This window comes from Lepidothrix coronata, unplaced genomic scaffold (genome assembly GCF_001604755.1).
Source record: "Lepidothrix coronata isolate B3197 unplaced genomic scaffold, Lepidothrix_coronata-1.0 Scaffold7, whole genome shotgun sequence".
NCBI classification, from domain to species: domain Eukaryota; kingdom Metazoa; phylum Chordata; class Aves; order Passeriformes; family Pipridae; genus Lepidothrix; species Lepidothrix coronata.
Window position 1 is genome coordinate 11,263,140 of NW_016690187.1, and position 215,697 is coordinate 11,478,836.

Genomic DNA, 215,697 nt, shown 5'->3' on the forward strand with positions numbered 1-215,697 from the left:
GTGAGCAGAACTAATTTTTGAAAAAGTAGAAAGAAAGAAGAGGTAGTTAAAGCCTTTAGTGTCCATTAAAATTAGTTTATAAGTAGTTTATTCTCTTGGTACATACAGGTGGGAAAAAAAGGTGAAAATATATGGTACATTGCACTAGAAAGCTGTGCAAGCAATGATACAGTAGAAGTAAACATCAAATGTAATAGGAATTTGCTTCCTGAATGCTGTATTTGCATCTTTTGTTAAATAATAAGCAAAAAGAGAAAATCAGTAGCTATTCATTTGTTCACGTTTACGTGAAAAGCATTTAGGAGGTGGGTAAAGTTCTCGTGTGTGTCATGACTCGTCCCAAAGCAGTTGTGATGCTTCTGTTAGAAAGGTGTTGCCGGCTGCAGCACCTGTCTGTGTTTGAAGGAAGAGGTCTCTAATTAATGAGGTGAAGCTGTAACAAGTGAGCTACCATCTAGTTGTCTCTAAGACCAAGAAAATAGGACTTAATTAGATGCTGCTAAAAATATAATCATCTCTGGTGATTATATGCCAGTGCTCGCAGCTGGGCACTTGCAGGCTCTGTGGGCTGATTCATGTCAGTGTCCATGGAGCCACCCATGCCAGTGGGCTCTGCTTCAGTTTGCTGAAAGTAGCTCGGTGGGCTGAGATGAAAGTCAGTTGATGAAACACAGTTCTGTATTTATTATTTTAAAGTGTTAGAAAGGATGAATATAAATGTAGAATTTAGATCACTACAAAACTAGGCCTGGAGTGTAAAGGAGTGGGAGAGGAGGGACATTTCCAGCATTTTATCTCCTGGGACTTCAGTGTGGGCTTTAGGCCAGAAAAGCTGCCTCCCATGCTGGCAACATATGCTTTTCATGCCAAGAGAACAGGAGCACGTCTCTTTCTTCTGATGAGTGCTGACCTCAGATATTTGCACCAACAATACAGTTTTGCATTCAAACTGAAATTCAGCTAGCTAGTTGGGATAAGTATTCTTGCTTTCTAGAATATTATCTTATGTACCATCACAATTTCCTCTATTGACTTCCCTGCCCCAGAGCATATTTCTGCTTTGTGCATGGAAGTGGAAGGGGGAACAGGGAAATAAGTCAGGAAACATAATTTAATTTTTTCTCTCTATGTTCTTCCCTGAGATAGATATCTGTATCTCTTCACCCAGCTTGGTCCAATTTCACATCTCCAATTTTGGGGCTTCCAGAATGGTCTGATAAAATTTGGTTGTGGGATATCTGTTCAGAATGTTTTTAAACACTGTTATTTCTCTGAGAAGGAAATGCTGTGTGCAGCTTGTCAATGGTGTACCTTTCTCTCATGCTTTTCTTCAATCAGAGATTTGTTTTCCTTTTCATCACCTTCCTCTGCATAATGATGTTGGATGGTGAGATTGGCCTGTGCCTGAAATCAATTAGCTGTGATGAGGAATGTGACACAAACCTAAAACACTGCTAATTGAGTGCATTGAAAATGCTGATTTCTGTTTAGCAGGAGCAGAGGATGTTGCTGCCTGCTCCCCCCTCATCCCCCATATTTTATCAAAGCTGCAAAAAAAAAAAAAAAGACCTTGTTGATAATGAATAGCAGTTGGTCTATTTTTCCTCTGAATCAATTGTGATATAACTTTATTCAGTCAATTGCTGTTTTTTTTCACTGCATCAAGTGGGCAGCCTTTCCACCCTCTTGCAATGTACTCATTCATGTGCACACACAAAGAATACTAATTACTTTAAAATAAGTTGGAAAAGTAGCAGGAGCCTATATCTTCAAGTTCCCTGTCCATGAGCTCTGCTAATGAGCAGCTAGATTTACTCAAACGATGAAAAGTCCAACAAAGTTTTATTATACAGTCGTCCAGCTGATGAAACATCTAGACATATTAGTTGAGTATTGTGACATTTTAGTTTTTTATTTCCCCTCAATGACTAAGAGTAACATTGCAGTAACATTGTGTTGTTATAGCTGCTTTATGATTGTTAGATTGATGCTCATCAAGCTGCTTGCATAGTTGTTGTTATCTGAGTTGTTGAATCAAACTCAGGAGTTGTGGAGTTGTCCTCTGCTAATAACGTTTAGAATATGGAAAATGGTGGATCAACGAGCAAATACAGGGATTTGGAAGAGTGTGTGGTAAGGAGAAATGTAATTTTCACTGCAAAAACCAATAGGGAGGCAATCTTGTTCTTCTTGGGACATTAAAATTTTGCCATCTAATTTTCAAATGTGAACTTGAAAAGCTATGCTTGTTTATTGTCTCACTAGAGTGTAGAAGATCACTTATGCAATTGGATGCATTTATGTAAAAGAACAGCCATAAGAAATAGAATTGGAATAGATGGGAAATACATGCCTTTCCTTTCATATTTTTTCCCATAGGTACATATTTTAAGAATTAGTGAAAACCAGACATCTTTCAAATATAGAGCTTTTTTATTTATTTATTCTTACGGAAAAAACCCAAATGGTTACATGGTTTTTTTCATCCACATAATAATTCAGATTCATTAACAAAAGATGCTGCTCTTGCATAGGAGTACTGGGTTCTTTAGATTTACTTTGAGCAAGAGGCTTTTCTAGTTTTGTCATGTTTTCTCTGCTTCTGTAGACCCCATCAATCTAGCTTTCTTTCCTTTGAGGAGAGTTGAGGTATAACATCTCAAAATGTAAAGAAATTTAAGGTTATTTGGTAATGCAACTGTCCCTTCACATGAAAAGCAGTGTGTGTAGCTGCCATCAACAGGCATTCTAAAAAATGAAGCAGAAGAACCAGTGAGGGTCCAGTGATTTTGAGTTGGTGGACTCTGTGCTACTCATGTCATATAAAAATAAGTAAATAAACAGGCAAAAAGATTTTATCTCCCAGTAGTAAAATTTCTCTGTTCTGGAAGATGCAGTGTGTAGTGCTAAACTGCCTCTTTAAGGGAGAGGCCTGCATTTCTGCCTGCATCTCTGTTTTTGAAAGCTTGGAATTGGTTTTAGGAAGCATTCTGGTACTGGGAGGGGGGGGACCCACCAAAAATATGTAAATAATTTGTAATGTAAAGGGCAAGGAAGGTTTTTGAAGGCTGTTACCTTAACCTGTAAGTTTGCTAAAAGTTTGCTTGTTTCCTTCTGGCAAAATAATATCTTTTGCCAATGCCCTGCATTGTGCCAATGCTCTATTATTGACCCAGAAAGAACTAAATACTATATAGAAGAACAAAGTATAAAATCAAATGGTCAGCAAACACGACCTTGTCCAGATCAAGGGAGGTGTGGATGTCAATCCTTCCTCTTCTCCCAAGCTTGCTTGTGGTTTAATCAGTCCTGCTTCCTGCTGCCCACCACTGTGTTCCTATGCTGCCTGGTGGGAGGAGGCTCCTGTGCGATGGTGCAGCAGCGCATCCCACCTCGCTCAGGCTGCTCATCACCCTCGCAGTGAGCACCGAGCTGGGGCCTTTGGCCCTGAATATGCCCAGGCAAGAAGTGAGCAGTGCTCCATTATGATATAAAAAGTACCTTCTTAAAGGTAAACTTGTTATGTCTTTTTTTGCAGGACTTTGTACTTACACCAAGAACTATATTTTATGGTTTTCTAGGTTGTGTCAGTTGCAGACTTTTTTTAGCAGAAGCTGAAAGCTGCAGCTTTCTGATAGTGCAAGAAATGCAATTTGAGAAATTAAAAATTCCTAACCATTTTTTTCAGCTCTGTAGAAAGGTTTTTGTGACGTGTTTACATTGAGGAAAAGTGCAATAGATATCTGATTGAGGTTGTTAAACCTGGAACTATTCCCAGCATCTCATAGAACCAACTGAGAATCCTGTTGAATTCAGGACCTTTTTTTTCTCTCTTTTTTTCCCCCCCCCTCCTTGTTAGAGCACTTCTGATTAAAACAAACTTTAACTTCACTAGAGCATTCACTCTATATTATGAAAACTAGGAAGAGGGTGGAGAAATCCACCTTAAATTAGAACAGAGAATCCAGAGGGAAGGACCATTACTGAAATCTCTGCCCCATGACTTAATAATACTTCACAATAGCTTCAGTGGGACTAAAATTTCATTCCCAATCTGTGTTGATTATGAGCTCCTCAGTTTACTCCTGGGGCTATAAAATGGAAAAGGATCCAATCATGATTAAAGAGTAGGTGTGATTTGAATGGAAGGTGATTACTAAAATCTCCCTGAAGTCTTCCACCCTGCTTGTGCTGCAAGCTTTTCCTATTTATAATAGCATAGCAGAGCTATCCAAGCAGAAAATGACACCAGAGAGAAAGAGTTTTCTGATTGTTTCTGATTAGGTTCAATGCTAACCTTGTAAATCTGGCTGTCAGATGGGGCACTGCCAAGTCAACCATAAGCATGATGCTTCACAAAAGATGGAAAGGGTGAGGAAAGTCCTGCATTTATGTTTTGCTTGATATTTTCTTTTTTTCTTCTTTTTCACCAGAAGAATTTTTGAAAAGATAAATCTAGAGTCTTGGTGGAGAGCTACAGAGCTACAGTTTAGTGTTATAGAAATTACTCATTTAAAACTGCTGTGTGTTCATGGATTTTTGTGTATGTATTTATGTGTGTGAATTTATAAGGCCAAGAAAGGTTTGAATCTCTGAGGTCTGTGCTATTTGAAGGTAGTGTAGCATGGATTGGTCTGTGGAAATCAAAGCAGGGCTCTGTTTAGGTGAGTGATTGTTACTTTTTCCCTTTTTTATCGTCTTTGTATTCTGTTGTCAGCATACTCAAGCTTTTTCATAGCCAAAGCTTTTAGTTTTTGATACAATAATTGCAGATAAAGTCTTACAGTTAAGCTATATATATTTAAATCCAAAGATGACTAGGGCTATTACATTTGCATATGCCCTATAAATTGTTTTAGGCAACATAAATGTTTATGCTAAAAATAACTGTACTGAAGTAAATTTAATATTCCTCTCCTAGTATAAGCCAAAGGCCTAAAAATACCAATCAGGAGAGTACTCCAGTGACCTTGTGACAAATCAAATTTAAACTGAAGACAGCTGTTGGATGCAAAAAATTACAACAAAGTGAATTAAACATTCTGTTTCAGTCCAGGAGAGTAAATAGATTTATTTTCCAGTTTAGGGTATGTTTTCAGTGTTATGGTTTTACTTGCTGTGAAATTGGCATCCTGAAAAGATTTGGTACCATTTTGGTTTAGTGAGGGTTACACTCTGACATACTGGAACACGCAAATAATATGTTCTCAGATTCATTTGAGGCAAAATGTGTTCTTTAGCCTCAGATAAATTGTGACTGGTTAATAATTGCAAAAGGCCTGTTTTGTTGCATGTGCCAGGTATCCACGGGGCTACCACTTATCAAGTACACCTTCTTATGTATTTATTTATGCTAATTACTGCTAAGGCAATGCACAGAAAAAAATTATTCCATAATATTTTGTAACAATTAGGCAGGTGAAGCTAAGTTATTGGTGTATGCCATTTGCATTTATATTAGCAGCTTCTTTCTATTTTGGATATTCTTTCAAACTAGCATGGAAAAAGTTTTTCCAGGAAAAAGAAAATTAGGTAAGTTTTAGTAATTTTGCCTATTGGTGACATCTGTTGAAAATATCTCGTGGTTTATCGTTAAATTACGTCTATGCTGTAATTCAAATTTGATATAATGAACATGTACTTTTGGCTTAAATGCACTGTTAGAACCAAATTTGTTGGAAAACATGTTAGAATGAGTTGTAGCAAGAGGACAGAGTGCACACTACTCCTCTTGAAAATGCTGCTTTTCATCACGTGTGGGTCCTGATACAATTAGAAGTGCAGTTTCAAAAATGTGCACTTTATGAACTGTTAAGATAAATCTGTTGCCAGTTGTCTGATGTGTTCTAGGCAGCTGCAAATCCCATAGATGATGTTGCCTCACTCATTGTGAATTATTGCTTGAAGCAAAGAAGTGTCTTTACAGCAAACTGTAAATGTGGCATTACAGCAAACTGAGAATAAACATGTGGATCAGAGGCAGTGGGGGACATGAAATTTCAGGACATGTTTATTTTTCCAAAGTTTTGTTATCTGACATAGGCTTCAGAGAAATAAGTATTTTGTCATCTGTAGTTTATCACTTCCACTAAAATTTCTGTGGCTTCCAAGTTTTTTGTGTCTTGTATGTAAGGCTCCTTTGTTCCTTCTCCTGCCCAGAGTTTCTTCACCTGTGGCTAGTGATGTTGTTTTCACTTCCTTTTGTAGAATGGTTTGAGTTGGAAGGGACCTTTAAATGGTCATCTAGTCCAAGCCCCCTGCAATGAGCAAGGACATAGAATCATAGAATAGTTTGGATTGTAAGGGATCTTTAAAGGTCTTCTAATCCAACATTGTCTTTGATTAGATCAGGTTTTCTTGCTCTCAAACAATAGCATGATTAGTAAAAGTAAAACCTGGGAAAGGGCAGTGCTGTTTTCTCTAATCTCTCCTCATGAGCTGTCACCTATCATCACAGTACATGTTAAGGAACAACAAAATGTTTCTCATTTTGTTTCTGTATTTCATGTCCATGTTGAGAGCAAGTGTGTGCATGCAAGTACAATTTTCCAGATGCATTTTTTCCTTTTTTCCTTTTTTTTTATTTTAAAATGTTTGTATTATATTACATTACATTAAGCTTGGGGTTTTTTTATTATTTAAACAAAATGCAGCTTTACAGAAATTGTGATGCATAAAACAATAATAGTGTTAGGTGCTATTCAAATGAAGGGCATAGAAAGAAGAGAATGAAATGACTGATGATCAGAGCTGGAAAGGGAAAACACGGTCAGGTGATAGTATTAACCTGGACAGTTCTTATGATTTCAGTTTACTTACTGCTGCGTTTGTCCCAGCATTCAAATGAAATGTAAGGCACTCCTTTGAAGTGATATTGCTTTGGACTTAGCAAAAGATAAAAGTGCAAGCTTGTTTTCAATGACATTTCCAGCACAGCAATTTCAAAACCAAGAAAAAAAAATTTAATGCATTTAATTTTGAGTGTCCAGGAAATAGATGATTTGCTCACAAATGAGGTAACTTTGTCTGCTGAGGGTTCACTCTGATTATTCTCCTTAGATCCTAGAAAACCTAAAATGTAACATTTTGGGGCACCATGATTTTTTTTCTCCAAGGTAAAATGTGCTCTTCCCCAGTGCAAGCTTTGTGCTTAAGTGTGACCTAGGATCCTGCAAGGTTTTTGCTTTGTTATGCTAGAAAGCTTGTCTAATATTGCTATTAAGGAGCTCAATAACCATTCTTGCCCTACATATTTTGTTTGGCTATCTAATACGAGTGTACTCTTCTGTAGTACTTACTAGATTAGCCATTTTTCTACTCGTTGACTTAGGATATCCACCACTTGTGGATTTAGGACATTCCCGGAGTCCAAGACGATAAGCAACATCTGGAGCTTAAACCTTAAATTGAATAGAGGTCTAGACATTTCATAGGCTATTGCATGTTCCTGTGGACCTTCTTCCACTTACCTTGTTTTAATAAGTGACTTTGCCCTAAACATGGACAACAGTAATCATCCCACACTGGTTACCTCAATTCCACACATAACAAGTGGGTTTTTGGGGGGCAAGTAAGGGTAATCTGTTTACATTTACTTAATCTCATCATTCTTCTCAGCATATGGCTGGATATATTGTCTGCAATATTCACCTGTCTCTGAGATACAATTATACAGCAATATCTGTCATTAGGCACATTTGTCTTGGGTGAATGGTGGGCTTTTTTGATCTTGTTCATGTATATTTACTTACATAAAACAAACCGCCAATAACTATTTTGTCAAATACTTACTCGCAGGGCTCAGTTTGTTTTCCTATAGATACATGTTCAAAGTCCTTTTTAAAGGAATCTGTGAACCATTGTGTAATTTACTGCACCAATTAACACAAGCCAATACTTTTACAAGTAATTAAATCAGTTTAAAAATGTTGCACAGCTCACCCATCTGTTTGAAGTAACAGCTAAATTGCATTATAATACAAATTAAAATGTATACTTCCATAACCTCTACTTCTAAGTATATGACAGCACTTACACTGTGTGCATGTATGTTCCCCTATTAAATAATGTAATTTTAATTACCTGCTCTATACATTTTTTATTCTAGCCCATTAGTTTTATCCCCATGTGTAGAAATGCTGAATCCAAGAAACAAGGTAGTAAATAATACTGTCTTTTAATGACCAATTAAAGCAGTCTATCATCAACCTTGGCATCAGCTGAATCACTAATTGAAAGTACAGATATGGTTAAAATAAAATGGTGCTTGAGAGGTAGAAAGTCAGCCTCATCTGTACAGGACACTACTCTCCAGAGGCAGCAATACTTCATTTCATAAACCATCCTGCAACCAAAGCTTGTTAAACCTGGAAGCTAAACAAGTGATTCTGAAGTGATGGCAAGCATAATACAAAGCCTCAGTGCACCTTGATGGCTTTATCCTGAATGATCTGGACCTTTTTATGGCTTTTGTGAGGGGAAATATAAAATTCATTGGCTACATACTTTTAAAAATAGCGTGGGTCTGTTGACAGCTGCATCTTGTGCAGGTAGCTCAGTTTGCAAGCTGTGGTGCGAGATGCAGATTGAGCTCTGGGTGGGAGCCCAGAGAGACAAAAGGCTGTGAACTGCCAACCCCTTTCCAGGTAAATGGATACTGGGAGACACAGCAGGAGTGGAGGACACAGGAGGAAAAGTGAGACTTTCCTGCACTTGGACTGTGAGGGTATTAAAGCCCAGGGGTTCCTTTGTTGAGGTCCCTCCTCGGAGGCAGCAGCTCGAGCTGTTTCTGTGTTACTGCACCGTGAATAAATTGCTTTATGGAATGAGATATTTGAAACTCTGCCATGGGAAACACGGGGTGAACTGGTAAGGAAACTGGTCTGACTGTGAGTGGGGTGTGTGGAGAGTCAAGTGGGGACCACTGGAGCTGCTGGTGTGAAGGGGCTTCAGTCCCAGCAGTGAACGTCTCTGGTGTTGGGAGTGTCTTGTGCATGGTCAGACTGGGAAGTTTCCTTAGCAACACCTACGATGTTTATAGCTGCTCTAGCCCTGTAGACTTGTTGTCTGTTCCAGATACTAGCAGAAGTTCATTTTCTGCTTTAAATGTGATAATATAAGGTAAACTGTCCTGACTGGTGAAACTAATCCAATAACGCAGTTGTTGATACCTCAAAAACAGGCACAGAGAAAAGTTACTGCTGTGCTCAGCCTTCATGCAAATTCTCTTGTAAAGTTCACTGCCAGGTGTCAGACTATTAGGAAGATATGAGGAAAATGAAGGCAACAAAGGGAGCAGAAGCAGATAAAAGGGTTAAAACACTGAAGTTCTGAGATAAAGTATACTTGATTAAATGGAAGTTAAAATATAAAAAATGCTTTTTTGTATTCTGATGAACTATTCAAGGTTATGTGAGGAAAGGTAAAAGGAATAAGGGAAAAAAACCCAACCTTACAAAGTGTATGACAGTGAGATCTCTTGGGCACTGCAGTGATCTCTGCAGGCAGAGGCGAGATGAAAGATGATGGACCTGGTTTTTCTCCATTTGCCTTAAACTGTACCAAGCAATATCAAAGAAAAGGTTCTTGAAGGAACTACTTCAAGTGCAACTTGTCCCCTGAAACTGGCTGAATTCACTTTGCCAGGTACTGGACAGTGTAGGGACAGTGTAGGGACCATCTCTTCATGAAACCCCTGTGTTCTTATTTTTGTGGCTGGTTTGAATGGATACATTTAGATGGGAGAATGCTAAGCTAAGCAAAAGCACATAAGAAAAATGGAGAGTGATGAAAATTACAGAGAATTGTACCAGATTGAAGCAGATTAAAACTACTGAAGAACAGAGTGAGGTTAAAGAGATTTTTGTAAATCAAACAAAAAGGTGAAGTGGGAAGAGAAAGGGAGGAGAAAAACATGTAGGAAGGTCAAGGTGCCTGTCCTATCTTATGGTAATGAATTTAAACTGGAACTGGCAAACCATGTGCAACTCTCAGTTTTGTAAAAACTAATAATGGAAAGAAGTAAACAAACTTGCAAGGAGAAGAAAGAATAATAGGAAAGCAGACAGGTGACAGCTTTCCAGGGGATGCTGGCAGAAGGAGATACAGGGAAGAAGAATGTGTTGAGGGCTAAGCCACAGCTGAAGGATCTGCTGATGCCTGAAGTCAGACAAGGGTATGTGAGCGTGGAGGGGGAGGTCTGTGGGTGCTGGAACTACCTAAATGAAGAGCTACCTGCACACAGAGAAAAGGGAGCAGGTTTAGTGTTGCTTTAAGGTAAGAGACTAGAGCCAGAAGGGATTCACACTGGAAGCTTTGAGGGCAGTGACTGGTCAGATGAATAGAGGCGAAAGAACTGGAGGGACACCAGCAAGTCCTGATGCCAACTTGAAAAGACCGGCTATACTTGTTGTATTATCAAGGGGGAAGAAAATAAATCTGAAGTTAGATTGTTGGGATTCTTCCAGATGAATGAAGTTTAAGAAAGGCATCATTATACTACTAGTTTTTCTCCAATGCAGTGACTTCAGAAATAAAAGCCGTGTAGAAAAAGAAACAATTGCTAGAAGTAGGCATGGCCTTGCGGGGCTCTTGCTGTCATAGTGGCATGTATTTGTTAGTGCTGCCAAACAGACTTTGTGGGCAGAATGTAACATATTTGTGAACTGGTAGAGAGCCAGGTGACAGATAACTCAGCACAGAGCCTGCTCCTGTCAAGAGCTAGTGCTATATGCTTGCTTCCATTGCACAGGTTACAAATGCCTTGGTCTCGTGTTCTATCTACTTTGTCTTCATAAAGAGCAGGCTTAATGGAAAATTGGAGGGATTACTACTTCCTTTGTCTTCCTGTTCGTGTTTGATAAGAGGTGAAGTTTCTGGTGAGTGAAGTTCTGCATGGAATACAGTGTTCTTCCCCAGGAACCTAGATGATATTCCAGCTGATTTCACTATAAGACGTGAGTTGGACAGAGGATGAAATTCAGCTCTTTAAAAACAGGCATGAATCCCATAGAAACTTATGGGGTTTGTGACTTGAATCAAATCTGATTTGCCTCTCACAGCTCAAGCCAAACGCAGTCTGCAGTACAGCGGATAATGGAGACCAGTGTTACACTGGGCTGTCCTTAACGTTGTGTGAGGATAAGATCTGGTATATAATGGATAACTGTTGAAACTTCCTGCAATAGAAGATGCTTTTTGGGGAGGGATTTTAATGCAAGTGAATAAACAATAAAAAAATTTATCCCTTTCTGCTCTTGCTACATTTTGGCACCACTTTTCTGTTAAGATGTTCCTATAAATGTCTTGTGCTAAGAAAGAATCGGTGCATGATCTGAGCGTGATGCACTTGGAGCCAAACAGCTCATGCATCAAGATGGACAGGCCCAGGTGCTGGTTGTGGCTTATCTCACTTCTGTGGCTGCTTCTTTATTGCCAAAAGAGGATGGATGTCATGCTAAATAATTTTATTCACTGGATGTGCTAGCACTTCTGTAATGATACTGTAGGGAGCTCTCTGCTTCCCCCTTGCTTTTACTACTATGCTAAGGTGCCTAGAGGTCCCATTTCTCTTTGAAAAAGAGGTCATGTTAGAAAATAGGCCAGAGAAAGGAACTCCTAAAGGAAAAAGGGATGTGGGGGTCGGAATTATTCTTGATAGTTTTCGTTTAGCTGCAGATATGGTAAGTGTTAATCAGAACACCTCAATTTTGGGGTATCTGCTTCCCCCAAATAAAAGTTGTCTGCATTACAAAACCACTGCACATAATTCTACCTAGCTTGATATGTAATGCTGCCTTTGCAGAATAAATGCTCAAGGATAAATCTTGCATGACAAATAAATCGCCTCTTGCTCTCCTTGGCTCCTTCAGGTGAGGCAGGGATATAATGCAGAGTCAGCTAATGTGCAGACCTAGCAGAAAAATGGATCTTTTTTCCTGCATTAGGCATGTCATCAGAGGTGATTCTTGAGACAAGTCTCTTACAGGTGCAGCTGAATCAATACAATGTTTTCTTTTCCCCAGATGACTCCTCTTCTTCCATTTCATAAACTCATATTTTTAACAAGAGAAAAGGAAGCAGATGTTATTCAGTACAATGTTTCATGTCATATGGATCTCCCTTTTTTTGGCACATTGCTGCTTTAATAAGCCAGTTTCAGCAGTTTTAAGAAGGTTTTTTACATACTGTTTTCACTTAGGGCAGTGCAAATTTCTTTGGAAATCTATGAAAATCAATTAAGTAAATGAGAAAATAGAATGCTTGTAATTAAGATAATCAAACTACATGAAATCCATCCTACAAGTGCTAATATCTGTATATCTCTAAGCTGTCTATTAATTAAACACCATGTAAGTGTTGCAATTGGACTCAGGCTGCTTTCATGAAAACGAGAGAAAGACGAAAATGATTGGAGGGGTTTTACTGTATGTGAAACTCTTAGTTGGTTTAAATCATCTCATTATGGTTTGTAAGGTTGCTGCATTGCTGCAGGCATTCCTGGGATGCCCGAGGACTCTGTAGCAGGCTCGAACTGCTTCTGAAATAGGTGACACAAAGCAAATACACTTTGGTTTGCAAAAGCTCCCTTTCTGCTCAGGGATAGGTGTTATTTTCCCCTCAATTTCATAAATGAAGCCAGTGGTCAAGGTGTTAGATATTTCATTCTACATAGGAAACTGCAAAGGGAACAATGGAGAGAGAGGAATTTTTATGACAAGTTCTTATAATAAAAGGGAAGTTTTCCTACTTTCATGTTGTTTTGTGGTTTTATGTTGTTGTGAGGACCCTAAAGTCACCCAGACCTTCCTGCTAGAAAAAACAGCATATTCGTATGTTTGTGTTGGTAAACAAACACTACATGAGGCTAACTGGGTAATCCGGATGTATTCACACTGTGATTCTTCATTTATTTGCAGGTACTTTTGGGGGGCTTGGGGAAGCAAAAGGCTCTGTTAGGGTCAATATGGATCTATGAGAGACCAGAGGAGGACCCTTTCCCTCTGTTTAGGTACCCTCCTGGTGGTCACACAGCACTTCAAAGCAATTTATTGTGTTTTTATGAGATGTGGGGTTTGGGGCATTTGTGCTTTCTCTTTTTCTCCTGTGTGTAGTTTTTGATGGCCGCCGGCACACATGTTATGATAACATGGAGGTAGCAAAAGAACCATGTTGTAGGGTCAAGGGAGTAAGAAAGCTTCACCACCTTAGAACAGCCAGACTTTGGTCTTATTGGCTGGGGATGCCAAACCAGCTAAACAGGGCAAAGCAGAAGATGAACCCATCTGCGACTTTGTCAGATATTGCCATGGCTACTTTAATATTATGTCTTTGGCTTCAAAGGAAGTAGTACACCTGATCCATGTGGACATCAGCTTAATGAAGTTGTTGCACAAATGATGAATAAAAGTAGTATTTTGGGGTTTTTATTTTTTCAATTATTATTTTAAAATCTGCTTTTACAGCACAATATTCTTCCTTATGACAAATGATCCTATTCACTGATACTGTGTTTTCAGATAATACCATTTACATTTCTAGAAAGAAGCGAAGAAGAAAACTTACAGGACATCTTTAATTTTTCACTTGATTTTGTCATTTTGTTTTTGTTAATTTTTTTTTTTATTTTTGACATTGATACAAAAAATAGTATCTTGATTAGCAGCTTTGCTGGCAATCGCACAAAACTGTAAATAATACATTAATCTAAAAGAATACACTCCTACAGACACTATAGATAAAACAATATATACAATTTAGACAAATAAATACATAAGTACAGCCAGTCATATATAATGATACACCTAAAGTTTGGTTACTGTTGACAAGCTTTTCTAGTTAATTATACTCTTCATTTACAAATTGCCATTGCCATCTACATTGGAAAGACAAAAAAAATCCCAATAAAGAATCAAAATTGATACTTATTATTGTTAGGAAAGATGGAAAATGAACCTTGAGACTTCTGTTCAAATATTCTCATGGGTTTAGCAAAAAAAAGAAGAAAAGCTTTTGTGGAAAAACTCCTCCGAAAGAGAGGCACTTCTCCCTCAACCTGCTTTGCTCAATGTGCCTTGTTCATGTACATTTTGGAATCAAAATATGATTATAGTCACACTTTTGATGTGACTGGAAGCCAGCATGTCTAACTAAGTTGTCATTTGTCCCATGCTCAGTGAAACAAAATGACCTTTAAGGTAATGTAAATATTTCTTTGATTATTCCTTTGATTAAAAGAAATCTATTGCAAATATTTGTTTGTTAACAGTATTCCATGTGGCAAAAATACTACTGAGTGGAAGGGACAACAGTCCCTGTGAGTAGATGTATTGCTCCTTTTCTATCTGCAGGTTGCAATACTGAAATTTCTGAGCAAAGAGAAAATAATAAATCTGAAGTGTAACAAGCTAGTGAAATTTAATATCAGAAAATTAATAGAAGTAGAAAATTAGGCTATTGTTGTGTTGCATTAAATTCACTTGACAGCAAAAGAAAAAATATCTTGTACATTCAAAAGTTAGGGCACACATGCTTAAGGCTCTTGAAACACTGGACAAATATGCCTCACTCAGCTCCATGCATAACAGAATGCTATAACATAGCAAGCAGACTTACACATATATACAGCTGAATACAGAAGAAAATGCCTTAGAAATATGTACATCGGTTTCAAGAAGAGCATTTACATTTCTGTTCAAGATTATCTATTTATAAATGGCAGGAAATACACTTTTTCAGATACTATTTTCAAGGTGTACCTTGCAGTCATTAATGCAGTCTACTTGTAGTAGGAGAAATTCAAGGCTACCATGCTACTCAAGCCCTGAGGTATCTGGACTGGGAGCCTTGCTGTCCTCTTGGTTACTAACCCAAGGCCACAGAAGCATCAGCAGAAGTAAGGCAACCAAATCCATTTGGTTGTGGATTCAGAAACCCCAAATTACTGCACAGTGCAGAGGGATAGCAGAAGTGATTACAGCCTGTGGGTTCAAATTATTACTAAGTATGTTCCTGACAGAGTGGCATCTATGCTGTCTGACTTACCCGAGGGCTGGGGATGAATTCCAGCCTCCTTTCTGTTCATAAACAAGCATATTCTGGGGCTCGGGTAAGAAAAGCTGAACTTAATGCAATCACTGTGTTATATATTCACTTATGCAGTCAGTTGTACCTTGTTTAGCTGGAGTTCTGAGTTTGACAGGAAGCAAGAGCAACTTTAACAAGGACTAGATCAACTAGGGAAGGATAAATCTTAATTATGCTGCAAGAGATTCAGTATTTTTATAAAAGTTACTGAATTTTTTTTTTTTATTTATGAGGGGTACACAAGCTCCTGTTGATTAACAGTAACTCCTAAGCTGTCTGTTGTATAGCTTCACCTTTAGATCTGAAATAGATTTGTTTGAGGTGGCTCTTGCTAACGACTTGACGGCCAGGCACACTTTACCTTACTTACAAGTAGTTTCTTTCAAAATGGTAGTGCTGCATCTGTGAATAAGACTAACAATATGACATGAACCTGCAAACCTTTTAGGGTAGCATCTTCATTCCTCTGTTACTGTTGTAAAGTGCTGTGTACACCTATGGCAAAATCAGGTCAGAGCTTTCCTTTAAATTCTTCTCAGTTAATTTCTGACAAATTTATAGACATTCTGAATAACATACAGACATAACAGTTTTGCATATGTTGCACATAATGCTAAGTGAAATGAATGAGGCTTTTGTGTGCGCTGTGGACGGTGTGAGTAATCTACAGCTAATAATATATTTGGCGAGTTTTGTATCTTTGTAACTTGTCTGTGAGTTCTTCATTCCAAGTTACTTGCTGAGTGATATTGTATTTTACTTCTTTGTTATAAGATGGTGCTGAATAGAGAGAACTTGATTTATCAAAGAGTTTTCATGACATTTCATAAGCATTCATATTCAAAACACTTATAAGCACGTTATACAACTTGAATAAAATCTCGTGGATTTGATTTCTGTTGCATGCTCAGGGGATCTCCTGAGTGGCACCTCAGTGAGTGTTGGCTCTGTGATAAGTAACCTGAGAGCTTTAACAGGTTTTTAAAAAAGGCTAGAATATTTTGTTGTTGTTTGGGCTGTTTTACTAGATGCTTCTTAAAAGCCCTCTATTTTGGTGTGAAATTTGTACATAACTCTTATGTACTCTGCTACAACAGAAAATTGATTGCATTCTTTTATTGGACTAAATTCTTCCTTTCAACACCATTAAAAATGTGGTAGAATCTCATGCCTGTATGTACTATAGCAAAAAGTAGAGCTTACTTGTAAAAAGCTGCTTTCGTGTTACTTTTTTTAGGTAAATATGGCACTGACTGACATTGAAGAAATATGCTGCTTATTGATTCTTTTAGCATTCAATGTAATTAGGTATTGCTATGCCAGATGTTTAGTTGAGAATCCATTGATACTAATGAGAGACATTACCTTGCTTTGAAATTAGAAGTTAAGATATTCATGCTTTTCTCATGTATCTTTAAGATAATTTTTCATACATCTCACCTGTATTATTTCTCCTATAGATTCTACTTCATTTTTAAATTGTGTTACATCTTTTATGGGCTATTTTAGAAAGTGTAAAGAAATGGGGTGTGTTCTGAAATAAATTAAAGAAATACCATTTGGTAGATGAAAATATATTTCAGTGTGTGGGTTTGTTTCTAAGGCCAATGGGACTTTGATGTTTTTACCTGTCTAAATTCTGCTATTACACCATCAGTAAGCTATTTGGGAATTGCACACATTGTACTTTAGAATATTCACATCAAGGTAGGTATATAACTTCAGTGCAAATATATACTGCCTAATTTATTAACAAAGCTCTAAACAGAGATGGTTGTAGGGTGTCAGAAAAGAATAAAAGTTTCTTAGGGTCTGAGTCTTATCTCAGAGGCTGGGGCATGAACTGTTAACCAGCTCATAATAGCTTATTACTGTCCTTTTACACACAGACGCAAGAGCTGAGATGTGTGATAGATAATATACAAAATCTGAGATTTGACTCGAGTTCCTTTAGGTTGGTGTAATGTCCTTACCAAAAAGAGCCTGAAGTTTGTAAACCAGTAGTCAAAGCGAGAATGAAAAATCAGTCATAAAAATCTTCTCACAGTTAGTATCCCACAGTTTAACTTGTAAATCAGCAGATCACTTTGTCAAAAAATAACCAGACTAAATCAAAATTTAAAAAAAAAAAAGGTATTTACATCTGTAAAAATCTTAACATCTAAGATGTTTCTTGCTGGACATGTCATTCCAAATTCTGTGCATTTCTTCTGGTGTTATCTGGTGTACTGTGATCACCCTGCGGTACCTGCACAAGCTGTAGGCCATTTTCCAGTGATTGAAGCCACTGTTTTGGAAGGGGTGAATGCCCAGCTTCCGAAGGCAAAGTCCAACGTACACATCTTCAAGATGAAGAAGTCTGGTATGAAGGGAGGTTTTGTAAATCAGTTCTGCTACGTCAGCTGAAAAAATGTAGCCAGTGCCTGAACAGAAGGGTGGGTAATTGCTGTCGGGATACAAATCTCTCGGCATGTACCACTTACTGCGAACATCTCTTATTGGTCCTCCGTTTATAACGTAACCAGTGAAGTACCTTCTCCTTGGCTTGGTGTTAGGTTTGAGCAGCTTATAAATAAGATTGTCCATATTTACAAAAATATCACTGTCTGTCTTCATAACGTACTTTGCTTTCGAACAAAACGTCGCTACCCACCTCATCCCCATCAACGTTTTCAGAGTGAGGTTATGGTAAGAGTCGATAAAATCCTCCACGATAATGTCATGAAAAATTTGGCTTTCTTGCTCTACCATTTGATTTAACACAGGATCTGTATTTTTTCCAAGAAGAAATAGTGTGGCGATTTTAATTCCTTTAAAGTTGTTTTCGTCTCCCCATGTTTCTCGAATGGCTTGCCTTGCATCAAACTCTTTGTGAGTTGTGCTGATGAGAATGACCAAGAAAGGGACACTCTTCTCACATTTGTTGGGTTCATTGATAAGAAAGTCAAAGGAATGTGGATTTATAGGTCGAGTTCTTATGTTGCCAAAGGAAACGTTTTTTCTGGCTATGGATATGCTACTGACCTGTCTGTGGCCAGTGTAGGAAGAAGTAGGACGAGTTATACTTAAGTACCAAAGAGCACTTGCCCAACAAACAACTGTCAAAATGTATAAGCACGAGACTTTTGAAGCCATTGTTCCTCTAGCTCTTCTATTCCATGTGATGAATAAATAGCCTTTGTACGAGGAGCGCACCTATGTCCTGGAGAGGCAGCATATTATTAATGAAACTTGAAAGTTCGATATAGAAAAGTAACTCTGTAATCATTCATGGATCTCAAGTAGGAGCTATTAACCCTGATGATACTCAGCTTTTCTTCTTTTACTAGCAGCGGCTTCCATTTCTTGGAATTTTCTGTTATTTCTGAAAAATACGAAGAAAAATTTTCCATTGCTAGATCATAAAAGCCTGGGGCAAGAAAAATGAGCTTATATATGGCTGGCCGTTAGTAAGCTAAGTGTCTTAATGCATTTTTCAGATATTCCTTTTTTTCTCATGAGGTACCACAGTGCAAGATAGTGTACTAGAATAGAGCAGCGTAACTGAACTAATGGTTTTATGTTTGGTAATTTCTCATAGATGGTTTTATATAAAAAACATTAAGCACGCATAGCATGTTATTATTTAGATAATTTAAAAGGTATGTGAAAATAATTTTCTGGTTTCTAGCATTTTCTTGCTTCCTAAATTTTTTCTGGACAATCTTTCAAAATGTGCTGTGGAACATTTTGAAATTATTTAAAGAATGAAAAATAATGTACTTTATCTTAGAATCAACAGCATGTGGCAGCTATGCACATAAATACCTACAAATCTGATTTGGTCTTAATGTTGTTAATGTCTGTCCTGCTAAGAAGAGCACGTTTTGTTGGAAATCAGACAGAATGGGACTGATTGGTAAAGGTATGGGAGAGAGAGAGAGAGATGTGTATGCTGTCTTACCCATGTAAAGATCAGCGCTGGAGTAGAGTCCGTAAAAGTCTAGAAATAAATTGATACATTTCAGTTATTTTTGTTGGCTTGTTTCTCCTCTCCCCCCAAACCAGTTTTTTCATGAGCAAACATCATTTTTGTACCATGTAAGATAAACCATGATGGCAGCCCAGTAACGGTGTTGCCTTGGTGGCTTGGCGTGCAGAGCACTTGCCAGCCTGGCTGGGGTTCCTGCAACCCTATCCTGCTGCTGTTCCAGACCTGCCTCCAGCACTGGGTGGCTTTGAGGCTTTCCTGGATCCAGGGAGTATGCAAGCCCTGTAGCTTCCTCTGCTCTTAGCAAGTTTGCTGGGAAACAGTTCTGTTTATCATAATTTTGAGGATATTAGACAAGCTGCCTCAAGCCTGCCAGGTCAGTGCTGACTCCTCCAAGGAACACCAGCAGCTGGAGACTGCCTGCAGGCTCCACCTTCCTGGGTTTTACCACTGCGTTACTTCAGAGCTAAAGGACAGCAGAAGCATGCAACAGAGGAGCTTTTTGCAAGAGTCTTTGAAATATTTCACATTTATTTTGGATAGAACAAAAAATATATGGATTTGGATAAAAAGATAGAAGCTCTGTCTTAGAAATGTCCTTTTTGATATCACACTGCTTTGACACAGACCCCTCCTCTAGGCAGGCCATCAGAGGGGAAGGACTGTTATCCTGTGTCACTATTTCACACTCAGGTTTAAAAACAGGAGAGAAACAATCTGAACATCTGCTAAATCCATACAGACTTTAATCTTCCTACAAACGTTTATAACTAGCACTGTCCTGCTAGTCTTAATTACGTGCACTTTTAGTTACTTAATGACCAGAACTCACATACTGCTCTCCCCTTCCACAAAACAGGGTAATGTGAATTTTTCACCTCTTCCAGAGCTCCATCAGTTTCAATTGGTTTTGCCCTATAACTGAGGGAATTTAATGAAGTTGACTGTGATCTCCTTCATCACTTGTCCCAAGACTCAGGGTTTATATTTTCCTACCAAGCAGTACCAGCAAACGTTTGGGAGCAGTGTATTTAAGTGAGACTTTTAATTGCTCCATAGGGCTGCAGAGCACAAGGATCTTGGCATGGCAGGCACATGTACATCCTTATGAATAAATACAGTAGCGATATATATACACACAAATGCTACTGTAATGTCTGGAGAGGGGATCTATACTGCTGTAACAACCCACTGCGATACAGTTCTGAGAAAGGCAAAACACATCCCTGATCTGGTGGGTTGGCTTTGTTTCTGAGCTCTGCAAACCACCCCTACTGGAAATGCCAGCGAGGAAAAACACCAAGTGCGAAATGCCATAATGGAATGAAGATGTAAGAGTGTAAAGTCTAGAAAACTCTGTTAATAAAGGAAGAAATACAGAAGTCATGGACTGGAGATACAGAATGAGAGTTATGTAGGTCAGTGTATATAATGGACTCCAGCACTAAGATCTCATAAATAAGTATAATATTCTGCACATGATGTATTATTTTAGGAAACTATATATTGCATTGTCTAAATGTGTATGGTGTTCTACATCTTTTCTTTCATAAAGGCAGGTGCATTAGTTACCATGAACACTGTGCAGATATCTGAGGGAAAGGAAAATTGCAACCACTGCCTCTTACAAACTGCAAAATTACATAAAATAGCTTTTCAGTCCAGCAATGTCATGGCTGTGATATCCAATCTTGTGTGCTCTGAAAGGATTAGAAACAACAAAAACCTTACTCCATTTTGAAGAAAGATCCCAAGGTATTGTAGGGATTTTTTTTTTCTCAGTTTCTTCAGTTATGAGAGTTTTCTTGGTTATTTTCTCAGATAACTGTGTGGGATGAATGTTCATTATGTTGGCCCTTCAATTGCTGTCTCTTGAAACAAGTTTATCTTTTTCTGTTGTGTGTTTTGTTGGGGGGTTTTTGTTTGTTTTGCTTTTTTAAAAGAAAAATAAGAGTTCAGATGGTATGCCTTGGCTTGGAGTGTTTTAGGCCATCCCTCTGGTAACTTCTGAGCAAAGCGCAGGTAAAGTGCTTAAAGGTGAACTGGCTGTAGTTTTCCCGATGAGCGAGGTTTTAAATTTAATTACTTTTTAGGAAGATTGAGGGGGGGGAAAAACAAAAAGAGAGCTTTATGCTTTCCTATGATGGGTCTCTCTGCTATTCCTACTCTGTTGTGAGGTAAAGATGTAAAAATTAAAGTTCATGTTCCTGCTTTACTTGAGCTTTTTGCTATATATGGGGAAGAGATTTGAAAGAAAATAGTATAAGCAAAATTGGCCGATACTGTAAATACAATACTAAATTAGCTGAGGAGTCTTGGTCTGTAATTTAGGTGAGATTATTGTTGCCTCCAGGACTGATCTCTCTCTCTCTTTGTAGTATCACAAAGGGGGTTGGATAAGTAGCTATGTCATGTATTTTTTTTTTTGGCCGCAGGTCAAATGCTCTTACAAATTATTTCTGGTAATGTTGTTTCTGCACAGGAGCTTCAATTATGTTTAGCTTGCACAAGTAAGAAAATACATAGCTTGATTAGGTGGGGAAATATGAACTAAGCAGTGAAATAGTTTGTGATGATTTAGTCAAGAATTTCTGAGTTTGCCAAATTCTGTTATTAAAGACAATGCTAATTAATCAAATACCTAAATAAGCGCCTAAGTGAGGCTTACTTTCAACACAGGAATAATCCTAGGAACCTTGCAAAATTATTCACAGCATCAAAGTCTGTGATAGCAAACCTTTTTGTCGTCATGTGTTGTGACTTGAAAATAAAATTTTCAGCCATATGCGGGACTTGTATATCAAAAATGTGAATTACACAGAATGAAATCAGAGTGCAAAATTAATGTACTCAAATTATAGTGAGTTAAAACTGTTGTGTTAATTCCTCATTTGGAAAAGAGGAGGAATAACGTATGTGAACTAAGATTGCTATGATCTAAATCATAGCTTCAGTTGGCCGCATGTTACTGTGGTTCATTTAGCAGTTTGCCCAGAAGCTGTTCAGAACGTTTTTAACCTAGTCAATAGTACTTATTTCTAAAGCTGTCTTCAATATTAAAGTGTGTAGCGAATTAATATATTGTGTTTTAGTCCTGATACTGGATTCAGTATATTGTCACTTAAGGATGACTTTTTTTTTCAGTTTTGCCATGATCTTCTTGAATTTAGTATTGAAATTTGAAGGTCTTGTAACAAGAGGATATGGGTTATCACAGGAAGAGTGAAAAGCTTTTATCAGCTTTGGATTTCGTCTGTTGTAATAGGCCGTTTAACATCTGGGGACACACACAGGCAAAAAGAAGTGACACCTCCTTTCCTTTCTCAAGTGGAGCGAAAGGAAGCTTTTTAGCAGGGCAGTAGCAACGCTTTAAGCTCTTGGATCCTTGTTTTTAAAAATATTTTCATTCAATCTGTCCCTTTTCCCAACCTGTTTGTCACACTATAAGTAATCAAAGGCTCAAGCTCTGCTAAGGTAGCTGATTGCAAAAAGCAAATGCTTAGCATCATGTTTCCGTACTGTGACATGAAGTTGAGCACTTAATTGCACTATTCACAGCTCATGCTGTGAAAGCCAGAGAAGCCACCCAGCCAGAGCACAGAAAGCTGTACTGTGTAACTTCTGTGAGTAATTGTCTTGATGAGGACTGTGAGGATTTGCAGCAAACCTTTTATGAACTGACTGCACATCAAGGATAATCCTCCAGATAATGAGCACATTTGAGAATCTTGCTAACTGTTCATAGGCAATTTTCAGGCAGACGTCAAAAGAGTTCAGCAAACATTACTCTCAACTGCAATATTTTGCCAACATTGTGGAACATTGCTGTCTCTGCTGAGAGGCTGTTGATCTTTCTTTCAAGAAAGCCCAACCTATGTAAGTGCAACAGCATTAATGTATCTAGATCTTGGTGGATGCACAGGATAGAAACCACAGCTCTTGAAGCCTGGCTTGTTGCCTCAGTTGTAATCCATACTATGTCACTACCGCTGAGGCAGGTGCTGAGTGGAGGCAGTCAGGATGCTGAGTCTGGGAGATGACCCTGGGTGAGAAGTTGAGGGAGATCACAGCTGCTCATCCAGACACCCAGGAGTCTGTTAGGTAGAGCACAACTGAGTCAAATTAACACTTTGCATCTGCCAGAATATAATTTGAAAAAAAGACTGAATGCAGCTGCTAAATTATTTAGTAAATATAGCAAATTCTTCTCATTTTCCCCAAAGAGATGTTTTTGTAAGTTTTCTGTGATCATGGCTTTCATCTGTATATAGACCAAGACGCTGAAATGTCTTCAACATTTATGAAGCCCTTAAATTACCAAATCTTGTTGAGAAGATAATTATCCTGAACATTAAGAACACATCTACAAAGAAGTCTGGGGATGCTGTTTTGCTCTTGGTTGCATGTTTTCATAGTAATTTCTTGAGGAAATTCTGGACAGATGGCATAGGTGATTCAACAGGAGATTGCAAACTCCTCTCTGGCAACTTCATTTGAATATTTCTTAAATATTCTAAATGGTTTTGCTGTGCCTGGGAGTAATGGACCTGAAACCAAATCAGTGCTGCAAAGAAAGACCTTCCTCTCTGGAACATTGTGGAGAGGAATTGAAATAAATGTAGGAGCCACAGTCTTAGGCTGAAGGGAGCAAAGAACAAGCATTCATTTCAGGTCCATGTTTTTCAGAAATATAAAATTTTCTATTTACAGGGTTCCTAGCAGAGAACTGGGAGCTGCTAGGTGGGCCACACACTGTTCAGTGGTTTTCACACAGAATTCCTCGGGGAGTTGGGTAACAGCAATTGGCCCTCAGTGTGTCTGGGAGGCAGCTGCCTTCTTTCATGGTGACCAGGCCCAGTATGCACCACATGTGGCTACATGGATCTTCTGTAGCTGCATTTTTTTTCCTCATAGGCCTGATTCTGAATAAAACTGGTCTTGGAGAACCCCTTTACTGGTGGTGGAGGACAAAGCAGTGAATGATCAAGATTCAAACTTGTCTAAACTGGACACTACATTTGAATATTTCATAAAACATTGACAGCAGGTTTGCTAACCAGAAAAGAAGGTATGGTTTTGTAAAATTTGGTATTCATATGACATTGAAATGGGTTTTTATCCCATTTGGCACATCTTGGCATTACATTTTCAGTAGCTCTGCTACTGTTTTGGTCATTATTTAAAAACAAGTCTCTGTCACATACAATAATTATGACCACCTAGTCAACAATGGTATCACACAGGTCATTCTATGTGGAAGGAGACGAAAGGACAGATCAGGCAGATCCTGAGAACTGCCTGTACAATGGATAGGTATCTAAAATTTTAGCAAATCAGCTATGCTTTGTCAGATATTAATCTAGAATGGTTATAAGCTAGATCTTACTCAAAATAATATTACAACTCGGGACATGCCAATCAACAGTTCTGTCTTGTTGTATTGCTGATTACAAGTGATTTACCTGAAGCCAGTGCATGCTGCTGTTAATTGGAGTTTTGGTGCTGTCTTTAGTAGAAGGCATTTTAAACACGTATCATCCCTCACTAAGAGGGACAGAAAAGAAACGGAAAACATAAAATGATAGAGAATATTTTTAAGCAGAAATCTTTTTCTTTTCTTTTTTCTGTTCTTTTAAAGTCACTCATGAGATGTCAAGGGCCAGGTCTGTGCATTTTTCTCCATGAATGCTTTTCAGAAACAAATTTAAAAAACACTTTGTGACTTCATGTTGTGATAGGTCATTGTGACTACATCAATCATGTCCTTTTACATCAGTAACGTGTAAATTGCATCTCAGTATGGTTATAAACTGATGCAAGTAACATATTCACTTTGGGCTACCAGAGTCACAACTGTTATTTTTTTTGGCTATTCTGCTGTATTCTAGTGTGAAATCTCACAGCAAGGTTCCTTAGCTCGTGTCACCACCAAACTGGTTACATCTAATGAAAGTTTAGGACCAAAACAAAAAAAGTCAAGTTCTTAAAAAAATTCAAGGAGAAAACCTTTAGAACTGCTTTAACAGAATCTTTATTACTCATGAAACAATTTCACATGCCCTGTTACCAGAGTTCATAGCTTAAATAATTTTCAAGTAATAGTGTTTGAAATAAAGTATACTGCTGTTCCTGTCTTAACTTTCTTAAATTTCACTATTAGATTTCTTTTGTATTCACAGCAGTGACCGTGAAACTGTAGTTTGGGTTATGACACCAAGAACAGATGACAGTGGTCTTGATTATATAGATGCCTACCCTAGTGATACTGCTATCTTCAATTAATCTTTGTCAAAAAAGAAGGAGTAACAATTATGTGAGGACTGGAACATCTGAAGTCACAGTGTCTGTAGTGATGATAACTCATCAAACTGGATAATGAATCTACTTCCCATAATCCACATGCTAGTGGGGGCATTGAAAGAAAAATACAAACAATTAAAACTTTTTTATTTACTGGAAAGAATTCTAAAATACTTTTGAACCTGCCCATCAAGGTATCAGTCATGATACTTGAGGAACTATGGTTTTGAGCTCATCAAAACTGAGGGTGCTCGGGGCTGAAAACAGCTATGTATAAAGGCAGTGTTATCTCAGAGCACAGTTGTTATTGTTAGACAGTGACTGGAAGGATTCTGCAGTATCTCAGGCATAACTGTATGATACCTGTATTTATTGTAATTGTTATGTATCTTTACATGAGAATGTTGGAGATATATTTTTTTAAGACCTGAAAAATAGCTAGAATTCATGTTATTTTCTCATTTCTTCCACAGCAGTGAGGCTAGAAAATTTTGTAACAGTGAATTTAGTTGATTGTATAATAGCATAGTTCCAACTTCTTGTGCTTAAGAAAAAAGTTATGTATTATCAGATGTCCAAGGAAACTGTTGGATACTGTGACACTGTGTCTATATGGGTGTTTTTCTTCCTTTCTTTTCCCTGGAAATATTCCTCATGTTGAGAAGATCCCAGAGCCCTGACCTGTCCATGCAGGAACAGGTTACAATACGATTTTTTCCATGTTTGCATTACAGTAATTAATGTGAATTTATGTCGTGAAGCATTTGTCCCTGTGAGTTGTTTATAATTCAAGCTTCAGGTTTCTAATTCCCTTTGTGAAGCAGTTGAGACACATTTGACACAAGCTATTGCTTTCAAAATTGCATGTCTCTCACAGAACTGTAACTTAGAAAACCTCACAACCAAACAAATGACTTTTGTCTTCAACTTGGAAGATATGGCCCACATATCAGTCAGATAAAATATTCTCAGATATGTGAAACACATTTCCTAGACGTACACTTTTTTCTTTTTTTCTTTTTTGGTAATTGGTTAGTCATGATTGAGATTCCCCATTTTATAGGGGCTTTCCTGTGCAGGGTTTTCTGAAAGCATTGCCTTAAATTGGGCAGAGACAAATAGCTGGAGCTCTCCCACAGGCAGGCAGTGGCTGCCTGCAGCTGGCTGTGCCCCTTCCCCTCCAGCTGGTAGGTATTCCTGGGAGTCTCCCTCCCACACCTCTCCAGCTGCCACACCAAGCACCTGCAGCGCCGGCTGAGCTTCCCAAGCAAGTTACCTTGCAGAGAAGGATAGTCCTGTTGGAAAAGTGAGGTTTGCCTGCTCTTTGCACTGAAAAGAGATGGAATGACATTTGGTTGGCTTGGATGTTTTCCTTAAATACATGGAGTGGTGCTTTTCCACTCAAGTGTTGGTGTGGCCACCAGCCGGTGTCCGTGCTCACAGGCCCACTGACCTCAGGGTAGCTGAGGGCCAGCACTTCTGGCTGTTATCTCTGTATCACTGCCTTACAACGAAGACTGAAAACAAGTTGCTTTTCACTTTGGCATAACCTAATGATAGATGGGATTTTGCTTGAACTTAAACAAAAACCTGCTTGTACTGGGGACTGAACAAGAAAAATTTCAGCTGCAGAAGAGAGGGTATTTTTTTGCAAAACTGTTAATATTTGAGAGCAAGCTAGAGTCAAACTCTTTCAGCCGGCACATATGGATCATTTCACAGATGTGACCCCAGACTATTTGTCAGCATTTAGTTTTCTGTAGCTCGCGGTTGAAAGGACCGTTGCACATTGTTACACTTAGGCATTCACTCAACACAAGAGGCCATATCTCTTGTGGCAAGATTTAAAAATGGGCTTATAATAACTGGAGGTTTTTAGATGAATCAAATAATGGAGAGCGTGCTACAGTAAATTGGTAAATACGTATCCTGGTGAATCCACAGGAGTAAAACTGTCCTCTTTCTTCTACGATATTTCAAAAGTGCAGCAAATTGTGTCCTCGGCTCAGACACAAGTTTGAAAAATACTGTTTGGATTCATAAATGGGTTGCTGCCTCCTTAGCTACACTGTAAACCTGTTCTGGATTATCAACTGTGCCTACCTAGTCCACCCTCTTTCCCAAAAAATTGTTTCTTTATTTTTCCACTTTATTTCCTTTATGAAAATTGTGAACATTATCTATTAATCTCAATGAAAGAAACCTGGGTGTCTCTGGAGAAAGCAACCAGTTAATAGCTTGTCCATTTTTGCTCAGATCAGCTTTTAACTTGAGCCCTATGGGAATCCTTAAAGGCAAAAATAGAGGAAGGTTTCTCGCAAACTGTTATTGATGAACATTTTGTGAGAATTTCTCTGTTAATAACTCTTATCTGCCAGCTGGGAAGAATATGGCTGACAGTCTTGGGTATCTGATAAAGCTGCAGGAAGAACTGCATTCTGGTAAAGAGTAAATCTGAAGTCTGGTTTCAACTCACTTTTATCACTTATGTCATTAGAGATGTCCTTCATGTGTACTTTTAAAACTTTCACTAGGGAGCATAAATTTCAAATCCCAAAGATCTATGTGAGTAGTCACGAATACTAACTCTGATTTCTTACATCTTTTGTATGTGAGCATTCTTAATTAGGGGTATTTGCAGTGGCTGGTAACTAGGAAAATAGCTAAGCAAAATTCTTCCTAATGTGTGAGCATGTGTGTTTGTCTGTCTTTTCACTAAACATAACAGGGGCCATTTCTATGGGCTCATTATGCTGCTAGCACATTTTACTTTCTCTTTTTCCTATTGTGACTAGGGAAGCATAACCATTGCAATTGCAACTTCTCAGAATAATTGGAAACTCTCCAGCTGGCTTCTCCACCTGTAATTGCATTGTCTCTAGTGGGCTGATGTAGGTGTAAATGTGGACTCATTGTCCATGTTGAAGGATTTCTCAAAAGAGAGGCAGAGAACTGTTATGTAAAGGATGGCCTCAAGTATATTCAGAGTTGAAAAGCAGAGAAAACAGTCTCCCTCCTCCTCCTTGACTCTTACTGAAACTCTACTGTGGCACACGTAAAGCGTGTGATTACAGTGCCTCTCTAGAGAAGATTTTGCAGCAACTTGAACACAGTGTTGCTCTGTTCATAGGATGTGCTGAGTTGGAAGGGACCCATCAGGATCACTGAGTCTGACTCCTAGCCCTGTGCAGGATACCCCACGTGTCACACCTGAGAGCGTTATCCAAACACTTTTTGAACTCTGTCAGGCTTGGGGCTGTGAGCACTTCCCTGGGGAGCCTTTCCAGTGCCCAATCACCCTCTGAGTGAAAAACCTTTTCCTGGTATCCAAACTACACCTCCCCTGACTCAGCTTCATGTCATTCCTTTGAGTCCTGTTACCGGTCATGAGAGTAAAGAGGTGCCTGCCCCTCTGCTTCCCCTCGTGGATGTTGAGGACCACAGTGAGATTGCTCTGCTTGGGCGTGTTGTGCCGTGAGCATCACTGACATCAAGGATGGCTGGCTGCTGCCTTGACTATGATGCAGCTCAACAGACAAAATTCTCTTTTTATCACCCACGTTTCTTTGGAATATGTTGGCTCCTGCTTGGATAGCAATGTAATGCACTTCTGATAGAAATCAACTTTGTGAAGCAATAAGCAGTAAATATGTTCTGTCACTGTGCCCAAGGGGAATCATACCATCCATGTGTTCAAGGCCAAGCCTTAAAGAAGAAGAGGGTACATGAATATCCAGTGTAAAAATATAGATTGCTTCTCTTTGCTCTCCATCTGTGGACCTTCAAGAGCTTTATAAACACAAGCTCACTGAGCATCTGTATACCCCAAGGAGGTAGATAATACAGTAATAAAGTCTGCCGAGCAAGTTAAGGGTCCAAATCTTGATTCGTACCTCAGGGTTGTAAAAATGTAATAGAGTGGTTTCACAGAGAGACATTCTTCTGGGAGAGTTTTTCTTACAGAAGCAGCATAAGATCAAACTCCCCTTTTGATCATTTTCCAGATTTCGGGGTACTTAGCTTTTGAGCAGAATCAGAAGAGATTGCTGTATAAATAACATGAACTCAGACCTTCTCTGAAGGAAGTTGTTTGGATTATAGGGTGGCTGGAAACAACAGGGATTCTCCTGACCATGTTTTAACTCTGTGTGGGTCTCCCTCAACATCCTAAACCCTTTTCTCACTTTTATCAGTCTCCTTTCAACATTATTTTAGTCCGAGAGATCTCTTGAACAAAAGAGATTTTAATGCAGTCTGCAGTCTTTGGTTCCATTTATTTCCCAGCTATTCTGTTATCAAAGGCAGCATGAAGCAAAAATGAAATGAAATGTGGCAAAGCAGCTGTGGGGCGAACTGTTGTGGGATTGCAGAGGCCATGAAAGGAACACTGCTCTGCTCTGTGACCAAACGCTTGATGTGGGGTCTGTTAGATGACACAGCCAGTGTCTCCACTGGTGCTCTGTGTCTAGCAAGGAAGGTGTGCTCTGACTCATTCTTCTCATGTAGAAAAAGCTAGGAAACATGAGGGCTGATGCAAACATCAGTAATGCTTCCTCCTGATGCTCAGGAGAAAAGGATTGATTTCTTGACACTCTCAGCAAAGAAGGATAAGAGCTGCTGGGGAGGCAGAGGGTGTCTATCTAAACCCTGCTGGGTATACAGAGGAAGACAGACAATCCTGCCCGGGGTTTGTGGAGTGAAGCCTCCAGTGTGGCTCAAGGTGAGAGGAAGACAAATGATCCAAATGCACAAAATTTCAATTTATTCTTTAAAAACCTTTCTTGCTACTGATGCAATGAAGAGTAACGCCACAAAGCAAAGGGATTTCTTGATTGTTTCTTTTGGCTATGTGGTAACAGTATAACTAAAAGCTGCCCCAGAACTTTTAATGAGAACTTCACTGTTTTGTTATTCTTTCTTGCTCTTCCTTTGTCTTTTTCTTTGAACAAATTAATTTCCCTGTCTGTATAGCTCAGAGTGCACACACTTTGCAAAGATGCTGCCATCTGCCATTTAGTTTTCTTTCTAAGCTGTGATCTTAGACATATATTTCAGGGAAAAGGAAACCAAGTGGTTGAGTTTATTTTCCCTTTGTGTGAACAACAATGAGAATAATTCCAGAGCCAGGCAGTAAGGCTGCCTGAAATGTCAACTGCAAATCACTTTTTCAGTGAGGCATTAATTCATTCTGTGAAAAATACGCTGGGTAAAAGAACTCCATTTCCATTCCTCCTCCTGTTCAGTGGCTGGATCAATTAAATTCCATATAACAAATTTTTGAGATTATGTCAAATAATTTTTTACTTTTTCTAACCCTTATTCCAGATCATTTTCTTGCCCTCTCAGCCCCTTGCTACATATGCCTCTTGCAGAAGACAGGGGAGAGGTGGAGGGTGCTGCTTGGCACATGGCAGGGCCAAGGCTGCCTGTCTTCAGGTCACCACAAGCTGTCACCTCTGGCCAGAGCATGGCCCTCGCAGCAGTTAGGAACCCCTTAGTGGATAAGGGGGAATAACAGTCCCTGCCTGCAGACAGAGAGAGCAAGAGGAGGAGAAAGGGGGTCATCTTGCCCCTCCTCGACTGTGCCTTGTCATTGGAGACAAGTACTTTCAGGAGCTGACAAAAATACTACATGACATCAAGATGGAAAACATTTCTTTGCATCTGAGAAATTAGAGCCATGGTCTGTTTCTGTGTGTGTGTAAGCTGGCAGTGCCACAAAAATATCCATGCATTTGTTAATACTTTATGATTATTTTTATTCTGATCAGTTCCCCAATCAGATGTGCCTCATAGTCACACAAAAGCCTTGATCAGCACAGCTAAAGGGCATCATCAGTCTGAAGCAGATGGGGCAAAATGGGACAGATCTGTTTTCACAACTTCAGTCCCATCTTAAATGATTATCAGAGAGCTGAGGTCTCCCCTTATTCCTCTGGGGACTGTAGAAGTAGCCCCAAGATTTCCTCTTACAAAAATAAGACCAGGAACACAGCTCTTTTCTTCCTCTTGCAGCAATTGAAAACAAGTCAAAAAACAAAAATCCTTTGCCTGCCTTTTAAATATTTAGGTTTATATCTCAGTGATTACTGGAAAATTTTGGAAAACCAGTCAAGAACTTTTTGAGAATTAAAAAAAAAAATAAATCTCCTTTCAAAATTTTTTTTCATTTTTTTTCACAATACCAAGAGGTCTTTTGTATCCTTTGACTCTCCCAAGATCACTTTGAATTTAAACTGGAAACTTTACTGGATTTTAACATGAAACCTGGTCATGCATATAGCAGCTTTGAAGGGCATGAGTAGTGTAGTATTTGAGAATGTGCTGCTATTTTGTAGATTGATGTGATTTTCTGATTTTGACATAAAATGAAAACAGTGAGAGGCTGTCACAAGCCTCTGAATCAGCCAGATTCTTCTTAGAAGCCAAAGACAGCTTTTGGCTCAGGTAGCTATTCTCCCACACATGCATTTGCCAAAAGAGAGTGCGTGCCGGGGCTTTTTTTTTGCTGTTGTTTTTTTTCTCCAGATGGTGTAATAAGGGCTAGACTGCTTGTTGGTTGCCAAGAATTGTATAATATTGTGGTAAAATGTAATCCCAATCTGCAGTTTTGAAGGTAGCATATCAATCACTTACTCATCAGGTTCCTATACTTCTTGCTTGTAGGGTCAAACCTTTGTCATTAGGCCAAGCCTATTAACAAGTTTCATCCAAATGTTTTGAGAGCAATGAAATTTGGTATGTTTTCTTTCCAAATGTTGATTAAAGTGTCCACTGCTAGGAAGGTAAGAGCCAATATGCAGCTGATCCTTTTTAAAATTCTGTACCTCAAACCTAAATCACTAAATCCCTCAGCTCAGCTAAAGATTTGCTTTGGGTTTGCTTGTGATTTTTCTCTATAGTACATCTAAAGTAAAAGCAAGAGGTATTTGGTGTCACAAATAATTTACTTCTATGGTTGTGGTTTGAAACACACTGAGTGTTTTAACTTTTAAAAAATAATTTCTTGCACTTGAATGAAGTTATATTAATAGAGATAAAAATTAGAACAGTTTTTCAACTAAAGAGCATGTAGTTTTTCACTGGATTGATATATGAGTCTTCCTCCTGCTGATGTGTCTTCAAAATCAACCTGATATTAACTTCATTGGGTAATGCAGTTGCACCTTCTGCACCCTTGAGAGTAGCGTGTACACCCTATTTAGTCACTGTACTTGGGACAGCTTTCAATAGAGAGGGTTAGCAACAAAAACATTTGGGGGAAGTCAATCATCTTCATCATCTTTCAGCTGTAACTTCTTTATTTTTCATAAACAGCTCTTGTTCTAGGGACTGTGTTCACTCAGTCTCACAGCAATCCAAGGTAGCCAAAGTGGTGGTGACTTAAAATTAATGCACTGACATTTATGATAAAAAAAGAAATTTTAATATGCTGATATGTTGTATTTTTCATAAACTACTAAAAATAATCTCTGCCATGTTGCAGAAGAGGGCAGGGTACTTGGTGTTGTATAGTATTGTTTAAATACTTCAGAATGCCCATATGACAAACACATGTAAGAAGAATTGCTTTGCCATGAGTGCTAAAACATAGGAAAAAATCATAAAAAACCCCCAAGATTAGTCTTTAAAAGTGATTTGACAAGCTAAATAAGAAGATGTATGCTAATTTAGGCTGTTTGGACAGAACATGGATGAGATTTTAAGCATCTTAGTGATATGACAACAGACGAAGTCTACAATCTTTCTTTAGGTGCCCTATACACTGTATTTGGACCACAAAAAGGATTTTCTTCCTCAAGCAATAGCAGATTATTATCCTGACTGGCAGGAAATAACCTATAAATTATATCTATATCTAGCACATATGGAAGAAAAGTCATCAGACAGTATCATACATGAAAAATTGGTTGCCTTGGTCGAGTAACTAAAAGTTTAGACACATCATCTTTTAATTTGAGAAATGATAAAACCAGCAGTGACAAGAACTACACTGCAAGTTTCCAAAAGTACACATATTGGATTGAGAGGTAGGTCATTTGTCAGCCACCCCTGTAGATAAAATAAAATGGAAGACAAAAAAGTTTGCTCTGTACCACAATCCAAAGATTGCAGCACAAGATCATGTATTCTAAGGCATCTACCTCTCTCTCTGTGCACCTCTAGAGACATCAAAGAAGGTCTTAAATTTCAGCATGCTCCAGCATCTCAAGTTCTGGAGGGAGGGAGAGATTGCAGAGAGTTGTCTTTATGCAGCTGACATCTGTAGCCTCGAATGCCATCCATAAATTAGGATCCTATCAAATTACAGTGCCCCCAGGCATCTGCTGCTTAAAAACTGCCCTTCAGAGGATGTGAGCAATCATTTGTAGGATGGATTAAGCATTTTAAAGTTCTCGTAAGAAACCAATATGAAAAATAGTTACTGAACCAATTAAATAATCTCTGTTGGTGGATCTCCTTTAAGTCTTTAAAAACCCACTGAAAGAAGTGAAGTTCCTTTTGCAGTATTTTTTAGAAATTCTTTAGCTATAACTTTACTGATACAAGCAGAAAAGGAATATAGAGGGGCATTTCAATTCTGTCTTTCTTCTTTGTTTGGCAGTTGATCTTGAGTGCCCACAGAGCCTATTAAACTCATTTTGCTATAACTTTACTATTGACATTTGAGATTAAATGCCAGGGTATGAAAGATTTTTTTTTTTTAAGGGCTATGACTTTTTGTTTCAATACAACATTGTCAGGACCATAAGACTGTAACAGCCTGCTGTAGTGTGTTATTCCATCATTTCTTCCCACCTAAGAAAAACATTTCTGATTAGCACAGCTACTGTCCCTTTGTTACAAGGTTTATACAAAATTCAGCAGCGTTACTGCAACTGAACTCAATGGGAACTGTGAATGCTTGGCGATGTCTTTTTTCTGTTTGCAGTGCTCACTTATCTCCTCTCATCTGATAAGCTATAAAACAGGACAAGTCCTTTACCAAAGCAGGGGTGAATCTTGGCACTACAACGCTACAATAAAAGATTTTTTCAGTGTTAAGACGATGCTTTGCATATTGTATTCTCCACCCCCCCCCAGTTGTCATTCAGTCTGAAAAAGATGGAGGCTGGAGACCTGGGATGCTTTAGAGGCTGGGCTAAGAGTGCCAGCACACAGGGTGAGTCCAAAAGCCCTGTGTGAGGAGATGTGATGGAGAGCCAATGCCTAGAGGTTTTACCTCTTGTGTTTGTTCTGGGGTGGCATCACAGCACATCTGTGTTAAGGCCTGGGAACCTAGTTCTGTATCTTCCTACCAAAAAACTGGGAGAGTCCATGGAAAGTTCATACTGGATTTGGGAGCTATTGGCAAAATAAAGATGTACCACACAAATCACTATTTTTCAATATTTTCAGCTGTCAGCAATGTAAAACCCTGTAAGCTCTATTTTAACTCAGTAGACAGAATATTTTGTTCCAGTGCATCCTAGAATTGCTTTTGCATACTTGGTACTGTCTCTGAAATTATGATAGTAAAGGACAGAGCTAAAGTAATTTACAGATATTATGGATTTAGTGAAGACTTCAGAGTGATTTACATGCCATGTGTTATATTGACATAAATTTAGAGCTCAATTCATCTCAATGAAAGAATTTTCATCAAAACTATTCCAAAATTAAGGCTTACTTTATTTTATATCTTAAAACTGCGGCTGTGTGATCAGATGCTTTTGCAGACTCAATCAAAGCAAGCATTTACAGAAAACATATTCTTCTTATCATTATCCCCAACACTATGGACTTGAATGATTCTTATTTCAGAATAAACTACACCTTTCTTTTACTGTTATCTGCTCTGTAATGGGCCACTGCAGCCTGCATCTCTTTCACATAATATGTAGGTCTGTCTCATTGGACTGAAGATATTGGAGAACACCATCCGTGGTACTGTTTGTTTCAGGTGTGTCATTGCAATTCTTTCCTCCCTGTTCTTTCTTATTGTAGCTTGTCCATTACTTCCAAACTGGTCATGTAAAGCTAGTCTGGGGTGGTATCTTCACAGGTCCCCATGAACAGCCCAGTGCTTGTTCTCAGTGGTGGATGAAGCATTTAAATAAAGATGGAAGTGGTTGTAGGACAATAGTTGTGCTAAGAAGTCAGTAATGATTTTGGTTGCTACAGGTTTAGTGTAGCATGACTGCAGATAGCATTATATTTTTGTGTGCTTCATAAAATAACATTTTCCAATACTGTGTCTCACTTTTAGAAGTGGTAGGGTGCCCGTGTAAGTTAAAACTTTTTCAGTGCTTTTTCACAGTCTGAAACAATCCCAAACTTTCAAGGGCAATGAATGGTAGAAGAAGTGCTCATGAGGTGTTTATATAATTGTGATTGTGTGCAGTCTAATAATACACTTTCTGCTCTCCTGCTTAATGGAAGCTTTTTCTTGATGTCCACTGGATATTAAGCAATTTAATGACTTGATGAATAAGAACAAGGTGATTGCAGAAGTACTCTTGGCCAGCTAAAATAGAGCACGCAGCTCTTTTTGCTGCTCTGCATTCTGTTTAAATGGTGCATTTAATTATAGGCATCACATCTGGGAGGAGTTCTTTGGTTTATGGCAGATGCCTGACAGTGTCATCTGGAGTTTTTCTCTGCTGTCCTGAACCAACGCATCTTATATTGAACATTACAGCAAAGAGTTTGCCTGAGGGTCTACCTGAATGATGTCCTTGTATTGCACCCAGTGCATAAGAAAACACCTTCAGGGAGCAAACCCAGCCCAGGTATCTATTGCTGAAGTCACCTAAAAGGACTTACAACTTGCATGAGCTTTGAGCACAGTGCTTTCTCAGTGGCTAAGCCAAGACTGTGGCTGTCTTTCTTCTTGCTTTTGTGGGATTATTGCAGTCTGCCTGGGCCTCCCAGTATAAATAGCATTTACACAACCAGTGTTGGCAGAGGTTATTTGAGGAGATTCTTCCTTTCTGCTTCTCATTCTCTCTGCTCCAAGAGCACATGCACGTACAGATACAGCTTACAGTTACAGTTTTGACTCCTAAATTTATAAATGATTCTCAAGCTTCTTGTTGTGCTACTGCTGTTGCTGTCATCTGCTTCATCTTTAGTGGGATGGGTCTTGTGACATGTGCAAGCTTTTTGTTTCTTAGTCTCTTCTTGAAAGGCACCCAAAATATTAAATATTTCTGAAATGCCTCCACAATATATTTCTAATATGTTTTCAGGCCTGTTATTTTTTTATTTTTAAAGTATTTTGAATAGAACTTAGATGTTAGATACAGTTTGAAGAAATAGAGCTCTTACTGTGACCCCTGTGTTGCTCCATGGCAGGCTACTGAACTACTAAACATCAGCAGCTTCTTACCAGGGACGTGTAGCAATGTCTGATCAGCAGCAACTGCACTGCCATAGATTTCAAACAAGGGAAATCCAGAATGTCTTCTGAGGAAAGGCTAATTTACCAAGGTCATTTGAAAGTCCTACTGATGCCTGGTTTTCTGTCTCCTCTGTCTATAATTGGCCTGGGCAGTGCATGGCTGTTTGCATCTCATAACATGCAGTTCTTTATTTCTGTGGTAAAGGTAACACTGTTTAACTGATTAATTAACCAGTGCCAACAGGCTGCAGTGGCAGCTCTTGGATTTTAAGAAGAGGCAGCGCATTGACCTTGCAAATGTAACATCTGGCTTTTCCTATTTTAACATGCGATAATGTTTAAAGAGCTGGTCAGGCTTCTGGGATTTTAAATACCAGATGGGAATTTTATATTCCCTGTATACTTTGTCAATGTCTTGTGCAGGGCCAGTAGTTGGACTCAATGATCCTTGTGAGTCCCTTCCAGCTCGGAATGTTCTGTGATTCCGTCATCTAGTAAATACTGAAAGAAGTGGTGGCTAACTCAAAGAGGACCTGTGCTTTTCAACTCACAACTGTGCATTCTACTGCACAATGTTACTGCTTTTAGAATTTTCATTATCACCTTTGTTCCTTCACCACCTAAGCCTTGTCCATGTCCAGCATGTCTGCTTATCACTTCCCTAACACCTTTTTTTGGTGCAAGATGCTGTCTTATTCTTTTGTTGTCACAGTAGCTAAACTTAACAGCAAATGGCAGATAGGAACTGGGCTGTGCCCAGAGAAAGTTTGTAACGTTCTCAAGCATTTTAATATAAACACAATTATTTTCAAAATACATAAAGCCTGTAGAGTCTTTGCACTAGAAAAACAACAAGACAAAACCCAAGCAGATTACAAGGCAAACAGTTGGTTTTAAATGCTTATGGACTGGTGCTGATGCTGTTTTAATTTTTAAAATTAAGTATTTTAAAAGCTTCGAAATACTTAAATAGATCTTATTTTTTTATTTCTTATCATAAGTAGAAATGTAAACACCGGATAACTGGACAAAGAGTGCCTGTTCACTTGAGATTTACAGCTCACTATTGCAGGTCCAGAAATTGAGTTGCTCATCTGAGCTTCAAAGCTTTAAATATTTGGTTTTGTCTTCTGACGTATAGGAATTCCTTTGAAAATATCAGATCACAAAACCTGCATAATTAGCACTGAATTCCCTGTATAATGAACGGAACTGTCAGGCTATAATGTCTGTTCCTCATCATAAATCTGCTGCATAGCCATTGAATTATTATAGTTTCATACAGTTAAGCAATTAAAATAAAAATGAAACGTGTTATCTGGCATTTTCTAATTGTGGTTTTAATGGACGACATGAAAACAGGAATAATGAAAGAAAAGTTTTATATTCCTTACACTTCACTGACCTTCATCCTTATTTCTAGCTTTTCCGCTAAATATCAAAAGATCTAGTGTAATAGAGAATGACAGGGAGCACATCTGACAAAACTCTCTCTTAAGTCTTGTTGAATAAAACATTTGGAGGAACTGCTTCTTAGCACCAGCAGGTTAGCATTAAAAGTTTTAAAGCAAACCTAAACACCCCTCTGACAAATGACAGTTCCAGATTTTAAAATTAAGATTACAGACGCTGCTGAAGTTATCAAAAGAAATGTGCCCAGCAGTTGCCCAGTGCACTTGCTCATGACAATGCTATTTGTCGGGAGATCACCCGCACGGGTGATCTAATGCTGATGATGCTGGCACACATTATGAAAAGTAGAAGCCTTGATCATATTGTTAGTCACACAGCCACGATTCTTGCCCTGCTCTTTAATACAAAAAGTTTCCCTTTCAGATTTCTCTAGCAGTTTGTCTGAGTTCTGAATAACAATTTGTTTTCATCTACTTGAAAAGTAAATTAGAAAAAAACAGCCTATAAAAGCTATTTATTTTGCTTATTTGTTTTCAGTAATAACCATGCTAAAAACTGAAAATATGGAAGGATATTTTGAAGGACATAATCCTGGGCAGAACTCTCAAGGGCACTCTAACGTGCCTTCCAATCCAAACCGCTCTGTTTCTATGTTAAAGCCTAATATAACAGAGGAAACTCCAGGCAATTATTTGGGCTTAGCTTCACATGCTTCCCACACAGGGATTTTGCAGACCAGGCTTGAAAATCATAGACACGATACATCCTGAAGTTGACTCCTGCTGTGAACTAGTCAGTGCGTTTGCACAACTTTCCTAGCACTCTCCAGCCTCCCCAAAGCCACACCACCAGGATGCATTCCCTCCTTCAACCTGTGATGCTGTCAGAAGAGCCTATTCATTATGGGTAATTATGAACACAGAATCCTTTTTCTGTATTTTACATAATATGTTCAATCATCTAGAATTGCTATTAGTATTTTTCCTAATTGAATTGAGGAATACAGATTTATTTTTTTTAATGCTTTATCTAGACACTTAAAATGAAAGATGCCTAATATGGTCTCCTTGCCATTGGCTGTTGCTCAGGCAATAGTCATTGGATATGAGAATGAAGGTCTTGTCATCACTCATTTTGGAAAAGTTATCTTTCTGGGAACCATTTTTCCTCCTCTTTTCAAAAAGAAATATCAATTAAACTTGGAAATTTAAATGTAGATTTCAAAGATCCATGTTAAAAAATGCAAGATGAAGTTTATCAGGCAATTCTGACCAAAATTGCTTTTTGTTTGGTTTCTTGATAACAGAGTTTAGAGATAAAATAAACAGAACGTTGGTTAAGTTGATAGATACAGTTTTAGATTTCGAATATTTTTAAAACTTACAAAAAATGCCTCATTTTTCTCTTAAAAGCTCTGGTATCAGGTAATTCTCAAAAAGTTGGGCTATTTTTTTATTCAAAGGCAGTTCCGGTGTCATTATCCTCGTATAGACACAATTCTCATTGGAATCATCCTGAACTTTGCTTCTGTGACTAGTATGGGTTTAAATGAGACATTGACATTTCCAGGACGGTCATTGTTACACTTCTTCTACTTTGCTGTATCTTCCATTCCACTTCTCCTTTATTGTGGCTAACTTACTGCCCAGTTTTCTTTTGTTCCAAAAATCTATTCATTTTTTCTTTTCTAAAGAGAACAAAAATAGAGGGAAAAAAATCTCTGTATCAAAGAAAATGAATATTTGCTTCTCAAGGAATACTTCCTTTTAAAAGTTCCTTGAAAAACTTGAAGAAAATAAAACCTTAGATATATTCTGCATGTATTGTGGTGTATAAATATCTGTATTTTAACCCAATCTGTTTCAAGCAAGTCCATTAACAAGAACACAATACATTTGACTTCTACATTTGTATAAAACAGCAATCAAATTAACTAGATGCTGAGTATATTTAAACTATAATTTTTCCTGCCAGTAGGTCTAATGGTGAAATAATTTTTCCAGAAATCCCTCCCCCTGCCTTCTAACAACCTGATGTTTCTTGTCACTGTTTACATCAGAAAGTTCTTGCAGACTAAAATATACTAAAGCAAGCACACATTAGCCAAGAAATAATTGGAAAAGCCAGTACAATAAATGCTCCCTATCATGAAGTGGCCCATACACATAGGATTTCCCGGGTGCAACAAACTTCATCCAGTGCATCAGATGTCCCTGGTGAAACTCTTTGGAGAAAATTAAGTAACCCCAGTGCACTGAGTGAATTCATTAAAGTATGTGAGAACAGACAAAAGTGTATAATTGTGAGAATACAGCTTCATCTCTAACATCAACCTGTCATGGAAGACGAGCTTGGAAAAGAAATTTCTTAGCACTCATGGATACAAATTCAATACATAGTGTTTTTATGGCACATTGCAGTTTTCTGTGTAAGACACCCTCAGTGTTCCAAGGAAAATAATTAATTGGTTATCTGTCAAGCTTATCCCACAGGACCTAATCATCTCCAGTTTTTCTAGCACTCCCTTCTCCAAAGGTGCTTTTTCTTTCAAATTTAATAAATGATTACCATAATTAATTTAAACACGGAGATTTGTTTGCAAGCTGCCCTTAGGCTGAAGTCTGTTGTTTCTTTTTCAGACCTTGCTGGTGTTTCATACCTAAAACCACGTCCGTTCTTTTGTCTGTTATATAATATCATCTCACAAACACTGCTACCTCTCCCTATAAATTCAGTCTAAGTTAGAGACTACATTAATTAGTTTCCATTATCCTTCTGCTTTGCATATTTTCTTCTCTACTTATAGTTTTATGTAATTTGCTTTGCTTGGCTTCGGTTTTTTTTTTTTTCATTTGACTGTGAGCTTTTAAATTCAGGGATATAACTTGATTTAATAGGATCTGATTTAATAAGATGCCAGCAGGTAGTACAGAACATAAATAGTAGAAATAATTGTCCATAAATGCTTATTAATGCAAATATGTCTCCAGTACTTATCTTTGAGCATTTTATTCCAAATTTTCTATTTTGATCTAAAAGTTCTCTTTGTATTCTTTGCTCTCCTGCTCATCCAGCCTGTGAAGTAAAGCATTGAAAGTTCTGCTGCTGCCAGGGGGTCAAGGGGAAATGTGTCACCAGCTAAAAGTCAAACAGAGTGGTTTTAATTGCTATGTGCTACTAATTTGATGAACTCCACATAGGACAGGTGTAATAGGACATCTATTCAATGTTCCCTAGAGTTCAGATGTCCTTCCCAGTCTAAACAGAGCGCTGACATTTCTGTCATCGTGTTTTAGTTTAGAATCCCAAAGTTAAAGTAGTTTGAAACAAATGATTTTGTGAACTTTATGATGATGATTAAAGAGAAAAGAAGTTCTACCCTCTCCAGAACATTGATGACAAACCAGATGATGCATCTTCCATACTAGAAATAAGATTAAGCACTTTGAAAGCCAAGGCATATCAATAGAAGTGAAATTGAGCTCTTCAGAGCAGACTATCCAATCATCTCAGATAGCAAGTAAATCACTCAGCTCAGTGATTTTATAATGTGCAATGTTTTTGGAGTGCTATTGCAAACTCTGTACCATCCTCAAGCATAAGGCACCATAGGCTTGCTATAGAACGGACCCTATTAGGGACAGCTGTACAAGTGACAAATCTGCACACAGACTGCCAAATAAAGTAGTACAAATTCTATGCAGTAGCTGTGCTATTTAAACCTTTCAGTTTTCTGAAATACACTTCTCTAATAATGCTCATGTTGTTATTCCAATAATAGATAACACCCAATCATTTCAGGATTTTAAAGCTAGTCTGGGAAAATATCAGAAAATGTAATTTATCATGCATTTGCAGTCAGTTGTAGTGAGTGATTTGACAGGCCTTTCCTCTTCCTACAATTTTTTGATCACTTCTACGATTTGGTCATGAATTTTGGAAGGGTGATGCCAGGACATTCTACGCTCTTCTTACAACTGTGTTGGTGATGTTTGCTATCTCTGTCAAAGGGGGATAGAACAACGTTCGTTTTCCCAAAATTGGAAACCTACTTTATCAAATTGCAACCTGTTTTTGCATCTCAAACCAATCAGAACTACGCTGGAGCAAAATTGCATGAGCAATCCTCACCAAATGTTCTTCCTTAAACCACTAAGCCACTGGATACCTGTTTCTTTTAAACCTTCTGATAAAGAAATAATGACATTTCAGCATACAACATTATTTAAAGTCCAGGCTTGAGATGTAACTTTTCATACTTTGAAAGTTTTCATGCATTTAAAATCTTTGACGCCTTCTTCATGGCCAGGCGATTTTGCAGGATGGAGAGATAGAAGGGTATTGTTATATAGTTGCTTGCTTTTGCTTTCTAACTTGCCAGTAAGAAAGCATTGTTGCTTTTCAGAATATAATACTATGCTTGTTTTTTTGGTGAAGGCTGCAAAATTGGAGACTTGTGGCAGCTGTGGCTGTTTTTCTCAGACAGATCTGGACTTCTGTTTCCAGAAGTCCAACCACAACCATGTGGCTCCAGCATAGACAATTGATAGGGAAAGCTGAAATTTTGCCAGAAAAATACTATTTTGCCTTAACCGATTGAGGTTGTGTCTGCAAGTTGACTTGTCCTTAACTGTGACCTGCTTTATTCCTCTCACTCTGCTTGAGGAAAATGGGTCTAAATTCTGCATATATTATCTGAAGCACTTTGAATGTTTGTTTCACATTATCATTGGATCTTTACTTATCAGTCGGTTTTAATCCTTTGCAAACACGGTTTAATAGAAAGCACAGAGGAAAGAACAAAGTAATCTAAATCTCCATGTGGATTTGCATCAGTGATGTAGCATCCCCCAAAGCTGTAGATCCTCAGTTACAGTACTTGCCTTTTGCATGCTGCAGCAGCAGGAGCTGTCAAGTCTGCAGTTGTCCTCTGCACTGCTGCTGTTGGCTCACAGAGCAGAAGATACCTTTGCTTTGAGCCCCTCCTAAAATTTGGTTCCCAAAGGGATCTGCACCCTGCAGTGACTGCAAGGAGTGGTGGGTGGAACAGCTACTTTTTGTTTATCCTCACTCTCAGGCTCTGTCCTTGTTGGAAAGGAGCAGTAAATAGATGTCTGTGTGGGGAAGGAAGAGAAATGTTCCCTTTGAGCGTCTTTTTTTTTTCAGATTTCCTATCACTGAAGCCTGACAGGGACTTCATTATAAATAATTACTGTAATTTTCTGTTGCCAAATTGTAATGCAAAATGCCTGTGTGGATACTTTTATACATTTACAGTATTGTCTGGCAGTTGGGGACTTTGTAAAGATGGAACTTGTGAATTCTGGGTGATTTTATGAAGCCATTGTATCATGATGCTTTGATATGAATGTGCCCCATGATATGCTGTCACGGCAGTGTCAAGCCTCTCAGAACAGGACCTAGGACTGGTGAGGAGGAAATGAAACGGCTGCTGAGCAGCTCTTCAGAACATGGGTGCAGGAATGTGAAAATTCAGCCTCTAAAGATTGCCTGAAGAGCTTGGAGCAGCTTATCCTTTCCCTAGAGTTGCAGGAAGCCTAAATTGTATTCATTATTTAATATTCTAACACTGTTTTATTGGTTAATTATATAGCATGCCTTTATATGACCTCTCTATATAGAAAGTATTTCCAAAAAAGTTTGTAAGTTTTCCTTTTCCATTTACTGATTTAAATTAAACAGGAGAACCTTAACATGCTGTAGCTGTCTTTAAACCTTACAGCACAGCACTATGGTATGTTATTATTTTTTGTTAACTTGATAGTTTTGTCCATACTAAATGGAAAGGCTAACAGAATGCAGTAACACATCATATACTATCGCTGCTCCTTTGACAAAATTTATCTTTTTGCTCTAATGTAATAGGATCAGTCTCAACTCTAACTTCAAAATGTCATTGTATTGTAAATAGCACATGCAGCATTCTGTATACATACTATAATTGCACTTAGGCTTGATTTGGTCTCATGCTTCTTGTTTCACTGAAGTCAGTGAGGTTCTGTGGTTAAGTGAGAGCAAAATGCACTCCTTTCATTTAGATTAAAATGGCAAATTACAGCTCTGAGTGCTTCTGGGAACATAGTGAAACTCTCAATAAAATTAAAATATAATTCTGCATTGATCTGAAATGGGAAACTTTGAGTGCTCAGGAATTTTTCAGACTGGAGCGACTACTGTTGAATTTTGGGCCTGTTTCTTCATTGCATTTTCACCATCTCATTACAGCTTATTACAGAATTTGAGATCTGGTATAGCTTCTTGCAAAAGAGGAAAGTAGGTTTTTTCTAATGACAAAAGTAAAAGTGTTGATCTCAATCTTACCAGAAAGAATTTTTAAAAATTAGTCAAAGAGAATACAATTATTTTTGAAAGAGTGTTTCTTTTTTGAACACAGATATGGGCTGAGGTTAACAAAATTTCATAATAAAATACCAGAACAGTGACTTTATCTTCATCATCATCATTATTTTAAATATGAATGAAAAGGGTTGAGGTTTGCACGAGTCAGTACACACGTTCATTTGCATCAGATGTGTAAGCAAGACATGACTTTTTCCTACCTTAGCTTTTTCTGTTCATACTATGGTATTCTCTGCTCTTACACATGGAGTGAAATGGAAGATTATATCCTCAGATTCTAACACCCAATCCGAGTGTGAAAAATCACCTACATATATGCTTTAAAGACCACCTTGTAGGATATCTACTACCTTTTTTTATCCAGAAGTACAGAGCCTTAGCAGCATTTGTGATTTATCAGGCACTCCAAAGAAGAGACTGGTTTCTTAAATCCGCTAGACTTGCCTGTCCTGGCTCAGAGCTGAATCTTGGACTATTGCTGAATTTTCAGTTCAGTGGGATAGATGCTGCATGGGGGCAGTGAAGACAGTGTCCTTATAATTAAGTGAGGAAAGCTTAGACAGCCTCTCAACAGCAGTGCTTGATATGGTGGCACACATAATGTTCTGGGGCATGTGTGAGGTATAGCAAGTGAGGGCAGTGGTGTAACAAGGATTTTGTGCCAATTTCAGAAATCCAGGGAATTTGGTCTAAGGTATAACTTACAGTAAAATAAACAGAGGTATAAAGATGAATTGGTGGTGTACCAAAAGTTATAGGGATGAATGCTGATTCTCAATAGAAAGGCATGCTTCCTCGTGTTTAGTTTTATGTAGGAAAAAAAAATCTAGTTTTAAATATCAGTAATATTTCTGCAAAAGTGAATATTATATGGAGAAAAAATTGGACACATCAACTGCACTGACTCACCTCTCTACTTAAGCAGCTACTTTTAATCCCACACTGTGGAACCTTTCAGTGAATGGGTGGGTGTGTAGCATTGACCCAGGTGTTGCATGCGCAAAAAGTGGAACATGGCACTCTTGGCTCCAATTGCTCTCTCTCTTGCACTCTCAGAAGCTCTCTGGGCCTTTCTGAATGCATGCTAGAGAAGTATAGTTTTACATGAGCAACTTAGTTCCTTTCAGAAAGTCATAGAGCAAATAAATGCCCCCAGCTATGGCTCTGCTTTTCACCGCCCAGAGAGCTAATGTAGGCTGGTTAAATGGATCAAAGGAAAATGTAGCTTTTTCTTGTAGCTTGGGCACAAGAAAAATAAGTCCTCTAATTGATTGGGTCAAGAGGAGCTCAGGGACACCTGCTTGGATGAAAACGGAATGTAATTTACAGTAGAGGCAGGAAATCTGATCTAACACAGCTAAAACAACTCAAGAGCCTCAGAGGTTCGAGTTAAAACTGAATTTAGAGACAAACGTGAATAGCTGAAGCTGTGGAGGGCCAATCTTTCTATGCTCAGAGGCCATGCTCATTCCCAGGCTGATAGATAGGCCAAACCACTATAGTTACATTTTCCATGAACAGCAGTTTTGCTAGGAAACCCTGCTCAATGCAAACAAAATCTCTGTGTCTTTCACTGGCTTTCTTAGCTGACCCCTCCACCCAGCTGCCAAATCTGGCAGGCTCATAGGTCAAATTAGGGTCCTGAGCTGATTTGTTGGCCATTGTTAGTTGAAATCAATGTCAATTTGTGAGGACATGTGAAGCAACAACAACAAAACCAGCCACATCTTCCTATACATTAGAAATAGAGGATATCATAGGTTAAAGCTGCAGTTTTCAGGAAAAGCTCTTACATTCTTTCAGATGCATTCTGCAGAGGAAACTGAACAATAAATCCTTTATGCACTAAGAGCAACCCAGAACACTGTTGGTGATATAAAGAAAAATCTAAAAATCTAAAATCCATACCATAATACCAAGTATGCTCATTTTGTCTCTCCTTTCCATGTTAATATTTATATATTTTCCTACAAGTGCTCAGATTCAAGTCCCCAGCAGGATTCCCTTGGCAGGCAGAAAATGATGCAGCTGCCTCTTGCAGTTGCTAGTAAACATTTTATTGGACATGGGGCTCGGGAAGGTGAGCAGAGTGGTTTTGTGTATGATGAGTTACAATCTCCATTTATGCCCTCATGGGAGGACCACAGCCACCTGGAACACATCAGTGCAAACAGCTTTAATGTGTTCAAGAGGTGGGGCAGGAGATCAGGGCTCACCCACTGGTGGTGTTGCTGTAGGGGAGCCTCAGAAATGTCAGCTCCCAAGGGGTTGGCAGCCTCAGGTTTCCTCTGACAGGTAACTGCTTTGCACAGGAGTAGATCCGTGACTCAAGGGAGGGAAGAACCAGCTGTACTGACCCCAGCTTGTAAGCTGCACAAGTTTAAAAGAGTAAAGGATTAGCTCATGTATATTAATTACCCACAGGTATGTGTGGGAGAACAACGAGTGACTCAGTCTATGGGTTATCACTTGTATAACATATTTGTATACCTATGTACCTATAGAGAGACTTCTCTGTAAGTATATAAATACAGATGGTTTGCTATGGCTGAATGAGGTAACCCCTTATTTTGTATTTGAAATTGATGTCTTTTTTCTAACTAGCATTTTAATAAGCCCCCAGGAAATGCTAACTTTTCAGAAAGTCTGTGATTATTACAACAGTTTTCTCTGAATTAATTGTCAGAAACTGGTCTTGACCTCATTTTCCAGACTTTGGACAAAATGAAGCAGTTGACAGCTACATATTAAATGACAACTTTGCACAATAATTTATTGTTAATTTTGTCTACTTGGAGATGACTGTCCTTGTACCTGTGGGTTATTAGTATTTTTCTGTTATCTGCATTTTCCATTTAATAATGCTATTAGTGTTCTATACACTGTTTTAGTAATATAAAGTTTAGACTTTATTTTGGTTTTGTGAAGTTGTTAATTATTTTTCTGCACAGGTTTTTAGTGCAACTGCAGGAAGGAATGGTTCTGGTTTTGATATATTTTTGAGGTAAGATTCCTGAGGGCTGGATTCAATAATACAATCCATTTGTCTTAAGCACTGAAAGGCTCATGGCAAAGCCCTGAAAATCAATTTTTTGAGAGACAGAGAGAAGATGTGTAACTGTACACAGGTTTTAGCAGTGCAGAACTGCAAGGTGTTTTATTTTTTTCTAACCAGTCTGTAAATGATTATAGATTCGTTTGTTCTAATAGGATCATAGTTAAGTATTTAAGGCTCAAAATATAGACTGTGTAGGTAGAAAAACTGGAAAATGTTTATAAGAGCAAATAAGAATATATTCCTGAATTTAAAATAAAATCCCATCAAAGCAGGTTGATTAGAATGTAAGATCTCTCTGACAACAGAACTGGAAATAAAACTAGAACTAGGGTGTGATGTTAACTAGAAATCATTTAATGCTGTGGTTCTGTGCTGACTAAATATGACACGAGTGGCCTGGCTGTCAAAAGTGAATTTGGGACCAAACGGAGGGATAATTTGAAAGGCTGTTAGCACAGCACACACACAGAGGGGGGGCAGAGGGTGGGAAGGAGATATTTTAATCTTGATGGCATTGCCTTGAGTTCAGGTGGCTCCCCAGTGTGGAGCTGCTCTCAGGAGTTCAGCTTTTGTCTGTGATGGAGCAACCTCTGCATCCTCCACAGCATCTCCAGCCAATCTGGTGTGAGCCCTGCCTGTCACCTCTCTGGAAGTCTGTCAGGAAGGCAAGTGCTCCAACGGGAGGTGGCGCTGGTGCCTTCTTTGGGAGTCCAGCCAAGTGCTGGGGCCGGGGAAGGCACACAAGGGCCCTTGCTTGGTCACCAGCACAGTGAGCCCCATCTCATCAGGTTTAATCAAATTATAAAGGTTTATAAAGTAACTTGATCATGAAATTGTTTCCAAGTTTGTGATTCAAGTTTAGGAATGAAAATGGGGCTCAGAGTCCTTTGAGTTATTCAGCCCTTTCTACAGGCAGAGAAGTTGTCCTATGAAACACGTTAATTCTAGATTGGAGTAAAGCCTCACTGTAGTAATCCTGAAAACTAAGCAGTGAAAATGTTATGGATAATATTATGCAAAACACAATGAAGGAACTGAAGTACGTTTCTGATTTGCAATGCAACAGGGAATATATCAAAAGGTCCGGTTTCGCTTTGCTACTGTGGAACAAAGTCTGGGTGTGCAGTATGTGTATTGGTTATATTCTACATAAATCCTTAAAATGTTAACATTGGAGTGGATTTGTTTGAACAGAATAGAGATATGTTCAGTTCATTGGAAGACTTCACAATATTCAGTGATAACAAAGCTGAGAAATAATTTAAGTAGACATTTTATTAAACATGGGAGACCTAATCTGTGTTTCAAAAAATGTATTTGCATGGTTTGAGGGAACTTCTGTGACTGAAAGATGGTGAAAAAGAGGCTTAAAAGTAAGGAATTTTATGGCAGTGAGACTTTAAAAAGACACTATGAATTTAATCCTATAAAGCCTGTAGGAGTTACAGGACAGGACTTCAGCTGATACAAAGTTTTTGTTGCCCCATTAACGTAATTCTCCTGTATTTAAGGAGAAGATCTGCGGATTTGCATTCTTATATAAAAATTCATCTCTGAATGGAAGTTTGTGATTAGGGGTTCACCTAAATACAGGTTATATGACACTGCTGTCTCCTCCTTCTCACCCAGCCTGATGTAACGCCCAGAGCTGAAGACCGTGGCTGTACAGAGCCAGTGCTGCAAAGCAGGTGAGGTGATGGTCCACAGTGACATTTTAAAGCAGGGAAAAATCAGATTAACCAGAAAAAATGATGTACCACTTTCAAAAAAAGAATTTACATGCAAGAAAGCATCTTTCTCTGTTTTCACCCCCCTTCTCAGCTTGTCAGCCCTGGCACAGTGAGTCTGTTGCTGGGCACACGAGATGGAGTGGGAGCTGTGAGCTGTGCCATCCTGCACACATCCTGCCCACGTGCAGGGAGATCTGCTCTGGCAGCTGTTTGCCCCACCTGTGCAACAATCATATGTTGGATTTGGTATATATGTGTGCATGGTATGCACTTGCCCAATGCCTCAAAATGCCTTTCAGGTAGTTGAAAAGTTAGTATTGCTGTGGCCTGTTTTTTGAAATGGATCTATGTGGCTGTATTTTTATTTCTTTTGTGAACTGCCCAAGTCATACACATGAAACAAATGAACTTTTAAGCTCAAAAGGAAACCAGTTCATGTACTGACCTGCTGCAGGGACTTTATAAGTAAGGACAGACACTTCTTTTGCCTCCATGTCGCTTTTTTAAAGTGAGATGGATACCATGCAAATGTTGACATATAGAAATATATTATTTGATAAATTATTAGTAGGTTTGCTCCCTGTTATCTTAATAATTTTGGGGTGCTAACTGCTGGCAAATTCTCCCTTCTTAGTAATTGTGACTATTTTTAAAGTTATGAAGTTTTTTGAGTCATAGCATTACATGGAATTACATATAAATGCTAAACCCAGACATTTTACTTTGCCTAAAAATTAGTAAGGTGAAATTCCTGGATAGTTGTGTCTGTAACTTGTAGAATGAGTAATTTATATGATTAGTGTGGCCTTTTTTCTGTTTGTGCAATATCAATAATACATCATAATTTCCTAATGGTGTTCATGTTTATTTACCTAAATGTCTTCTGAGCTTTTATCTCAGAGGACTGCAATTTAAAAAAAATTATTCTGTGATATTTAATTGTGCTTGCTTGGTTAAGCAAAATAGTAGAGCTTTATTTTAATCATTGGATAAATTTTCAAGTGTTTCTAGAACATGTTTGTGTGTCTGAATTTACTATTTTATGTCTATGAATTCTCATACCTTCAGTTTTGAAATTTTTTTCTTCTGTTTGTACCAACAAGTACCCGAATATTCTAAAAAGAAAATGCTAGGGAGTGTGGAGAAAATCAAGTAGGTGATTTAGAATCTGAAATAAAGAACTGGTACTTTTTTTGTGAAATTATGGGGAAAAAAGTGGGATAATAATACTGGAGACCAGGAATTTATTTACTCATCTCCTAATTAGCATTAAAAGTGAAGAAATTCCAGAAATTATTCAGAAAATGTGAATTGAATGAAAGATCAATTAATGCAATCCTTACAAATTGAACAGAGTATTGAATGCATTTTATGCATTTATTATAAATTTTCTCTTGAGTCAAGGCTGATTCTACTGCTTTTAATCCCTTGACTGTTGATTTTTATTTTTAGGGGAGGATATTTTCATATTTTTTTCCGATTTTGTAATTTATCAGTTGGGTCTCTGAAACATCCCTTATAAACTTGAGCAACTTCACATTATGGTACAAATAATTTAGCAGTTGCTGAAGTAGAATGAGGTTGGGACATTCCTGTAATGTTTTTTCTAAACCTAAAGTAAATAAAGGGGAAATTCTACTTTTTCTCTGTGATATGATTCTTGAGGAATTGGTTTATGAGAGAGACGTAGTCACGTTAAAGACTTGAGAAATTTTGGCAGGAGAAAGACTTGAAGGTTATGGACTAATTTAGATAGAGGTTTATTTCACAGGTAATTTATTTGGATTATTGGGATTTTACAAAAGGAGTCTGGGGAAATACATTCATTTCTTTGAAGTGACTAAAGTGTATGGTATTATGATTGTTCTCACTTTATTGGGTAATGCACCTTTCTGATTTCCTTTTAATGGCTCCCCAGAATGTATTTATAACTTACAGGATCATGGCTAAGCTCAATATCTGAACATGTGTTCATTGCCTGCATGTAATAATAAATGACAATGGAAGAAGAGTACTGTTCTGTCAGGTACGGGGATTAGAGACTTCTGTTTGATGACCATGAATAAATAGAGCTGATGGAAGATAATTGAATTCATGCATCTATTTATCTTTGTAGAAACATGGGGCATAGATTATGAGATACATATATATGAAGAGAGGGCAAAATTGAGGACATATGCTTGGCATTCCAGCAGTATAGAGAATGTGCATTTAAATGTGCTTATGAATAGGTCTATAAAGTTGAGCTAAACACCAAAAAACAAAAAAGTCAACCAGATGTGACCTTGTATGCCTTGTAAACCCTATTGAATAACTGCTTTTATTACTTTGAACACAGTGCTTTGCTAAATGTGATTACAGAGATCTTAAATCCATATTGGTTCAGGGTAATGCGAAAAGAGCTCTGTTTAAAATCAGCAAGTAAATACATCCCATATTAATAGAAGCTATGTCGTCTAAGCTTGCCCGTGTGAGTCTTATTATCATGGTTGCCTTCATCTTAAATTGTATAATTAAAATGTTCCTAATTACCAGCTTATTAGAAGGGGCTTTGAATGAAGCTGTTGAGAAATTTGGATGAGAAAATAGGATAATTTTATGGTTTCATTGTTTCTTGTTCTTAGTGATGCTTGCTTCATCCTCACAAGCTATCACTGTGTGTGGTCGCTTTCCTTTGTTGCAAGGCTCTGTTCTCATCTTGTCGTGACATCTGCTCACAGTCTGTGCTATGGATTTCACTGCAGTGTTGTTTTTCCTGATGCTGTCAAAGTTTCTTTTTAAAAAAATCTGGTTCAGAAGATGCAAACAATAAAGTGAGAGTTACTCACATAGTCTTTTATGTGAGTTCTGCTTCACTACATTTCCTGGTTTTATACCATGGAACAAAACTTCACTGGAGAGCATGTAGTTACTGTGACCTCTCCTTACACTGTTGTTTGCTGTCTTCCAGTATTGCTGCAAAATTTTACAGTAAATGAAAACTGTGAATACTGGAAATATTCACAGTGTCAGTACCAGACGCTGCAGTACTGTTGGCTCTATGAAGCTGGCAGAGGCTAAACTCCACTTCTTTCTCTTCTGTTCCTTTCCTGCTGTAACTGCATTTCCTGAAACTAAGACCACCAAACTTTCTAGGGAAAATTTAAGATTTCATGCAAAATTTTACACTACTTCCATTTTTCTTGTAATGATTTAGGAAAATATACTCAAGAGATTGAGAAGTGATCCAGGTAAGGTATCAGATGAGAATGAAAACCAAAAATTTTGTCTCTGAGCTCATGGAAGAGAGTGTCAACCCTTATAGATAGACCCTTTTCTATTGCTGGCACCGCTCATACTGTTCACTATAGCTTATGAAAAAGCATAATACAGAGAATGACCTGATTCTTTTTTAATCTTGTCTGTCTTTTCCTTCTTTATACCTGGTACTTCATGCTTTCAAACCCCTCCTACTTCAACTTCAGCCTTTAAAATTCCCTGTAGATAATTTTTTCTGCTAACTAATGTACCAAAAGTAGATTGAGTTTATGCCTTTGGATATAAGCTATGTCAATACTTGTCTATACAGAACATTTCATGAACTTCTCTGTAAAAGGAAAGTAGATAAAGGAAAAAAGTTTGGGTTAGGAGCACAAAACCATATGGAACAGAGAGGACAGACTTTCTTGATTTAACCACCCAAAGTTTAAAAGGTTTTGCAATATTTTTTTTCCCCAGAGATTCAGTTTGCTGTTCCAAAATGCCTAGTGGTGTAATATCTGTGATGGAATCCATTTTCTTAATTTCCTAAGATTTCTGCTGTTTCTTGAGATGCAGGGAAAAAAAATCAGTGCATTTTAAAATTTATATTATCTCCATTTATTGAATAAATCACCCTGAGAGGAGAGGAAATAGCTATTTCCCTGCTGTGGATATAAAAGATACACTCATCTTTGTACTGAACCTCTAGATCTCATGCATGGTTTTGTAATAGACTTTGTTACTGCTGAGACATGGAATAAAGCTTCACCAAAGGTTTATTTTAAATGCAGTGGTTTTTGAAGCCTAAAGTGTGTGTTAAAGTAATGAAATGTTTCATATTCAGCTTTAGCACTGGACAATCATGGCAAAAAGGAAATATTGCTCCATTTGGCCAAGTATTTTGTATTTAATATTATTTATGTTAGGCAGGGAGAATAAGAGATGCAGAGGTAGCATGGAGATAGGTACGATTTTGCTAGAATTTTGCTTTTTGGGGTCGCTTCTTTTAAGATTTTTTTCTTTTTTTAATATTGCAAACTGTCATTGTTCTATTAAATATAAATTATGAAGCTTCAAGTCATTCCAGCTTCATGTAACTTAGGGCCAGATTCCAAGCTCTGCATAAAGTGCACATCCTTCTGCCAGACCAGACTGTATCAGTCTTGAAAACTCTTTAACATCAAGGTAGCTTCTATAAATAGCAACATTAGTAATTTGAAAGGATGCAAAATGTCTCCTATTCCCTGGAAGTTCACAATTAACTTCTTTCATTTCGTGAGATGTTTTACCACTTCTCTGTCCTTTAGAGAGGCGTACCTCTGTTCAGTCTGCTTGATAGTAAAGGATGTGACAGCGGACAGTCATAAATGAACCTTTGGCTTAAGGGGAGGCATTAGGCAGACTGAGAAGGTCAGTTCCATTGAACCATCTGCTGCATAAAAACAGGGCTGAATTAATGTAGACTTGAGTATCTGGACTGGTGAAAGCATAATTTATGAAAACTAAAAGATAAACATTTTATGGGGCTTTTACAACTGGAAGTGCAGAGAATACTAGGAAATAACAGTGCCTAGAGGGGCTGGTACCTAGTGTGGGTTGGAGATTCCATGCATCCATCATTTGTATGAGCTGGATTTTATTAAAATCAGCAGGCATTTTACCATTCATATTCACTATGCTGATATCCCCTGTGCTATAAAAGCACTCAGACAAGTACAGAGCAGTTGTCAAATCTCACCATAAATTGTACATTGCTGCAAGCTTGTTGCGGCACACAGTTTCTTCAGAATTTCAGTCATCCATGGCAAACCAAAGCATGTTATCAAAGTTTCTGTCAAATGAGTATGCAGTGATGCACAAAGCATGTATTTTAGATTCTGGATTGTTAGGAGATTATGTAGGCTTACATGGACTAATATGAAAGTAAGCTCTTTCACATCTGTCCCGAAACTAATGTTATTTTTAAGTGACACTTCAGTATTCCTGTATGTTTTTGCCAGCAGAACCTCTCCTACTGTTGCAGATATTTGCAATGCACTTTTTAGATGACTGCAGCCACTGACAACTAGAAAATCTGAAAAGAGGTGTGTAAAGGAAATTAGAGTGTTCAGCTCTAGTAGAAAAACATCATAGGTTAGAATACTAGAAGTATTATGTTAAAGGAAATAAACTTTAAAATTTCACATGCTATTGTTCCTGAAAATATTGCACCGTAGACATAAATAAAGAAAAAAAAAATCAGAAGTCCATCAAAAAGGCCAAGAAAGAAGAGTATCCTAAATATTTGGGTCCTGTGAGAGGCAAGTTGATTTCTGTTACAGAATACATCAAAATATATTTTAAAATTCCTTCATAAATTCTCCTTTTCTAAGAACCTCAGAGGCTTCCTCAGTCTCAGCTTTAGTTGCAGTCCTAACTTGGACACACAGGTAGATTCAGTAAAGGGGTGTGGTCAGATACAAATAAAGGTCTCAGTCTACTGCTGTGTAGTGTGGTATCCCAAATTGTCATCATCTTGTGCTCTGAATTCAGTGCTTCCCAGTGCTGGTTGAGGGTCGGTCTCAGACTGGTCAAGTAGGAGACACTGCACTGAAGGAAAGGTGCAGACCTCATAGATATTCTATGTTTGAGCCCTTCCATATTAAGGTACTCATCTGAGCCTTTCTGTTCTGAATACAAAAGAAATAAATAGTCCTGGAAGTAAAAATTAGAGCTCCCTATCTTAGAGCTCTTAGGCTGCAAAACTCCTCCTTGCTTTCCTCCAGATCCATAAATCTCTCAGGAGAGTGCGCAACAGCTTTAACTGGCCAGATGGGCACTGTGACCATGTGATATTGCGGACAGGCCTGGATTTAGGGTCACTCAGATGCGTTTCACTTTGGAAAAGCACACTTCTGGACCAAGCTTAATCCCCACGCTGGTGGGCTGGACTGGGCTGATGGGTGAGTGCATAGCACTGACCACAGAGGTCAGGCCCAGCTTACACGTGTGCCAGAGTGCATTGGTGTGCCACGGCCTCCTCTGGCCTCTTGGGCACGGCACCTGCCTTTGCCGTGAGGAGCCTGCTCCTCACACTGTTGGTTACAGTGAAAAGCCATAGGGCTGCATTTCATGATGTGAGGAGCGGTGAAGGTGCGGGAGTAGGAAGAGAAGAGACCAACTTGTGAGTCCCATGAAAACTAAGCTGTCTGCCAGCTGCATGTTGGATTCTTTGGTTCTGGGCTGAGCACCTGAAATGCCATCGTGACCTGCTGTTTTTAGGTATTGAAGATTTTCTCTTAGTGGCTGAACCAGAACCCTGCTCATTGCACACACCCATGCCAGGCTCTGTCAGGGCAGACACAGCTTTATTTACAAAGAGTGTGGGTAGGTACTGCTCAAGCTTGTCTCACCAAAGCTCTTTATTAAATAGTAAACTGAACCTTGGTAACCAGATTTGCCAATGTCTGTCAGAAATATTAATCTGAAAGAGGGAGATAGTTGCTGCTTTAACAAATATTATCTTCCAATGAAATACTTCCTAAAAGCTAAAACAGGAGTATATTTTAGGAGATATGAATTGTGCTGTAGGCTTTCCTGCTGATTTGGTCTATGGCCTCTGCTCTTCTCTATCTACAAAACTTAGGTGGTCTTATATCATTCAATGGTTCAGTGATGCTTATGTAATTAATAATTCTCAGATGCTCCACTGAAAGTTGCATAGTAGGATAAATCTTATATGCGTTTCTGTACAGTTCGTCAATAGACAGGGAATTTCAGGCTTTTAAAAAAATATTTCTCTATTAAAATGAAGATGTGTCAGGAACACTGATTTTATGATGATGGATGCTGAAAGAAGGCTTTAAAATAGATAGAGATGTATGTTAGTTATGTGTTGTTCCCATTTCCTCTGGAGGTTTTTTTCCCTCATAATTTCTGGATGGATCTCTTCCTTTGGCAGGCTCCCAGAACAGCAAGTAACCATACTACGCTGCTGGGCATATGCTGTTAAAACTGATTGTCCGTGGCAGCGTTCAGACAATTTATATATTCCCTAAAACTTATTTTAAAAGGTCTTTTTGTTCCCCCTCTCTCTTGAAAGTCAGTTTCAACAAGCAATACTGAGAGATTTTGATTTACTGTTATGAGTGATTGTTTTAAATGTGCTGGCACTTTCACAGGAAGATGAAAAACTCTTGTGTTATGTTTTTTTCAGTCCTGCCTGGGATTTCAAATACATAAGGCAGATTGTGCTTTTGCTGTACAAAGGCTTCTCTGACATTCTCAATGACATTTAGCTATGGATCAATATTTTTGTTGATTATTTTTGGGCTAAGCATTACTAAATACAAAGTCTGAGTTTGTTGCAAACCTTTTATTCAGAGAATTATTCATTCTTATTATCTGTAAAAGGACCTGTCATTCCATAATTTCATTACAGTCAAATAATAAGCATTTATATACCTGAATGGGATTATAAAATACTAAGAAGCTATGAATGCTACAGCTTTGTTTGTCGTAGGATTATTAAGATTTTGAGGTTTCTGTCCATCAGTTGTTCTATAGAAAACAACAGAGGTGACAAATTTGGGCAATGCTGAATCAGTGCTGAAATATTTGCACTAGGAAAGTGCCAAACTAAGTTTACAAATATTTTGTATTCATTAAGAATAAAGATAAGTGGGTATAGATAAAGTTTGGGTATATAGAAAGATAATACCATTAACCACTCACCAGACAATACTGCCTCTCCATCCTTTTATTCAGAAATGAATGTTGTGTGAAGCTACCACAAGTGTAATCACTTTTATCTCACTGATTTTTTTTCTGAATAAATATTTCATTAAGAGGTTCTATTTTATTTATGTGCGCAATGTGTATTTTTCTGAGAATGATTTGGCTTTGATTTAAAATTCTTCATACAGGATATTCTTGTTTCTAAGTTCAAAATTACATCTTAGAGTAGAAAATGAGCTTTTTTATTGATTTTTAAAATTCAGTCCTCAGCATGAAAAGGATAAGTGCTCAAACTAAACATTTGTAATAGCTTGAATTGTGACTTTTTTTTAAATAGGAATATGCTAGGTTGAATTTTTTTTAGGACAAGATTTTCAATTTCTCAAAATAAACAATAGTTGCTTACCCAGTTCTGCAAAAGTTCTGTTTCACACTGAGCTGCTCGCAGCTATACATAACCTTTAGTGAAGGAGACTTCTAGAAAATTAAAGTCTGACTTTTGGTCTAATTTTGTTGTGACTAGTATGAAAAATTCAGAACAGCTCAGTTGCAGACTACCATGGTTGTTACTATCTTGAGTGAATGGTGCTCCAGGCATCTAAAAAATGAGATCCTCGGTTTTGCTTTTAATTATCGTCAGTGATCTTTTAAAATGTGGGTTTAATGGTGCAATGAGTATTGCAGTTGCTCTAAGACTGGGATATTACTGAGGACATCTTCTTCTGGTTCAGTGACCCCAACAGATGTTCTTTATCTCTACTTTTTCTGCAACTTGAAATGAACTGAAATATGCATTTGCTTTAGTTCAAGCCTTAGCCCTTCTTACGTTTAAGTAGAAGCATTGGTTACACAAATACCTGCTTGAGAAGTTTTACTTTGTGCATAGTTTGACTGACATGACATTCTGTCACATGACAGAATTTCCCAGTTCCTTTTTAACTCTATGGTGATACAGGCATAGGTGTGGTTGTGTGGTTTTAGGTGCTCTAGGATGGGAAGTTCTCTGTAGGATGTAAAAATCTATTTCCTTGCCTTTTACCAGAGTCTTTCTAACTTTGACAAGACTAGATAATTATTAGCTTTTGAATGCTATAGTTAGAGACACATAGCTTCATATTTATGTGAACTATTAGGCAACTATTAACCAGGAACTAGTCTAATATCAAAGCTTTCCACTTATCAGAAGTTTTTCTGACGTACTCTGAATCTTCTGCAAAACTGAATGGTTGTGTGACGCTATGGTGATGTCCAGAGAACTCCATGGTTATCAGTTTCAGCATAGGTATTTATATAAGCTCCCAGCTGTATATATATAAATACTCATAGGTATTTATATAAACTCTTATCTTGACATGCATAATTCTTCACAGTTCAGACCAGTGAGAAAAATCCTCATCAATGGAAAAGCACAATTCTAATGAAGCCAATATATTCTTTCCATGTTGTAAGAAATATCCTGAATTATTATTCTCTAAAAAGTAAAATTTGTATGTGCATATTTGCAAGGATCTGAGAAATATTAGCCACGCATTGATAGCAGGAGAGAATAGTTGAGTTGTGTTGGGTTTTTTAATTATTATTTTAAAATTCCAAATAAATAGTTGAGATTTTAATGATAGCAAAAACAGCACTCCAGTGTCTTAAGAGAGTCATAACGACCATTGAAATGCTTGGATTTAATTAAATAAATGGCTTTATTTAAGTAAAAACCAAGAAGAGAAACAATAAAGGTAACTCAGCATCTTACAGTGGATTGTAAAATGCCACAAAAATTCCAGAAAGAACATTGCCCTAATTGAAACTTTTGAAGTCAGTAGGAATCTTGTATAACCTCGTGCTCAGCTATTGCAGTTGTGAAACCCACACATGAAGAAAAGAGTGCAACAATACTTTAATCTCTTTTTCTTGTATCCCGAGTGTTCTAATATACATTTTTATTGTGTTTATAGTGTCTTTAGGCTATGCAGTGTTAGCAGTTGTCCACTGCCTTTTACTCCTCCTTCCTTTCTCATTTATGCATTATAAATCAGATATGCCACTTATTTCTCTTGACAATCTCAATTTATAGTTGAGCTAGAGTACCTAGCTATAGCTGGTCATGGTTCTCAACTACTGCTTGTGTGTGAGGCCATATTTTACTTTTCATGGACTTCTTAAGGATATTAGAACAGACCTTTGTCTAATTCCTTGTAACAGTCTTGACCAGCTACCCTGTAACCTCACTATGCATTTGTCATGTTTGCTAAGTCAACTAAAAACCTTTTTCAAATACCTTCTGCATTCCTTCACAGTGAAGCAAATGTCTTTGTGGTGCATTAGAGCATAGTTTGGGTAATGAAATTTCTAATCTGTGTGCATTCAGACAAACTTGATGACTGATAAGAGTAGAAAATGCTCAAAAAATTAAAGCTCATTGAGAGCCTAAACATCCAGTCACTTGCATGTTGCTACCTCTTGCCTTATTGTTTAATTCTTTTGGATGCTATGATCCTCCTGAAATACACACAGAACATTGAAGTTAATAGAATAGATGCATGATGGCTGATTCTTAGCACCTTGATTGACAGAATCCTAGCATGCAGTGGGTGAAGTTTGATCCTTGGAACCATCTATCTGATTTGTATGAGCTACTTATGCACTATATATGTAGCTAGAGGTACAATAAATGTGCTATGTGATGACATACAGAGCTCATATTAATACCTTGATACTACATATGGAAGGAAAAGAAAGACCTTTTCCCTAATAACGTGCACAAAGACTGTTATGGATATTTTGTTATTTTTAACGGCATGCACATGGAGTAAAATGAAACCTAATATTGACATAGCTCTGAAGAAAATGAAAATATTATTATTATAATTGCAAGTATTGACTAGTGTGCATTTAAGTAACTTGCAGATTACCTTCCTCTGAATTGTAATTCTATTTAGTTTATCTTCCTTTAGATTTATCAAGAAATTTCCTTCATCTCTTATCCTGTCTGTTTGCAAAATAAAAATATACATAACTATAAAATTTAAAACTTTTCCAGTAAACATGACCAAGCATCTGCCAGAAGCTTCCGTGAGGTAGGACATATACATTATGGTTAGCCACAATGTTATCAAGCTATTTTTAATCAATACTTTTATTCTGAGTCACTGTTCCATTAGTGACTTGCATGATACTAACCCAACTTTTTGCGTCAAGGAGCCTGTGCAGACCTTAAAGTTTCAAACACCTTTCTGAACAACTAATAATCTGTGCAAAACAGGAATATTGGCTCTATGGAGACATGAAGTAGCATTATAAGTTTAAAATTATTAGAAAATAGCAAAAAAACCTCAAAAAACAAGGTAATCAGGCAAATTAAGAAAGATTAAAGATGTTAAATGTTCCCATTCCTAATCTCCCTGCTCACAAAGGTGCCTCAGCAGCACCTTCAGTATGTTCAGTCACTGTGGTGGGAAATGTTTTCCTTACTTGCCTATCATACCCTGATGCAATTTTAATTCTATGGTTATAGTCTGTCCCCTTAAAGCTAATATGTCAGATTCTGTTTTCTTCAGAAATATTAGATCTGGGATATGAGCTTAAGCCATTTCCATATATTGGCAGGAAGGCCTGATACGAGCCAATGTTTCATCTTTGTAGCTTCAGTGTTTTGAATAGATGGAAACAAGAAGGTAACTCATAGCAAACTGGGAATAAGCAAGGTTTTGGCTCTGAATGTTATTAATTATTAATTAAAGGGAGCTTGAAGCTGAGGGTATAATTGGTGAATGGCAGTGCCCATCCCTGGGCGCTGTACAGTCCCTTTGCTGCCTGGGTGGCAGTGTGATGCAGGGCTCTGCTTGGGTGACTCCCTGGGTTCATTATTGTTCTGCCGTTTGGTTATTTCACCCACAGATGCTCCAGATATGTTGTACATTCAGAACTACACCCGGTGCACCAAGAAGAAAAACAGAATTGTTAAACACTTTTTTTTTCTTTTTGAGACACTTCTCAAATTTCCCAGAACATTTGTTATTATTTTGGGGGAGGATGTATCTTTTGATGGTATTTCACAAAGATTACTGTGTAATTGGGTAGCTATTAATCTAAACTCAGTTTATTTTTGTGTTTCAGTATCATTGTCTTGTAGTGTCCAAAATAACTAGGCTTCAGACTTCAGCTTTGAGCTTGCGTAGTAGGAGACATTCAGAACACTGTGATTAAGATTCATTTCATACCTGTCAATAGAAATCATAAGTGGTGGTCTCATCCCTTTACAATGCATAGAAAATTACGGCATAAACAAGAAGATACAAGTTATGTTACAGTTTAGGTAATTTTTGTGCTAGTTTTACAGGAATAAAAATAATCACCTGCATAGAATTAAAAACATTCAATTGCACTTTTATCTCTAAAACTGGAAAGCTTGAAAGATGTGCAGTTACTGCTACATCTAAAATGTGCCTTTGTCTGTCAATGTTGAATTGGTTTAAATTTTCTGTCTCGTTTTTTCTAGAGTTTTTCCGTAAATAGGATTTCTATCATGTATGTTGGGAAATAGTTGGTTTTCATGTAAAGTCCCTGTGTTTGGATTTGAGAATATTTACTGGTGGTGGTAGAAATGCTCATGCTTTGCTGAAAAATAGCAGCATTAGTCCTGTGCAATAATGTCACCATAGTACTTTGTCCAAGATAAAAGGAGAATTAATCATGTGTCCAACTTTTGCTTCGATTATTTTCCTTCAAAGGCTTTTATCAGATATTGCTAATGCATATTCTAGGTGAAAACAGTTAATGGTTCAACATATCTCAGCCTGAAAGTATTCTACAGGGTATGATGGATACACAAGACACTCGGAAGGAATGTCAGCTAGTTTATATCCGAGCTGATTCATAGCTGACTTTTTTTTTTTTTGACAGAATCTTTTTTTGGTGTCACTTTACTTGGGCTAAAATCAATTTTGTATGGAAACTGTTTTGCAGTTTGTGTGGAATGAACGTGTGGTTTTGATTTGTTTCCTAATAAGATGGCCTTGCACAGTAACTGTGAAAACTGCCTTTACCTGATGCATTTTATGGTCCTTTTGTCAAGATTAAAGAGATAAGAAAGGCAGATCCTCAGGCAACTGAACATGAGGAGTTTAGATTGCCAGTGAGAGATGAAGTGAATAAGTTTGATCCTCATGATGTAGTGTCTGTTCTATAAACAAACAAAAAATTCTCATCCACAGATATTTGTTTGGACATTTTCCCTGAAAGCTATTTTCATATATGAAAACCCAAAAAGTTTGAATGTATTTTGTAGCTTGGCAACCAGAAGATGTGCAGGCAGTCAGAGAAATGCTGATCCTATATTTCATTAACTTGTATGTCCTCTTTAATATAGAGGACACAGTTATGCTGTGTTGTATCTTTTATGGGGATATCAGGGTGCTGATTTTTACAACATGGAAAGAAGAAATAGAAGAGTCAGCAGGACAGGAACCTTTCTATGTTAGTAGCCAAAACAATAAAATCCGCCTTAGAATTACCACTTCCCAGAAGCAGTAATTCCAACAAAGACATAAAAGTACTCCTGAGCAGCTTATACATGAATAGAAAGGAATAATCACTGGTTGACATGTTACTAGCATTTTTTTTAATTTCATCTGTTTCCTAAGTTTAGTCTAAATTTGGAACTTTTTAAAAGCCACTTATAAGTGGTGTATACATTTATCCTATTATTCATTAATAGGATTAATGAGTGTACCTCCTGTATTAAGCTTTGGAAATGTACCCCTTAGGTCCCAGGCTTCCTTTTTTTGTGAATTGATTTTCAAGATAATCCACATATATGAAAAAAAAAATCTAATATATTCATTCATCTATAACTTCAAACACAAATAGACAAATTATTATATTATGAAGATCAAAGTACTAGTGCATTATTAAAGTTGCAAACAGCTTTCTTAGCTCATAATGTTCTGGCTGCTGTTTTTTCCCTAAACTGAGCAGATACTGATGTGAAAGACAGACATTGTGTGTTTCACTTTAAAGATCCAAAGTTGTTTTGAGGGCAAGTTCATTTTCAGAAGTATTTCGGTGTTCCTACAAGACTGAAGTTTTGCAAAGGCAGGTTTTTCTTTCTATGTGAACCTAAAAATGTGCTACAATTGCTAAGAACAAAACAGCTATCAATTGAAAAGAAACACTAGATTTCCTAATGATGTCATACTTTTCTTGTATTTGAAGTTCACTTCATGAAATTCAGAGGCAAAATGCTTATGTCTGCCAGCAGTTTTCAAGCTGGGATGTAGTTCAAATGGTGAGTTAGAGTTGTTTGTTTTGGTTTTCTTTTTTTAATTTATTTCTGCACTGACATTGTGCCAGATGTGTCATCTAGTCAGCTTGCCTGCTTTGCCTCTGAAGAAGTCACGTCTATGTAGTATTATTTTACATCCGCAGGATTGTTTGGGGTTTTTTTACTGGCATATTTTACTCTCCAGAGATTTAAATTTGTTTTGTGAAGTGTTTTTTACTCCTGGAAAAAAAATAAATTGACAGAAGCACAAAACATTTGCTACCTCTCTCTTAATGACTTTTCGCTTCAGTGTTTTAATTGTTCATCAAATGATTCTTCTCTGCAAAATTATGTTGTTACAGAAGACAGGCTGGCCATCTGCAAAGATAAATTCCAGAGGTCTTCTATTGGCTTAATGAAAGTGTGAAAAAATATTTTAATTTTGCAATCAATAATACATTATTGATCTTTCCCTGAGCTTAACTCTTGATGTATTAGCAAAATCTAACATTATGTTTCTAACAGAAAAATGGCTTTTGATCTACGCAAAATGTTTGTTATTCACTAATATGGCACTTAATATTAACTGATTAAGTTCAAGAACAGAATAAATTTATCTTTGTGCATATTTTCTTGATGTCCTAGAACAGGAAATTAGCATGGTCTTAAGAAAATAAAGTTAGGGAATCAAAAAACATTTTGCAAAATACCTTATTTCCAATAGGTGTATATTTTCAGAGACAAAAGTACAAAACTCCACAACTTCATATGGAAATCAGTGGGAGTTCAGACCTAGTTAGGCTTATGCAATTTTAACCATTGTATTTCTGTGTCAAAATATGCAATGTATTTTTTTAATTTGGGTTTGCTCTGCATATGAAATATTATTGAGATGATTTTTATCATATATGTGAGTCTAAACCCTTCTTATTTTATCAGTTCAGTGGATTAGCTTATGTCTTTTAGGACATGATTGAAACTAAGAGTTATCTGCTTCTGTGCATATCTTTTTGTGTGATTTTTGTCCTTTTGTTGTAACAGACAAAACAAGCACAATACTTCTGGCTATAGAAATATATTTCAAGAAACTTGTAAAACAGAGAGTAATTAGATGACATGGTCTGTAGGAATGGAGGCAGAAGTGTAAATGAACTTTAGATAGATTATACAGTCCAGACCTCTTCCATTCGTGGTACATTTTCTCTACAGAAACTTGCCAGAGCTAAACATATTTTGTGACCTTATAGAAGCCTGACATTTGCCTTTTTTTAGTTCTAGCTCTTATTAAATGCATTGTTTTCTGTTAATAAGTGAAGAAAAAAGATTTGCAAAAAGGACAATAGAGGCATATATAGCTCTTTTGCTACTAAATCTAATAACTTTTTTTGTGTCAGTTGTGGGTTAACCCTGGTAGGCAGCTATTTATCCATTTCAAGGAAAGTAGGGAGTCACTGTGCATAACAGTTACTTGGGAAGACAAACACTGTTACTCAGACCATCCCTCCTTCCCCTTTCTTTCCCTCAGCTTGATGTAATGTGGTGTGTAGGGGATATTCCGCTCCTCATTTGGGCTTAGCTCCCCGGGCTGTGTCCTCTCCCAATTCCTCGAGCACCCTCAGCCTACTCAGGGGTGGGGTGGTGTGAGACACAGAGGTGGCCTGGATGCTGTCAACACTGTTCTGGCCACAAGTACAAAACACAGCACCATACAAACTTCTATGAAGAAAACTAGCTCTGTCCCAGCCAAAACCTTTTACAGTGTCTGAAAAGAAGGGAGAAAGTCAACAGGCAAAGAATTAATCCAATAAATAAAAAATGGGTGGCTGTAGTAGCCTGACCAGAAGAGAACAAAAGTTCCTGTCTGAGCTACCGAGAAGTTGTGCCTTAACTCGAAGTGCTTTGGCACAGTAAAGGAAGCAATAGAGTGGCCATTAGCAAGGTGCATCATACATCCAGCGGTTATCATGGAGCACTATGCAAGCTTGACACTGTGGAGGACTGGGTCTATATGTGTTTCTCGCACACTTCTGCATTTCTCCTGTAACACGACAGCATTCAGTGCTCATTTTTGTATGGGTGGATATCAGTGTCATTTAAACTTGTATAAGTAAAACGAGGAAAAGCTGTTTCTTTCTATGAGATATGATACTTGAGTAAAGCAGAATTTCACCTCTTTGCTTTGCAGTGGAGGCATCACTGTCATGTTTAGCTGAAGCTCAGTGCAGTTTGTTTTTGTCTGCCTAGCAAACTGAAGAGCAATTTCATGCCAGACCCGCCGCCCTCTACAGAGGGCTAACCCCTGCATACGCATACATAATTAACTGTAATTTTAGTATAGCTCCTCAGGTTGCCATCATGAAAATGGTATTGAGTTTGTTCTTTAATATATTGATTACAATAGATTATTCAGTAGCAGAGAGGCCAGGCACAGCTGGGCAGTATTGCCATGCTCATGGCATCAGGGCTGCTGTTCTTTATTTGAGAGAGTAAAATATGCTACTGATAAAGCTGAACTTGATGATGCAGAAGGTGGGGAGAAAAGAAAAAGGAATATCCCTCTGATGATTGATAGATTCTATTTATTTGCCTGTCTTTGAAAAGGCTATGTAAACCCATTGTCAACATTTTCCATGTTTTCTTTGAATTAATGCAGATATTTGGTTTGTTTGTGTCTCCCACCTTGAGGATTCTCCTCTTTTTCTTTGCCATGTTCCTCAAGTCATCATTCACACAATTTGCTTCATGTAATCCCTGTTCTATTCTTGCCTTCAAGATGCCATTCAGTTTGAGTTTGAACAGGGAATTTTGCTTTTGGGTTAGGTAAGCTAAGGTTTTTTCAGTTTGTTTCCTTCTTGCCACCCTCCCGCTCCAAAGTTTATATTTTTGAAGTCAGCCTTCTGGAAGAATATGAAACACCACGACAATAATAATTTTGTGTTAATGAATATGTTATTTTTTCAGTGAATTAATATTCTGAAGTGAATTTTTCAGGTAACTAACTATAAAAAGATACCAAAAACTGCAACAGGCCCTGCTATTTTGATGTTAAGTTCCATTTTTTTTACACTGCCCCTTCAGCTTTCAGCATTATGCAGATTTTCTGCATTAACAGTAAAATCTAAAAATCAAGAATGAATGAAAAGCATGTTCTGATCAGTTAACCATGGAAAAATAAAATCCTGTAGTTCAGCACCTGTCTACAAACCAAAAGTAATTGAATAAATTTTCAAGTTGTGGTCTCATAGTCTTGAGTAGCTGGAAATTAAATAATTGGTGCTGTAACTACTTAAATGCATTCTCTGCAATCTAACTGCTTTTTCTTTAAACGATTATCTGTGTTTCTCATTTAGCATTCCCAGTGCATCCACTTAGACTTCCTTACACAATTCATTTTGCCCTCGCTTTAGGATACACCAAAGCGATAGTGCTGTTGTGCTCTGAATCAGGAAGTTACGACTAAGAATGTGTAATTTATTTGAAACTCAGGTAAATGCTATTTAGGTTAACATCCAGCTGCTGTGAAATAGGCCTCTGAAAGCACAGACTAGGACTGCTCTAGGCTGCAAGTGCTGCCTCCCGTGCCATTGAGAGTTCCCTGTATTTGTGCAAATATTCTGCACATCAGGGTAGCAGTATATAGCAAACAAGGAGTGTGGGCACCGGGTTGTATATTCTACTCTAGGCTGTGCTTTTTTGTACACTGCTAAATAGTCAGTTGCTTTGGTCACAGAAAATGTATATGCCAAGACTGAAGGGATATAGAATGGTCCCTTTTAAGGTAAGGGTTAACACTTAATGGCTGCTACTTGGCTGGCAGAATGTTGTATGTAAATTAATGCATTTTGCCTTTTTCTGTAGGCAGATGGTAGGTTGAGGCAAACCTAAAGATATTTCCTCCCATTATGATTTTGTAAAGCAGCATAGCAAATTGTCAGTTTGTACACTGTTCTAATGGGACACATTTTTTGGCTGCTGGGTTGCTGTGTGGTGCTAAAACTATGTGAATTATAGCTCAGTGCTGTATCCTGGTGAATTAATGTTTACAAGTGTCTGCAATCATACAGATCAGATTCCTGAGTGACTCTGCTTGTGAAGGATAATCATTTCAGGCTTCTTAATCTCCCTTCCTTTAGTGCAGATGCCTAAAAATAAAGAACACAGTTGTGTTTAACTTTGTGAAATCCAGCATGTAACTTTTAATTTTGGTGACTTCAGTGGCTCCATCCAGCCACCTCTTCCTCCCCTTTCTCAAGGAAAATAACTTTCCTGACCCAGGTCCATTTCAGTCCCTCTAATGATGCTCTCCAGCTCTGAGTGGCTGAAGTGCCTTCTGTTTTGTCCTTCGCAGCCTCCTTTTGCCAGTATATAAAGACGTTGCTATTTTCTCTAAGAGGCTGCTTGATATGCACTTCTGCAGTAAGTCTGTGAAACATTACTGTCCAAAACCAGCAGCTGAGGTACCCTTTGAAACTGAGGAGCCCTAACACCCACCTTGGTGGATTGACTCAGCATATCAATTTGAAATTTCAACCTCACTGCTGACCCCTATATTATATCAGTGTTGGGGTTTGAAATATAGCCTTGGATCATGCTTGTTTCTAAAGTTAACTTTATTCTCCTACTTCTGTTATAAATATATGTTAAAATAAAACATGTCAAGTTCCTGGAAAGGAATGGTTTAGGTTACTAAGCACTCCCCAACCCTCTGATTTTTTGATTATGAAAAAGAAAGCAATATAAGCAGCAGCTGACTTGCTGATCTCTGTCTTCACATAAAAGTCAGAGCTCAGGCATTAATTTACAGGACTGAATACTTTTTTCACTAGAGTCTTTACAGTTCTGCCATTCACAGTTGATATTGATACTTTGCAGGGCAGGAAATATTACTAGTGAACGAATGCATCAACGCTGATTCTGCTTTGATGGAAGTTTAGTGGAAGTTTAACTATTGCTTGTAAAAGGAGGAAGGTTATACCAAAAAGATTTATGTGTTAAGTATGTATCTGTATGATACAGATTTACTCACACCATTTTGAGTATACTTTAAAAGACTGCCCCTTATTTCCCAGGGCATTGTCTTGTTTTTAGTCTCTCCATAATTAGTTTCTATTTATGGAGCAGACCAAGGTAAGTAGTTTTCACATGTAAGAGTTTTTGTCCTTTAGCTTTATGCAAATATTAATGCTTTTTAAAGGACTACAGGAGGCATATAGACTCTTATTTTTTTCTTTATGATTAATACCAGTCATTTGTTTTTTGTTTTCATTTGTAAGTGCTTCAAACTCAGCCACAGAAAGGAAAAATGGGCTTATATGAAGATTAAAAGAATTGTAATCCTCATTTTTTTAGTCACCTACGTCACAATAATGGGTCTGTAATATGAAAGTTCTATTTTACAAAAGTGCTATTATCAGGGCTTATTCCGTTTTTCATCTTGGAAAATATTTCATTTCCAACTTAAGTTTCTAAGTTCCCTTATATTATAAACATTTCTGTGTCTCAAGAGAGATAGCTTTTGACTAAATAAAATTCTTTCAGGCAGTTATGCTACTGAAATTTTAATAAAATAATATGTTGAATTAAAAAAAAAGAAGTGATAAGTATTACTATTACTATCACCCTAATAACAAAGTTGGGTGTTTAAATGCATGTTCCTGTGAACTGTATTCTGTGTGCTAGTATTCTTAAATATTCTATTCTGTATAAATTCAGTATCATTTAAAAGATCTTTGTAGCACAAATAAAAAGTAACTATTCCCTTTTAGTGTGATGCTAATAATGAAGTGGTAAATGCATAAACCAAAGGCATGTAGGTATTCTAGATATCATTAGTGTAGAAATTAAAGGCACCATGAACACTGACATACTTATATTTAAAGTGTGAGCCCTTTTATAGAGTTACAGAAACCTCCCATTCTTGACCTTTGAATGACCTCACCACACTGCCTTAAAGATTAGATAATAGCAGAAATATCCTTTGTTTATAGTATCCCATAGAACACATAGAAAGATGCTTTGTTTATAGTGGCTTTTGTATTTGTGCTATGCAAAATTTCTCAAAAAGTTATTTTCAGCCTTTATATTGTATCTTCCATTTTGAATTGTAAGAGAGGAGGGCTTTCTTAGGTTTTCTTTTCCTGTTAAACTCTTACATTTAGTGTAAAGATTCAAATCCAAATCTTTAATCATTAACAGGCCAAAGAACTGTTGAAGAATAAAAAAAGTCAGTCAACACAGTTTAATGAAGGCTATATAATCCAATTAAATCATATGATTGCGTGCACTTATACTGTTGTATTAGCTATAAAGATCTAAGCCAGTCTATAAATCATACAGTTATGTAGGTACTTACCATTTTAAGAGCAGCATCAAGTGGAATTGGTGGAAAATCCCCAAGGCATACTCAATAATTGATTAAAATGGTGAGCCATTACGGTGTTATTTTGAAATGCACCATCTGAAATCAGAAGGAATTTACTGACAGTTTTATATTTTGTTGAAAGAAAGATTGTTCAGACATATATTAACCAAAAAATCTGTGTCTGTTGCCTTCTACAGAGTATAAGGAGAGTGATTCATTTTGAAATGTCTTTCAGCTGGGTAACTAGGTAACTTACACTGTGCTACATGAAAGAGCTTGGATTTCATTTTGTGAAGCTGGATTCCAGTGCAATGAGTGAAGGAAACAGATGGAATAAGAGGAGGACAGATGGGTATAAAAAAATTACAGCCACTGTTTTCAGTACCTGTGCATTAACTGTTGTAAATCAATTTATTTTCATTTACTGAAACAGGAAAGATTATTAAGGCAAAGCGTTACAAACCACTCTATGTTGAAAGCATCTGTTTGTAGCAGTTAGTAAGAGTTCTGGATGAGTGACATCTGAGAATAAAGTTTTCTGTGGGCAAGAACGTTATCTCAGGTCTAGTCATTTCATTCTGTTAGGGAGATTTAAATCTCTCTCTTTCAGTGGGGGAAGGTTAGTTGGTTAGCAGTTGCTGTGTTGGACAGCTGTAAAATTTTCCTTGTAGACAAGAGTTGGGCTGAAGTGATGTAGCGAGTGCTAAGGGGCTGCTCTACCATGAAGGCTTCAAGCAGCCTGGGAAGGAGCTGAACCTGTAGAACTCAAAGTAAAGGCTGTGAGTGCAGGAGGCTACTTTCTCTCTCCTGCAGCAGCTTTGAATTGCAAGACATGAATGGTGGGTTAGAAAATCAAAACAGTATTGCTATATATATACACACCAGTAGTCCTTATTTGCTGCATGGCACAGCTGCTCTGTCACATACTTGACCTTGACTTAATTTGATCACCCCTGTGGTTAAATAGGAAGTTCAACTGTGAGCCAAATAATTTCTTACTACCCCTCACCCCACCAGTTCCTGCTAGCTTGTTGCTGATACTGTTGAATTTTTATATGAGCCCCTGTCCATTAGAAATTGGATGGTGTTCATCAAGAGAATTTACACTCATTTTAGAATGTCTTGCAATTAGTGGACTTGCAAAATTGTAGAATGCAAATAGAAATCACCCTTGTATTAAGAATATTTGAGAAATGAAGAAACACAGATCAGAATACATAACTGCTCTCTTTCTTGTTGAATTTATATCAGGAAATTTTATGCCTAGAGGTACTGCATGAATTGCCACTGTATTTTGGTGCAGCAAAGGCAAAATTATGAAAAGGTCTGTAAATTTACTACCTTGGAATTGATTTTTTTTGTTAGATTTTATCACTCTTCCTTTTAAATTTTTCTCTGAATAGTATGAATTAAAAATCCACAGTTTTCTTGATTTTCTTTTTTTTTTTCCTGAATAATTTTCTAATTAAAAAAAATTTAGGGGTTAGACTGACTACTTTTATAATAAATCAAATATGGTGTTATGTTGTCATATGTAAAAAGATTGGTTAGACTTTATCTCTCAATCTATTAAATGCAATTTAGAGCACAATGTGGCAAACAGAAGTTTTTACCTTTGTTAGGTGTTTGGAGATTACCTCCCCAATACTATCTCATTCAAGGTGATCACTGTAGTTATTGTCAGTGCTAGAGGCTGGGTTACAGTCTTCAGCCATCAACAAATCCTGTTCAAAATGCACCATCTTCTCCTCCTACCTTTAAGGAAATCTCTGTTGGATGGGGATGTAGCCTATAAATCAGGCAAATAGTTGAGGAGGGGTGTGACGGAATAAATAGGAAGCAAAATGGTTTGCCTTGGTTTCATAACTGAAGTGGAAGAGATTTCATTGATCCATTTCCTTCAGCTAGGAAATATTGGCAGTCTGAATCCATCTGCAGAATGGCTCTATTTATGCAGATGCAAATATACTAGTTTTTAATTACAATTTTTGAGTTGTAGAAACATAAACACAGTTGTCATTATTTGTTTTCACTGGGACTTCTTACAAAATTCTGTCTGCCCACAGTAACTGAGCTGCTTCTGCTCCCCCACCAATCACTCCTTTTCCAGTCTGAGTTTGGAATAAAAGAAATGTGAGGTAGTTCCTTTAAGCAGGTAGGAGATAAACTGTAAACTACACAGCATTCTTAAGCCATTGATCTGAAAGAGACCATTTAAAATCTTGAACAAGGTCAAAAGAGTGAGAAACTATTTCTGATTTTTATAGTTTAAAGTAATTAAGGTAATGGAAAGTAATTATAACTTAATAATTTTAAAAGCATAAAATTGATTTAGAAATTAAACTGAGATTGGAATTTACTATTTGCTGCTATAATTCTTTGGAAAACAAACAACCTTGCAACACACAAAGTAGTGACTCTTAAATCCCTATTAAATGTAATAGTCACTAATAAGTCTGCCCTAATAGATGACCCTTCAGCCCATTGAAATCTTGCAGCATGTAGTGTCAGGAGCATTTTGGATACTAGTAGGGAAGAGCAGTCTAACTATATGTTAGACTCGAAGAGACCAGGGAAAGGGAAAAGGCCATGCTGCTGTCAATACTTCTCAGCAGTAAGTTTAAGTGATGTGCAATTTCATTTATATATTTGATTTGTATTCAGCGCAGGCTGAGATTGCCCTTTCTCAAACTGTCTGATCGTTTTTAATTCCTTGGAGGAATGCTTTTAGAAAAGACAGCAATCTTGTATGATGCTCTTGCTGATGACTAAATTTGGGGCTTCTTGCCCTGATGTGTAGAGACAAATTATGTGTATGCACTGCAGAGAAGAGGGCTCTTGGTTAAAGATATTCTGGCAGACCTCAGCTGTTACACGCTGAAGGCTGGTTACTCAAGGACTGAGGCTAATCTAAGTTGCAGCAAAGAGGAAAAACTCTCTAAAGTAGTCAGAGCTCAAGTGCTGGTCTTGTTTTTACCCACTACAAAAGCTGGTAGGCTAGTTTAAGTGTTTCCTTGAGCTGTCATCCCTGTAGGTCTGGTTATACTGTTCTTAGAGTGGGAGTCCATAGGCATTAGCTTATTAGGGTAACGTAAGATGACTGTGAAAGAGCTGTGGGGCATACATGTCAAAAGAAAGGTCATGATCTTCTTAAAAGTACAAATGGGAATAAATGCTCAGTGTATTTGCTGCTTTTGAAGCATCTGTCAAGAGTTGAGTGTCCAGCAAGATTCCCATATAGGAAATTACTCTTACCAAAGAGTTGTTTCTTCCTGTATTTTTGTCAGACATCCGATCATTTACAAATGAGTTGAGTATCATCAAATCTGCCAGTTGAAACAAATGAATTCTGTTCTCCATGCAATATATATGAATTAGTCTAATGGACTAGTTAGTAAGTTCAACCAAACACCAGATTCCGTTCTGTATATAAAATTAGAATCTTACACTTAAACTGTCATTATCAAATTTTCAGATAATGAAAAACCTTTCAAATAAATTACTTCAGTCTGGTTCTGCTTTGCTGTCTCACTGTTAAGTAGTAGATTAAAAATGAAACTTAAATCTCAGTGTATTTGGTGGTTGTTAATACTATTTCTGTTGTATCTTTGGGATTCTTGCTTACTACTCTTACTTACTTATTCCAGAATACTTTAAAAAATAAAAAGACCCCTGGCAAGCACTTCTTCTCCTGACACTGGTTCTTCTTGTTGAAATTATTGGAATTGCAACCTCTTCTGTGTGAGGGGAAAGATGGAGGTATAAAGGCTTGAGGCAAGTTTTAAAATTTTTAAGCCACAGCTAAAGCCAGTTTAGATCACTTGGCATGGGCTTGACTGAACACAGGGACAAGCTGAGAGGAGATGGTTTGGATGTACAATGAAAAATAAACACAGAATATGATGAAGAAAAGTGTAAATTAAGATATAAAGAAACTTAGACTGTAGAGAGAACAGTGATTATTATACGTAGCATAGCAAAAAACAAAGGAGCACGAAGCAAAAAAATCTCCAAAAATCAGAGACAGTGCAAGTGTAAAAGGATTGGGACTAAAAAGAGGAAGGTTTTTTGAAGAAAACACCTGTCTGACATCTTTTGTTCCAGACTGATTCTGTAATCCTCCACACCTTTTTTTTTGTTCAGTGTTTTTTTTTTTTTTTAATTTCTCAATAAATAGTCACATAAAAATTGCAGTGATTAATCAAGAAACATGGAATGTCAAGTGTTTTGGGTGAAGAGGGAAAAGTAGGTGCAGTATTCAAAATGATTTCAAGAACATTGAAAAAGAAATAGGATGGGGAGGGAGTCTGAGGATACTTTTTTTAATATTTAGCTCTAACAATCAAGTGTTAATAATTTTGAGTGGTAGAAACAAGAGTCAAAGCACCTTCTTGTCTGTATATGGTTATTATAGGATCACCTGTGAATGAGATAATTTTTAAAATATCCAATTCTGAACTTCTGACAATACTTTCTTCTCCCTCTTGACAACCATATTAGCAGTATAATAGGTTATGTTGGTTTTCCTTTTAAAATTTCTATATATATAAACTCTCTTACAAGTACAAAATACTGGGTACATACACAAATAAGAAGATGTTAAGGAGACAAGCTTGTGTGAGGAAGCTGATATTCTGATGATGAATGTTCTGCAGAATGGCTATCATGATATATCTCCTCCTACTTAGCAATAGGAGAGGGATGTATTACTAAATAACTCATCAGAACGATGACGATCATGTTTAAGGCACATTCATTTTCCACATCCCTTTTTTCCCCCCAGACATCCAGCTTGCTAAAGAATTTATTTCAGCAAAGGATGATGTCTGGTGTATGACTCGTTTTATACCAGCTGACTTTCACAGATGACCTTGTTTGTATGACCTTATTCCTTTGACTCCATCCAAAAGGAAAGGTGCAGGATCATACGCCATTGTATGCCCTTGCATTGGAAAGTAGGCCAAGGCTTGATTTTTGCCATGCATTTAATCAAGCAGAGTAGTTGAGTAAGCTTCAGCACTAACATTTTTAAGCAAACAAAAACCAGTTATGACTGCTATCGTAATTACTGTACTTCAAGCTAATGACTGATGAACTATTGATGAAGAACTAGAAACCACTGGCTGTGCCTAAACTTATACTTTTTAGAATTAATTGTGGTGGTGTTTTTACTTTCTGTAGCTGGTTCTGTAAACCTAGAATTGAATCTCAAGTTTTGGTTTATTCTGGTGGCATTTCCATTTGGAAATGTCATGTATTTCAGGAGAAATTTTATTCCTAGAAGATCTTGAATTGAAGCCCTTTTACGCAAATTTTTTCCTTGAAAAGCTGAATGGAATTCTAAATACACCCAATTCTAAACTTAAAACCTTTCTGAAACGTTTATGTTAAAATATGGACTCAGGGGAAAAACCCAACATTGTAAGTTAGTCTAAACTAATCTAATAGCATATTGGGTACGTGTTTGTCTGTATATGGCAATGTAAGGCTAATATATGCAACTATAAATATCCATTTCTTTTGTCATGACTGCTGTAGATTGTAAGTGGGGCATCTGTATGCTGCCTGAGATGAAGTGGTTGCTTCTTCAGTTAGTAGCAGCAGAATTTTGATCTCTTTTTTAAGTAGCTGTTCATTGCAAAGTTCATGCCACCCTCAAAAACTGGAGCTCTACTGTATTTAGATTAAATAATGACCAAGGTTTAGTCCTGCACCCTACAATTATTTGAATTATTTTTGCTTTGTGCTGAAGTCAGCAGAACTTATCACAGGTCAGGGACTCAGAACTGGCTTCTTGTGTTTGTTGAGCACTGTAATTCCATGCCAGCTTGACTTCTAATTATGTTCCTGACACTCACTAAGTTTCTGTCTGTTTTATGCACAGTGACAAAGGCCACATATATTTTAAACAGAGACTTATCAAAATATTTTACAGTCTCATTAAAACTTTTGGCCAGTCTGATCTACAATTTCATCTTTTTTTAATGCATTTCCAATTTCTCTATTTTGCCTACACATATGAAATTTAGAGGAGACGTTACTTTATAAAGTGTCTACTTTTGTTACAGCCATTTTACACTTATTTCATCATTATTGCATGAGATTTGTATTGAGAATATAATTTAGCTCTCTGCCTGCTCTGTGTTCAATCAAAACATGAATTCTCTGCTGTAGCACTTTTATAAAAAGAAAAAAAGGAAGCACTTAAACAGGATAAGGTTTGTTTTAGCGTGGTGTGCCAATTTGAAACATTATATTTGTGGATGCAGGTTGAATCCCCTACAGTTTTTCTTAAATAGCTGACGAGTATTTGGTTTATATGAAGGGCTTTAGGACTTTTGCTGCAGTTTATAACACAAAAGCTTCTGGCACCATTAAGACCCTTATTGTGCTGGCTGGAAGTCCCAAGGCAGAACAGGCAGGGAGTCAAAATTGCTGCAACACACATGAAATCTGGGCTGCTCTGACTTCAGTGGGAGTTTTGCCATAGATGACAGTGGGCCAAAGCTTTAATCCAGAAGTAGTCCTCCCTTGTTGATAATCCTAGTGTATGCCCTAGGGAAGCTTTTGCTTTGCTGTCACCCAGACTGTGTCTGTCTGTGCAGAGAAGATACAAGTCTCTTAGGGTGTCACACTATGCCTTTTACAAGCACAGCATTTCTGGGAAGGAAATCAGGACAGAGTAGAAATAAAACCCTAAATGTGGACACATGCTATCTTGTTCCTCATGTCCTGAGTCATTCCCAGGAACATGGATGAAGCCCTCTGAACTGAGCAAGATTAACTTCTTGAGACTGCAGTGGAGGGAGCCATCAGTGGCTACAGCCAGTGCATCTCCTAGTCCCTGCTTCAGCATTTGCAGATTATCATTTAGTGACATTTAGTTTGTGAAGCAACAGTATGTGCATTAATTCAGTCCTACTTAGCCCAGGCAGACTGAGTTTTCCATGTAAATATGACCTAGTGAGCTATTCTCAGAGACACTTCATAAATTTTTATGTTAAAAGACAACAGCAAATGGGAAGTGTTTGATACTTTTTTTGTTATGTGGAAGGTGTGTTGTGCAGAGTATCAGAATTTGCATTTAATCAATGCTGTTTGAAAGAAGAAATAGCCTCAAGTTGTGCCAGGGGAGGTTTAGGTTGGATATTAGGAAAGATTTCTTCACGGAAAGGGTTATCCAGCACTGGAACAGGCTGCCCAATGAAGTGGTTGAGTCACCATCCATGGAGGTTTTTAAAAGATGTGTAGACATGGCACTTAAGGACAAGGTGTAGTGGTGGACTTGGCAATGTTAGGTTAATGGTTGGACTTCATAATCTTAAAGTATTTTTATTTTCCTTTATGATTATATAAGAGGAAAAACAGGTAAAATTATCTCCTTGTCTTTTAGGAAAATATATTTTATTCTTTCTATCAGCTGAAACTGTTCCCATTAGAAATATTCTCAAGTTGTCTGTTTTACAACAAGTTCTATGCATCCAATCTAAAACATTTTGTTGCTTTGTGAAATTGAATCAGAGACTTTCAAAATTCAGAATCACTTAGAATTGTAAATAATACTCATTCTACTATCAAGTACAAATAAATCACTACTGCTTCACAGTGCTGGGAGTAAAAATAGTCTCTGTTAATAGCTGTGTTACTGTCTTAAGTCTTCAATTAAAAAAATTTACAAAGTAATTAAAAACAGTTTGGGGAGTTTTTTAAGAGTTAGTGTTTGCTGTCTGTCTTTATACATCTCAAATGTATAAAAAGAAATTGCTGTTGCTGCTTCTGTGGTACCAGAAATTAAATTCAGAAGTTGTTTACACAGCTAATAGTTCAGTCATTTCATATTGAAGGTGGAAACTTGGTATTTTTATCTGTAATGAACTGAGAAGGCTCGTTAACTTCAAAGCATTGCTACAGTAGCTTATACAATATGAAAAAGAATTTCTACATATAGCACAATACATGTATCCATTACACTCACACAAGCCTTGTGCTCATTTTACAGAAAAACAAAGTAAACAAGTAATGGTGCTATAATTAACTTCACAGAAAATTATCAGATTCATTCTGTTACTTCAATCTTCACAGGGCGTACTTCCTTTCTACAATAGATCATAGGTGGTGGCAACCCAAATAGCACTTGCTTGTTGGGTAGTCATAACTATTACAATGCACTACCATTTTTGGATCTGAATGTGAGAAACTCTGCTAGATATGCATTATTCTAGATTTATTTCTCAATCAGTCCCTTCAATCACTCTTGAATCTTTGAATCCTTACAACATTCAATTCCCTTCTAGAATTCAAATATTAATGAAGTAAATAAAATATTCTTGCATCACTCAGAACAACTAAGTGTGAGCAAATATAAAAGTTGTATTCTGGGACAACATTTCTGACACCTTTACAGCGTATTTTGGGAGCAGAAATTAACTGGTGCTTCTTTGCACTTCACAAGAAGTTCTGTTTGTGTTGTATCTTTTCTGTAGTTTGTAGAAAAGGCTGGTCTTTGAGAAGACATCCTTTTAGTTAATTCTAATACTTTCTTCATACCAATTCTGATGTCACATCTCTACTCTTTGAGCTATCTGCATCAATTTAATTTTTGTATGACAAAACACTATACGCATCTAGGCAGGTCTATAAATAAAAAGCAATAAGCTGACATCTTTCACCTGTATCAAACCTTTTTTTTTCTGGTATACTTGCTATTTAACTTCTGTCTCTATATCCATTACCCATCTGTATTTCCCATGTCCCTCTTCTCCTCTTCTGTCAATTGACAGAATTTTCAGCTGCAGATGAAGTGTTATACCTCTTCTACCTCTGTGCTGATGGGTTCACACAGACATTACAACCAATTTTTCTGCTATGGCATATAAAATAAACTGTCTACATCCACATACATTTGCTTTCACACATATAAAGTACTTCTTTCAAGCAATATGTCTACATCTGGGGGAAAGTTGTGGATCTCCCTAAAATCTGTCTCTGAAATCAAGATGAGGCTAAAAAACCAGACAACAACAATGGGCTGAGATCACTGCCAACTCAAAGCTCTCAATGATCTTATCAAGCCGCTTACTACATAGCAGTATCTAATACATTTTAGGAGTCCACGTTATATTTGTGCATCGAGATTGTCCTGTATTTCTAAGATTCAGATGGACATTCATGCAGACTTTTTTCAGGATTCAGCTACAGCCAGTCACCTGGGTGTGACTGGTCTACCAGGGTTGAAGACTGGTGTCTTAGCCTGACTGACAGCTGCCTGCCCATCAGCCATGGGAGCAAATTGCACTAATTGCTCTAGGACACTCAATAGGTTGCTTTTGTTTTTACTTCTACGGCATATTACTGTACCTTGTCCTTGTGGCTTGCTTATTATCCCTGCTGTTTAGTCCTGCTCTTACTCCTAGAGCACCCACTTGCAGTGCAATCCCTCTCTGGGTTTTGTTCACTTATCTTCTTTACAGGCAGTACTCATATTTCTCAAACTCTAGCATTCCATGATCCGTCCAGTTCTTGACTTAGAATCATTTTAACTAGATCTCTCATGTATTAAACAAAACGGCAAGTTGAGCAGTGACTTTGATGACAATTTCTGTATGAGCCTAAACTTAACACTTACTTCAGGCTATTGTCATAAAGTGGTCTGTCAATCCCTGTTAATGCTGTTTATGCATTCAGGTTTTATATAACTTTAGGTATTTTGGCCTTAAAAAATAGCCTGTAAGCCCGGTAACACCAAAAAGTTCAGTTCTAATTTACAACCAAAAGACATTAAGACTTCTTTGTAAACACTTTTGGTTGAAGGATCTGAAAACCTAAGAAAAATACCTTGTAAAATATTGTGAGATTTTTAACAGAATCACAAATTATGGAGATAATACAGTCTGTTACGCTAAAGAAGTGCCAGGATTTATAAATCCAAGTAAAATATTATGGAGAAATAGTGGAAGGGAGTACATAACTTCGGTGTCAGCAGAAATAGTTGAGGTATTTCAGTTTGAATTTTATTCTTGTGTAGCAAGATATATAAATGAAGCTGAGTCTCTGGGTTGTTTTAAAATTTAAACATCAACATTAAAAATAGATGTCATATGTGAGAGGATGGAGAAAAAGAAAACAAACAAATTCTCAACAGGAGGTAAATGTGTACATTAGGATTGTTTATAATTCATTTTAATAAGTTTGAAAACAAAGCAAACAGTTTGAAACAGAGCAAACTCTTTCTTTCTATTGAAAACCTGTACCTCTGTCTTACTCCAATGCAATTGCTTTTTTGCTTACTGAACTGATTCCTTAGTTTTTCCTCAAACTGCTTCCCAAGGATTATGGACAACAGCAGAATTCAACCTTCAATTTATATCTACCCTTTGAAAGAAATGAGTCTTATGCAGTCACATTATCTGTCTCTTTTTAACTCTTAATTGCATGCTTAAAAAATATTTAACCATTTTTTTCCTACTAAATTCAGACAAATTTGAAAGAATCGTAGATTTCCTAAAGATCCCACAGACACTTTGTGAAAACCATCAGCACAAGTAAAGGAGAGACCAAAATTACTTTCCCTGCTAAGGGAATGAAAAGAACGACTCAGTATTTAGAGGTTCTGTTAGATAGCAGCTGGTGGTCAGTTTTAATGTACATACTGAACACTGTAGTGGCACAAATGGAGAGAGCAGGGGCAGTGGGACAGATAAGGATGTTGCTTTTGAAGATATTTCTGTGATATTCCTATGAGGCACGGGAGCATGACCCATTATATCAGCATATCTCTGTGAATATTTGCCTTTCTTTTTAGTGGTTCAGTTATTATTTTACTTAACAAACTATCTTGAAGGTATTCAGAAACTTACCTTAAAGCACAATTTTAAATGCAAATAAATTTAGCAGGCTCTACTATGCATTATTCAGACTTCCCCCCTGAGCCCAGTCCCTGTGTGGGAAAAATGAACTGGAGGAACCGGGGAGAGAGTTCCTTAAAATACGAAAAAATGTACGTATGTTAAATTGGAGGGAAGAATAATTCAACTGCAATACCACTTTTTAATGGCAAACATTACTGTCCCTGTCTTCGATATCAGCTGAATTAATGGCTTTCTTCAATTTCACCAGTGCAGGCAATAACATAATGTATTGCAAAGCCTGACAGCATACAGTATATTGTATAGTATCAGTATGGTTACAGTGCTCAGGTTTATCCTTAGAAATGTATATCTGAAGGTTCTGATTTCAGATTTATCTGTGATATTAAGATCTCATGGGCACTACCACACAAGCTTGTAATGTGTAGAACTGAAACGTGAGATCATAATCTAAACAAAGAGAAAATAAAAAACACCACTCAAGAAAGAAGATAAAACCTTAGTTTAGGGCCTTCTTTTGCTTTTATACTTCAGTACTTTGGTGAATAAGTTTTTTGTGTGTGTGAGATCTAGCATTTATTGTAGGCTTGTTATGTGTAACAGCATGTTGGAGTACTAATTGTTATTCATATTAGGTTTTTCACTTCCTATTTTTCAGAAGCTGTTTCAATGCCAAATAGTAGCAATCATCTGTCAGATAATAGATAGGAATCTGGGAATGTAATCAAATGTCGCTATAGTACATGCACTTAAATACTAATTAAATGACACCAACTCTGAGATCATAATCTGAGTGGTTATAACTAGACTCAATTCATGAACTGATCTTATCCATATAAGATTCTTTTCATTCCTAATTCTTGTCTTGCATAAAAATAACTAAGAAGCTCTCATTCAATGAGAATTTCTTCTTAAAGTTCTTAAAACATAAAACAGAGTCTTTTGACAGATTTGATCTTTCACTGTTGGAATGCTATTCCAAACTGTTCTTGTGTTAGTTTGCAAAAGCGTTTAATTAGTTTTATGAGAATTTTTGTAATAAGTGTATGTTAGATGTGAGACAGGAAACAAGGCTATATTTACACTTCCCAGAACTTCTCATTATCATTGTAAGAGTTTTCATTCAGTTGCTAGGAGCTTAGCCAAACTTTTAAAATATTTGGGCTAAAATGTGGGTTTGTATTATGATGCAGACTTCAATTATGTGAGAGCACACTATTCTTCTCCAACTCTTTCCCTGCCTGCCTCATTCAGGTCACAAGATGGATAGTACTCATTTAATAGGCAGTTTACAAACGGCATTTATAAATGCACTTCATTCAGTTTGTGGCCCCCTGGCCCACTGCAGCATTCAAATATTTCTCTGAATATGACACGATTGATTTCCTCAAAGAGTGATGGGCTCCACTGAAACTACAAACATTACTGTCTCCATTTTATAATACTCTTGTGAAATGAGTGTTCGTTATTATTTCTGTTTTACAGTGGGGTACAATGGCACAGTAATATATCCTCAAAAGCAGTTTGGATGACTAATGCGAAATAATTGTTACCTTATTTCTCAAAGAACACAATTTTTAATATTTGTCTAGAGCTGTAGTTTTTAAAACTGGCAAGTCAATTCACTTCACTTGTACCTATGAATTCTTAAACCTTCTGCAAACCAAAGCCTTTGTGTGTCACACTGAGTGCTCAGAATGCACAGCAGTTTTGACTGAAGCAATATGCCTCGGTTCATGCAGGAATCAGTGGCAGAACTAAGAAGGAAATTCAGTTCTCCGCTCTAATTTCTTAAGCATAAGAACTAGGCCTCCTTTCATTTCTATAGCAAAGGAAAGTGGGATTACAAACATCAAGGCCATTCTCTACACAGCTGGCTTTCATCCTCCAAACCTCATCTTTTCTGTGCACTGCAGTGACAAGATTTTTCTTTTAAATTAAAAAAATGCTGATGCTTGATATTTGACAGATAAGTAGGAGTTAGCAAGACATATGTTATGTTTTATCTTCCCTCTTATGCCCATAGAAAAAGTCATCTTATTTAAGTAATATGGAAGTCTTTCAAGAACAAACTTCATTCTTTAGTTTAGCTTAAACCCCCCATTGCCATTTTTACCCCAGTCACTTGCAAAACACACATGCTTAGGATCTGTGTGATGCAGCCCATGCCATTGTTTGTTTTAAATTTATATCAGTATTTCAGGTCCACACTGAGATATGCTGGAATGACCTAATGACATATTCCAGAATTCTTCTCTGGCAGTACCTTCAACAGTTTACTAAAAATGTGATTTGATGATAGAAGCTGGAAGTTGACCTTCCCCCCCCATTCTTTTGTGAGCAGCCTGCTTTTGAAAATATGGAGCCAAAAGCTTCTCTTACAAGGTGGTAAGGTGGGCAAGCCCCTGCTCTGGGGCTAGAAGTCAGGATATAGGGCCTCTGGTGCTGAGGCTGGTTTAATCACTCATGACCACGTGATCCTGCCTTAATGTAGTAAAAGACAGCTCCCATCTGTATTGGTTGAAATACATGCTGGCATAGGCGTATTAATTCGGGAAAACAGTATTTCTGGAGAGTTATTTTTAACCTGGATCAGTTCATGACATGGTTTAAAGCAGAATTTCACAAACGGTTACACTGCTTCAAAGGAAAAGTGGGAACCTCTTAAGCCAGCTTTTCACTGAAGTCCATTGATTGTGGAATTAGGAGTTAAGTATTGCAGTATGACACCTAACTAACATCCTAAATCTTGTCTGTTTGTGCACTTAGTTACAAAGACTGTCAGTTCAGGTCAGGATTAACATGTTGTCTTATCCAAACCCACTTAGATGGAATCTGCGTTTATGGCAGCAAAACTGAGTTATCTTGCTCACCTTTTATGTATAAAATGGAAAAGGATGGAGATCAGGCGTTGAATAAATTCCCAGGCAGAATGCTGCTGCTGTCGGATTTTTTTTTCCAACAGAACAGTGTAGGGACTGTCCATTTCCAAATGTACATTAAGGGACATGAAACCAGATACACAAGATATGACATTAACCTAAATTAAGCTCCAGGAAAATGAGTGTCAAGGACAGAATGGAGAATCCCCACTGTCATTGGGATGATATGGATATGTAGTCAATTGTGATCCAACTGAAAAGAAATCTGATTCACAAGATGAAAGTGAGAAAATTAGTTTCGTGTGTGTTTTTGATAATGTACATCTAATTCATCTTTGAAGGTGTCCCACAAGACTCAGGAATAAGGCTGCACCCTACACTTCATTATGAACTGTAATACCATAGGGAGGCATGACCATGGTCATGAACACAACATTCAATACTCTGCGAGTAAATTGAGCACTATCTCCTTAGAACATGGCATTTTGATATTAATAGGTGGGCACAGTGGAAATACTTCATAGTATTATCTTTTTTCTAGAAAATAAATAATTCTTTTGGGGAAGATGAGTGGCTAATTTGTTTTGTTCATTTGTGTCTTATATGGCCTTTGCAATCTTCTAGGCTAGATTCATGCATCTCTAGGGCACCAGAAAAATGGAATATATTAAATAAGTACAAAGGTTGTTCTACACATTAAATATCAGTAGGAAGTAGACATTGGAGAAACTGCATGTGTTAAGCAGAATGAACAGTTTTCCCTTATTTTTTAAATGGCAGAGTTAGATTCTGTAGTTTATTAAAACTAAATGAAAAAAAAAATCAGCAAATCAAACTGCACTCTGAAGCAACTATTTTACTAACATTGTCTTTCAGTCTATCATTCAAAATTTATTCAAACCTTAGTCAGTTTTCATATGGATATAACCATACCCTTCCTAAATAATAGAATGGTTTGGGTTGAAAGGGGCCTTAAAGTTCCTCTGGTTTCAACACCCTCTCTATATATGTAGACTAAAAAAATCAAAAGTAAGCCTTCTTGCACTTTTAGATATACTCATAACTGAAGGTGAAAAAGAGGGAGAACTGTAATTACTCTTTCTCAGTAACAACTTCCATGAAACTGCCTCAAGACTCTAATGAAATGATTTTGTCCTGCTGAGCAGCTGTCAGTAAGAATGTTCTAAATTAATATTAACTATCTTTCAGTAAATGTTGTCAACATCTGAATAAGAATTTTTATTTTCTGTATAATATTTTAATAAGAAATATTTGTCAAGAAGTAATCCTTCATCAATATGTTTGGAATTATTCAGTAGAAAGCTGAAAGGAAAAATAAATCATTTAGACAAAGTAGTGTTGCAAGGTGACACACAATTATAGATCTGGAGCAGTGTCAGCCAGTTAAATATTATTAATTTTTGTAAACTTCATGGAAGCTTCCTTTAATATTCAGGAAAGAAGACTGCAAAATTGAAAACATATAACTGGTTGCAAAATTATGCTGTATTTTGATAACCCAAGGAAAAGTAATTCTGTCTTGTAAGATTAAAATCCCAAATTGTCTGAGGTTCATAATAAAATATAATTCTTCTTTCTTCCAGTGAAGCATGCACATGAATTCTGTGTGTATTCTTTGCCAGCAATTAGAAGTGAGCTTGGTAGAATTTTCTTTCTATAATCAGTGTCACTTATCTACATCTCTGTGGCAGTGCTATTGCAGGCTTACTAAAAGGTTTTTGAAGAACTGCTGACAGATTTAGATTGTCCTGATGAACCTATCCTGGCAACACAGAGAAAAACACACCTCAAGGAGGTTCAATTCACTGGACCACTAGAACTTATTTCAAAAGTAGCAGTTTTCACACCTAACTCCTATATTTCTAAAGGGAACTGTATATAGGAACAAAGAATCGTGGGGTAGGCATTCAGTGTTTAGTACTTTATCTCCACTGCCTGATGACAGGCAGTGGCCAGCAAATGCACCTGAAGGCGGCTAAGCTAGCAGGCTGTCAGGTACCCATAGTGTATAATGTATTTGGAAAGGAGATGCAAATTCTGACATTCTGTGACCAAACAGCTATATTTGTGCTAGAAGTCCATTATAGTTATTTTTATTTTAGTTTAAAGGGTAAGCATATTAAAGTACTTTAAATTTTTTCTTAATCTTACACAGGCACTCATTAAAGCTTTTTCTTGCTTAAATAGTGAAAGTAATGTCCCTCTTCATAGCATCTCAGAAATTAATTTCAGGATTCATTAGCATTCCCAGTGTCTTAAAAACTGTGGGACGAACACTAAACCCAACGATGCCACAATCTAGACTGAATTCACTGTGGAGTTCTAGCTGTTGCACCTTGCTATGTCTTGGGAACTAACACCAAAGTTCAGTTATAAAACCCTGTGTTAAACAAGAAGATTCCTTGATGAGGTTGTAAAATTTTTGAATTTTCAGGAAATGCAGCAAAATGCTTGGAATTGTTTATAATATAGCTGGCAGCATGTAGTTTCTTAATGGGGGCTAGCCCAGTGACATGAAATGTATTACACTTCCATGTGGGAGTGTTACGTGTGATACTGTCTGTGGATTCATCCAAGACAACGCATAAAAAAGAGAAAATCTCATCTAACAAGGAAGGAAAAAGACTCTCAATTGTCTACATGCAATATACCTCTGAAGAGATAATAAATAGCCAGTGCACAGATTTCCAGTTTGGAAAAAAGCATTAACCTTTCAGAGACTTGTCAGGAGTGATGGTCCTAGAATAATTATCCATAATATCAAGGGAGAGATAATGGCTAGAAAATATGTAAAATGTGTAAAATTAATACAAAAACCTCTCAAAAGTTTTTGACAAGAGAAAAAAAATCCAACCCCTCCCTCCTGATATTTTTTCTGATTAAAATATATCCTAATTACTGTATTTTTCTATTATTCTGAATCCGTCTTGAGCTTCAAATGCTTTTTTATTCTAAACCACTCTTCCCACTGCATCATTCCCACTTTGTAAACGAGCATCACTAGCACAAAGATCAAAGCACACTGGTAAGAGAATGTAAGCAGCAATTCTACAAGAAAATATGACATCTTTCTTGGAAAGGAAGATATGGCTAAGCTATCTTAATATCCACAAGAGGAAATGGAGCAAAATTTTTAAAATTTATTTTTCAGTTGTACTATTTTCTAGAGTTGTTTCCCAAAGAGTCAAATTCTGAAGGATTTCTTTAGGATCCAGTGGAACTATTAATTGTAGCATTCATTGAATATTGAATTAGATCATTGCTACTATTAATAATGTTACTGCCTTTGAGTTCAGATGAGATTAACCATGGGCGGGTGAGTCAGTATAAAATTTATCCCTCTGCAGAAAGGCCTTTGTGAGTTTGTGTGTCACTTTGATCTTATTTCAGTTCTGATTCTTAATGCTGTAGTCCTGAGCAGTAATTTGATGTGTGTTGCTGGCAAGCTGGGTGCAGTTGGGCAAATATTTTACCTCTCTCAAATTGATATGGGAGCTCTGCAATGCTACTGCCTTTCAACAATGGCATGCCTCTTGTATTTATTACATATCTCTCCATAGCTGGTGTTTCCCTTAAAGTCCCAGCTGCTAAATCAGAGTCTCAAAAATTTTTTAGGTCCTAATGATTACTGAAAGAAGTCTGAAAAAAATGAGCAAATGTATACCAACTCTCAAAAATCTGAAATAAAATAAAACCAGAAAAACAAAGTGAAAAGGCTTTAAGTTCTTGGCATGAGAGGGTAATCTCTATATACACTTGGAGGTGAGTTATGTGAAATTTCTGGGGCTATAGAAGAGGTATGTGATATGTGCACTTTCATTTTTTATATTTCCCTTTTCCTCTCCCGCTTCCTAGTAAAACCCTAGCAGTTTTAGAGTCACCCTGTTTCATGCTGTTTGCTTTTTATGAATGCTCTAGCAAATAAACTTTACAGGAGTGTTCACAGAAGAATACAATTTGAGTTTATATTGGAGAAAAGGGTATTTGGAGAACTCATACTGGTTATAAGAACAATGTTCAGGTAAATGCTAAACAAAGTCTAATACATGGCTTATTTAGTTTCACAGAGTAAATTTTGAATAATAAACATTCATAATGGGATTGCGCTACAAAAGAGGAACTGTTTGCAGAAATTATTCAGCAAATAGTTGTAATGAATAATAAATATGAGAAAATTGTGATCCACTCATAGGCATTTCATTAGTAAGTTAAAAAGGCAAAAAATTCTCAAGTAAATTATGAATGGCAAGTAAATTATTAATCATTTCCACAGATTTACTGTTGCGAGATCATGTGCTGACTTTGAAACTCAGAGTAGGAATGTGATTTCTTCTCACTTGTTTTGTGTTATTTTAACATGACATGTTCTGAGTTCAAAAGGCAGATGCTGCTGACGAGAGTTATAACCCCTAGTAAATTATAAATCCCAAGCACCATATTGCTCTAGAGGCATTTATCCATATGTAAAGTCATTTATCTAATAGACATAAAAGGGCATATTTTTCTTCAAGCATATAAAAATGCTGGTTGACTTTGCTGGACTATTTACATATCTGAAGGTAAGGAAACCCCCAAGTGTTTGCTGGATCCTAGGTTGGTTTGCAGATAGGTAGTTGGGGCAGACTACCTTGCCACAGCTAGTGAATGAGAAGAACATGGCCCAAGTTCTTATTTTTGAAGTGCCACATAGCATAAGGTATCACCTTCTGGTAATAACAGCTGCATGTTTCACTGGGCTTTACAACAGGGGTTTACAGCTCCCATTTTCACAGAATCACAATAGCTGAGGTTGGAAGGGACCTCTGGAAGTCAACTGGTCCAACCTGCCTGCTCCAGCAGGGCCTCCTAGAGCTGTTTGCCCCCAACTATGTCCAGATGGATTTTGGCTATCTCCAAGGATGGAAGTTCTACTTCAAATGCAGTAGGGCTTTCATGCCACAGGGGTAAATGCTGCTGCTGGATTACCATGCTGGTGAGAGGGATTCTTTGTGGATCCCTAACCATTATAAGTGGTTATATCCTACTTACATGCTACAGAGTAAATATGGTTGTATTTATTGGTTGAAGACCATCGCAGGGAAAACAGAACTTCTGTATTATAAGGAAATTTCTTTAGGCTTTCTTGGCTTTACTTAGTTATCTGTAAATGCAATGAGTACATATCTGTGGTGTAATGATTTCTCATTGTTTATAAAGTTTTTGTGAGAAATCATTCTGGAAATTAGGAAGATATGTATTAGTACTTATTACACCAAACCACACTTTTAAGCAGAAGAGTAGAAGAATTTTGTTAGTTAAGTCATACACAATGAATGTAGGTTCATTGAGACAGAAATCCCATGTACCTGATTATAATTTTCCTTTATCTTGCATAGCATTCTGAATAGGATACTGGTTCCAAAATAGAAATAAAAATGCTGTTTTTTCCATGGCAATGTTTATCAGCAGAAATTATTTCCAAAATGTCTTACTAGAGTAAACTGTCCAGGAATTGGAGTTTTACAAAAATAAATAAATAGTAAAATTGCATTCCTTGGGAAATTTACAGGACTTATAGTTTGTGCATGAGTCCATATATTTGTCTGTGATTGTCAATAACTGACAGACTTTTGTGGTTTTCTCACATTTTTATATCCAGTAAAGCCAAAATGCAGTTTTGAGAGGATATTTCTTCCCACATGTCACAAGGACATATGCTGGTTTTATAAATTACTATATTACTTTCAGACCCCAGTTTGTATACCACTGAGAGTAAAATGTGTTATTAACCATACATCTATATCACACATTTAGTGAGAATGATAAATGATAGTTTACCACATGTCCTTGAGAACTCCTTTTTTTCTCAAATTCCAGAAGCATTTATTCCATTCGAGTACCTGAAAAGCTTTTTCGAAAGGTTTCTTTTCTTATGCTTTTTATATCTTCCTATTTTTAAGATACAAATACTTCAGATTTCTAGATTAATGTGTTCCATGTCTAAGCTTTGGTTTTCATGTCTCTAAGTGTTTAAAAAGGAAAAAACAGTATTACTTAAGATGTTATTGTGCATTCTTACTGCTGTTATGCCAGTGGATGTTATGTTAGGGCTGGATGAGTTTGGTATTTAGTAAGAAGGATGCATGGTGTTATTAGCAAATTATAATTCCATCCTCGAAAAACTGTTCAGTTATTTTTCATCTCTCAACAGGCTGATCAAAATTCCTTTTCTCTAGAGGAAAATCTTGTGCATGAACACCTAGTACATGTAATAATGTTCATTACAAGACCGGGTTCTGCAATATACACTGAATGAGTGAACAGGTAACTGTAAACTCTTTGCTTTCAAACATGTGTGGCCAGAAAAAGAAAAAAAAAGGAGCTTCAATTTAATGTATTTATTCCTGGAGCCACTGCAGTGTTAGTGAGCATGAGATGCAATCACCTCTTTTGACTGCAACAAAGAATGAGAGAAAACCTTTTCAGCTCTGGGTAACAGAAACTGATGTCTAGAGTGCCTGGCAAGTTTTCTTTTCCTATCTGCTAATTCCCAAATGCTCATCTTTTTACTGTTGAACTGTAAAGTTCCTACACTGGACAGAGAGAAGGTGGATGAAATTTACACCTTCTCTGCCTCAGTCCCCAAATACATCTGTTGGTGGTTTTTCAGAAAATCTTAAGATAACATCTTGAATCTCCACCAGTGACCTCGGCAGTTAGAGAACTTTCAGTTTATCTTTTGAGACAGTCATCCTTGCTTCTGAATAAATTGAACAGTTTACCCACCTTTGTGGATAATAGTAAGCATTATTTAACACCAGGAGTAACACAGTTTCCAATATGGAAGACCAAAATGCCAAGTTATATTGAATTGTAAAGTTATGGAAAAACTTTGTTCTGGATATTGATAATTACCTATGTTTCCATTATTATAAATCTGTACATAAGACCCTAATAGCATTTATTTGCCAAGTGAAATGGTGATGCCACTCCCAATGCTATTTAGCCATTGTAACCAATGAAAATGTAATAATGGATGATGATTTTAAGTATGAAAAAGAGTTTCCAGTGGCATAATTCAAATCTAGCCTGATGGACAACATGAGAAATCAATGAAGAACTTATTTCATTTGGGAAATATTATAGGCTGGGCATTTTTAATTGCAATACTGTGACAAGTTATTCTGTGATATGCTTGATAAACTCTGTGAAGAGATGGCAAATGGAACACCTGCATGATTTGGACTGGGCTAGTTTCTATGTTTTAGCCTTCAGCAAGTTGCCGGCTGAGGGGTAAATTGCTACAAGAAAATCAGGGAAAATTCCTTTTGAGAGGATGGTTCTCTTTGCTTCCCCTGGAGATGTGCTTTTGAATTCTCCTGCAATTTTATTGAAATTGTTCAGTTCTCTACATAATGGCTTGATTTTGACAAATCAGCAAATTCTCATTAAAAAAATACTTCTGGTGCTCTTTCTTCTTTCTTTGATGCACTTTTATGGGACAGCACGGCTGAGGTGTTCTGCAGTGCTGCATTCCACTACCTCTGCTGTAAGCAGGAGTAAATATATAGGTGGTAGTTATTTTCATCAGTGCACACCTGACAAGACTTTTTTTTAAACAATTATCAGAAATATAGATACTGACTATATACTGAAAATATAAAATTGTCAGCCAGCCAAGGTGTCAATTGGATGAATAAGATATGGGGATATATTTGACATATTTTCAAGGTTCCATTAACAGCAAAATGCTGTGACTGGACTTCATTGGATATTATATTTAGTGTTATGGCTATGTTCTTACATATTTAATCTGATAATTTAATAACATCTTCTGATGTTATTATGTTCCTGTGTGTGTTCTTGTGAACATTTTTTATTCTAACATAATTTCCAGTCTAGCTCTTCATGTTCACGAATGACTGCATTAGATTCCTGCTGTTCAGACTCTGAGAACAGCCAGAGAAGGAATTGTCTCAATACCTAGCCCTTAACTCCAAACCATGTAAACAGGACGAGACAGGATGAAAGTTTAGTTATCCTTTGTAAATAGTTTTGCAATGCAGACGTGATCTCAAAAGGTTAGTGTTGTAAGTTCTCACCGTTGCATCTCTCTACTTTAATTTAAGGCATTTCCATTGGGATGCAACAGTCAACTTTTCTCATTTGATATTTACTTTATTTCCTCTGTGATTTAAACCTGCCCACATTTCAATTTCCTTGCCTCTTTAGAAAATTCAGTGATGGCTTTTTCCCTTCCACTAAAATATCCTATTTCTAGGATTTTTATTTTTTTCTCTTGTCTAAGTTGACAAGTTTTTAGTGAACTTCTTGGAAGTTTCATTGCTTCTTCAGTCCTTAAAAGTCTCCTTAAAGTTTAAATGTAGGACTTGTTGCAGTTCTTGTGTGCAGAAAGATTAATCAATGCTGAGATTATATTCTCTGTTAACTTCCAGATTTCTCTTTTAATGCATATCTGGAGAAAGTTAGATAAATGAGAGACATTAGAGCCGAAGTAAATAATACAGTAGCAGCAAAATAACTTAATATTATGTATAGGCTTCTTTTGTATAGGAAGGTCATGCTACAGTGTTACTTTTGCAGCTTGCTCTAAGAGACTGAGCTATTCTAAGATTCATATGAAACTGTTAAAATAACATTGCTAATCAAAAAGTGTCTTCTGAATACTCTGCTTTCTTAAACAGAGCTACATGCACTGATTGTGGTTTAAAATTTGTTGTTGACTTCAGGGTTGGTGCATTGCAGCTGCTGAGAGTCACTCAATATCTAGGAGCTGGCTCATGATACATTTTTTTTCTTACTTTGCTTAAGTTGTCTAATTTGCATTCTCTTCAGACTGATATCTTTCCATTTCACTGTTTCAAAAATTTCCAGTTGATAAGGAAGTGCTGACAGAAGTGTAGGTAACTGAACTGCTGAGTTCTGGATGCTTTTGGCTTCTGGCCTCTATATTTATTGGTGCACACGAGTGACTTTTAAGACCTTAGGTTGATTTCTGACTGGTTGTTACTGAGAAGGAAAATAGCTTAAGAAGTACTGCCATGGCCAGTGGATCTTAGTAATAAATACTAGTTTTGTTTTGTTGCTGCTCTTCTACTGGCTGCATGTGATAATTTCAAACCTGATTTTTATATTTTGTTTAGCCATCAGAGTCTATTTCCTCTCCCGCTATGAATATGTTTCAGCATGGGATTTGGCACACAGCATATCTGTGTTCTGACTTTGTCAGCCTTCTGGGCTGGATGTTGTCCCTCTTACACAAACTTAGATCCTCTACACTCAGAGAGGGGGGAACGTAGAAAAAATGTTCTGGGCATGTACAAGCGCCTGAGAGATCACTTGGGCTGTAAAGTGACATTACTGACCAAAATGCATTGTCACCAATGCTTCAACTAATAGGCTGCTGATCAAGATCAACAGGTTAATTGTTGTCAGTGGAGGAGGCAGGTTACCGGCAATCGTTATCAATCAACAAACTTGGAAGGAGTTTGGGAATAGGCTGTTGATAAAATTTTACTGCTAGTCAGTGCAATTTCCTTTTCATTACAAACAGAATCAAGGTAAGAATTCCTTAGCCCTACAGGATTTAGTGGAATGTGAACTACTCCCTTCTCTTACAGCTGAAGTCTCCAAAGTTTTGGAGATGAGCTTTTCTTCTCTACTTGCTAAAGAATGAGCCATAACCAGCATCAGCCTCTTGTGGGGAGTTTGGGAGGGTTTAGGTATTGGGGGATTTTTTTTTTTTTTTTTTTTTTTTTTTGTTTTTTGTTGGTGGGTTTTTTTGTTTTTGTTTTTGTAAATCTCAACACCTATCTATCCATCAAAACAGCTTTAGGCATTAAGATGGTTATAAAAACATTTCATGTCAATTCTCTGTGGGTTTCTGCCCCTCTTGTAGTTTTTGCCTCCCCTAGATCTAGTTGCCTTATTTATTATTTGTTAAATAATTAAGACTTCTGTACCAAAATACTTCATTGTTGCAAACTGCTACATGTCATAGTGATGGATTGGCAAAAAAATGCTTTCAATCGTGTAGTAATAATTTTAAAAATTACAAATGGGCATTAAATGAATAGCTAGCAAAGTTAAAGGATTGTACAGTCAAAGGTCAGAATAATTGTGGTGCTGTGAGTACTTCTCAAAAGGTTAACTCATCCATTTTAACTTCAGTGGCATTTTGGTGGCCTTTTAGAGAAGCAAGCAGGTCTGTACTGTTGCAACATTAAAATACACTTGATTTGGATTTTAGAATACTTTGAAAGAAGACCATGAAGGAGTTTTTATATTGAGATTTCCAGGTAATTTAACAGCAGTGTCCCTACATATTTCTGAAATTCATTTAACTTTCTTGGCAAGCTTTTTGTAGAAAAGAGAGAAATTATAATTTTAGTAATTGCAGCTTGAGATTTAGTTTTCAATCAAGGTCAGACCTTATGTTCTTTGGGAAACGGGTTTTGGTCTGACAGACGCTAAATCCTGGAAAACTATGCAAAGATCATTAACTGATTGCTCAACCAATCCTCCCAATTCTTAGGAAAGCTATTGAGATTTATTTTCTAAAATAAAGCAACATGAATAACAGTAGGTCAGTTCAAGATGGCTCATTATAAACAACTGTAGGTGTTTCTATTTTGGTATCAATTAAATTATAAGCAAATTATCATATTAAACAATATGTAAGCATTCTAAAAGATCTTAGAACTGTATATGCATATCTGTTTATAAAGAACAAATGGAACAACAGGACTAAGAAAGAGTAAGTCCTTTAAAATATATATGTTCTCCTTTCCAGTAGAACAAATGAATTAGGTTTGTACAGTCCTGGTCTGGACTGTAAGCAAGTATGAAGAATATTTATTGTTAAGTTATAAAGAATTACAGCAGTTGTGTTGACACTTTTCCTCAATATGGATATTTTGATAAAAGGAACAAATACAGCACCCAGCTGCAGAGATTTTCATTAGGTCTGAAGGAGAACAAGACAGTTTTCTGAGGTCACAGAATTTCTTGTAATCTCACTGTTGTCCTGGATGATATTTAGAGGACCTTTCTAAATTCTCTTTCTGAGTTGTCCTCATTACTTGAGTAATTCCAATTGTGGTCTGCATTAAATGTTGCTGATATTGCAAGTCTTGGAATGGAGTAGCACTGATTACACATTAAATTCAGTATGCATGTCACAATATCAGTGGCAAATAAATTTCAGTGCTTGCTGAGACATTTTAATTGGAATTTTGTGTATCATTAAGAACACCTTTGCTTTTGCTCCTCTTTTTCCTAGCTGATATTATCTCTGCCTCACGTGTCACTATAGACCCAAAATTGGAATCCTTTTGCCTGGAAAATGTCATAATTTTTTAGGGCCTTTATTGAAAGACTGTTCATTCCTATTCCTTGGGCAAATGCTGTATCTACACTGCATGGCAGGAATAGGCAGTGAGTGCCAGCAGCCTGTAAAAATCTGTGTGTTAGGTGCTCTCTGATCTCATTTGGCCCCCTCCCCAACCTGACAATTACAAACCATTGGGAAGCTGAGAATGATATGAGCTCTATGTGTTTGATGACCTGCCCCAGCCTGATATTTAGCTAGGATTTCGGGGAGCTGAGTTTCTCATGGAGGCATAGACGCCTATGTGCAGCCTCAGCAAACAGAAAAAGTGTTTTTTTTCTGCTAAAATCAACCTGTTGAATTCAGACTATCCATTAAAATGCATGTCCAAATAGACATGGCTCCCTGTAACCTAATCCAGTGTTCTGTGAATCCCAGTTACGGGAGCAGAATAAGAGATGACTTGTTGATTGATATCGATTGACTGAGAAATGGGGTTTGAGAGGGGGTGTTATCAAAGATGACTAGGATGAAAAGAAGAGTTGCTTCTGTAAATGAGATAGTGATTGCATGGGATTCAGGAGGTTGTATATGTGTGGTGTACAGTGCAAAGCATCCACACAACATTGGCAGGATATCATGCCCAACTAGGCTTTACGACACACTGCCTTATCCCACATGAGACTGATATCTTAAGCAGTTACAACATTGCAGTGAAGAGCAATGACATCCAGGTTCCCAACACTTCATCATTCATTCCTCACTCAGGTTCAGTATCCAGATATTTTCCCTGCACATTTTTCCTCTATCTCTTATCATCATTACAAATCCAGCACATTGCAAAGCAAACTTCATTCATCCTTCCTCATGCTTCACTGCCAGCTCTTATTTCCAGGTCTGCTGCAGGCTGTCCTTTCCATTCTTCTGAACTGTCACAACAGGACAGCTTCCATAATGTTTCTTTTCTCCCCTGTTACTGAAGTTCTTTTTCTTATTGTTCTCACTTGTACTCTCTCTGACTTCTTGAACACCAAGCTCTTTTCTAATTCCCTCCCCTCCCCATATCATACCTGTCTGCAACAGTTTTATTTCCCTTAGTTTCTCCCTCCTGCCTTACTCACTGCTTGTCATGTCTCTCCTTCCTTCTTCCTTGATTTTTCTATTTTCTTTCATTTTAGAATAAAACAGAGTAGACCATTTCAGTTTGAAGGGACCTACAGGGATCATTTAGTGCAATGGCCTGACTGATTCAGGACTGAAAAGTTAAAGTTAGTCATTAAGGACATTATCCATAAGCCTCTTAAACACTGTCAGGCTTGGGGCATCAACCATCTCACTAGGAAGCCTATACCAGTGTTTGACCACCCTCTTGGTAAAGAAATACTTCCTAGTGTCCTGTCTAAACCTCCCCTGGCACAGCTTTGAAGCATTCCCACATGTTCTATCACTGAATACCAGCGAGAAGAGATCAGCATCTTCCCCTCCAAAGGAAGCTGTAGAGAGTGATATCACCCCTCAACCTCCTTTTCTCCAAACTAGACAAATGATGTCTTCATTAATGCTCCTCCTTGTATCTTGTCAGAATTAAATTTACTGTCTACAAACTACACTTATCTCCTCTGTGCCCTTTTTTCTTTCTTTTCTATCTATCCTGAAAATATCATTCCACAAGTTCTTCCTCTGTTCCCCTCACAATATTGTTCTTTTTTGTTTTGCTCTTTTTGCATTTCATTAGACTGTGAGTTAATGTGTCTTTCTTACATTTTCTAACTCTTTGTTACTCAACATCAGAATATACAAACAACTTTTGCTACTTCAATTAAATAAAAATGCTTTGTAGTAGTTAGTGTGAACACAGAAATGCAACATTTTTCATGTATGTAGCTACTATTTATTTATAAAACACTTGCAAAAATGTTGCTGGATAATAGGGTTTTTTATTTCTTCTCCGAATATACAGTTTTGACACCCTAGATATTATCATAATAGTATATTTATATAAAATGTTTTAGATTTTGTTGATCCTGCAACATCTTGGCATATAAATGCAGAATTTATATACTAAACTTTTAAATACTATTAAAATGTTTTTCTGTCAGCTCAAATAAATTATATTTTAGAAGTATCACCACAAAAGAAGACAACATGTATATGCCTCTTTACATATGGGGGAAATTTAGATATTGCTGTGTGCTGTTTGCATTCCATTTGTATATATACTTTGTAAAGTACTACTGGCAACTGCCAATGTTACTAATGTAACCCTAAGAGGCCAATAATTAATAAAGTATTTTGGTCAGGACAGCATAATTTGCCCTTTGTGAGGTAAAACAATGTATTATAACACCCCATTGTACTGCAACAGAACCCAATACCATAGCAAGAAATGATGCTGGAGCTGGTTGGATCCAGTGCCTTCTCACTGAGTGTAGTCTAAGCTACACTCAATTGCAGCCTCATGTGAGCATGTCTGATTTATCCTGTTCCTCTTGCATTTGAGCAAAAAAGGCTGGCTTATGAACAGCCACAACCTTCAAGGTGTACCTCAATATGGGACAGAAATTACTTCCATGTATTCAAATGACTTTTTCAGTCTCTTAAAATAGACTTCCTGGATCATAGAGGGAATGGAGCTAGTTGATGCTCACCTGAAGGGCCTGTGCTCAAGCTGATTCAGCAAGGCATGGCCAGAGCAGAGTGTTGTCTAAGCAAGGTAGACTTGCACCCAGCTACCTTAGACCACAGGCAGAATGAGCCCAAGGCTGCCTGTGGAAGACCCAGCCATCTCTTTCTGTGTGTTCCCCTCACTTATCAGTATGCTCAGATCATGGCTGTAACCTCATATCAGGTGGGCCTAAGCGGGAAGGAGAAAAGAGGGAAAGGAGCCTCTTAATCAGTGTTTTGGGTGCATGGCCACACTGGTGTGACTGTAATGCTTCTGGTCTCTCAGGCTGGTACAATTGCATTGCATTTTTCTGCAACAGCGCTGTGCTACAGAAACACACCTGCGTTCCGCACGGCATTCCGTCCAACTTGGCATTTGGCATACAACGTACCTACTGGCTTAAGGGAGTAAACAGCTGCAACACATCTGTTCAATACCTTGTTAGGGGTCTTGGGTTATCACACTGGAACATCATTTCATGGTGCAAATTAGTCTGTGATAGAAGTAGTAGTGTCACTGCCCTTCCTCAAATGCCAATTATGAACATTTTCTATATCGTTGTAATACAAGTCACTTTTTACATTAGCAGTCTCAGCTACCTCCCAGAAGTACTTTTCTATTTGATGGTTTTTCATTTTTTTCCAGGGGATAATGGAAAGAGTGATTCTGTGACAGTGTCGTTCTTGACCTGCTTTAAAGGGAGGAATGGAAATGCTAATGTTTACTGTAGGTGAAAATGTGTCTCAGTCTCTTGGTGCAAGAATCAGTCTGTTGTGTTTGCCACAGAATACTTGGATACAGCATGCTCTAGCAATTGCTTTATTGAAAACTCAGATCTAAAGAAATGATATAAACCCAAGAAGGGGTCAGGTTCTTTATCTGATAAATTTATGCAGCATTCTGTGTATTTGAAATGCAGGGGACAAATGGATACACCTTTTTTTTTTTTTGCTGTGAGCTAAAAAAACAGTGAAATATCTTCAAACTAAAGCTATATGAAAGAATAATTTTTCACAGCTCTAAGTGGAGGTCTGAAGAGGAGAAAAACTTGTTTTATATTAAATGCTTTTATTCCCAACAAAATAGAGAACAAAAACTTTTGATACAACACTGGTATTTATTAGAGAATTGCAGACATGACAGACTACAGTTTGTCTGTCATCTAACTAATGAGTTTCTTTGTTCAAAGACATATAGATATTTGTTCAGAGGGGCTTTGGGCAAGAGGGTTGACGATCACGAAGTTGACATATCAGGAGTTCCATTTTACTTGCCAAAACAATTAGATGATTTTTATGTTATAAGCCAGATGTGGACATAGATACTAGAATGAAGTTTCTAATTTGTCTGAAACTTCTTACTCAGCTTTACTGAGGATTGCTGTTCTGTCAATGTTTTTCATAGCTTGTCTGTATAGATACTTTCAAAATTTTTCTCTTTACCTTGATGTGATTTTTTTACTTTCTTTTATCAAATACTTAATCATGTGCCATGTTTTTCCTTTCTGAATGTAAGTATTTTTCCCCATGTTAATAATGTAAATGAAAGAACACTTGTACTAAATCTTTTTAGAGCATAGTATAAAACTGGAGATTAATGAAGTTAGATGGTGTTCTGAATGTGCTATATCTTTTCAGAACTCCTAGTTGGCCTAACAGCATAAGCTGTGCTATTGATTAATTATAGTCCTGGAACTGACACTATAGCTATCATGGAGGCAGTACTTAGTGCTGAAAGATCATCTGCTTTCAGGCACTTAACATATTTCTGTCTGTAAAATGTTACTCTGAAATTTTTAATTTTCTGTCTTCCAGCTCAAAAGCAGAGTTATTTATGGTTTTGGGGTTGCTTAACTCTTCTTTACTACATCTCTTCCCCTCAGCATAGAAATAGCCAAAATTCACTTCTCATTCTGTTCACTACATACACTTCCAGATATTTTATATGGTTCTCAGATAAAACAAAACAGATTTTACAAAGGAACAAGGGGTTCTTTTATGCATCTGAAGAAGCATATTTTAGAACAAAAGTTGGAAAGTTCTGCATAGCACTCAGAGAAGTAGGTTAGGCCAATTATTGAATGGCTAGAACAGCCGTAAGTGACAGAATGGGTTTTCTGTGACCATGTGGCTCTGTTAAATTGAATGTTTGGAATATACCTTCACATAAATGTGTACCTGCTGCAGGCTGATTTAGAATGTCATATGAAAAGTTGTACATCTTGAGCTTAATTCCAGGAAATGAGCAAATGGAGTTGATCTGTAGAGACAAATTATTTCTTCAGCTCCCAACTCCTAACTGTCTAGTTAGAAAAGCCAAGATACTGCTACAGTTGCATCTGAAAAAAGGTTTATTCTTGAGATATTCTGCAGGGCCAGCCTATTCAATCTTTTCTCTGGAGGACCCTGAGTGCATATGAATCCTAAGATAGATATTTTCCATCAGTATAAGGCCTGTCTTACACTGCTGGAACTCCTAAAGGAGGCTAAGATGTCATTAACTAGTGACTTATTTAAGATCTACAAGTAGTGTCCATATGTGCATTGCTACATTTCTATAAATTCTTACTCCGTTGTTATCACGTTCTATCAGGATCTTCCAGTTGACTGTGCTGTTGGATTTTTAGGAGTTAAATTTGTTAATTCTGTGTTTGTAGAGACAATAAATCCTTTTCTAAGGTACAGAAGTGCTCTATGATCACCTTTTTTTACTGAAACAGTTAGTCTGCATCTCTTGCCTCTCTTCTTTTCAGACAGAGTTAATCAATCCCATACAAGTAACAGTTCACTGGTCCTTTGATTCCCCTACCCATTAAGCACAAGGGACTCTTATAAAGATGAACAGTCCTTGTGCTTCATTTGCACAGATTACCCACAATGATGTTCCTGGACAATGTCGGATTTAGGAGCTCAGCAGAGCTGGTCCCTCTGGGCTGAAGGATGAACACGCCATTTGAGAGACTCTCTTGAGTGACTCTCTCACTGCATGAAGGTTCAACTGCTGGGAGGGATATGACTCACCCTCAGAAGTGGTGGCAGTTTTTGAGGTTAATTGTGTTTAATTGAATCTGACTCTGCATTTTCAGATAAACCATATAATATGTTCATTTGAATTTGCTATCAAACTTCTAATTCTTGGTTTTAAAAAGCCAAAGAAATTGCATGAGACAAAGTCCTGCGTTGTAATTACTGCTGGCATTTAAATAGACTAAGGAAATTCAATTCCTATTTCAAAGATAAGGGTTTTTTTTAAACAGAAACTTGGCCATAATGTATATATAAATTTAACTCATAGCAGAAATAGAAGAGGTTGAAGACATTTTTAGACATAAAAGAAAGCTTATGGGAAACAAGAAGACATGATATTAAAATATATCATAGGAGTGTAAGAACAAGACATTAGACAAAGGACAAAGTTGTTGCCTTTTTTCAAATACCTTGACTTTGGAAAAAAGGAATATATTGAGCTATAATATCTGTATGCCCATGTATAAGCATTCATGCAGTCATACATATGAATTACTTCTCCCTTCCACAGTAAATACATTTTTATGAACTGCTGCCATAGAAGCTAGGGCTAGAACTCTCATCAGTTTTAATGGCAGGGGGATCAGACCTTGCCTGTACTTTGTCATAAATATTTTCCAACTTCAGGCATTAGGATGAGGGATGTATGTTTATAGTGAATTATTTCTGTATTTTCATAGCCTCAGAACTTGGTTTAGCATTAACTTGAAGCATTTGATAATTATTATTGCTGTTGCTTCATTTGAAGCTTTAAGGACCATATTTTCAAAGAATAAAGTCAGTGTAACTATGAACACTTCCAACTGCCTGCCTGTTCCACACAAACAAGCCCTCCTGCATGTGACAAATAACTGTTTTGCCCAGCAGAAGGCTGTTGGAGAGGAGTCACTTGCACCTTCCTCTGTAGGTGAAAAAACACTTATCCATGTTTATGGAAAAAATAAGCCTATGGCAAGTCCTACTGCTGTAGGAAGGGAGGCACCAAACCTATAGGAAAGGGCTATGGAAAATTGTACTGCAATACTTTCAAGAGATTATTTTACCATTTAGGTAATAAAGCTACTTAAAGGAAAGTGCCATTAAAATTAAGGCTTGAAATGTCTACCCTTTCTGTTATCCCAGTTGCTATATACTAGTCTAACCTTTTACTGTCTTGTATTCTTATATTCTTCACATTACTTTCACACAGGGAAATCTCATATTATGTTCATCATTTAGGACCAAAATAATTGAATAGGGTCAAAGTGAGTTTGTTTCCTGTGAGCACTCAACAGCACTCTGTGTACCTTATGTTCCAGTTTTTTTGTATGGTGAATAAAATCTTACTTTGTGTTATACAAGACAGATAACTTCAATTAAAATTTTTAAATAGAAAATTGTAAAATTTTGCAGGGGACCTACTATTTGCAGAAACTTTTTTTTTTTGTGTGTGCAATACTCTCTCTGAACTTTCTCAATAGATGTATGTTACCTCAATGTGTAATGCAAGAAATAATATTTATGCATGTTACTATGGCACCATCACTACTTCAGTGCTTGAAAGAAGGTAAGGTTGTAGGAAAAGAGAGTGTATTTTGCTAAAACTAGCTCATATGGCTGGGTAAAATAGATGTGCTTTTGGAAACATAATGTTTAATAGGTTTGTTGATTTCTTTCCTCCCCCCAGTTATGCCAGTTGGTCCAAAAAAAATACACTCTCTCTGCCTAAAAACTTTGCCTCCCATATAGCAGTTATGTCAGTCATAACTCAGTGTTTGATAAGAGAAGCCCCAGTGGTGTATGTTAATTTGTAGTTAAGGGTAGTGTTTTGACTCTGAACATGCCCTACGTCACGTTATTAGATTGATTATAATAGCAATATATTAAAAGGTGCTGTTCTAGATATCAAGAGGGAAATTTTCTAGGGATTAGAGTTTACATGAAATCTGACAAGCTCCCATGGACGTTGCAAGAAGCAAAACCAGACCCATAATGTCCATTAATGTAATTCAAATACAATGAGGAGAAAATGGACTTATTTGAAGTTTTTTATCAATAATTAAGTTTTAGAGAACAGAAGAGTATTGTGAGGCTACTTCAAGTAATTAAAATTATTTTCTCACCCAGACCTGTAATTTTTTTTTACACTGTGCCTGCTAGAACTACATGGTTTTTTTGAGGTTTTATAGGACCTACCTCAAAGGTACCACTCTTTTGCTACAACAAAAATTACAGTAAATTTTACATTTGCAGATCACTGCGAGGTACAGATGGAATTTCTTTTTTACCCACAGGTAATCATCATCCCCTTTAAAGATTGTGTTGTGGACAGTTGCATATCAAGGAAGTTCTATTGCTATCTTCCAGTCATATTGATAGCTAAAGCAATTCATCAATGCAGTGCTTATGTGCTCTTTCAAATTGAACAATCTGTTACATTAATTTTCTTGCAGAACAGGAAAAATGACAGATTGTATTTTCAGGCTTTGCAAATGACTGCAGAGTCCTGGTGTAGAAAGCATTTATGATCACAGTGGAAGAATAAGTTTTTAAAAGAAAGCAGAATTTAAAAAAATCTTGCAGTTGGAGAGTTCTGTTATAATTCTGGAATATAATTAATGAACTGGTTTTGGACATCTAGAAGCTTAAATAGAAACAAGAGCTCTCATTGCAAAACATGAAAAAAAGGCACAGAAATTTCCCAAAGCCTTGTATAGAGGTAGAATAAGGTCTTGAATTCTTATTTTAATTGAATACTTGCTCAATGTGCGTTCAAAAATCAAAATATTTTTCTGCCCTTGTTCAAAGGCCATAGCAGCAACAGCCTACAAACTGAAGCCCCTTGATGTGAGCATTAGTTCTCAGAAAAGATTGCTGTTATCTGGCAGAGATTCTAATATACAATGCCAAAATGGGTTTTGGAATATTTCTCTTCCTTCTCTCTTTTCCCTAGAACTACTATTAAGAGGCAGGCCTTAGTTTAAATGTTTTGTTGTTTTCCCCCTTATTTCGACTTGGTTAGTGTGTTTTCCTGGCTCTGTTTTATCTACTGCTGCCACAAATGTAAACTCCTGTATTAGGCATGGATACTTTATAGAGATATTACCTGAAGAGGTTCATGAAATCCGATACTCACATAAAGGCCTTGCCAGGGACATCTTCAGTGAAAGCACTGGTTTTTATAATGCATATTTTCAGATTATTTTGTACAGTGCTTGTTCCTGCACAGGCATTTTCTACTAAAAAACAACTTTTTATAACTTGGTACCAAAAATAACTACAATTTTCAAAGAAGGATGAAGACCATGGCTCAATGATTCATTCATTTATCCATCCTGCACAGCAGTTTGTAGTATGCTCTGAAGTTGGAGCAGCTGGATTAACATTTGCCAATATACATGAAGGCACAGGCTGTTCTCTCCACCCACAAATCTGTAAAAGCATGTGATTTTCATAGAATGCAGTAGTTAAAATTTAGCTGCTTTTTTCTTTTCCTTTGAAAAGATTGACAAGATTAACCATTTAATGTAGTTTATTGTTTTCCTATACTTTATGTTGTATCATCACTGACAAACTGCAAAATAGCTACTGCTGGGCAGAATAAACCCATTGGGAAAAAAATTGCATTTCTACCATGAGCATGAAACTGAATTGGTTTATCCAGTCTTAATAGGTAGGATGCAATCCTTAAGTCCTTGTGACTTTCAAGGAGGTTTTACCAGCAACAAACAGCCTGCTCTTCAGTGGTTGGATATTTGATTTGAAACATCTATCTTACCTAAACACTAGACCAGATATGCCATGTTACCATAAAATTCTGTTTCATAATTGAATAAAATTAATTGCTGCAAGAATTTATTTTTTTTTTGAAAACCAAGCCTTTTACTGAAGTGTGATTCCACAGTTACATGAAAATATGAAAATGATAGTCTAATGTACACCTGACGTAACAGACTTGTTATTTTAGATACAGAAGTTAATTGAAATGGCTTGAGTGTTTTTTTTACACCACCATGCAGTGGAACTTACTGCAAAAATCCTCAAGACAGTCCTCAAGTCAGCTGATGCATTCATATATTGTTGCTTGATGCTGCATGGGAATTCTAATTCAAATCCTGAAGCCAGCTGCCATTCAGCAAGGCTAATTATTTCAGACCAAGCTTTGGATCTTCCAGTTTTGAAGCCAGGTGAGCAGCCAGCTGAGATTTCTTTATTTATAATCTATGATAAGGAGTGTGTATGCTTGTTGCCCTGGGAAAGAATCTTATGCTGGTCCTAAAGGTTGTCACTCAGGAAGTGCCTTAGGAAGACAACACGAGGTTTACCCCAGTGGCTTATTTAGTGGTGTCACTAAAAGTTTTGTTTAACGGCAGGTTTTTGAAAAAAAGATAGAAGATATTTAAACCTGTAAATTCCTATTCACAAATGTGAAAGACTATAAAGAAATGAGAGATATCTACATGCAAATACTCTGTTATTTTGTACCGTGGTTCTTTCTTATTTTAGTCCATTAACACTATTGCAATTGCAAAAAAGAATTTATGCCAGCCTTTTAACTCCTCTTTCTGTAGTCAAAGGCATCAGGTAAGCGTAAGATGAACAATTTTACATACTTTGCTACATCTTATTTAATTTACATGGGCAGTTAGACTTTCAGCACATGAGAAAGCCACCTTCTTCTAGACTAGTTTCTTAGGAGGGGAAACTGTTGCAGAAATTGTCAGCTGTTGAGGCAGCGATGGGTGAAATGGCCTTTCTTATGAAATGTCACAAGATTTAATGTCAGAGTATAATTGGGATGGAAAGATAACTGAGCTAAGCTCAACATGTCTTTTTCTGCTAACACATTATTAATCTACAGGAGTGTTAAAATATGTGTTACAAAGCCCTATTCACTTGAAAATTGTTGCTTCATAAGGAAAAAAAACCCAAACTGTTTTATTGCAGAGCTCATGAACAACAGTTTTGGACTTCTTTCACAGAGAATTTAATTTGTCAGTAAAGCACACAGCAGAATGGAGCACAATATGGAATTCATGAAACACATAGCTTTAAAGATTATTTTTTCAACCAGCAAAAACCTACATATATAGCATCCAAACAACATAAAACATGTAACAACTGAGAACTGATTTCCATTTGAAATTTCAGCATTTAACTCTCATTGAGAATTTTCTTTTATTAATTTGACCTGATTAAATTTAACAAATAATTTATTGATATACTGAATTCATAGTTACTATCTCTTGCTAATTGCTTAACTAAGCAATTTGCTGATGAAAGACTTTCTATGTCAGTCAGAAACCAATGTAGAACATTGTTTTACACTGCCGTGTCTTGAAATTTTAGATTTTTCCATTACCTTTCAAGTAAAATACAATAGCTGTAGAGAAGCCTTTTGCAGACATTATTACATTTCTGATGGTTTCTTTTTGAAATGTAAAAGAATTTTTTTATGGCACTGTTTATATCATAGAATCATGGAATCATTTAGATTGGAAAAGACCTCTAAGATCACCAAGTCCAACCATTAGCCCAGTGCTGCCAAGTCAACCAATAAACTGTGTCCCTAAAAGCCACATCTGCACATCTTTTAAATACCTCCAGAGATGGTGACTCAACCACTTCTCTGCACAGCCTGTTCCAATGCCTGACAACCCTTTCCATGAAGAATTTTTTCCCAATATCCAATCTAAACCTCCCCTTTCACAACCCGAGGCCATTTCCTCTTGTCCTGTCACTTGTTACTTGGGAACTTCCTCAGCTGCTCCTCATTAGACTTGTGCACAATTCATTGCCTTTCTCTGGACCTGCTCCATCACCTCTGTGTCCTTCCTGAATTGAGGGGCCCAGAACTGGACACAGCACTCGAGGTATGGCCTGACCAGTGCTGAGTACAGGGGAACAATCACTGCCCTGGTCCTGCTGGCCACACTACTGCTGATACAAGCCAGGATACCATTGGCCACCTTGCCCACCCGGGCACAGGATGGCTCATGTTCAGGTCACAGTTGACCAGCACCCCCAGGTCCTTTTCCACTGAGCCACTTTGCAGCCACTGCCCCCAGCCCATAGCACTGCTTGGGGTTATTGTGGCCAAATGCAGGACCCAGCGCTTTGCCTTGTTGAACCTCTTACAATTGGTCTCGGCCCATCAATCCAGCCTGTCCTAGGTACCTCTGCAGAGCCTTCCTGCTCTCCAGCAGATTAACACTCTGACCCAATTTGGTGTTGTCTGCAATATATTTATGTAATTTTTGGTAAGAAGACAATTCCCATTAGAAAGGTGACCAAATGTATGAATTAGTGTTCCAGTTATATCTATTTTGAAATTATATTTTTCCTTAGGTTTTTTTTTTTCCAAATGTTTTAAACTGTTTTTTTAGCTGGATGATACAACATGAGTAAAGGAGACTATAATACACACACTCAAAATATATTGTAAGTGTTCAGCTCTACCTTGACATCTTCTGGGGAAGCAGTCTTTTATCACACAGCTTTTGCCACTAGGAATCATTTAGAAAGTTGAAAAAAAAAATTCCCATAGCCCGTTGTTACTGTTTCTCATTTGAAAGAAACATTGGGAAACAGTTAAAGAACATTTCTCTTGTACTTTATATCTTGTACTTTTTGCTTATTTCCAAATGGAAAACAGCTACTGTATTTGTCATCTTTTAAGGTGATGATGCCTTTTCACTCAGGAAGCATTCTTGTAAAAAAATTATTTTCAAACAAATGCTACAACTTCTACACTAAAAAGTCAGAAATATTTCTAACCAGAAGCATTTTCCAATTAGAGTAGCCTCTCTAAACAAAACAAAAACTACTTTCACTGAAAATGTGAGTGCCACTTTGCTGTGATTCAGAGGGTTACAAATTCTGCATGTGTTGGGATTGTTTTCTTTATCGGTGTGAATATATGAACTTTTTTATGCCAAATAAGTTGAAGTACTTAGGAAGCTAAATCTTTATAAATGTTCTGGAAAATGAAGTCTTACGTTTTAAGAGTACTGACTCTAATTTTAAATGAAAAATAAGAGAAGGCTATCCAAGCAATATATTCTCGTCTTCTTCCTTCTTAAAGAAACAAAATAAACAAAGGGTGCCTCTGCTGATTAATCAAAATAATAATAGGCAGTGGAAATGTTTAGAATTTGATGCAAATTCACTCAGTCTCCAAATCTTTTTGCCCATTTAATCATTTCTTCATCAATTATGTTCTGCATAATTTATCACATTACCTTAATCTATATTCACACTCTGAGTTTACAAAATGTCTTAGTCATGCAGAATGGCTGAAGTAAATTGCAGAGAACTTCAGAATACTGCCATTTCTAAAATACCCAGAGTAGAAAAACATGGAAAACCAGATCCATCTGATAGTATTTGCATGAGAGGTTTAATATGAAGAAATTCTTCTTTCAAAGGAAAAAGTTAGTATTAGAGTTAGAGGACTTCTTTTCTAATTCTTGGTTCCAAGAGGAAGTAATCAAAGACAAACAGCCAATTTGATAGCACTTACTTCTATGCTCTTTTAATACAGTATCAGTTCAAATGTATTCAGGCTCCCAAGGAAGTAGAATGCCAGGCAGAGCAGGTAGTTAAAAGAATTCTACAACAAGCTATGCTGTTCTGTTGAACTGTAGTGCAGCCTCCCTATCTGTCAGTGGAGTAAGCTTAGCTCACTTCTTTATAGGCTGAAAGAACTGGATGCATCCAACCTTGTTCTTAAGTGACTAATTTAAAGGTGGTGATTCTGAGAAACGTACACTTAACAGGGATTCTGTCTTGTTGAGCTGCCAGACAGTAGTCCAAAGTTTATACATAGTATGCCTAGGGTGCCTATTTCTACAAGAATAGTTGAGGGGAAATCTCTATAAGACAACTTCCACTGAAATGGAACTTGATGGAGTTCACTTGGAAATATTGCATAGGTGAAACTCAGAACTGTAACTCCCCGCAGAAGAACCATATGGCAAACTCCGTGTTTCCAGGTACTGATAAATTACTGTGCAGTTCTCCTCCTGTTATTTGTAGCCTAGCATTGGAGAATATAAAGAACTTTGCTTCAAAGAAAGGGAAAAATATTAAAAGTCAGCTCTTTAATTCCATATGGCTAAAAAATTCCTTGAAAATTTTTACAACTTGTCTATTTTCCTTGAATGTATTTTTGTTTTAGTTGAAAAAAAAACTGAAGTACTTTTATTTTCAGGTCTGAGAGTTGCTGTTTGCTTGTTTCTTTTATAACGGAAATAAATTTTTGGCCAGTTTGTCTCCCTGTGAATTCAAGAGGAAGAATCTTCATCAAAGTCAAATCCCAATGAATTATAGACGAGTTTTAGTGATTTTGTTTGGAGTTTTGTTGTGTTTTAATCTCAGAACAATATAAATACTTCATACAAATGCTTTTTACTAAAAAACAGAGACGGAAGAGCTCAAGGTGTATTTTTCCTATCATGGCTGGGCTTCGCGAACGAAGATTTGGGAAGGGCACTACCCACGTTTGTTGCAAGCGCATTAGGAAAAATATGGCAAAATATTTCAGCAGTAGCTCTTCTGTGAAATAAGGGAGACAAAGTGAGAGTTCCTCCCAGAATTAAATTACTGCTAATTAAGCTCTCTGTCTAGCCTGAGAAAAATAGCCTTTTATTCTGCTGGGCTCTTATAATTACTGATAGTCATACAAATCATAAGATAAAGTCTGTTCTTGTAGAAACAATTTGTAGCTAAGGCACATCAGGGAAACTTAACAAAGCTGACAAAACCTGACAAAAATTATTTCTTGAAAGTTGCACTCATTCTGTATCTGAAAAAGCATCTGTTGACTTCTTCTGTTTGAGATGATTTGTTTTCTTTTGTTTGCATGATGACACAGCTACAGTTTCCTGCAGTATTATAAAGGCTTAAAGTGGCCATCATTAGTTTCTAAAATTTGTAGTACCTCTTAGAGGTCATTCTCAATGTTACTTTGGGAACCAGATATGAAAAGTGGAATTAATATGTCTTAAAAAAAGTTATTAAAAGAAGATTTCCATTTTGCAAGAATTAATCCCAGTTTTTCTCAAAACATCCTATTTGCTCAGAACTAAAAAAACAGTTCTCTTTATCATGGTTTCCAAGGTATCTGAGCGTAATTTACTCAATGCACATAGGTATCAGTAATAGCAGTATCAGTATAAATGGTCAGACCACAGTTGCTTTCATTGATAGGAAAGGGCATGCTCACCGGTGCTAGCACAGAGAAATCGTTCCGGCCATTGATGTAATCAGTGAACATCAAGTCAGGTGCCACCTAGAATAAAACTCAGGTCTGTAACTCCCTCTCCTGTACGTCTAGGAACTTCTCTGACCAGTGCTCAGAAAAACTTTTAAGTATGTGTGTGTTTTGAGTCCATGTTCTAGGCTAAAGCCACAAAATTTAATTTCACTCCCCAGGAGGCTGAACTGTAAGTGCACAAAGTAATTAACCATTAGCAACTGATGTATGTTACAGTGCTGGAGAGGAAACTGCAGAGAGTATAGACCAATTACCTCCTGCCAGGAAAGCTCAGAGAAGCTTTTGTCTGGTTATTAAACATAAGTTATAGAAAGTAAGAAGGACAAATTGGAGAAGGCATATGCCTAAAATCCATGCACCTGAGAAGCGTAACAATGATGTGAGTTAGCATAGAAGCTCTGATACAGACCTCTGTAAAATCTTCTTAGTATATAACTGTGTGTTTTTCCTGCTGTGAAAGTAGAGCAAATACTTGAGCCTTCTATTAAAAATTGTAGCCAAACTCTTTTATAGTTTAATTTTGTGTGTGTGTAATGCAGGAGTAGAAGAGAGAGAATTTTTACACTGGCCGTGTAGACTAAAAGAATCGCGCTTCTCCTGAAGTTCAGGAATAAAGCTACAAACTGTAAGCATAAACACAGCAGCAGTAAAATGTAAAGTTTTTATTTCTTCTATTAATCAGATAAATTCTCAAGCACTACAGTCACAACATATGCTTACCATTAGTAAATAAGTAGAAAATCCCCAAATTCTAAAAGCCATAGGTTTTAGAGTAAAGGTAAAAGATGATCTTCATCTTTCATGTTAAATATAGTCTTCCAGAGCACAGTGTGGGAATTTATTCCCACTTCACTCCATAGTAATACAAGTAGTTTTCTGGACCGAGCCACTAGGAATACACAACATCTTCTGAAAAGATGGAGTAGCTAAGGCTTAAGTGAGAGCTCTTCTAGCAGATGTTTTGACTGAATTTATAAAACACACTCAGACAACCTCAATTTCATGTGAACAAAAGAGTATTTGTGTGGCCTATTCCTGCTTTCTGCTTATAGCTTATGTTCTGCTTGGCTTCACTGTTCTCAATACTTACAGGTGCTATTCATAGTAAAAAAAAAAAGAAAATAACAGACAATTCTTCAAAGCAGCAAACAGCTGGGTCTCAGCTTCTAAATTTTTGCCTGTGTGTTCTGATGAGTTTAATGCTATTGAATGTATGCATATTTGAATTATCTTATTGCCCGAGGCATACTAAAACTGCTGGGTACATGAGAGCAAGAAAGGCGCACAGAAGCTAGAATCTATACCCCAAAAGTGACAACTAATGAAGCTCTGACATCCCTTGTTCTGCCCAGATGTATTGGCTTTCCCACGTCCCTGGAGTTTGCTTCAAGGCAATGTCTAGTTCCCTTACATGTTTGTAAAATACTACATTTTGAAAACAGTACCTGAATTACCAACATGGATTATATGATGTTTCCAGAAATTTTTTAGTCATAAAATAAATAACCCACACCTGATAAATTCAGTGCTGGATATGGGACATATATTATGGGATTATTTTTGTTGGTATTGTCAAACATGAGAGCAGTGAAAATGATTTGTCTGAATAAGACATTAGAATTGGATCTACAGCCATCGCAATGCCTGAATTTGTGTTTCACAATAGAAAGATTAATGTTTTATTAGATTATATCAAAGAATAGAACCAAATTGCTTTTTTGAACTCCCTCATCCTTCTCCATTGGATTAGTGGCATACATCTGTATACTTTGTTCTCCTTAGTCACGATGGTTTAGATCATAATCGTGAATTTAATTCAATGCCTTTTTTCCTTTAAATTTTATTATCCAAATAACATTGGGAATTGAAAAAAAATTATAAGAAAAAAATTGTTCTAGAAAAACCCTTAACTTACACTTAGCAGAAATCTACCTTGGGAATTGCAAAACTGGTTATTTTTTGTATTTAGTCCCAACTTACTCTGCACTTGGTTTCACCTGGCCTGTATAGCCCCTGCCACAGTAGAACATATACTAATTAGAGCTGTGAGGTGCTAATATGCAACAAATAACTAATAGTAGAATCATGAAACTGTAAGAAAAAATATTTCTGAACAGATGGTCTGAAGGCCAGGAGCAAAGTAAATCAGAGAAGTTTTACATATATCTGTATAATCATCCAAACTTTCACAGTATGATTTTTCCAGGGAAACAAACAAGAATATCTTTGGAGGTTTTTCTATCACCAGCAGTAATTTTCTGCTTTTGCAGATCTGCACAAACTAATCAAATAGTAATAAGAAAGGTCTTGATCCTGTTCTCATTCATTTCATTCAGAGTTTGGCATTGACTTGGACATGATCACTACTGAATGGAGATGTGCAACAGACAGCAGTTTTGACCTGGAATTTTGTTAGAATTATCATAGTCATTTTTACTATTGACTTTTCCCTTAACCTTGTTTGCTGAAATAATTTGATACTTCTTGGGACAGGTTCTCATCTTACACTAGAATAACTTCCTTGTTTGGAAGAAAATTACAAGATTGAATTAGTAGAATTTTCTTTATTTGGGAGATTAGTTAGATAATTTGTTTAAGATTAAACTAGAAAAATAATCAAAATTATCAGTAAATTTTAAGAGCATGTTAAGAGACAAAGCAGAAGAAACATTTATTTACAGTATTGTCATAAAAATAGTATTCTCTGCATCAAAAAATTAAAGTCAAGGAGAGTCCTAGGCAAAAGCTCTTATGCAAGTGAAATCAGTATGTGCCTTGCTAATTAAGAAGCTTACTTTATAAAGTTCTTTCTCCACATTGTTCCCTTTTCCACTTTGTCGAACTTTATTCAGTGGTCTCTGACTTAGATCCTGACAATGTAGATGTCTGTGTTAAAAATGCACTGGCTTCCTGAGTGTCAGAATTTTTATTGGTATACTTATATTTTCAAGATTTATCTTACAAGCATGTTAAACTTCAGAGCCTGCTGATTTGTCAGTAAAGAAACTTTAAAAACTGTTCTAAGTTTAATGTAGTCACAATAAAGAATTATACCCTTTCCAATCTCTCACATTAAAGTCTATGCACCATTTTGTCCTGATGCAGATGACATTTTCAATCAACTTTATCTTACTTAGCTCTTTCTCTCTCCCCTGTCCACTCCTCTGTGCCAGTCCTTGATTCCTTCTCCCTTCCTGCTGTTTTTTTGTTTGTTTCTTTACTTCCCTTCTGACTGCAGGAAGTTTTTTTTACTGGAGAAAAGGCCAAAGGTGAGGATGCTTCTCGGTGACTCTTCAAAAATCCGTCTTTCACTTTACTGAAGATTTCCCCTCCTCTCTTCCACTGTTCTGGAAATGACAGTTACTGCCTTACATCTACAGCCCAGCCAACTGTAGGCAGGACACTTGCAACTGGGTGGTTGTGCAACACTCCATTCCAGCTGGTGCTTGATACCAAGGAACAGAAACTTTTCTTGCCTCTCTTAACCATTGCATCTTGCCTATCAAATAGTAGGGCAGAACCAATGTCACTGACATTCAAACCCATCTTTACTGATACAGACCAAAGCACCTTGTACTTCTAGAGAAATGTAATTGAATAATTTTAATGACTATAAAAATTGTAATTCTCCAGATAAACATACATGTAATGAGAGTGATTACCATGCAACAATAAACCATTATTGCTATTATAAAACCATAAACTCTTATTCAATATACTATAAAATTCAAAATCTAATTGAAAGTGCTAGTTTAGCATAATTCCCACAAGCCATCAGTCTTTAATATTGTGAAATGAATGGGGGGTTTGTGGAGCTATTAATTGTTACTGACAAGCAATAACCACTGGAATGAAACTCCAATTATCAGCAGCCATTAATCACATCTACTGTCATCTGCGATGTCAAAAAAAATCAATAATATTCTAAACAGCAAAGAACTACTTATATCTCTTATGTTTTAACTCACTATAAAAATCAGATGGTCTTTTGGTGGGATAAGCAAGGAATTACAAAAGGCTATTTTCATTCCTGTTCAGTCTTGTGTTTTCTGGTTTAAAACAACCCTCCCACTTTATTGCATTTTGATGGAGACTTAGATACCTCACAGGTTTATTTCTATACAATTACGTACAATTTATAACATAAATGTTGCTAGCATGATGTTATTGCAGTCACTGCCTTTAAAAATAAGAAATTATAGTGATCATCTGAGCATGCAGTTCAGTAATCTGTTCCAGGAAAGCACTTAATGTTGCTTTTAGGATGCAGCTTGATCAGGAGGTGTTCTTGGAGATTAGGGTGTAAACAAGGGTGGCAGAGCCTCGCTCAGAAAACATAGTTCTATACTTTTCACCTTGTTCATTTTTCAGATTCTGTGTTTACTCAAATAATTGTCTTTGAAAATACACAGTATATCAAAAACATACGTGTACATCTTTGGGAATAAAAGGATAGGGATCTGTTCGGTACTAGTGAATGGATTGGCCAAATGTGCAATATAGGCACGGCAGTTAAAAAGCCTCACTTGCAAAATGGGATCTGCTTTCTGAAAATTTCCCCTGAAAATAAGAAATAACATTGTTCGACTATTAAGGACATATCACGGTCTTACTCTCAAATGATATTGAGGTTTTTACTGAACTGCAGAAAATACAGATCATGCTGAGTGCTCAGGAGAATTTTCCAGTTGTTTACCTTGAGAGTTTGTCAGCTTCTGCTGGCATAAAAAGGCTTAGATTTAGAATAAGGAAACATTTTAGAAGCAGAATAAGGAAGAAGAACAAGGAAGAATTTGGAAACACTGGTCCACAATCTGCTGTGAATAACGTCATTTAGAAAAAGCACTGAAATCCTAATATATTTTGTTTACTACACCATGTTTTTCACTTACTATTTAATCAACACTTCATAATCTAGCAAAGATATAAGTACTCTAAGAGGAATCAGCAGAGCAGGTACAACATCTGTTCATAATGTACTGCAAATATGCGGCAGAGTATCTTTTTAGAAGAAACATATGAGAACTGACAGTTGAATATACATCAAAAGAAGCCCTAAAATATGCATAAATTGCATTTAGTTAGGTCTTAGGCACCTCTAAAGCATGGAGTGGATGCTTATTTTCCAAGTTTTTAAGTAGAGGTGTATTTATAAACTTGAATATAGCAGTGCCTCTGGAAGCGAAAGTCAGAGGTTGACCATACTAAAAATTTTATTATTCTAGATTACATAACTAGTTTTCCAAGTTTTTACATACTGTATTGTCACTAAAACTGGGGCGGTTGTAATTGACAATATTGTTTTATAGTGTACAATGTACTCTTGAATAGATCATGTCTTACAAATCATGTCTTTTCTCTCTGATATTCTCTTAAGATATGGCCACTGTTCAACCTTGGTTACTTATAAACTATGGTTGGATAAAAATACTTTACTTCTGATTTTCCTGTTAGATGTAATTGAGCATTCTACCTCTGCAGCATAGCAAATTTTTGGCCTATCTGCATTTTCTTAAATTTATTGAAGACTTTAAAAGTGTACACATCTAAAATAATCAATATTATACTATAATAATCTCATGATCAATTAATAAAAAAAATTAACTGCCTAAAAAAATGAAATAGCAGAAAAAACTTTGTCTGTCATGGGAAAACTTTGGAACATGATTCTTTCCTTGACTTAAATTCCCAAACTCTCCCATTTATCATTTTCTTGATGTTTTTCCATGTTGTTCAGTGTGAAGCTTGAAGGGTGTGTAATTTAGTAAAAAAAAATAGTAGAAATAACTACCATGCTATGATAAGATTTTAGTTTTAAAAATTCATACTGACATTCCATTTCCCATATTTAATTAAATATTTCTATCTTTTCAGCAGAAATTACTAAGTATTTTAAAAAAGTTATTTTCCAATACCAATTTAAAACTGCAGCACTGAAAATTTATCATGACCTAACACATTCATTTATGCTTGTTGTCAGGGTAACAGAGCTTATCAGAATAGCAGAAATCAAAGTATTTAAAATGTAGTTGTAAATTCTCAATTTATTACGGTAAGGTAAACACTGATTCTGTCAAACTAGTTATCTTTCATTAGCATGGAATTGAATACATTCTTAGATGAAAAATATTACTCTATTTTGTAATAATAAACAGCTTTCCTTTAAAGAAGATAATAATGGACAAATGTTTGCTAATTTATCAAGTATATTTACAACACTGAGTCTTTAAACTTGAGCTGTCAGTTGTCAGTTAACTAATATTCAAGATTCCAGCTCACTTAAAAAGGAAGAACACCCTTGAATATAATAGTGAGAACTGGCTTTTTCCCTCCTTCTCTCCCTCCCTTTCTTTCCTTATCTCTCACTGAATAATACCCCTCATTTAGTGACATCAGTCATTTTTGCCATCAGCCTATTTTATGGCTGGAACAGAAGCATGAGTGGCACACAGACTGAAATGTGTGAAAACTTCATAGATCTTGATAATACAGTGGAGAATGTGTTATGAGTTGGTGTTAACATTAGCTGAGAAATGAAAATGGATGCAGTAATTTGCACAGTAGTTGCAGCTCAGCCCCTCCTGCATTTACAAATGTAAACAATGCAGTGTCAAACCTTGGTACTGGTAGACTGCACTGGTTTTGGCAGTGAGTGCAAGCTTTACAAGGGCCATATAGCCACGAGCCTCTATTCTCTTTTCTGTAAGGTTCTGTTAGCTTTAAATGACCTTGAGTCACTTGAATGACTTACCAAAAAAAAAAAATTATTTTTCTAAAAGCTAGTAAAAACTAATAGGAAAGCAAAGTGCAAGTGCAAATATTGAGAGTCACTAGAATTTATCTGATTTATTCCTACTAAAGATCTGGCTAATGGGAGCGATCTACTTTTTGGCTACTCAAACTGAACAGTTGAATAGATGATAGTTTTGAGGATATCATCTGAAATATTGCACAATTATCATGAATAATTTGAAAATGTTCTGTTCCTCTAACTTAAAATGCCTCATCTAATGGACTATGGCATTTAGAGCCAAACTAGGCCAAAAACCAGCAGGCCCGTATGTTTATGCTATTTGGTATCACAAAATTTGTCATTTAAAATGTAAGTGGTGACTGAATAATAGCTCCCAAAGAATGATCTAACCTTGGCTGGATTTTGTTTCAGAGTCAGATAACAGCTGCAAAGATGGCACTCCAGGATAAGAGAGGGGTGAAGCTCAATTTGTTGACATGCAAAGAATGGAATTTGCAGACAAATACTGTCATGTAAAATACAAAGTATTTTTTCACTGAACCATCTTTCCTCAAATCTTGCTTAAGTTTTGGCCACATTCATAACAATTTGCTTGTGAATTCTGATATATTGTAAAGAGAAAGCCTTTTTAAATTTGGAGATTCTGTTTGTTTGGAACTTCTTAGGCCCTGCGGACAGCTCACTTACCTGTATCAAAAGGACACAATTAATTATTATGCTTTTACTTTAATTGTTTTCAGCAAATACCCTCCACTTTATTGTTCCAATAATTCATGTCGTGGTTTTATTACAGCTGAGCATATGGGCTCTCATTTAGAGATTACTGATTAAATGTTTTCTCCAGCCTACCCCATGTAAAACTATTTTTGATGTAAAACCATATTTTGGGAATGTGTGTAGCATTACACATAGCATTTGCTGACTTTTGAGTCAACCTGCTTTGAGGTTGTCTGTAGGTTTTTACATATGGCGGCTAGCAATTGCTTTCTGTTTAAATATTCCTGATAGAGTTTATTACTTTTCAGGAGCTGGGAAGTAGTATAATGCACTTTCAACTCTCATATTTAGTTCCATCTCCATTTCAGTTACAGACTGTACTGATATAATTAAGAACTATGCAACTTGCCCTTATTATTCCATATACCTTGAGTGTGTTCTGTTCTTTCACTTTTAGCGCACTCCCCAAGGTAATACAAAATAATAACATGCCATATGGCAAATGGAATCAGCTATAACACCACACAGCATCTTTTATCATGTAGCTTTTACAATATGACATTCCCAAGTTTGCAACTGATGAATATTGCATGTCCTAGAGAAACTCCAGCTGTATGATGCTGCTTCTCCCATCAGAGGCATCCTTGCTGATACTCTGCATACATGCAGCAGCTATCAGTCAACAATGTACAAAGGAATAGACAGAATGTCTCAGTGTGTGCCAATCCTACAAAGTGCAGAAAGTTATCACGAACGCAATATTGCATTATCAGGAATTGTGCAATGTATAATTAATATCATGCAACAGTAATAATGAGTTTTGAGGATTTTTGTTTGATTGGTTTTTAATGTCTTTAGAGCTCTTGATTCATAGAACGTGTTATTTCAGTAGTGAATTTCCATAGATTTGGAGTCAGTCTTCTGAAAAATGCTGTCTGGAAGCATTAGATGCTGTTCTATGAAAGTTAAATATAAACATAACATTTTGTAGATGGGGTAAAGCACTTCTACAAGGCCAAACTCTAAAAGGGTTTCTGTTTTGTGGATAAACTAAATGGATGTGATAAGGTGATGGTGTTACTCAGGAATGCAAAAACCTGTAAGTAACCATTTCTTAACACTTCGTGTGTGTTGCTATACCAGCATTCTCAAGTTAGTGTTAGTTTTGTGAGTGGAAGGGAGAGGTAAGGATTAAGCAGATAGGTATGTAATGTTTAGCTATGATTTTGTTTCCACCTTCTGTTAGTGGTGAAAATGCAATTTCTGCAGTGTGCTTGTAATGCCCCAAGAGATCAGTTCAAGGACAGGATATATATTGTAAGGTTTGAGAACTTAGAACTGTTGAGAAGGAACAGTAACACACATAGCACAACATTCTTTTACTCCCCAGTCAAAATATTACTTGTCTGGCTTCCTGTAGAAATAGTACAATGTTTTATGTAAAGGAAATAAAATGGAATCTAGAAAATCTTATTAAAAGAAATGTCAAATACCAGTATAGTAAATATTTTCACTGAGGGTAAAATTTTGTTCAAAAAGTAAATTCATGGTGTGAGTGAGTGTAAGTAGGGGGGTGTGTGTGTGTGTAGGTATGTCCATAGACACATGTAGCAGTAATTCTCAGAAATACTAGGAAGGGCAAGATAAACATACACTATTTGATACCATTCTTTTTACATTTTACACTTTATACAGAATCATCTGAATCACTTACCTTTTTTTTTTTTAGTAACTGCTCTGTCTTTTTGTCCTTAATTTTTCTTTCTTGCTTATCTGCATCATACGTACTGCCGTTCTCCACTGTTTGCTTGCCTCCTTGTCACATGTGAAACCAATGTGGACTCTATATTGATAAACCTGCATTGACAAATATTCATGAGTTACATATGGATAAATGAAAGACTTTTATTACTTTTCTTTCTGTCTTCCATGAAAACAGAAGTAGAACAATTAGAGACTTGGGTCAAGTACTGAAGTAGTAAGTTTGCAGATGTGAATACAGACATATTTTTATATTGCTAACCACTTAGATCCATACACAGAATCTGCTTATATACATTTTTTTCTGCATAAACTGTGGCAACACAAACATGTATAAATAATGTCTCGCAACATAAAACATGTGGGCTCATGAGAAACACAAACCACCAGTGTTTGGCAAATTTTCCTCTGTAAGCCCAAGCAACACCTTTAGAACGACCAGTCAGATATGTCACAGTCTAGTTTAGTTACAGCACTGATCTCTTTTCTTTCAGGCCTAATCTTGAAGTTTACAACAAGGTGCCTATCTAAGACACGTCTACAAGGTTCAGCAGTTTTCACAGAATTCTAATTGGGCTTGGAAGAATTATCCTTGTATTGTAAATGGTAATTTTGTACATTGCAGTTTTATGGAGGTTTGTTCTGTTTCATTTTCTGGTTTATCATTTTTTGGTTTGTTGTTGTTGTTTTGTTTTTTGGGGTTTTTTTTGTTGGTTTGTTTGTTTGGGGGTTTTTGGGTGTCTCCTCCCACTCCCTGAACTTATATCTTGGTTTTTTCCAGTTCCTAACAATCCCTCCTCCATTTCTTGTGCCTCTTTTCCCCACCTTTCCTTTTGAATAATCATGCCTTTTTGCAAGAATGTGTAAATTAAAATTGTACTGTCCAATGTTATGAAATTTAACTATTGCCAACATTCTTATTTGTAAAACTCTGACCTCCTTAATTAAGTCCAAGATAAACACCTGTATCTGGAATCTGATGATGATTATTTGAAATGACACGTTTTTGTCAAAGAAGCAGATATGAAAAATAATTAAAATTTGGGAACATAGAATGGTGCCAAGGAATTTTAATTGTATTAAACTGTCAATTATTGGGACACCCTTTATAGAATTAAAAGCATATCTTTGAAATAATTTTTACCTTCATGAGGAATTTATTTGCTTGAGGAGAACAACAGCTGTATTTGTTGACCCTTTTCCAGGAGGGTCAGAGTGAAGACAAAAAGCATAGAAATGCTTAAAATGGCTTCCTTTAAATGGTTCTACCTTTTAATGCAAGGACTCCTTGAGTGTCCAGTCCCAAGGACCTCACAAGCCTCTGCCCAAGCATGACTGACAACCAAGCCTGGACTATAACAGAGTTATAAAAATTCACTTCTGCCAAGTAACCGTTAGCTTGTGCATCATTTATCGCAGTTCTATGATTAGTCTCATCTTCATACTTCATATTACTTTAACATGTAATATGAGTTTCCTTAGAGCTTGCCACATTTTATTAAGGTATCCAGCTTTTCACAGGGACAATATTAAATGAAAAGCATTCTTATTTGCCTGGAAATTTATGCCATACACCAAATACCATTTTATCTCTGATTACTTAGCAGGAACCATCTGTCATGTCCCCACCCCCACAGTGCTGAGGAAGGCACAGACTGAAGGTGAGAAGTATATTTACTTTTGACTACAAAACCAGCTGTTGCCTTACTTTTAGCTGTAAGGCAAACATGCTGGAAAAGGTGACTATCTGTTGTGATTCTAGTGTACTGGGACCAGCTATGTCTGTTGATGACAGCTGACCTCTTAAAATCTGGAAGAAAATTGCTTTATGGCTTACATCAGGAGGGCATGTACAAATACAGCTCCAGCTGGAAGCTGGAACCAAGAAGAAAAAACTTTGGGCTAGGAAAGTAGTGGGATGAATTCAAGTAAGAATCTGCCCCTTCTCATGCCTTCCTTTTGGTAGAAAATTGTATCGCAAAAGAGAATATTTTTCTCTAATGATAACACAAGATTCTGAAATTAAGCACAGCAGGTAGAAACATCCGGCACAGAATTAAAAAAATGTTGCATATTGATATGCTGAAATCATTCCCAGCTAAATATTCCAAGTGGAAAAGGTACAAGCTCTGCTGTTCATTTTGCCAATTTCCCTTTGTAAAACTCTGGCACTGTGTTTTGGGGGCTGTGTACTGTAATCCCTGTTATTCTTACCATCATCCATCAGACTAAGAAAGATATTTGCAGAGCCAAATCATTTTGACTTTGAATAGGATTGCAGAAAAGAGGTATATTTTCAAAATTATGTAAAAGGGAAAAGGGGTATTTCTTCACTAAAACCACTTAATTCCCCTGTTACCTTCTTTCATATTGTACAAGGGGAGTGCTGTGCTGAGATGTAAATGTACCTAGAGTATATTTCAGGACCACAATATAAACTGTCAGGAAAGGGCACTTTATGCAAATGTGTATCCTGAGTGATGGCTCTTCCTCCCTGATGATTCTGGCGAGACATAATAATTTGGGAAAATAAGTGGAGTGCCCTGCCCTTCAGCTCTTTTCTCTAGAGCACCAACATCCCCTTGCAAATAGGATTATGACAAAATAAAAGGTTCATTTAGGTGGGAGCTTCTTTTAAAATATGTTCAATATATCACAGCAGAAAATAGTAGAGATAAAGCAGAGCTATAAATGCTCTCTCCTGCTTTTAGGAAGAGAAAACAGACCAACATGCCTAACTCATATTGCACTCATTTTCCTTTTACAGCCCACCTGTCAGCCCTGTTATCGTTGTCTAGAAAAGAATTTACGGTAAGTCTTTGCTTCAATCAGTTTCCATGGTAACTTGGTTCTGTTTTAAAACCTTTACATAGCAATGGCTTGGTTAAAATGATAATGAGCTGGTGTGCTCACCCACACCTGGACTACACCTTTCCCATTGCTCAGAAATAATCAGATAGGGATGTCACTCCATCTGCTCTAGGTCCTTCAGCTTCTACAACACTGTTTCACTAACCAAGTTGGATCAGATTGCCACCTGGAAATCTCAGAGATATAGTTCAGGGTACGGGCTAGTGTTTACATATGACATGCTGTGAAGCAGAGTAAGGTGTGTTGGGGTCTGGAGTCTTGAGTTCACTGTGGCAGGATCCTGCATGTACAGTACCTACAGTGGGGCTGAAAGCTCCAAGGACCATGGCATCTTTTAAGATATGAACCAGAAGAGGCAGGTTGTCTCCCTTGTAGAAAACACTTTTCTCAAGGGAGGAAAAAATTACCTTTGGGCCAGATCAAGGGGAAAAAAAAAGTTCAGAAAAAAAATAATTAAAGTTTTAGTTGATCGTAAGAATATTTTGATAATGTCCTACCATTGCAGATATGTATGTTTTATCCAACTTTTAGTTATCCCTTATCCTAATTTCAAGCTCATCTCTTGCACTCATAATTTCTGATTCTCTGGCCCAATTTGATTTTGTCTTTGACAGTCTTTTTCGTAATTCTGATTACTTTATACCATCTCAAATCTTATCTAGGAGAAAAATCAACATTCTTTTTTATGTAATTTAAATACTTCAGTAATAACACAAGTTTCAATTACAGGGAAATCTTAAAAGAACTTCTAGTGTGTGTCTGTTAGAGCTCTTCACCAAGTACTCTGAAAACTTGCTGCATTTCATAGAAGATGACACTTTCCCTCTGCTTTCAGATATTCTTAAAGTTCTGTACTAGATCTGCTCTTGTTGTATTGGGTAGCTTAATATTTGTATAGGAAGTTTTTTGTTCCATTAGAGGCACTGATAGAATTTATGAAAAATAATTTTACACATCTGTATCTTCTAGGCAGGCATTTAAAAAGCCGCTGAATGTAGGTATACACCAGTTAATTTACACTTGAATTTTTCCAAAGACTTGGTACAGATCTCATGTTTCAGCATGGGACAACACAATATTATTTTCCCATGATAAGTGGTTGCCCAGCTGGTCTGGGCAACTTAAATAACAGAAACGTGTCCACGTTTTCATTGTGTTTCATGCTTTGGATAGTGTGAGATTCCAATGCCTTGTCTGTAGCAAAACACAGCAGGGCACTGCTCAGGGATGTTTCCATACCTCCTCATTCCTGAATGGCATTACTACACAAGGTGTATGCACACATATCCTTACATGGGTTTACTTTTGTACAGACTCAATTTGGTCATTTACTGATTCCTCTAGATATTGTAATCTCCCTGATATTTACTTGCCATTTAAAGAAAGAATCAAATAAGGAAAGAATTAGTATCCTTGTCCCAAACCAAATAGTATGGGGGTGCTAGAATTTTGATTTAGACCTACATAAATCCTCCCAAAACAACTTGAAAAAACAAGCTTTCAAATGCATTTTTTTTCCCAGCTCTTATTTTTAACTAACAGTTCCATTTACTCCTTATGTCCTAGCACTGTCCTAAAGTCATTAATTTCTGAGGGAAGGGCATTGTCAAATCAGGGTATCATAAATCTACTGAATTTCTTTCATCAGTCATGGCAGTAACGTCTTCACAGTACTCTTGTGTGTCAGTAAAGTATGACCTTCTCTGACTGATCTGTGCAGGCTATGCTTAATTGAACTGTGCTTTTCCAGCGAGCATTTTAACTTTCACACAATGATTTTTCAATAGCTGACGTCCAAACAACTGGTCTCTGTTTTCTGGGTGAAAGAATAAATAACATCTGATGCTTTGTCAATTGAAAAATAGTAGTTGCTTATTTTTAATACCTTTAACATCTTTTAACTCAATTGAGCAATTAAATATGCTTACAATTTCCATTTTTTTATTCCTTTCATAATCCTTTTTATGAAAAAGAGGAGTGATTCTGTGCCTCATTACTCTTATAGCATTATTGATTCCATCCTGATGCTAATCACTGCTCCAGAAATACTGTAGCTTGATGTGAAAACTGATCCTATGAGTTGGCTGCTTGAGATGGGAAATTCCTTCTTAGACTGGCTGTAATACTGTATTTAATTAATCTGGTGATTACTGTGTAGTGCAACAGGGTATATTTTCTTTTACCCTGAATATTGTTCACATGTATAGCAGATCAATTGCCAACTTCAAAATTATCTTAAATGTATTATTTAATATTTCAGCCTCTGATTAAAAATTACTGTTAAATTAAGAGGGTCTTATTTCTTACTTTTTAGCTCATTATGCTGACTTACACTTTTAAAAAAATTCCTTTCTTTATTCTTTTTTATTTTGAACTGTCTTGTATCATCTTATATTAATTATCAAGTATTTGAGAATACCAGTATCTATTACTAATTTAGTTGCCTGCTTGTAGGAATTCCAAATAGTTTATCTCTATGCCTTAAATAATTACATGATTTTTTCCCCTGCTTTATGACTGCCCTCATGCCGCTCTGCAATTTTTTTTTTTCATTTTTGCACAAAATTAATAAGATTTTATTTGGTACCTATTTTCCCCCTTACTGTGCTTTCTAAAGATATATATCATAATTTGAATGCTAGTTATATTGTGATAAAAGTAGAACAAAACTGTTTGGATAAAATAATTAAAGCTCAAATATTCATGTATCCACGAACCTTCACACTACAAATCTCAGACACCTCTGCAGATGAAGGATGAATGGGCTACATATAAACAAGTATGTAAATTCAGAATTAGTATGGAAAGAAGATCACTGTGCCTGTATTTCCAGTTTGCTGCCATCTGTGGTATATGCTTTTGAACTGGATAAACTTTGCAATGGTAAAATGAACCTCAGTCTCCCTTTTTCTTTCCTGGTTCCTTTGGTCCTCTTATGTCCTACATGATGCATCCTCTAAACTCCCACAGTGTGTCCTAAACTGACTTTTGAGATACCTCCCTCTGATTTTATTCTCTTTATGCAAAGTATCTCCTTTCCCTGGTTATATGTGAGAAATCGTGTTTTGAAGTGTGCCACACAGAAAGAGCTCAGCAGAGGAATACCATTGGGAATGTTGTGGGAGGGGAACTGGAGGCACAGAGTTTGGAGAGCGTGGAGGCAGGGAAGGGCAGTGCTTTGTTTTCTCTTTCTGCCTACTTCTCCTGTGAGTAGCACAGCCAAGACAGGAGTTTGAAAGCAAGTTTAGCAGGATCACTAAGTTGCTTGCTGCCAAATGATCAAGGTAGGAAGGCTCATGAAACTGAATCAGGCACTCTCCCTTTGGGATATGATATTTGTTTGAGTCAGTACTGTCACACATGAAGTCTTAAACTCTTTCACTTCTGCTGTTGTCTTGCCTCCAATCCTTCTCCTAATATCAGCACTGATGATGCTGATGATTTTATTGCTGTGAGTAGTAAACAATAATTATTTTATAATGGTACAGAATAGGATAGAGTGAATAGGTGCAAAGTGCAGAGGAGTTAAGAGCTCAAACCAAACCTTCAGGTACAGTTCAGAGACCACCAAACCCTGTTCTGTTCCGGAAGACCAAAAAAAGGTTTTCAAGAAGTTTAATTTCAAACTAAGGTCATATCCACTCAATTTAATTAAGAGTAGATACTAGATACTGTTGTGATCTCAATTGAGACATGAGATGAATCTGATCAATATTTTTTTGATTTTTTAGTAGAACTGTTTTTAAAAAAACACACATTCTGGTCCCACTAAAATTTTAAAAGTTCCACCTTACTGGAACATAACCGGTTATCAGTGAAAATAAGAAACACAAACAATGTTTTGATGTCACCTAACAGCACTGAATAAGTAGATACATATAATCTCAAACTAAGTTTGCTGTCTCAAAATGACAAAGACACAGTTAGCCATTAGGTCTAGATTATAACACAAGTAGGCCAGTGAGTGGGCTTGGGGGAATTCAGGTTTCTTGCATGGCTTCTGGGCTTTTCTCCCTCTTCTATAAAATGGAGACCACGATACTTCCGTAATTTTTGCAATGGTAAGAAATACCATTTCTGTGATTCTCAACTTTTATAATGAAGAATGAGAGAGTTGCAGTGTATGTAATTACCCAAACAGTAAATAGAAAAGAAATATTTTCTATTTTCTGGTCAACTATCATAATTTTATCTTGGTTTACTTCATGATTTGCATCTTCCAATGTGAAGCTTTTCAATGACATTACATAAATAAATCTAGTTTAACATATCATTCTTCCAAAATTTATATCAGTTCCTGGATCATTCAATTTCTAGAAAGAAATGCATACTTCCCATATTACTCTTACAAGTATTGTATAACCAGTAATTTTCATCTGCGTACTGAGAATCTGGAATTTAGGGATTTATTAATAAAGTCCAAATTAGGATGTTTGATTTTCCATCTTCTTTAAAAAAGTATAATTTGAAGGAAGCAAAAAATCAGATTGAAGAAGTGAACTTGGGCTCTTGAGAATATATGGCAATTACATTTTCTTTTACAAAGGAAAAAGAATTAATCTTTTCTAAATTACAGTTGTGCAAAGAATCAGCTGTGGAGGTGTATGTCTTAAATAAGCTACAACAAGAGAAGCAGGGTCGATCAACAAGATAACTATCAATCTGGGTCTGGCATTGTTCTAGAAAATGGGGCAAATATTAATCTAATACACAAAATATTGTGAATTCCAGTGTTACATATGCCATAGATACGTGGGTGATTCACCATCTTTGAAGTCCAGAGTGCCTTATAGATAAATGTGCTTTTAAACTAGAAGTAAAGCTCAAAGGGAAAGGGGTTTGATAATTTTTGCTAAGATGTCAGTTTAGTCAGAGAATTGCTTAGAAAAATAGTATTAGGGTGAAACACGAAGATTTTCACAAATCTGCCAATGTGTAAAAGTGTAAGCTTCCCAGGCCACCTGTATTTTTCCCCACCACCTCCAAAACCACAAATATAAAATCAAGACGTATTTAAGACAGAGTAACCTCTAACATTGAAAGAAGTTCAGCTTTAAAAGGTAGAAAAAGAAATCAAATCTATTCCTGTGAAAAAATTAGGGTAACACTGTCCAGAAAAGCACAATCCAAAACACATGCTGAGGAGCTGACTGCTGGTCTGACTCTAATAAAAAATAATAATAATAATAAAAAAAGAATCTGTAAATCAAGTTATATAGGTGATGTTCTAATCTTTATGATGTTCACGTGTATTCCTGACAGAATTTTTCTACCCTACCTTTTTCCTCCCCTCCAAACCCTGCAAATCTCTTATGTTGACTTTAATACATATAAAATTGACTTTCTAGCATCTCTTTTATACTGTTAAACTGCCCAGTCCTTTATGCTCTATATTCAGAACCTTCAACAGCTAAATAACTTCTTTATACATGACTTTCATTAGGAAAACACTGTAGTTAGTGATTAGTAGAACAAAAGCCCTCTGAATTACTACCCTAACTGGTTTTTATGGAGGAACTTAATAGGCAAGCATACAAATGTGGCTTTTTTTCAGCAATTTTGTTTCAATAGTGCCATAGTAGTGGGACTTGTTGTTCAATTGTTATTAGATTTTTTGTCATTTTTTTGTCTGATTTTTTTGCAACAGAAGTTGCAAGACAATTTTTTTGGCTCAACAAGCTTAGTCACTTGTGAATTCGTTACCTTCTTTACTACTATGAAATTTACAAGGCCAGTAATTTTTGAAAATTAAGTGACAATTAAGTAAAATTAGCCATGCCAGACTTAAAAACAACTAAAACATTATTTTTTTTAAATAAGTGTAATGAGTGCTGGGTAAGCTGAGTTGAGAGAAAACAATGACACATCCTACAAATACAATGGAAGAGATCAGTATTTTTAAGGTCACTTCTCCTTGTTATGAATATCCCTGATGGCTGCCTAAGATCAATTAGATTTAATTTAGTCTGTTATTCCTCACTAAACTTCTGCTCCTCAGTCCTACAGTAACACATTTTATTAAGTTGTGAGAGGGAAAACTGATTTTTTGAGTTTTTAAAATCTAGAAAAAGAAAGAAGGAAAGAAGGAGAGAAAGAAAGAAAGATCATGAAAACAAATGCTAGTTGAATTGTGTTTTTCTTTTCCTCTTAGGTTTGCTTTTCATTTCTATGAATATTACACTGGGAAATAATTTTTTAGCTTTTTTTTTGTGTGTGTGTGTCAGATGCCCAGGTGGTATCAGTTAGCTACATTGATTCCACTGATGGAGTATGGATTTTTATTCCCATGGAATGGAGAGCATAGGTGTGTAACATAGCACAGCATAGCATAAAATCTTTCTCATTTAGCAGAGATTATCTATCTTCATGAGAAATTCCAGGTACTTAGTATCTTGGACTAAGGAATCAAAACTTGGTGGGAGCTTTACCACTACCTTCTCTGGAGCTAACGGGGAACATTCACACTACTCAATTTTATGCTATTAGCTCAGATCAGAAATTAAAAAAGGTAAAGTTGATTTTTTTTATGGTCCAAGTCCTTATTTAACAAAAAAGAAAGAACTGTGTTCTGTTAAGCTCTTTTTTGAAATTCAAATTATGTTGATACCTTAGGGAAAAGACTAACTAGAGGCTAACAGGGTTTGTGTGAGCTCCAGATGATTAACCTACTTTATATTGCTCTCACCATGCTGCATTGGTTAATCATTATCTTTTAGCAGTGTCTTTAACAATTAGATAAAACAGCATTTATCCCTTTTCTATATTTAGAAGACCTTATACAAATTAATCTTATTTTTCCTTTATTTTCTATCATGCTTGGCATATGATGGAATATGTACAGTAGAATTAATGTGAGAAAAAAAACCCCAACTCTATCCTTGACTAGACTCAGAGGAGTTAATTCTTTACTGTCCCTCCAGGCCCACTGTCCATTACTGTTGAATGAGATACTATGACTTTCTAACTAGCAATGAGCAAATTTTAAAATTCAGTCAGGCATTTTCTCACTCAGAATCTGGTTTATCAGCTGATTTTTTTTTCTTGAAGCATTAGACAGCTGATTGTGAAATCTGGTAAAAAGAACACAATTTGGAATATTCTTTCCAGAATGAAACAGTCAGTTGTTATGGTAGTTTTGTGAGACAGCCCTGAGTATGTGTGATGATTTCGTGGTGTATTGCAGCTCATAAAACAATTATGCTAAAGGTAGGAGAGATACTGGGTTGTCAGTTATTATAGATGAGCTTTTTAATGGTGATATATCTTGGGGGGGATGGGAAGAAGAGTTTTTCAGGTTCGTTTCTAGGCCTACTAGCTGCCACCCTGCAGCCACAGCACTACTAGAGAGAGCTATCTAATCCATCTACTCTTCCTTTCTCCTGTTTCAGGGATATAAACTTTAGTCTTCAGCTTTTCAAGACAGTATTTCAGAATGTTTTCAACATTTGGTGTTTCAATGATTTTTTCAAATGACGTGGGAATTTGCAATGGCCAGTTCTGCTCTGTGAGCAATATATTTGCAATTCTCAGAGGAATCTGACAAAGGGACTTGTATTGTTCCACTAGAAAGTTTTCTTTTTGTATCCTTACATCCTCTTATAAAACTTCTAGTATTTTTGTAAGAAAAATACATGTGCATTTGTAAGAAAAATACATGAAGCATTACAACAATGTGCATGCTTCAACCATAATGTCAAAAGTGCTGTTTTTCTTTTTAACTTTTCTTAAGATGCTAAACTAACGAAGAATTCAAAAGCATATTCTTTATTCATTTGCAAAAAGGCTATATGTAAGAAAGGAACATACAGCTGTGTTTATTAGCGTGCCTTATCATACCAATTTTTTTGCTGGTAGAAAACTGAATCAGCTTATTATTAAGTAGAAATATTATTAAGTAGAAATACATTTAGACATCTCTGAGAAAATCTTCTGGAGAAAAATAAATACAAGCATTTTATAAAATTTTTATATATAAACCAGAAAATTGCAAAGAAGTTTTTTTTCACAAGGAATGCTATCACAATACCAGGCCATGTCATTTCCTTTGGGAGAAGGTACTTATCTGTGCCCAGTATCAGGGCAGAGTCAGCCTTTATGGCCTCAAATTAAGGAACCAATGATGAAGAAGTACAGAAAATGCAATAGCTGAGAAAAAGAGCAGGTTTACACCTATTTACTTTGCTAGATTGTATAGCAGATCTGATCTTCATTCAGCTATGTGCTGAATTCCACAAGAATACTTAATTCTTGTAATTCATGAGACTATCAGGGTAAAGAAAATAATTCTCCCCGGACTTCAGACAATGAGCTAATGACATTGTCAAGAGTAATCCCCAGGTGGAGTTGATTTTTTTTTTTCAATCTTCCTGTACACCATGAAACAGAAATATCTCTCCCTAGAGAGACTAAGTTATTAAAAATCTTATATACTTATTAAAAACACACAAATCCTTGCCAACTTCTATGTGGTATTGGAAAAGAGCCAAAGACATTGTGTGACATCAACATGTCCTACAAATAGAATAGAGGGAATGTTACCTGCTAAAAGTGCTCAAGTGACTGAGAAAAAGACTATAGCACATGCTATAGAAGGAGGCAAATGAAAATCAAGAGCTCCCGCCTGTCTGATTCTGTGGTAACCAAGGTCTGATTGTTGACTAACCTTGGGCATGTAACCACAATGCTCTAGTTGCAGACCATAAGGTGCCTCTTTAACCCCTCAGAGCATTCCTGCACTGTGCTCAGCTTCCTGTGTCCAGCAGCAGTATGTGCATCTTAGCCAGGCACATGGCCCCATCACACCCACCTGCACTCAAACACCTGCTCCATTTACACTGCCTCGAGATGCCCAAAGCAGCAATGTCAACCGAATAACTAAGACAAGCATATATTTGTGATGGCAAAGACTGGCTAATTTTGGAGACCTTTTATTTATGAGAATCCCATGGCATTTAAGAAAAGAATTATATACTGGGAGCATTTATTAAAAAAGAGAATCCCACATGCAGAGTTCATGCATAATATTCTTTTTAATACATCTCCTTCTAATTGAAGGAATTCAGTGCCACGTTTTTAACATCTCCCAAGCGCATATGTTTCAGAAACTACGTATTTAAATCTCTCTTTCCCAGAACTGTAATAAGAGGATTTCAGTAGCAACTTTTAGGTGTTTAAATTATTGCTGCAGAAACTGATATAGTGCACACAGGAAAAGAGAGAATAGTTTCCCCCCCAGCATATTCTCAGTGTATATTACATGATTAATAGGGAGAACAATGATGTAAATGAACTGTGTTTTTCTGTTTGAAAAGATATAAAGGTAGATTTATACCCAAATTAAGAAAGTGTTATCAAACTAAAATAAAAAATTCTCACCAGCAAAATCCCTAAATGAATACTAAGCACATACTGTATATTCTGCATGTAAGCAGTATTTGAAAAGGTAAAAAGGTGGGGTTTTTTACAAAGAAACTGTGAGGAGCTGCTGTAAATTCTCGGAGACAAAAATGGTTTTCTAATGTATCATAACATAAATACTTTATGTTCCTGTGTTTTTTTGTTTTGTTTTGTTTTGTTTTGTTTTTAATTTCTACACAGGCTATGTACTAGTGAAAAAATTTCTTTTTAATCCATCCATTCTACTTCATTTGACTTTGATTTTATTTCACATGCCTGCTTAGTCTCATTTATTTAGTACAGACTCAACTCTTCCACTTCCCACACAGTTCCATGTTCCTTGGCCATGGTGGTAGCATGTCATGTACTTGCTGGGCAGCTCCTCTCCTGATCCTGGACCACACATGCTGCAGGTAGTGGGTCAGTAGATGGGTCAACTAGTTTTGCCTGCAGTATATTGTCCTGGGACAGAACAGGCACCAGCATAGCATTTCAATGGCAAATTTGTTGCTAGCTCTGAAGGGGTTTCTTTGTGCCACCACCCTTCCAGCCTCAAATTCTCTCCGTTCCGAGAGATGTTTTTCCCCTGCTGTCTCTAACTCCACTGGTCAGATTTACGAAAGAAAGGAGATTGCTGTGCTGGATTTGAGTATAGGCTTTTAAGTCATGCCAACGGTGTTTTAAAATTACATGCTTACTATTTAGCAATTAAAATAACGTGAAACTATCTATGCACTAGCTATTTCATTTTTATCCTGCACATGACCTCTCGTGTCCTTTTGTGTACTCTGAATTGCAGCTGAAGTACAATTATTTCTGACAACTCAAACACTGACTGTGCATCTGCTGCAGAAAAGAACTTTATGTGGGATAAGAATCTATGTGGGAGCCCTTAATGCAGGTGGTCAGCTCACACTGAGCTTGCCTTACTACTGCCTTTGGCTTGGCAAACTGGTGCTTTGCTTGGATATGTTTATGCAAACTGCAGCCTACTTTTAACCACCTTGTAGACATGACCTCAATAGTAAACCTTTCACAACAAAATAATAACTCAAAATTTGAAAATCTGCATGGTAACATTTCTGTTGTGCTCCAGATGCTACCATGACACTATCTTACAGGCATAAAAAGTACTTTCACAGTGAATGCAGCTTATCAGCTTTTTGTTACTACAAACATTTAATTGGCTTGATAGCAAGATATTTTATTGAAAACTAGAAAATGCAAAACAAGAATTTGATTGAAAACATACTTCAAACAAACTCATTATCGGACTGTTTCTGACATGGTTTAGGATTGAGAAAGATATTTAAACAGACATATTTACTATATAGTACTAAATATTAAAACAGAGAACACGCTATAGCATCATTCTTAATGTACTGCATAATGAGTGGAAGGGGTAATTGGCACTGCCTCTCACTTTAGTTCATTGCTAGCCTCAGCCATTACTGTCCAAAGCTGCATTTTAGGCTGAATGCTGACTCTTCTGTCTGTGCAGAAACTTTCTGTTCACTCTAATTAAACTGGATAATGCAATTCATGAACTGTTTCTGGATCAGTGCTCTCCTTACTTTAATGGAAATCAATGAAAAATAAGTAGGCTTCTGCAGGAGGAAATAAAAGTACAAACTCAATCTCAGAAAAACAACCCATGAAGATGTGTCAAAAGTAGAGCACATTGGTGACCTGTAGCCTTAATGCACAGTGCTTGCCTTGGAAATGCTAATGGCCAGATGGTACTATTTCATCCTACTTCAAAATGAGTTATCAAGTCCTGCTGCTAGTACACAACCAAATAAGCCAGAGTTTTGAAATAAGTTATCAAATCTTGGCACCAGTGCACCACCAAACAGTGGTTTTGCAATAGAGCACCGTGGAATGACCAAAACAAATCTCCAGAAATGGAAAACCAGAACATTTTTGTGAATGCAATTACAACAAAAAAGGCTGCGGGTTGCTCACTGCAGCAAATTTGCTACCTCTACAAGCCTCTTCTCCAACGTATTTTGCTACTTGGGCTTCCTTTGCAAACTTGAAGATATAATGATTCCTACTAAGAAACACAAATGCAGCACCAAATTAGTCTCCTAGCCCTTCTCCAGTTTGTTTCCCTTTGCCTGTGCAGAGGGAGCTTTAAATGATTTTTGTTTCTTCTGTGGCCTAAAGCATTCTTCCTTTAACACAGTGAATAGCTCCCTGTATTAATCTGGAGAGACATCACTTGGGTAGTAGTGTGAGATGTGTTGCTCTTAGAGGAAACCAAGTGGGACTTTGGACAGTAAAGCAGAATTTGGGTTCTGCTAGCCTTCTTAGTTTTAAAAATGCACCTGTTCAGATGTAAGTCTCTTATTTGTTGGCAGAGGGTGTGTAGGTCTTTTCTAACTACTGTCACATGGTGCAATAAAGGTGCTTTCCAGTTTCCAACATGTGATATAAATTGGAGGAAAATATGAATAGGCTTTGGGGTGAACCAACATTTCCACAACCTTGTATTTGATATGATAAGACAACTTTGTTGTCTGGAAAGCTAGAAGAACCCAAACATATTGGAAAAAATCTTTCCAAATTTAATTTTAAAATTAGAGTTTTTAAAAGTCTGCAAGAATCTTCCATAAACAGGTTCTGAATGTTTTTCTCTCTGTGACTCATTTAATGTGTGCAGTTTATAACTATCTAGGATGTTTAATAATAATACTTAGGTTTAAATGGAGACTTAAACATATTGTAGACTAACAGCCAAAGCCTTTCTGTCCTGCAGGGGCAACAAGGTGGATGGCAACAGTCATGTGCCATCTGCGCAAGAATGATGCATATCATTGTAAGGGGTTGGCAGGGAAGGTGGCCAGTCCTCTATCTTTAGCTACAAAGCCCAAGAAGAGGACTACTTATCAAGTCTCAGATTCTCAGTTCCAGCTCTCTATCCCTTCCTGCTGTTGTCAGTTCCAACTGTTTTCCCCAGACTATTTCTCCTCTGTGCACTTCTTCCTGTCTCCTAACCCTCAATGAAATTAAAATTTCAAGGCATTAATTGGAAAGTCATAATTTGTTTTCCCTGATGTGAAATCAGTTCTTCCAAACATGGATTGTCTAGAAGAAAAAAAAAGTCCAAATGATCTGTTAAAGTGTTAAAAATAGTAAGTTGATCTTAATATTTCATATGATAACACATACTTCCTCAGTAGTTTTGAAATTTTCATTTCTTAATAACTGAGATTTCCTCTGCTTGAGTTAGCTAATATCTCTTCCATGTAGTAGTAGTATTTGTTGCTATCTAAGGACTCCCTTACAAGAGGAAGGAACTACTGTTTAGTGTTGAGTAGTAAGGAATTAAGAAACTCCCATGAAAAGCTTTTTTTAATTATGATGACAGGACGCAGATGAAGCAACGACGAAAGGATTTCTTTCGTGAGGCTAAGACTTGCCTTGCATGAAGAACTGCATTGGAGTATGCCTAAAATAGATGTCTATGCTTCTGTATCTGCCTGAGGTTACCAGCAGTTCACCTGAAGGAAAGAGTCTTCTTGGCGTTTCTCTCAGTACGTATCTAACAATTTAGTCTAAGCTCAACAGTCATTATCTACCTTAGTTCTGTCACCTCCAAATGATCCTTTAAATATTTATAATATAAAACCTTTAAACAAGGCAAATGCAAGCAGAATCCTATAAAATTAAAAAAAGGCATTAGAGCTAGACTACAGATTCCTTAACAGTGTGTAACTGATTTTCCCCAGATGCAGTGAGAGAGTATTTAGTATACCTAAATATCAGACTCAAAGTTCCCTGGACTTATTCACCTTAGAGAAAAAAAGCAAGACAAAAATATTTGAATACCAAAGTGGCTGCTGCTTTTAAACAGCTTTATTCCATTGCAATAAATTCCTGAAGGCAACGTAATATAAATCCCTGAACCCTTACTCATCTCTGCCCTTGTATTTGTCATCCTCCTACCAGAAATAATTAGAGCCATCTCAAATTCTGCATCTTAATCTGACTAAATAATTTCCATGTAGATTTTACTTTCCAGGAGTCTGTTTATGATCTTCAAAGCCATTTCATCTTAAGAAATCCTGTATCTTTGATCATATGGTTTCAAAATGTATCCTATCATACCAGTAAAAGGAAATTAACATTTAGAGGACACCTTCAGATAATTCAGAATTGTTAAACAATAAAAGCATAATTACTTGGAGAAATATAGATTAAACCAGGGATCTAGTCCTTTTCTTTCTCATTAAGGGAAGATTTTGCAAAGGAAAGAGCCCTTTCTGAGATTTCACATGTATCAATAAACCATGTCGTGTCATCTTTCTGTGCTGGCACACAGAGATTGCTGATTTTGGAGAATTAAGAACATTCTTGCAAATAATTTCATTTATGTCTTTTGTCCTGCATATTTGTACTTCTCTTTTTATTCTGCCTCTAAGTCTGAAGAAAATTTCTGTGGCTCAGGAAAAACTGTAGATCAGTGAAAAATTAACAAAATAGGGGGAATATGTTGTATGTCATTCCCATTGTACCCTCTGCCCTGTGCCTGTGTCTTTGCTCCCTGAATCCATAGTGTGTTGTGGCCCACAAAGAAATTTCCTTCTATGACAACACGTTTATGCCAAGAAAGAGACAGAGAATATTTGTGGTGGCAGCTTGCTTTACTCTAACAGACAGATATTTCCTCCTTTTACAAAGCACAAATCTGTGGTGTCTATGTGGGAAGAGAGAGGGAAGCAGTAAGTTGTGGGATTCAGCGCAGCCACATCAGTGCAGTCTGCAGCAATAAGGTAACCAAAACATGGATACCTCCATTGCAACTAATAAAATCAGACTGCTACTTCAAAATCTAGAAGAAAACAGAATCAGAGTATATCCAGAGTTGCTGCTCTGTCCCTATATTTTTATAAGAATGATATTTTCCTGACCCCTCAAACTCATTAAGGTACAAATTATTCACAAGCTGTGAAGGAAATTCATGTTATTTAAGATCCTTTACTGACCATTCATGCTAGGTTGTTGAAAGTAGTCTTATTTATGATCTTTCACTTTTTTTTCAATTTACCATCTATCAGACAATTTGTCATAAAGCTGTAATGAACTCATGATTCAGTGCTATTAACAGCTTCACAAACAATACAGGCTGTAGATCTTCAGTTTCTAAAGTTCAATTTTATGTTCAAGTCACAGAATATCTTGATTTTAGATTGTAAGTCATCCTGCTAAAGGCTATTTCATTTCTGTGCAATATCTGTAGCTGATTCCTGGGCTACCTTCTAACATTAAAAATAGTTGACACTTCTGAAATATTTTCATACTTGATGCCTCAGTGATTTATGCAATTATTCTAATATAAGCAAGTACTAAAAAAAGGCTTTGGTTTGCAACGTTGATTCTTGGAGACACTAAAATGTTCCATCTCTCTAAACTCATTTAACCAAAACTGTACTACCTATATACACATTTAGAAAGGAATGGGAGGAATACCTATTCTCTTCTCTCATCTACTGCTGGACAGTACTAAAATTTACTATGTGCATGCTGACAAAGGCAAAAAGACCTGAAACACTCTTTTGAAAACCAAATTTATTTGTCCCTACCTTAACATTTGAATTAGTGTATTTTTATCTCAACCATTCATTTTATTTCTATGATACACTGAAAACAAAAACCCAATTTTAACCAAAATAAAATCACATGCTACAACTTTTTTTACAAAATCAAAGGATAGGAAAGGACATCACTTCAAAAGGTAGAGAGTAGTAGTGGAAAGTCTTTCAGGTAAGACTGTAAATTGAAATGACTTCTGATGCAATGACTATTTATGGGTAAATAATGAGTATCCACATAGTGCCTTGTAGGATTTAAAAAAACATTTCATGCCTTTTAATGAGTAAACAATAATTCTATAAAAACAATTTGATGGGTTTTTTTTTTTTTTTGGTCTGAACCGGCAGCTTGTTTTTAACGCATAATTTTTGCATAAGGAGTTCTAATGATAATACTCTTTGAAATACTATATATGTGTGCCATGGAATCCATTTGAAAGCACTACTCCTTGTGATTATACACCTCCAGTTCGATACAGCAATGTAAACTTTCTCACTGTCAAATACACCACTTGTCTCAGAGATTATACAGATTATACAGCAGTACCTTTCTTTTTAAGCTTGTTAGTACTAAGTATCCTTCAACATGTTGGGGATGATATTTAACACTTTCCCGTCTTACATGGACTAAAGTCACTCCCTGAAAAGGGAATCTCTTTGTCAGAGATAATTCATAATAGATCCACATATTTTCATTGAAAAATATGGAACAGAATCAGAGAATTGCAGAACAGAATTACCCGTACCATCAAATATTTCCTGTAAGGATAACTGTGATCTTTGAATTAGGAGTACATATTCGCTAACTAAAAAAACTTATATTTAAACAAGTAAAGGAAGAAACTATCCTTTTATCATAGTTCAGTGAGAGGAATTTGCTTTAATATAAATGAAAACCAAATGCGAAAGTGCAACTGTGAAGTCTGCACATAAACACAGCTAGAGAAATGTTTCTAGATATTTCCAGTAACTCACTTTATCTCCTTTCCCAATCTTGGCAACTAATTTCTTTGATAGGCAGTCTTTTATAATAATTCTTTGTCAAAGGCTCATAAAATCTACTCTGAATTTTCTCTTAAATGAAAAAATCAACCTCTTTTCCCTTATATGAACAGTACCAAAAAATATACTTTGCAATATTTTTAGTTCTATACTTGGAATTTCTTCAACTTTGTTTCTTGTCAGTGAATACTACCATTAGTAGCAAGTGCTGAGCAGAACACAGCTGCATGCTAAAGGAATCCAGTTCGTGGAAGTGAAGGTGCCTCCCCAAATAACAAGACTGGTTAAGGGTTGTACATCTCAGCACATAGACAAGTGCTGCACAGATATTCACCAAGAACTTAGTAACAGACCAAAGGAAATTTTTTGGAATCTTTTGAATAGGGTGACCTAGGCGACCATCCCAGCCGATGTATATGTTTCTGTCAGTCATCTTGCACTATGGATGAGCCATTTTCTATCATCTTAGTGACACAGAAAAGGTTGTCTTGTGTCACCATTCCCGCATCTGCAGGAAAATGCTACAGAAATTGTTCTGGGGACTTCTTGGGACCCACAGATTCTCTATTCAGGGTGTTAATTAACAAATTTAAGCGTTAATACAGTGTCTATGTAGTGCCTTAGGTGCAGCAGAGGCTGTTATTGGGTGTCTCCAGGACAGTCTGAAATTCCCACCTGTAGACCTGCAACAATTAGTCAAGTGCTTTGCTGTGAAAACAGCCAGATGTTCAGTCAATCTCCAGGTCTTCTGCTGGGCTCATTTCCACTGAGACTAGCTGGGAAGTTCCTGGACCACTGCTGGAATTTGTATTTCAATGCAAGTGTCTGACTGGGACATACTGAATGTTAGGGATGATGGGGTTGCATGCACACTACGATTTTGGTAATATAAACTAAGTACAAGGCTTACAAAAGGCCATAATATTTGCTGTCCCTATAGGAAAGTGACAGAAAGAAAGACAAACTGAGAACTGACAGTTTCTGCTGTGAGGCTGCCATGAATTTGAGTCTGTGGTAGTCTTTGCAGGTACCTAAGTCACCTCACTGGGGCTTTCCTTATTCCTGTGGTAGCACAGTTTAACATCCTTTCAAAGCCTTCAGTATTCTCTCTGGAGAGTACCCAGTACAGTACACAGTTAATCTGATAAGGGTGCTGTTAGCAGAAGCTGCACGATCACACAACTAATAAACAATATAGCAAGGAAGAGAATTAACTTTTTTCTCCGCAACACATTTAGTAGCTTAAATTCCACAGAACAAACACAGACAATATTTTTATTCCCCATCTCATGATAATTAATGTAGGAAAAAATAAGGAGCTTGATCCAGTATCAGATGAAATAAAGGCTGCCCTTTGCAGTCTTCCTTTTTCTTTTACTCTCTATTCTCAAATAGACAAAATGCTTGCAGCTAAATATCAAATTGGAACTGTGAAATGTAACTTTATAGTGAATCATATTAGAAAGTTAAAGGTTATGAACAGGTCATTGTAATCTTGTTATCCAGGCACTTATTTCCTTACTCTTCAGTTCTAAGTATTTGGTGTAGCTATCTGACCTGCTTTTTTCACATAGTTTTGCCTCTTGTCTGTTTGACTGCAATAGTGAGAATAGCCATTGTATTTTGTTCAGAATGCATTTTTGATAAGGCAATTCTGTTTAGTCTTGCTCAATATGAGTTGTCTTTCTAAATGCTTCGATGGGCAAATATGATTCTGTTTGACATTTTTGTTAATTTAACACACTTTTCTTGAGATGAAATGATGCCTATCAACAGTAGCTTGCCTGCCCTTCCTGTACTGCCATTTACCCTTCAGGCATATTACCCTGGGTTCTCATGTGCTCCCCATATCAGTTTGGTCTTCTACTACATCATTACATTAACTTCTGTGTATATGTTGTTCTTTAGCTGTCTCTACCCAATTTTTTAAGGTATACTACTGCTTTAAAGGGTGCAGGTTTGTTAGAATACTAACTTGAGTCTCCGCCAACCCAAACTGGTCAAAAATTTCTCTAAGATATTTTCCTGTTGGTGAAAGTGAAAGACATTATCTTTTACACCTAGCAAGGAAAATCAACTATTTCTGGGACTACAACATAGCTATCTATAATGCACTGAAACCATTTTCACAAGCCGTAGCAGACCATTATTTTTTCCAAAATTTCTTGTATCTCAGTGTGTTTTTTCTATTAGGAAAGAACTGTATTTCAAATAATAACATTTTAGCTAAGAGGTCTTTTATTATTCTGAGTTCCAACTGTGTGGTATTCTATTTTTATTGGACAGCAAGAATAACTACTTGTTAATTGCATTCTTCTCTTTTGACCCCTATTGTTTTTGAAAATTTTGGGCAAGTTAAATAGCAGACAAGAGAAGAAATAATATGGGAAAAATTATAAGGTTGTAGGGGAAAAGAAACCCAAAAAATTAGAAAAGGAGAGAAAAAAATAAAGGAAACCTACAGGAAAATAGAGGTTACTGCTCTTTTCTTGATATCTTTACATGAAATCTCATAGACTGAGCATGACCCTCTCCCCTTTCATTCCTTCTGCAGTGAGGTACCAATCCCATACATTTGTAGCACAGCTCCACTCCTGCACCAGGATCCCACATGCCTGAGTCAGCTGTTTGATTTGTGATCTGTCAACCACATCAGCTTCCAGGTTGAAAGAGGGCAGTGCAACTTTGCAGACACAGGTAAGACTCCAAACACTGCCCTGCTAAGAGGCACACTCCCAACAATGCCAGCCCTTCTTTTTGATGTGACCAGGCAGAGTCACAGCACTTCTGATTAATGTGATTGAATGTCTGAATCCAGCATGGGGTAAAAGCTAACAGATGCCCACTCTGTTGCAAGAGTCAGTGTTAAGTTCAGTGATTGCAGAAAGCTGAGAATTCATCTCTTCTGTAAAGGTCACAAAATCCCCGAGTAGGGATTATGCCTCCTGCACGTTTGGGGCAGGAGTTTCACATGCACTACTGGCTCAATGTAATTTCCATATGGGGTCAGCCTCTTCCTGCTTTCATTTGCAGCAGTAGATGTCTGATATTGAATGTTTTGGGAACCTCACCTGAAAAAATTTCCTCATGTTCATTCTACTATTTGAAGTGAAATGCAGGCAGCATTGCATGCTTCTAAAGATGACTGTGCTGGCTGTACTGCAGAGCATTTCTTCTGGTAATTAGACTCTGAGTGCACTGAGAACAGTTAGGCAGCTCATAGGGTGGTTTCTTGACTGTTGCTTATCTTTGCCACATTCCTAGCTGGGCAGATGGCAATTGGTTGTCAGTCTCAGCAGATTCAACCAGGACTTCAGTATGCAGGGAAACCAAACTGCCCTCATTTGCATTAGAATTAATTCCTCCAGCTCCAGAGTTTAGGCAGGCTGGTAGAGTGTGCGGGTTCCTTCAGTGTATAAACAGCAAATTGGTATCAGATTAGTGTCTTCCAAAGAACATAAAACTCACTAGGGAGAAAAAGAAAACATTGACGTGTTTAGGTTTCCACAGACATGCAGCTCATAATTCCCATAGATTTGGGAGATTTTTAAAACTACAAAATACAGTAATTTCTGTGTTCTGCAAATGGCTGGGGGAGACATGTTAAAGAATGCTGGAAACTTTACAGGTATGAACAAATGCTGAGGTTTTGCTTCTGCAGTGAAGTCAAAGCTGATGGTATATTGTAATATTTTTAATCTTTCTACAGATTCTAGGCATAACTTGTTTTCTGCCATTACACTGGTGTTGTACTTGGCTCTCTTTTTCATTTCTCCAGTTGTACATGTAGCTCAGTGTGCTGCCTTTCTTTTCTTTGGTCTTTCTTATTTATTTTCTCTCTTGTGATTCATGTTGCACAGTATTCTGGTGGAGATGTGAATTTCCATTTGTTCTCTCATGTGAAGACTGACTGTACCATCTTTCTTTGTTCAGTCCTCCTACTGATTCATCCCCAAATTGCAGAAACAGTGGGTTTCATATGTATTCAGATATCTTCTTGTCTAAAGTATCAATACAAATGCATTATATTTAGTTGATAAAGCCGGTAATTAATTCTAGTTTGAACTGCAGCTTAACTACATTTAACACTAAGCTAAATTTTAAATAAGGAGTTTTTGAGGTCCAAAATGGAAAATAAAGCATTCTGCAATTTTTCATGGAACGAATCCTTATGCCTTCCAAAATCAGTTGGGTTTATTGAAAGCATTCTCTATCAATAAAGTCAAAAGGATTTTGACCCTTTTTATGACTAATTTTATTTAAAAATTTCATTCCAAAATAGCTGTTTCAAAACACAGAATACACAATATTTTATTTGTCCTTTTTTAAGGACATATGTCATATTAGGACATATTCCTAGCTGAAATAGTTAAGTTATAAACTCTGATTTCAAGAAGCATCAGTTTTGTTTTATAAACAATATTTTGCAAGTGTTTATTATTTGACAGATTTTGATTATGATGAGTATATAATTTCTTCCTGAAAAAGCATTTTGACAGAAAGCTTTAATCAGCTCTGTTGAGAACCCAAATGATTAAGATGTTGCTTAGCACACCGCTAAGCTAGACCAGCACTCCCAGGCTGTATTAAGAGGATAGAAAACATCCTCACTGAGACAAGGACAATTTCTTTATCTTTCTCTTTTATTTTTCTCTAGCATTCAGGCACTGCAGGTAACGGTGTCAAAAAGGAACTTCAGAAGTATTTTTTGGAGTTACACTGCCAAAGAGATGGCAGGCTGTGTCACAACCTTCTAACCGGGTCATCTTTAAGGCTGCTCACACCAGGCTGCCAGATGATAAAAGCTGTTTTTCTCACGTTGGCTCCAAGAAACAAAAAATCAGAACAAGATTTTTTTTTCCCTAATTAAAAATATATAAAAAAGAGGCTGCCTAATTACATGCAAATATATATAAAATTTAAAACTTATTACTTGATAGTTTTCCTTTTATGATGTTTTTCAATTTTATACTGTAAATTAGATTTTACGTTATCACAATTGACTAAAGCGTTTGGGTAATTTTGGAACAACTTATAAATTGTGTTAGGGCTTTTGATGCTTATTTCAAGTACTGAATTGGCAGAAGGGTTGTGTTTTGCTATTACACTTACCCTTTCCAGGAGAGTTTACCATAGCAAGAAACCTCACCATATTCTTAACACTTTGGTATTCTCATTTACTTAGTAAAAGAATTGAGCACCTATGTGTCTTTACAATGCTGTGTCATGGCTTCACCAGGGCAATGCAGTATTAAATAGTATTCTCAGCTACCTCTTCAAAACGTGACATTTCCCTCAACAGAGCTTAGTTCAGCTAAGGAGAAAAACAATTCGTCCATAGTATATCAGGGAGTTTCTACACAACTGCAATGATGCCAGCAGAGATACACTTATTTGCACCTGCCTAGACATTTTCTGTCTTTATAGCAATAGTTTAAATCTAGTTTGAATCAAACCATTACAGCACACTACTGTGATTAGTGCCTTGAAATTATTTTGGTATGAAGACAGAATGAGCCACCTCTTTGAATTTACTCTTCCCTAAAAAAATGTGAAGTATTTTCATGGTGGGCTACTTGGCAAGTAAGGACCCATGTTTCAGTGAGGGGCTGCACCTTCTATAGCCTCCCATCACAGAATCATAAAAAAATTACAATAATTGTGTTCCAAGTGTGAGCTCATGGTATTTTAAACACTGCACAGCATGTTTTCAAGTTTTCTCTTTCATCCAATCCTCCAGGTCTTGATATATTATTTATTGAGAAAATTCTCATTTCAGTAATGTTGGAATTTAGAGTGTATTTTCTGCTCAGTTCTTGCTGCTGCAGCATTATAATAAAAGATGGACTCAAGCTTTTAAGGAACTTGAACTGATATTGTAGTGTTAATAAACATAAGCTCTACACAAGCAGCAGTCTCCCACAAATAGCAGGATTCTGCTGCTGCTTCAGATTTTGTCTCTCATCTCTGAGTGGCACGGCTATAGGAAAACTGGAAGTTTGTGTGCCACAGCCAAGGTTTGCAACTTTTCTAAATATTAATAGCATTACCCTCCTTTTGTTGTTGTTGTTGTTTTTGTGTTATTAAGCCATTCTCTATTTGTCGAGGGGTTAAGAAATGTCACCCTAGTATTTATCTGTCATACGGAAAAGGGCCAACAGCAGAAGTTCTGCAAAGATATATTGGAGCACAGTGTGAACAAGAGCACCAATTCCAGGTCAAGAGGTGGCTAAAAAAGGAACAAACCCAAGAAGCATATTCATGTCTCACTCCTGCTTATCTTTACTGCAGTATTCTATCAAGTTACACAGGCTGTGCTCACAAATGCCTGTACCTTACAAAAGATAAATGTTAGCAAAAGAATGACAAATGCTCAGCACTTCTGCAAATCATGTTGGATATACGCTGTACATACAAAATCAATTGCTTATAATTACATTAAAACATCTGTATTACAAAACAGTAATATTTATAGAACTATGGAATATGCTGAGTTGGAAGGGACCCATCAGGATCATCAAGTCCAACTCCTGGCCCTGCACAGGACACCCCAAGAGTCACACCAGGTGCCCGAGAGCTTGTCCAAAAGCTTCCTGAACTCTGTCAGGCTTTGTGCTGTGACTACTTCCCTGGGGAGCCTGTTCCAGTGCTCAAACACCTTTTGAGTGAAAAACCTTTTCCTGATATCCAACCCAAACCTCCCCTGACTCAGCTTCATGACATTCCCTCGGGTTCTATCACTGGCCATGAGACTGAAGGGATTGGTATCTGATCTTCCACTTTCTCTTGTGAGGATGTTGAAGACTGCACTGAGGTCTCCTCTCAGTCTCCTCCAGGCTGAACAAACCAAGTGACCTCAGCTACTCCTCACAAGGCTTTCCCTCCAGACCCTTCACCATCCTCGTTGTCCTCCTCTGGATGCTCTCTAATAGTTTAATATCTTTTTTATGTTGTGATGCCTAAAACTGCACACAGTACTCGCAGTGAGGCTGTACCAGTGCAAAGTAGAGTGGGACAATCACCTCCTTTGACAGGCTGGCAATGTATTATTTACTTTATGAATAAAAATAATTTTTACTTTAAAAATAAAAATATAAAAATATTATTTACTTTAAAAATACCATTTAGCATTTTTTAAATGCTCTGAATATTTATAAGGCCTTTGGTATCATTACCAGATAACAGAAATAGATGAAACAATCCCCTGGTGAATTTAAAATATAGATGCTTGCAGAACATAGTAAGTCATTATTTTTAAAAAAATTGTTGACAAACATTAATATCTTTGTCTCAATGACTGCAGCAGTAGTATTTTTAATGTGCTCTATTTGTTCTTTAGCTTTTAGTATTGGCATTATACTCTATAACTTACACTAACAATTCACAACAGGATTAACCTACAACATAAATATTACTGATTTACTCTGGGACTATTCCCCTTATGATTCCTTTAATGATCATCTGTCCATGCCTGATTGTATTCCTTTTTTTCTCATTTTGTTGTTTTGCCACCATCCCTTCTGGTTTCTGTATTCCTTCTGATGATTTTTTTGTGCACTTAAAAAGTTCATAAAGATACAGAGTATAAGGACTCCATCACCTGCAGTTTACTAGAAATCCTGACCTGAAATATTGAGTCTCTCTTAGCTGAGTGCTTGTTCTGCCTAGAGGATACGTTAGGAGCACTGCATGAGTAAAAAGGTTTTCATCTGATCCACATACTGCATTCTCATTTGGAAGTTATTTATAGATGTGCTGTGCTGTTTCCATTTTCTATCCCTTTATCTCTCTCGCTCAAGATTAGTATTGCTTTCTGCCTCTTTCTGCATGTGAGCATTTCTATCATTGTAGTTCTGCTGCTCTGATCCATTATTGGCCTACCACCTTTATTTAATACAAGTTGAACTTCATACATTTTGGGCAAAAGGAAGAAACATGATACAAATGGATTCAGTTGCTGTCATGTCAGAAACAGGACATATAGTGTGTTACAGTTCTACCCAGGCCAGTAAGAAGTTGAACTCATTGTGCACTCCCAAGGGTTTGGGGAAAACTTCAGGGTGAGTTAACTGCAGATCATCTCATGTTCCCCCTTCTTTTTTGTTGTCAGGACATGATGCTGTAATTCAGCTGCAGCTGTGCAGTCACCTTTATCTGTTTGAGTGCAGCCTCTCACTGGAGGTGTGATTCTCATTGCTCCCTTTACTCATGGCCAACCCTGCATCACCAGGCTACCATTCAGACAGACAGACAGACAGATCCTGGACTAATCTGGCTAAAAACTAATCTAGCAAAAAGAAGCAAAAAAAAATCAGTTGGCTCATTCAGATTCACTGCACTGACACGCAGTTCTGGGAAGAGAAAGTGCAATCATGCTTTTCAGCAGCTGCCCATATATATCTTGCACTAAAGCAGCCATGGAATTATAGTGTCAATTAGGCAGTAGACCTGGGGACGGGAGGGAAGAACCCTATTGACTGTTTGAGCTAGAGGATCAAGGCTCCCCTTTTCACAAGTTCACTTGTCTCCATATTAACTCAGGAAGTTGTCAAGAAACATTGGACTTGCATGAAAGAGTTATTTGCATTACAGTCATCAAAAAGCATTTTCCACCACAATGTGGTGAAGATCCCAATTTTTTTTCACTTAAACAAAAAATTATTCAACACCCCTTGCTCAGGTCAAAAGAGAAATATCAGCATAACACAAAAGAAAATTTGTCCCAAAATATTTAATATGTAGGAGAAGGGGTACTAAGTTCATCTTATCTTACAGTAACAAATTGTTTCAGCAAAAATACATGGGGGAAGGAATCTGGCTGAATTCTTGAAACAGTGGGAGGGGAAATGAGCTGCTAGAGGTTGAAACGAATTGGTTTCTGGGGCTCTTGAGATGTCATGCCAGCCCTGTGAGCAGTACACTGTTCATTGCTTTTGATATTAGATAGTCTGTTCTAAGGAGAATAAAATACCCAATGACAGTATCTACCCATTTTCTTTTGAACAAGAAATAATCCTTGCTAGAGCCCATGTGGTGCATAGGATGGCAATATGCAGTGTATTACTATAACTAAACAATCATAAATAAAACATTTTATGATTTGCAGCTGTATGCTTTCAGAAAAGCTGTACACAACTTTTCCAACACTCTGCTTTCAGAAATAAAAAGAAACCCACTTGAACTTGGCCATTTCAAAAGGTACTCTTGGCAATGGGAACTTTGAAAGATGCAGCATATTTGGCATAATTTGTATCTGTTGGCTTACATTAGTTCTAATATAAGCATTTCAAACAAAGATAGGATGTTTTCTTAGCTCTCTTGGAATGTTGACATTGAATCATCCATACTGCAGGGATACTTGTCTAATGATCACAGAGTCTATTACGCGCTTCCTTTGGAGAAAGAACAAAGATAACACTAAATCTGGTGGTAAAATAGCTTAACTTAGGAACAGCAGCATCAGACTAATTCCCTTTTTTTGAACTCAAAAGCAATTGGTAGTCAGAAAAAAAAAAAAAGATTAATATCCAGGTAACTAGAAAGGTAAAAGGACCAGGAAAAATAAGGAATATTAAGGGATGGTAATGCAATGCTACTCTTGGGGGAAGAATTTCAAAATGGGGTCCTATGGAATATTTCTGAATATCAATCCAATTAGTAGGAACAGAAACATGCAAATTTTTAATCTTGTGAAATATTTGAGTGTTTTAATTTATTATTTACATTTTATAGTGTTATTTTCTAGTTACATATATAAGTCAAGCCTATATAATGAATTTTAAGAGCTTGAAATATTTTTATTTTATTAATACTTTTTAAATTCTTGTGTGCATTGAAATACTTCATTACATTAATGTTAACAGATTCTGCTCCCAGTAATGCTGGAATCATGCAGTTCACCAAATGGAGCTATTCCAGTTGCAACAGGGTCAATAAAAGTAAAACTATGTCATGCTTTCTTGCCATATTCAGCTAAAAATAATTCAAATATTACATAGACTGTGTGGATTCTTTTTCATTATAGCAAAGATTGAGATTCCATACAAGTACTCCGATTCCAGGGGAGAAAAACATTCAAAATCATGTACATTTTCTATGAAGGACAAAATTAAACATACATTCCCTACCATAAATAACTTGTTTTCCCACTATTTATACATCATTCATCAATAATTTGCCCATGCTAGAACTTCTACAATTAAAGAAATTTCAGGATTTGAAATTGAAATTAATTAGTCATCCTATTCTTTTTATCACATGTTGTCAAAAGTATTTACTGAAACTGCATTAACGAGAACTATGTATTATGTATTACAATGACTAAAGAATTTCTCAGACTAGTGTCTTAAACATAGTATTACATTAGTAAAATATATTAATACATTTTAAAATAAAATAAAATAAATACAATAAATATGTTACTAAAATATAATAATACATAATAAAATAAATATAATAAGCCCCATAATATTAGCAAAAAAAAAGCTATTACAGAATGTAGCATCATTAAAAAACACTGAAGGATTTGTGCAAGATAGAGACATTTGAAAGAAAGTCTCACCTCTGTTCTTCATGTGATTTGCTTAGATTGAAATGTCAGGTTAAAATTTCACAAAAAAAAAAAGCCCAGCTGCTCTTGAAGCCGGGAGAGGCAGGGCCTGCTTCACATCTCTACTGGGCAGCCTCATTCCCAAGATAAATAGGGAGAAAAGCAACCAAAAGATACCACTTCCATAGGAATATCTTACATTCCTTGCTCTATTTGCTTTTGCACAGGTTTTCATAGTCACAAATGCAAATTTCTGTGCAGGATATGTTTTTAAGCACCTTTAATGATGGTACTTTTGGTTTTGATGCAGATACAGTTTCCATTATTGGAACAACTTGATATGATTTGGTTTTCAAATAACTAGCAAGTAGCATTATATATTACCTAACTACCTGACTAGAAGAATATAGAAATGCAGAGAGCTCTTTCCAGCGACAGGAAATGGGTACACTTCTTCAATTAATTCACAAGACTGCCTTGTTTGCTGATGCATTTATGCACATATTTATATTTTTTAATTATTATCATCTTTAATTTTGACATGATGAATAATTTTCTCTATAAACATGTTGCTTAGGATAAAACAGCACATCCAAATCCTTTTTGCTTTTTGTCTTTTTTCAATACTTTGATAGCATGTCTAGAATGGTTCTCACTGTTTTCATAAAAGTGTTGCAGTCTAGTAATTTTAATAATGATTTAAGAGGGGCTTTCAGTGAAAACCCTCAAGTAAGAATGCTTTGAGTGTAGACAATATTCTTGCTTTCTGTGTGAAGACCTTTGGGATTCCTTGTCTTATCATTCATCTTCCAAACCTAAAATATAAGTTTTCATGGGCTAAGATTTGTTGTTTCCTCAGCTTTCTTAATAATATCTTGTGGGGAAAAAAAACAACTGATTTTACCTCTGTTCCATTCATCAAAGCAAAAAATATTCCCTACCTTTATAGAATGGTAGAATGATTAGTCATTTCCAGTAGCTTACATAGTAACAAGATTATCTATAAAGGCACAAACCCACATTTCTGTAATAACTGGAGAAATGGAGGAGGAATAGAATTTATTCTTTACTTCCTCCAGTATTTCTGTGTTTGGTCTGCAAAGCTGATTTGCTGATCTGTTTTGTGCTGCTGCTGCTGCTATTGTTTTGAGATGTCTATCAAAAGGAGGAAAAAGAGCAAAGAAAACTTAGAGAATCTAGAACCAAACCTCAGTAAATCAGTTCTCTAACCCTAAAGATATGAGGGTTTACACACCCAGCCTACCCTGCCTAGAAAAGTTAAATTTTGTTACAGTACCTTAATTTGTTTTTGTAAGTGCTTCTGTGTTCTGTCTGTGCACTTGCATTTTAATTTGAGAACCTTTGCATAACATGCTGCAATAAATTGTTGCCTATTAAAAAATAGTTACATCTATAAATGTTTCCTAAGTAATACCACTCTTTTCAGCCTCTTTATATTTCTACATAAAAAATTGGCATAAACTTTTTCATAAAGAAAGCAATCATGAAATAAAAAATTAACAGTTGTCTTAAAAAAAAAAATCATATTGGAATGTCTGTTCACTAAAGAAGTGTCCCTGTGAGTTCATCCTCCTCCTTTTTATTTTCTTTAAAATCTCATTATTGAACCTGGAAGCAGCGCTTTGATTATCTTGAAAAATCAGAGGCACTAATGAATTTTCAAAAAGGTATTTTTTCATATACATCATACCTGTAAGCTTTCCTTTGAACAGATGGACATAATCTGGGATTAATGTTGTCCACAAAAAATCCATGCGGCTTTTTGGTTTAGCTCTGCCAGGAGTGCCCTTGGCCACAGAGTTGATCAGACTTAACATAAAATTTGCTTCACAATAACACACTGCCTTTTACAGTCACAGAAATACTGCAACTGTAGTTTTAATTTCCATTCACTTGAAGTTAATTTTAAAAGAAGAAAATATAAATAATGAAATGTACAATGCAGTTAGTAGTTTCTTCAGGAAAGCTTAATATCGTCAATGTTTTCTGAAAGTTGTACCTCCATTATTCATAGGCACCTATAAGAAAACAAATGTTTTAGTAATAAATATGGGCCTAGGTACAATTGGCATACTAAAATATTTTTTTTTCCAAGTAGGGAAAAAATATTCTTCTTTATCCTTATTTTACTGTCAAGCCTATGCAAACATCATTAAATCTATCCTTGCACCACCCTTCAGAAGATATTTGCTGCATCAGGTCTTTGCCATTTAAGATGTCTTTGACAAAGCAAATAAAATCTGAAACCCATACACAGTTTTTCTCTATAGTTGGATTTCTTCAGTAATAACAGGTCAAACGTGGAATGCAGTTTGCAGGTGCATCTCCTTTGCCTAATGGTAAATGAATAGATGCTGTGTTTGCCTTCGCTATTGTAGATGACTTCTAGTATCCTGTTTCCCTCTTGAAAATATGTTGCCTCATGCTTCACACTTTTTATCATCATTTACATTACAAAAAGCTATAGTGGTTGAAGGTCTTGCTGTCAGTATGATTTCTACTATACAGGTCCTCCGTCCCTCATCTAAGCAAGCTTGGAGACCCCAGAATAGCAGCTTAGGCACACTAAAGTACCTTGTGCTGGTTTCTGCTTCTGTGTAAAGATATAAAAGTCTGGAAAGCCAAAGTCTTCCAGGTTTCTCTCACCATCCACATGCTAATGAATTGGGGAGCAGATTCTGCGATCCATTTTAAACATAACATCTCAAAGAACAATTACCATTGGAGTAAGTATCTTTATCCATTTTTTTGCCCCGTGCTGCTGAATCCTCCTGTAAGTAAGTGATTAGCAGATAGCTTGTGTTGTCTTCAGAGCGTGTGTTCTGGCTGCATCCATCAAACTGTAATGCTAGTACTCTCCAAAGCAGACTTTGGAGTCCAAGGCAACTTTTTGTACAGAAATTATTCTCCTTCTGGATTCCTCTCATATTCTAATCAAACCTGTTGCTTTTACTGGGTTTTGCAGTGTCATGCAGGAGAAAAAGACTACACAAGAGCATGTAACAGAGCATACTTCAGCTATCACATTGGCTAGACAGCTGTATTTAAATGACTGCAGTATTACTGTAGAGTCTCAGGGGAGTAAATGTCTTCTTTTCAGTTTCTAATAATTCAATATTCATTATATTTTCTACTTCTTTTACTACGTCTGCTACTTGACACACACAACAGACCTCCAAGCTGTTTCTTCTTCCAGAGGTTCTGTTGCACGCCAGGACCCAAATGTTTTTTCTCTGGAGACTTGCTGTTAGGTCCTTGTCTGGAGTGATGCTTGGAGATATGTCTATCTTCTGTGTAGTTTTTTTTCTTAATATTGATCTTCAGGATTGAACTTGTCTTTGTTTGGGTTAGGGTGACACTGCTGCTGCTTTTTTCCATCATCTTTTTACTCCTGGGTCCTGGCTGTGTATGCTTGTCTAAAAAAACTTTGTTCAAATGTCATCACATTTAGCAGTGATACAGTAAAATTTGAGACTACTGTTTCTGGACATAGGATTGAGAGAAAAGAAAATTGAGCATCTATATGAAATAAATCTATTCTCCAATCTGAATAAATAACAAAAATAACTTTCTTGGATTGGTGTGGATCACATCCAAACTGTTCAGCAGTACTTGCAGCAGTCAGAGCAAACTAACTGCTTCTAACTGTTTTAGCACTCCACTAATTTTAGGATTTAGAAATACTCTATGCCATACTTATACTATATTGACGTATTTGGCACATCTCAAAACTGTAGTTTATGCAAGTTCTGAAGACTTCTGCCCCACAACCAAAGCTATCCTATTATGTGGGCAAGAAAATAGTAAGGATTAAGGTGAAGAATTATACAGAAGACTGTAAATCTTAAAGCAGCCACTTTCCTTCAATTCCCATCCTCTCTTGGTCTGTCAGGGTGCTGACATTACTGCTAAGCTCTGTGCAACACTGCCTTCTTCACAGTTCTTCAGATGAGGCTCATCATTGCAGGGAACTTTAATGTCCCTTAGCAGGAGCAGCAAATGGAAATGGATGGCGGAACTTAAGCCTCTCCCCAACAAAATCCGTGTACCTATGGGCTCTCCCCTGCCTATGCGAGAGCATAGGAACCACATAGTAGCTTGGGTAACAATGCCATTTGTTTACCATCCTAATATATGCCAGGAATTGTTGGGACAGCTGATCCCCAACTTGCTTCTCTCTAAAGCCACTTTTGCCCAATCCAGCAGCTAACAAGTAACAAACTTGTGTAGGAGCACGTAAACTTAAATATATGCTATTACTAGGGACTACCAGGCTCTTTTTGTTTGACAGCTTTCTTTATCAAGGTGCCACAAATTCTGAAGAAGACTAGGACTCATTATATTAAATACTGTGCTAATGTACTTAAAGTTGCATTAATAATCTGAAGCTAATGGTATGCTGGGCCAGCAACTTAATTTTACAAGATAAAGACTTGACTATTCCAAAAAACTGAAGTCATTCACTGGATATGGAACAAATCTAATTCTCTTAAATCAGAATTTACGGGATATTAAATACATTCTGACAGCACAGTGATAAAGAAGATTAAAAGAAAATTGTGTGCAGAGCTGTACCGGTTGAATCCATCTTCCTATTACTGTAGGGAAGTTTTTTTCCCCACTTAAGCCTTAAGTTTAAAGAACTTTCCACAAAACGCAAATAAAAGGACAGGGGTTCAAATCTAACAGCTTGTGTTTGTTACTATTAAGAAGCCCTGATGTTCCCAGTCATAACAAATTGGTTGGATCTATTACACCTCATCAGATAAGAATACAGGCAGATTATATCAACAAAACAGACACTAAATTAGTAGCTGGAATAATATGAATTAACAGACACTGGTTTAATTTTTTTTTTGTATAGTAGATTTCCACACAGCATAATCTTGACTCATTAATACGAATAAAATACCATGCTATGACCCCCAAAATGTACAACAAGTTTAGTCAAGTACCCTTACAAACAGCAGAGAAGTCAGGCACCAGTGTAAACAGCATTGCCAAATCCCTGGGTTTCTTTTCTTTGGCTGGTTTTTGACCATGGGCTGTTATTGCCAGGCCAAGGACAGACAGCTGTAATTTGTGCTTCTTCACAGCTACCTACAGTTTCCTGAACTGGAAAATTGCTGACTGGATGGCATCCAGCAGCTGCCCAGGGCTGTGTTAGAATGGCCAGAAACTGGACAAGGTAATCAATAATCTGTGCCCGTGCTGCTTGGGCAGCTATCAGACTCGCTCATGACCTGCCTAGGGCATTGAAGAAGCAGGATTTCTGACAGAGAGGCTCAGTGTTCCTCCCTCACAGTTCTGAATGAGCTGGCAGGGCTTATGCCAAGCACTCAGCCATCAGTAAAGGGCACAGTAAAGAATCCTGAATGGAAGTGAATATATGAACACAAGAAAAGAGTTGACAGGACTCATTGTTTAGGCCTGATAGTTTTGTTTCTTTGTCCCAGCTTCCTACAGACAATATTGTCTTTTAACCCATATTGTGCTTTTGAATGCTTTTACTGTGTATATTGTCAGTGTTATAAAGGTTACTTTTATGTATTGCTGTCCCTTTTGTTCATGTTCCAGCCTACTACAGAGAACACCAAGTTTTCTTCCTAAAGTCTTTGGGCTAGAGAAAGCTGCAGATGCCTCAAGTGCCGTGTCCTCAGCCCTCCTGGTAAGCACACTGCTGTGCTTCTCTGTAGCAACCCAGGTAAGAGCACATCAAGGGATTTAGGCCAAGTGAAAAGGCACAAAGAGCTGAAACTCAATTTCTTTTGAGAATGAACCACTGTCACCTCAACTTTTACTGAAGCTTATACTATACCATTAAACATGTACTGGCTTGTACTAGTACACTGTATCTGAGCAATTGATTAAATGGATTCCAAAGAGAAAATCTGGAGATTCAGGCACTTTGGACTTGAAGGAATTGTATGTATACAGCAGGAGTAGCAATTCCTTTACTTGGGCATAAGATCTGAAAATAACTTTTCACAAAATGAAGCATACGAAGGGGAACACAGAACTTACCTTTTTCTTGCATATATTAAATTATTTTTTTAAAAGCAGTTGTATTAATAAAGGAGATATTCACTAAATCTCTAGTTTTAGAAAGCTTTTCAGCTGATCTTATAAAACATTAAGCATTACTTGTTATCTTTGATCACTATATTTTAATAAAATAGCTCAACCCTTCTTTCTTCTCTCTTCTCTCCTCCACTTCCCTGCTCCTGGAATTGTTTTTCTAGTTCACCTTTGCTTCTAATATTACAGTATTTATATAAATAATTTACATTGGCCAGGTTCATGGAGTTTGACAGGAAATTACATTCCATATTAAATAAGGAATAAACTCAGTTCATTCAACAATCTCAACAAGACAGAATATGTAAAAGTGTAGCCAAGCTAGAGTAGTCTTCCTGATCTTATCTTTCCAAGTGACGTTGTACCTTACAACTGAGTTGCAGTGTTTGGGTCTCAACACGTGTTGTTGCCTGCACACAGACCCTCACAGTAAGGACTAAGTTTTCCTAAGTTTTCCCTGGAAAACTTGGGCTAATGTAAAACCTATATGTGTTTGCTCATTAAATAAATGTGAGTTCAAACTCAAGTAAAATCTTTATACAATCCTATAACAAATCTGGATGGATTTAAATAAAATTTGATGAGATTAATTTTAAACTGTTTCTGATTCCCACTCCTGACTGTTCCCCTTGAGAAAAGATATGAATGAACAAATCCAGCAGATTTTTTCTGTTCTGTCCATTCAGAAATTAGGTTTTACTTTCACAATTTATACATTGATCATTACTGGCAATAAGATACAGTCCCTTATAATACTAAAAAATTCTTACTGCACAAAATTTGCTTTTTAAAAATTTTATTTTAGCTTTCCTAGTGTAGTACACTATGAGTAAATTTATCTTTAAAAATATCATTTGAGCTGATACTATTATACCCATACCTTGTAACAGTAGTATTTTGACAGTTATATGATTTAAACCCAGTATAATGTATGTAAACCCTGTAGGGTAGATTATTCTTTTGGAAGTACTCAGAAACCGGAGTTCATGCATGAGAAGATGAACACTTCTATTTTTAAATATTATCTTATTGTTTCAGAATAAGTATCACATTACATCACAAAAGTTAAGACTTTTTGAAGTAAGGTCCATGAAAAATAATCTGCTTAAAAACAAACATAGTCCAAAACTTACAGACATCAGTAAGTCTGTGTAAGAAAATTCTGTCAATGTATTCTGTCAATGCTGAGCAGTATTTTCAGACTCTTTTAACACATGAAGACTGGTAAGTGGAAAATTTAATCATATAATTACATGTATTTAATCATTTTATGTATCAGAATGACAGAATTTTATGGAAACATTATTACAGCTTTTAAATTGCTTATTGAACAGACTAATTTTGACCTTTAGCCAAAGATAAAATTATCCATAAAAACAAAGGAATAAGAACTTCAGGTACTGCAATTTGTGATAGCTACTACAAGGTCAGCAGAGCTTTGAAAGTTTATCACTCCTGTCTAGTCAAATTAATTCAAGACATGTTTGGATTCTAGATGTGCCAAGAGACATTGTGTAAATGAAGTAATAACTTTACTTCATTAACACTTTTAATTTTTAAATTTTTAAAATATTTTTAAAAATTAATAAATTTTATTATTTTTCTAACCACTGAAGCTACTCCTGAGTTTTGTATTATAAATACATAATCTGTTTTTCATAAATTCTGTCTATATTGTAAACCAACAATAAGCTAAAATTTTTAATGTACTACATTGTATATATTACTTCCCTAGAAAGATCATACAAAAAACTGCAAACATTTTTATCATTTTAAAGCATAGATAATTTTATTTCTGGTGTTTTGGTTTTTCTTTTTTTTTTTTTTTGTTATAGAAAAGCTCTCTCAGGACTTACTTTTGTGGGGGCTCGATATCATTCAGTAAGTGCAGTTAGTAAAGGTAATAGCGCTATCAATATACTTAGACATAACAAGTCATTATGCTGGTCATTCTGTCCATTTGACATGCACATTAATCCTTTGGGATTTACAGCTGAGTCCAAAAGAGGACCAGTTCTGCACTGATCAGCAAATTTAAGAATATGTAACACACAAACATGAGAACTGTGCTCTGCATCCTCTCAGTGGAGGGGCCTCCAATGTGATTTACTCTTGCTATGCAGAGAAGTCATGCATAATTTTGCAGTAACTTTCAGTCTTTGTGGTGATACCAGGTATCTCTAAAGACTATTTTTCTCAATTTATTCACAAAGTAGGCACCAGATAGCCTCAGCACAGTTTTCACTAAATGATCTAAACTCCATGCTTAATCTGTGTTCCATTCCCTGTAATTTCCAAACTCTGCAGTTTAGACTGTAACTGCAAATGATGGTCCCAGTTTGTGCAAATCCAGATGATTTTCCTGAAGAACTGTCCAGCAAAAGATTACACATTCCTGCCTTTCATTGTTTACAGGAAACAATTTATTAGATAAATCCATAGATGTCATTTTATTTATAAATTTTTATAAACTGAAGATCAGGTTGCATATTCTGTCTATTTGTTCTTCAAGATTATGGTTCTTTAATCATATCTGTGTTTCTAATGAAGCACATTTCAGTATAAAGACTAAAAACCATGTTCCATGTATGGAATTACACGGTTAATTTCATGTTTACATTTTCCAGTTAATTGTTATTTTTTGTATGGAAAACTTGACAAAACGCTTACGTATAAATGGTTAGTTAGGAAGATGATACCTGCTTATATGGTGTACTTGCCCATGGTGTTTCTGTAGTCCTGTGAAGTCTTTCATTGATACTAACCAAAATTAAGCAGTTTAAAAATGAATAGCTGTGTCACACTGGAGACCATAATGAATTTCACAGCTAAGCACCATTTCTGTATTTCAAAGAAAGGTCAAAAATACTTAGGGTATTCTCAACCAGACTGCAATCTCATTTATATATAATGAGTCTCAAAAGGTTATGACTTTACATTCATTATGCTGTCATTACAGTCTGTATATTCTTCCTCTAAGTCCCAAGACCTATACATTCTCCTAATGGAGTCAGTATATATTTATAAGTTAGAAAATAATTTAAATTCCTATAGCATTTAACAAATAATACAAGCTGTAGGTGTTAACAACTCACTGTCTTCTGCCTCAGTCACATTTGTCTGTAGTGTATAAGCAGTATGCACTGCTGAACAGACATGCTGTTCATATTAGAGAAAAGCATTCCTAGATTTAGAAACCATCATTAGGAAATTCTGAGATGAGGGTGTACCTCCGTGCTGCTATTCATTCATCACCTTTGTCACCTAAATAATATTCAAAGGCAAATTCAGGTTTATTTCTAGTTCTGAACAGGCAGCAACTCAGCATTCTAAAAGGGCACCAGTTAATACAAGTAGGAATATCTGGTTTTTTAATATCTCTATATAAAATTATATATATATCCATGCACAATACATTACATACATGTATGTGTATTATATATATGTATATGTATATATGCAAGTCTTACAAGGAGTGGCTGAGGGAGCTGGGGCTGTTTAGCATGGAGAAAAGGAGGCTCAGGGGAGACCTCATCACACTCTACAACTACCTGAAAAGAGGTCATAGCCAAGTGGGGGGCAGTTTCTTCTCCCAAGTAACAAGACAAGAGGAAATGGCCTCAAGTTGCACGAGGGGAGGTTTGAAATCGATACTAGGATGAATTTCTTCACAAAAAAGGTTATAAAGCAATAGAACGTTCTGCTCAGGGAAGTGGTTGTGTCACCATCCCTGGAGGTATTTAGAAGATGTGCAGATGTGGCACTTGGGGACGTGGTTTAGTGGTGAACAGGGCCATGTTAGATTAATGATTAGACTCAATGACCTCAAAGGTTTTTTCCAACTTAAATGAGTCTATGATTCTTTATACACACATATAATTTATATATTAATATATATAAATTCATACATACACACATATTATATATTATATATATTTAAATATATATAATATATTTTAAAAATATATATTATTTAAAGAGTTTCTTTAATACAAAACTTTGCTACTTCCTGTACAAGCAAAAAAAATCTCTATTCTACTGAAGGGAAGACAGACCAGCATAGGAGGTGACCTATATGAACAGACAGGAATAGAAGGATAACCTGTATAGCTAGTATCTACATTTCATTGAGAACTGACAATGTCAGTCACTACCAGCTTATTACCTCCCCATTTCTTCTTGACTCTTCCCATTTCCACACTTTACTTGAGAGTTCTGTATTGCCTCCCCTCATTTCCCTCTCCCTTTTTTTCCCTCTTTGAACTTTTCTGTCTGCCTTCTCTTTGACTTCAGCTTACCTTAAAGGATTCAAAACAGTAAAAATGAACTTTCAACCACCGACATTCAAGTAGGATCAGAATGATGCCAAAGGAGTTCACACCTCCCTACCAGTATGTGTTTATAGAAAATGACTTCTGGCTTCTTAAAATGTAAATGCTTGTTACAGACAGAGAAATATGTCATAAAAAGGAAATACTAAAGAAAGCAAGAGGTTTTATTCTCCCCTCCTTACTTCTCATGCAGTTCACAGAAGGTGCCACATTTCATGTCACTCTAAAACCTGCTCAGGCTTTTGTCTGAAACGATCTGGAATATTAAATCTGTGTCTTGTCCTCTTTGGGTCATCCAGGAGTGAGCTAGGATTTTCACAGATGTTACCTGTGGAATAATTAAGGCATACTGGGCACTGTATATTAAATCAGTGTTAGTGTCAAAATAAGAAAAAACCCAAACCAAAACGAAGGACCTTGAGAAACAAACCTTAAAAACTGTGCATGTATGTTATCTTTCTATTCACTCATACAGTTGCATTAAGGGATGAAAGAGAAAAAAATCACATTTTTCTGTGCAAAATGATGATGAAATTATCCATATAAGGTAGTTTCTAAAGAGTCAAAGGGTGTACATAATGTGGCTTCTTTCTAACATTTTGACCGGTGATATACCTCAGTAATCAACGAATTCCAATGCACCTGAGCCCCTCATATACTACCCTAAACTGTTGGTCTGTTGATTTAAGATGGCATTATTGTCACTATCATATTTCAAATCCATTAACAACCTCATTTTCAGGCAACTGTGAAATTTTTAAAGAAATGCCAACAAAAAGATAAAAATCTTTCCTTCTTGTCAGGATGTGAGAATGTTCATTTGCCTTCTCAGAGGTTTTTATTGCCTTTTCCACAGCTTGACCTCACATTGCTCTTTTCCTCACAAATTCATCTTCTCACATAGAAACTATAAAACAGTCATATTGGTAACATTACCTCAAGGATTAATTGATATTTACTTAATTTGCATGTAACAGAGTATCTATTAATATCCAGGCAGACCATTTATTTAACTGGATAATGAATTACTTATTCATTCACAAACACAAGATTGCATGAATCATGGCTGGACCTCTTTTTGCAGTGTATGAGCAGAGTTGTGGGGGGTTTTGTTTGGTTGAGTTTTTTTGGGAGGGGTTGGTTTTTTGGTTTGGTTTGGTTTTGGTCTTTCTGGTTAAGGTTGGAAGGGACCACTGGAGGTCCATCTGGAGGTCATCTAGTCCAACCTGCCTGCTCAAGCAGGGTCCCCAAAAGCATGTTACTCAGGATTGTGTCTAGATGGCTTTTGGGTATGTCCAGTGAGGGAGACTCCACAACCTCTCTGGGCAACCTGTTCCAGTGTTCAATTACCCTCAGAGTAAAGACATTCTTTGTCATGATTCTTAGGGTGTCCTGTGGAGGGCCAGGAGTTGGACTGGATGATCCTGATGGGTCCCTTCAACTCAGCTTTCTAAGATTCTGTGATTCCGTGTTCAGGTGGAATTTCCTGTGCATTGGAAATTCCCATTGCCTCTCTGCCTAAGAATCATAGGGCAAGTCTGAACAATACCACCAGCTGGTGCAAACGTACAGGCAACTACATTGCTCTACATTGCACTACATTGTTCAGGTTGAACATTCAGAGTAAAGATTGATGATGCTGCTTTCATTTTCTCTTTACCCCCATTTTTTAGAGATTTCCTGGAATTATGTTCATGCCTTTACAAAACCACCTCCGGGAAGTTCAGGAACTCTATTAATTATTTATTTTAGCGTCTTAAAATGAGCACAAATATTGACAATATATTGAATATTAAAATTCTCAAGCATTTCCTTATTTGTATTATTTAAGTAGCTGTTTTACAGGATCTGTGTGGTATTCTGATCCTCCTATCCCTAGGAGGATGGCACGTTTACTTAAATAAGTTTATTCATCATGTCAACTATTTTAAAATTGATTAACTGATCTTGATTAACTTATATAACTATTTTCTCCTTGTATTTCTATACCCCCCGCAATCCATTTATAAGGGCTTTCATTCCTATACTGCCAACTGGGAAAATCTTTAATGAGTTGAAAGCTGTAGTAAGACGTTTTCCTGTTTTGTATCAATGCTTGCTAGAATGTTCTTCGTTTGATGAGTACAAGGACAGACCTAAAGAACAGCACTGGATTTTTACAAAATCTACTACCACCTGCTAGCCTTGAATGATGCTGCAGCTTTCACTCTGAGAAATACAGAGTTGATACACAGGATTTTAAATTATAAAGATCAGATATATATTCTCAAAATATTTTTAAGTAGGACACTGTAACTCAGTAACCTTCAAGATTACCACTGGATTTCCTGATGGTACTGGTCTCTAGTCTAGTCTAGCCCAGTACTGCATCATCAAAAAATCAAATTGAAGAGAATTTATTTGACAGGAACAACCTATATAAGTGAACGCAGCATTCTTTCTTAATAAGTCTTATGATTTGTTCTACATGACCTTTGTCTTTTTTTGCTTAGTTTCCCTTTCACAGGCCTCCCCCAGTCACCAAGTCTTCTTAATCCTGATATAAACAGCCTAAATGAATCCAGTTAAAAAAGTTATATGAAACAACCGTTACCTGAGGAGGGTATTTCTCTTTGTTTTTTAAATTATGGGAAATAATTTTCTTGCAGCAGAAAAATCTTGATTTTCTAGTAGACTCTACTTCTCCTTGGAGTAATTTGATAGTTCAGACTCCAGCAGAGTCAACTATCCAGTTTGATGGCACCAATTTTACACCTGAATTCTTATCAGTCATCCTAAGAGCCCTTCTGCAATTATCTTATAAAGAATAAAATACTACTATTAATGAAATACTAATTAAAATCACTTCCGTTACACTTGAAAATGAGGAAACACCCCCATGGACAGCAAAGAAAATGCCAGCAGGTCAGTGAAATCTTGTAAGCCCTATTTTAAATATTATCTTACCAGAGGAAAATCAATGTAACACCAGTTACATATTACAGATGAGGGTTGGGGTTTTTTTAAACATAATTTTTTTCTTTAACATGAACAGTGATTATAATCACAAAGCTGCTATATACAGTTCATTTGCACTGAAATCTTCATAGAATAACGGGCAAATAATTTTTATTCTTTCTTTTACGGAGAAATAAGTTTGTTGAACAATTTTTGCAAGGTATGTGCAAAGGCAAAAAATTATAACTAGATAAACCATATAAATTCTTCAGGATTCTAAATGAAAATTAAAACTGTGATAGGAAAATAACATTTTGAAAAAATACCTTTTTCCCTCTCTTTTTGGAGCATTGACTACTCAAAGGAAAAAAAACGCCATTTTCGGTAATGAAACTAGAATATATACTGTGCCCAATATGACCTACTCTTTGCACTAAAAAAATCAATAATACTAAGAAGCAGCAAAAACCTCATTATTGATTATTTTATATTTCATTAATAGCCCTATAAAATGCACAGTGATTTTTTTCTTTAAATCAGATCCAGCATAGTTTAGTCACAGGACTCCCTTCAAGTTTCATCTGAAACCTACGGTCAGTATTTCACTTACACTGCAGTAATTTTAGATAGCTGCAAACAGGGATGCTTAGAGATTTAACCTTGATGATATTAAAATACATTCTTTTTAGAGAATTGTAACAGTTATATTCTTTCTTGAGCTATGAGCCTGAAAGTTTCAGGCCTGACCTAATTTAGTAGTATTCTATGAAATGAATCTTAAAAAAAAAGAAACCGTTTTTGTAAACTTGCTGCTCATGTTAGAAATCTCAGGAGCTCTTATTAACAGAAAATTACATTCATGTGATCAAGAAAGCTTTTGTCATTCTGCAGATGAAAAAAGTCTGTGTGTAGTCATGAACTAATTTGAAATGATTTGAAAAAGAAGCTAAAACAAAAAGAGGCTTTCTTCAGATGATCTTACTAAAAAGAAATGTCACTAAAAAAGCTGATTATTAATGTTAATAGTTTCTATGAAAAAACTGCAGCTAACAAAAAGTTCCAGATTTGGCCTTGAACATGTGCACAGGTGCCTGAAGCAGAACTAGTCCCCTTGCTGCATGGTATTTGTTTGACACACATGCAACTGGCTCTTACAGCAGTCATTTGAATGCTTCCAGACACAGCCAAGTCCTCTTAATTTGTACACAAATGGAAATCTCCATTTTTTTTCTATTATTAAAAGCAGGTCAGCATATTACAAGGTGCAGTAGAGTCCAGCTGACTTCCCAAAATGCTTAGAAGTTTAACTAGTATCACAAGCTATTACTTGACAGCAAAAAGTAGTTTTCAATGGTACATCAAACCTCGAACCTTGCTGGAAAAATATGTCCAGTACATCCTGAAACAGTGGTAGAACTGCTACCTTCCCAGCAGGCTTTGCACTAATTTATTCTACCACAACCTGTTAAATGTTAAGCGTTCCTTCAGTATCTGTATTTTACTGATATTGTTAAATCTGTGCTTCTTACTGAAAGCTGCATATTGGCATCAGCCATTGAATTCTTTTACTTCTCCAGATCATTCTGTGCATTTGCTCTTCTAAGAGATTCAAGGCAAATCCTATGGCAACTTTTAAGGAAAAACATCTATAGTCTTTATTCAATAAGAACTGCAGAGTCAAACATCATATTTGATCCATCTTAATGCTTCCAAAACTGGTAGCACTCCGGTGTGCCCATATCTAAATTATAAATATTTCATTATTGCTTACCATTATTTCTAATATACTTTCTACAGCTGATGCCAGTTGGTTTCAAGAACAAAAAAACGCCTAGGGTTGCAGGGAGCAATAGTGGTGATTCAGGAGGTGGTACTCACTGGCTCCATGCTCAGATGAGGTCTTTGGTCAGCAGGGGACACTGGGTTCTCAGTGGTGCATGCTCCTAAATACAAAAACAATGTCCTATCTACTTCACAAAAAAATATGCAGCTGCTCTAACAGATGGTGACCTAGTAAAAAGGTTAGAAGAAAAAAATCCAAAATAATGATGTTGGTTGCAAAATATACTACTCATGTGAGGAGAAGGTGGAACTGCCTTGCAAGGGCAGTTCTGAGTTTCTGAGGAACTACTGATAATCAGAAATACCAAGCAAAAATTGAGGCAAATGGCTCTTTAATATTTGTTAGTACAGCAAAATTACTATCCGTGTATTTAAGAAATTTATTAGATAACATCAGTGCTAGTCTGGTCCAATCTAGACTAACAAGGATGTCACTAAGAATGCAATTTTTCTTCATAGAAGACAGGGAATATGTGTGCCTTGTAATGCTAGCAAATTCTAAAGATAACAATAGAATTAGAGTTGACTTAATGAACTTTTGGTATTATCTATATGTTTAATTTTTATAGTGTCTTCTCTTTCATATGCTACATTGAAAACAGCTGCAGGAGAGTATTATGCCTTACCTCCTAGGCCTTTTCCACTTGTCACCTAAGACTAAAACAACGGCACAAAGGAGTTGAACCGTTTTGGAGACTAGATTCCAGCTATTCAGACATGAGACAGTTGCCCAATGGTTATTCCCGGGTGTTGCTTCCTGCCACGATTCCCCTTTCTCCTTATGTAGAACAGGACTTTTTCTTCTTTGCAGAATAGGACTTTTTTCTTTTTGCAAGTTCTGAAGCTTATTTAAATGATGAATGAATAAGCTCCTCCTTTCAGAGGAACTAAATACTTTAGGCAATACCCCTGAAGTCACTTGGTAAATATTTCTGTAAGTAAAAAAGAATTGTTCATGCATTGTGTGCAGCCTCATTTGGTATGAGTTATGGGTACCATAAGAAGAAAACAAAAATTGATATAGACCAGGCCAGCTCAGGTCCAGCAAGGTGACACCAGGTCTGGAGTCCTGCCAGAATGTGGCTTCTGGAGAAGCCAAACAGGACACAACTTGTGTGCTAGTTGCTGAATTGAAGCCATTTTTGGTGTGCCTGCCATGTCCTGCCACACTTTGGTTCCAAAAGGTCTTACTGGGTCAGGTAGACCCAGCTGCAGCACCTGAACTGGCTCCATGTGTTTGCATTGTGTGCACATTGAGCACTCCTGGGAGAGAGTCACAGGCAGCAACCAAGCTTCAGAAGCAGTGGAACTAAATTCTTCCTCAGTCCGGAAAAGAGAGCTTCTTCCAGTCTGTTTTTGTTACAGATAATGGAGTGTTGACTTGATTTTAATGCTTCAGAAATTTTTTTCCCCTTAATGGAAAGACTGTAAATAATTTATTGTACAATGTTTAGCAAAATTGGATGTGCCAACCCTGCCAGTTCCAAAATGAGACTGTTAGTGCACAATGAACATTAAGAACTTTCCCAAAAAAGTTTCCATAAAAGACAATAATGTAGACATCTGTGACTTTCTTTGAAAAATAGGTTTATCTTTGAAAATCATAGCGTACTACCTATTGTCTGTCCAACTAAGAAGCACTTTAAACAAATGTTCTCTACTATTCTTCTTTCTTTAGATTGACATGGGCTTTACAGGAACATTTATTTTATAAGAGTGATACGAAACTCCAAAATGCCCTATTATTTGCTTATACTACATTTAAGTTCCTAATGAATAGTCATGTCTTTAGCTTTTAGAAAATATTTTCTTTTTCCTCACTTCCATTAAAAAGACTTGCTATTTGTATTATGTATGAAAAACATTTGGCTACAACACCTTCACACCTGTGTTTCTTACAGACAAAGACCTGCAGTCTCTATGTTTTGTTGAGTTTATTTTGACAGACGTTTGATTTTTAAAAAAGGGTTGACTGTGGGTAACTGAAAGCTCTGCACTATGGAAAAAATATGTCCCACATGTTTTAAAAATCCCATCATATTCCATATGCATAGATTAGATTCATATTCAGCTCTTTCTCTTTTCACAGTCATTCATTCTTCCTGTGTTAAAGAACTGGTGATTTCATTCCTTATTCTTCCAACTTGTTTTTTAAAGTAATAAGATTACTTTAGCATCAGTGACAGACATCTATTTCTTGTGCACTTTCTTGAATAGAATAAATTTTTATCTACTTACTCATGTTCTCCTCTTTTGAAAATGCCATCAAATTTATATCAATTACACATGTTCTGTTTCAATAAATTTGTGGGTATCACAAAGTAATTAATATGTAGCTATTCTAGCCTGTAGAACTTTTTCATGCTATAAAAAGTCCAGGATTTCACGGTTACCTTGTTCTAAAAGAAAACCACCAGTTTAGTAGGTGATGGGCTACTCTACAGTGCAGTGTCCAAAGATCAATATGCCAAGCCACTAGAAGAGAAAACAATTGTAATTCTATGTGGTGCGTTGTTGAGACAATGGTTTTTATAGAACAAACAAATTCTCCCACACTTTCTCTCAAAAGTGAACTCAGTGTTTATGAAGAATGAATTGTACTGGTTCAAGGTGCCTGCAGGCTGTCCTGAGCAGCCTTGGGAAGTCCAGACTTGTAGATTTAATGTCTCTTTAGGTCAGAGCCATTATGTAAAGCTGAGATGGAAAGGAAGCTTGACATGAGCCCTCTTTCAAATTACCTTGAAACATCTACAGAAATTGCCAATAGGCTGCTAAGCCACTGTCTCACCACAGATGCTTTGCCTTCTTCCTCAGCCATAGCTCAACATCTACATCTTGACTTGACCTCCAGTAAATGGCAATGGTCCTGTGCACTGCCTACGTGAAATGTGATTGGACACAATTACCATGGAATTAAGAAAATTAAATCTAGTTCTTAAAAGTTTCTTCAAAACACTTTCTCCCGCACTGTGTAGCAATATAGAGAGTATCTCAATCAATTGTGAAAGCTAATATATAGTTTTAAAAACATAAAAAATGAAAATATGTTTTTGTATTATTCTGATTTTACATCATTGAGCACAGCCTGTACTGGTAGAAAAAACCAGCTGTTTGAAGTAGCTTCTTTTACTTCTCCAGTGGCACATATTTTTCTATCTAGTTACAGATAATTATATGCAATTACAACATCTTAGTAATCTCTGTGAAACAGCTAATTTAGCTGTCTTTTTTTTTTCTTTTAATTTTCTCCCTCCAGTTTCTGAATAGTAATCTGAAATACAGAATGGATAAGATACGGATTTCACAACAGTTTGTAATAATCTTAAATATGGACCATCTACATATCCCATCTTTATTGCTACAAATTTTGTCCAGGCATTAGAACACTTGGTGTTGAGTACAGCTCTCCTGTATCTCGTAAAAACTCCAACCAAATGGAGTCAGTGCATGATCTGTTCATTTTAAATTGTCACGACTGTTCATTTAAAATTCTGAAGAGCCAAATATTTCTCAAAATTTGTATTAAAAGCACCTCCCTGAAAGTCTTTTTCCCCCTATAGTTTTTATTTTTACCCAAAGCACAGTGAGTTACAGCTTTATAGATCCCCTCTAATTTAAATCTTCTTGGGACTTGCCTTCGGAGCAAGCCCCTTTGCCCCTAAGTCATCACACATGCTGTACTGCAGCCAAAAGAGGCCTGTACCAAAACTGCAAGGTGACTGCAGATTTTCTCCATGTCATGCATTTCAGTCTGTGCCCGGGTACTAAAATCCTTCTATATTGTGAGTGTGGATGGTCTTTTAACAAGTAGGCATAACAGAGTATAAAAAAGAATGCTTCATACAAAAAAAAAAAAAGGGGAGTAATTTGTAAATTTTTATAATACCTTAATCAGACTAGCTAATTAATACTTCTAGAACATGTCAATTCTGCCTTTCTCAGGCAGGAGGAATCAGTGAACCTCTAGGTATCTTTGAAAATCTTGGCTATTACTCAAATTACTTTAATTTCAATGAGATTTCTTGAAACACAGAGTCTTTTCCTGCTAACAATAGACTTGTAAGTTTCAGTGCCAAAAAACTTTAGTAAATTGTCAGCCTTTGCTACAAACAACATGCAACCAAAATAGCTTTCCATTTGTAGTTTAAATTACCCATCAAATACAATGGAAAACCAAAACAACCTAATCTTGTAACAGACCCAAAAGGCTTCTTAGGTAGACTTCATACACTTTATACAGGCATGAAGAATGAATGAATATCCATATATAACCATATAAAAGCATTTAAAACCCAACTTTCTGAAATAAATCCTTTAGTAAAAAATAAAAATACTGTACAAGTCAGCTGTGATGAAATTCAGAACCCTCATACAGAGGGTTCTCTGTATGCAAGCATAATGCTTTATTTTTCAGACTATCATATGCCATAAATTTAAGTGCTTAATATTGTACGAGTCAGATGTCAGAAATGAACAGAGAATCTGCTAGAAGAGATGTCTTCCATTCTTAACCATCACTCTTGTCCATGACAGACTGATTGGCTTTTTCACATATACTGCTACTAGCAGAGAAAAAGTATTATCTCTCTTTAATAATTCTTTTTAGATCAAATTTGTTCACTTAAGTGAGTTCAGTATGATATTTTCATTTTTTAAAAGATAAATGAAAGAATTAAATCTTTAGTACTATTAAGTTCTTTTTTCAGATTACTAGAATAAACTTTTGAGAAAGGGTTTGCTTTAAAATGTAGGCATAATACAAGTACAGTGTGTAGTAGATTTTTCTTTTTTCTCGGGGGTACTTGACTTTTATTCACTGAATGGGTAATCTATTAGGTATTGTATGCTGTTTCCTCTGAAAATTTGAGTTCTGAATCTGACTTGATTGCCTTCCACTATGGTTTAAGCTGTTAAGAGACTCAACAAGACTGTTCCGGTGTCAAAACACTGACATAAGAAGAGCTCATCAGTGACTGGTCACTTTTTAGGAATCTGCTGTATGGTGTAGCATTTCCTGTGATCTGTGAATTGTGTGATCAATATGCATCACAAAACCATGACAGAATTATATAAAAGTGCTGTTACCAAAACTGATTGTTTGCATCCCTCCTTAAAACTCTAAATAACATTATCTCTTGGCAAAAGAAAAAAAAAAAAAAAAGCAAAAGCTTTGCTTTGATTCACATTCAATTATTTTTTTCTTCTGTTGTTTCTCCCTGCTGGCCAGCCCATGCTGATCCAGCATGGAGACTCTCATACAAAGGTCAGCATTGCAAGGTGACTGATCTGCCATTAGGCAAACAAAGACTTGATTGATCAATTATCCAGGTCAAAGGGAGTTTTTTTTTCATGGTTTTAACAGACCTTAGGTAAGGTTCCTAATTTGGAATAGGTTGCCTCAAGATTGTTCTCAAGAGTGAACTTGTTAAAATCTTTGGAAGATGAACTTCTCAAACCTCCTTTGCCATGTGTTCGGATTTTTAATTAATTCATTTGGAATGCATCTGCATAATTCGGTTGTATGTTGGCACTGAGTGGCTGTGATTTGCCTCCTGCTCTGCTTTATCACTAAAATAATAACATACAAAACTGTATCACTGAACCAAAGTCATCCATCCTGTGTCTTTTGTAGCCTTACAATGAGTAGGCAATTTTGCTGCTTTCATTGCAAAAAGCCACATTTTGATCAGGAAGTCTTGGGAAATCCTCCTGAACTCCACGTTCAGAAAATGCATATTTTAAACACTATGTGTTGCATCTGACTGAAAGACAGCTCAGCGAATTAACAGAGGAAAACACTACTACTAGGATACTCAAGTTTGCTATGGTTGTGATTCCTTCTTTCATGACCTTAGTGTTCACTTAAGGTACCAGTTGTTTAGTAATATGAAAGAAGCATTATTCTGATTGTAACAAAATTAAAAAGCCAAGTTACGAGAGCATTTTTCTATATGTCTTGACAGATACTTTACAACAATAGCAAAGGACTACCACTGATTTTTCTGGATAAAAAGATTTCCACCTTAAAACATTTTCTTATCTTCCATCTGATGCTTTCCACAGTGAGCTGGCAAGATGAAGGTATAATTATGCAAACCTAAGAAACTGTACAGTTCTCTTTAAACAGTAAGTTATCTTCTTTGTAACAAAAAGGATTCAAAATCTGATTCTAAAAGCATATCACTCCTGGGGAAGGTTGTATTTCCCTTCTCAACAGCTCTATTTCAGAATTCTCAGCACATAAAGTAGTTTATATTTGGAGAATACCTGTGAAAAGCCAGCTGCAATTCTACAGATGCTGAATATTGTCCAGTTATATAAATTAAACTCTTAAAGTCCTGATGCCTGGAGAAATACATGGGTTCTATATCTTCAAAATCATAGTTAAGGATTTAGTGATAGAGTCATTTGTTTTAATAGACTGTTGTGAAATCTTTATATTCTCTACACCTCAGTAATTTCTTGAGTTTCATGAAATCCTGATGCAAACAGTCCAGCCCTGGAATGAGAAGGGAAAGGCACAAATGCTCGGGTTTGGCAGCAATACAGCAGTGGTAGCACGAGGCAGCCAGGACTGGTGATGACTCAGAGCCTGTGGTGCACTCCTTGTCACAGGGGATGCTTTGGGGCCCCGTTGCTCTCTCTAGCAGTGCACGTGTACAGTGTCCTACATCAGCCTGTGCTCAGCTTCTGAATTATTGAATTGCAGCTATTTATTGTGCCCAACGAAATACTAAATTCTGTTTTTATGTTGTGGTGCAAAGAAAACCACTGAAGGGTTTGAGTGGCCATTTCAAATTATTTCTCTGTCAAATGTGCTACAGACTTCATCCTTGGCAAATATTACTATACTGTTACTAAAGAAACAAAATGTAAAAAGGAAAGAATAGGTTGTCAGTGTTTGCATTGGTTTTAGCTAACAAAACTACTATCCAGATGTATATCTACCATGAGTAGTGTTAGGACCATAAGCAGTGATTAATAGTAGTATGCAAGTATCAAACATTTGTATTGTGAAAACTAATCACACTGCTTACATGCCTGCAGGATTCAGTGTGGCTCAGCTGAAATGCTGATTGTAAAAGTGAATGATAATGCTGACTCAGCTTGAAAATCTTGACTTTTGTCCTTTTCAAAAATAACCCACTTTTGCAGGCTATGTGCCCACTCCTGCTTTGTTTCCTCCTTGGTCTCACTCTCATCTTCTCATCACAGTTGCACAGCTCTTGCCTGCAGAGTAGCAGGAACTCTGCTTAGGAAATGCACTCCAACAACTCCAAGTTTGATTCTTAACCTCCTTGATGAGTTACTCTTAATTCTATTCTATAGACACTTGTTTTCCATCAGTCTTTTCATGATCTCTTGCCAGCCTCCTGTTTCATCTCTGTTTCATCTCTGTCCTCCCTTACGAGTACATGCATGTACACATACACACATTACCTGGAGTTGTCACCCTCCTGTGTGCCCTCCTACCCTCTATCCCTCTGCTGCCAGCCTCATTTACCAGGATCCTCATTCAATCTCAAACTCATTTTTATTGCTTTTTTATAAATATAATTATGAAGGGAAGATGTTCTGGTTTTCTACTAGGAATGAAACACTTATTAAGAGAAGTTGAAAAGTAGAAGAATTTAATTTTCCTTTTGTACTTTTATTTCCATCTGTTTTGATTTATGTTGTGCAAAATTCAATTGATAAGAAGACATAACTCAGAACGAACTCATTTCCAGCTATGTCGATTTATATTTAATAATTCTCCCATTCTTTCTAGTAATCTATTCCCTATTTCAAGAGATTAGAAGGCTGAATGAATTTTCCACTAAAATTCATCAAAGCCTCAACAAAGTCAGCTCAGTAACAATAAATAAGTAGAAGGAAAGAGAGCACAACAAACAGTGAAAACTGAAAATGAATTTATTTGCATTCACTATTATAGCAGGTGACATAGATTAGGGTTGAATGCCAGGTGAGTGCACTGGAAAATCACTGAGCTTTCCTTGTTCCATGATGCAATATGTTCTATAGCTGTAACTATATGATATGTAAATATTTATTTTTATGGCTTGATTTCTTCCTTAGTGTCTTCTACTTTTTACTCAGGCATTTTATTCAAATTCTGCTTGAAAAAGGTACAGCAGGAAAGCTTTAACAGAATCCTAGATTAGAGAAGAAACTGAATATGTATTAAAGATGTGTGGTTAGATTAGTGCCCATAAAATGAATGGATATGAAGATATTTCTAAAAGGATGTATTAAATGCATTCTTTTCTTACTCCTATCTCTAAAAACTCTGCTTCATTGTTATCCTTTGAGGCATATGGTTAGAGCATCTGGAACCAATCAGTCCATTGAAACTCATTCTTTCACATGTATTATTAATAAGAAAAGTATTCTTACAGTAGTTTAAAGGTACAGTAAGAACTTTCACTACCTCCCTGCATTCTCTGCATGCTCATTGATGCTTTCAGGGAGAAAAAAAAGGTACACTGAATTAAACTTCTGCCATGCTTCACTCTTCAGAGTATAATTGGAATTAAAAGGTACAAAAATGTTTCTTTCACATGAATATCAGGTGATAGGTTTGGTAAGAGTAGCGTAAAAAGAGTGCCACTTTTATGTAATTAATACAATGAGCTGGGTTGTTATATACCCAAAGAGGTTATGGCATTTCACTGCAGATCTGGAGTGAATCACCTCAAGTGACACTGGAGAGGGTCCAAACAGCATCATGCTGCTTTAGCTAGACAACTCAAAACTGAAAAGGAGCATCAAAATTTCACATATTTTTTAGGAATTAATGCCAGGAAATCCATGAGCTTTTTCCATGCTTCCTCTGAGAGGGATGTGAATAACACAAGCAGTCGTCTTCCCTGCTCAGTGTAGCACAGCCTTTCACCTGGAATCAGTGACCTTTAGTAAATTCGTGTACATGCAGATGTAGACCATGGATGGGATGATTCAGGAATAGCATAAAAGTAAAGCAAGAATAAATACTGGAGGGTAATATATTTATACAAGTCTTTTAGATCTTAGTGTAGAATCTTCCTTGGCAGAATGGCTATGAATACAGTCAAGAATAAGGTATTTACTTACCGGAATACCTTATGAGCAAGCTAAGGAACTGGCTGCTTTGTTTTGGTATTTAAATGTTTGTTTAGTTAATGGAAGCTCACATTTCCTCCCTTTACCTTCTTTGCCCAGGATACTCAAGTGTATAGTTAGCATACAGGCTTCAAGAGTAAAAAGGTCAGGTTTGTATGAGGAAAAAATGGTAAAGACAGGGTGTGAATGACAAGGCCAATTGCCACGGGGGGACGTAGTAACTTTTTTTGTAGATGATGATGACTTGGATAGGAAACATCCTCTGTCTGACCTTATTTGCTAACTGCAAGTCATTCCCACTGCAAACAAGGATTTGCCCTGTCAGATTGTCAATATCACCTATCTCATACGTATTACAAATTACCCCTTTTTTCACTGTTTGTGCTGGCTTTGGTCGGGACTTTCTCACCTCACTGTAAGAATGCAGCTGAATGCTGGCTTCTATGTTACCACACCAAACCTCAGCAGGCCTGGGGTGGGGGCTGATGAGGAAAATGACATAACAGGTGTTGACTGTCCCTCTTCCACACATAAATAATGTCAAGAAAGGTTGCTGTGGCAGTCACAAACGGTTTCAAGTTCAGCAAGTTCAACCTACTATCCAAATTGTTTGTTAGGAAATGTAAAAACTATGGGACTCTGACCGACTCCCTCGCAGCTGAGTGAGAGGCAAAAAAGGGACCTTGTTAGCAGATGCTGTAGATTGTCTAATGGTAGATGGGTCCTGATTTTTCTGCTGATTGTTAATATACAAGTAAGTCCATTTACCTGGAAATTACAATAGAATAAAGCAAATGTAGTATCAGGAGAGAGTTGTGCAACAGAGCTTTCCTCATTTCTGTGTACCAATATTATCATTTGGGTAAGAATAAAGTGTGATTATTTTTCTTAAATGTATTACATTATTTATTTTATCATCCAGATGACAAGGCAAAACAAATTAGTTTCACTTTTCCCATAGACTTTCAAACCAGAAAACTGTCTATGTTTTCATGGTAGCTTTTCCTTTTTCTAATGTAGGCAAATAATTTTTTAGAAAGCTAAAGAACCAGGGAATCCTTATCCTTGGAAACTAGCTACAACCAAACTGACCCTCAGCTTGCTGTCCCGAACTTACCCAAATGCGCCACAGTGTTACACGGTATTGTTTCCAGAGGTGCTGGAATTCTATTTGATCCCAAAAGCAAGCTCATTTGCCCTAACAATTAGCTACCATCAATAAAATTCAAAGACTTTCAGTGACAAAAACAGCTTTGAAATGAAATCAACTGTTTACAGAAAAGAGATATTCTGAAGACAAGACTGGTAATTTGCAGGTATGTATGATGACAGGAGTCACTTCAGCTGCTCTGTAAGGCAGGGACGGTCACTCAGTCACAGACTGCAGGGAGACTTGCAGCATGCTATGAGCAAGGCAAAACCAAGGAACTTCTGCTTGAGTGGAAAAAAGGGCCAGTGATGGATTATTTTAGCACACTGAAGATGGTTTTCTGAGTGGGACAACAAAAAATGCTGTACTTTATTCTCAGTGACTGTAAAACCTTACTCAGTAGAGAAAAAAAAACCCTAAAAAGGTTCTCTTCACTTTCAGGTTCTTCCTTATATTTCTGTATTTCCCCTTAGTGAAAAGCCCCAGACATACTGTTTCACACACAGTATTTTAGCAGAATTTTTAGCAGTTATCACCTTGTTAATGCTACTTAGAAATGTAAGCTTCAATATATTTCTAGTTATTGAATGTTACCAAATTTATCCGTATATAATATCCTTCTTGATGTTCTACTGTAAAATAAGAAAATGTAACTGTCAGAAATAACATTAATGTTATTCCAATTTTTTTTTTAATTTAGTGAATGAGCTCAATTTTAACACATAGATCTGAGATTACTTCTGGGTCTTATCTGATGATGATTTTTTTTTTGATTTCATCTTCTCTTGGAGATATTTTATATCTCATTTTTGATCAAATACATTTATCCATGTGACTGACTTCAAGATAGAGGAATGATATTTCTTTCCCATTGTAATTATGCCCCAAAACATTTTTAAGTGCTGTGAGTAGTAGTATTACTCCCATCTAGAAATCCATGAGCATGCAAGCAGCCAAATTTAAAAGAAAACCAAAAAACACCCCCAAATTCAAGCACGTTTTTTATTAGCATAATCATGAACAAAATACACGCTTTCCTACCTATATTACATAACAATTTTTTGAGCAAAAACATATACTAGTGAACATGAGCTATCCAACAAATTAATTTGTTATAATCCCATATGGATGTTTTTCTAGGTTTGTAAAACTTGGATTATATTCCAGATTCCTCTTAAAAGCATAGTGGTTCATTTCAGTGGTAGGTTGAAGCAATAGGCTCTGAATAGATACTTCCTCAGAGATCTGCACAGGCTTCTCTAAAGAAGAGGATGGAATTAGAAAGTAACACAATTTAGAAAGTAACATGATTCACTCTGTACACAGAATACAGAGGAACAGGACAATTAATCATATTGTGTCAATCAATGAAGGTCCCAGAATCTTTTTAAGCATATTTATACATTAAAGTTATAGACTCCATTGATTCCATGAAGGGCTGAATGCTTCAGTTTGTACCAACAGCAAGCTGTAGGAACCTCTTTGAGGTAGAGAGCTCTAGAGGCCACTGGAAAAGATCAGAAAGAAGGCGAATGCATCAAATGATTAATATCCTAAAAGTTAACAGCAACCTAACTACTTCAGTAACTTTGAGACTAAAACCATAACACACGAGGCCCCAGATGTCACTGGCCAAAACCAGAGGATGACACAAAGAATTCCAGGACGTTTAATTTTATACAACCACAGCACCAGGAAAGTTTATATACAGCTTTGTTACACAAAGCAAGGTGGAAAAGGTGTTTGCACAATCTGGCAGTTTATGCAGAGTTCAAATGCAAAGCACAGAGACCCCTGTGCCTCCATGACTGCACTGCTTATACTCTGCCATCTCCTGAATGAGATTCCATCAAAGTATTGAAAGGGAAAGATGTAAATACTAATGAAGATTAAGTTGGATTTTATTAGTTCTTTATAGTTTGATATTCCAAACTAAACCACAGCTGGGTACTGACTGACACAGAAGACATTATTAATTGTATTATGATACACCTTAATGCAGTAAAATCGTATACAACGGAGTAACTGGTCTTGTGAGGTTTTAATTGGGAACAAGAGCTTCAGAAAGTGAGAGTAGGGTTTTACTATAACTATTAAAAATTCCAAACATGGTTTTAGTTTCTAAGGATTCATATAATAAATCTTTGCATCTTTACTAATTTTAGATAATTTTGTTAAGCCAAATAAAAAACCCAGTTCAATGTTTAAGAAAATTTGAAAGAGACTTGTAGTTTCTAGCATCACAGTTTTCATACCTTTTAATTTGACTTTGGTTTTAGTTTTTATCTGTATTTTTAAGAAAGGTGAGGGAAAATGCTGTATTTAAAAAATTAATGTTCGTAAGAAATAATTTAGCTGCAGGAGAAGCTTTATTGATTTTTAGGGCTGGGATTTGGGAATTGAATTTTTCTGGAGCATAACATTTTGTTTACTGGTGGTTGATAAACTGCAGTGTCACCTGCCAGCTGGCTTCAGCTAAAGAAAGCTGATTGATAGCCCAAGACATACATATGAAAAACAAAATTATAAAAATGGTAGAAACTTTTTTTCACCCTAGAATTTGTCAGGCTAGGTATTCCTTTGGCTTGAATGGGATCATTCCTATTATTTACAGTCTGCATTATTCTATCTCTTATAGGCAGCAATCACCATTACAGTTCTGTCTACCAGGCTTTTAACATTCCGTGCAAAAAAATAGTTTGGACACACTGTACAGTCTCTGGATGTGTATCATCATACAGCACAATTTAGACATTTATCCATGTGTCAACTGCTAGTTCATGTCTTCTGTATGAAGATGCCTGTGGTTAAAAAAAGTACTCCAGTGTTCAGGAGTAAATAAAAAGAATTACATAATTTACATGTTAAATGCAGAGGTAGAAAGCAATAGCAAGAGGTTTTTTGGGAGGTTTTGTTTGGTTGGTTTTATTTTCGTTTGGTTTTGGTTTTTTGAAGTTTCCAAAATAATCTAATGACTAATTTCTTCAGCTTTCTCTACACAACACTTAGTTCTATGAATCTTGCCTTAACCTTTTTTGTGCTGGCTATGGTCTGCAGGCAACTGTTTTTCACACCTATTAATCCTGTTTCTTGACTTGTGGTTTGAAGCAGTTTGGTCCATCAAAGGGGACGCCCTTCTCAAAGGGTCAAAAGCCCAACTCCCCCCCCCGCCAAGTATTGCATTTCAGTTAATAAAGGACTGGCAGCAAGGCCAAGGAATCCTGTATACCTTCATACCAGTATTTCATAACTGTCTTTTCTGTCATCAGATGTGAATGGCAGACAGTAATCTGAATTTTGATTGGTTAATTAACAGTGATTTAGAATTTAAATTATAAGTAATTTTCTAGAGGAGCACTGAGTTTGGTGAAAAACAATACTTAATTAAACTGCTATTATCAGAGAGGAGTATCTTTATTAGATACACTTTTTTTTTAATAATCCCAGGGAGCTCAGAATCCAAACAGATTCATGAAGACTACAGAATACATATTTAGTACAGTTATTCAGTTTTGTTTTGAATGTCTAGAACATACCAGATTAGACCACAGAAACTCCTTGTAATGTTTGAGGAATATGACCTAAGAAGGCTACTATGTGCCTGTCAGGAGTGGCCAAAAAGGTATATTAGGGCATTACATTTGTGAACATAGGTGGTCTGCAGGCAGACATGGACACAAAGCATACAGTATGGACAAACACTTCTGAAAAGTTTGTGGCTTTAGAGGCCTTTCTTTTGACTACAAGCTCTCACCATTCCATGCCAATTTTCTCTTCTAGGAAAGAGAAACAATCATCTGTCATTTATCTTTCTGATTCTCTAATAGGGGCATAGAAGAGATCCCCTATGCAGTGCTATTGAAAGATCCTTGTCCCACCTCACATTCCATTTAGAAAACAGGCGAACAAAACCCCTTTCCTCTTCATCAAAGTCTCAGAATGATTAATTCTGGCATTCCATCCTGACTCGATATCTTATGATACCAAACATAGCAGCAAGAGAGTAGGAAAGTGACTCTGCTACTTTGTGGATGCTATCAATCTGGTTGGCCCCGTACTTCAGAAAAGCAGACAAGGAGCTCTTAAGTTGTTTACTTCCGTCATTTATCATCAAGGACATGTTGATCACAAGTTTCCTCAAGATTAGTTGGCAGTTTAAAAAACCCCCAACAACACACAAATGAACCAAGTCTGCACTAAACAAGCAAAACCCACATGGAGCATGTGATGCCTATTCAGCATCTCCAGAATCTGCAAGAATAACAAATGATGATAAGTGGGTCTTCTTACTTGCATTTTAAAAGCAACTGCTAAATTAAGAAGAAAGTAAGTGTTACTGATTTAGGTACCTTTATCAGTTAAAAAACCCCCCAGAGTTCTCAGTTTCATTCCCAGAGGAATGTAGAATCACAGAATGGTTGAGGTTGGAGGGGACCATCTAATCAAACCCCCCTGGTAAGGAAGGTTTTCTCAGAGCAGATTGCACAGGATCACATCCAGGGAGCTTTTGAGTATCTCCAGAGAAGGAGATACTCAGCAAATAGAGCTGTGAATGGGACCAAGGGAATTTAATGAGTTGAAACTACTGTTTGAAATCTAATATTTGCTTGCTGAGTAGCAATAATGGAATCTTTACTAGGAGTAGGATTGTTAGACCTTAGCTGTGATTCACTGGAGTGTCTATTTTGTCTCACTGTTCTTGATCCTTTTCTTTTTCTTACAGCTTGAATAACCAGTTTACAGCCATCCCAGAGTTGGGTGGAAATGCTGGGGTGAAAATTAAGGGTGTAATGGCAGAATAAGATGATTTGCTACTGTTCAGAATCTCTGGATCACTTCTGCATAACAAGGCCAAACTTTTTAATCTATATCAAAACACATATACTACAAAAATGACAATGCAGAGATATACTGCCTTAGGCTATGTCCTTGAGTAGCTACAATGCTGTCACCTTTAAACAGCTTCCAGCCCTGGCCTGTGGTTCCAACACAGAACAGCAGAGAAGAATCCTCCCTCCATCCGCAGCCCATGTCTCTGAGCAGCCCATAGTTAATTCAGCCTTTTGCAAAGATCTAGGTAAGATGTTCATCAGGAACAATGTAGCATTAAGACTATAGAATATATGGCATTAAAGACAAGGCATCATAATCTAACCTTGAAATAGCTCTGAATTATTGTGCTAGTCACAAAATTGATCTCTCTGGACATTTAAGAATTGTATGTATGTATAAACCAAACAAACTAATTGAATGCCAGTCCTTGCTCAGACACAGCAATTTAGACAGCTCAGACACAGTATTTAGATATATTTATAAGTATTGAGGGAGCAGAAGCAGTATTCTAGTATTTTCCCTATGTCAGCCCTCATATTCCTGAACGTTTCCCTGACTAGGCTCGGGATTTGCATATAAGTGCCTACACTTCAGTGACTGCTGCTCTGGAAATAGGGATTTCACAGATGTTCATTTTGCCTCCTGTAAATATCTGAGCTTTAACAGCTCAGTGCCAAAGCCTACTTAATTTTCCTTCCAAAAAAATCAACAAAAAGTATTGTGAATGATAAAATTAGAACCCACTACTATTACTATGTGTTTTTCCTCTGTAGTAGTAGTTAAAAATTAAAAGATACTGGAAGTGCAAAGACAACTTGCAAACAGTTGCAAGACATCACTAATCATGTTGACTTCACAAATTTTTATTTGTGATGAAATCCTGGATACTCAGTTGACCTGAGAGATCAATCAGTGGATTGTCAATAATCCAATCACATAAGAAGCTAAAGTCTGTAAAAATACAGTTTACTAGAAGATATTGCCCTTCTTTTAAAAATGTCTTACAAATTCAGAAATACGCTATAATTCTGATATGAATTGAATCATTAACAGTAAGCTTCAAGTCTGTGGAGAAGGGGCTGTTGTCCTTTTTTATATTTGCACTGCTTCACACAAAGGCATCCAAGTCAAAGACACATAAAAAAGAACACTATAATAATAACAACATGATATGTAATACTATTATATATAATACTACCAATAATGATAGAGTGGCTCTAAAATGAAATATGACATTCTGAAATACATTCCATTTTGCAATGGTATATGGCTATCTCAGAAACTATGTTGCTGTAACAGACTTCAATGAATAGAACCACCAAGAATACCTCCAACAGAGTATCAATTAATTGCAATCTGCTATGAATGACCCTGGAGGACATATATTTACTTAAAAATCACATCTTCCTTCACAGACCGTGCTGGTTTGGGCTGGAGTAGAGTTATTCTTTTTCACAGTAGCTGTGAAAAAATACAGCGTTTTAGATTTGCGCTGAAAACAGTGTCAACAATATAGGGATGTTTTGTTATTGCTGTGCAGGGCTTGCACGGTGTCAAGGCCTTTTCTGCTCCTTGTACAACCACAGGTGAGGGGACTGGCAGTGCATGGGAAACTGGGAAAAGGCACAGCTGGGACAGCTGGCCCCTCCTGACCATAGGGATATTACAGACCATATGGTGTCATGCTCAATATGTAAAGCTGGAGGAAGAAGAAGGAAGGGGTGTTTGGAGTGATGCCATTTGGCTTCCCAAGTCACCATTACACATGGTGGAGCCTGGTCGCCCTGGACATGGCTGAATGTGGTGTTTCCCATGCTCATTGTCCAGGTCTGAACAGTTAAACTGAAGGAAAGAAGGAATAGAAATAATGTATTTCATATTTTAAGAGAGAGGTCAAAAAGGTTTCCAGATGTTAAGACTCTTTCTTTATAAAATATTCTTCTTTTTCTTACTTACAGAAATATTATTCTGCTGTTTCAGAAGAAAAGTAGAATGAAAGTGGGGTAGTAGATAACTATATACAACAGCAACTACAATGTCTAATCCTTTTTTCTTTTGAATGATTAGTTTTACATGCTTCATTCATAAGAGCAAACCCAAAGAGCTTAATGGAAAATGTATGAATGTATATAAAAATAATTAAAAATTATCATAATATAATCCACAGAGATGTCAATTATATAAAAATATTAAAAGCTACAGAAGGTGGGGTTTGCATTTAATTTAAAAAGGAGCATTTCTGAAATGAACTAACGGTTTCTCAGTACAATGTATGTGGAATAAGTCTATTCAAAAGAAGGCATCACTCAAAGTCTGTAAAGTGACCAGAGCCTTTGGAATCAATTTGAGATGTTGCTTCAATACCAAAAGATCTCTTTGGGAAAAAAATGTTGCATTTTTATTACAAAAATTACAGAACTTAAACTGTTGGAAGGAGGCTAAAGAAAGAGTCAAATCAACCTAAAGATTGATTAGACAAGAAAAAAACCTTCTAAAATTTAGAAAAGGTTGAAGAAATAAGTAATCTGCAAAAGCAGATTATGAAGGTTGGTTTTGGAAATCTTTGTCTAGTGTACATATTCATAACTTCATTAACTTCAGCTGCATTTTGATAGTATCTGCTCACAGTTTTGTGAAGGCCAAGTCCAGTGGGTTTCAAATTGTTTTTAGGAATAACATCATGTTTTCAGACAGCTTATAGTAAGATTGCTTATTGAAAGTATCTTTCAAGGTGAGGCGGCTGAGCCTGGAAAGCTAAAATTGGTTGAAAACTATAAATATATGCCATACATTATTTCAGGAGACTGTACACCCTTTTGTGTCACTTTAACTGCACAGTACAACTAGTCCTATCTGAATTCTGGCATGGCCTAAAAATGCTGTGAAATACCTTTTGTTTTTATCTGAACATCGCACTACTTGCTGGGTTCTTTAATCATCTAATTAAAGTGCGTTCCTAACATTTTTGATTTTCTAATTCACTTTGAACAAATGCAGTAATTGCTGAGGAAAACACACTTGATCTCTGTGTACAGTATGTGAGAAAAACTTGCACCAGTGCTCAAAGGAGTAAAGCAATTAACTTCAAGACAGTGTCACTGTGTTGATTCAATAAAGAAAAAATATTTGTAAAATTTTAACTATTATATTAAAATGGAAATATTTAGCAATATTTGGATAATTTTTGGACATGCTTAATGCTATAAAAAGAAGAAACCAGTGATATGGTTGTGTAATTTATATATTGCATTTCCAGTTTTAGTAATACCAAATTGTTAAGGCTGTGTTTTCAAGAAAAATAATTCCAATTTTACAGATCCTGAAATAAAATAACAAAGTTCTATAACCAAGTAATTATAAAGGTTTCTATAACAGATGTTGATGTTTCATAGCTAAGCAGCTTTTTCCAAATGCAGTGGGGCAATTTCACTTTGGAGCAGGGTCAGTCAGATACCCCTACGATTTATTCATCCTCATTTTGTTAAACAACATACTACTGGCAACACGGACGTCCAGTCAAGTGAGCTTCTCTTTAAAAAAGAATACGTGATTTTGGATTGTCAGGACCTTGATCATACCAAAGAATCTGTCAAATGCATAAAAACACAGGTTTTACTTCTCATCTGGTCTGTTCTTTCCTCCCGTCTAGCCAATGTATTAATTTTCTGCTCACCTAATCATAGCCCCACCTATGAATCATGTAGGACTGACATGGTCCTGTCAGCCTACTGACACGTGTACTGTACCTCATATACCACAGTGGCTCTGTCACCTAACATTACTAAGAACATCCATCTCATCTTCTTATTTTGTATGAGATGTGCTCTGTGAATGTATTATTCAGCTCTAACCACTCTAAGGTAAATTATCAGTGTAGTGCATTGTACATGACTCCCATTTTATCCCACAGATACAGTATAAGCTGCTCCCTAGCAACTGCAGCAAAAATATACCCCTTTAGGCATTTTTTTCCAGCTACAGAAACCAACTTTCTATTTTATGAACTTCATATGCAAAACAATCTTGGCTACTGCCAGCTCAAATTGTTCTGACTAATGGTCCCTAAGATGTGTTTTTAGCCCTTTGCCTAGTCTGGGTTCTGATACTGAAGCTTATTTTGCAAACCTCCCACCTCAATGATTTTAGCACCAAGGAAAAAAAATTTCCAAACCAAGAAATATCTTCCCAATAAAAACTAACCATTTATACAAGAATTATAATCATGAGATAGAAATCCATTTTAGATGGAAAATATAACTCCCAGCATGCTGGCAAGAGTGATCACACTGGATTTATTTTGTGGAACACCACAAAGAGTCTTTTGGTTGGATTTCATTCACATACTGAATGGGATTGCAAATATTTTCAAAGGACTATAAAGCTTTTAAGTAGTCTATTGCTTCTTGTGTTACCCTAAATCTATTTAAGAAGGCCAGAAATTACTCCTTGTTAGAAAAACTAGTCTCATGATCATGCATTCACCTTGTGAATAAGATGTGGATGCTGTGAGATTGTCATTCCTATAACACACCATAAAATATTTTAAAGAGAATAAGAGAATTATAACAGCTAAATAATATTTCACAAATGAACAGAACCTTCTATCAAATGACATCAAAATTTAGGAATTCCTTCCCCCACCAGAGAAAAGGATGTTACAGCAGATAGTTAACTGCCCCATGCAAAGTCAAGCCTTCAAGTTTGATGTTTTCAGGCTGGTCAGGTTAGCACGTTTAGGCAATGGCTACTTTGGTATTGTTGCACTGCTGTGTAGGGTGAGCCAAAACCATTACCGAAAAAATGATGAGGGAATTGCTGAAAAGGGAAAGACTGGAGCAGACACAATCCATCTTTGATACCTCCTGGTACCAGTTTGTTTGAATCTGGACCTTTCATTTGGCTTCCCACATAAAATGTCAAGCTAACTTTAGGCATCTTTGTACTTATATGGGTCTAGCTCTAAGGTTGCTTAGATTAGGTTCCATGATTAGATTATCTTTGTTAGACTGTTGTACTTAACATGGTGGCAGGCACTGCAGACAAGGATAGCCAGAGTATAACACAGTGCTGCTCTTTTATCATACAAAGCATATTTTGAATTCTTCAACACCTCAACACCCAAGGACCTGTGATGGTGAGACAGGTTGTGTGCAAGAGTTTGTACTCACACTCTTTTCTCTGGCCTTCCAGCATGGTGAAACTCTAACAAGTTCTCTTGCTTACAACTCAGCAGTGATAACTACACCTCCAAGGTTCAGCATCTGCAAGGATTAGATTTTGGCGTCTGTCTTGAGTCATGTCTAAAGTTTAGCTTTTTAAACAGTGTAATAACAACACTGTAAGATACATACACATCCACAAAAATACAACCTATATATTTTAGTTTGAGGCAACTTACTGAGCTTTAAACAAAAGTTCTGTTGCTGCCAAAAAGAATTATAATGAGTCCATGCTACAGTGGTACATACAGAATCTATTAAATTCTACATGTTCCAGAAGCAACTTCTAAAGAATCATTGTACGTTTGTATAAAACTGCACTAATTTTCAACTTTTAAATAAAAAAACCACTTGTAGAACAAAAAAAGAAATCCCTGGCTACAAGATGGTATATGGATGTAAAGAGCTACATACCATCAACTCTCAAAAGGTAGTGGTTTTTTTGAAACAGACTACAGGGCTCACAATGGCAAAAAATGAGTGAATACACTACTGATTTTTTTTTTTTGGTGCAGCTGAGATGACACTAGTGAACTAACTTAATCTGGACATAAAAAGAACAAATCAACAAAACCAAAACCAAACAAACAAGCCTCCCACAAACCCTATTGCAATAATGAAGTGTAAGGTGAATTTCTGACTTTTTTCGAAAGGCTAAAGAATATTTCAAAACTAACTTCTGTCTTCTTTATTAGACTACAGCTCCTTTCTCTTGAATTCTTTTTTTCTGAACAACAAATGTTTTAGAGTACATTAGAGACACTTTTATTCCAAATAACATTCATTAATGCATTTTCTCTCTTCTGCCTTAATTTAATACTGGTATACAAGAAAGCAACAGACACTGAAGAAATTCTAATTAAGATTTTTCAGGCAGTCCTGCTTACCAGAATTGTTGCTTTCTACTCAACATAAAAATTACAAGATCCGTAAAAGTCACATAATTGACTCTGGGTTCAGCGAAGAGGTACACAACTCAATTTAGATATAACACTTCTTACACAGTTGTATTTTCTCATCTGAATCAACTTACATACCAAGAGCTTCATGCCACTGTGATTATATTGCTTCTTTTACAGGAGTCAGTTGGGTGTGTTTGTTCTGCACACAGAGAGAGTACAGTTTCAGTGCTGCTGTGTTCATTTACAGCAGTTTACTGCATATTTTGTCCACATTAAAAATAAAAGCACTGCTACTGTCACACTTGTTGGCAATTTAAAATTAACCCTGAGAAACCTTAAACTAAAGGCAGTAACTATGCAAAAAATAAAGCATGTGTATAAATTTTCTTACTGGGCATCGATACTAAATTCTAAAAGACAAATAAGAAAACACTGGCATAGATGAGATTAGTTCAAGCTTTGTGGCCAAAGAGATAAGATCAACTTTTACAGATGTCAACACTTGTCATTACTACCAAATTCAACTGAAAAAATCCTACCTCACTTTCAAAAACACGTCTTCTGCAACATTAGTTTCTAAAAGGCACAGAGCCCTCATGCTTCCAAAACTGCTAATCTTGCCTACCTAATCAGTTCACCTATGTCCTTTCTATCATGCTGTGAAACATATGTGCTTCAGTTGCAAATGGTCTAAAAATAAGTATATGCATGCATTTTTATCAATTCAAAAGAAAACTCCTATAAAGGCTTAAATATTTAGGATCTACATCTTCCACTGGCATGCAGCCTTGTGGATGGTCAAAAAGACAGCAGTTCCAGGACAGAAGAGCAAACAGCTAGCCACAGAAAACAGCAATTCAAATAGCAATTCAAATAGCAAACAGCAAAAGCAGGACAGCCTTTCCCTTTAGGAAATTCTATCTACCTCTGCAGCTGTTACAGAGCTCCAGAGGATCTGTCCTTTCACTAGAACAGGAAAAGACACCAAACACCACCTCTGTTGACTGATACCTCTGATAAAAAGCAAAGCGTGTGCTGTGTGTACCTACACTTCAAGCCTCTTCCTTAGTACCCTTAGTGAAACTGACCCTAAAAAAAGTGTAAATGACACTCATATACCGATTTATGCCAATTTTGATATGACCCCAGAACAGGGTCCTGAACACCATCTCACTTGGTAAAGGACACATACATTTTCTAAGAAGTCATATGTCACTGCCACCTGGAGTCAAACACTATGCAGAAATTGGCATATTTAATAAAATGCCACTGAAATAAATCCTAGTTAGAACACTGCTAAATGACATGCCCAATTCCTGAACCAAAGTAATCATCTTCAGTGTCAATGGGTAACTACCTGGCACCAAAAAATGGCATTACTATTAGAGCCATGAATTCATCACTTCTGTATTGAGTAAACATTGGACTTCAAACTGCATTTCCATGAGAGAATTCAATATGGTACAGCTGGCAGTGTTATGAATTCAACCTTGATGCACAGTTTTATTAGTAGTAGTACAGTCTTCAGTTCAGTGAGATTCTCATTTCATGAGCAAACATCCTATTGACTTTTCTGGGAGATTTATGTAATTTAGGTCTGTAAGGTTAGGTCTTCCATGTATATCTTAATAACCTAATTAAAAGAAAAACTGTCATACCACTACACAACATATAATACAGCAATAAGAGGGGGCTGGCTGTTTCCCTTTTAAGCTAACAGGCACAAAAACGTCTAGGCAACACCTTTTTGTACAGTTCTGTATTTCCTCATAACAAGAAATAACTGGGTTATACAAACTCCCCAAATGATGACTTATGCACTTGAAAGGAACAAAGACCATGTGGCATGCATTCCTATGTATGAAAATCCAGTTGGATCAGAAGAGAAAAAAATAAAAATAGTTTTGCAAATTTTACACTCAGAAAAAAAAATAATATACAAGCTTTCTATGAATGCTGAAACAATCCTTGCAAAACAGAGAGTAACATTTTATTTCAAAACTCCATTAAAACCTTAAAACGCATGTCAACTTTAATATTAACTATGTTGCCAACTTAAATTTCTAGCCCAAATTCAGACAATTTTCACTGTTTTATCTCTCTCATTATTTCCAGAACAAATATAGTACAAACACTGAGCAAGGTGTTTCTGACAGTAAGCTAATACTAAAAAAAGGAAATTCAGTACAGGTACTAAACCCACAGGCTGCAGTTTTTGGGGAAAAGGAAGGTATAAACCTTCTCTACACTGTGTTCAAGAGAAAGCTGTTAAATACACTGAAGCTACCTAAATCCTGAAAACTGGATTCACTGAAACTCAGGGAAGTCCTGGTTTTTCATTCTCACGAAAGGGGGGAAAGGACTCGAGATTGATTGAATTGAACTGAGGGCTTAGAGATCACTTTTACTCAGTCCAGTGGGCTTTGGATAAGGACTTTAATGTGAAACTCACTTGGCAATCAACTATTTTCAATTTTGACAAATATTTTATTTGTATCTACATACTTGTATATTAGCCTGCCTTTTATGCATTTGTTAACATTTAATATGGCCATTTCATTCTTATGGTTCTGTTTATTGCAACTGTTCTTTGCATAAAAATTATTTAAGCAGAATAATTATACTGTTTGAAGAATAACTCCAGAGAGCTATAGTTGATATTCTTCTCTAAAGGTGCATAAGGTTATTACAATATTTCATTACCACAAAACAATACATCTTCAGATAGAGGCAGTATTAGCTTGTAATATTTCTTGCTACCATGGTACCAACCTTCCCTTGTAAAGCAATTTAATCACTTCCATATTGGTTATACATGAAATATTAGTGCTGTGCTTCATAGGTAACACCTCCTGAATTTTCCTTACAATACAACTGTATTACTTACAGAGTCAAAAAACCTATTTGTCTATAAGCATGTCATTACATCTCATTGAAAAAAAAGAACTGGTTTTCCAGTTTTTAGTTCTCAATTCAACCAGTCTGGGGTTCATTAATTTTTAAACTTACATGTCATCTCCATCATTCTTTTAGTTATCATTCACATTACCACCTATTAGAACTGTTCAAATACTACAAATCTTTGTCTTTTGAGACAGAGAATAATCACATAATTTTTAATATACGATAAGATAACCTGGTACTTATACATCTAATATTAACTATAATCTTATCTAGCTACTATATACTAAAAGTAGTTAAGATTACAACTATTTGTATTGTTTTACACTTGAAAGATGTGGTCATCACCTTCAAAAGCTCAACATGATTTTATTTTTCAACAATGAAAATACATAAAAGTCAAACAAATTATTTTATTTTTCTCCATGAAAATAGTCCATCAGATAACAAATAAGAGGTGCCTTTATTAATACCATGCTCTTCTTGGCAAATCAGGCAAAAATGTCATCCAGTGAGTTATAAAATCCTGGCACATAAGAACAACATGTACAAAATGGAAGCAATTACAGAATTCTGAGGTAGTGCACAAAGACAACATAATGGATCAACAATTTAGGCATGCATAAATAAACACAGGATATTTAGATGGCTTTTGAACTGAGAAATGGTGATACTAAACTTCTGATCAGCATTTTTATCATCACCGTGGAAATGTTAGGCCAGTCTCTCACGTTCACGAAGATTCCACTCTGCAAGAGAAGTAGGCTGTCACAAAGCCAGTTATCAGCTACTTGAGTCTGCAGTGTCCTCACTACCAACACAAATTTGGTGCGACCTGGCACTTGTGTCTTCCTTACTTTTACTGGGTTATAAAGAAATTTTCCTTTCCCAGAGTTTTCAAATTATGAAGATGATTTCCAGGTGACCTCAGCTGTGACACATTAACCAATACAGGGCTTCCCCAGACTTTTGAAGTTAATACATAGAACAAGTGTGATCTGGCCTAGGCTCAAACTTCTATGCCCTAGTACCTGCCTCTAAGTGGACATGTAATCCCATGACAGCCAGCCCAAATGATCTGCACTAATTTAGCCACAACAATCAAATGCCTCAGTCAAAAGCCAGTGATGAAATGCAGCAGCAGGCACAGGCTCAGAGGAGTTTTCTACCTCCAGGTGGGCTGTCTTTGTTCTGACAAGTTCTTGCAGGGCAAACAAAACCTAGAAGAAGCCTACTGTGACAGTCTCCTTGTTATATGATCCACCACTTCTGCTGCATCATCCCTGCTCATTCACACATTTTACTATGACTTGATGCATAGCCTGATATGTAGTACAAGTCTTCAGAGGAAAACCTATTACTTTTGACTCAGTTATTTTCTGTGAAATTTTATTGAGCTGTTTTGCAGTATGTCATTTTATATTTTAGTTTCTAAAAATATTTAATGAATTTTGTTTCAGAAAACTGAAATGACAAAACATTTGAAAGTGGACAACTGATGCTGTGGTATGACTTTCTTCTCCAAAAACCTGTAAGTGTGCATTTCGTTTTTACTACCAAATGCTGTTCATGAGATTACAGCACTGCCTAATTGTGTCAGATCTGAAGAGCAGTTTTACAATGTGAGTTGCAGTCCCAAAATCAGTTTGTAGGAGACTTTAGATGATATCATACCAAATCTTAAACAGGAAGAATTCTCTACAAATGAAAAACAATTCACAGTAAGCATCTTATTTTGGAACTTCTCAACAGAGTTGTCTGCTTATGTTTGGAATGAGCACCAATAACAAAAGTATTTCACTTCTCTACTATAAATAATTAAAAAGTACAGAACTTCTACAAGGTAGCTCTTAATTTAACTAGTATTTTTTTTGATGCCTCTACTTTTTGATGACACTTATTTTGTTCATGCCCACATCTATCAAGAATTTGTATTTTCTCCTGGAAAATATTCAGAATAAGATACCCATAGTATGGTATTTCAATATCTCCTCCCCACTTGTAACTAGGATATAATATGTCGAATTCTATTCTCATTGACTTCTCATTTCACAAGCTAGACATAATATATGGATAAAGAAACTTTGTCTCAGTAGCAGTATATTTGCCATGTGAAATGTTTAATATGATCCAACTTGCAACATTAGTAGCAGACCAGATGCTCAAATTCTATTCCAGCCTTTTCTAATCTATTTCAAACCCTGGTTAATCAATGGGAATATTTGACTTTGTGCAGTAATCTGAAATCTGCACATGAAAATTTCCAGGAAGTAGGCCAGTCTCTTCAGGGTTTGCAAAACATTTTTTCACCTGAGCTGCAACACAGCAAAACATTTGTGTAATAGGTATTACAGAGCAGAAGTAGTAACGTGCTCTTTATCAGACTGATCAGGTAGAGGTGAATCTCAAGCATGAAAACTTGAGACATTGGACTCAACATGACCTAGTTACCACTAACTTGGTAAAAAACTTTCATGTGAAGCTTTATTCATTGCATGAAAACCTAATACAATCTTTCAGCCAACTTTTAGCAGTGCTCTGTTACTTCCTAGCTTATTTAAAGTAAATACAGTAACAAACTACACATAGCAGAATTTGGATTATGATTAATTTGAGATAAGATGCATTTTCTGTAGCCTTTTAAGAAACATCTAGCATACACAAAAGCTTGACAAAAAGAAAAAATAGTGGCTTTAGTACAAAGTCTGAAATCCAACCAAAATGTATTATTTTTTTACATGGAAAAATCTTGCAAATTCTGAAAGCTTTATGTAAACATTAATATAATAGATTTTTACAGTATAATGGTATGAATGTACTAATGCCACTCTTACCAGGCCTAACAGATCTGATAAATTCCTGAGACTTAAAGTACCTTCTAATGAAGCATAAAAAGAAGAAATTAACTTCTTTAGAATATTTTGTGGATGCTCACAACAGTGTGGCTTCATTTACATGTACCATCCTACCTACGTGAAAGTATTTTTTCTAGGAGAGAGCATATTAAAATTTGGCTGGTGAGTCTGAAGTATCTTATAAAAATTTCAGATGAATGATTGCATACATCTTAACACAAGAAGATACTGTCATAATTAAACAATGGAACACAAGTTCCACTTTGTAGGATGATAGTCTGTTTAAGGCAGATAAGCAGCACAAGTGGCACTGCTTTATCAGTATGCTGCTAAATGTATTCTGCACAGATCCAGCAATTTCCACTACCATGGCCTATAAGTACTGGGAGGAAAAAAGACACTAACAGTGTTCCTGTCCATCCGTTACATCCTTGCAGGCTACCATGAATTCGCTATTCCACATTCAACTAATCTTGAGCTGCATCAGCCTACAGAAAGCTGACCATGACTTTGCAGCTACTGTACACAAGGACATGTTTGTCATGAATAGCACTAGGTGAGTTTCAAGTATACCATGCAAACAGAATACACCAAGACCTTTTTCTGTGGCAAACTGCCTTCTCTTGGTTGCTACAGGTTCCAGCAAACACCACTCATTAAATACATCAGGAATCTGACTTTAAACCACCCATGACAAAATTTAAATAGTAGAAACATATTTGTTATGTACTTGAATACATGCTAGTTTGAAAAAGCTGTTTTGGTGAAGTGTATTGTAGTGCAAAACAAAATGAAAGAAGAATCCTATGGCTGCAACTAACTACAGTTGGTGACACAGTCTTTTAGACAACCAGATTTACACAGCAGATGACCTCATCAATGGACAGTAGAACAGCTGGGGCCTTTCTTCAAAGGATATAAAATGTAATTCTTTAAGCTAAATATTTAAATTAACAAAGCAATAGGCTGACTACTAAAATAGTCCTGTACTTCTGCCAAGTACTTGAACAACAGTAAATCAAGAAACAGAACAGCATTCAGGCTGAGGTTTGACAAGCCCATAAGGCAATTTGTAACTGCTGCTGTTCAACCATCTTGATCTCCTCTTGCATTTACCTTCATAGTTCTATGTCCTCCCTTTCACAGCCTTCGTAAGGTCCTCTGTTAAACGAATTCAAGCTGGCAGAAGGGGTGTTTCTGGTTTGTTTTGTTTTTTTTAAACCAGTGGCCAAGGAGGCAGAGTAGTGTTCTGCCAGACTAATGTGCTGAAGTATTCTGCAAAGCGTTAGGAAGGATGGAGTTATCGTGACTGGAACAAGGGAAAAGGGGATCACCACAGACATGCTGCTGCAGTCACACTGCTGTGAAACCACATTTATTGCTCAGTAACACTAAGTAGTAACACAGCACATAATAATGTGCTAACACACTAATAATACATTTCTAATGTTTCTTTAAACCTCACTCGCAATGCTGTTTGCAATGCAGCAGCTCTTCTAAGTGACATGCCCTGAGTATCAAATGAGTAGCCTGGTTTTGAACAAGGAACGTGAAGAGGTCCTTTCTACATGCCGGGCTTCCAGCCTAACCTCTAATACAACTGGGAGGGAGGAGAGGAAAAACTTTGGTTATTACTGAAATGTAGTGCACAAATGGAAGGTGATTAATTAGATGGTAATGGAGTTAAGACCGTTGTGTAGTGAATCCATAGAGAGGCTAGGAAAGCATTGAAATTATTTGAGTAAATGTCGTTTTGCAATCCAATATTTTTAAAAGCTTCTTTCGTTTTAATTAAGAATAATTTTAATGGCAATCAGTGTGGATGAAATACCATATACCACCATTCTCAATTTCCCACTCAATGCAGCTGGAATAAGTACTATGAATTGTATTTTTCAGAGTTTTCTTTCCGCTTTATCTGGTCTGGATTTCTGGACACAGCATTAATCTGTTAGTCTTATGAGCTCATGTTTACCGAGGTTCAAAGAAACACAAGGAAAAACCAAAGCCTGTGTTACATACAAATAATTTTTAAGATTTACAAACACCCTTGACTGATATGCCACAACACTTTTATTCCTCTAAGACATCAGACATACATGCAAAAAGAACTCATAAGGAATGACACTGTTGGCAAAATCAAGACAAAGACAAGAAGCCTTTGAGCACAGAACTAATGCCATGATGATGGCAAAGAGCTCCAGAAGCACCACGCAGGACTCAGAGTGGACAAAAAGATGACAAATAAACTTCAGTGTAGATATACATAAGCTAATACATCTAATGAAAAATAATCTCAGTCACATACACACCATGCTGACAAATGATTGGAGAAAAAAATCTAGCAGTCATTATTGACAGATCCCTAGAATTAACAGTTTTATGTACAACAGCAACAAAAAAACTTAGCAAAACATCGGGCATTGTGAGGAAAGGCACTGAGAAGAAGACAGAGCATATTTATACAACCTTGGCCCACCCACATCTCAAGTAGCCTATGAAGTTCTGGTTTCTGCATCTCAAGGACAGACTCTAGTCAGAAAAGGGCGAACGAAATATCAAAAGGATGGAGTGCCTGCCTTAGAAAAAGAGACTCAAGGGGAGTTAGGAAAGAAGGCTGAAGTAAGATATGATCAATCAAACTGTGACGATGGTGAACAAAGTAATGTAAAACTTCTGCTTGGTAAATCCTCCAGTAATAGAACAGGGACCTTTTAACAAAGCTAGTACAACATTAGTCTATAAAAGATTAAAAGTGCTTCTTTACAAACCTAGTAGTAAGCTTCTGGAACTTGCCACCACAGGAGGATGTGAAGGTAGTGAGCATCAGCAAGTTTGAAAAAGACAAGTTCTTGGTTTGCAGGTCCACAAATGGTCTCTAAAAACACTAAGCAGATATATACATACCATCCCTAATATGAAAACTAAGTAGGCAGGAAGAGTACAAGGGAATAGGTACTTTAGATTGCTAGGTTTGTGTACAGCCCCTAATAGCATCTCTTAATGTCACTGTTGGGAGATCAAACACTGACTATGAAGGGCCACTGGTCTGACCCAGTAGAGCTTTTCTGATGTTCTTCAGTTTTCTCTAGTGAAAAAACCACAAAGGCTACACTCCTGCTTCTTGTCTGCTGTGAAAGATAGAGGTCAGATTTGAATAACAGCAGACCTTTAGTATAAATTCTAACATACAATACCCTATGTTAAGTGATAAATTAGTACTATATCTTTAAACAAAAATAAGGGTTAGACCCAGGAGGAAATATTTGTGTTAGTTCAGCCAGTGTGACCCCCACAAAGCCACAGATGTTGTTCCACAGCAGGATCAGCTATTTGAGTGAAAATGTAGCCACCTGCTGAGGGACAAAAGAAATAAACATCAGCCCCTCAAACAGTTGAGCTGCAGAACCACTCAAAGGGAAGAAAGGTTAGGCATGAAGAAAGGTTATTCACATTTTTACTAAAGCAAGTCTCAAAAGATAGCAAGAGTTAAAGTCTACTGGTACCCAGGTGGCAGTCTTTAAAAAATTGAGTGCAAAATCCAGTATCTGTAGGGTGTTTTCTGCCCTTTGTACAGAAAGTGTTTATACATGAAATAGGCATATTATAATTGAAATATTTTGAGGCTACTGGTAATACAGAACACCTGCAAAGGGAGAAGGTAAGCTGGCAACACTCCATAGAAATGAATAAATATAGCTCAACAGAATTCTCACACGGTTTCAGTTATATAGCATTTTCTTCATTCACTGCACTCTTAACTATTAGCTCCCTTTCCAGTATTTGGTAACTTCTAGTTATTCAGACACAAAGAATGTATACATATAAATATGTGTAGTGATACATTTTGTGATACATTACATTATACACTTATATATGCATTAAATTACACTTTTAATTTTCAATGGAATAATAGAGTACAGTTTTGATGAGTAACTATTGCAGATATCTAGATTACTCCCATTAGCTTGGGAGGTTAAATTGAGAGCTACAAAAATCAGAATGCATGAGGGTTAAAAAGAGAGTGTCCGCTCCCCACTACACATGCAATACCTCGCAATTTTACATTTTAGGTAGTGATACAAGTGTGCTCCTAAACGAGATTTGTAATTCATTATCACACTTTGATTCATCTCTGTATTAATACTACCCATGAGCAGGCCCAAGACTCTTGTACATCCTTTCTTTCTCCTGGATGTACCCGAGAAAGCTGATCTCAGCCACCAACATATCTGCAGTCCGCACAGCTTTGCCAAAATTATAACTGCCTGCTTATCAGTCAAAGAACAACTTGCCCATCTTCACCTCTCTCCCTCTGTTCAGAGCTGTCTTCTCAGCATCAGGAGCTGAATTCCTGTTTAAGACTATCTTTTCTATGTTCCTTGGAAAGCATTCACAGGAGACACAGGAGCTTAAGAAGAGCACTCTTGGTCATTCACCCATGGCCATGGCAGTGTTAGACAGCAGCAAACACTATCACCACTTTGAAACATCTGAGGCCTGTGAACAAGCAACAAAGGGAACACTTGGATGCTGGGGCATTTTATGCATTGGTTTATCTGGAATTCTGCAGAGCTTCCATACATCAGCATTTAGAGTTGCTCTGTTTGCTAACAGCTACAAGTCAGTGTTTTAACTGCAGTTCAAAAACAGCATTAGCTTTTCCAAAAAGAGCAGTGTACCATTCTCATGATCTAATACAACTAGGAGATATATCATTCATTCATTCATTCATCTTTACTATTAGCTTCTGCAACTCTTCAGTGGTTCAACTGAATGTACACACATACTTATTTCCTAAAAGCATGCTACTTGTTTTCCCTAGCTGTATCAAAAGAAATCATTTTCCTAGTACTCATGGCAAATTACATCAATAATATTTTAGTATCCATCTTTATCTAAGCAAGTAAATAGGTAGCAGGTTGGAGAATATGCTGGATTGACTGCTTCAGTTCCAGACTTCTTGTTATCTTACATATAGTGATACTACCTTATAAAAACTACTCCTACTACAAAAGCAGCTTAGGAAAATCCAAGATATCTTTGAGTGTCCTTTTAGTTGAGAGGCATACAGATGGACTTACTTTCTCCTATATAGAAGAAAACCATGAAAAGCAAACTAACAATTTATGAAACTTCTACATTTTTCTCTAACTTTTAACTAGGTATGAGCATTATATAATGATAATACTTATGAATGTTAGTAAATGTATAGCTGATTAATATTTTTAACAAGTAAATAGTTAATACACTTATATTCACTTTAGTGGTGGGACAGCTGATGCTCCAAAAAAGTTCTTTACTTATTACCAGACAGAGAAGTAAGATAAACACTGAATCAAGCACCCTTCTGAAGTTATACAGTTAACATATTTTGATCTTTTAGAAAAGGTTTCCTCAGAACTGTGCCAGGGAAAAAAAGTAGATAAGATAAAGATTAGCTATGTAACAAATACTGTGGCATATATTCTCCGTATGTACGTCCTCTTTGGAACAATCCTGGTGAAATGAGTGTCACAAATAAAAACTACTCATGTGCTGAAGGTTCTACTGTTTACCTATTCATAAACTAGATTTTTAGATAAAAATTTGGTGTCACTCACAAGGGAAAAAAAAAACCACACAAAAATTTTGGTTTTTTTTTTCCTGAAAAAGCCCATAACGAAAACACAGGTGAGGTTACAAGGCAGACTAGCACATATGAGTGCATAGCAGACACTGTATCATGACTATGTGCAACATACTTGTATCAGGATTGCTCACTAAATTAATCTGAAATACTCAGATAACATTGAATCAAGTTAATTAAAAGAGGTTCCTGAAAAACTGGTTTGACAATATTGCATTTGATGAATCTATCTAGATCTATCCAGAATCCGTGATGTACGAGGACTGTCATTAGCAATTCCTATTCTGCCAAAAATGTTACTCAGTGGGTAAGTAGGCAAGGAGGGAACAATATTAACCTGTATCAGTTACAAATTCCACATGTCAAATCTTTTACACTTATTTGTGCCTTCCCCACAGCTGTAAAAATGGGCTGCAGCTCCCCAAAGCAGAGCATGTTATGTGTAACAATGGTGTTTGCACTGGTTGTTCACCCTTGCATCTATCACATGATTTTAAAAAATTCTGAAAACAAGTTATGCATCACGTGATTGAATGCATCCTTATAACAACTAGTGTATCAGAATACTCAATTAAGAAAAGACAGCAAGATCAGTACACTCCTAGAAAGTAGAAAAGGAAGATTAAAGCTACAAAAGAACAAAAAAATCCGAATCAAGTGAAGAGCTCTTTACATATTCTGCAGACAGTGTTTCTTAATATTTAAAATGCCCAACCCAACACATCCAAAATAACCAAAAGATAACAGGAACTAATTTCCCTTCAATTGTTAGTTGTGGATGCTATCCTGCCTCCTACAGAATCTGTGTCAAAACTCCTCTTTATTTCCATGATTGGAGGATCATGTCCTTCATCGCAAAGTCTGGCAACATCCTGTCAAATTCCTTGAAGTGTTATATAATCAAGATGCTGAATGTTTACATTGCCATCTATACAGACCATCTAAAGTCTGTTTTTATCTAAATTAACAAGATTTTACAATACTTGAAAACCTTCCTATGTCATCTTCTATCACTAAAAGTACAGCAGGTTGAAGAACAATGGAAAAGAGTGCACAGGGAGGGATAAACGGGATTTCATCGTGGAATTCCTCCGTCTCAATAGCCAATGGTCATGTATCAACCGTCACCGTTACACTTACTCTAAAATAACTTTTATTTGAGGTAACTGTGTTAACAACTTTAAGATACAGTCTGCGGCCACACCACCACCATCGCCACCACCGCCGCCTTCGACTGTCTGGATCGCCCAGCTGGGCGTCCGGGACCACCTTGGAGTACAATCCTGCTTCGCAAGGAAGTTCAGACCACCGTCCCCAGACGAGCCCGCCCGCGCTGACCGCCCCCAGCAACTCCACCGGGCCAGGGCACGTCCGCGATGCCGCTCCCGAGCAGGGTAGAGCCGGGCCCGGGCACCGCCGCCGCCCCCCGGGACCCGCGACACCCGCCTTTCCAGCAGCCACCTCCGGCAGCCCCGCACCGGCAGCGCCGGGGCCACCGATCGGCGGCCCCGTTCGGCCCTCCCGAGCCGGCGGAGCGGAGGGGGCAGCTCCGCAGCCCCTCCGCCAGCCCCGACCAGCGGGCTGGTGTCGCCTCTCGCCGCGGCACCCGCGGGCACCGCCGGCAGCCGGGCGGCGGCGGCGGACCAAGTTCCCACCATGCCGCCGGTGCCGCCCGGGGACCGCGCCGGCAGCACCGCGCCGAAGGGCATGGCAAAGGGTGGCGGGGGACGGCGCCCGCCCGCGCCCCCTGCCCGCCGCGGCCCAGCGCCGCCGCCCGCCCCCGGCATCCCGCCCGCCGCTCCGCCCGTGCCGGCACCGCTGCCCGGCGCTGCCGCCGGCCCCTTCAGCACGAGGCGCAAGGGACGCGCACGGGAGACGGGCATCCGCCTTCCCCCGGCCGGACCTTACCGGCCGCGCTCGCCACCCTCGCCCCGCTGGGCGTTCGCCTCTCCCACTGCCGCCGCCGCTCCCGCAGCCGGAGCGCATCCCTGCTCCGCCCGCAGCCGCCACCGCCGCCGGCACCGCGCGCGCCGCACGGGAGCGCCGCGCGGGCACCGCCGGGGCGCGCCCTCGCCGACTGACGGCCCTGGCAGCCAATGGCCGCACGCGCAGCGCCGGGGAGGCGGGACGGAGTGGCGGAAAGGGGCCAATGGGAGCCGGCCCGTGCGGCAACGCCGTTTCCGGGCGGGGGGAGCAGCGCCGGGCTGAGCGGTGGCCGCGCGGGTGCGGCGGTGCCGGGCGGGCGGTGCGCCGAGCGGGAGCCGGACCGGGCTGAGCCGGGGCAGTGCCGCGGAGTCTCCTTTGACGCGCCCCAGCCCTGGCGGAGGCTGCCGGCGGTGCTGCCGCGCGCGGCGGGGCCGGTCTCGCCCGTCCCCAGCCGCTCTGGAAGACCGGGAGCGGGGCTGGGGACCGGCCGCGCAGGTGGGGAGCGGGTGCCGCCCAACCCTCGAGTGCGCAGGAACAGAGAACTTCACGCGGAGGCGCTTTGTTAAAGGGGAAAAAAAAAAAAAAAAAAAAAAAAAAAGGAGAGGGTCAGGATGTATCTTTTTCCGGGGAAATCCCACCGATCTTAAAACCGTGACCGCCGGCTGCATCGCCGCCGGCAGCATCGCCGCGGCTGCCCGGCTGCCGCTGACCTTGGCGTGGCCGCGGCGGGCACAGGACCGCATCCTCGGCCGCTGCCGCGCTGCGGAGCGGGTGTGCCGAGCCGTGTGTGCCGAGCTGTGCAGTGCCGAGCTGTGCGGGACGCTCCGTGGCACGGTTGTCAGTGCGCCGAGGGGTTTGCACCGAGTTTGCAAGACCGCAGAACTTGTCTTAGTGGCAGTGCCGCACCTGCCTGCACCTGTGTTCAACTTGGTTCAGCGATTTTGCCAGTGGACCAGGTGTCTGTTTAGTTTTTATTTATGGGATGCATCCATAGTTTTGCATTGCTCTTATTCTACATAGAATGAGGTGTTTTGCATGCTAACCAGTGATGTAGATATATACAGGTAAGGTACCAAAGGCCCTGGAGAAGTGAAAACCTAGGATGAACCATAGAGACTGGAGACCCTATGGCAATGAACAGCTCAGCCATGGTCAGCTAACGAAATGCAGGCCTGGAGCTGGACAAAAATGGGTTTGGGGGTAACAAAGAAATAGTATCTGACATATCTAAAAGCCAACGTATGTATTAAATTCAGGTGTAGAATTAGAGCTGCAGACCAATGAAAAAAGAGAAAGGGAGAAAGGTGAGTTAGCAAAGATAAAAATGATCTTAAGTAGAACCTAGAGGATGAAGAAGAAATAAACCTGGACATCATACTTCTCCTGGCCAAGGACTCCAAATGCTCACAAGTCACTGTTGTCATGCTAACTTGGAATGCAACTGATCAGGAGATCCAAAGGAGCAGTGGAAGGGTGAATGTAACAGCAGGAGAGGAGTACAACAACTTTAACTGCATTATTACCACTTTTTTTCTATAACTAGTAATTATTAGACTCCTAAGATTTCAGTTACAATAAATGTCTCTTCCCTCTTTTCCTGCCTCTTTCTCTAAAAAGCCAGATGAAATGCTAGAAAAGATTTCAGAAATATGTTTTATTGCTGGATTCTTTTCAGTGTTGGTTGTCTTCATACACTGTTTTGGAATTTGTTTGTCAAGTAGATCCCCTTGCCTAGTTTCATGCTTTATTTGCTGATTCAAAAGGATGTGGAGGTTTATTAATTCTGAATGGCTTGCCATTGTATTTCATGCTTTTTAGAAAGGTTTCTAAAATTAAATAACCTCTCAAGTTAATCTGGTCATAAGCAAATGTTTATTAAGTCCTTAATGAAGGAATTTATTGCTGATACTAATATTATATTATATTTATAGACAGAATTCCTTGTTTAGTCATACCAGATGCAGGTACCCTCATCTTTGCTGAGTTCAGAACTGCTAGTACTGTTGAACAACCTGAAAGTCATGTCCTTTCCTTTCCTAGCAGCTTTTTAATGCAACTTTTATTCTGGTGAGACTGATGCACTACAGTGATAGATTTTTTTCCTCACACTCTTCAACTGTTTACTTTTTTTCTTCTGTGGTAATGAGGCATTTGAGTTTACTGTGTCCAGTGTGAAGATTCAATACACACGCTTTTGTTTGGAATGAAATAACGAGAAATGTTTTAAATGCTTATGGATTTAGACACTGTGCAATAGCTCAGTCAAAATGTCTTTTTTCCTAGCAAATGACTTTTATTACTAGAGGAACTACCTCAAGCCTTGAAAAAGTGTGGTGTTAAAAATACATATCAAAAAGTATCAGATTTTTTTACTCTTTGTTAAAGCAGGAAGGGTTTTTTTAACCTTTGATGTCAGCCATATTGTTATCTTGAAAAAAACCCAAACCCAACAAATATACTTTATTTACTGTTAAGAGTTTTACAAACGTTGCAGAACTGACTAAAACATTAAACAGCTACAGCTTTATAAATCCTGCAAAGAAGGAGGAAATATGAAAAATAATACTAAAAAGGAAGCTCTTTGTAGTGAGTAGAACATAAATGTCATTGGTTTTAATATTTTAAACTTATCTAAAAATGTAAAGAGAAATTCACATATCCTCTCTGAGTTTTATGCTCATGTTAAAAGAGTAGCCTTTGAGGTTCAACACAAGCTTTTCGCAAGTATATACAGAGCTCAGTGTGTAAGTTAACTAAATCATTAAAAAGAAAGACAAACCACAACATAACAGCTAAATATCCTAAACATATGAGGAAAAAAAATAGCACACCTGAAATACGAGTCTGTTCATGAAAGTGCCTTACAGTACACATAATATATTCTGAAGTTTAGCAGAGCTCTTAATACCCTGATAAACTTGGGGAGTTTCTTGTGTCCCAGTTAGCACACAAGACCATAATTTAGCTTTCAATCCCATAAGTTAGAAGAGTTCAACAATTCTTTCTGAAAAATGATACAGCACTCTTGAAAAGTATTAAAGGACATACAGGAGCTGAACTGCTCTTATTCACAGCAGAAACAGTATAAAAAATGTAATCCCCATACAGCCCTGTCAGCAGGATTTCTTTCTGTCCTGGATCAACAGGGGTGGCAGAAGTCAGGAATCATACCTGTTAAATCATTGTTTTAGCTGTTAAAACAGCCAACAAGATGTGATCTGCGGGCTAAATATTGGTACTGGGGACCCTGGCAGACAGTAGGAACTACGCTGAAATTCATCTCCAAAAAAAAAAAGGAAACAAAATTCTGTATATCCTTGAGCGTTTAACCTCAGATTTTAGGAGAGCAATACTGTAGTACTGAGGCATGTTGTACTGGCAGATCTTTTACATCAAACTGTAAAATAACCTTTTAGAGATAAACGTTATTTCACTCATCTGTTCTGTTCAGGTTTGAATATTTAACTGATGCAAGGATGCAGCGCTCCCTTTACAGATCTAGGGGAGGAATATTTGATTATTTATTTTTAAATGTGTTACAGTTTGCTATTCAGCCTCATTTGGTAAACTATTTCTTAATATCATGCAGATGTATGCTGTGAGATGCAAATCACAGTTATGTGATAGGTGCTATATAGACAAGTAAGGAAACAAAGTTCTTGTCCCCTCATGATCTCTTCTGAAGTGCATTGGGATCTGATTTCACACTGCATGACAAAGTGTTTCCTTTTGTTATTTTATCTCCCATGTATTATGTCAGCTGGAAGGAGGTGATCTCCCCATAAACAAAGCATGGCAACTTCCTTTGTGTGCAGTGAGTCCTTCAAAATGCTTGTTTATCTACAGTGATCAGCTGTAAGCACAGCTTTCATTTATATAGTGTCCTTCATAGCAATGTCACCATGAACATAATGAATATACTTGGAAGTATTTAAAAACTCCATAAATATATATTTCTTTGTGACTGCCTTCAACAGTGATGTAAGATAGGCCTTTTGAATGGAAGAATGGAGGGTGGTGGACTGTTTTTTCAGATTCAAGCAATTCTGCTTTGCATGAGTGACCAGGACATATGAAGAACATTATTTTTTCTCCATTGCTCCATTCAATTTAGATATTTTTATCTTTGTTTTAAATGTATTAGAGTTTTTATTGTTCCCCACCCCATATTTAATTTTTTGTTGGATCAACTGTTTTGACAAGCATTTGCACTAATACCTAAGAAATTAATTATAAAAAATTAATCCAGCTCTCAGCTGGGTTAACCAAGAGAGAAGAGCCTTCACATAACAGTCAGTGGCTGAATCCAGCTGGCAAAAATCAATGTGGTTCTGTTTAATCATGATTAATGTTTTCACTTATTTTTTCATTTTGCATGCAATTTTCTTTTTAAGGCTCTTGGAGGATGATTTGGCAATTGCTACTCAAACCAGAGAGCTTGATTCTGTGTCATGTGATTTGCTTACCAGCAAGGGGATGTGACCAGTAGTGGAATGTGACTTGTCCTTAATTTCCATTTTCTCAAAGGACACAGTTACCAGAATTCAGGATTGTTGTCCCTTGGTACTGCTCTGCAAAGGTTGGAATTGTCATCACCGGTAGTATTCTGTGATTGACACACAGGACTGTTTCTGTTACCCTTATTTTCACTGAAGATCATCTTAAGAGAAATTATTCACGTTTCTGTTTCTGTAGTGGCATCCACATAGGTTAGAACGCTGCCCAGCAAGGGGCTGGGAACATGGGTATCAAAATTTTTTGCAGAGATAGAAGACCTACATCAGGAACATTTGTCTGTGTGCTCTTGCTTTTCACTGGAAAAAAAAATTTGTCCAAAGTCTCAGTCCCAAACAGCTTGTAATGCAAGTAGAGGAGCAATAAAAGGAAAAATAGAATATATGGATAGAAAGAATGAGGGGAAAAACAGTGAAGCCATCACATTATAAAGCAGTTTAGTGGTACTGAGCTTGCTAGTTCTATATATACACAGCTGGTGTTACGGTAATTTCCTGATTGCTTGTGGTTCTACTTATGTATTCATGAGTATTTATCTATTTAAATACATACAGACATATGACATTCATATATTACATTGAAAGAACATTAAGTTTGAAAATGAAAATGCCTGAATTGAAAAGCTATCTGGTATAGTCTTTAATTTTGTGATTTGTATTTTTCTTAGGACTCTTACCTTATTCAGAGAATGGAAGGGATGAATCCTGCTACTTGCAGGATTGTTTAGTATTTTGATTTATTGAGTTATTAAACATATGGCCTCAGGATTTATTGATTACAATCTCCAATGTATCTTCTAGTTGCTGCAGCAATTCAGAAAGAAGTCCTAAAAGAATATTCTCCTGGCTATATATCACCAGGACATGATGTGTACCATAAAAAAATAACGTGACATGTTGCAATGGAAAACTATATTGCAAATGTAGTTGAAATACAACAATATCAAAATTGAGACACTAGATTGATTTAAGTTTATTCAGATGAAAGGTATTTTTTAGTGTGGGCAAAACTCTATGCTCTTACCAGGTATTCTTCATGGAAATGGAGAAAGCCTTCTGGGGAAAGCTTTAAAAATAAATCAGTCTGTCTGTCCTTTCCTGTGTGCAGAAAGCTTCTCCTCAAATAGATAACATTAGACAAAATTATAAGCAATTGAAAACAGCATTTTTTAACTGGCAAGTATGCAAAACTATTACTAGAATGGAACTACCTTTCCCCACAATTAAAATGCATACATGCCTGCATAGGATAGAATAAAACATAGATTTTTAACACCACAGCTTAACAGGATAATATTACTTGAGTAAGAGTGTGTAATTTACAGAAATCATCCCAGACAGGTGTTGGTGTTTTTTTCTGCTCCACCAAATAATTTAATGTGTGTTAAGACAAAATCATTCTAGAAAGTTCTTGGAAATTCTAGTATTTATTTTTATCATTCCAAGACTTGAATCGGGAGGAATTAATCCTAATATTTTAAAACTTGAAAGTCCAGCAGTCCATAAAACATGATATTTTGATGACAGTCTCTCACAGTTTTCAGAACTTTCAAGTCGATCCAGATTTTGAATTTCCAGAACTCAACCCGTCTAATTGTATTTGGCACATATGTAAGTTAAAAAGTTATAAAGTTGCAAATTCAACCACTCAGTTGTTAGTAAATGGTAAAATTATGGTTGTCTATTTGACCTTATTTTATGACCCAGTGAATTATGATTACTTTTTAGAAATTATGGTCGCATAATATTGAATCAATAATATAGTAGGTATTAGTAAATACAGTAATACATTTACCTACATTTGGACAAAATCAGTAAAGGTACAGGAGGTGCAGAGCTTCATCCATTAGTCATCTTTTCTGTGTAGCCAGGTCTCCATATCAAAAAAAGCAATACTATGTAATTTCTGTCTCTTGTAGGTGACAATGGAATTTGTAGCTGGTTAAAGAAAATGCTTTGTTTGCTGGAGTACTGCAGTAGTCTTGAAATGTCGTCACAGAACATAAATGTCTGGACACCTAATCCCAACCTCTTCTAATTGTTTGGAAGATATTTGGAAGTTTATAAAGCTGAGTTTTCTTACACAGGCATTCATAAATAAGGTAAATTATCCCTGTTATTTTTTTACCTCAGTTTCCTATCTTGATGTCTATAGTGCACACATACTTTCATTAAAAGTAGAAAAAATAAGATACAGAATCACAGTATTGTTAGGGTTGGAAGGGACCTCTGGAAATCATCTAGTCCAACGCCCTGCCAAGACAGGGTCACCTAGAGCAGATGGCAGAGGAACACGTCCAGGTGGGTTTTCAGTATCTTCAGAGAGGGTGACTCCACGACCTCCCTGGGCAGCCTGTTCCAGTGCTCTGCCACCCTCAGTGTAAAGAAGTTCTTCCTCATGTTAAAGTGGAACTTCTTGTGTTTTAGTTTATGGCCATTGCTTCTCGTCCTGTCACTGGGCACCACTGAAAAGACACCCTCCTCTTGGCACCCACCTTTGAGATACTGCTGCATTCTGCAGTATGTTAGCTTATAACATTAGTATTTTTAAATATAGTTTGCCATACGTTATTGAACATACAAATGTTCATATCATGATACCTCCAAAAACATGTAAAGGTATTCTTGGTTGTTGTCTTAATACCTCACTTTGAAGAAAACAATTTAGACTTCGTATTCTGGCCCAAGAAGCTGAGTCCATGCTGTTTCTGTTTTATGGCATGCTGTCGGCATGGATAGCTGCCAGAGCCTGTTAAAGCAACTTTTCTTTACCTTCTCTCCAGGCACACAAAACTCACTGCTCACCGTGGCAAAATACTTTTCTCAGTCAAAGCCACCAAGGCTCAGTCTGTGGCTTTGAGTACAGGAGTACTGTCCTACCAAGTTAGAACAGCAGCTTATAGGACACAGTAAGGAAAAAGAGATTCTAATCAGTATATGACACTATGTATGTGCTATTTCCTCTTTAATATTGCTTTGTGAAAAACTGTACAAAACCTCTTAAGATTGGAACTGCAAAAATTATTTTTTGTGTTCATCTATATAAGCAGAATTCATTGCTATCTATTTCTTCCTTTTTATCTAATATCCTGTAGAGGTCTGAACTGTGATCACAGAAAGAAACTGGAAGCATATTTTAAGGGGTAAGAGACTATTTCATATAGATTAGTTATTTTTTTTGTTACAATATATGCACTAGTGTTACAATAAAGATGACATAATCTAATTTACCAAGCAGTACATTGAAGTACTTTGTTTACTGCTCTATTCGCTCGTGGTACAGCTATACCTCCATTCCCCTCCCTGTAAAGTTTTTAACTGTTTCATCTTTTGTACTGAAAATTCTTTTTTTTTCTTTTTTTTTCTTTTTTTTTTTTTCAGATGACTTTCTTGATAATGAAATTTTGTCGATTTTTTTCTGTAATAAGGATGACTGGAAAAACTACCTTCTTTTCACTTTGGAATATGCAGTTTCTGTGGGGAAGGAATGGCTCTTTCATAGATATCTGTTGTGATAGAATATTATTCCTTTTCAGCATCATACATTTTATCACATGAATCATTTTATCAGCCTAAAAGTAATTAAAGAGATAGAGATGGTTACAGTGCTAAGAGACAAAAGGTAAAATGGGTTTGAACCCGTCAAGGTTTATTTTTTTGTTGTTTTTTTTTAAAGTTTAAACAAATTATAAAATTTTGAAAATCACCTGCTGCAAATATATAGTAGATTTTTCATGTCTGTTTTAAATAAAATTGTAGTGTGCTTAGTTAATGAAATCCAAATTCAAAGTAAATGTGAAGACTTTATTCTCTCTTACTCTCTCACACCCTACTCTAAGAGAGGGGAGGTGAAGAAGCTGTAGGAATTATGGTCCATGGTGAGGTAAGGCTGAATTTTTCACCTCTTTTCCTGTAGCAGTACATTACACAGCTGCCTTATTTTTTTATTTAAAGACTATATTGAAAAATTCAGATCTTTCATGGTTAACTTGTCATTTACTCTTTTAGAAAGCCCAAAAGTAAGGTCAGTCTGATTATGTTTCCAAGCACATTTTAACACAGATCTACTCTCTAAAACATTTAAAAATGCTTTTCATGTCAAAATCATTAAATGTAACCCACATACAAGGTGAAATGCTATTAGTGAAAGTCAATAAAACTCACCTGAAGTGTTAAACTTAGGTGCCTCTTAAGGGATGAAAGCATTAAAAGAGACAAAGGTTTTAATCTGTCTCTTTTTGTCTTTGTGTTTTCCTGTTTTTGTGAGTGTACCCAGGGTAGTTAATGTTTTTGCAATTATACCTAACAGCTGGAGGTATACTTGACTGAAATGGCCAAAATCTTTTATCAGTAATTCTGATAATTATCCTGCACTTTGAAAATAAGGCCTGAACTATAATTATTTCTGGCAGGGATATTTCAAGAAATGTTCTGTGTTAGAATAAGGCAGATCCTTAGTATGGCTTTAATGTCTACCCTGAGCACTGTCATTTAAGATAACTAGTGTAGGTCTGCCTATTGATATATAAGAAGAAGATGAATGCTTAACAGAAGACATACAAGGTATGTACACTTTCTGGAGTAATCAAGTATTTGCTTTAAGCAAGTTCCTCTCCTGGGAGGAGTCCAGCTGTATAGTAAAAGTGTTATTTAGGTCCCTCTATAGTTTTGAGGATGCCCCTGACTCTATAAAGACTCCAAAGAGATTAGTTGACATGCTGCATCTCTAAAAACAATTTAAATAGCTCTAAGTAAGTCTTTGTGCCAATTATGTTAATGAAGCTGCAAAGGGACTGCAAATTTAGAAGTCCTCTAAAGTCCAGTGCTGGCCTAGCCATTAAATCAGGCTCTTTAATCTCTCTAATTGGTGCTTTTGAGTATAGAAGAATATATGAACCCTGCTGTGTTCTAAAAGCTGTAGAGCATCTTCACTAGCCAATAATACCCAGTGAAAATAGACTTCTCAGACTCCAAGCCTCCTGTACTAAATAATGACGTGGAAAAGTTTCATTTCACTGCTACCTGTCAGTGCAGTTTTGCTTGTTGAACAGTGCTTGGCTGCACCTGTGCTGGAAATGGATCAGCTCTGACATCCATGACTGTAAGGTTCCTGTCCTAGGCATGGCTACATATCCTGTCCATGAGACAATACTTAGGAGTAGCCAGAAATTCTTGTCTCACTGACAGATTAGGGGGTTCAGTGCCATGATTCCTCTCAAGAGCCATCAAGCCTCTCCTCACAGAATGAGACTTTTACAAACTGATGACCAGTTATTTAAACTCAGGTACTAAAACTTTGATAGCCCAGATGATCACTTAAAGCTGTTTAAACTTAGAATAACAACTTTCTCTCACAAAAGTATGGTTCTAATGGATGCTAGTTCTTTTAAAACCATAAAGACCAGCTCCTTGGCTACAGTAAATGTATATGGTTTTACCAAAATTCATAGGGCTTTTCGGCAGCTAAGGAGTTACTATCAATTTAGTATTTAATTTAGAGAATATCAGTAAGGTTGGTACTTTCTAGCTACAGATTTTATGCCAATCTCACTTCCAGCTGCTATATGCATTCTTTTCACAGTGTGACTTCTGTAGTGGTAATATATGTGTGCATTAGGGTGACTCAGGCATATGCCATTACCCATCTCTTTTGCCTTGCTTGGAAAAGGGAGTAAGATTCAGTGAGTTCCAGCCTTGTCTTGTCTCTGATTGCTTCTGCTTTAAGCTTCTGGCTCAAGTTCTGAAGAACTCTTATACTTCATTTTTTTTCAGATAATGTTCATTCTTTTGTAATTTTTTATTGCCCATGGCTATTAGTTTTCTAGAACAGGTTTACAGGGTGTCATCCTTATGATTTGTATAAGAACTCCAAGACAGTATAATGGGGCTTGTGCTTCAAAGAAAGAATTATATAATATAATTTAATTTTTCCTTAATATCCACCCTCACTACTGGAAGAAGGAAAAAAAGGCTACTCGCTGAGAGAAGAGAATACAAAGCTAATGAATCGACTAGAGGAAGGCTCTGCATTTCTGTGTCCATCCTATGCTAAGAAGAATCTCGGTCATGGAATATCAAAAGAGATTTGCCCTGTATGGTATGTCATTTATGTATGTTGTCTTTAAATAATATTCCCTCTGGGAATAAAAAATTTTCTGTTGTCTTGTTTTTTTTCTACTATTTCATCAACGCCTTTATTTCAGTCATCTCTAGCTGGCAGAAAGGAACACACTTTTTCTGTAACTCGTTTTCTATTTTGCTTAGGTCTATATATTGTAGATCTATATATTGTAAAGATATTTTCAGAGACATTAATTTCTTGGTGTAAATGAGTTTTTACTATCATAACTGATATTTGTCACTCCTCTAAAACTGTTGTATACAAGTCTGAATTCATCAGAATATGCAAAAGGATGGAAAATGGCACAGGTACAAATGTTGCAACCATATTAGCTTTTCACTTGAATTATTAACTTGATCACACCTACATATGTGCACATAAACAAATACCATTTCACCCGTAAGATCACTTCTCTTTCCTAACTAATAGAGTCAAGACCAATCTTATATCTAATAAGAAACTTTGAGAAATGGGGGAGATTTGAAAGTTTAGTTAATGTAGAAGACTAAATGTTCCAGACAAATTCCATTGATTTTCTTCGGGCATACATTTTCTGAGATTTTTTTTGTTGTCTCAGCAGGAATTTTTTTGATGTTATTTTTAGTTGTGTTATCTACTCAAAAAGCAAACAACATATTTTAGCTCTATTTACTCTCTTGGGTTTTAAAAAATAATTTATCATGGTTACAGCCAAATGAGGTGAGAAATAAGAGAGAGTTCTCCTGCAAAAATAATTCTAAAATGTTCACATTTGGCTGTAGGCTAATGCTTTTTAATAAAGTTCTCAAATAAAGTGGTATTGGAGTGCCTTGTGTGAAGGCTTTTCTTGTGACAACATTCATTTTAAGGGGTCTTTCTGTATTTCTGCATTTCATGAGAATACTCTGAAGTAGTATACTCTTAAAGTATTCTTGTGGAAGAAATACTATGTATAGCTTTTCTCTTGTGTGATACTTTATCATTGGTTCTGTGCAGGTATGGAAGAGTGACGTGGACATCCTACTTACCCACAGTCTTGTTGCCTTGGACAATGAGTTGCAGTGCAGCAGGTATTTTGTTCTAGAACTCTGCACAATAATTTCTTAAATATTTTAACATCAGCCTGTCTTTCCTGCAAATTATTTCAAACACCTGCCTGTGTCAGATACTTCAGGAGTTATTTTAAAAACTGTATTTTGATTATCCTTCCTTTTCACTCACACTTCAGTTGAAAATATTTATTGCATGAAGAATTTCATACACTATTTAAGGAAAATCATATGTATAAATTCATATTGAAAAAATTTCACAAAATACTTTTTTGTAAAGTACTTTTTTATTATGCATTGTCAACAGTTAATGATATGTTGCTGTTTCATGCAAGCTAGTGTTAAGAGAGCAAATGTTAATCCATAAGCATAGGTTTTAAGGAAAAAAGTGCAAGGTCTGCATAAGTTTGTACAGGTTTAAGTATGAAACTGGAGAGCTGCTTCAGTTAAAATGACATTGAATTAGTTACAGAGACAGCCACTAGTATTAATTGCTCAGTGTCCCCAGACCTTGTTCCAGTTCTGCCCAGGTTGTTTGGTTTTATCCTGGGTTAAAATTTACACACTCTGGGGGATTTTTCTTTCATTCATAGCAACTCTAGGAATATAGCAAAACATTACTGTTCACCAGCCAGCTGTACTATTCAATAACAAGTCCATTTCAAAATAAATAGTGCATGATAATCCAGAAACACAAACAAAAAACCAAACACCGCCTCCCCAAAAGCCCAACCAAACCCAGACTTTCTACTATGAGTTAACACAACAAATGTACATAGTTTGTCATGGAGCAACAGCTCAGTTACAATCATAATACATAAGAAAAAAAACTATGGAATTTTTTGTGCACACCAGGTGCCTCACATCTGAAATCATTACAAATGATAAATATTAAAATTTATTGTTTCTCCAGGATGGTCATGTAGTAAAATATTCTTTGCAATGTTCAGAAATGTAGAAAAACAAGATTTTTTTTTAATTACTGACTGAAAAAACTCTATCTTATGCATCTTTATTGCCTTAAATATAAACTAAGTAGATAAAATCTGCTTAATTGACAGTATAATTGTATTATTTTTTATGAAATCTCTGGATTTTAAATTCTTCAAGGAGGACTAAAATAACTGGACTGAAGAAATACCTATTTATGACATACTTTATAATGAGTGACAAACATGCCTGACTACTTAGCTGGTTTAATAATTTTCATCATAAAATCTATTTCTTTTAATTTGTTGCTCTACAGTGAGCTGTTTGAACTTGACTTTCTTGCCTTGGAATGATGGAACAGCAGTATGTCTTGAGCACAGTAAATATAAGCTTGTTTTTATGTCATTCTTTGCCACTTTTTTAATGTCACTTCCTTGACAAGCATTAATATTAATTCAGTTCTGTATCACAATTTCCACATTCTTTTGAATATGGTGTGCAGGAGCTTTTACTTATGTCTACAGAGTCTATTAGACCACAGTTTAAAACCAGGTTGTCTTTTTCAAGGAAAGATGTTTTCATAGTGTTAGATAAAATAGTATATAAATTTTTGTCTTTTTTGTTATATTTGGATTCCTCTCCAATGCACATCAACTCGATATCAGCAGGCAATGTTGTATTAGTTGCCTCCTTTAAACCTAATGTGCTATTAGTATGAGACTTCTGAAAAGTGGCATCATTGTTAAATTGAGCAAGACTCTTAGAGGTAACGGCATCTTCATCTTTTGAGTCCTGTTCATCCTGTGAAACAGTTACGGTATCACTGGAATAGCTCTCATGAGGTTCATACATCTCAAATATTTCTTCATTTCCAGACTGACTGTCCAGTTTTGCAAAGGCATGCTGTGATTCAGTGCAAATCACAGGGCTTACCGTTGTCTTAGACACAGCTGAGAGAGTTGTTTCCTCTCTACAAATGTTTAGATGTGAAAAAGTGGCGTAATTATTATTGTTGTTGTTATTCAAGCTGCATTCTTTATGATTCCTTTGTACTGTTACATCATCAATATTAGTAACCTGTACAACTTCTGAATCATCAATTTCATTAATTTTTTTCCCTTGCTCCTTCCCAGTACTATTCACAATCACATTATCACCTTCCTTAATATCCTTTCCACTTTCCTCCTTATTCTGTGATGCTTCTGATTTATTCAGCTTATCTGGCATGTTCCCAGCTTTCTCATCATTTCCCTTATTGCCTGCTTCATTTTTGTTTGCTTCTTTTTCAGACAGAGAGCTAAAGGATGAGTGTTGATTTTGTTGTGCATTTGCAGTGTTATTTTTGTTTTGCTCCATCTCAGTGTGTTTTTTCTGAGGTTCGATTTTGTTGCCCAGAGGTTTATTTGTGTTCAAACTAGAATTTTCTTGAACAAAACCTTCTGGGGGCCACTTTGACTTATTTACTTTAGCTACTTCTTCAATAGAAAATGTTTTCTTAGATGTTTCATCATCTGTTGAAGGAGGCCATGACATCTTTAATTTACCTCTTTCTGTGGATTTTTTCAAATTATTATCCAAAATATCAGCATGAGCACCTTCAGTACCTGAGTACAAGTCTTTATCAACTTCTGTAATTGGTTTAGGATCAGTGGGTGTACTGTTAATGGGATTTGTTTCTTCAGTGTGAGTACTGTCAACTGAACTTTGTTGATCCTTAGAACTCCATAATTCTTTATGTTGCTTGTGTCCAAAACCTTCATCATAATTTCCTTTTGACTTGAAAAGTTGCTTAAAATGGGGTTTACAATATATTTTTCCATGAAGTGATGCATAATTTCCCAAGCTGCCAAATGCAAGAAAATCAGTTTTATACTTTTACATATCATAAACTACCGTGAACTTTACATTTTATTTGCTATTTCAAGCACCCCTATATATCAGTACATATAAAGAAAGGAAGAGCAAAAAGAGAGCAAATTCAATGTATTGTCCAGTTCTGACCACACACCTTCCCCGCTTTTACTTGCGATGTCCCATACATCAAAGTCAAAATGAAGGAGAAGAGTCATGCTTGGTGATTTAAGAAAGAACATAAACTCATTCAGTTGTTGCACAGCCTAAGCTTCAAATAGAAATGTTCCACAGCACAATTTTTTTTTTAGCCTTTTTGCAAATTACAGAAATTTGTGTTTAATTATATTTGGATTCCCAAATGAAGTAAAGGAATTGTGTGTAACTAACCCTCAATGTGTTAAAGTCAAAACTGTTGGCCTTTGCAGTTTGATAGAGCAATAGAGCAATAAATCCTGCATCTCATACAAAGGTTGCAGAGTGGTTTGCTAATGCAGAGAACCATCATAACTCCTTTTATGGATGAGGGAAATTAGGAGAAAATCTGGTGTGTTCAGATCCACCCAAGTTTCTGTGTCTGCTGCTTCCTGAAAGTCTCTAACAGTCAGTAGGAAGTAATGTGCAGAAGAATTTGGAAGGTACCGGGATGAAGCAGTTCTTTAGAGAATTTAAAGAACTTGTTCCCTGTCACAGGGCAGATGTGAGGAGCAGAGAAGAAAAGGGAAATTCAGGATACCTCCCTGTCAATCCAACACAGTTGAAAATAATTTCACCATCTGTATTTATACTCATAAGCAGAGTTCTGTGGGTGGACATGCAGTTACTTCTTACCTCAATTGACTGCCACAGTGATGACATCGGAAACATGATTTATGAAAATTCTGCTTATCAGCAACGAGACATTCCATTGGGTAAACTCTCTGTTGGCAGAGTTTGCATGTTTCATTTTCTTGAATCTGCAGTTTCTAGAACCACATATTAAAAAGTTACAAGTTAGTTTAAGCCACGTTATGATTTGATTTTAACAAATATCCATATATTTTGTTAGAACATTATCCACTTTCCATTAGCTGGTATCTCAGGTGGTAATTATAGGGCTTCATTTTTGTTCAACAGTAAAGCCTAGGAAGTGAAAGACTATTTACCTCTCCCTTTGCAGGAATACATGCATTTGAAAGGACTATTCACTTCATCAGGTACAATATTTTCCATTTATTTGTAATAGCTAATTATTTTGTGAAATGAGATAGGATAATAAAAGGTTTTATAGTATAAGTGGAATTGAGTATAATGTATTTACAATCTTTGAATGTACAATGTGATGGAAAGATCAATAAACAGGTGCAGATGTTTGAAATTCTGATGAAGAATTCTGTAACCTGCAGACTGTGCACTCGTATGGTCTAGATATGTTATGGAAATAATTATTTTTTAGTTTTACTATTTTAATTTCCAGACCTGATACTTTTTTTCAGTTAAATTTTAATACTGAGATAGCTACATTTATATTAGCAACTATATCAAATTCTTTCTTCTATGAATCACAGTTAATTATAAAGGAAACTATTTATCTATAAAGCACAAAACATGAGTAGAAAGTTTATTTCATACCAGTAAGGGGCACAAGGAAATAATGGATAATCTGTTGGGCTTGGAAAATTGCCTGCTGCTCTTCTGTCTTGATCTCTGAATTACTGTGAAAATGGAACTAGCAGACAAATACAAAGAGGGTGGATGAAATAATTGCTGTATCAATATATCTCCACTGACAATAATAATGCCCCTTGACATCAGCAGAAAATTTGGCCCATTTCAGTATTCTGTCTGTGTTTGGTTTGCCTGCTGGTATCGATTTTATGGCAATTCACAAATCAAGACAGAAAGCAATGTAGATTTTATAACCACAGGTTTAGTTGCCACATACCTCTAGTCCATAATGAGAGCTGTGAAAAGTGCTGAAAATTAAGTATCTTCAAGATAATGTAGAACTTGCAAAAAGAATAAACCACCAGCAAGGACTCAGCTGAATGTTCTTAGGTACACAAGTATTTTGAATGTAAAGAGGGAGGAGAGGAAGTGGATAAGGTGATTGGGAGGCAGAAAAAAGGTGACATGTCTCCTGGAAAACTATTTAATTGAATGGTTATACTTTTGTGTAGTTGGGTAGTTGAGAGTGAGTGTTCTGCCTCACAAGGCAAGTCAAGGGAAAAGAAAAACAGAGGGGATTTAAGGGAAGTTTATTCCAAAACCACTTCCAGGACTGAATAGTGGAGCCAATATTCATCTTCATGAAAATTAATCTTGTGTTGTGTGTCAGTGATATGGTTTTGGTGGCTGTGGAGCTGTGGGGCAGCCTCTGTGAGGAGAGGCAGGGGCTGTCCCATGCTGGAGACAACCAGTTCCAGATGGCTCCAGTGGACCCACTGCAGGGCACGGCTGGGCCCCTTTGTCATGCTCATGGTGCCTCTGGGAAAACGTATTCAAGAAGAGGCAAAAAGCTGCACATGCAGCCAGGACTAAGGGAAAATACTGTGAGAAACCCTGGGAACACCAAGGTCAGAGAAGAACAGTCCTACAAAATCAGTGGGGGAAAGGCCGGTCTACTGTTTGAGGTCATCAATATTTACCAGATAGAAGAGATTAAAAAAAAAAAATCCAGAGCCTTGATTATATAGAGAACTTTCTATTCTACTGGTATGGGGTATTTCTGCTCATTTCTACTTTTAACATGCTTATTTATACTGAGACTGTCTAGAATTCAGTTATTTTTCTATATAGCAGGCCATGTGGTGCTGTGTTTTGGATCTGTGGCTGAAGTGTTGAGAAGACACCAATGTTTTAGCTATTCCTGAACTGTACTTGCACAGTGTCAAGGTCTTTTCTTCCTCCCACTCTGCTCCTTTTCCCTGTCCGAAGCAAGTAGGCTGGGGATGCACAAGACGTT

At 36.8% G+C, this 215,697-nt stretch overlaps 1 protein-coding gene and 1 long non-coding RNA gene across 3 annotated transcripts; one reads left to right on the top strand and one right to left on the bottom strand.

Annotated features, from left to right (window-relative positions):
- Positions 1–13,433: 13,433 nt before the first annotated feature.
- Positions 13,434–198,389, bottom strand: B3GALT1 (beta-1,3-galactosyltransferase 1). Its single transcript, XM_017838520.1, has 5 exons — positions 198,292–198,389; positions 119,122–119,264; positions 69,884–69,988; positions 19,028–19,066; positions 13,434–18,448 (listed from the first exon to the last, which is right to left on the bottom strand). The coding sequence occupies exon 5, from the start codon at positions 18,217–18,219 to the stop codon at positions 17,239–17,241; it is 981 nt and encodes a 326-aa protein (XP_017694009.1). The 5' UTR covers positions 18,220–18,448; positions 19,028–19,066; positions 69,884–69,988; positions 119,122–119,264; positions 198,292–198,389; the 3' UTR covers positions 13,434–17,238.
- Positions 198,390–198,751: 362 nt separating this feature from the next.
- Positions 198,752–206,319, top strand: LOC108506703. Of its 2 annotated transcripts, XR_001877858.1 has the most exons (4): positions 198,752–198,804; positions 204,743–204,925; positions 205,919–205,966; positions 206,205–206,319. It is a non-coding gene; the product is annotated as an uncharacterized LOC108506703 (long non-coding RNA). The 2 variants fall into 2 exon arrangements; XR_001877856.1 differs by lacking the exon at positions 206,205–206,319 and having other exon boundaries at positions 205,919–206,167.
- Positions 206,320–215,697: the final 9,378 nt, after the last annotated feature.

Coding starts and splice junctions, on each gene's coding strand:
- B3GALT1 (XM_017838520.1), bottom strand. CDS start 18,219: ATGGCTTCAAAAGTCTCGTGCTTATACATTTTGACAGTTGTTTGTTGG.